This window comes from Carya illinoinensis, chromosome 4 (assembly GCF_018687715.1).
Source record: "Carya illinoinensis cultivar Pawnee chromosome 4, C.illinoinensisPawnee_v1, whole genome shotgun sequence".
Taxonomy (NCBI): Eukaryota; Viridiplantae; Streptophyta; class Magnoliopsida; order Fagales; family Juglandaceae; genus Carya; species Carya illinoinensis.
In genome coordinates this window covers 2,645,040-2,921,852 of record NC_056755.1, presented here as the reverse complement: position 1 = coordinate 2,921,852, position 276,813 = coordinate 2,645,040, and the positions used below count along the sequence as shown (strand labels likewise).

The 276,813-nt window shown below is 36.4% G+C and overlaps 35 protein-coding genes, 1 long non-coding RNA gene and 2 pseudogenes across 61 annotated transcripts; 21 read left to right on the top strand and 17 right to left on the bottom strand.

The window, feature by feature from the left end:
• The first annotated feature begins 7,273 nt into the window (after positions 1 to 7,273).
• LOC122306598 (ribulose-phosphate 3-epimerase, cytoplasmic isoform) lies at positions 7,274 to 10,137 on the top strand. The gene is made up of 8 exons (XM_043119026.1): positions 7,274 to 7,520; positions 7,655 to 7,659; positions 8,378 to 8,440; positions 8,549 to 8,655; positions 8,769 to 8,866; positions 9,052 to 9,144; positions 9,222 to 9,263; positions 9,748 to 10,137. Exons 1-8 carry the CDS (start codon positions 7,404 to 7,406, stop codon positions 9,901 to 9,903), a joined length of 681 nt encoding a protein of 226 aa, XP_042974960.1. The 5' UTR covers positions 7,274 to 7,403; the 3' UTR covers positions 9,904 to 10,137.
• Positions 10,138 to 12,827: 2,690 nt separating this feature from the next.
• Positions 12,828 to 15,549, top strand: LOC122306726 (protein LYK2-like). Its single transcript, XM_043119231.1, has one exon. The coding sequence runs from the start codon at positions 13,177 to 13,179 to the stop codon at positions 15,217 to 15,219; it is 2,043 nt and encodes a 680-aa protein (XP_042975165.1). The 5' UTR covers positions 12,828 to 13,176; the 3' UTR covers positions 15,220 to 15,549.
• An 856-nt stretch (positions 15,550 to 16,405) lies between these two features.
• On the bottom strand, positions 16,406 to 17,385 carry LOC122306727 (calcium-binding protein CML38-like). Its single transcript, XM_043119232.1, has one exon. The coding sequence runs from the start codon at positions 16,923 to 16,925 to the stop codon at positions 16,521 to 16,523; it is 405 nt and encodes a 134-aa protein (XP_042975166.1). The 5' UTR covers positions 16,926 to 17,385; the 3' UTR covers positions 16,406 to 16,520.
• A 2,957-nt stretch (positions 17,386 to 20,342) lies between these two features.
• LOC122307591 (probable inactive leucine-rich repeat receptor-like protein kinase At3g03770) lies at positions 20,343 to 26,051 on the bottom strand. Of its 2 annotated transcripts, XM_043120553.1 has the most exons (8): positions 25,394 to 26,051; positions 23,864 to 25,258; positions 23,534 to 23,667; positions 22,917 to 23,160; positions 22,396 to 22,607; positions 22,285 to 22,310; positions 21,353 to 21,464; positions 20,343 to 20,820 (listed from the first exon to the last, which is right to left on the bottom strand). In XM_043120553.1, the coding sequence occupies exons 2-8, from the start codon at positions 25,203 to 25,205 to the stop codon at positions 20,590 to 20,592; spliced, it is 2,301 nt and encodes a 766-aa protein (XP_042976487.1). In that variant the 5' UTR covers positions 25,206 to 25,258; positions 25,394 to 26,051; the 3' UTR covers positions 20,343 to 20,589. The 2 variants fall into 2 exon arrangements, with proteins under 2 accessions (XP_042976487.1, XP_042976486.1); XM_043120552.1 differs by having other exon boundaries at positions 23,864 to 26,051.
• A 2,090-nt stretch (positions 26,052 to 28,141) lies between these two features.
• Positions 28,142 to 29,230, top strand: LOC122307457. The gene has a single exon (XM_043120350.1). It carries the CDS (start codon positions 28,142 to 28,144, stop codon positions 29,228 to 29,230), a length of 1,089 nt encoding a protein of 362 aa, XP_042976284.1.
• A 4,368-nt stretch (positions 29,231 to 33,598) lies between these two features.
• LOC122307623 (protoporphyrinogen oxidase, mitochondrial) lies at positions 33,599 to 41,370 on the bottom strand. 6 transcript variants are annotated; one of them, XM_043120614.1, is made up of 18 exons: positions 41,220 to 41,369; positions 40,946 to 40,985; positions 40,128 to 40,263; positions 39,976 to 40,041; positions 39,668 to 39,718; positions 39,507 to 39,563; positions 38,686 to 38,759; positions 38,545 to 38,581; positions 38,281 to 38,346; positions 37,908 to 37,948; positions 37,423 to 37,537; positions 36,371 to 36,550; positions 35,771 to 35,845; positions 35,234 to 35,357; positions 35,043 to 35,151; positions 34,811 to 34,885; positions 34,586 to 34,692; positions 33,599 to 33,960 (listed from the first exon to the last, which is right to left on the bottom strand). In XM_043120614.1, exons 1-18 carry the CDS (start codon positions 41,248 to 41,250, stop codon positions 33,887 to 33,889), a joined length of 1,458 nt encoding a protein of 485 aa, XP_042976548.1. In that variant the 5' UTR covers positions 41,251 to 41,369; the 3' UTR covers positions 33,599 to 33,886. The 6 variants fall into 6 exon arrangements, with proteins under 6 accessions (XP_042976548.1, XP_042976547.1, XP_042976551.1 ...); XM_043120613.1 differs by having other exon boundaries at positions 33,599 to 33,925; positions 41,220 to 41,367; XM_043120617.1 differs by having other exon boundaries at positions 33,599 to 33,925; positions 40,128 to 40,249; positions 41,220 to 41,329.
• A 27,866-nt stretch (positions 41,371 to 69,236) lies between these two features.
• Positions 69,237 to 74,234, top strand: LOC122306755 (ankyrin-3-like). The gene is made up of 4 exons (XM_043119271.1): positions 69,237 to 69,707; positions 71,535 to 71,810; positions 72,155 to 72,292; positions 72,577 to 74,234. The coding sequence occupies exons 1-4, from the start codon at positions 69,405 to 69,407 to the stop codon at positions 74,122 to 74,124; spliced, it is 2,265 nt and encodes a 754-aa protein (XP_042975205.1). The 5' UTR covers positions 69,237 to 69,404; the 3' UTR covers positions 74,125 to 74,234.
• A 609-nt stretch (positions 74,235 to 74,843) lies between these two features.
• Positions 74,844 to 78,171, top strand: LOC122308180 (transcription termination factor MTERF5, chloroplastic-like). 2 transcript variants are annotated; one of them, XM_043121371.1, is made up of 5 exons: positions 74,918 to 75,063; positions 75,579 to 75,724; positions 75,960 to 76,009; positions 76,160 to 76,375; positions 76,474 to 78,171. In XM_043121371.1, the coding sequence occupies exons 2-5, from the start codon at positions 75,714 to 75,716 to the stop codon at positions 77,586 to 77,588; spliced, it is 1,392 nt and encodes a 463-aa protein (XP_042977305.1). In that variant the 5' UTR covers positions 74,918 to 75,063; positions 75,579 to 75,713; the 3' UTR covers positions 77,589 to 78,171. The 2 variants fall into 2 exon arrangements, with proteins under 2 accessions (XP_042977304.1, XP_042977305.1); XM_043121370.1 differs by lacking the exon at positions 75,579 to 75,724 and having other exon boundaries at positions 74,844 to 75,063.
• Positions 78,172 to 79,281: 1,110 nt separating this feature from the next.
• Positions 79,282 to 81,919, top strand: LOC122306971 (annotated as a pseudogene).
• Positions 81,920 to 82,827: 908 nt separating this feature from the next.
• Positions 82,828 to 87,382, top strand: LOC122306812 (COP9 signalosome complex subunit 3-like). Its single transcript, XM_043119330.1, has 11 exons — positions 82,828 to 83,109; positions 83,608 to 83,723; positions 83,825 to 84,071; positions 84,367 to 84,424; positions 84,525 to 84,614; positions 84,782 to 84,847; positions 85,706 to 85,795; positions 85,970 to 86,128; positions 86,199 to 86,320; positions 86,823 to 86,895; positions 86,984 to 87,382. Exons 1-11 carry the CDS (start codon positions 82,925 to 82,927, stop codon positions 87,041 to 87,043), a joined length of 1,266 nt encoding a protein of 421 aa, XP_042975264.1. The 5' UTR covers positions 82,828 to 82,924; the 3' UTR covers positions 87,044 to 87,382.
• A 168-nt stretch (positions 87,383 to 87,550) lies between these two features.
• Positions 87,551 to 95,526, bottom strand: LOC122306811 (protein TPLATE-like). The gene is made up of 7 exons (XM_043119329.1): positions 94,020 to 95,526; positions 92,865 to 93,461; positions 91,594 to 91,955; positions 90,919 to 91,222; positions 90,066 to 90,188; positions 89,133 to 89,588; positions 87,551 to 88,465 (listed from the first exon to the last, which is right to left on the bottom strand). Exons 1-7 carry the CDS (start codon positions 95,142 to 95,144, stop codon positions 87,923 to 87,925), a joined length of 3,510 nt encoding a protein of 1,169 aa, XP_042975263.1. The 5' UTR covers positions 95,145 to 95,526; the 3' UTR covers positions 87,551 to 87,922.
• An 8,469-nt stretch (positions 95,527 to 103,995) lies between these two features.
• LOC122308157 (cytochrome c1-2, heme protein, mitochondrial) lies at positions 103,996 to 109,376 on the top strand. The gene is made up of 8 exons (XM_043121343.1): positions 103,996 to 104,154; positions 105,682 to 105,768; positions 106,802 to 107,016; positions 107,480 to 107,759; positions 107,839 to 107,910; positions 108,666 to 108,782; positions 108,885 to 108,950; positions 109,027 to 109,376. Exons 2-8 carry the CDS (start codon positions 105,712 to 105,714, stop codon positions 109,141 to 109,143), a joined length of 924 nt encoding a protein of 307 aa, XP_042977277.1. The 5' UTR covers positions 103,996 to 104,154; positions 105,682 to 105,711; the 3' UTR covers positions 109,144 to 109,376.
• Positions 109,377 to 111,639: 2,263 nt separating this feature from the next.
• LOC122306588 lies at positions 111,640 to 115,995 on the top strand. The gene is made up of 2 exons (XM_043119012.1): positions 111,640 to 112,715; positions 115,737 to 115,995. Exon 1 carries the CDS (start codon positions 111,775 to 111,777, stop codon positions 112,666 to 112,668), a length of 894 nt encoding a protein of 297 aa, XP_042974946.1. The 5' UTR covers positions 111,640 to 111,774; the 3' UTR covers positions 112,669 to 112,715; positions 115,737 to 115,995.
• An 8,609-nt stretch (positions 115,996 to 124,604) lies between these two features.
• Positions 124,605 to 125,022, top strand: LOC122307456. The gene is made up of 2 exons (XM_043120349.1): positions 124,605 to 124,757; positions 124,858 to 125,022. Exons 1-2 carry the CDS (start codon positions 124,605 to 124,607, stop codon positions 125,020 to 125,022), a joined length of 318 nt encoding a protein of 105 aa, XP_042976283.1.
• Positions 125,023 to 130,341: 5,319 nt separating this feature from the next.
• Positions 130,342 to 134,203, top strand: LOC122306666 (TLC domain-containing protein At5g14285-like). 9 transcript variants are annotated; one of them, XM_043119118.1, is made up of 4 exons: positions 130,344 to 132,374; positions 132,487 to 132,558; positions 132,871 to 132,929; positions 133,524 to 134,203. In XM_043119118.1, exon 1 carries the CDS (start codon positions 130,518 to 130,520, stop codon positions 131,262 to 131,264), a length of 747 nt encoding a protein of 248 aa, XP_042975052.1. In that variant the 5' UTR covers positions 130,344 to 130,517; the 3' UTR covers positions 131,265 to 132,374; positions 132,487 to 132,558; positions 132,871 to 132,929; positions 133,524 to 134,203. The 9 variants fall into 9 exon arrangements, with proteins under 9 accessions (XP_042975056.1, XP_042975052.1, XP_042975048.1 ...); XM_043119114.1 differs by having other exon boundaries at positions 132,472 to 132,558; XM_043119115.1 differs by having other exon boundaries at positions 130,344 to 132,394.
• Positions 131,925 to 136,030, bottom strand: LOC122306665 (annotated as a pseudogene). Its single transcript, XR_006241490.1, has 7 exons — positions 135,160 to 136,030; positions 134,562 to 134,661; positions 134,236 to 134,393; positions 133,562 to 133,945; positions 132,894 to 133,287; positions 132,703 to 132,808; positions 131,925 to 132,583 (listed from the first exon to the last, which is right to left on the bottom strand). The product of XR_006241490.1 is annotated as a lysine histidine transporter 1-like (transcript).
• Positions 136,031 to 136,314: 284 nt separating this feature from the next.
• LOC122306664 (lysine histidine transporter 1-like) lies at positions 136,315 to 141,303 on the bottom strand. Its single transcript, XM_043119113.1, has 8 exons — positions 141,064 to 141,303; positions 138,672 to 138,829; positions 138,177 to 138,560; positions 137,612 to 138,005; positions 137,421 to 137,526; positions 137,202 to 137,293; positions 136,985 to 137,053; positions 136,315 to 136,886 (listed from the first exon to the last, which is right to left on the bottom strand). Exons 1-8 carry the CDS (start codon positions 141,109 to 141,111, stop codon positions 136,788 to 136,790), a joined length of 1,350 nt encoding a protein of 449 aa, XP_042975047.1. The 5' UTR covers positions 141,112 to 141,303; the 3' UTR covers positions 136,315 to 136,787.
• Positions 141,304 to 150,918: 9,615 nt separating this feature from the next.
• LOC122307941 (ankyrin repeat and protein kinase domain-containing protein 1-like) lies at positions 150,919 to 154,889 on the bottom strand. Its single transcript, XM_043121073.1, has 2 exons — positions 153,237 to 154,889; positions 150,919 to 152,526 (listed from the first exon to the last, which is right to left on the bottom strand). Exons 1-2 carry the CDS (start codon positions 153,942 to 153,944, stop codon positions 151,201 to 151,203), a joined length of 2,034 nt encoding a protein of 677 aa, XP_042977007.1. The 5' UTR covers positions 153,945 to 154,889; the 3' UTR covers positions 150,919 to 151,200.
• Positions 154,890 to 157,112: 2,223 nt separating this feature from the next.
• LOC122306651 (prohibitin-3, mitochondrial-like) lies at positions 157,113 to 161,591 on the top strand. 3 transcript variants are annotated; one of them, XR_006241487.1, is made up of 3 exons: positions 157,113 to 158,094; positions 159,925 to 160,120; positions 161,452 to 161,591. XR_006241487.1 is itself a non-coding variant. In XM_043119096.1 (2 exons), the coding sequence occupies exon 1, from the start codon at positions 157,253 to 157,255 to the stop codon at positions 158,087 to 158,089; it is 837 nt and encodes a 278-aa protein (XP_042975030.1). In that variant the 5' UTR covers positions 157,114 to 157,252; the 3' UTR covers positions 158,090 to 158,094; positions 161,452 to 161,591. The 3 variants fall into 3 exon arrangements, 1 of the variants encoding a protein (XP_042975030.1); XR_006241488.1 differs by having other exon boundaries at positions 159,898 to 160,120; XM_043119096.1 differs by lacking the exon at positions 159,925 to 160,120 and having other exon boundaries at positions 157,114 to 158,094.
• Positions 161,592 to 161,923: 332 nt separating this feature from the next.
• Positions 161,924 to 166,620, bottom strand: LOC122306650 (glyceraldehyde-3-phosphate dehydrogenase, cytosolic). 3 transcript variants are annotated; one of them, XM_043119094.1, is made up of 11 exons: positions 166,295 to 166,614; positions 166,066 to 166,166; positions 165,470 to 165,585; positions 165,279 to 165,378; positions 164,498 to 164,644; positions 164,317 to 164,377; positions 164,139 to 164,236; positions 163,779 to 163,921; positions 163,548 to 163,631; positions 163,179 to 163,268; positions 161,924 to 162,263 (listed from the first exon to the last, which is right to left on the bottom strand). In XM_043119094.1, the coding sequence occupies exons 1-11, from the start codon at positions 166,320 to 166,322 to the stop codon at positions 162,224 to 162,226; spliced, it is 1,008 nt and encodes a 335-aa protein (XP_042975028.1). In that variant the 5' UTR covers positions 166,323 to 166,614; the 3' UTR covers positions 161,924 to 162,223. The 3 variants fall into 3 exon arrangements, with proteins under 3 accessions (XP_042975028.1, XP_042975027.1, XP_042975029.1); XM_043119093.1 differs by having other exon boundaries at positions 161,924 to 162,243; positions 166,295 to 166,603; XM_043119095.1 differs by lacking the exons at positions 163,179 to 163,268; positions 163,548 to 163,631 and having other exon boundaries at positions 161,924 to 161,967; positions 166,295 to 166,620.
• A 702-nt stretch (positions 166,621 to 167,322) lies between these two features.
• Positions 167,323 to 169,981, bottom strand: LOC122306649 (cytosolic Fe-S cluster assembly factor NBP35-like). Its single transcript, XM_043119092.1, has 3 exons — positions 169,827 to 169,981; positions 169,601 to 169,702; positions 167,323 to 168,430 (listed from the first exon to the last, which is right to left on the bottom strand). Exons 1-3 carry the CDS (start codon positions 169,900 to 169,902, stop codon positions 167,499 to 167,501), a joined length of 1,110 nt encoding a protein of 369 aa, XP_042975026.1. The 5' UTR covers positions 169,903 to 169,981; the 3' UTR covers positions 167,323 to 167,498.
• Positions 169,982 to 171,397: 1,416 nt separating this feature from the next.
• Positions 171,398 to 174,878, bottom strand: LOC122307516 (F-box protein SKIP14-like). The gene is made up of 2 exons (XM_043120432.1): positions 173,399 to 174,878; positions 171,398 to 172,706 (listed from the first exon to the last, which is right to left on the bottom strand). The coding sequence occupies exons 1-2, from the start codon at positions 174,269 to 174,271 to the stop codon at positions 172,152 to 172,154; spliced, it is 1,428 nt and encodes a 475-aa protein (XP_042976366.1). The 5' UTR covers positions 174,272 to 174,878; the 3' UTR covers positions 171,398 to 172,151.
• A 1,318-nt stretch (positions 174,879 to 176,196) lies between these two features.
• On the bottom strand, positions 176,197 to 183,626 carry LOC122307532 (glucose-6-phosphate 1-dehydrogenase 6, cytoplasmic). Of its 3 annotated transcripts, none has more exons than XM_043120454.1 (16): positions 183,423 to 183,626; positions 182,436 to 182,619; positions 182,010 to 182,095; positions 181,481 to 181,547; positions 181,191 to 181,377; positions 180,156 to 180,313; positions 180,004 to 180,072; positions 179,714 to 179,772; positions 179,325 to 179,361; positions 178,869 to 178,940; positions 178,423 to 178,570; positions 178,173 to 178,268; positions 177,472 to 177,542; positions 177,238 to 177,353; positions 177,025 to 177,070; positions 176,197 to 176,618 (listed from the first exon to the last, which is right to left on the bottom strand). In XM_043120454.1, exons 2-16 carry the CDS (start codon positions 182,607 to 182,609, stop codon positions 176,451 to 176,453), a joined length of 1,554 nt encoding a protein of 517 aa, XP_042976388.1. In that variant the 5' UTR covers positions 182,610 to 182,619; positions 183,423 to 183,626; the 3' UTR covers positions 176,197 to 176,450. The 3 variants fall into 3 exon arrangements, with proteins under 3 accessions (XP_042976388.1, XP_042976389.1, XP_042976390.1); XM_043120455.1 differs by lacking the exon at positions 183,423 to 183,626 and adding an exon at positions 183,226 to 183,416; XM_043120456.1 differs by lacking the exon at positions 183,423 to 183,626 and adding an exon at positions 183,262 to 183,416.
• A 4,300-nt stretch (positions 183,627 to 187,926) lies between these two features.
• On the bottom strand, positions 187,927 to 192,750 carry LOC122307296 (plant UBX domain-containing protein 1-like). The gene is made up of 8 exons (XM_043120076.1): positions 192,556 to 192,750; positions 190,193 to 190,289; positions 189,946 to 190,014; positions 189,461 to 189,528; positions 189,133 to 189,262; positions 188,901 to 189,005; positions 188,274 to 188,490; positions 187,927 to 188,169 (listed from the first exon to the last, which is right to left on the bottom strand). Exons 1-7 carry the CDS (start codon positions 192,640 to 192,642, stop codon positions 188,285 to 188,287), a joined length of 762 nt encoding a protein of 253 aa, XP_042976010.1. The 5' UTR covers positions 192,643 to 192,750; the 3' UTR covers positions 187,927 to 188,169; positions 188,274 to 188,284.
• A 3,639-nt stretch (positions 192,751 to 196,389) lies between these two features.
• Positions 196,390 to 203,614, top strand: LOC122307295 (AUGMIN subunit 6-like). Its single transcript, XM_043120075.1, has 13 exons — positions 196,390 to 196,778; positions 196,899 to 196,955; positions 197,064 to 197,158; positions 197,982 to 198,132; positions 198,587 to 198,712; positions 198,837 to 198,993; positions 199,726 to 199,786; positions 199,878 to 200,199; positions 200,721 to 200,846; positions 201,554 to 201,715; positions 201,854 to 202,106; positions 202,261 to 202,722; positions 203,027 to 203,614. The coding sequence occupies exons 1-13, from the start codon at positions 196,563 to 196,565 to the stop codon at positions 203,065 to 203,067; spliced, it is 2,229 nt and encodes a 742-aa protein (XP_042976009.1). The 5' UTR covers positions 196,390 to 196,562; the 3' UTR covers positions 203,068 to 203,614.
• Positions 203,615 to 205,508: 1,894 nt separating this feature from the next.
• On the top strand, positions 205,509 to 211,515 carry LOC122307357 (serine/threonine protein phosphatase 2A 57 kDa regulatory subunit B' theta isoform-like). Of its 3 annotated transcripts, none has more exons than XM_043120209.1 (5): positions 205,509 to 205,721; positions 205,924 to 206,012; positions 206,355 to 207,860; positions 210,613 to 211,011; positions 211,115 to 211,515. In XM_043120209.1, exons 3-4 carry the CDS (start codon positions 206,646 to 206,648, stop codon positions 210,970 to 210,972), a joined length of 1,575 nt encoding a protein of 524 aa, XP_042976143.1. In that variant the 5' UTR covers positions 205,509 to 205,721; positions 205,924 to 206,012; positions 206,355 to 206,645; the 3' UTR covers positions 210,973 to 211,011; positions 211,115 to 211,515. The 3 variants fall into 3 exon arrangements, with proteins under 3 accessions (XP_042976143.1, XP_042976141.1, XP_042976142.1); XM_043120207.1 differs by having other exon boundaries at positions 205,886 to 206,012; XM_043120208.1 differs by having other exon boundaries at positions 205,509 to 205,758; positions 205,886 to 206,012.
• A 905-nt stretch (positions 211,516 to 212,420) lies between these two features.
• Positions 212,421 to 216,667, top strand: LOC122307299 (probable carboxylesterase 11). Its single transcript, XM_043120082.1, has 3 exons — positions 212,421 to 212,595; positions 212,677 to 213,635; positions 215,759 to 216,667. Exons 2-3 carry the CDS (start codon positions 212,719 to 212,721, stop codon positions 216,294 to 216,296), a joined length of 1,455 nt encoding a protein of 484 aa, XP_042976016.1. The 5' UTR covers positions 212,421 to 212,595; positions 212,677 to 212,718; the 3' UTR covers positions 216,297 to 216,667.
• Positions 216,668 to 219,945: 3,278 nt separating this feature from the next.
• Positions 219,946 to 222,110, bottom strand: LOC122307300 (putative E3 ubiquitin-protein ligase RING1b). Its single transcript, XM_043120083.1, has 6 exons — positions 221,723 to 222,110; positions 221,474 to 221,556; positions 221,183 to 221,340; positions 221,035 to 221,084; positions 220,779 to 220,853; positions 219,946 to 220,690 (listed from the first exon to the last, which is right to left on the bottom strand). Exons 1-6 carry the CDS (start codon positions 221,956 to 221,958, stop codon positions 220,129 to 220,131), a joined length of 1,164 nt encoding a protein of 387 aa, XP_042976017.1. The 5' UTR covers positions 221,959 to 222,110; the 3' UTR covers positions 219,946 to 220,128.
• A 2,438-nt stretch (positions 222,111 to 224,548) lies between these two features.
• LOC122307913 (myb-related protein 315-like) lies at positions 224,549 to 226,018 on the top strand. Its single transcript, XM_043121040.1, has 3 exons — positions 224,549 to 224,972; positions 225,067 to 225,196; positions 225,317 to 226,018. Exons 1-3 carry the CDS (start codon positions 224,744 to 224,746, stop codon positions 225,843 to 225,845), a joined length of 888 nt encoding a protein of 295 aa, XP_042976974.1. The 5' UTR covers positions 224,549 to 224,743; the 3' UTR covers positions 225,846 to 226,018.
• Positions 226,019 to 227,158: 1,140 nt separating this feature from the next.
• LOC122307867 lies at positions 227,159 to 230,336 on the bottom strand. The gene is made up of 9 exons (XM_043120979.1): positions 230,157 to 230,336; positions 229,476 to 229,501; positions 229,098 to 229,182; positions 228,811 to 229,020; positions 228,519 to 228,641; positions 228,385 to 228,442; positions 228,204 to 228,277; positions 227,704 to 227,792; positions 227,159 to 227,613 (listed from the first exon to the last, which is right to left on the bottom strand). Exons 1-9 carry the CDS (start codon positions 230,229 to 230,231, stop codon positions 227,544 to 227,546), a joined length of 810 nt encoding a protein of 269 aa, XP_042976913.1. The 5' UTR covers positions 230,232 to 230,336; the 3' UTR covers positions 227,159 to 227,543.
• Positions 230,337 to 231,113: 777 nt separating this feature from the next.
• On the top strand, positions 231,114 to 235,150 carry LOC122307866 (protein WVD2-like 7). Its single transcript, XM_043120978.1, has 9 exons — positions 231,114 to 231,451; positions 231,885 to 232,460; positions 232,540 to 232,905; positions 233,031 to 233,089; positions 233,221 to 233,295; positions 233,689 to 233,764; positions 233,890 to 233,952; positions 234,132 to 234,242; positions 234,553 to 235,150. The coding sequence occupies exons 1-9, from the start codon at positions 231,383 to 231,385 to the stop codon at positions 234,721 to 234,723; spliced, it is 1,566 nt and encodes a 521-aa protein (XP_042976912.1). The 5' UTR covers positions 231,114 to 231,382; the 3' UTR covers positions 234,724 to 235,150.
• A 654-nt stretch (positions 235,151 to 235,804) lies between these two features.
• LOC122307823 (protein FAR1-RELATED SEQUENCE 5-like) lies at positions 235,805 to 239,622 on the bottom strand. Its single transcript, XM_043120925.1, has 2 exons — positions 239,318 to 239,622; positions 235,805 to 238,604 (listed from the first exon to the last, which is right to left on the bottom strand). Exon 2 carries the CDS (start codon positions 238,584 to 238,586, stop codon positions 236,064 to 236,066), a length of 2,523 nt encoding a protein of 840 aa, XP_042976859.1. The 5' UTR covers positions 238,587 to 238,604; positions 239,318 to 239,622; the 3' UTR covers positions 235,805 to 236,063.
• A 323-nt stretch (positions 239,623 to 239,945) lies between these two features.
• Positions 239,946 to 243,062, top strand: LOC122307370. Its single transcript, XM_043120234.1, has 4 exons — positions 239,946 to 240,567; positions 241,169 to 241,343; positions 242,313 to 242,590; positions 242,741 to 243,062. Exons 1-4 carry the CDS (start codon positions 240,097 to 240,099, stop codon positions 242,846 to 242,848), a joined length of 1,032 nt encoding a protein of 343 aa, XP_042976168.1. The 5' UTR covers positions 239,946 to 240,096; the 3' UTR covers positions 242,849 to 243,062.
• An 896-nt stretch (positions 243,063 to 243,958) lies between these two features.
• Positions 243,959 to 246,340, bottom strand: LOC122307371 (succinate dehydrogenase [ubiquinone] iron-sulfur subunit 2, mitochondrial-like). The gene is made up of 2 exons (XM_043120235.1): positions 245,556 to 246,340; positions 243,959 to 244,385 (listed from the first exon to the last, which is right to left on the bottom strand). The coding sequence occupies exons 1-2, from the start codon at positions 246,209 to 246,211 to the stop codon at positions 244,208 to 244,210; spliced, it is 834 nt and encodes a 277-aa protein (XP_042976169.1). The 5' UTR covers positions 246,212 to 246,340; the 3' UTR covers positions 243,959 to 244,207.
• A 1,184-nt stretch (positions 246,341 to 247,524) lies between these two features.
• Positions 247,525 to 248,798, top strand: LOC122306654 (protein NOI4-like). Its single transcript, XM_043119099.1, has 3 exons — positions 247,525 to 247,782; positions 248,109 to 248,303; positions 248,490 to 248,798. The coding sequence occupies exons 1-3, from the start codon at positions 247,774 to 247,776 to the stop codon at positions 248,511 to 248,513; spliced, it is 228 nt and encodes a 75-aa protein (XP_042975033.1). The 5' UTR covers positions 247,525 to 247,773; the 3' UTR covers positions 248,514 to 248,798.
• A 542-nt stretch (positions 248,799 to 249,340) lies between these two features.
• Positions 249,341 to 259,651, bottom strand: LOC122306653 (uncharacterized membrane protein At3g27390-like). Of its 2 annotated transcripts, none has more exons than XM_043119098.1 (11): positions 259,254 to 259,651; positions 259,010 to 259,151; positions 258,319 to 258,427; positions 258,018 to 258,213; positions 257,785 to 257,921; positions 251,236 to 251,524; positions 250,684 to 250,790; positions 250,463 to 250,598; positions 250,091 to 250,286; positions 249,741 to 249,984; positions 249,341 to 249,653 (listed from the first exon to the last, which is right to left on the bottom strand). In XM_043119098.1, exons 2-11 carry the CDS (start codon positions 259,101 to 259,103, stop codon positions 249,395 to 249,397), a joined length of 1,767 nt encoding a protein of 588 aa, XP_042975032.1. In that variant the 5' UTR covers positions 259,104 to 259,151; positions 259,254 to 259,651; the 3' UTR covers positions 249,341 to 249,394. The 2 variants fall into 2 exon arrangements, with proteins under 2 accessions (XP_042975032.1, XP_042975031.1); XM_043119097.1 differs by having other exon boundaries at positions 259,010 to 259,134.
• A 12,899-nt stretch (positions 259,652 to 272,550) lies between these two features.
• Positions 272,551 to 273,560, top strand: LOC122306136 (BAG family molecular chaperone regulator 2-like). The gene is made up of 2 exons (XM_043118550.1): positions 272,551 to 272,902; positions 273,072 to 273,560. The coding sequence occupies exons 1-2, from the start codon at positions 272,629 to 272,631 to the stop codon at positions 273,302 to 273,304; spliced, it is 507 nt and encodes a 168-aa protein (XP_042974484.1). The 5' UTR covers positions 272,551 to 272,628; the 3' UTR covers positions 273,305 to 273,560.
• A 466-nt stretch (positions 273,561 to 274,026) lies between these two features.
• Positions 274,027 to 276,306, top strand: LOC122306137. The gene is made up of 3 exons (XR_006241457.1): positions 274,027 to 274,349; positions 274,648 to 275,027; positions 275,131 to 276,306. It is a non-coding gene; the product is annotated as an uncharacterized LOC122306137 (long non-coding RNA).
• Positions 276,307 to 276,813: the final 507 nt, after the last annotated feature.

The window sequence follows — 276,813 nt, the reverse complement described above, 5'->3', positions numbered from 1 at the left end:
GCGCTTGTTTAAGGCCATAAATGGCCTTATTCAAGCGACATACGTGGGTGGGGTGATCGGGATGGATGAAGCCGACAGGTTGGGACATGAAAACTTGTTCTTGAAGGTCCCCATGCAGAAAGGCATTGTTGATGTCTATCTGCCGTAGGGACCATCTTTCAGTAACAGCAATGGAAAGTATGGTACGAATTGTAGTGGACTTCACAACAGGACTAAAAGTTTCGGAAAAGTCAATACCTGCTTGTTGATGAAACCCCTTTGCGACGAGGCGTGCTTTGTATCTGTCGATGGTGCCTTCCGATCGTCTCTTGGTGCGAAATACCCATTTGCACCCGACGAGATTGTGGATTCCGGAAGAAGGTACCAGAGACCACGTATTGGTGTTCATCAGTGCTTGGAACTCTTCGGCCATGGCTGTCCTCCATGCTTGATGTTTTGAAACTTCGGTAAAATTGATGGGATCCTCAGAAATGGGAGAAGAGAAAGTGAGAAAACTTCGGGGGGGTGGCCAAAGGATAGTTCCATCGGTGAATTTTTTAGGACAAAGAGAATTGGTTTTAGATCTAGTGATGATTTGATTTGTTGGGGAAGATTCGGCAGAGGATGAAGATTGCGAGGAGGGTTCGAGAATATTGAAGGAGGGAGATAAGGGCTGAGGGGAATCGGATTGAGGTGGAGTATCAGAGGGAGAAGGTGATGAGGATGGGCTGTGAGGGGTAATGGGCTCAGTTGGTGAAAGGAGTGGGCCCGTAGGAGGAGAGGGATGAGAATCTGGGTTATTTTCAGTAGATGGGGACGAGCTGGGTAGGATAGACTGAAGTTGAGTGGATTCGGTGGGCCGTGAGTGGATGTTATCAGAAGATTGGTTTGTTATGTATGGGAGCTAGGCGGGACATGGACCAAGAATGGATGGAAGAGGTGTTGGGGATGGATTTGAGTCCGATTTGATGGAGTGAGTGAAAGGGAATAAATTTTCATCAAATATGACATCTCTTGAGATGTAGAGACGTCCTGTAGGGAGATGTAAACACCGGTAGCCATGATGAGAGTCACTATACCCAATTAAAAGACTTTGTGTGGAGCGAAGATCCAGTTTATGTCGATTATAGGGTCGTAAGTGAGGCCAACAAGCAGTTCCAAAAACTTTGAGAAAATTGTAATTAGGGGGTTTAGAGAACAATTTTTCAAAAGGGCTAAGGTGTTGAAGTAAGAGAGTAGGAAGACGATTTATTAAATACACTGCAGTATGAAAAGAATCTACCCAAAAATGTTGAGGCAGTGAGGCATGGGCTATAAGTGCTAAGTCAGTTTCGACAATGTGTCGATGTTTGCGCTCAACAGCACCATTTTGTTGGTGAGTATGAGGGCAAGAAATTCGATGCGAAATTCCTTTGGATTGAAGAATATGACTAAGAGGATGAAATTCACCTCCCCAGTCACTTTGAATGGATTTTATTTTGGAGTTAAAAAGTAATTCAACAGATCGTTGGAATTTATTAAAAACTGAGACAACATCAGATTTTTGTATTAAAGGAAACCACCAAGTAAATCGAGTGTAGTCATCTAGAAAGGCAACGTAATAACGATATCCTTCACGAGAAAGAGCAGGGGCTGGACCCCATACATCGGTGTAAAGAAGTTCTAAGGGCTGAGTGGCCCGTTGATGGAGAGAAACAAAAGGTAATTGGTGACTTTTTGCTTGATAGCAGGCTGAACATGGAGAGTTGAAGTCTCAGGTTGAGACTGGAAGAGAGTGGTGAGACAGGACACGTTGCACAACTTGAAGAGATGGATGCCCAAGTCTAGAGTGCCACCGAGAGGATGTGGTGCGCTCGCCAACAAGAGCTTGAAGAGGTGATGCATTTGCTGGAAAAGTGTATAAACCATCACGCATGGAGCCACGAAGTAGAGGGGTCCCCGTTTTGGAATCCTTCACAATAAAATGAGAGGCATGAAATTCAAAATAAACTTGATTATCAAGACAAAATTGATGTACGGAAACCAAATTTTTGGTGATATGAGGAACATGTAAAATTTGCTTGAGATGAAAGGAACGGGAAGTAGAGGTCAAGAGAGAATTACCAATGTTGGAAATAGGTAAGGCAGTACCATCCCCTACACGAATTTGATCAAATCCATTGTAAGGGGTAGAGTTGAGGTTCAGATAAGAGAGATTTGAGGTGAGATGATTTGTGGCTGCAGTGTCTGGGTACCAGTTGTTGTCTGAGGTGGAATTTGATGAGGTGTAGTTGGCGGAGAGGGACTTTGGTGGGCCATTTTCGTATGCATGATCATAGCGATAGTAACATCGCAGCGCAAGATGGCCAACTTTGCCACAGACTTGGCAAGTTGGCTTGGAGTGCGGTAAGGGAGACTGATTTGGAGTCGTGGAGATGGGAAAGAAATTTGGACGTGAGGAAGTTGGAGTTCGACCCCTTCCTCGACCGCGAAAATTACCTCGGTAGCCTCCCCGAGTGTTACTACGACCACAAGGGGAACTGGAAGAGAAATTTACAGATAAGTCAGTGTAGGAGGGAAGATGGGTGGAGTGAGCAATGCGATTTTCGTGAGTGAGAAGAAGACTAAAGAGTTCTTCGGAGGAGATGGGTTCAACACGAGCTGTAAGGGTAGTAACTAGAGCATCGAAATCACTATTTAATCAAGCTAGGAGATAGGAGATAAATTCGATTGAGGATAGTAAAATACCAGCAGCAGCCATTGTATTGGAGAGATGTTTCACTTTTTGGAAATAGTCAGAAATAGAGGAGGAACCTTTTGACACAGTGGCAAGCTGAATAATCCTAGCTTGGGATTGAGAAGTGAAGAGTTTTTCCAGGGCATTCCATACTTGATAAGCGGTGGTGTAGCCGACGATTTAGGCAATAAGATTGTCAGAGAGGTAGGAGATGATAGCACTAAGAATAAGTTGGTCAGTATGAGACCATTCAATATATTCTGGATTGATTGTGGTAGAGTTGGGAAGAAAATGAGGTGGAGGAGGATTAGTGCCATCGACAAAGTGGAAAAGACGTTGGCCTTTCAGATATGGAACCATCTGAGCTCGCCAGAGAAGAAAATTGTCATTGTTTAATTTAACGGAAACAAGTTGGGAGAGGTGAGGAAGGGAAGAAGAAAAAGATTTTGGGTGGGGAGAGTTTTCAGAATGAGCTTCAGCCATGGAGACGTTTGTCTAATTGAGGCTCTGATGCCATGAACAACTAAAGGATTTCTGTATTTCTTTCATGATTTTCATTGTTTACAAAAAGCTCCGTTATATAGGAGAATTACAGGACAATTTGGACATTTACTCAAGCACATGGTGTGCGTGCTGCCTAAAGCTATTTACTGGAATACTGTTGTAATCGTAAGGTGCCATTTTACAAAGGACTACCAGAAACCAACACAAGAGAATTACAGCAAGAGTGTTCTAGAAGTTTCTGGAGGAGCTTTCATGCTGAGAAGGCTGGACTGCTGCGTGTGCTGCTGAGGTGATTGCTGTGAGATTTTGCTTTGATGAGGTGGAGTCGGATCTTATTTGGGCTGAGCTGTTAATAGACATAAGTATCCCTCCCAGTCAAGCTCAACCCAATAGGGGACTTCACATCCTGGAGAGTAAATTTACAAATTAACTTTGTTTAATATGACATTAGATTTATTTTATAATAAAAATAATTTATATATCACATTAAATCATATCAGTTTGTGAACTTATATTTATGAAATCTTTTATGGACAAAACATTTTTCTTTGCATTTTTTTAAGTGAGATATATCCTAGCTCATTGTGTTCAACATAAAATCATTGTTTAATCTGAACATGTTTGGGCCAGACTTCAGATCAAGTCTAAAACATTTTGGTAGCTTCCTAAAGCTGCCTCGGCATATTTGGTTTTTTAATATTTTACGGTAAGAAAAACAATTATTTATGATTAGTTAGTAACGGTAAAAATGACTTTTTATAATAAAAATAAATTTATTTTAATATAAAATAATTATTTCGATCAAATATAAGTAATTTCTTGTAGAATAATTTGCTTTTATTTTCAATACAGCCTTCCTTAACCATATGATCAGGTCAGGCACGAAAGAAGGAGTAGGCTTTATAAGGCTGAAAAATAAATGAAAACGAAAATAGAAATAAAACTGAAAAATTAAATAAGGCAAAAAGTTAGAAGAGAGGCGAACCCGCGTGCGTTAAAGACATGGTGCAGGGTGTATGTGTTTGAAGTTGAACGCATGGGCTTGGGCTGGCTCGGGGCGTCCAATGTCCATCATAGTTAATTCAAAAGAGGAGTGACGTGGAATACGTGAAACTACAATACTAATAAGAGAAATGGTAGTCGAATTCATAAAAGCCGACTCTCTCTAGATCAAAACGCTCTCGCTTATTTTTAAACCTTCACTCTAGATCTGGTTAGAGGGGGTGGGAGCTTCAGCTCCCTTCTTTCTTCCTCCTTCTCTTCTCCCTCCCTCTCTCTCTATGTAGTGTTTCGTTTTGTATTTTGTATTTTTTGGGGCCAAATAAAGAATAATTGTAGATTTGAAACTTTCCGACGACCATAGACCAGCACAGGCCCCTCCATGGTGTTGCCCAACCGCTGATCTTCAAGACTACAAAATATGGCACCAAACAGAACAGTGAGTAGCCCGCACACGCGGTTTGAAATTCTCAAAAATGTCAACTCGTGACTCTCATACACCACCAGGAAGCTTTCTGTTGACACCACGCACGACGCTTCTAGGTCTGTGAGTCTGGGATTTCCAAGATCGACCGTCCGATTTCCTCCCATAGTGCACACGCCACTACAACCTCTTGGAGAACTGTTTCTCTGGTTTTCGCAATGGTTTCTTATTGCATTTTATTTCGTGGCCTGTCTTTACTTTTTAAAAAATAAAAATTCAAAAAATAGTACTTTCAAACCTTAGTTCGAATGGAGTCGTCCCCTCCTCCCCCCTGCTTAGGTGGTGCTTATGGTGGGGTTGGTATCCCCTACTTTGCTTAGTCAGGATATGGGATTTTGTCACTCAGTTACTGTTAACTCTGTCGTGGATTGGGTTGTGCTATCTTTTAGATATAGGTCTTTAGAAATCTGCCATCTGGACTAGACCATGTCAGTCACAGTAGTGTGCTGGAAAGCTATTGACGTTTGTAACTGGTTTGTTTTTAAGTTAACTTTGTATATCATCTTTTAATAAATGGAATATGGTCTGTATTATAAAAAAATAATAATAATAAGAGAAATGATATGATACCCCTTATATTGAATGAATCATACAGTTTTAATTTATTTATGTTGGGTATTTCAAATAATTTCTTTTTTTAATATTTAATAAAATATTTCATCCGTGTCTATGTCTCTTCGGGTGGTTTAAGCCACATTAGTGGTCATTACCATTGATCCATCAATTATATATTATATATTATTTTTATAATATTTTTAAAATAAAGAAAATAATGAGGATACTTTAACAAATTATTTTTAAAAAATGATATATATACATGATAATAAAAATAATATGTACATATGTCTGGATTGAGTTTATAATAAACTTCCGATGAATGCTTGAAGTCCAAAATCAACACGTCTCTAGGCCCATTGTTTCAAAATGTTGGGCTGAGACTGATTCGGTTATTTACTGTCTTACCCTCCAAATACCCATAAATTTGAGCTCCTGCCTGCTTTCTCTTTTTGGGTCTAACAACATCGAACATCTGCTCTAGTCTAGACACAGATTTTGGAGTGAGATTCGTTATTTATTTATTTATTTATTTTACAAGATTTTTTTTTTAAATTTTAAAGTAGAATATATTCATATCATAAACTTTGATACAAAGATAGTAACAGAGTAATTATACAATAAGAGGAGAGTTTTTTCTGTTCCAAAAATCCAGAACACATGGAGGGATCTAGTTTAGGCTATATTTTCAAAAACTTGATTAGAAGCCGCCCATTGCGCCAAATGATGCGCGCATCGATTTTGAAATCGATGAATTTTTTTTGTAGTCCATTGTTCAAAACCTTGTAGCATGTAATGAATGTCTCTAGTTGTTGCCTGCATGGTCTAATCTATTGTAGCTTTCGAATTGTTGATAGCAAGTATTGCTTGTGCTGAGTTTCTTTCAATGATTATTTTTTTGATGCCTCTTTTCGCCCCTTTTGTTATTGCCATTAAAGCTGTTGATATTTCTCCAATTTTGGGATTGGTATTGTGGATGTTTTTTGCTTGTGCAAATAGAGGGATGCCCTTTTCATTCCTGCATATGGTTGTTATGATGCTTTTATTTTTTCTGACAACTACACCAAAACAGAGTGAGAATACTCCTGTTGGTGGTGGATGCCAATGCAGTTCCTGTTGAGATTCAATCTTGTTCCAGGCTGCTAGATGTTCTTTGAATTTTTGTGTGACTATTGTGACAAACTAGTGAATAGGAGGACACTGGGCACCATGAGTGATTTGATTTCTAATAAACCAGATGTTATCTACTGCAAGGGTCGCAAAATTTTGGAAAGGGTAGGAATCTTCTTGTGGTATGCCTAGATTTCTTGAGGAATTAAAGATAACTGAGATCCATTTATAGATAAGATGTTGAGCAAAAGTTTTAATATTTATTGGCCATCTAAATTGTCTCCATAAAACTTATTATCATAATTTAATAAGTGAAGCGATAGAAATTATAAATAAAGTGGAGATTTAGGAAAGAAAATGATAAATTTAATAATAAAAAATAATAATTATAATCGTAAGTGTGTAAGCATCGTATAATTATTTAAAAATAAATAAATAAATATTTGATTTATGTAAACAAGTTAATTAAAGTAATATCATACATCACATTACTATCTCACTTATACCTATTATATATAATAAGATACATTTATCATTAGTTAATGATAAAAATTATGTAATAAAAAATTATTTAATAGTAATAAATATATTTATTTCATTTGAGAGGGTAGGATAGTATTTTTTAATTCGTTTTAATAGTGAAACTGGGGCAAAGTTGGAACTACCCAAGAAGGGACTCGCTACCGAGTAGGTGAGCAATGATGGGAAAGCAATGCTACATATAGTCGTAGAATTATAAATGCCGTATAATTATTTTGAAAAAAAGTAGAATTTATAATTAAAAAATTAGTTTTTTTTTTCATGTGAGTTTCATATTAATTTATTTTTTTTAAAGTAACTGCACGCTGCTTGCATAATCATGACTGCAAATATGGATGCGGATTCAAAAGTTCCAAAAAAAGAAAAAGGAGGCCCCCCAAACGACGCCGCTCAAACCCTTCTCACCAACCCGTCTCTCTACATCTCCTATCATTTTCCTTTGGACTAGTTATTCTCAGGCGATCGAAGAAGAAGAAGAAAGAATCATCGGTTATTCGTTAAGCCTGAGCCGGAAAAATGGTTGTTGCGGCGAAAATAGCACCGTCTATGCTATCATCGGACTTCTCCAATCTGGCATCGGAGGCTAGTCGCATGCTCCGCTGTGGCGCCGACTGGCTCCATATGGACGTCATGGTACTTGTGCTAGATTCAACCCCAAAGTTTTTGAAATCTCTCGTTATTCTTAGTTACTATTGCATCCGTGATAACATGATTATTGTTCAATATCTTTTAACATTGGTTGGTTTCTATTTCCTTTCGTTTTGCAGGATGGGTATGTTTCATTGCCTCTTTCTCGAATTGGCTTCTTGCGTCTGGGTTTCGGATTTTGCGGTTATTTTCTTTTTTCTCTGTTGAGTTCTTAAATTCCGATGCGATGGTTTTGCACTAGTTGATTCCATCGGTATTGTTGACCCAATAAAGGTTTAGGCATGAAAACCCGTTAAGTAATGACTGCTTGTATGCAAAAGGGTAAGGTTATGTATTATGCGATTTTTACATAAAATCTGTTTGTATGCAATAGTCTCATTTGATATGAGTGTGTGAATGACATGAAGGTTATATTGATGGAGGGTTCTCTGTATCTGGAACTGAGAGGGTATTAGATTTTGAAGAAGAGAGAGGATTGTAGTATGGTTGCCCTGGTTAAAAATGTGACACAGTAGGATCATGGCTCGAGGCAGTTTGAAATTCTTTGGACAAAGATTTTGAGACTAGTTTTTATTTTTTGGTCATAAACAGTATGAAAATTAGTTTGGCATTTGGGTTTTTAAAAGTCAAGTAACTGTCTGGCCTGATATACTGCAGATAGTTCCATGTGGTCTTAGCTCCGGTCGTTTTAATTTGGAATTATTCGTGCACAAATTGGATGTTTCGTTAGTCCAAATTGGTCTCACTTATGGCCTTTGATGCTTATGATAATTAGGACATGCTATAAGTTATTTGCATTGGTAACCCGTGAATTGGTTAATGTTTTTTCCCATCTCCTGCAGGCACTTTGTCCCAAATCTAACTATTGGTGCTCCGGTCATTGAGAGTTTGAGAAAGCACACTACGTAACTCCTTTGCCTCCACTACTTCAAATATTTCCAAAGTCAGGTTTTTCTTTTTTGCTGCAAGATTAGTAGCATAAGTAGATCAAATTTTATTTTCATCTCTTACAGGGCCTATCTGGATTGCCACCTTATGGTCACAAATCCTCTTGATTATGTTGAACCTATGGGAAAAGCTGGTGCTTCTGGTTTTACATTTCACGTTGAGGTATCCAGAGGTGGGTTATGATTTCCAGCATAATTTGTTTTGCTTTATTTTGTATTTCTTACCTTGTTCCATACGACTATGTCTTTCTTCTGAAGCAAAGTAATCTTATGGTGGTTCTTGCAGACAATTGGCAAGAACTAGTCCAAAATATTAAGTCAAAGGGCATGAGGCCTGGGGTGGCATTAAAGCCTGGGACACCCATTGAGGAAGTTTATCCTCTGGTATAATTTCCTCTGATTCTCATGTTATCATATTGTTTAGTTTGAGTTTGATTTGTATTGAATTAGCTAATCATGATGACATTCAACCTTACCAAGATGGCCCTACTGTTTGTACAATTGAGTAGCAGCATAATACTTCTGCAGAGGATTCTAAAATGAATATAATGTTTTTCCTCAATCCACAGATTGAAGGTGAAAATCCTGTGGAAATGGTCCTTGTAATGACTGTAGAACCTGGGTTTGGTGGACAAAAGTTCATGCCAGAGATGATGGAAAAGGTTCCCTTAAACTTTGTACTTCTTCCAACTGCATCTCTTGTTCATTCCTTTACTTTTCTCTCATTTTTATTATCCAGGTTCGTGTTCTGAGAAAGAAGTACCCAACACTTGATATTGAGGTGAGCCAACTCTTCTTGGTTTGCTTTTCTCCTGGCAAGTCATTGTAATTGATTGTCTTCTAGGATATATATATATATATATATATTTCTTGTTTCCATTTTTCTGTCTCGTGGCCATGTTATTTCATGATTATATGCAGACTATGCTGTCTATTTGTTCAGCATAGCTACTAGAATCCTGGCAATAAGAACTTTGAAATTTTGTAGATTTTGTGAGCATTGCTAAAATTATAGAGATGTTTGTTTCCTTTTCATTGGTCCTTAAACTTTATGCACAACCATTTAATGTTTAGGATTCCTCACGTTCTGTAGCTTTAACCTCGATTTGGTTTGCATTAACTTTTGCGTTCCTCTTTGTATTTTAAATCGTCTAGAGCTCCTTTAGAGAGAGAGAGAGAGAGATTAGTTTCTGCACATGCATGTGTCTTTGGTTTGGTTTTTGTTTGCAAGTGACTAATAATTGAACGAATACTTGATTTTTCAGGTTGATGGCGGTTTAGGGCCTTCAACAATTGATGTAGCAGCTTCGGCTGGAGCAAACTGCATTGTTGCTGGAAGTTCAGTGTTTGGAGCTTCCGAGCCAGCCCAAGTAATATCTCTTATGAGGAAGAGTGTAGATGAAGCTCAGCAAAACAGTTGACATGGTGCATGTTCTCAACATATTCACAGTGTGTACATTAGTGATCTGTTTGATGAGGTTAATTCTGGGAAATGAATAAAATGTTTGTCTCATTTATAATAGCATCTGGGTATGATCTGTAGTTTCTGAAGTGTAATAAGGTGCTACAGAAAAGTTACTCCAAGTCTGAAGCGGTATTTGCAAACATTTGGGAAATATTTTTATGTGATGCAATGTCATTTCTTATTTTATTTACTGCTTTTCTTTTCAGCCCCCAAGTAATGGTACCATAATTAGTATGCATTCACCTCCACAGCAAGCTATTTTTCCTTTTATGGCTCGATTCAAAGGGATATAATTATCAAAAATAAAAATAAAAATAAAAATATTACAAGAATGATAAAAAAATGTCTACAATATATATAATTGGAATCTAATCATTTATAAATTGAGAATTGCTACTCTTCCAGATGGAGGATCCTGATGGGAGTTTTTTTTTTTTAATTTATTTATTTAAATTTAGTGATTAAGGAAGTATTTTTTAATAATATTGTAAATTTTTAAAAAATATTTTAAAAGCATAAAAAATACAGTAAAAAAAAAGCAAAAAAAGAAAAGAAAAGAAATTTTGCTGTCAGAATCCGATTCTCCATATGTGACTGTAGAGCCACTCTTATAAATGATCTGTTTTTAAGTTACTGGCCATCTCTTCCTTGATAGATTCGTTCTTAACATATTTAATTTACCAGTGATTAAAATAATCTTCGAAGTTTTGGGGAAGGTTTATTTTGTTTATTTATTTTAACGAGCTTGCATATTATAGATAAAGAAAATAATAAAAATATATAGGGAAGGTCTTTATCATTATCAATATATAAAATATTAATAAAAATAATATCTAAAAAAAGTTACAAAATAAAGAATATAATAATATATAATGGTGTATTATATTAAGTGTGCGAATATTGATAAATATTTTTGGAAATAGTTTGGAAAAGTTCTACTCTAGATTTTCTGATATTTACAAGATCAACAATTTGTTTTTTTCCTGTTTAGAGAATTTTCTTTCTTGATGCCACTACACAACGTGTCTGGCTGGCTAGCCTCGTGACACATGCATGAGTCATGACAGTTGCTAACTCATTCAGTGTATGGACTTTGACGAGATTGCTCGTACCTGGGAATGTCAGAATTCAATCTGTTTTTCTCCCCTCTTAAATGCTTGATTTCCGTCCAACTAATAGGGTCAAGTTCCTGGATCTAGATGTTTTCAAAGCATAATCCAAAGTCCCAAAATTGGGTCTAACGTAGGTGCTCAGCATGTGTTTTCACGTGCATGTAATTCAAGATTCGAGACTGGTTGTGTTTGATTATTGAGAATTTTTAGATAAAAGTTTTGAATTTTAAAATTAAATATTAAAATATTATATTTTAATATTATTATTGTATTGAGATTTGAAAAAGTTAAGAAAAAGTTAAATTGTTTATTATATTTTGTATGGAGATTTAAAAAAATTGTAATGATGATATGAGAATTTTATGTTTGAGATGAAAATTTCTTGGAGCCAAACAGAACCATTTATTAAAAGAGAGAGATATGAGAGATCCATAGGAGCATAAATACCATCGATAGAAGATACAGGAGGAAAGAATGGTTATTCGTAGATGATTATCTTTTACTTTCAGGGGTTTGTAGAAAAAATGCTTTTACTTTTGTTCATGGGTTGCTGTGCTTACTCATTATCCTCTTTGAGATTTCTTTTAAAAATTGGCATGGGAAAAAGATCTTTTAACGAATTCCTTTATATATATATACTGAATTCTTCAATCTTTCGGCCAGCAAAAGATCAGCTAATGACTCCTAACTTTCTGGTTTGAGGAAAAAAGCCCTTGTTCTGCTTATTCTATTATTTATGTGCGAAGTTAAAAAAAACAAGGGCCTCGACCATGAGATGTGTAAGCTTCTCCACCCTACATATTTAACCTTTGCTTTTCACTAAACATTTATACTTAGACGGTTCCTTTTAGCACAGATCTCAAGGAATTTGTCTGGTTGGAAGAACTCAAAGGTAAGGGTATCCCATGCCCAGATGCCCTATTTGTCACCTTTCTCATACATAATGTACCTGTTTCATGTGATTAGCACATCATTGGTTTATAACTGTTCCAACTCAATTATATTAATCCTAGTTCTAAGATATTTAAGCTAATCCTTTTGGAGGAATGACATGTGAAGTGCATTGATGAGCAGGGAGAATTGACTGTAGCTCGTACTTTAAGGGTTAATGCTTATTGGTACTTTTGTCAACATAGGATATCATGCCCAATACGACCTATCAATACTAGCCTTTCTTTCATGCCTCAACTTTACCATGCATTTAATGGCGCCTCTTCAACTACTACTGTTTTGGGGATCATCCAATTCCTTTTCACATAATTTTCCAATACTCACATCATTTCTATCTATTCCTATTGACAAATCACGCATGCTTGCGTTCATGCTTTGGTCCTTAAATATTCGCCTCCGTGATTTCTATAGGTACCCATAAATGTATGTGGCTGAAAGCATTATATTTATGTATCATGTAATAGACAATATACAGTCTCTCATGCCCATATTGCCCTGGGATTGTCTTGCCCATGAATGGAGCTAAGTTTTAGTTACCAGTACTTATCCCATCAAAGCCCAGTGAGATTCAATGAATATAAACAACATTCTGGATGTCGACTTAAATTCTAGACTACATCAGTTTGGTTGGACTCCTAACCTCCAGCATGTAGTTAGGCCTCAGGACTCTGACTAAAGAAACGCTCTAAATAATTATATGCTTCATGCTTTTATGATAATTATGTATATATGTACTGTGTACTTGACATCTATGTTTATGATCTACTTGTGCATCTATGAATATGTGATCTATGATAGCCCGTCTTTAACATGTTGAGATGGTACAAATCAGGGTGATCTGTCTAAGCACACCTAGGAATTGACTAGACGATACACATGCATTTTGGTGACAATGATTGACGGGAAAAATAAACTAGTGGGTGATTTCCAATCCTTGGATAATGAAACCTATCTCAAGGGGGATTGGTTGGCCAAATAGTTCGAATTAATTACAGTGTAAGTATAGGATAACTCTGCCAACCCCGAGAATTCTGCCCAAGAACAGCTTTGAGAAACTTTTATTTTAATGCAGATTTCTGTATGGATCCAAAATATTCACCTTCTCAAAGTGAGAAAGCTCTTTTTTTTAATGGGCCTCTCTATGTAGAAGTGAGTATTTCATTGCCATGGCTCTTATCAATAAGCTCCAATTGAGAGCTTTGGTGTTATTCATTTGGATGTATGTCTGTGCGGTTGGACAGAACCTGCTCAGCTGTGAGGCTACATCTCCATATGCTTCTGGCTACCGGTGCAACGGAAATGCATCGCAGGATCAGTGTGGGACCTTTGCAATTCTGCGTACCAATTCCTACTACTCCTCTCTTTTCAACCTGAGCTTTTACTTGGGCATCAGCCGTTTTGTGCTTGCAGAAGCAAATCGGTTTTCAGCAGATACAGAATACCTTCCGGGAGATCAGCTTCTGTTGATTCCAATTAATTGTAAATGCAAAGATGGTTTCTCTCAGGCTGAATTGACAAAAACTACCATTAAGGGGGAGAGTTTTTACGGTATTGCTGAATCTCTGGAGGGCTTGACAACATGCAAAGCCATTCAAGAGAAGAACCCGGGAGTCTCACCCTGGGTTCTTGATGATAAAGTTAAGTTATTGATCCCCATCAGATGTGCCTGTCCATCATCTGAAGCAAGCGCAAAAACCAGGCTTTTGCTGTCTTATCCGGTAAGCGAAGGTGATACAACTTCTAACTTGGCCATTAAGTTCAATACTACTCCAGAAGCTATTATTCTTGCAAATAACAAATCATCACAGACTTTTAGACCTGAAAGCCTAATACCTTTTACCTCTCTTCTGCTTCCAATCGATGGTGAGCCTATCCTTGGTCCTCTCGCAAAACCTCGCGAACCCAATTTACGTTTTCCAGCAACTGGCATCCCAGATATTAGTCCTCACAGGAAAAAGTCCAAAATGTGGAAAATTGGTTTATATATTGCACTTGGCGCGGTTGCAGTTGGAGTGAGCATTGGTATTGCAGCAGCCTTGGTATTGATCCAACTGAAGAAGAAGAAGAAGAAGAAACAAAGTTCCTGCAAGGAAGGAGACGTGGAGTTACAACAGCTAAGTCTCAGTGTAAGAACCACAAGTGACAAGAGAGTCTCGTTTGAGGGATCTCAGGATCGTCTTGATGATGGTCGGAGAAAAGATGCCACGCCTCGTAAGATGCCGGCTGAGACGTACACTGTTGAGGAGCTGAGAAGAGCAGCCGAAGACTTCAATTCAAGTAATCACATTGAGGGTTCTGTGTATCATGGTCGTCTCAATGGGAAGAACCTCGCTATAAAGTGCACCGAACCCGAAACAATCTCAAAGATCGAGCTTGCGCTTTTCCAATTTGCAATTCACAGTCACCCCAACATACTTAGGCTGCTGGGAACATGTCTGACAGAGGGCCCAGACTCGTTTTTGGTCTTTGAGTATGCCAAAAATGGGTCCTTGAAAGATTGGCTCCATGGTGGGTTGGCCATGAAGAACCAATTCATTGCCTCTTGCTATTGTTTCTTGACATGGAGCCAGAGACTGAGAATCTGTCTCGATGTAGCCATGGCCTTACACTACATGCACCACGTCATGAACCCGAGCTATGTTCATAGAAATGTAAAGAGTCGGAACATCTTCTTAGATGAAGAATTCAATGCAAAAATTGGGAACTTTGGCATGGCAAGATGCATTGAAGATGATACCGGGGATCCAGAATTTTATTCCACCAATCCCGCCTCTTGGAATCCGGGGTATTTGGCACCCGAGTATGTCCACCAAGGTGTCATTTCCCCAAGTATTGATATCTTTGCTTTTGGGGTAGTTTTGCTGGAGGTATTATCAGGTCAAACGCCAATAACTAGGCCAAAGGAGAAGGGGGAACGAAGTATTCGGCTATCCGAGAAAATCAAGTCGATATTGCAGTCAGAAGATGCAGATGAGCTAAGGGAATGGATGGACAGGGCAATGGGAGAGAATTATTCATTTGATGCAGCTGTCACATTGGCCAATCTTGCAAGAGCTTGTGTAGAGGAAGACCCTTCATTGAGACCTAGTGCTGGGGAAGCTGTCGAACAATTATCACGATTGGTTCAAGAATTACCGGAAGGAGAGCATTTGTTAATGTGTGAAAGCTCTTCTAAGCCTTTAGTGAAGGCATCGGCAACCGGAACGTGAACATTCCAACGGATAAGACCAGTCCTTCTGCTCCTGGCGTGGTTTAATTAATGTCTTCAATCCAAAGGATTGTGGCCTCTTGAAAAGGTCAGTAGGATCCTGTATATAAGCTATTACGAGACGCATGCAATTCCCAAAACAAAAGTTGCAGGTTTCTACTCTCTATTATCTGTATCTTACAAATTAATAAGCTGCTTTTGCTATGCCTCTGCGAAGCAAACGCTGTATTGACTTTCAGTTTTGTTATATATAAACTTGTGTGTATCATTTATAATTGATGTGGAAAGCTTCCACTTTGAGTACTCAGCCAAAATGAATGGCGTTTAAACACAGAGCCGAAGCTTATAAAATCTTATTTAAGAGGAGAACACAGTAAAAGAAAAGAAAAGAAAAGAAAAAAAAAACATTGCAGGTGCTCTTCGTGGCATATTTCACCTCCATTCGATTACCAAACTTATAATCTGGTGAAGATCCCGAGACATTACTTAATTAAAATGAGTTTGATCAGCCTGTTTACTGGTTTATCTATCGACAACTACTATCTGCTTACTTGGTTTATCTATGAAATATTCTATTTATCATATTTTTCGTGAAGGTAATGCCGTAGTAGATTTTCTTGCTAAGCGGGGTGTTTGGGTTTAAATAGGGATTGGATTGATGAGTGATAATACGCCCAATCAGTATAGAGGGCTTCTTTGTACAGACAGAAGTCTTATCTTTGCATCTCGTAGGTTTGGTTTCTTTTGGTTTTATTTTTTGGATAATTTTATTTGCATGTGTGCTATTTCTTGCAGATGTTGGTTTGTTTCTAGGGTTGGTCCTGTCTTGGTATTGTACTTTGAACAATTGTGAACATTGTGTTACGTTGGTTGGTTGATTAGGTTTTTGATACCTCGGCTTTTTGTATCATCCAAGTATTTGATTGTAACCACGATTTTTTTTTTTTTACAAGTGAGGATTATCAATAAAATTGATTTACCACCCTCTCTTTCTATTTTAAAAAAAAAAAATCACGCCCTGTAATTGCTTTTTAGACCATGCAATCCATGCAGGGGAGTCATTCTTCACCCTTTGTGAAGCAGATGTTTACTGTCCTCCTGTGATTTGTTCCATTAGAGAACAGTATTGTATTGCCTTGTCAAACCAGAATCAAGATATAGAACTTTACTTTTCATGCAGAGATAAATTTGAACTTAAAAGTGAGATCATTTAATGGTGAGAAATTGAATGAAATAAGCCAGATACGGCATCCATGAATAGAATAATCAATACGCCACATAAACAAGTGAAAGGGCGAAGAATCAAGTCATCATGGACCTAAATTCATCGAAGTTGATGACCCCATCACCGTTGAGATCAAATTGAGCAATCATGAACTCACACTCATCAAGACTCTTGGATTCACCCAGTCTACTGAGCATCCTCTTAAGACTCTTGGGGGTTATACACCCACAACCATCCATCTCATACATCTTAAACGCCTCCCTCAAATCTTTCACCTTTTCTTCCTCTTCCCCTCCTTCAGTCAACCTCACGAAGTCCTCCAACTCCAGCAAGCCATCGCCGTCCGAGTCAAGCAACTCTACCACAGTCTCTGCCTCCGCCAGCGAAAGCTCCCCACCTATTGCCACCACACATTGCTGCAGCTCGGAGGGTGAAATCCTCCCGTCTCTGTTTTCGTCAAAGTGATTGAACACATTTTCCATGCTTTAACGATGCAAGTTTATATGCGACGAAGATGCTAACAAGTCTTTCTAAATGTCTTCGACGTAAAAGTGAAATCAAGGAGGAGGAGAAGAAGAGATTAGGAAGAGCAAGAACTCGAAACAAAGTACCTGGGGAATGAGCTTCTGAATATGTATCCTTTCTGAAGCCATGCTTTTATATACATTTTCAATGCCGCGTGTCGTGGGTAGACCGAGTAGAATATGAGACGAGAGGTATTTTGAAATTTTCCATTGAAACTTCGGGCTATTTTCGTAAAAATGGGTGGGTAAAGACCGCCGACGACTTGGCATTCACGGCGTCGACAAAGGAAGTAAATTGGAATCCTCGTTTAAGGACTTACAGCGCAGTTTATTCCACAAAAACTTACCAATTTCCTTAAATCTTCATAGTTCATGTGCTCCCATACCAACCTTATGAAAAATCCAATCATATATACATATATCCTCTTTCTCCAATTTTTAGATGAGTGATTATATATAAATAAGCGAGAGATTTTTTATGTGTTCTTATGCGTCTCTGATATATATATATATATATTTTAAATATGCGTGAGATTTATACACCTTAAAACTGCACGGAACATTTTCATTTTTCGGCCAAAAATTGTTTTAAGATTTCAATTCGGCGTGACGTTACGCAAGGTGCAACAATTAATGGCAAGGAGCTCTACTACGAAATTTCCCAAAGTGGGAAAATGACTTATTGCAAAAGGAATTCAACTAAGAAGAAAGTGTCTGGGGAAAGGAATCAACGAAGAAGAAGGGAAAATGATGTTCAAATTATTGAGAATGTAGAAGAGGGCAAATTATCGACTTCAACGTTCTAGAGAGAGAGAAGATATATATGTACAACCGTCATAACTACCTCAACCACCAACTGAAAAAACAAAACGCGGAACAAGACAAAGGGACATAACAGCTGAAATCGGTCGAATTGCATATAGTAACAGGAAAAACTCCGCTGAAGATTTGGAATTATCATCCCCTTCAAAGAATTTTTTTTTATTATTTTTTATTTTAAAAAGTCAACTGTTTTCTGATAGCATTACAAAAGATATGGTGAATCAAAGAGATCTCTTTCTTATCCTTCGTACAATTAATTAATTAATTATTATTATAATTGGTTTAAAATCACACGTTTCTGAGACGAATATGTCAAAAATGTCTACTAATTAATAACCAAAAACAACAATGTTGACGCGGGACTAGATAGCGGCAAATGGATTTCTCTTTCTGAATTCTGTAGCTCTCTTCGTGAAAGGCTGAAACAATTGATTTTGAAAAAAATTTGGAAGGAGGTCAATTTGGTCATTTGATCCGAGCTGATATGGACAAACGACAAACAACAGCGTACGCGGAGTCTGGCTTTGGCTGAAAGTGGGGATTGACCATGACCGAAAATAAATGGAAGGTGACGTGGCTAATAGTGCACCAGATGGGAAACTGGATGGCCTGCTGTACGGTGGCAATCTGGAAGCCCCTTGGACCATCTGTGCCAAAGATTATAAATTCTGACATGATTTATTTTATAATAAAAATATATTTATAATTTAACAGTTAATAAATAAATATTGGTGAAATTTTTTTGTGGTTAAAGAATTTTTCATTGTCCAAATAATAACCAAATAGTTTTTTTGAGAGGTATTCTTTAATTAATATTCCAAGAAAGCATGCCTAAGGTTTCAAAATCTACTCCGAGCACAAGTTAAGGGAGTTCCACGTATGAACGGATTGGTTCAAAGTATACCAATGTGATATTGGATGATATGTGTTCCACCGCCCGCGTGACCCAAATTTTTTTGTCTCCTCCACCATTGGCGTTGTGTCCATCTCCTCCACCATCAGCGTCGTGCTCAACTCCTCCACCACCATCAATCGATAACGTTGATGTTTTTCAAATGAAAAAATCGTTTTGACACTATATAGAAATTGAAAAGTCACCTTTATATACTAAGGTAGAGTCTAGGAAATTAAAACTTAAAATGTAAATAGGATCCAGTTTTACATGCATTGGCTGATTAAGAAGCTAGGTGCAAACCATATTCCGAAATCATCCTACTTAAAGTAGTCAATGGACCCGTGTAATTCCCTGATTGGCAAAATCCAGAGATAATTACATTCCATGAAACTAAGTCATTCCCTCTCATACATTTTCTCAAATAACTAGATTGCAGCTCTGAGTTCACGGCATTTCCAATACAAACTCAAAAGTTAATTTCCAACAAAAACGTCATTTAAAACTCCAACCTCAACATGTGCTCAGGAACTTGTTTAACCTTTTTTACATCAGAAAGCATACCAAATGCCTTAATTAAAGATGTACAGAATCTGAATTGCTCAACTAGAAAACCATATTGTCATAATAGAGAAAAAAAATGAAAATGTATGAACCAAGAATTTTACTAAATCAACATTGACATATCCACAGAAATGATGCTCTTTAACTCAATACCATCGACATGAAATATAAATAAATCATGAACTTTTCTAAAAATCTATGATTTCATTTATATTTCGTATTTGAAGGATAACTTCCACTAGTAGACAGAGTATTACAAAAGTTCATGATTTCATTTATGTTTCATGTCTGATCATTGATAAAATAGCAATTACTCTATCGCTCAGATGGAAATGTGGTTTTGTAAATAATGCCATAACAGAAAAGACAACAATGGCACAAAGAAGGTTACTCTAGCATTCAGATCGAGGTAACCTATCGCACGAATGGAGTGGAATTAGGGCTCAGAAGGAATTACTCTTTCAGCGTTGTCCTCAGCTCCCCCACCACTTTGCACAACGACGTTAGCCACCACCTAGCACGACGGCGTTAGGGCTGGGCAAAGCTTCAATCTTAGGGATGAAAAAGGAGAGCAATCTCTCGTTAAGGGAAGAGCAGTCTCGAGAGGAAGGGGAGAGCTGTCTCAAGCAAGACGACGTCGTATAGAATACAAGTAAAACAGATCGTTTTTGCCACGTTGGGCGTGCGCACCCAATCCCCTAACAAGGGACTGTATAAAGAATTTCTCAAAATGTTTATGCCTCCAAACTCAACAATTACTTGTTCGTAAAGATCTGACTACGCGTGTTTAATACCTCTCTCTCTCTCTCTCTCTCTCTCTCTCACGCATTGTAATGGCTATATTCTGATCATCTACAGCAAATAATAAAGAAGATATCAACAACCCCTTGCTTTCAGAGTAATCTGATAGCTGTCACAGGGATATAATTGCAAACACAGCTGGTCATTTCATTCTAATGTTTGTGTTTATCCCCAACCAGTTTTGTGAATTTCTTCTTCCTCCTATATTTTTTTATAACACACCAATAATATTCTAGTTTCTGTAATCTTCATAACTCAGGTCCATCAGTGCGCTTTTATATAAAGGGAGACTAATATTTGAAGCAAACCCTTCTTAGCCGTTATTATTATACTGCAGGGCTATATATATATATATATATATATATGTATCATACAATCGATGCCCTAGTGCCCATCACCATTCCTGCTTACAAGGTGAATGCACTTTTCTACCAAATTTCAGTAGCATAAGGTCAAGCAAACAAAATAGGCATTTACAACTTTACATTTCTTCTTGTGATAACGAAAGGCAGCCCAAATGCAGGCATACCTGTAAACTTGCAACTATGATGTAGAATCTGATTTCTGATCAGCATCGGCATCGGCAGTGGCCTGGACTTGGGCTGCATACTGTAAGTTCCAAAGGACATCTTCAAAAGAGGGTCGAGATGATGGTTCCGGAGATATGCACTTTTTCGTGATGGATATCACAATCGATAATGATTCCTGTGAGCAAGTAGTCAAAACAACAGGATCCACAATCCTCCTTCGGCTGTTCTGACTGCCAAAGGATGCCTGCGGTACATGTCTCCAGTTCTTAGAAACATATCATCTCAAACAACTGACTAAAAGAAAATATGTAAAGATGTCGAGAAATAGAAACAGAAACTATCCACAAAGCGTAGGTAATCCATATCCAATCCAAGTAATTTCGGTCTTATAAAATATAAAAATATGACCAACTTCAATACTTTTAGTTTATAGTGCAAAATTTATAGCAGTTGAAAAAAATTCCAAGAATACAGAACAGAGATCGCATTTTGTTATTAAAATTGATAGCAAGACAAACATTTGTAACCTCAATTTATATCTATATTGAAGAGTAAAAAACTTATGTGACAGTTAGTGGTTTATGTTTTTTAATTTGTCAACTGAAACAGATGGATAAAATTCAAAAGTCTAGGAAATTTTTATACCGTAGTTTAAAAATTCTCATTCGTCAGATTTGCAAAATATCAGGAGTGACAGAATGTTTAGAACCAAGATTGCCAAAAAGCTTTACTATTAAATCTATGGAATTAATTTGCAGAAAAAAGCTTTGGCATACCATTTCATTTAGGAGAAATGATGCTTCTTTTCCAGTCACTACAGGCCCAACGAGTGATTCGAGCAATATAAATCCAAAGTTGTAAACATCATCCTGTACATTTGTTTGATGGCTGCGGGAAAAAAAAAAGGAGGGGGGGGGGGGGGGGGGGGGGGGACAAAAGGAAGTAATAGAGTTAGCTATTTTAGAATCTCTCTTAAAATACAGCATCAAACCAAGCAGGTACGGAGCAATTCAAACAAATCATCAGATGAAGGATAGTAGTAGTGGCAAAGGGTAGTTTCATTGGCAATAGTATGACGGTGGTGGACCGGTGGTGGCAGTGAGGCAATCATGCTAGCAACAGTTAGGGTGGTACCCTTGCTGCAGTAGGTCAGCATGTTAATAATGGTAGTGTTCACGGTGGGGGCAATTTTGACGATAGTAGAGGTGAGGAGGCCCAATTTCAGTGAGGGTAATGATGAAGGAAGCGGTCATGCAAAAGCACAGGTGGATCTGATGGTGATATGTGATGGTAATGGAAAGTAAGGGAGACACACAGTAAGCTGCAACAGTGTTAATGGCACCAGTGTTAATTATCATACAGCAGCAGAGGTAACAACAGTTTGTAGTGGTGAGAAGAAAGGAGTAATGTCTATGCCAAAAATTGGACGCTTACACCTCCCCATCACTTAAGCAGCGAAGTAGGGGACCTCATAAGTCATTTGCACTAGGATCCATGAAATACATACATGCCCCAAGAATGCATCCTCAGGCTTAACAAACAAAGAACTTCTCCCGACAAAATGCATTATGGGTTATAATGCACTTTTTTCTTTTTAATTAAGCACAACAACCCAAGATGTGACTCCAGTTGAAAAAATCAAGAATCCACTCCGAAGTTATGATTTGTATCCTCCTCTTAGAAATTAAATCCACAGTTTGTATCATACCGTGATTTTGGGCCTTCTCCCTTCGCCTACAGAACAAGCAGAATTTGTCAGTCATGGTGAACCAAGATAACATTTCAACACTAAACAGCTTCAAAAAGCCAGGTATTATACCTGCTGTTTTTCAATTTCCTCTGTGATGATTGACATCCCATAGTCACTTAGCTTAGCAATCTGATGCTCATCAAGCAATATATTGTTTGTCTTTAGTTGGTTATTGAAACAACCAGGGATTACTCCAGTATGTAAAAAATGAACAGCCTTCGCAACTCCAATCAAAATTCCAAGTCTATCTGACCATTTAAGAACTTTCTCTGGAAAACTTTCTGCATCCATGTATATATATAGCTGGATTAGAAGTTGAACATCTCCAACGCATAAAGCTATGATTTATTAAAGGTGTAAGAAACTTTAGTCGATCTCTTCTCCATAATTGAATGCAGTCAAATGGACAGGGTGTAAGCTAAAAGCACAGGACCACCCTGGTGCACACAGGGAGGGGTGGCGGTTGCACAATGAACCCAAGAAACAGATAGGTAAACTTCTGAACTAGTTATGATCATTATGCAGTTATATTTCAGAAACTAGTTCTTATATGTATATATAGATTGAATTACTAAAGATGCAATACTAACCTGACAGATAGGTATGGTAATTTCCATTAGGAACATATTCATATATAAGAAAAACTTGGTTGGCACCAGAATCATCTTGTCCACTATCATCAATGCAATGACCCAAGAGGCCAACTAAATGTGGATGGTGAAGCTTAGAGAGCAGATCAAGCCGAACTTTAAGGTTTTGAATTGAGCATCTTTTCCCCAAAGATAGAGATCGTATGGCTACAAAGGTCCCGTTCTCCAATCGCCCACTGTAAAGCTGAGAGGAAAAAATAAAATTTAGAAAAGGCACTTGGCAGGAAGAAATGTAGTGTGTTGGACTAAATGAATCTCACATATAATTTCTTATAATTGATACCACAACATTTGATTGAAATGCACTTTTTGTTTGCATGCATTGATTGTGGCATCCTAACAGCCCATTTCAAGAGTTTGCAAATCATGATGAAAAACATAAATATATGGAACTACTATTGTAGATTGTAGCTTAATCCCTTTTTTCCTTGCAGGTAAATTTCTAGTTTATGCAATGTGCTCCCTGGAAAATATGTATTATCTAAAGGAATCATCATTTTGGAATAATCCAATGAACCATCCACTTTTCTGCCACCTATTTCAGCTTTGAGAGTTACCTTCCCCATTGAGCCTTCACCAAGACACCTAGACGAATCAAAGCCGTTTGTCGCTTCCTTCAACTCTTCAAAGGCAAACAATCGATGAACCAGGGCACTTTGTGTCCCTAGCTTTGCTGCTTGAGAAATGAGCCCTGGGAGGAAGAAAAGAAAAGGTTATTGCTATAAGCTCTCGTATGACCACAACCCATGGTATACACAAACATGATTTATTGTCTATTTATACATATTGAACCGTAAACCAACACAGTAGCTAGGACAAACAGGTCTTATATTTTTTGAACAGACAAATAATAGTTACAAAAATAAACTGACCACTTTTGAACTTACTGGCATTGGCAAGGAGTTCGGAGGAAACCCCAGACGGCATATTCTCGTGCACAATCTTTGGCAATATATGCTGCTCGCGTGTTCTTTTTGAACGGCATTTTTTAAACAATAATAGAACCCCGAGTACAAAAAGCACTGTAACAAGACAAGCTCCAATGATGACACCAACTACTACCGCTATATCTCTTCCTCTGGATTGTTTACCCCCGTTAAGGGCTTCTCTACAATATAATCCTTGATGCTGATGTTGCGAATCAATGGACAAACAATTTCCACCAAATTTAACAACTACCTTACCCGAAGTACTTCTCAAACAAGATGGAAGCCCACCTATCAACTTGTTACTAGATATATCAACAAACCCAAGTTTGCCACCACAAGTTAACTCATTTGGCAGTGAGCCGCTGAACATATTGGAAGCTAAATTCAAATAGCTGACATTTGGTAAATGGAACAACGTAGATGGAGGAGTTCCACTCAGATGGTTGAATGATAGATCAAGGTGTTGAAGCTGACCCAATTTACCAAATTGCTCAGGAATCTTGCCTGAGAATGAGTTCTTGCTCAGTAGCGCTGTAACCAACACTTTGGGCATCATTGGTAGTTCAGAATCTAAATGGTTCTCTCTTAAATCCAAAACATGTAGCTTGGTTAAAGTACTCAAATCAGGCAATTTGCCAGAAAGTTCATTGTGGGACAGAGCAAGATAACTGAGTGTCTTAATTTTGCCTACTGAAAGAGGAATCCGACCCTTCAATCCATTATTCTTCAAACATAGAATGGTGAGGTTTGAAAATGAGTCCAGCCAACCAGGGACAGTTTCGTTGAAATAATTTCCATCCAGTACTAATGTCTGAAGCTTCATCAATCTAGATATTGCCGGTGGAATTGAACCGTACATAAAATTTGAGCTCAAGTCCAAAAATTCAAGCGAAGATAGCCTATGAATCTTATCCGGAAGTGATCCCCAAATCCCCAAAGACACTAAACTAAGAACCCTTAAGCTGCGTAGCCTTGTCAACGTGGTGACAAAGGAATCAATGGAGAAACTTTCGGATAAAGTCTTATTGGGAATTGCAAATCCATTGAACCCACTGACCTTGGCAAGCTTATTTCCCATTATTTTGAGCTCAGTAACCGAACTGTCCTGGCATGAGATGCTCATCCGTGTAGAAGAAGATAGGCTACAGAAATCTCCATCGTAATTTTCCAAAATTTGCAATGAGGAAGGGTAGCCCAACTGCTTTATTAGCTGCAGTAAAACTTGGGTTTCTGAACTTTGTAATTCATAAGTGCTTGGAATGAACAAAACCACTAGAAGCAACGACCACAAATACCCCATTGTACAAATTCGAAGCACTAGACTCTACGATCACAAACAGGTCAACAAAAACCCTGGAAATAAAGCGTCACAATTCAATTTTAAGGAATACAGAAACAGAGCCATTAAAGATTCTTAAGCAAAGTCATGAAATGGAGCTTCTATAGTAAAAATTCACGCCGAAAAGAACGTGCTTCCAAGTAAATGACCTGCGCAGGAAAAAAAAACTCCCGAAATCGACATCATATTCACCCTTAGATGCTCCCAAGACTCTGGTTATCCAAATTCGCTGAAATCCAAGAAAATAACAAACAATGAAAGATAAACTCTTGGAAAACTCAAAAGGGCGCCTTTTTCACGGAAAATGATGAATGCTCCCAACAATTTGGCCAAATAAGTGAGCCCGAATAAAAAAGCAAAACTTGGTGATCCAGATAATGTCTCTTTACTCTCGAACAAGTTCCAGGTAGTCTCTAGGAAAGTAAAGAACTGTGCACGAAGGAATACTCGGAGACAAACTCAGAGAAGAGAAGCAGAAGAGAAACTATTATCCGTAGTTAATTGTTCTTGTTCTTCAATTAATGCGTGTGGAACTAGAGGAAGTGAACTGCATTTATGGAGGTTGTTGAAGGAGGCCGTAGAAGACACAGCCCTAAAGCATTTACTGCCTGTGGGAGGTGGAATTCCTCTCAAGACATTAATGGGGTCGGTTTTCTGGCAGGAGAGAAGGACAAGACGAGCAGAAGAATGCAGGAAATTAATGGAATTGAAGGGAAGTAAAAGGAAAATTCGTAGTGTAACCGAAAAAAAAAACATGTTTTTTTTTTTTTTTTCAAATTTTGGAACTTCTCATCGGTGATTCTTGTGGGATCCCCTCGGATTCCCTACTGTTTGCTGGTATAGAAACGAAGGCGTCGTTCATTTTACAAAATTTTCTATTTCATCTCATTATTATATATATTTTTTAATTTTTATATAAAATAAAATAAATTTTATAAATTTTAATATAAAAATAATATTTTTTAATAATATTTTATTTTATTTTTAATTTTAATCTCAATTCAACTCATTTTATCTCAAAACTTTAGTCGCTAAAATCTTAAACCATGATATTATTATTCCATTTTTATCAATTTTTATAAGTTACATTGGAAAGGTTATTCTAATTTTTAAATGACAATTTGATATAACACGATAGATTAAATTTTATTTATAATAAAATGAATTTTATAAAATAATTTTAATTTATAAATTTATTTTTATATAATTTATTTATATCTATAATAATTATTCTAACTTTTTTTTATAATAAATTAAAGAAATAATATATCTCATGATTAATTTGAGATACTTTTAACAATCAAACATAATTTTAAAAATACACATATTTAAATATTAAAATATAATAATAAAATAATAAATCGTATACCAATTAAATAAAGACGTGTGTGACGTAAGATTTTCGTATAAAATTTCTCTATCCAAATATGCCATCACGTGGCCTCGTTTCCCTCTCTGTTTGATATTTTGATTGGTGCAATTGACCAAAAAGACCCTCTCTCTAGGCCAATAGACGGGTGATACTGCCGTGGATTGAGAAAACAAAAAACGCGGTGACCGTTGAATGTATATAGAGTCGTAGATATCATCTGAAGTTCTGAATAGCCAAAGATTAAAGGGAACGAAAAAATAAAATAAAATAATTTAAAACTACCCGTTGCTTTAGCATAATTTAATTTAAAAATTAAATTATAAAATTTAAATCTTATAAATTCAATCTTAACATTTGATATAGATAGTGTGTTCTTTAAATAATAAAATAACTCTTTTTTTAATCCCTAGTCTATATATTAATATGTTAAATAAAGATTATAATTAATAGAGAAAGAGATTAGAAAATTCTTACAAAATCAACAATAATAAAAAAGAACATTAGAGATAATGAGATACATTAATTGAGTTCTGTTACATATAATCATTTTTACGTATTTATTACACACTCTAGTGATTTGATTAACTAAAGTAATTATTTTATATTAAAAAAAATAACTCAACTAATCAAATTAATAAAATGTATAAAGAGAATGTAAAAATGATTACAAATACATAAAAATTTAAAAAAAAAAATACTTTCTTCCCTCTACACTATTAAAATGACATCATTTAATTTAATTTTTTCAAAACATGTTTTGAAAAAATGTTCTTTTTTTTTTTAATTTGATGGAAAAAATGTTCTTAACAAATTACGTCTTAACGTGCAGAAGGTGTCAATATAATGTTTCAATATTACTGTAACATGGTATTTGCTACAAAGTCTTCGAGTAGTGGCCCAGTGGGACCCTTCGCCCGTCGGCCAGCCTGTTTCAAAAGCGAAACCACGCTGCTGGAAAAGCTATACACTGTATAGCATCTCGTGCATATAAGATATAGAGACAAAAACAAAAAACATCACATCTCATGAACGAAGAGAAAAGACTACAGCCATTACATCTATAATAAGATGAGACAACATTAATTTTCGAGGTAAAAGCAAAAGTAAAAACAAAATCATTGAGGAAATGATGATCAATAACAAAAGCAAAAACTATGTTTGTGTTTTTAATTTTTCCTCTTTTATCTCTTTATATATATTTTTAATTTTTTTAAAATAAAAAAGCAATACTCTAATTTTATTAATTACTCTAACTTATAATAGATAAATACCATATTATAAATATTAGAAATACATTAGTTTTTCTTTATATGTACAATTACATTTCTGCCCTTGTATTTTAGTACATATAAATACTTCCTTTTGATTGTATATGATTTACTGAAAATAATATAACAAGAGTGAATTTTTGCCCAAATCTTTCTCTCTGTTTTCTGCTTGTTCATCAACTTGATCATCAATCCATGACAGAACTCCAGTTTTGTCATGGTATCAGAGCATAAACCGCTGCTCTACGAGATTTGTCATGGATTCTGATTCATCTGATTCTGATTCTCCATCTTCTATTCTTCCTGCTTCTCTCGATAATCCCTCAAACCCTTATTTCTTACACCATGGAGAAAATCCTGGTGTTATACTTGTTACCGATCGTTTAAATGGTGATAATTACCATTCTTGGTCACGGTCCATGTCCAAAGTCATTAGTGCGAAGAACAAGACTGGATTTATCACTGGAATTCACAAAAAGCCGAAGTCTAAAGCAGATCCACTCTATTTGCCATGGATTCGGTGTAATGATATGGTAGTTTCATGGATCCTCAATTCTGTGGCAAAGAACATTGGATCCAGCATTCTGTACATTGATAATGCCTCCGATATGTGGAAAGACTTGCAAGACCGCTTCTCACAAGGTAATCGTCCACGAATTTTTCAATTACATAAGGCGATTAGTTCATTAAAGCAAGATCAGAAGTCTGTGAGTGATTATTACACTGAATTGAAATCTTTTTGGGATGAGCTAGCAAATTATAGGCGATTGCCACAATGTTCTGTTGAAACCCTAAGGTTTTTTGAAGAAATTCAACAAGAGGAGTATGTAATGCAGTTTTTGATGGGACTAAGTGACTCTTTTAATAGTATTCGAAGTCAGATACTATTAATTGATCCTTTTCCTTCTATGAACAAAGTCATATCCTTGGTATTACAAGAAGAGAAGCAGAGAGAGATTACTTTGGAGACTTCTGTCCCTAGTCTTGAATCGGTTGCTGCTTTGACAGCAAAGCCTATGAAAATTGGTACTAATGCTTCTAAGCAAACCAATTTTCGAAAGGATAAACCTGTGTGCAGTCATTGTGGATACACAGGTCACACTTCTGAAAAGTGTTATAAGATTCATGGTTTTCCTCCTGGTTTTAAATCCAAAAGAGGAAATAATGCTTCAGCCTATCAATCTTATTCATCCATGGGTAAATCAAATGATGATGCTCCAAAGTTCTCTTTGTCTCAAGATCAATATCAGCAACTACTTGCCATGCTCAAAACCACAATCTACTTCATCATCAGTGAATCAAGCCAGCTCTGGCATTTTACCAACTCCACAGCCACTTTCCACTAATAATTTTGCAGGTAATCTCGTGCCTTGGATAATTGACACTGGAGCAACAGACCATATGGTTAGCTCCATTGATCAATTTTCTTCCATAACTTCTAATCTTTCTTCTGTTGTCAAATTACCAAATGGCCATTCAGTTCCCGTTACACATACTGGTACTATCCAACTACTAGACAACTTGACTTTGCACAATGTCCTTTGTGTTCCTGATTTTTCCTTCAATTTAATTTCTGCCAGTAAATTAACCCGTGATCATTCATGCTGCCTTATTTTTATTTCCAATCTTTGTTTCATTCAGGACTTGCCTACATGGAAAACGATTGGGATGGCTGAGGAGAAGGCTGGCCTCTTTTACTTAAAGCAAAGTTCTTTGGTTGGTTGTTCTATTTCTTGTCCTTCAATAAATCAGAATGTTAGTCTATGGCATTATAGGTTAGGCCATATTTCTTTTTCCAAATTGAAATTGCTTAGCAGTAGTGTTTCAGATTTACACATATCAAAATCCAATAATTCTTGTACTTGTACAATCTGTCCTTTAGCTAAACAAAAAAGGTTTTACCTTTTCCTTCTAGTGAATCAAATTCAGTTTATCCATTTTGAATTGATTCACTGTGATTTGTGGGGACCATTTTCTGTTTCTGCTTTAGATGGTTCAAAATATTTTCTTACAATTGTAGATGATTACTCTAAAACTACTTGGGTATATCTTCTACAACATAAATCCCAAACCAAACCTTACTTACAATCTTTCTTCCAATTAGTTCAAACTCAATTCAATTCTCAAATAAAGAAAATCAGAACCGATAATGGGACTGAATTTCACATGCCAGAATTTCTTTCCTCCCAAGGTGTTATACACCAGAAAAGTTGTGTTGAAAGACCACAACAAAATGGGGTCGTCGAAAGGAAACATCAACATTTGCTAAATGTTGCTCGTTCCCTCAGATTCCAAGCTTCCTTGCCATTAAATTTTTGGGGTGATTGTATTCTTTCTGCTGTCCATTTAATAAATTTAACACCAACTCCATTACTCTCACATAAATCTCCTTATGAGGTTTTGTATTCTAAACCTCCTTCTTATAATCACCTCAAAGTTTTGGGTTGTCTTTGTTTTGCTTCCACCTTGCGTCGTGATAGATCTAAATTTGATCCAAGAGCAAGAAAATGCATCTTCATTGGATATCCTTTTGCTATAAAAGGATACAAATTATATGATCTTGAAACACACAAAACTTTCATATCTCGTGATGTTGTGTTTCATGAACATATATTCCCTTTCTCTTCCTCTCTTTTTCCTATTAAACCTTGTAGCTCTTTTGTTCTTCCCAAACCAGTTTCTGATTTTCCAGATTCCATATTTTCTCCTTTATCTTCTTCACAAATCCCTTCTCCCAGTTCAGCAGAATCATCTCCAATCTCTATATTTCCATATTCAGCACCTTCCATAGATAACTCTTCTTCAAATTCAAACAATTCCAATGTTCCAATTCGGCACTCTACAAGAATCAGAAAACCACCAAGATACTTGCAAGACTATCATTGTCAGCTGGCCTCTCAACATTCATCATAATCTGTTTCTTTGCAGGACAAGTCTTCAGGTATCAAATTTCCTCTTTCTAATGTCCTTTCTTATGACAAACTCTCTATCTCTCACAAACATTTTGCTTTAACCATTTCTTCTAGTTCTGAACCTCAAACTTTCTCACAAGCAAACCAAATCCCTCAGTGGCAAGAAGCTATGAATGCTGAAATCAAAGCCCTTAAGGCAAATAAAACTTGGACTCTCACTACTTTACCTATGGGAAAGAAGCCGATAGGTTGTAAGTGGGTTTATCGGGTTAAATATAAAGCTGATGGTACCATTGAGAGGTACAAAGCTCGTTTGGTTGCAAAGGGGTACAACCAAATTGAGGGTCTTGATTTTCAGGAGACTTTTTCTCCAGTTGCTGAAATGACTACAGTCAGATGTCTATTGGCCATAGCAGCTGCCAAAAATTGGCATTTACATCAATTGGATGTAAATAATGCATTTTTGCATGGAGATTTAAATGAAGAAGTGTATATGTCCATTCCACCCGGATATGTCAAACAGGGGGACTCTAGAGTTTGTAAGTTACAAAAGTCCCTTTATGGGTTAAGGTAAGCCTCTAGACAATGGTTCTCCAAGTTATCCAAAGCCATTATTGAGTATGGTTTTCAGCAAGCTAAATCTGATCATTCTCTCTTTATTAAGTCAGAAAACAGCTCCTTCATTGCTTTGTTAGTCTATGTTGATGATATTATTCTAGCTAGCAATGATTTGAACTTAATCTCTGATTTAAAGACATTTCTAGACAATAAATTCAGAATCAAGGATTTGGGCATCTTGAAATATTTTCTTGGGATGGAAGTTGCTAGGTCTTCCAAAGGCATAACATTGTGTCAAAGAAAATATGTGTTAGATATTTTGCAAGATTCAGGTTTTCTAGCTGCCAAATCAGCTGCTTTTCCCATGGAACAAAATGCAAAGTTCTCAAGTTTTGATGGTGAACTTTTAGAGGATCCTTCTCTATATAGGAGGTTAATTGGGAGGCTTATTTACCTCACTATATCTAGGCCAGACATCTCCTATTCTGTGCAAGTTCTAAGTCAGTATATGGATAAACCAAGGCAAACACATTTAAATGCTCTACACCGAGTGCTTAGATACTTGAAGGGAGCACCTGGTCAAGGCCTTTTCTTTCCAGCCAGTTCTGATTTCCATCTTAAAGCATTTTGTGACTCGGATTGGACTGGTTGTGTGGATACTAGAAGATCAATTACCGGTTTTTGTGTGTTCCTTGGAAATTCTTTAATTTCCTGGAAGTCTAAGAAGCAACAAACTGTCTCAAAGTCCTCAGCCGAAGCTGAATATAGGGCTATGGCCTCTACTACTTGTGAGATTTCTTGGTTAATTACATTGTTGGCAGATTTTCAGATTACTCATGCCAAAACCAGCTCTATTGTTTTGTGACAGCAAAGCAGCTCTTCACATTGCTGCTAACCCGGTTTTTCATGAAAGGACAAAGCACATCGAAATTAATTGCCATGTTGTGAGAGAAAAGCTGCAAGCAAAGATGATCAAAACTCTTCATGTTGCTTCCCATTCTCAGCTTAGTGACATTTTCACAAAGGCACTTGGGTCTCAACAATTCCATTCATTGCTTAGCAAGATGGGTGTCCTAGACATATACACCCCATCTTGAGGGGGATTATTAGAAATACATTAGTTTTTCTTTATATGTACAATTACATTTCTGCCCTTGTATTTTAGTACATATAAATACTTCCTTTTGATTATATATGATTTACCGAAAATAATACAACAAGAGTGAATTTTTGCCCAAATCTTTCTCTCTGTTTTCTACTTGTTCATCAACTTGATCATCAATCCATGGCAGAACTCCAGTTTTGTCAATAAACAAACCTGAGAGTTACAAAAGTCCCTAACCTAAGTTTCAAAAAATTCCTATAGTAAGCTTTACAATATATAAGCAATGAAAGCAGTAACTATTTACATAAAAATAAGACTATATAATACCAAAAATTAAAGTTTCTATCAAAAACAAATATTCTATACAGTTGTCGAGGGAAAAAAATACTATATTATCTGTCATTCCTTTTCTTTTAGCCTTAGATTGGATTTATTACTGTATTACCGTACTCGGAAAAAAATACTTGAAATTCCAATAATGGTTTCAGCATTTCTTTCCATAGTATTTTTTTTTTTGAATTTTATTAAATGCAAACTCAAATTCTTACATTAATTCGTGTACTGATGACATTTTTTATTTAAAAAAATAAAAAAAATTAAAGAAAAAGAAAATATTCTATCTTATAAAATTTATTTTTATCTTTAATTTACATCGTTTTATTAAATATATATTTTATATATCAATAACAATACACAAATTAATGCACAAAATATATTCGCAAGTAATTTTTCCAAAGTAGAGTGAGGAAAAGACAAAGGTTTTTAGGAGGGGCCACGTTTGATAACAACGGACGAAGAATCCACTAAAGGCCAATTAAAATATTTAATAGCATTGATCTCCGCAACCCTAAAGTTGGTACCTTTCCAATTCGATCCTATCCCATCCCATTCTATCTGACAAATTAGCCTGCAACCATATCCATAACTCTAATGTTACTTTGTTCCATTCGGTTTCTGAAGACACCTACTGAATTCCTCTCTTTAAAGATAACATGCACATGAAGTACCTTCATGTGGATTTCTTTATCTTTATCAATGAAGCAAGTGTTACCCAAATAGGAGAATGCGCGGCGTTTCTAAACTCTATGACTTCAAATATCATTTCTCATTTTCTCCTCCCATCATAAAACTATCAGAAGTGGGTTTGACCAATCTAAACAATAAAATGCGTTGGTTGGGGGTCCCGAGTCAAGAAATGGAAGACAATAGTCTTCAGAAGGTGGTGCTTCAATCTTTGTTCCCGTAAGAAGACTTGGGTAACGTAATGGAGAACGCAAGTCATATAGGAACAGGAAGAAAGCATTAATGATACATGTACCAAGGTTACATTGGATATTTCTATAATTATGGTTCTTCTCTGAGCACCTTGTCATTAGACGAAGATTCAAGATAGGAGATAACAAGATCAGCTGCTTTGCACCCAGAGGCTATAGCCTTTCCAACGGACAACCCACCCTTGTGGTTCCCTGCAAGTTCATTGTCCGCAGGGACGAGAGAAAAACTGAAAATATTAATGACATTTTTATCCTAACATTGTTCTTTTTTTGTGTGTATTACATAGATGGGCACACACAAGCAAGAATGGATTCTGTACACACAACCATACAAAAAACCTACCGAGTGTATATTGAAAATGCAAAACAGGTTTTCTGTACCCAACCCCACAAACTGCTGTAGGATAAGGAGATGAGTTGAGTACTACCTAAGAGCTAAATGTACATCCACATTCCATGGGAAAACCTTAGGACAAGTAACAAGACAAGAGTGTTATCACATTCCCTACATTTTCCTTGCAATATCTTTTACTAGCAAGCCGACACAACATAATTGGCAGTGTTCAGATATTATTTTCTTATAATGGTAGGATGTGTTCTTCTTTACTCTCATTAACGCATGTAAAAGGCTAATGGGGAAAAAACCCCAATCAAGGTTTGACGATTCTTGACCCTAATGCAATATTAACATCTTCAAGGATGTTAAGTATCTGAACTTGAGGGTTTATGAACTCCCAGGAAACTTATAATAGGTTGGATTTTCTATTGTTTTAAGTTTAAGAACGAGCAGGATCATCCAGCTGGAGATTAAAAACAGTGCCTATCCAGACTTCAAGTTGACAAGTGATTTACCTGCATAGAAGAATCCAGGAAGATTTTTCTCCATCATTTCAATTGCTTCTAGAACTGAACCATAGTTTTGCCCATACAAAGGAAATGCTTTACTCCAGTAGAAATGACTGCATCAAGTACACTTCAATATATTTGAACAAACTTAAAAGAAAAAAATAATAATAATTTCCTGGATCAACCTCTATCACCTGGAGAGAAAATAAATAAAAAGATAGGTTTTCATACTTTACGAAAGTAGGTTCTCCCTCTGCTCCCAGCAACTGCCTAAGGTCTGAAGAAACAATACGCTTCAACTCATCTCTATGATAGAGTTAACAGGAGAACAATGTTACGTTCAGGAAATATATGATTAGAAGAACAAAATAATTAGAATGGTTAAAAATTTACTAGAAGCATAGAAACTGAAGGTTGTAATACAAAATTGATTTATTAAATCAAAAGCATGAGCTTCCCATACGTTGAAGCTTTTGCTAGATCACTGTTTCGACTCCCACCAACAAAGGTTGTATAGAGATACAGGTCATTAGGTGCACGATCCGGAAACATCATAGAAGAAAACAGCGTACCTGTATAGAAAAATCCATACAGTGACACCGTTAAAAGAATTTTACAGTTTTTCACTTGTAGTGAAACATAGCCAAGCATTACCAAGGGTTTTTAGACCATTTTGCTGCTCCTTAGAAGGAACAAGAGCTCCAAATCCCTCAAGGGGTCTCTTAACATTCTCCTTCTTAAAGGTGGTGATTATGACTGATAGTGGCATGTATGTCACCTGACCAGCAAACACAATATAACTGCTACAACTTGAACCTAAAGAAAGCACTACAAATGAAGTTAACCTTTTCCAGGTATCAAGAATATTTGAAGGACAATGACTTGTCTAGTTATAAAGCATAATCGAACATCATGAGGTAGCTTAGAGGAATTTTGTCCATCTTTTTCGACACTTTGAATTGAAAGCAAACCATCTACTACCTGGTCCCAACCCAGAAATGACCAAAAGTGTCCCAAAGAAAAAGGTGCAAATATAATTGCATCTTGTTAATTTAATCTAGCACAAAGGTTCATGCACATATTTCCATGTTCTTACTAGAGATAAGTAACTAAGATGGAACGGTAATGTAGTCCCCAAAGAAATTGATAAGCATGTGCATGATGATTCAAGTTAAACTATGGAATAAATACCTCTGGAAGTATGTCAAGTGGAAAGAATTTTCCCCTTTTGCCAATCCTCATTTCTTTGACATTACATAATGGAGCCTATAATATATAAGTTCCGTGTCAGTCAACAATGATGTCCTTTCATTAGCAGTAACATGTGTTTGATAAATATAAGTATGAGTAGTGGCACATCCAACATGTCGAGGAGAGAACAAGTAGATTCCAAGATACAGAGGTAAAGTCAATTCATATGCGTGACTAAGATGCAAGTATATGTTACATGGAAGTGTTGAATTGTCCTGCAGCACAGGCTCTGTCCCTGAGAAACCTATCTCTAATCCTCACTCATGTCAGTTGGCAAGATCCCAACAACTGCCATGTGGAATAGATTTTTTTTTTTCTCTATGTTTATTTCATTTATTCTTGTCTTATTTCTTTCTAACCAACTTGGACATGCGGTTGCATAAGTTTCAGTGGCAGTGATGTCGTCTAACACATAAATCATACATCCTAAGAAATCAAAGCACACACTCCACATGCAGCATTGCAAAGCACATGGACTAATAAATGGAGTATTTCTAAGAACATGGACCAAACATGTGTTGAAAACAGATGTGTACTAACCGTCATGATTACTGCATCAACAGCTAAAGCTTGAGAATGCTTGTCGCTGTCAGAAGCACAAATAATGGACCAATTTTCTAATGCAGACTTCCCATCAGAGCTGTAAGATAATGACAAAACCTTTGAGTTCAGTTTTAGGTCATCTTTCCCAAGCTCTTTGCACAATGTATCGGTAAGTGTCTGCAAAAAGACCAATTACATATTTTAAAAAGTAGCAGTATGCAACAAAGATCAATTCTTAAGAGGTAAAAATGGCTGTTGTGGGAGGCATCAGTGGCTGACATGTGCGAACTCAATAATCGCATTCAAACATTGAAGTGTATCCTTCATCAGACTAGTGCCTGATTGAGAAGCGGAATAAGTCTCTTCGTTCCTCTACCACATATCTTTTTTCAAAGTGAAGGAAAACCACAAAGATCAATTGGGGTGGATTCATTCAAGAAGGAAAAAGTTTGAGCTTTGATCTTTCAATAAAATATCCCTTTCAAGGCTGGCTTTTTCCGTATGGATGGCAGCTCAAGGTAAAAAACTAACAATGGACAACTTTAGAAAGAAGCATCTTATGGTGATGAATTGCCGTTTCCATGTGCAAGAAGGGTGGGGAAACTATCAACCATTTGTTGCTCAATTGTGATGTGGCTAAGGCCTTGTGGGTGTCAGTTTTTTCACTTTCTTAAGATTGAGCAGGTGGTGGAGTTATTGGCGGTATGGGGAGGTAAACTGGGAGGCAATTAGAATATAGACATATGGAGGATGGCTCCAATATGCTTAACGTGGTGTACTTAGAATAAATGCAATGCCTGCAATCTTGAAGACCGTGAGAGAACATTAATGGATCGAAAAATCCTTATGCTCAAATCTTTTGTATGAATGGTCAACCTTCCATAATAATAATAGATTTTTTTATCTTTTGTAGATTGTCTGAACTCTTGTTCCCTCCCTTTCTTAGCTAGGTGTTTTCCTACGTATACTCCTAGTGTACTTGGGTGGCACCTCTTATGCTTTTTTTAATGAAATCGATGTCATTACATATCGGAGAAAGGGGTCAATACCTGCATTCCACCAAGGAAGGAAAATGAACCACGTGGACGTTTCTTTTGTTCCAAGGTGCCCTCCCTTTTGGTAGATAACTTAGATTGAACTAGGCCAGCTATGATAGAGCCAAACCTGATAGAGTAAGAGAGTTAGCAGTTATGGACATATATCATGAAACAAACAAAAAAAATAGAAGAGCCTTGGGATTGGCCAGTCATCTGCAATAATTGCACAGAACTAGACTGAAATTTAAAATGCAATTATGTGATTGTTCCATTAAAAGTCAACTGGAGCACGACTCAAGTACAAGTCTTCCAGTCTTTAATAAAGAAATGATATATCTATTTTCCCATAATCTCTTTTAAAAACACAGGTTGGCACAATCAACAGCCAATCCAAGTTCAAACGGAAGACAAGAGAATTGACAAAAGGAATTAAGTACAGAGAATTCTTTGGCAAAAAACAAGTGTAGTTAGTAAAATTTGTGCGAACTACAGCGTACCTTTTTTCTAAATTCCATAGCTCTGGGAAAGAATACCGCACCTGTTTGAAACAATAAGGAGATGAAAAATAGGTTACTGAATGAAAACAAATGAATTAGAATTAATTCTCAAACTCAACTAAGATTTGTCATAGCTTGTGAAGTTTTGGCAAAAAGAAGATGCCAAGTGTTTTATGTCAGCCAGGTTTTCACTTATAAAAAAAAGTGTTTTACGTCAATCATAAACAGATCATTTAGGACAAATACATCACATTTCAGCATGAAGTATCTTTTTTAGTTAGTAAAATAATTGATCAATTCAAAAAAGTCCCATACTAATACTTCTTGCAATGACAAGTATTTAGGATATCCAAAGATCCAAGACATTACTTACAGAAAGAGATTCAGGATCTCCAGCACTTGTGCCCGCAACAAAAGGGTCAATGAGATAATCAACAACCTTACAATTGAAAACCAGTGATTAAAAAATTTACTTGATATTCCCATCTATCAATTCCAAAGCTAATGAGTTTTGATTATTTTGCGTGGATGATCAACTTATCAGGTAAATAGTAAGAAATCATGCTGTATATTATCACCATTTCATCATCAGAAAAGTAAGTACCACAAAGTAATGATGAAACAATATGAGAAATACCTCTTTCCCAAAATGGCGCTGAAAGAACCCACCCACACTACAAGATAACAAATAACAAATAAAGGAACAACTCCCTCAAATGGTAAAAGACAAACAAGAGACAGAGTGCAGAATACTTTTAAATTATATATTAGCCATCACCTTTCCTCCTTATAATCATCAGAAACATTGGAGTTACTTTTCTTCCACAAAAATGGCTCCAAAATGATCTGAAACTGCAAACGCAGAAATGCACTTCATAAGAGCTGAACTATGCTCTTAAGTTTAAAGAGCTCTTACCGGAAAGATGCACAGCGTAGTTTGTACTAGGCCTTCCAAAGTGAATTTTTACTTTTAAATATGGTATAAAATTCTTATCAAAATTCATAGAGAGGATTAAGTTCACCTTACCTTCAAACACAATAATAATAATAAGATCCATGGTTGCCCTCCTATTGTACAATAACTTGCAACAAGAATTTGCAGCCACATGCAATATTTAATCCGAGAAACTTACATTTCCTCTTTCTTTTTTCAATTTCTTGTGGGTATATAAACCTTAATATTTCTCCCCATTTTATTCCTGTAATCTCTCATGTGCTAACATTTGAAGCGCTGTATATATCTCAATTTTTTTTATAGTTCTGTATATATCTCAATTTTAGGAACCCCTTTCAATAAGTAAAAGGAAAAAAATAATTCTGTACCCCATTGCCTTGGATGTATTCCAAGTTCACAGGGAGTATACAAAAGCATACCCCTGAAAAAAAAAATTACAGACAATTCCAGGGAGAAGCTGAAAACGATAGAGTTCAATGCCCTTAAGTGTCCAGTGAAACGTTATGGAGAAGCTTCTTATTCTTACACTTCATGTCGGGCCATCACTATCATCCTAATGTAATGAACTAATAGTACCAGTGGGTCACACAATTCATATCTCGTGATTAATATCTTGTGGATGTAGTTGCTTCTGGAAAACAAACCTTGGACTGTGCAGAAAGAACATTGCTCTTGATCAGTGCAATGGGATTTGTAGGTATCTGATGTGGACAATCAAGAGGTTATGATCCCAGTTAGACACTTGCAGTTACATAACATCAACAAAATATGAAAACAGAAAATAGTCCTCATGTGATAATCTCACCAGTACTGGCATACCATTCCGTACAATATAACGCTTGTTTTGAGAAATTGGCTGGTAACAGCAGACAACAATTCATTTCATCAGTGAAGTTTCCTTATGAATGCGAGAACAGCTACCATAAACTTCAAATTTGTGTTTAGACAGCAACGGAACATCCATTCAAAACTTTAAAAGTCTGGCAGTCGAATTTCTATAAGAAAATTTGGTGATAGAGGACAAGCGAAAGAAAAACATTCCTGCACTAGCATGCCAATGCACAATTAATGGTCTTCTATTTAATATGCTTGATGTAATGTAGAAACCCTTACAAATTGTTGCTTTTCTCGAAGTCCAAGATCATCAAGTAAACTTCTGACTTCCATTTCACTTTCAGTCTGCACAACAACAAAACCTCCATTACGATTGCTTTCAATCTTAGTAAGGACTCGTGGTCACCCTAGGCTACTGCCAAAAATGTCACCATTGTGTTCGCTCCTTCATCCCAAATTAGACCATCCTGTGAAACACTTCTTAACTTCCCTCCAGCTCTTCCTTCAGCTTCAAATACCGTGACATTTAAACCATGTGATTTCAATTTGTATGCTGCGGCAAGCCCACTTGACCATCAAGATAAAGTTACAGTCAACCCATGGAAGAGACAAAACAAATTACATATCTAGTACTCGCAAATCAAGTTGCAAAAATAAACATGTGAGAATTGTGAAACAATTCGATACATGTCAATTTAGAAGGTTTAATGTGACCCGATCTATGAAGCACAAAACAAGTGCCTGATTGATGGGCTTGCTTCAGGAGATTTCAACGCTCCAGATATTATTAAGGGACCAAACTCGGCTAAACAGAAAGTTAAGCACTAAAAAAGCTCAAAAATTGTTAGAGAATAGAGATATCGTAAACGCCTAAAGCTGAGTCCAAAGTTGGAGCAGAACCTTTTTCTTAAAGGCTAAAGAGGCACTCTCAGTCAGCTCAGCCACCTTCCCAAGTCGAATAAAACAATATCAATAGTCCTATACCCACAGCATTTGGTCTGCTTTGCTTTCATAATAATCAAGATTAAGAGCTAATGACAACCTAGAATTATCTGCGTGCTCTTGTGATTCTCGTGACCAAACCCCACATTAAATTCATATGGGCTATAATCAACGAAGGCCTCTTATCTACCGAACTCAGCCTATATCTGAGAAAACACTGTCTGGAAATTTAGGATTATAAAACATAGCCGCACGACCACATAATCACTCAAAATCAGCGAAGGCCTCGAACATTGAAGAACAATACCTGACACCAGCACCAATAACAGCTACCCTTTTGGCAGAGCCTGAAAAATTATTAAAACCATACTCTTACCATCGATAATGTTGATAATAATAACAAGGAAACATAAAGCAGATGAACTTAAGCCAAACTTAACGCCAAATTATGCGGCAATTGCGGTGCATAGACAAAGATATAATGTAAACTTGTTTTGGTCGTACTTTGTTCCGATTATACTTTTTTATCGCTTTAGATATGAGAGAGAGAGAGAGAGAGAGAGAGAGAGAGAGAGTATTACTGCGGTTTTCTTCTTTGGTAGCTGAGACCATTTTTGCGTTGGGTTGATCCGTACTCTGAGGAGTCAATGCTTTGCAAAATTCAAAGGATGCAAGCGAAGCAGACGAGGAGATAACAGTACCACCAGAACCAGTCTATGCTGTGCAATGTTTTACAATATGGGCCACTCGTACAAGGCCCAACAAGCTTTGAAAGGATGAAACGGTCCGATTTCAGCTAATACGAGGTAACGTACCAATGGTCAAATCCTATAGAGCAGCGTTTTTTTAGTAGTGGTACGTATATTTATAATTTTATTTAAAAAAATTCTAAAAACTCATTTTGTCATTTTTTTAAAAATTTAAATTTTAAGAAAAACACTAAATCTACCGATAATGAATTCCGATAGTGAGTCTCGATTCATCTTCATTGGAGCTTTTTGGTAGTAGTTGTGACCAACAACCATCAGCTGTCGGCTCGTTCGATGAAGGGGAGACGGGACAGCTATATTAGGTGTATTTTTTTATTTAATGATTAAAAAAGTTTTTTTTAATGATATTGTGAATTGTTTTTAAAAAATATTTAAGAGCATATAAAATGTATGAAAAAAAAAAACTAAAAGAAAATAAAAAGGCCACAGTTCGGCTACTCTCCACCTCCACCGACGTCTGTCTCTTTTGGGTTGGCTTTCGACTGCTCTCTTCTACCACGCACATCATATCTCGGCTACCTATGTAAGTTTTAGAAGTTCCAAGCCTATATAAGTTCCCAGTGAAACATGTCTCGAGACTTTAAAGCCTTTATTCCCACTCTTAACTTCGCTTTTCCAATCTAATTCTCTCGACTGAGTTTCCCCACCTCTCTATAACTTGTTTTCTTGATTTGCTTTGTTTCTCAAATATAGACACAAATTCATAATTCTATTTTTTTTGCTCTGTTCTAATCCAATTATCCAACCATTCCATTCTCTCAGTTTTGTTTGCACTTATTCGGGGATCACGACTCTATCGTTCTCTTGATAAAGTAAATAAATAACAGTGTTTGTAAGCTCAATTCACTGCAGTGCACATTGTGCGAATGATATATTATTATATATAACAAAGCCGCTTCTAAGCGGTCGGGCTGATAATGGTCTGTTAACAGCCAGCCAATAGAATTTAGACACGTCAGTTATTACACCTTAATAGAAGTAGATCCGGTTATATAGGATAGAAGGCAACAACAAGAAACGGAGTGAAAAGAACAGCAGCCCCATCTCTGAAACTCGAACGTTGATGAACCTCACCCCAACATTTTTCCACTTGAGCGCCGTCCACCTCGCCGACGCCACCTCCACCAATCCACCACCACGATTCCGAGGCTGAAAAGTGCTTAGTTTGCCCACGATTTAGTCGGCCACGAAGCCGATATTCATGTCCAAGCCTGAGCGCCGACCACCTCCCAATGCCACCTCCACCAGTCCAGCACAATTCCGAGGCTGCCACCTCCGCCAGTGGGCTTTGATTCCGAGGTTTCCACCTCCACCACAATGCCTGAAAGTCGACCGATTGTTGACACCCAAGTAATTTATTTTCCACACACTTTGTGTTTGTTTTTTTTTTTTAATCGGTTTTTTTTTTTTTAATCGGTTTAAAGCTTTGTTAAAATGAAGACAATTCCTTTTATGTTTATGGTTCGGTTAACAGTGGAGATAAAATGAAGAGAATTCCTTTTATGGTTCGGTACTTCAGTTAACAGAGGAGATAAAATGAACACAATAAATCGGATTTGTTGGTGTACTGATTTTTTACCTGTATACGACCAAAAGTTTTCCCCTGTATACGACCAACATTTTTCCCCTATTGATTATTATGTTTTTCATATTTTCCCTGTATACGACCAAAAATTTTGGTAACATGAAGTTTATTGTTAATATGCAGTTTGTATTACAAATATTAAGATGAAATATATATATTTTTTAATGTAAATATAACCATAGAAATAGCCCGTGTACTGACTTGTATTTCTTACTTTGTAACAAAGGATGAAACAATGAGTTCTAATAGTGATGAAGTTAAGATATCGATGAGTAACACAAGTGTATAAGGTGGTGTGAATTTAGAAGATGTGAATTTAGAAGATGTGAATTTGGAAGATGTGAATTTAGAAAATATTGTTAGGGGTGAAAGCCGGTCGGTCCGGACCGGACCGAACCGGCCTTAGAGCCGGTCGGTCTCGGTCCAGGAGATCTTAAAAATTTGGTTTCGGTCCCAGTCCTGGTTCATGCCTTTTTTGGACCGGACCGGACCGAATAGAAAAATGTTATTTTTAAATAAATTTTTAAATATATTATTTTATATAATAATTGTATAATTAATTATGCAATTTTCATCTAAAATATTACCATTAACTTTAACAATATAAAACTTTAAATTTAAATTAATGTTTTAGTAATTAACTAATGTCAATTAGTAATATCTCTAAGTTAACTAAGTCTATGTCTCTAACTCTAAGTTAGTAATAAAATAGTAATTAATATATTAATATAAGTTTAATTAATTATTTTTTGAGTTAATGAAATAATCCACATTATTACATCAATTAGTTTACTTAACTTTAATTATATTAATTTAAATAACAAGAAGATAAAAGAATTGGATGAATATATTAGGCAATAGGCATTATAGAAAACGGTGTCGTTTAATGTAAATTTGGACCTAAACGACGCCGTTTAGGTCCAGTGGAGACCAATTTTAAAACCGGGTTGCATGAAATGGCACCGTTTCATGCAACTCAGTTTATTTTTTTAAACTCAGCCGGTCTGTTAAACAGCGCCGTTTGGAGTTATTTTAACCCCAAACGGCGCCGTTTTATCCCTAAACGGAAGGCAAAGCCTTCTTCCCCTCAGCTTATCGATTCCCAATTCCCTCCTCAGCTCATCGATGCCCTAACCTCTCAGACGGCCGACCCATTCGCCCCCTTCCATCGCAGACATTCGCCCTCTTCCATCGCAAACGGCGCCGTCGCAAGACAATCGGAACCTTCCGAAAGTTTAGCTTTCCGTCACAGCCCCTCCCGTCGCACCCTACACCTTCCGTGGCACCCTTCCAGTTCCCACAAACCAGCCGGTCCAGCTCCTCCAAACGGTGATTCGCACCCTTCCAGTTCCCTCTAAAGGTAATAAATACCTCTAATTTCCAAATGTAGTTTGATTTTTTTGTTAGGTTAGGTATTTACCATATTTTACTATTTTCTTCATGTATTTTTGTTTTTGTTTTTTTTTTTTTGAGATCATCATATTTTCTTCATGTTGTGATATAAAGCTGTGATTTGCTTAGTTATATTAAATTAAATTAATGGTAGCACCGTAGATGACCGACGCACAGGAAAGGTAAGAAATTTGAATTTTAGGAAAATATACAAAACATCAAATCAAGACACATTGCAAAAGGAGGGAAAAGAAATTAGGAGGTTTTCGATTCAAATTTATTTATTGAGTGTGTGTGTGTTTGTTGAAGTGATCAATTCATAAATTATTTGAGAATCATCTTGAATTTATTATCTTTGATTGATATTTTTAGGTCTTTTTTTTTTCTCCTGTTTAAGAAGAGAACCGTATCTCAATTTTATTTAAGCGTTACAAAAATCTTAAGATCAAGCTTTTTAAAAAACACCACATTCTAAGGATATATGCCTAATTCTTGGCAATCACAAATATTTAGATCATCCAAGGCCAATTTTGACAAAAAAAGGTACTATAGAAACCCTTGCAATGGCTTCTTTTTTTATTTTATTTAAAGCTAATTGGTCAGCTACATGATAATTCCCTAGCTTTTCTAAAAATATGTTGTATATTTAGGAAATTAAGGATATTAATATATACCACACCGACTCATGTTATTATATTGATATATTTCAAATTAATGACTTCATATAAGGTGAAGTACTGCTTGAATTTGAAATAATATACTTAATGTTGTCCTTTTTTTCTTTCTTTTTCCTCTCAGATGTAAATGGTTTTGAAATTAAATATAATATTTGAAGATGGAGGTCGTTTTCGATCGAAATTTGAAATCTTAACATACGTAATTCCCAGCTAGCTTATTAGGCATGCATGTACAAATTACAATGCAGACATACATGATGATCACATGACCAGACCAGAATGGGTTAATTAAGCTATATTATAAGCATGTCGACATTGTTCATGATCTTAATTCTTGACTTTTTTAAAAGCTGGTTAAAACATTAATTAAAGTGTGCATTTTATCTTTCTTTTTTAACAAATAATTAATAGTACTCCCCACCAACACAATTTCTTTTGGAGTATAAACTCTTATAAATACTCACATTCTATCCTAATTTTTAAAGCAGTTGTGCGTGCATTTAATAGAGATTTTTAAGATTTATTTTATTGGTTGCTAACAAAGTGTCCATAAGAAGCTTAAATCCATGGTTGATATTAGCGCTTCAACCATTCTTCTTAAGCTGGCCTTATGTGCTGCTAATTCATAGTACACATTTCCAGGGGGAACCAAACTGCAAAGTAGAAACCCATATGCTTAACCACACGGCTTTAAGAGCAGTTTGCTAAGTTTATTCAGCAAATTTGCTATTTCCCTAAATTTATATTCTGACTTTAGGCCATATTCTATTTTTTTTTTTTGGTGCAGTTTATAATATTTACTATTTTTATATAATAATAACATTTATGCAAGTTCATTTACTGAATTTTAGTATATTTTGTAGATGGACCAGATTCAAGATTCTACTACAGATGATGTAGAGTCAAGTATGCCTACACAAAGTGGTACAGCTCTACCTCCACCCGCACCCAATGTAAGTGGTAGACATAGGTCAATGGTTTGTGATCATTTTACTAGAATACCAAACGGTGATCCAAGTAAACCTAGGGCTAAATGTAATTATTGTACTGTTTCGTATGCATGTGATACGAAGACCAAAGGTACAAAGTTCATAAAATATCATATTGAAAAACAGTGTAAGAAATGTCCTTTTAATAGGACGGATAAGTCTCAAACTATTCTAGCTTGGAAGGCGAATGGAGGAATTGGTAGTGGAGAACTTGTGTCTATAGCATTTAGTGTTGATGCTTGTAGACAAAGCTTAGCAGAGATGATAATTCTTGATGAGTTACCCTTTAGGTTTGTTGAGGGAGAGGGTTTTAAGAAGTTTATGCTTACTGTTTGCCCTAAGTGGGTAACGATTCCATCCCGTGTTACGGTTGCAAAATGATTGTTTTAGTGTGTATACGAGGGAAAAAAATAAGTTGAGAAGTGCTCTTCAATGTCCATATAGGAAGGATACTATTTTGGAACATGAATTTTTGAATGTTCGATGCTGTGCCCACATCTTAAACTTAATAGTTCGTGAGGGGTTGAGGGAATTTGATGAGTCTATTGCGAAGGTGAGAGGTGTTGTAAAATATGTGAAGTCCTCACCTCAAAGGTGGAGTATGTTTGGTAAATGTATACAGTTGGAAGAAATTACGTGCAAAAGTGGCATTTGTTTAGATGTATCGACTAGGTGGAACTCCACCTATCTTATGTTAGAGAGAGCAATAAAATTTCGAAGAGCGTTTGAACGGTTGGAAGAAGAAGATTCGGCTTTCCTTACTAGTATTGAAGATGATGATGACGATGATGAGGAAGATGTAGAGCAAGTTGTGAATAGGAGAACGTCAAAAAAGTTGAGGCCTCCCAATAATATTGATTGGGAGAAGGTAGGGTTGTTTATAAAGTTTCTTAAACTATTTCATGATACAACTTTACGCTTTTCAGGGGGTCTGTATACAACTTGCAACTCTTTTTTTTCGGAGTTAGCTACAATATCCGGTGCAATTGATTTGGAGTGTCAAAATCAAAACCTTGTGGTGGGATCAATGGCCACAAATATGAAGAAAAAATTTAACAAATATTGGGACAACTTGGATAATATAAATATGTTGTTATTTGTTGGGATTCTTCTTGATCCTCGGTACAAGATACGATATCTTGACTTTGAGTTGGAAGTGATGTATACCCATGATCCCACAAAAGCAGTTGATTTGAGTTGTTCAGTGAAGAATACTTTAACCCGCATGCATGAGGCATACCTTGCAAATGAAGATGTGAGCAACTCTTTACAACAACAACAACAGCCTAGAAGTTTATCACGTGAAGATGTAAATCTTACTGGTGAAGATGGCGCAAGTACAGACGTGGATGTTCGTGCACAGAGAATGACCATATTTCAGCAACGGTTGCAGTCGGAGGACTCTTTTGAAAATAAGTCAGAGGTTGATAGATACCTAGATGAAAAGTGTGAGACAGACAGTGCAAGTTTTGACATTTTAGTTTGGTGGAAGGTTAACTCATTTAGATATCGTGTGCTTTCAAAAATTGCACGCGATGTACTTGCAATATCAGTCTCTACAGTTGCCTCTGAATCTTGCTTTAGCACAGCGGGTCGTGTTCTTGATCCTTTCCGAAGTAGTTTATCTCCGATGATGGTTGAGGACCTCATTTGTACACAAAATTGGCTTCATTCTTCATCTACTCCAATTAGCCTTAGGACTATAATGGATGATGTGGAAGATTTTGAGAGGCAGTTGGATATGGGTATGTTTATTATTTACTTCATTTTATAACTTTTATGATTTATATATGTAGTGAAAATTTATATAAATTGTTTTTTTTCCTTTATTGTATAGCACTTGCTCAGGAGGGTGAAAATTCTATGGAGGCGTCAAATACAATGTCTACATCTAATGCAAATTCATGAGGTGAGAACTTAAATTGTTTTCTTTAAAATTTCATATTATTTTCTTCAATTGTGACTTGTCCAATTTAGTTTTACTTTTGTATTGTCTCTCATTGAATTTTTGTGTCCTATTTGGCAGCATTTCGTTTGGTGATGAAAGCTTTGACAGGATCAAGTGTTTGCCGTTTAGAGATCATATCTTAGTTATTTGTTATTTGTATTAGTTATTGTTTAGTCACTTGTAATTCGTAATATCACTTTATTAGTTATTATGGCTAGAAGCCTAGATGTATAGATTGTAAATTGTAATATTTTTTATGTCCTTTGCTTAACTTTTTTTGGTTTTTTTTTCCCTTTTATTTGGACTTTTGGATATTTAGTGGCATGTTTAGTTAAGAATTAGATGTACTTTCAACTTTTTTCCTTTTCTTTTGAAATATGGATGTTTAGTAGGCATAGAATTAGATGTATTAAATTTCATTTGATATAAAATATTGCTTGTAGTTGTATGTGAGGATTTGACATGAATTGTTGGATTTTTTTATTTTTGGATGTAAAAGTGGTGCTCTTTAAGTTTTAATGAAATCATAGGTCCTTTGCAAGTCATTAATTTAGACATTAAGTCGTGGATTTTTTGTAATTTATAGGTCTTTTTCAATTTTCTTTATTTTTTTTTCCTTCTAAAATCTTTTATTCAAATTTATTGTATATAGATAAATTTCTTTTTATGCTTAATTTTATTTTGTATTCAAATCTTTTATTTTTAGGTATTTTTTAAATTAAAATTAGATAAAATATTAATGTGATTTCACTGTTGGGCCGATTGGGCCCATGGGCCACATGGTCCATATTTGGACCGACGGACCGACTGGACCGGACCCCCCCGAAAGGGACCGACCGGCCCGGTCCTTAGTGCATTTCAGTCCGGTCTAGGATGGGAAAACCCTGGACCGAATTGGTCCGGTCCGGTCCGCAAATCCCCCTGCGGACCGACCGGACCGGACCGAATTCACCCCTAAATATTGTTAATTTGAAAGATGGAGTCCAAATAGAAGATGGATCGAATGTTGATGGAGGAGCCAATGTCATTTCCTCGTCGAGTAGTAGTTCTTAGGAGCCATTCATTGGTATGTTATTTAAGGATGTGGAAGACGCCCAAGTATTTTACAAGGCATATGCAAGACGAAAAGGTTTTGCAATTAGAACGAATCATACTCGGTTGTCGAAAGATGATAAAACTCTTTGTGCAGTAGACTATGTATGCACAAGAGAAGGATTTCGACGGGCAAGTCGGAAAGAACAAGATCGAACAATCCTTGAACCAGCTGAGACGAAAATTGGATGTAAAGCAATAATGAGAATAAAAAAAGATGGTGAAAAGTGGATAGTCAACAAGTTTGTGGTTGGACATAACCATATTTTACTTACACCAAAAAGTACTAGTTTTCTTCGTGGACACAGGGGAGTTAGTAAAGTCCAGAAAAATCTTATTATGACTTTGAATGAGTCCGGTGTACCGACAAGAAAGATTATGTCGGTCTTGAGTAAAGAATCTGGTGGTGACTTTAATATTGGCTGTATTGGTAAGGATGTTGAAAATTACGTGGGAAACAAAAGGAGAAAAGTTTTTGAAGAGGGAGATGCACAAAGGTTATATTCCTATTTTGTTGATCGACAACTCAAAGAACCTGAGTTTGTTTTCTCCATGCAAGTTGACAAAAATGGGTGTATGCGAAGTTGTTTTTGGGCTGATGCGTGATCAAGGGCTGCATACCAATATTTTGGGGATGTTGTTAATATTTATAAAATGCCATTTGTGCCATTTTCTGGAGTTAATCACCATCATCAAACCATTATGTTTGGTTGTGCTCTGTTAGTTAGTGAAACAGCCGAATCATATACATGGTTATTACGAACATGGCAATAAGCAATGTTTGGTCATGCTCATTCAACTATAATTACCAATGATGACAAGGCGATGGCAAAGGCCATTGGAGAGGTACTCCTGAATACAATTCATAGACTGTGCTTGTGGCATATTTTACAAAAGTTTCTCGAACACTTGGCTCATGCATATAACAAATATCCGGACTTTCAAAAAGATTTCCATCATTACATCCATGAGACAATTACAACTGAAGAGTTTGAGCAGGAATGGGCTTTGATACTAGTGAAGTATGAGTTAGGAGAAAATGCTTGGCTGCAAAATCTTTATGCCCGACTGGATAAGTGGGTTCCGGCTTACTTACGTTCAATATTCTGTGCTGGTATGTCAACAACTCAAAAGAGTGAAAGTATGAATAAATTTTTCAAAGACTATGTCAAATCAAGCACTATGGTTAGTGACTTTGTGCATCAATATGAAAAATCTATAGATGCACGTTATTTCAAAGAGAAAGAGAATGATGTGCGGACAAAATCTACACGGGCGATAATGAAGACACCTCTTAAAATTGAAGAGGAGGCGGCAATGGTTTATTCAAGAAAGTCCTTCATGATCTTCCAAAATGAACTTTTCGATAATCTACGATACCAAGCAAGAAAATTATCAAAGAAGGTGAGACCAAGACATATGGAGTCAATGCTTACGGTAAAGAAACACCTCTTTACCATGTGACGCTTGAGGGTGATGAAGAACATGCAACATGTACTTGCCATAAGTGGGATTTTATGGAAATTCTTTGTAGGCGTATCTTGTGTGTTTTTGGGAAGAAAATGAAGTTAGATAGATTGCCATGACATTATGTGCTAGAAAGATGGACTATTAATGTTAGAGAGTAAGAGTCGACCCATTCCTGACATACCATGTCCTGAAGGGCATATTCGGGAAGGACTAGATGAGCCTACGATGAGAAAAACCAAAACGATGTTACAACTTTACGACATTATCGAACTAGGGTCACAGTCAGTAGACAAACATAATCACCTCACAGTTGCATTGGAGAAGGTTCACAAAGAGTTACTTGACATAGAGGATAATGTAGAATGTTCACGAGCATGCGAACCAACCAATGATGATCACAACATGGGAAGTCAAGTTATATCGAACTTATCACAAACGGTCAAGGATCCTTCAAGGGTGCCAACAAAAGGACGTCCAAAATCTTTGAGAGCGAAGAACCCAAAAGAAACACATGTGACAAAGAAGAGACACTGTAGCATTTGCAAGAATGAGGGGCATGCTAAAAACAATTGTCCTTCTGTGAGGTAATGTTGATTTATGATTATTTGTCTTTTTTTAGTTTTTAATTGAAGAAGGTAATAAATTTGGTGTTTTATTGGATTGTTTATGTAGGGATCTTGGGCCAACAATTGACAACATATCACAACACGTTAATCCATAGTGCAAAATTTATGGTATGTGACTTATTTGTCTTTTAACATTATGGGAAGGTCGATATTGTTAATTTAATCCGCCTTTATTGTTAATTTAATCCGCGGATTATTGTTAATTTAATCCACTTTTATTGTTAATGTGACAGGGAGTAATGTGGGTGGAAGCTTTGGAAGAGTGGGCATGCTGAATCCGAGCTAGTTAAATTGTTCTTGGCAAATTTTTTGTTTATTGGAAGCTTTGTTAAATTTTGTTTATTGGAAGCTTTGTTAAATTTTGTTAATTGGAAGCTTTGACAAAATTTTATTTGGGCGGAAGCTTTGTTATATCTTGTGTGTTATTGGAAGCTTTGATAAATTTTATTTATTGGAAGATGCACGTACAATTTTATTTTTTGGAAGTTTTGTTAAAATTTATTTATTGGAAACTTTGTATAATGAAAATTGAAGAGTGTTGCCCAGATGACTAACACAAGAGGGGGGTGAATTGAGTTGTATTAAAAAAAATAACAATTATAAATCAAATATATAATATAAAATATAAACAAAATATGAAATAACAATAAATATAAGGAGTAAGGGTAAGAGAGAAGCAAACTCAGTATGTTAACGAGGTTCGGCCCCACTGCCTACGTCCTCGCCTCAAGCTACCCCTTGAGGATTCCCAAATTCACTATTCAACCTCCTTCAGGTGGAGATAGAAACCTATTACACCTTTGAACAACACCGCTACAAAGGATCTGTGTAGAACACCCTCTACACTTGCAATCACCTTACACGTGGTGATTCAACTATTCCCTGTGTAGAATACTTTCTACACACACAAGGGTTATACACACCCTTTTTCTGATACAAAAGCTGATAGTGGGTAGGTTATCAGAAAACACTCCTCAACGAGTGAAATAAGAACAATACAGCGCAAGCTATATCTCTCAAAATGAACAAGGATTAAGGCTCAATGTTTAGAGAAGAGAGAATGAAAGCTTTGAATGAATGTTGTATGCTCTTGGTGTTGTGAATGTGAAGCTCTCAAATGATCTATTTATAGGCATATGAGACTTCATATTCAAATTTAAAAAGATTCACATGTCAAAGACAACATCATTCACTTTTTCAAAAAATTCAAATAAAAGGTTCTTCTTTTTCAATTGTCAAAGACAACATCATTCACTTTTTCAAAGAATTCAAATAAAAGGTTCTTCTTTCTCAATTGTCAAAGACAACATCATTCACTTTTTCAAAAAAATCAAACCTAATCTTTTACTTTTGGCATATGACAAAATGAGCACACTTTCATTTTCAAAAAATTCAAACCTAATCTTTTACTTTTTGTATAAGTCTAAAAAAGCATCAATCACTTTTGAAAATATTCAAATAAAACATGCACATGTGAAAAATGTATTTTAATGCTTTATGATAAAATATTAATTTTGAGCATTAATCCTAATTTCGAATTTTGAAGAGATTTACAACATTACTCTATAATTTTAATGTGAACTTGTTCCCTTCTTGCTCATGCTTGTTTCCTTGATGTGCTTGACTCCATTGTGTAGACAACTTGAGCTTGAGACTTCTTTATTTTTTGAATTCATTTGTTATCATCAAAATCCATGTGTAGATTTATAATCACATGAAACTTGAAATCTTGAGTTCAACAATCTCCCCCTTTTTGATGATGACAAATATTTGATAGAACTTGAAACCTATATTAATACTTAAGCTCCCCCTGAAAATATGCGTTAGTTTTTCAAGCAAAAGTATAAATATAATTCCAAGCATATATAACAAGTTTAGCAATTTAAACAATGTTAATGTTCTAGTCTAACACTTCTCCCCCTTTTGGCATCATTAAAAAGGATCCGCAACAAGAAAATGGACTGAAGAAAACGATGCGTTTAATAGTCACTGTAGATAGTTGAAAAATGGAGCCGTCCGTGACCCGACAAGTGCTGCAAAGCCTCGAGGCCTAACTCTATGAATTTAATACGGCTGAAGATTTAAACAATCGCCTGATGTTGTTGACAAACGGGATTGAAGGCTCCGAGTTTCTATAAAAAAATGATCATTTTCATCTATCGGATGCCAAGAAAATAATCACTTCTTGACCTGAGTTCTGTTTTTCCACAACGATAGAATGGCTGAGCAATTCTCTTCCACTAATGTTCCAGACTTGAATCAGGAACCCTTGACGCATCAATCATCAATCTTCTCTCCTGAGGCCGTCAATACCATGATAGGAGCAGTGAACCGTTTTTCTAGTAAGGCTGATTCTGAGATTATTGCAGAATCAAGAATGCTCAGTAATCAATATGCTGCCTCTGTTACGATCATGTCTCGAAGGTTAATGGCGAGGGTGAGTGAGATTGATCATCTTAACATGCAAATATCTGAGTTACGACAGAAGCTTGCTAATAAGGATAGTGAGAATAAAAGGCTAAAGCAAGAAAACCAAGAGTTGAAAAAATTTGCAGATTGGTATGCTCATGATCTGCAACCACGAATAGAAGAGCTGGAACGAGAAAGGGTTCAGATACAAGGTCAACATCGGCAGATAACAGCAGAGGTTCATCGTTTACTAGAAAAATAGGGACAATCTACTGTTAATCTCGCTGGCTTAGTAAGAAAACTTTTGACAATGTGTGTCCAGCATATCTTGTATTTCTTTTGACTAAATAAGATTTGAAGAGAAAATAGTTTGTCTTATTCTTTATGCTATCTCTATAAAATCAGTCCTGAAGTTCATCTAATCCGCATCAAGTTTTCATCTCATCTCTATAACTCATCTGCATTCCTTCAGCATTCTCGTTTTAAGCCTTCTATTCTTTTCTCAATGGCTCATTCTTCTAACATTTCTCTAGATCCATCCATGAGGCATTCTGCATCTCAACCTCCTGTTCTTTCTGCAGCTACCATTGGTGCCATGTTGCAGCAAGAAAATAATAATCTGACTAATAAGTCAGATTCTGATGCTATTTATGACTTGGTGAGTCTTGGGACTCGCTACTCTTCCTCTATTGTGGCTTTTTCTCAGCGGCTACAAGCCAAAAATCATGAAGTTGAAAAGCTCAAAGAACAAATTGTTGTACTTCAACAAATTGTTCAAGAGTCTCACACAAGGGAAGGAATCATTCGGCAGAAGAATAAACAGTTGAAATCTTTATTAGATTCTTCATTCCGCTTGCCGGTTCCCATGAATAAGAATGACATGATATTGTATGAAGAGAATGAGCGTCTCAAACATGAGGCTAAGAATCTCAAATTTATGTAAAAGTATTAAAAAAAAATCTATCTCTATTTTTATTGACTCTGGTCTATCTTTTAAGAGATATTCATAGCATGCATCATACCTATTTCTCTTCTGATCATACATAATCTATCTTCTGGTAAAGGTTTTGTGAAAATATCTGCTAACTGATCGTGTGTGTTTGTGAACTCTAACATTATATCACCTTTTTGCACATGATCTCGAAGAAAATGATACCTTATTTCAATATGCTTAGTTCTAGAATGTTGTATTGGGTTCTTTGAAAGATTTATAGCACTTGTATTATCACATTTGATTGGAATGTGATTATACATGAGTTTAAAATCTTCAAGTTGTTGCTTCATGTAGAGAACTTGAGCACAACAACTACCCGCAGCAACATATTCTGCCTCAGCAGTAGATAGTGCAACAGAATTTTGTTTTTTACTAAACCAGGAAACTAATGCATGACCTAAGAAATGGCATGCTCCACTAGTGCTTTTTCGATCTATTTTACAGCCAGCATAATCTGCATCTGTGTAGCTGATTAGATCGAAAGATGTGTGCTTAGGGTACCATAACCCTAGGTTAATTGTACCACTAAGATATCTAAGAATGCGCTTAACTGCAATTAAATGTGATTCTTTTGGAGATGATTGAAAACGTGCACATAAGCACACACTAAACATAATATCTGGTCTACTGGCTGTTAAATATAATAAGCTACCAATCATACCTCGATATATCTTCGAGTCAACTGGCTTACCGGATTCATCTTTATCAAGTTTAGTTGATGGGCTCATTGGTGTTCCAATTTCCTTAGCATTTTCCATCCCAAACTTCTTCAGTAATTCCTTAATATATTTTGATTGATTGATGAATGTCCCACTTTTTGCTTGCTTAATTTGCAATCCGAGAAAGAATGTAAGTTCACCCATCATGCTCATCTCAAATTCTTCCTGCATAGTCTTAGCAAAAACTTGACACATATTTTCATTAGTAGCACCGAATATTATATCATCAACATAAATCTGAATCAAAAGAATATCATCATTTTCATATTTAATTAAAAGAGTTGTGTCGATTTTTCCTCTTGAAAAACCTTTTTCAATCAAGAAACCACTGAGTCTCTCGTACCAAGCTCTAGGAGCTTGTTTAAGTCCATATAGTGCTTTTGTGAGTTTGAAAACATGATTTGGGGAAATATGGTTTTCAAAACCCGGAGGTTGCTCAACATATACCTCTTCATTTATAAAACCATTTAAGAAAGCACTTTTAACATCCATTTGAAAAAGTTTGAAATCTTTATAACAAGCATATGCAAGTAGCATTCGAATAGCTTCTAATCTTGCGACAGGTGCATATGTCTCATCATAATCGATTCCTTCTTCTTGATTAAAACCTTGGGCTACAAGTCGAGCCTTATTTCTAGTAATGACTCCAGACTCATCTTTCTTGTTTCTAAAAACCCATTTTGTTCCAATAATAGTATAATTTTTGGGTCTAGGAACAAGTGTCCAAACATCATTTCTTTCAAATTGATTCAACTCTTCTTGCATAGCTAGAATCCAAGATTCATCAAGAAGTGCGTCATCAATATTTTTGGGTTCAATTTGAGATAGAAAGCAGTATGATTACAAATATTTCTAAGAGATGATCGAGTACTTACACCTTGTGAAGGTTCTCCCAAAATTTGTTCCACTGGATGATCTTTCACAAATTTCCACTGTTTGGTTGCATCTTGTATTAAATTTTGATGATCTTTCCTGATGGCTCCATGTTGAACTTCCTCTATTGCTTTCTCTTTGTTGAGATTGAGACTTTCTGTGTTATTTATACCTTCTGTTTCTTCATCAATAGATTTCTTGGAGAGTGGAGAATTAGATTCATCAAATACTACATGCATAGATTCTTGTACAGTTAAAGTCTTTTTGTTGAATACTCTATAAGCTTTACTATTAGTAGAATACCCGAGAAAAATACCTTCATCAGATTTTGCATCAAACTTGCCTAAATTATCTCTGTCATTCAAAATAAAACATTTGCATCCAAATACATGAAAGTAACCAATGTTGGGCTTTTTCTCATTCCAAAGCTCATAGGGGGTTTTATCTAATTTAGACCTTAACATAACTCTATTTATAACATAACATGCAGTACTTACCGCTTCGGCCCAAAAATAACTAGGCAAGTTGTTCTCATTGAGCATTGTTCTTGCCATCTCTTGAAGAGATCTATTTTTCCTCTCTACTACCCCATTTTGTTGAGGAGTTCGAGGAGCAGAAAAATTATGAATAAAACCGTTTTCATCACAAAATGTTTCAATATTTTTATTAACAAACTCTTTTCCCCTATCACTTCGGATACTTGAAATAGTATAGCCCTTTTCATTTTGAATTCTCTTGCATAACTTGGTAAAGGCATTATGTGCCTCATCTTTATGAGCAAGAAAGATGACCCAAGTATATCTAGAGAAATCATCAACAATAACAAATGCATAATATTTTCCTCCTAGACTTGCAACTCTATTTGGTCCAAAAAGATCCATGTGTATCAGTTGCAATGGTCTAGTAGTGGAAATATGTTTCTTAGTTTTAAAAGAAGTTTTTGTTTGTTTACCAAATTGACATGCATCACAAATTTTGTCTTTAAGAAAATATGTTTTTGGTAAACCTCTCACAAGATCATTTTTTGAAAGTTTGGAAATAAGTTCCATGTTGGCATGACCTAATCTTCTATGCCATAACCAACTAGTTTCATTTTGAGCTGACAAGCAAATAGCATCTTGTGAGGTAATTTCTTCAAAATCAATTGTATAAACATTATTGTTTCTAAAAGCAATAAAACAAATATTACAATCATGATCATTCAAAATAATGCATTTATCCATTTTAAAAGTAACTGTAAATCCTTTATCACATAATTGACTTATGCTCAAAAGATTATGTTTTAAACCTTCAACAAGTAGAACATCTTCAATTATGAGAGAAGATTCATTATCAATTTTACCTATTCCCACGATCTTCCCTTTCGAGTTGTCTCCAAATGTCACGTGTCCTTCTTCTTTAGATCTAAGATCAAAGAACTTAGTCTTGTCTCCCGTCATGTGTCTTGAACATCCACTATCTAAAAACCACTTATTTTTGCTTGTGGATGACTTCATGCATACCTATAAAAACAATTAAAATGATTTTTCTTGGTACCCAAGTTCTTTGGGTCCTTTATTTATTAGTATTAGAAGAAACAAGATTTTTAGGTACCCATATGGCCCTAATAGTCATTGTATGATTTCTTCTAATAGGACAAGTATGATAATTATGACCATTTCTATTACAAAAATTACAAATAGCATGTGACATATATGAAAAACTTGAATGATTATAATAATATCCTTTTTTAACAAAATTATTTTTATGAAAAGAATTTTGAATATTAGTCTTTGAGGTAGAATGATTATCAAAGAAATTTTTATAAGGTTTGTATTTTTGTTTTGGCATATATCCCAAACCTGCCTTGTCAAAAACACATCTTTGACTACCAAGAAGTTTTTCAAAATTTCTTTTTCCATTCGTAAAGTTTTCAACAATATTTTCTAAATCGGTTTTCTTCTTATTCAATTCAAGATTTTCATCTTTCAAAATGATACTTTCTTTTCTTAAAATTTCAATTTCGTTTGTTAAAGAAGAATTTTTCTTTTTCAAAGCAGTATACTTTATACCCAATTTTTCAAATTCCTCATAAATCTCTTCTAAAACATTTTGCAATTCTTTATATGAAGGATTTTCAATATTATCAAGATTTGTTACCTCAATGTCATCTTTAGCCATAAGACAAAGATTTGCTGATTCTTCATTGCTTGCTTCACTATCTGAGCTACTTGAATCATCATCCCATGTAGCTTTCATTGCTTTCTTGCCCTTGTTTCGATCTTTCTTTAGCAGAGGACAATCTGGCTTGATATGACCAGGTTTATTGCATTTATAACAAATTAAAGTGTCGTTTTTACCTGAATCTTTCTTGAAAAACTTTTTGAAAGATTTCCTCGGAGGAGTTCTATTTTTCTTCAAGAACCTCTGAATTCTTCTTGTTATCATCGCAACTTCTTCATCTTTATCGTCATTTTCCTCATCTTCATCACTTTCACTTTCATGAGGAACAGCTTTAAGTGCTAAGCTCTTCTTTGGCTTTCCTTCTTCTTCTCCTCTTTTCAATGTGTACTCATGGGTGATAAGTGACCCGATGAGTTCATTGACTTCGAGCTTCTTGAGGTCTCTAGCTTCAAGAATCGCTGTAACTTTTGATTCCCAACGTTTTGGTAAAGAGTTGAGAATTTTTCTTACTATCTCCACCTTGGAATAAACTTTGCCAAGAGCTGTCAAGCTGTTTATGATGTTAGTAAAACGAGTGTGCATACTAGAAATAGATTCATCATCATTCATCTTAAACATTTCATATTCATGAGTAAGAATATAAATTTTTGATTCCTTGACTTGCGAAGTTCCTTCATAAGTTACTTCCAAGTTATCCCAAATTTCCTTTGCCGTAGCGCAATTCATTATTCTATTAAACTCATTTCCATTAAGAGCATTATATAATAAATTCATAGCAGTTAAATTTAAAGTATAAAGTCTATCGTCTTCACGATCAAACTCTTCTTCTTCCTTTTTGACCTTTACTCCACCAACCACTTTTGTTGGAATATAAGGTCCATTTACAATACATTTCCATATTTCTCTACCTTGAGCTTGAAGAAATATTCTCATTCTAACTTTCCAGAATGAGTAATTATCTCCACAAAAGAGTGGAGGCCGACTACTAGATTGACCTTCACCAAATGAAGCTGCAATGTTAGCCATAAGATCTTAACTCAAAAGATAGTTAATCTTATAATAGAGCTCTTAGCTCTGATACCAATTGTTGCCCAGATGACTAACACAAGAGGGGGGTGAATTGAGTTGTATTAAAAAAAATAACAATTATAAATCAAATATATAATATAAAATATAAACAAAATATGAAATAACAATAAATATAAGGAGTAAGGGTAAGAGAGAAGCAAACTCAGTATGTTAACGAGGTTCGGCCCCACTGCCTACGTCCTCGCCTCAAGCTACCCCTTGAGGATTCCCAAATTCACTATTCAACCTCCTTCAGGTGGAGATAGAAACCTATTACACCTTTGAACAACACCGCTACAAAGGATCCGTGTAGAACACCCTCTACACTTGCAATCACCTTACACGTGGTGATTCAACTATTCCCTGTGTAGAATACTTTCTACACACACAAGGGTTATACACACCCTTTTTCTGATACAAAAGCTGATAGTGGGTAGGTTATCAGAAAACACTCCTCAACGAGTGAAATAAGAACAATACAGCGCAAGCTATATCTCTCAAAATGAACAAGGATTAAGGCTCAATGTTTAGAGAAGAGAGAATGAAAGCTTTGAATGAATGTTGTATGCTCTTGGTGTTGTGAATGTGAAGCTCTCAAATGATCTATTTATAGGCATATGAGACTTCATATTCAAATTTAAAAAGATTCACATGTCAAAGACAACATCATTCACTTTTTCAAAAAATTCAAATAAAAGATTCTTCTTTTTCAATTGTCAAAGACAACATCATTCACTTTTTCAAAGAATTCAAATAAAAGGTTCTTCTTTCTCAATTGTCAAAGACAACATCATTCACTTTTTCAAAAAAATCAAACCTAATCTTTTACTTTTGGCATATGACAAAATGAGCACACTTTCATTTTCAAAAAATTCAAACCTAATCTTTTACTTTTTGTATAAGTCTAAAAAAGCATCAATCACTTTTGAAAATATTCAAATAAAACATGCACATGTGAAAAATGTATTTTAATGCTTTATGATAAAATATTAATTTTGAGCATTAATCCTAATTTCGAATTTTGAAGAGATTTACAACATTACTCTATAATTTTAATGTGAACTTGTTCCCTTCTTGCTCATGCTTGTTTCCTTGATGTGCTTGACTCCATTGTGTAGACAACTTGAGCTTGAGACTTCTTTATTCTTTGAATTCATTTGTTATCATCAAAATCCATGTGTAGATTTATAATCACATGAAACTTGAAATCTTGAGTTCAACAAAGAGGACATTCAGAATTTAAAGGGTTAAGAGGACATGCAAAATTTTATTTTGGTGAGTCCGGCGGCACCCTTATGAGGATCCTGGGTTGAGAGAACATGCAGAATTTAAAGGTCAATTCTTAGCCGTATTAATGGATGGGAGTATATGTTCATGCAGGTATAACACAACAGGGTATTTTCTAGCATTTGAACATTGCAAACAGATATCCCATCTAGGAAAATTGGCAAAGACTGTTGGTGAACTCAGCTTTCAATGGATTTTATGGCATAATAAAGTTACCATCTGTCTACTAGAAAGTTTAAAATTGTGCAGAGGGATATCAATCCTCTTATCCCAAATCACAGATTATATGAGTTTCTCACTATGTCACTTTTTTAAACCAAAACTCTCATTAGTTGTCGTTTGTTTTTTTAATATTGAAAGACCGTTATCCACTACCATAGATTTTCATGGTGTACTTGGTTTTAAGTGAATATATATTTTTGGCCTTATTTTCAAATCCAACAAAGCAGCTTTAATTACAAGCAAAAATCACCCACCATCTTCAGGATTACAATACATCACATATATGTACATAGAGCAGAAAAAGAGCCAGAACTTGTATGAATTCTCATTAAGGAATCAAAACATATTGATTTATTCTTTCAATTACCAAACTGAGAAAAGCACTTTTTATTTCTTTCAAAAACAGTGTCAAAATTCTGAGTCAATCTAGGCTTTCACCAAAAGTATTTCCTGTTTTTGTTCAAGTTCTTTCAAGTGTTTCAGTAAAGGATTAGGAAGCTTCCAACTTGAAAATGCTCAGAAGTTTTCAATATTTTAGCTAATTAAAAGTCTGTGACAATATCAATATACACAAAGAGAAACACAGGAACTTATGTACAAAATAATATACCACGAAGAAACTACAAATCTTCAACCAAAATTTTGAATACCAACCTGTCACAAATTTATAGGATATTTTAGGATAATACTAAGCAGGCGTAAATGATATTTTTGGATCAGTTTCACTCGCATCAGTACCAATTCTGCATGCAAAACAATACAATGAGCATGACTTAAAGAATACAATGACCATGCATGGATGAGCTAACACAAACTACTCAATTTCCTCAAAGGAGTCAAGCTGGAAGCCCGTTTTCAGAAACAAAAGGACCTCTGTAGTCAAGTACAGGTCTGACCAATTTACATCTAGTTACATAAACTAACCAAAACATCTGTTCAAGTTACACTAACTAACCAAAACATGTCTTAAATTACACTAACCAAGATGTCTTAAATTACAGCACAAACAAAAAAAAAATAAAACCATGAAAAAATTAATACAATCAAGACTCTATTGTACTTCTTCTCCATTGATTTGAATCTAGTTTATTCGATGCGTAGACGCTCATGAAGTACCCTCTCGTTCCTTCATTCCGCTAACTCTAATGTCATCTTACAGCAGTTGTTTTGGTCACTTTGAAGATCAATCCACTCAAAAAATTCACATTGTTGCTTCATCTTATAATTTGGACAATTATAAAATCTTCTACCAAAACTATTGGATTTTCTTGAAATCCGTAGCGATGCTTGGCATCCACAATAACAAAATGGTCGCTCAACACACACTTTGTCTTCCCCTTTTCCAGTACACTCACTTGAAGCAAAAGAGGAGGCCATTCTCTAGAACTGGATAGTAACAAAGAGGCATGAAAATGTATGCTAAAAATGAACCAAGCAGCTTAAAATTTTCAAAAAATGTTAACACAAACTAACCAAGTTATTTGCTGGTCAGCCCGAACCTATTCAGTGTCAAAGCCCTCTCTCTGTCACCGAAAGCTCGCCTAGGGTATGCCCTCCCCTGTACTCTCAATGACATTAGAACATATACAATTAGGGAGCCGAATCTTTATAAAATAAATAAATAAATAAATAAAATGTTTGTAATTTTCTGTAATATTAGCATGCATAGACAAGTTAATGCCTACAGGAACTTATCGTTGTAACCTGAGTAAGTTGTAGTTTATAGAAGCATAGGATTTGCTAGCAGAACTCGAGGGAATAGAGTATAAAATAGAGTACTTACTAATCTGTAAGATCCAGGTTTGACAACTCTACCAATATCTATGAAGTCAAAGAGAAACTATAAAGCAAATAACAATGCATGTTTAGCAAACAGCCAAATAATTAAGCAAAACAATATTTCCTTCACATGGTTCACCCGTGGCAGAGAAGCCTCTTTTGCAGCCAGTTGTCTCTCCAATTCCTGCCAGTAAGAATCATACTACAGCAGTAAACAACTTGGAAAATCTGACAAGCTATTTTTGTTTATGTAGCTTGATAATTAATTATTCTTGACAATCTAAATAGATAAACTAATTAACAAACCTAGATTCTGAGATCCAATTTCAGTAATTTGGGGCAAAATTTCAAATTTTAGATCAAGACTACAAACCCTAAAAATTTCGGCGGTATTTCATAATTATTTGTATATTCACGAAATTGAAGTGTTTGTGCGTGAGTGGTGAGAATCTAAGTGTGAGTGAGTAATAAGAAAGACCATGAAATCAGTGGCTGCAAAAATGCTTAATCGTAGAGGAGAAGACAATGGCGATGCGGGTTGTGGGTGGGGGAGAGTTCAGCGAAGTATTTCCCGATTCTGATAATCACCTGCGACGGGGATGGGCCACGATTTAGTCGTTCTTGCTTACGGGAAGGGGTGAGGTTTCAGATTACGAGAAGGGGTGGGTGGGGGTGTCGGCGCGGGGGGGGGGGTTTCGTTTCAGATTAAGGGAAGGGGTGGGGGTGCTGCGAAAGGAAGAAAGGGGTGGGGTGCGGTGGTTCCCTTCGTCGGCAGGAAATGGGTGGAGTGTGGTGGTTCCCTTCGTCGGCAGGAAAGGTGTTCTAACAGAGTAGTAGATCCGATTCTAATAGAAGGGCACAGAAGGGTGAGGTGGTTCCCTTTGTCGGCAGGGAAGGTGTTCTAACAGAGAAGTAGATCCGATTTCGTAGAAGGGCACGGAAGGGTGAGGTGGTTCCCTTCGTCGGCAGGGAAGGTGTTCTAACATAGAAGTAGATCCGGTTTCGTAGAAGGGCACGGAAGGGTGAGGTGAGGATGGATTTCATTTATTCTATTCGGTGTATCAAAAGTCCACATTAGTTCAGGTGGACGTCTTACGTGTCTAAATATTAGTGGGTGGCTGTTAAATGGGGAAGGTCAGCCCGACCGGCTAGAAGGAATTCTCTATATATAAAAAATCAAGTCATGAAGTTTGTATATTATATAAATACATTATCTAGTGATCGACCTATAGATAAACTCTATGTCTCTAGATCTTCAATCTTATCCTCAGCGAGCTTGTGTTTATCGTTTACACACTTCACTCTAATTTGTTTTGTGCAGCTTGCTTCGTTTTGGGTTGTTTTGATCAAAGTAGAATGCTTGATTTTTATTTTGTTTTGATTAAAGGGATAGGGGTCCCGAAGAAGCCGCAAGCAGTACTAGATGAAGGCCTAGTAAGAGCTTTGCTGAATCCGATAAGCACAAAACCCAGAGGAAAAGCAAGTCAAGACTCAAGATGATGAAGAGGATGCTTGTTCCACAACTCCGACGACAAAAGAAGCAAGAGTTCCCGCCCATGTTTTCAGTTTTGAACTTAATAAGTTTAAGAAGTTCCAAGCCCAGTTAAGTTCCTAACAAAACATGTCTCGAGACTTTAAAAAGAGGTTCGAGAAGCAAAAAGCAGAGGAAAAAATGAACAGCGTAGAGTCAGGTTAACTATCAGAAAGACAAAAGTTGATTCCTTTGTTTTAGATGAACAATTAAAGAATATTATATTTTCTGAAGGAGTAGAGGAAATAGAAAATGTTGACTCAAATAAGGAATTTTTTAAAATTTCTAATATGGAAGAAAAAAAGTGTAATGTAGGTACCAGTGAGTCTTCATTGCAAATTGGACAAGTGAATCCCAATACTAAAAAATCACCCTACCAAAAAGGAGGAAGGCTAATGAATTTTTCCAGTCCTACGCCACAAAACGTAGGGTTTAAGTTTTTGAAAGGTTTCATTTCATGCGCAGTGGTGTACCAAAATGATTGTATATAAAGTTTTACTTTACCTTATATATATACTAGGTCGGAATAATGTGCAAAGCACGTTTTTCTAGTTAATGAGATAATATTTTAAATCAAAATAATATGATTTTTTTACAAAAAATTAATTAATGCACCAAGTTGAATCACCTATTTGTGAATTATGTGTTGAAATGTTCTCCAAATATGATAAATGCTCATACATTATAAAAATTTAATGCATGTATATGATTAATAGAAAAGTAAAGAATATAAATGCAAAAAATTTAAAACATGATAAATCAATACAAATTATGGACAATGAGATCAAATTATCCCTTACTCTTTTATGTTATTTCTGAACAAAATATATAAAAGACTTTAAAATTAAAAGCACATCAACTTTTTTTAATCATTACGTCTACAACTTAAGAACCAGAAAGTCGATCTCTACATATAAAAAGTGTTGTGAGAAACATATAATATATATGTTAGTACAAATAAATTGTATTCAACGTTGTATCCTCATGGAATTAAATAATACTACATAAATTAGACAGATTGTGAGAATTAGTCATAGATTTAAGCTTGATTAAACGATAGTAAATTATAAACGAAAAAGTAATTTTGAATTGAGAAAATAAAAAAAAAACAAATGTATATATATGACTGGTAATAATAAATGAGAAATGATATATACACAAAATATTTCACAACAATTTACACAACACATGCTGTAAAATAAGGATATTTTTATAAAGTGATGTTAATTTTATAAGGTAACTTACAAAAATACTCCTCCTTTTAAACATTATTGTGTAAAATATTGTAAAATATGATGTGTGTTTATCATTTTTTTGTATTAAATATATATATAAGGAACAAAAATCACAAATAATCAAATCTATAAACAAAATAATACACAAATACACATCTCAGGTGATTTGCTAATATTAATTCTTTAATTAGTGGAAGTGTTTGCTTAATTATGAGATAAATTATTGTCAGCTTCATGAGTATTATTAATTAGTATAGAGATAGTGTATCAACTTTCACTCTTGTCAATTTTATTAGCTGCCTCTTTTTTCTATCATGCATTTAACACGTATGTTGATTAACTTTGAAAGAAAAAACTGCATCTAGTACACCTACGACCCACCTCAATTGCAAATATTTTCATCCAAAAATTATAAGTTTGAAAGAATAGTAACATATTTAATTAAAGCAAATAGTAATTAGAAAGAAAAACTTATTTGCCCACAAGATATGTAGACTTGGTGTCCAGAAGAACGTGTTCACAGATCTTTAAAGTTTTTATTTTTATTTTTATTTTTTATTATTTATTGGCCATCAAACATAAAAGAAGAGATATTTTTCTCAACTTTAATTATGTACATGTTTTATCTTTCTTTTTTCTCAATATAACGAATAAATAAAAGTTAATGAAAAATTTAAGGGAAATTAAAAGTTCACAAAAATATAAAAAAATTAATAAAAATTAAAAATAAATAATATATAATATATATAACTACTCATTATAATAATATATATAATATATATAAACATTCTATTTGCAGTTATTATATAAGTAGGAGCGGCGAAAAGGCCTTTTATTAATAATATTATTAATATTTTATCTTTTATTTAATTTCTGGGTCAAAATCGTGCTCGAAGTTACATTAAAGAAGGTCACGTGCATGAAGGGGGCACGGTGGAAATGCAATGATGCTTCGATCCCCTCGTGCACAGCGTTCTATCATCCATTAATAAGCATAAAGAAGGAAAGACAGAGAGGGACGAAACTCCTCCGTGCCCATCACGTGCAGTTCAGGTTGGCAATGCCTCTGGCCTCTGGGGATCTTCTTGCTAACTTGTCCATCCATACATACAAGGCTCCGACGCTAGCAGCATTTATCAAAACTTGCTTTGCACTCAACCCATCGATGCTAGCTACCTCTTCATTCTGGACAGACTCTTGCTGGTTAAAGTAGATGAAACTTTGGAAACACGACGCCCTTTAAAATTCATATTAATTATAAAAACAAATACCAACGGAGACATGATATTCACTTTAGCACCTGACCTTCTTTTACTGTGTTTCTTTTTACCTCTGAAAGCTTTTATTTATCAATAGTGATCATTATTTTGTTTATAAGCTAGCTGATAAATGTATACCAAAATACCAAAATAATCGAGATGTGTATGAATCGTACAGCTAGCTGTAGCTCGATGAGTCATGATGCCAGCCTTCACGGTGGGCGCTATCTCGAACAGCGCTGTGAGGTACTCTGAACCATGAAATGAAAGCGGATGTACGTACGTTATGCAGTCAAACATGCTAAATATTTTTTATTTTATTTTATTTTTCCTATGAATATTGGATGGGTCCAGGATCTCAGTCTTCTCAGATGTTCTGAATTCTGATTCCTGAAATGACAACGGTGATTTGCAAGATATTGTTCCGCCTTCGGAAGGGAGGCCCTGCCTTTTTGGGACAGGCGCCTCTGGTCCTACTAGTGTAGTAGTACTTCTAGTGCCTGCCCTCGTGGCATTATCCTGCCAAATTATGGGTATATTCGATATTTCACGACCAATCCCTTTTATTTTCTCTATATATTATTATATTGGAGAAGTTTTAATTAATTAATTTATTTTTTCATGAATAAATTGCGAATCGCTTGCATTGCATCTAATCAATTTCAGACTTCTGGGCGATGTTGTTATCTACTGTCAATTCACTCCGTAGGAGGAATTCTCCTTTGTCATATTCCAGCCTGGATTTATACTAATATATTATTATCATATATACTAGTAAAGTATATATTGAATTTTTATTACTCATTATTTTTATTCACTAAATATTATATTTATATTTTTTAAATTAATTAAATTCTTCTACTTATTATACATACATCACATATTTAATAAGAGAAAAAAATAAAAAAATTATATATGATGTGTGATGTATTGAAAATTTAGACCTCTCAAATTTACCTCTTAAGTCTACCATTTATAAGAATATCAAGAAAAATAGAAAAATAATAACAATACAAAATTTTAAATGAAAAACTTCTAAAATAAGAGAAAAACTACAAAATTCAGATAAAAAAATCTACTATATAAAAATTGTTACAATCACACAGTTTTTCTCATCACTCCAAATACGCCTACAAAACTTTTTCACTAGCAAAATTATAACTCACACCTATTCCATTTTTACAAAAAAATTCAATATAGAATTTTAACTAAGATCAAAAGTTATTAAATAAACTTTTTGACTTATATACTTTATCAAAGAGTCTAAGACTCTTTTTATAGGCTTGGCCTTTACTTCTCATTCATTTCTTACCCATATGAGACTAATCAAAAGGAGTAAAAAATCCAACATGATATGAGGATGATTAGTGGAATTTTTCATATATATTCTCCTTTGGATGAAAATTTTGAATTTGAATTTTAAATCAATAACTATGATTTTGAATTCATTTATCTTCAAATCCAAATTTTAATACACGAAAAAAAAAAAACAGGAGATTTAGACTTAAAAAAAAATTAAAATCCAGTCATAAAAAAATGCAACGATCAATTAATGTATATCAATAGTAATTGAACAACAAAGTTCAAATTTTACATGACCAACTTATATTTAAAGCAGAATTATAAAAATTTATATGTATATATATAATTTAATAAATTTATCATCGAATAAATGAAAACATCTTCATTCATTCACCATGATGTCTATTTTTTTTTTCCTGACATTGGCAGATATATATGACCAATTATATGACATTGGAAGGAGGGAGGGGCCTCAGCCTGCATTGAAGAGGTGAGAAATAAAAACGAGGGTCTTTAAGTAAGCTGCTGCAGTTTGGGCTGGGCAGGGGCCATTACGGAATGATCGAGGGGGGGTTATTACTTGTATATTACTCCTGTTGACTGCGGAGTCTGCAGGAGGACTGCCTTTATCTTTAATTTTCACAGTTTTTTTCCCTTTCTTTCTACTTTTTGACCCTTAAAAGGGAAAAAGTAGGAAGTAGAAGCGTAGAACTGAACAGAACTTCTTCTTACACTGTATATAACATATGCACAGAGATGCTATTCTTCAGCAATGACAACAGCCTGCATGCAGGTATGGGTTTCAGTTACAAGATAAGGTCACTGTGATCCTGATGAGTAATGTTCTAGATATACTTTCTTGCGTTGTGTTAATTATAAATTATTTTATTATTATTTACGGATGGTTTGAGATATTCGTAAATTATTTCACTATTAGAGAGTTTAATTATTAAAAATACTCATAAAGTAATTACACTATTATTCTGGAAATTAAATGGCCAGCAACAACCGTTACTAACGTTGTCGTGTATTGCCATTTGGGGAAGAGGATTACCATTTACTCTAATAAACACCATATTACATGAATTACCAATTAAAATTTTAAAACCGCACAACTGAGAGTGGACCCCACACAGTCAACCAAATTTTGTAACCGTGGTTAAATCGCAGTTAAAACCTCACAGTATATCTGTACCCGGCTCTCTTCCTCACTTCTGGCGCTCACTTTCTTTCAAAGTTTCCAACTTTCTCTCGACTCGAGCCTCGTGTTTGTTAGAGCGAGAGACGGCGCATGCGACTGCGAGCTTTCATCTGAAGTTGCAGCCACAGTTTGGTACGACTGAAGCCCGAGCGACGCCACTTGTGAAGCCGCCGAGATGACGTTTTTTTCCGGGAAGCAGCAGGTGTTTCCGGTGGACTACGAGGCCGATGTCTCGCAACGGCTCCTGGAAGCTTCGCTATCCAGCGATCTGAAGTCGGCGATCGAGTGCATCGCCGATCCGTTCGTGGACGTGAACTTCGTCGGCGCGGTGTGCTTCAAGAGCAGGAAGACCGAGCTGGTCCTGCATGACGAATCGCCTATTGAGGTCCGCGTGGACTACGAGGAGTTTAAGACAGACGTTACCGCCTTGTTCCTTGCCGTCCATGCGGGCAACGTCGACCTCGTGAAGAAGTTGCTGGTAATTGCTCGGTTCAGTACTGGCACCGAAGCTTGAGTTTTTTTTACTGTTGCATTCGCATGGTTGATGTTCCTCCCATTTCGAAGCATTTTGAAACAGTTGCGTCTATTTCTTTTGCTTTGAAATTGTTGAAAGCGTGTGTTTTTTTCTCTCACCTGTCTATCTCTGCATTTTGGTGCTCAAATTTGTGATTCGTGCTGTTCTTATTCATCTTCTGATTCACACTGATTTTGAATTCCAAATTCGATTTTTTTCTTTGTTTTCTTTTGTTTTTTAAAATATATATCGAGAACGTTATGTTTTGTCTTACTTAGTTGTCTATTTTATTTTTGCTGATTGAGATTAACGTTTTGTATTCACACACCTGGTCGTAAGTATTTTAATTTGTGATACTAATTTTTTAATGTTTGCTGTTTTTGAAGCATATTCTTCGTATTTGTCCTTACTTGTTTGTGATTCTCATTAGTCATTTCTAAAATCTTCTGTTAAAATTTCTATCGATATTTTTAGTATTTGAAGACTTGAGACATTAAAAGACGGTTTCGATGCGTTTTAGGCTTTTGAATGGAAATCAGTGCTATGGAAGCTAAGGTTTCGATTTTCTCAGACATTATTACCTTTGGTATTAAAGTTGCCTATTCCTTTAGGTTCTTTAGAGATTCATTGTCTTCAATGCTTTCCCTCGTTGGGTCCAGTGAATAAATGCCTTATTATCTCTCACCAATGTAAATGCGTAGCCCGTAACTAATTTTTCGGATTAGCACCTATCAGCTTTTAAAATCTCTATCATTAACTTTTAATTGAATGATATCTATACTGAAGTTTGTTGATGATTTGCACCCTTAGATTTATGTACAGTTGATGGAAACGAGAAGTGTTGGTAGTTGGTACTCTGTATTCCTGTTCTGATAGGCGGTAGATCGGCAGTTTGATTTTTGCATTTGCCAGTGCGTTTTTGTAGTTGATAAAGATGATTTGTATTTGGCAGTTTTTTTTTAGATAAAGGGTTTTCTTTCTGGAGGACAGTTCAACTACACTCCACAAAACGTTATGCTATCCACTGTGAAGTTTTTATGCATTACTTAAAAACCACAAAAAAATGATGGCCTAATTAGTCAGCTTCCCTGTCAAGTTTATCATATTGTTGAATATTTTTCATGATGCATATAGTTGGTTGTTGCTGTGAGTGTTAATTTGCTTAATACTGTTTTTTTCTTAGTTTAGTTTGATTCAGGAAGATGCACGTTATTCAACGTATTGAGTACTTATTCATGGTTGTGGTCCACCCTTTTGTGTTGCTTATCTTTTTATTTTGTTATTTTTCCGTGATTATAGTTAAAGTTGAAGCAGATTATAAATCCGGCTTCAAACTAATTCATTTGAAAAGCTAGGTCTGTGCCTTCAGATCCAATTGGATCTGAGAGAGAGAGAGAGAGAGAGAGAGAGAGAAATGCATGATGGTCCTCAATGCATTTAAATCGAACCTTTCTGGTTTTATCAGTCTTGATTGGTCCTCAATACATTTAGTTGTTTCTGACCTCTGGCTAGAGCGTGGTAATTGCATGATGGCACACATACGTTGTGCATCCCATTTTTCCTTGTTAATGACATTAATGTACTGCCCAAGAAAGTTCCATGCTTTTCTGCCTATTACATCAGATTTGTTCCCCCTTTTTGTCTGCTTGTGGCCTTACGTTTTGCGAATCTTCGTCTTCTTTGATATTTTGAGCAAATTAAAAGAAAAGGAAAGAGAAGAATGAAATATCTTCTTCTGAAGTCTTGTCAACAGCTTTGCAATACTAAGGTTTGGTGCTTTTTAAATGACAGAACTCTGGAGCTGATGTGAACCAGAAACTCTTCAGGGGCTGCGTGACAACAGCAGCAGTAAGAGAGGGACATCTTGAGATTCTTGAGATCTTACTTAAAGCTGGGGCGTCACAGCTAGCCTGTGAGGAGGCTTTGCTGGAGGCGAGCTGTCATGGCCATGCAAGACATTCAGAGTTGCTCATGGGCTCTGACCTCATCCGGCCCCACGTTGGTCGACATGCTCTTGTCACTGCATGCTTCCGGGGTTATGTGGATGTGGTTGACACTCTCATGAAGGTAAAACATTGTATTCATATGGGCTCTCAATCACCAACTTCTTAGATACTACTGCAGACTGTTCTAGTAAAATTGAAATGAACATTACATGGTTGCTTTTAATGTTAGATCATGTAACGAAATTAATTGCTCCTTAGTATCTTGATGAATTTTGTACAGTTTCTGCAGCTCCTCACCTCGAAGCCAAAATTATCGGGTGTAATCTGTGGGTAGTCTGGCTAATTTTAGCATGTGCAGTACACTGATGTGTATTTGTCTTAGCTGAAAATTTTGGTTTTGGATGTAATCTCCACTGTATTAAAAGCTTGTATGATATTTGTACTGACATTATTGCTTAATGGCAGTGTGGTGTAGATGCAAGTGCATCTGACCGGTTCCTGCTCCAGTCATCTAAGCCTTCTGTTCACACGAATGTGGACTGTACTGCACTTGCTGCGGCTGTGATTGGCAGGCAGGTTGCCATTGTCCGCTTGCTGCTCCAGGTGAGTCTTTTCTTAGTATTAAATATTAGAATGACGAGGTGGCGTGGGCTATCATTTTTTGCTATTAATTTTTCTACCCATTCTGAGTATATAGATTCTGGTAAATGTAAATCAATCTATAATATGAAGCAATTTAATTTCGAGTCGGTAATGCATGATCTGCACTGCAGACTCAGTATGAGATATAAGATATAAGATAGTGAGAGACTTATTAATGTGTTTATCTTTTCATGATTACCTCTTCCCCCCTAACTTTGGGTCTTTTTCCTGGAATGGAAAAACAGGCTGGTGTTAGGATGGATATCAAAGAGAAGTTGGGGGCCTGGTCTTGGGACATGGCTACTGGGGAAGAATATCGAGTTGGTGCAGGGTTGGCAGAGCCCTATGCCATCACCTGGTGTGCAGTGGAGTATTTTGAAGTGAGTGGTGCAATCTTGTCTGTGCTCCTACAACACCTCTCCCCCAATATCCCACATTATGGGAGAAGTCTCCTTCATCATGCCATCCTATGTGGCAACGCCGGTGCTGTCAAGGTTCTCTTGAATTGTGGTGCTAATGTTGAATGCCCTGTCAAGACAGCCAATCAAAATGAATTCCGTCCTATACACATGGCTGCCCGCCTTGGATTATCAACTGTACTTCATTGCCTAATTGACTCTGGTTGTGATATAAACTCAAAGACAGATTCTGGGGACACGGCCCTGATGATCTGTGCAAAATATAAGCATGAAGGGTGTGTCAGGTTATTGGCCATGGCCGGTGCTGATTTTGGCTTGGTAAATGTTGCCGATCAGTCTGCCATTTCGATTGCAGGGTCAAACCGGTGGTTCCTTGCTTTCCAAGACACTGTGTTGGATGCAATAAGAGCCACGAAGATACCCAGATCCAGCAATATGTCGGTATTCTCTCCCATAATATTTGCAGCCCAAGCTGGTGATATTAAGGCTTTGGAAATCCTGATTGACTGGGGAGCATTTAATCTTGATTATCAGGATGAAAATGGTTTCTCAGCAGTAATGTTTGCTGCTCTGAAGGGTCATGTTGAAGCATTCAGGTTGCTTGTTTATGCAGGGGCCGACGTAAAGTTGCATAATAAATACGGCCAAACGGCAATCGCTTTATCTGAGTTACATCAGAGCCATGACTTATTTGAGAAGGTAATGCTTGAATTAGCCCTTGAAAAGGGCAACCGCAATCCTGGAGGGTTCTGTGCTTTACATTGTGCTGCTCGTCGTGGGGACTTGGCTGCAGTCAAATTGCTTACAAGTAGAGGTTATGATGTAAACATCCCTGATGGGGAAGGCTACACTCCACTCATGCTAGCTGCAAAGGAAGGTCACGGGGCCATGTGTGAGCTCTTGATCTCGCGTGGGGCCGACTGCAACATAAAGACTGCTAGAGGCGTAACAGCACTCTCTCTTGCAAGGACAATCGATGGCAGGAAAAATGACGCGAAACACGTGATACTAGACGAGCTTGCTCGCAAGCTAGTATTAGGTGGTGCCTACGTACAGAAACACACCAGGGGAGGGAAAGGAACCCCACATGTGAAGGAGATGAGAATGATAGGGTCTGCAGGAGTGCTGCGATGGGGGAAGTCAAGCCGGAGAAATGTGACCTGCCGGCATGCTGAGGTGGGGCCGAGCCCAATTTTTCGGAAGAACAGGAAGAAGGGTGACGCTGATGTACCTGGAGTGTTTAGGGTGATGACCACAAGGAACAGGGAGGTGCATTTTGTATGCGAGGGTGGGCTTGAAACAGCTGAGCTTTGGGTGCGGGGCATAAAACTTGTGACGAAAGAAGTTATTTTTGGCGAGCACAAGGATGCATAGATGGTTGAGGGTTAAGAAGAGGCCAGATGGCAATAATTTGTATAGTGATATGGAGAGCTACTTCATCTTGAAGTATCCTTGCTTTTTAATTGTAAAGGGTTTCGTTGCCAGTAGTTTCGCTTCTAGTTAAAATTAGTTCTCTGAGAACGTGCTTTTTAAAACTCTAAAAAAACCGGCTGATAAATAAAAAAATAATAACTAATTTATTTCTTGAGAAATAATACTCTTCCCTGATTAATTTCCAGAAGTCTAAAGATCAGGTTAATTAGAACTATCATAGATATAAAAAGATTATACAACAAACTGATTTGGTTTTATGAAATTTATTAGATTTATTTTATAATAAAAATAATTTTTTAATATAATGTATTATATCAAATCATATTAATCTATATGTTTATTTTTATGTAATTTTTTTAAAGTTAAAATATTTTTCTTTCTCACGAAGAAGCTCATAATTGAAATATTATTTTTTAGAAACATTAATGGTATTTATCTTTTTTTATATATTAATAAATAATTAAATATCATTAATGTTTCTAAAAAATAATATTTCGGCTTATATCTAAGAAATTGGCTAATATTTAGGAAGGGTATTAGTTCTTAAAATATATATAGAAAGAAATCTAACGATAATTAGACGACGTCGTTTCATAATTAGTAGCATATATTTGCACGTGAATATTGCCTCGTTTATACACGGACTTGCGGCTAAAATCGGCCGCTCCCCACCAGTGATTGTTCTATTATTTCCCCGTGCTTACTGCTTAGCCCTCGTTCTGCCAACGAACCCTGTATTTGTTTTGACCATCTGGATAACAAAAGCAGGTTTTTCCTCTACTATTTGCTTTATACGCTAAAAGAGATGAGAGCATTCTGTCCAGTCCGCTCTGTCGAGCACCTCTCATGTCTATCTAAAGGGCTTTTCACTACCTCAAGGTACTACTCCTGCCATGGTCCTTTCTCTGTTTTGTTCCTCTCTCTCTCTCTCTCTCTCTCTCTCTCTCTCTCTCTCTATAGTCTTTTTGTTAGTCTTCTCCATTTTGGTGCTTAATTAGTGTAGCTTTGATGGCTTATAAGTAAATAAGTAAAAATTCATTCTTGAATATCCGTTGGGGGCATTAATGGTCTTTGCTTTTGTGAGGTTGAGGGCAATTGTATTTTATAGTTCTCCTTTTCTTCAACATATGCTTGTGTATTTTTTAAATTATGGATACTGTTCATTTTTCGAAGCTAAATGATTCATGGGCTTCATTAGGTTGTGCCAATAATATAGTGCAGGGGAAGAAAATCCCGAATATTGTACTAAATAAGCACGAAATTTGTTCAGCCTTCATTCAATCTCTCGATTTTCTCCTTCTTAAATAGAGGTTTTTAACTGCAAGTAACCGTTGGGTGGGAGTGAGTGATTATGTAATATTGATAGTAATACTAAGGTGGTGCGACTTTTGAAGCATTTGAGGATGAGCCATAACGGTTACTTGGTGCTGATTAGCGGTGATGAAGTAGTGCAATGGTGGTGTCGTGTGAGGAAAACCAAAGATGTTATACTGCTAGAGATGAAGTGTTGCATGAACTTCTGTTAACACATGTATAGGAGGTATCAAGTGGGTATAATTCTGATTTAATTTGTTTGTTGTGAATTATTTTGGTAATATAACAGGGTGACAGATGGTTTTTAGTTACTGGATGATACAAATGATTGTAGTAGCTAAAGTAACTGAAGTTGTAGATCCCTCACACCTTCCTGGCTATGTCCCTTTCTATTTATTGTGTTTTCTATTTGATTTTCCTGCTAAGTGTGGAAAATTTGATTTTTGTTTGATCTTGTTCAGGATTCGACTTCCATTTCCTGCAAAACACTTCTCCTGCAAAGCAAAGTTCGGTAAGCAAGTACATTTTCATTTTCTTTCATGTAGCTTATGTGGGGCTGTTGTAACGAGAAAGCCTCCTTTTTGGATATGATAGCAGTTGGTTCTGTCATCATTATTTTCTCTTTTATGATGTTAAGCTTCTTTTTTGGATATTATGGCAGCTGATTCTGGGGTAGATGGATTGTTCAGCTTGAAAGTGGTGCCTCCAACCTTGTTAGCAGCAGAAAAAGAAGAAGCCAAGGCTGTTTTGACCCTGTTCTTAAAGAAACAAGGATTGAGCAATGCAGTTGCAGCAAGAACCATCAACAAGTCAGACCTTTTCATCGATCACCTAGTCTCAAGGCTTCATTCTGTTCATAAATCTCGATATCTAGTAGGTTCGATTTCAACATATTGCTGCTTCTCTCGATCCACAGCTAACATCTATAATTCTAAATTGAGTCTTTGCTAATCACATCTCCCTTTAACATGACAGGACGTGAGCTTACAACTCTTGAGATCAGGGACGCTCTTATTCCATTCCTTGAAGCCCTTCTTGAAGAGCATGGGAACTTCATGGTAGATGTAGTGGAAAACTTTCCACACCCACCTGTTAAAGAAAAAACAGTTGTGCCAGTTTCTCAACCCAATCTGACCCTTGACACTAAGAAGCTAAAGGCCATCTCTCGAGTGAGTGAGATAGACCAAGCCGGGAAGCTTCGCCCTCATGTTCTCTATCTCATAGAGCTTGGTATGGATCTTGAGCAGATCAAGGGAATTACACAAAGATTCCCAGCTTTTGCCTACTATAGCTTGGAGGGAAAAATCAAACCAGTGGTTGAGTTTCTTCTTGAGCTTGGGGTACCAAAATCAGATATTCCCACCATCCTCAACAAAAGGCCTCAGTTGTGTGGAATCAGTCTCTCCGAAAACCTTATACCCACTATGACGTTCTTGGAAAATTTGGGTGTGGACAAGAAACAATGGGCAAAAGTGATATATCGCTTTCCAGCACTTCTCACTTATAGCAAGCAGAAGGTGGAGACCACTGTAGAATTTTTTTACGAGATGGGCCTCTCAGCAGAGAGAATTGGTAAGATTCTGACACGCGGCCCACACATTATTGGTTACAGTGTGGAGGAGAAGTTACGGCCAACTGCTGAGTACTTCCATTCTTTGGGGGTTGATGTTCCTGTTCTTCTCTATCGTTGTCCACAGACTTTTGGTCTTAGCATAGAGGCCCATTTGAAGCCAGTGACAGAATTCTTTTTGGAGAGGGGATACAGTATCAAGGAAATTGGGACCATGATCTCAAGATATGGAGCGTTGTATACTTTTAGCTTGCCACGGAATTTGATACCGAAATGGGAGTACTTTTTGACCATGGATTATTCCAGATCAGATCTAGTGAAATTCCCTCAATATTTTGGTTATAGTTTGGAAGAAAGGATTAAACCGAGGTATGCACAGGTGAAGGAGTTGGGGGTTTCAATGCTGCTGAACCAGGTGTTATCGCTGTCGGGTAGTGACTTTGAGAAGACTTTGAAAAAGAAAGTGAAGAAAATGTTCCCTGACAAGGATACGAGTTGTAGCAGCAATGACGTTTGTTGAGGCCGGGTACAAGAAGGTTTGAGGTTTGTATGCAGATTTATAACTGTACATGGTACACTATTAAAGCATCGTTGTGGGGTGCAATTGCCAGCTCAGAAACAAATATTGGTGTCGTTGAGTGAGCATAAGAATTATTGCACTGTATTGGAAAATTTTGATCATGTAGACAAATCTACAGCTGCATTTGCAAGCTATGGCCATGTCAGTGCTGTTGTGAGGCTTAATCAAGTTTCTTACATTTTGGTGCATGATGCTACATGCAAGAAAGGGAATGAAGATCCATCTACCATCCCCGGTCATCTCAATCCCCCGCAGCCCCCACTCCTGGCGGGTGAAGGACTACCTGCTTGGTGGTGCTATATATTCTCTGATGATGAGACAATAGGAAAGTATAGAAGCATAATGGTTGTTTTATTGAAATAGTATTCCATCTGATTCAATTCGAGTATAGCTTCCCAAGGGTGTAGCCTAATTCTGCGTCTCTAGTCTTGTATTGCTAACATGACCTTTTGTTACTTCGGAACAAACAAATTAGGGAAACTTACATGTTACTCTCTGAATTATAAGTTTTTTTTTTTTTTTATTTATTTTTTTTTTTATTTTTTTTTTTATTTATTTTATTTTTTTTTTATTATTGCATCCTAAACCCATTAAACCCATAAAACTACATTTACTTTCTTGTTTTATTAGATTTCGATTCAAATGAAGGAGATCTTCTGTCATAACCGTTATGAAAACTACAAAGAAAAACATGCCATACTGAAAGTGGTCGAATTTTTAAGTACTCGGCCCTCAATTTAAACTGATCTAGAGTTATTGCCGAATCAGCTAACATTCATGGAGGGGTTCAAACTTGAATGACCAACAGCACAGATCCAAAGAATTTCAATTGTTTAACCCAATGAAAGATGCGAGTGCCTTTCTTTCAAGAAGAGAGCCTTTAGGTGCCATGTGGGTTGCTGGTTGCTTCTTCAAAATGGCTCAAGAAAGCTCAGCTCAGTTGAGACTGACATCCCCTCCTTTACTGATTGTTTCTTTATCTTTCACGAGTCCTTCAACTTGTAAGTCTTATAATATCTCATCAATTATGAATTTACTATCTCATGGCTATGCGTCTCCTCTTTTTCCTCTGTACAAACATTTTGTAAATTTTTAAAATGAGAGAACTGCTACATATATAAAGAATTTTATACAAAGTAAATTTACAAGCTGATATAATTTCATGAGATCCCTTTTAGAATAAAAATAACTTTACAATCTGACATATTACATCAAGCTATATTAGTTTGTGGGTTTATTTTTGTATAATCTATTTGTGTCTAAATTATTTCCCTTAAAATAAATTACCTTCTGCACGGCTGCAAGTTTCTAAATATATTTTTGGCATGTGATAATTATTTTGTAAAATTCACATGACTAGATATGATATATAAATATGTTTTACAATAAAAAGAGTTGTGTGCTTTAAATGTTTTGTAATAATAAACGTTAATTTATAAATTTATTTTCTTAAAATTTAATTGTGAATTAAATATATTTTTATCTTAAATTATATACAAATCTCAAATATACAAGTTGGTACAAATCTTAGTGTAGTCACCATAAAAAATGAGCTAATGGGCTTGGGCTCCAACAACCATATTGGGTCTGCTAACGAGGGACTTTTAAAACCCAATTGTACAGAGCCAGTCCGTTGATTACTCAAAATCTAACCTGAAGTCCTGAAAAATTCAAAACGAAACAAATGTAAAAATTGTACTGGATCGCAGCCGGAACATGACTTCTCTTTCTTCGCCCAAATCCTAGGCCTACATTTTCCTTTTTTTTTTTATTTTTATTTTATTTTATTTAGCTTTGATTTCCAATTTATTTTTCAGAGCTGAATGATTTGGGTGTGAAGAAGGTAATTCCCAGAAAGACGGAGAGATGACAAGCCAAGCAGCTGTTTTTTTTTTTTCAATGGCAACATGAAGGCACTATTTCCATCTTATTTTCTCTCTCGTATTTCATAGCTCATATTTTTCATTCATTGTGAAAACCCAAGTTACTTCTTAATTCCAATTTAACACCGTCTTATGAGCATAATTCTCAAATTTTGGGTGCCGCTGAAGCGCGCCGCATGTTTGTGGCATTTGCTAAACGACTAGTTCTGTCTTTTATGGGTTTCTATGCAAATATTCCGGAATATTTCTGTGTGGTATCGGTATCCAACTTCTTCTTGGGAAGGGCTGCACAGTTGCAAGTAACATGGGATTTCTGAAAAAAAAAAAAAACCCCATTACATCTTTCTCCGCTCCTCTCCCACTGTGTTAAAACTTGCCATGGTAAACCCCTTGCGGACCAGTTGCTTTATCTGCGTCATACACAATGTTCTTAACTGGTACTTGATATAATTAAACCATTTCAAAAGTTGTATCACATGCCATCCGGTTGGTGTGTCACTTGGTGATTAATATTTAACTAATATGACCGAATCAATAACAGAACTTCCCACCCAATATTCATACAGAAAGCACTTGCTGGGCTGAGACGTATAAATCTGGAAAGTCTGCGTTGGAGGGTTTTTGATGCCAAAGGCCAGGTTTGTGTGTACCATCTTTTTTTTCGCTATATGCCATTGGCTTGGCAGATTATAATGCTAGAAGACCTTTATGTATTCTAGCTGGGTTGGAGAGAAAGTTTTCTTTTGTTATTTGAATTTTGCCAAGGATGCTGGTCTTTCGATCTACTCCCCTTTTGAGGAAAGAAGTAACCTAGTTGATCAGCAGATTATTACGAAAAAATTCAGATTTATATCTGCTGACGAGTTTGATTCTTTATGTTATTTATGTTAAATTGTTCTCAACTTGGTGGAATCAAATCGCCTATTTTTAATTATGATGATAGCTTCTTTCGTAGGTCCTTTGCACGTTGGCTTCCCAAACATCTACTGTGATTCAAGGGAAAGATAAGCCAACTTACACTCCAAATCGTGATGATGGGGATATGTGCATTGTGCTTAATGCAAAGGATATCTGTGTCACGGGGAGAAAACTCACAGACAAGTTTTATCGTTGGCACACTGGGCAAGTAACACACTTTGATCTGTAGCCATTATTGGAAATGGGGGAATGAAAGTAAATGAAATGATTTAATTCTTTTACTTTTGTTAAAGTTGAGTGTACGAGTTTGAGATCAAAACGAACCATTACCTAATTCCAATAGTGAATTTGGAATATTGTTATTTTGTATATAGTTGTTCAACATCTCCTGAAGCAAATATCTGAACACTGAGCCTGTAATTATATATAAAAGATCTTGTTGATGATAGGTGATGAGACGAGAAAGTTCCTTGCTTTAAGTGCCACTTGAGACAAGGTAGACAGATGTTCAAATTAGATCTATGTAAAAAGGAATATGTTCATTTAGCTGTCAAATTCCTCCCAAGTTAGGCCATTTTATGCATTTAGATATTGACAGTGAACTGTATGTTCCTGTAGGTACGTGGGTCACCTCAAAGAAAGGAGATTAAAGGATCAGCTGGCTAAAGATCCTACAGAAGTTATCCACAAAGCTGTATTGCGCATGCCAAATTGCGTGATGTGAGTTTTGTTTAAGTAGAGAGAAATTGTATTTCATGCATTTCGATGGTACTCTACATAATTGAGAATAGTTTTTTTTTATTAAACTAACACTTGGATGAAAGTATGGTTGTAGCTCATGCTAACATTTCGTTGCATGAACTATAAAAAAAAAAAACATTTCGTTGCATGTACCTCTTCTTTCATACAATTGGTTTATTCGCATATACTGTTGCAAAGTGCCTTTTTATGCGTTTTTCTAGGCTCCAATTTCTGTTGTAGTTCTCTTTGATTCTATTTCCGCCATGTGCATTAGCTATCTCAATCGAATAATCTTACACTTCTGCTATCGATGTATGCAGGATAGAGATAGAAAATTGAGGATATTTGCTGAAAGTGAATACCCTTCGGTGACATGCCCCTTGAACTATACATTATGCCTCGTCGAAGGGTACGTGAAATGCAGCCCCGTGCAAGGCGAGCAATGATTCGAGCTCAGAAAAAAGCTGAACTGCAACAACAGAGCGCTAATGAGACAAGAAAAGGAAAAAGGAAAGAAGTTAAACCAGACGTGAGTTCGTAGAAAGTAGTAGTTGGAGCGTGTTGGCATTCCTGAGATAGAGCATTTTCTGATCTTTTGTATGTAACCTCCATAAATGTATCAGTGATTGTTTGGAAGGCACTTTTTCTTAAGGGATTTTAAAGAGTTTTACCATCATCTACATTTGGTGGTTTGCACAATCAAACAGTGCATCTTGATCATTTGTCGGATCCCTCTGCTATTGCCGCATGATGTTTTCGCTGCATAAAAGAAGCACCAGTCAGTCTGACGACAGCATTTGCCAGCCCCCACCTCTCCAATGGACAACTTTGCCTCCACTTGCATAATTTTTTTTTTTTGATAAGTCATTTGCATAAAATTTTAATTTTGATGTTGCTTGTAAAAATCATTTCTCAATCACTATTTACTAACCATTTAACATCATCCATAAAATCTACCTGTTTATCTTTTTAGTTTCGGGAATTGGGATAATAATCTTCTCCATTTAAGTGAAAATGGATGAATTAAGCCCATTTGATTTCCCAGACGATCACAATCAATTTCATTCAATCTTGTTTTATCTTAATATTTAAATATTATTCAAACACATATTATTTTATTTCAAATTTTTAATTTTTAATTTTTAATTTTTTCATCTAATCATTATAATTTTTCTAAACTGTCAAATAAACCATAAAAAATAATTCAAATTTTTTAAATATTTAAAAAAATTATTAAAAAATAAATTTAATTCATATTATTTTATTATTATTTTTATATATTTTTTATCTTATCTTATTTTATCTGTATAATTAATAGAGTTAATGTAAAATATCAAATATGAGGAGACAAGATTCAATTATTTTAGTTGTCAGTATAATATGAAATGACCAAGATACCCATTGTGAGTTACTGAATTCGAATTTATTTCTTTGCCACTTTGGACCGAGCTGGGCTGGCCGAGATCGGGCCATAAATAGTACTGAAATTACCGCATTGTAAAATTTTCAATGGCCGAAGCCTGACGCAAGCTAAGACCTTGATTATCGGCCCAATGCTGATCGGAGTAATGTAATTGAGTTCGATAACCAAACGGATCGACTAAGCCCAACCAGATAAGTATAACTGAGTCATCCCGAGTCGGATCAGCCGGTATTTCACAAAAGCACTGCACTATTCAGAGCTCTATCTCTCTCTCAGCGACTGATCTGGTATCGCCGACCGAACTCAGAAACATGGGCTCGTTGGAAGCTCTGATCATTCAGATACAAGGGCTGTCGAGCAGCGCCGGAGATATCTCCCGCCTCCATGTCATCCTGAAGCAATCGGAGGACTCTCTCCGCGCCGAGTCGACTCGGTTGTCTGCGGTTCTTAACGAGCTCGACCCGTCCACGCACTCTCTCGGATACCTCTACATCCTGTGAGTCCTGCTTCATTCTGCCAAACAGTATACTTTCTTCTTTTGCAGTTTTATTTACTTATTAATAATTTTTCTAACTGAAAGCATTTGGCATGTGTTAGGGTTTAAGTATTTAGTTAAGCCAACCGGTTGGCTGGTTGTGAAATAAAAAAAGGGAACAAAATAGATGAGAATTTCAAAATTTTTTTTTATAGCTATTTATCTGTTTTCGTATAAAAAACGAAGGATCAGAATTAAGTTTTAGGAATAGTTTCATTACTCTCAATTAGGTGAAATTTTATTAAAAAAATTACGAATGTTTTGGAACATTTTTCGGGCAATCAAACCAGGTACAAGTTATAGAGAATAATGTTACTTCATTTCATCAAATACCAATTTATTTGAGACCAAAATTTTGGCGTAATTATCATATTGCATTTGATTCTGATTTGTAGATATTGTAAAATTTTGGATGTTGAAAGAAATTGACCTCATTGGAGTGTGGATTTGTGGTGACAGAGAGGCTTGCACATCTGCTCCGATTTCGAAAGAGCAAGCCACAACATTGGTTCCCTACATTGCTAGATTTATCAGTTATTGTGTTCCGGAGCAAATTGGTGTGGTGCCAGATAAATGTATGTCCCTTTACCCTTAGATTTAATTCTATTTGATGGTCAAGACTGTAATTAAATCACCTGTTTATACCCATTGATGTAGCTATTTGTTGGGGTTTCAGTCATATCTGTTTGTAAGAGGCTTAAGGACCAGGTTTTGCTACTTGGAACACCAATTCGGGGGGTGGCTCCGATGTTGACTGCTGTGCGGAAACTCCAACATTCCTCAGAACATTTGACTACTTTGCATCCAGAGTTTCTTCTACTTTGTTTATTGGCAAAGTGCTATAAGACTGGCCTCTCCATTTTGGAGGATGATATCTCTGAAGTCGATCAGCCAAGGGACCTTTTTCTCTACTGTTATTATGGGTGGGTTGCCTTTTTTTCTAAGCATTCATTTGTCACTCATATGATACTTTTCACTTTTGTGTTGTGGTTATCTGTTCTGTGAATTCTTCTTGTTTTGTTGGACATGTTGTCATGTCCTGTTTTAGCTTCTTGGTAATATTTCTATCTTATTCATCATTATATTTTCTAAATGGGCATATGTTGTAGGTATTGGGAAATCTCTTGTTTTATTGCATACTTACTTTCTTGATGTTCGTGGTGATATAAAGAGCATCTAATGCCTTTGTGAGTGATGAACTTTTCAACTTTTTTCCAGGGGGATGATATGCGTAGGACAAAAGCGTTTCCGCAAAGCACTGGAGCTTCTTCATAATGTCTGTTTTCTATGTGCAACTTGTTAAATTAGCAATTATTGATTGACATCTTCAAATTTCTATGCTCGTGAGAATCCTGATTGCTTATGGCTTAATACAGGTTGTTACTGCTCCAATGTCTACTATAAATGCTATAGCTGTTGAAGCTTACAAAAAGTACATAATGGTTTCTCTGATTCACCATGGACAGGTATGCTCTTTGTTCGTTCCTACCTTCCTCTAAAAACTTAAGTCATGAAGGCTATTGTTGGAAATATATGATCAAATAATGCACAATTGGAAAGAAATTTTTCAGCAAGTTTTGCCATCACTCTCTTGTAGACTTGTCAAATTATCTTTTAAATTTTTTTGTGGCAGTTTTCTACCAGTCTCCCTAAGTACACCTCTTCGGTAGCTCAGAGACTTCTAAAGAACTACTGTCAGGTATTTCTTAAATTAAGTTAGGGATTGTTCTTAATTCCATGAGTCCTCAGGTTGATTCGGTGCCTATTACATGTATATTTTTTGTTGGACTATGTTTTATATGATTGATACCTTGGTGAGTACAGATTTTATGCATTGTTGCATTCACATTGTAACATTGTGTGTGTGTGTGAACTACCACTATGATAAGTGGCATTTGGCCTACACTTCTGCTGTGGGAGAAAAGATCTATTTGTGGCTACCAAATTTAGGCTGTAACATCCCAACAAACATGAACTAAGAGATGCATACGTGGGATGGAGAAAAAAGCTACTGGTCACACCCACAGTTGTATTTGTTTCTATGGTATTGGATATGGAGCATTTCTATCTCCTTTTTTTTTGTAATTTGTCTTATGAGCTTACCATTGTGATTCTTTACCTGCTTTTTTTAACATGCTTCATGGAATGTCTTTTTCCTGGGTTTTTCTTTGGTTGAACTTCATTTTATGGTTAGGTTTGTTGACTCAGTATAATCACCTAGAAGGAAGTAACTGCACTTGTCCACCTGCTCCCATTCTTGATCTTTTTTTCTTTTTTTTGCCTGACAAGTAACTGAAGATTTTATTAAGAAACGCGAAAGGCAAAGTCCAAGTACACAAAAAGTATACAAGAGGGAATGCCAAACTAGAAATAGAAAAAGAGACGAGAAAATCATGAAATCTCAACCCATTAAATCTACAGAAGCTGCCCAAAGGAACTGTGTATTGAAAAGCTGGATCCTTGAGAATCTTTTCCAATTCATATATATGTTCTTTTTATAAGCCAAATTATGTTTATGCTATTGTTTTTATTATTATTATTATTTTGCTTTGAGCAGCCCTATATTGAACTCGCAACTAGTTATAGCACTGGCAAAATTGCAGAATTAGAAGCATATGTTCAGACAAACAGGGAGCAGTTTGAAAGTGTGAGTTCTCTATCATACATAATTCGTTCTGCACTTTCTAGTGTCTTGGTTAGAAGCCTGAGAATAGACGAAATCATGTTGTATAAAAAATACACTTAGCTTTTACAGTTACTTGATGAAGTTCTGCCTGAATGATTGGTTATCTAAAGGTGGCTTGAAATAATTTCTTTCCAGGACAACAATTCTGGACTAGTGAAGCAGGTTGTATCATCCATCTATAAGCGAAATATCCAGAGATTGACTCAGACATACCTGACCCTCTCCCTTCAAGACATTGCCAATACAGTACAACTGAATAGTCCCAAGGAGGCAGAAATGCATGTCCTGCAAATGGTAGTTTCTCTGCAACTTTTTATGGTAATATGATTTAAATTGTCATTAATGTTTCTATGGCAAATTTTAGATTCAAGATGGTGAGATATTTGCAACAATCAACCAGAAGGACGGAATGGTTAGATTCCTAGAGGATCCTGAACAATATAAGACCTGTGAGATGATTGAGCATATTGATTCATCCATCCAGAGGTATGTCGCTGGTATTTATATACATTTCGGAGGTTATCTAAGAGGAAAAGGATAGTCTTGATATCAATATCTTCCAGAAGTTTACTTATCAAAAAAAGAATATCTTCCAGAAGTCCATGAGTTTGATGTCTTTGCCCTCAATGTGCTGTCGGGATCTTGATTTCAGTGGGATAGGATTGAATGAATTGCATCTTCCAGTTATAAGTCTTTTGTGAAGAGTAAATCTCATAGGTTATATAAACCCTCTAAAATGATACAGTGATAGTTCCAAGACAGGTTTGAACTTTGAAGAGCTCTAAAGACAAGAAAAATGTAGTGCAGAGCCCATAATTTGCCTCTGCTTGCTACTTTTTCATTTCTTACAATATCTTGTTTTTTCTCGTTTCATTCCTTTGTAATATACATTTTGGACCTTCTGCTGGTGTCATGTGTTCTTTTACAACAGCTATAATTTAATTTTGGGAAAATCATCTCCAGTTCTATACCTATTTTTTTGTGACAGGATGATGGCACTGTCAAGGAAGCTGACTACTATAGATGAACAGATCTCATGTGATCCTTTATACCTAGCAAAGGTGAGCCATCACTTTTATTTTCATGTTTATTGACTTGTTTTGTAAATTACTGCTCACTAATTGCCAGTACATGCATGCATATTTTCAGGCGGGGAGAGAGAGACAGAGATTCGACTTTGATGACTTTGATACTGTTCCCCAGAAATAATTTAACGTATGAAGTAAGCTTGATTGGCCATACCTGGAAGTGGTTCATGAATCATGCTTATAAGCATTGCACCAGACCCGCGCTTAATCTGATCTGTTGGCTTCTATTGTTCAAAAAGTTGGGATCTTTTCTTTTGTTTATATAATCCCAAAATGAAAAAGAAGTGGATATATATGCGACATTTTTTTTGTTATTAGCCGGTTGTGAAGGTTTTAATTTTCATGTATTCAAGTATATTTCTGTTTCCTGCATCCTTCCTTGGGATGTTTCACTCATTATGCACATTGCAAAATTTTGACGATGAAAAATGAAATTCTGAAGGATTGGCAGCTTGAGCAAGCTTATCTCTATGAAGAAAATTAGTCTTTCAATCCATCGTGGGTATACAATTTCTATCTTCTATGATTCAGCCTGATGAAAATCATGGTCTGGCTCACTGGAAAACAGATGAAAAAGACATGCACGAAAGAACACTAGGGTAAGTTTCAATATGCCAGAAACCAGCAATGCAACTTCAAATGTTTATCGCCCAATACTTTCTTCAAATCACATTAAGCGTACAGAGGAAATGAAGTTTCAAAATAGAAATTGAAGTCTGCCACGAAATATATACCATCACGAATCATATTCCTAACAGTTAAATTCCCGAAGTGAACAACAGACCAACGACCACCCGATACAAGATGTACAACCGGCTACCCATCCCTGGGTTGAAAAAGAAGGAAATAAACCCAAAAATTAAAAAATAAAAAAAAAAAAGGGAAAAAGATACCTATCTGCCATCAAACCTTCAACTACAACCTAATTCATACACCAGGAAAAGAATATAAGCAAGCTCAAAGAATGTGTTCCATATACTTAAAGAAGGTAAAAAGGGTATTAACTTTGGTTCTTTTCTTTGCACAATATGTGCCACTCCTGGAGCACTGCAGCTTGAAGGGCACGATGCTCAACCTCCACTGCAGTTAACTTCGACAGGGTTGAAGGTCCCTTTGTTTTCCCATCTTCTTCATCATCTTTCTTCTCTTCCTTCTTTTTCTTCTTTTTATCCTCATCTTCCTCTTGATTCTCCTCTTCATCATCATCGTCATCATCAGCATCAGATTTTGGAGTCTTTGGTCGTGGTTGGGCTGCTTTTAATAAGGCAATTCTTTCCATTGAGATCCTAAGCCTCTCAGCAGCAGCCACCTTCACTTCATCTTCGGGTATGTACTCCACACCCCCATCAGTAAGGTCATCGAACCATCCCTGTAGATCTGATCCAATCTCTTTCGTAATTGACACGTCAGAAGCTTGAACAACAAATTTGCACATCATGGTAGTTGTCTCATCTCCCAAATCCACATTTCTGCTCACTTCACTGGCCCCAAAGATCATCATGCCCAAGAAGCCTCCATACCAAGTTTTTGCGGCAAAACAAAGCTGTTCCAAGATGGTGATATAACCGGTAATTTTTTGAAAATAATATGTTCCAACAAGATAACACATGGGCAGAATGCCAAAGCTTAAATCAACAAAACAAATTATCTGCTCTACCAAACATTTCATCTCCGATTAACTTCGACATTTCAACCATTACAGGTCCTAGCCAACGAGATCTTTTTTTTATTGGTTAACAATATTTTATTGATAATAATAATAGGCATAGCCCAAGTACACGGGATATATACAAGAGCATCACCTCTAGCCAACAATGATAGTTTGGTTTGGCCATTGGGATTTTTCATCTCAAACATAAAATTCTCATCTCATCATTACAACTTTCCCAAATTCCCATATAAAATATAATAAACAATTCAACTTTTTCTTAACTTTTTCAAATCCCAAAATAATAATATTATTAAAATATAATATTTTAATATTTAATCTTAAAACTCAAAATTCTCATATGAAAAATCTCAGTGGTCAAGAAGAACCTAAAAGCCAAAAGTGAAAATTTCCACTGACAGAGGTGAGTTCCTTTCAAGACTGAAAAATTTAAGACTGGTCTATGTAATACTTGAGGAAATTTCTCTCAGAACAAACAATGATTAAGTAAATGAAATGCAAAAGAGAGTCAACTCAAACATCAAGAACGAATTGGCAATACCTGAAAGCCTGCCACTGTCCGGATGATATGTGAACAAACTCTGTGGAATGGCTTAGACGACAAAGATTTCAGTCCACTTAAGAAAGGTGATGCACCATACTGTTGTGCAGCAGTAGCCTTGAAGCCACTTCCTTCGTATGTATATGTACCTGTGCACTCCACTATAGCTGGCAAACTTGGCCATAGGCGGAAAAATTCAACAGGAGAGATTTTGTGGGGCAAAAGAAGTTCAGTGAGAGGAATTTTGTAAGGCTGACATCTCAAAGTCACAGGCTCTCCCAGTTCTGGTCTTAAGCTTCTCTTTTGTCTCATGATTTGTGGATCCTCTTCAGTATAGCCACCATCATAATCTCCCACAGCACCACTCCCATAGAATGGATAGTATAATACTTGAACCCAAAGGGCACATCTCTCAAAATGGGACACGCCCACTGTCACACTGCTGAGTACCGGATCCTACAGATAACATCATGAAAGAGATGGGTCACAAAATCTCAAAGCGAAAGGGTTTTTTTTTTTTCTTTTGTGGGGGGGGGGGGGGGGGGGGGGGGGGGGGGGGGGGCGCGGGCTATATTACATTGAAAACAAGGTGAAGAAAATGGATTAAATATTGAACATGTTCTGATAAAGGTTTGCCAAGATCATGCACAAAAAGAAGGAAAATAAAATTTAGGAATGGATTAATTGACGCATTCTAATCACTAAAGCCTGTTATAACCTGGAAACAGACCTATTCTTCTTAACTATGAACCGCTGATAAGTAATATTATGGGTGAATTAGCAGTTGGAGAGTTACAACTCCTCTATTGATTGAATTGATTGTCATTAGAAAAAACGAAAACCTTTTTTTAAGATTCACTATGAAGGCAACTGCCCTCTGAAAATGTACGTACGGGCAAAACACACAGATACAGATAGGGAGGAAAAGAAAACCTGTGAAACAAGATTACGCAGTTGCCGAATTGCTTGCGGAGACCCATCCATAAAATACAATGCACCAGATAAACCAACACGGATATCCACTCGATTTAGTTCGAGCTCTGTTAAATTTAGGACCTGCAACATATTTACTGAAGGTCAGAAAGATAAAGCACAAAATCAGAGCAATGTCTGCCATAACTTTATACAGACAGAAAGGAAGTATTTTATTTTTATCCCTTTAGTTATGGAAGTTGGGATAATGCAGTTTAATTGAATGAGCTCAAACCCAAGTCTATCACTTCTTTCAGACAAACTCGTCTGTTTGCAAATGAACAATGAGGATAGGATTATATATGTGTGTGTGTGTGGGTGGGTGTGCGCGTGCGTGCACGTACTGAGTTAAGAAGCATGATGGCATGATACAATGACATCTCAATACGGTAGTCTAAAAAACTAGTAACTGTTGTATAAGCTCCCATGGAAACTAATACAAATCATGACCCCAAACCAATAAATCCCCCCCCCCCCCCCCCCCCCCCCCCCCTTCTTCTGCCCCCCCTGATAGTTAATAAATCCCTACCCATTAATATCAGGTGTGCTCCATAAAGTGGGTACCCAAAAGAAGGTGGTTGGTAGCAGCTTGAATATTAGCAATGAAGTTTAATGAGTTCAGATGAAGTGAGTTATAGCCACCGTCCAAGCACAAACAAACATTATTTATTCCACATTATCATTATCCATTACCATGTTAGGAAAGTCTCTTACTAAAAATCCTGAAGAAACTTTTGTGGGATACTAATTAATAATAAATAAAAGGATGCATGCAAGTATTTGTAAATAGTTACCAAGTAGAAAACAGTTTGACCTTTAAATGCAGAGTGATCCTTCCATCACTTGAATCTGCTAAATGGTATGCTTCAACATAGCATGGATCACTGCTACCAGTCAAAGTAATTGCAGTTGGTGGAACCTTCAGTAAAGTAGAGTCAACTCCTTTTGTCAGCAATAGAGTTAGTTCACTAGGTTCTGGCCTCCATAGCTCTAAAATAGCCTTGTGAACCAATCCTTCCAACTTTCTATCGTGAGCCGCAGATGCTTCATAAAACTGAACAGTTAGCTTGTGGTGGCTGAATGGGTAATCTCCTCTGGCTTCACTAACCCCTGCCCACCTGAAGAAGAAACATAATCATCCCAATCTTCAACAATTTCCATATTTGTACAAATAGTGAGGTACTTGTTCAGAAATTACAAAAATATGGTTGAGGAAATCATAAACAAGGTAAATCAAAGCTACTATGAATGAAGTTTGATAGCCAGTTGACTTAATGCACAAATCTGAATGCAAACAGGACGTTTCTGTACAAAATCTGGATAAAAAAATTGGGGTTATTATTATTTTTTTTTTGGGGGGGTGAACGAATTTAACATTGAGAAGTTGGATACAAATAAGGAACATACTGGGAATATTCAGAATATATAATCAATTGAGAACTTTCAACCTGCCGTTGTTCAGATTACAAGAATTTTAACATATGCTTACCTACTGTCTGGATGACTTAAAACATATTTTAGTCTCTGCAATATTAAGCGGCACTGATGCTTGTTGACAGAATCAGCCAAACCATTGCTTCTAAACTCTTCAAGTTCTTTAGTCAGTAACTGCCCTGCCCTAGGGTGACGTGATCCCAACCGCTGAGCAGATAAGAGGACTGCCTGAACATCTTGAAGCCTATTCGTCGTATCTGCAGATGAATCTATGTTGAACAAAACTCTGTGAATATTTTTTACAATTATGTTAAGTGGATCATCAGGGTCATCAGCTAGAAGTGGATCCAATCCTTCTAGATCTATGTGTTCAGCAACAGCCCAAATAAGGCGGGCACATATTCTTGGGGTATTCACCTGCTAAATGGAGAAAGGTTTGAGACAACATGGAAAAATATATAAAAGCAATTCAACACACACTGCCAAAATGAGAAAGATGATAGCACTCAAAACCCCTTGGAGTTAAGTAGCAATAATAAGGAATATGGATGTAAAGAAACAAACATCCAAGGAACAGGAAAACAGTAAAGCCATAACAACTACGTTTTGTTTTGAAGGAATTAACAACCTGACAATTTCTAATGATATGAAATCATATACCAGTAGCAAAAGGCAGAATAAAAAAAAAAGAAAAAAAGAAAGAAGAGTAAGTGAATTGCTCTCCCAAACTATGATCCTGTGTTTCAAGCATTAAGAATTACTTGCCATCCTAAAGCCTGCTACTTTAGTGCAGCACTTGTTGGTTAATAGCCCGTGGAATCATCAGCATCAATCCAATGATCAGCTATTTGATTAAATCTAAAACAAAAGTATATTGAACTACTGACATGCAGGGATGGCCTTGCAGACTCCCCAGTGACAGTTTGATTCATTCCTTTCGACTTATTGCAATATTATTTTAAGAACTAAATAGTTTTATATTACAAGGACACTACTGCAAAATTCTTTCACATGTTCAGTTGAAGCGTTAATATTTGAATAATTTATTTCTTACATTTCAAGAAATTTTTTTTTTGATAAGTAAGAAGTAAATTTTATTGAAGTGAATGAAGATAGGCAAAGCCTATGTACACAGGAAGTATACAGAAGAAATGCCTAAGTACATACTAATTCTTACGTTTCAAGATTAATACCTATAATACTTCACTTCCAAATGTGATAGCCACAAATATAGTGAATCAGTAAGTACAACAGTCCACATAAGCATTGCCAAAATGTTAGATTATAAGGAAGTGTAATTATTACTATTAAGTGGAGTTCACATACCTCTCGTAGATCCTTCACAAGTTCCCGCTGCAAGTTCTGCAGCCTTGTCTCATTTAAAATTTGATCCTGAGAAGCTCCATCTTTAACTGTTTTTACGCCTCCCCTGGTATCATAGATATGGCACAACCTAACAAGCAGCTTCAGGTAACAATCAATTGCATAGGTCCGGCCATCACAGTCCCATTTGACACAAGGCCTACAAACTTCCACCACTTCCAATGCAGGCTCTGTCCAATTTAGTGCACCATAACCAGTTCCATATGCTAAAGCTCCAATGACCCTGCTCTCCATACCTGAGTTCTTTTGTTCAGGCAGAGGTAGAGACAACTGAAAGCAACTTTCCACCAGGGATGCTACTAATTCCTCCCTGAATAAGCTTTTACTCGTTACACTATTAAGATCATCATTTATCCTTGTGTCCTCAAAAAGAGAAGCAATATCAGTTCCTGCAAGAGGTTTCTGACCTCTTCGAACACTTTCTTTTGCAAAAAGATCAACACAAAGAGCTGTCCTACAAACACATGCCAAAGCATGCATGCGGTCCGATTCGGCCCTCAAGTTTCTCACCATAAGAAGCAGCCTCTTAAACAATGAAACCTATGAACAGAAGATTTACAATCTCAGCTCATGTTCAAAATCAACCCTCATACATGGATAACTGTTATTAGAACCTACACACATTTTGATCACTTTTATATGGGGTGTCCTTTATTCCCCTTTTTAAGGTGGTAATTGAGCCTCAAAATACCATCATTTTTACACTTTTCAGCCTCAACTGAAGAACCCCATAAAACAATAGAGAGGGTTTATAAATAGAAACAAAACCACAGCTACAGTTTCAGTCAGCTTATCTAAAGTAAATTGTTCAAAACCAAAGCTCAAAACCCTACTCATCTATACTAACCATGAAGAGAATTGTTTCCCAGATCTCCTATTTACCGAAACCCTACTTGAATTCCAGGTGATCTAACCAAGTTGCGAAGGTGCCTACAGTTTTTTAGCTCCTAATGTTCAAGAAGCAAGTTAAGTCTAATAAAATAATACGAGAACCACAACAGATTGTTCTTGTCGACGACAATATACACTCTAAATTCACTACAAAAATCAAAAACAAATTCAACAGGCGAATAACACTAGCAAATGAGCACGTGGTACCTGCATATGAAGATCGAGGAGATGTAGATTCGTAACAACGGCCCTGACAATACTCTCTCTTGCGGACGAGAACTCTTGCCTATCCCAAAGCGTGAGAATTGCAATAATCGACTGTGAAGCCCACTCGGGCTTCCCTCCAGGTACATCAGCCAAATGCAGCATGTTTATCCCCACTTCGAAAATCAAAGCTGGGTCCAAAGACGACGACAGGAACGGTGCCAGATGCGAAACCACGTCCGAAACTCCAATCAACCTTTCAGCATTCGAATCCACAATAGCCCTGCCATTGGTGGAAGAAGACTTCGATAGCTTCTGAATGACTTCCACGGCCCCCGAAGCCACTGCCTTCACAGCATAGACAATTGGAAACACCGTGGCCCTGAAACTCTCGACTGGTAAGACCAAAGACCTTGCCATCAACGCATTTCGCCTCTTCCACACGAAGTCCACCATCGACGAAACCCAATTCGACCGAATCGCAAGCGAGTTCTCGCTATCCACTAACTTATCACCAGCCAATCTGCTCATTCTCTTCGAATTGAACTCCTGGAACAATCTGCCAACGGACTCGAACGCGACCTTCGAGACGTTGTCAGATTTGTCGAGCATGTTCTGGCCAATGCGGGTCCACCAGTTGGAGACTCTGTGGAGGAGGTTCACACTATTCTCGCAGAGCGTGACAACGTCATCGCGGGCGAGGATGCAGCCGAGGGTTTCGGTGATGGAGAAGCGGAGATTGTCGCTCGGGGAGCCAAAGCAGTTCTCGATCTCCTTGCTGGAGTCGGCAATGAGATTGCCAAGACGGTGAGAGGGTATGGCTGCGAGGATGGAGATGGCGGAAGCAGTGACGTCGGGGTCGGGGAAATCGAGATCGTTGCGGACGCCAACGCAGACGGTATCCCAGAGGTCGGCAGTGAGGCGGGTGGAGCGGATGAGATCGAAGGCGAGCTTTTTGGACACGGCGGAGGCCGGGGAGGCGACAATTTCCTCCACCGAGGACTTGGCAAGGAGCGAGATGTCACGGCCGGCAGCGGATTGCTGGAGGGCCAGTAGGAGAGCGCCGGTCTGGCGGAGAGCGTCATTGGAGCGGAGGTCAGCTTGAATCTGGGCGAAGAGAATGTCCATTTTCTAGGGGACGGCTCCGGATCCAGCGGGTATCGGGTTTTGACGGGAAACAAGGAAATGGAGCCGGAGGATTGAATTTTTATTTGTTTATTTAATTACATTCTCTCTGTGGGAGTTTTAATTGGAGCGACGAATGGCGGACCAGACAGTATGATACAGAGCCGGGGTAGGGAACGGAGTTAACTCGGCAGCTGATGCTGACAGTACGGAAGGTCGTTGATTTGGGAAATGATAGAGGTTTGGCTGGACAGTGGTGGCAGTGGCACGGTGGCACCATCAAAGGGCCGCTTGGCAAACCCTTTTCTTCACTCCCTTCTTTCTCTTGAGATAAGGCTAGTTTCGGCATTTAGCAGTGCTGATCCTGGAGGCTGGAAGTACGGTTCTTTCCCACCCAAAAAATAAAAATTATATATATATATATATCTATATATTTTTATTTTGTTAAATTTTTCCTGTGTTTTTTGTTTGAAAAAATCTTCACAATTTCTCAATATACCATATTTTATATTATTTTTAATTTTTATTATTTTATTATTTATTAAATATTTAATATATAAATAATAAATAAAAAAATTAAATTAATTTAAAAAAAATAAATTTAAAAAAAATATTAAAAAAATATTAAAAAATTAAAAAAAAAAATGAAATGTGGTGCGTTGGAAGGTTACTTATCATTTTCCTTTTTGTTTCCCTCTAAACCGCTTTCTCGGAAACCAATGCTATTCACTGTTAATTGCCATCCTCGACCAGATTTTTAACCCCCGTCCCCCAAAACCACACTCCCGCTGCTTCCTAAAACCCTGTGTATTCTTCAACCCTTAACCTAACCCTATTGAAAGTTCTTCAAATTCACGGCAATTGCATAGTGTCTCCAGTTCGTTCTCATCATCCCCTCTCGGTTCTCTATAAGATTTCAATCTCGGCTCGGAGGAACCTTAGGCTCGTGCCTTTCTTCCGATCGGTTCACCGGATCGGCCAGCAGCTTCGATACCTTGGTAGCTGGCAAAGATGAGAAGCCGAACAGGCCTGTACATTGCTCAAGGAGGCCATCGCACGTAAGAAGCACAGGCCTATACATTTCGTCGCTGCGAGCGAAGATCTTCAGGTGAGAAACGTGTGGGACTCGTGGCTATTTGACAGGTTTTATTTCTGATTTACTGTTATTGCTGGTGGGTAATGCTGCATTCCCTGGTCGTGACGCTTGAGAGAGTTTTGGGAAACAAGACCATTGGTAAGGTGCAGTTTTTTTTTGTGGGGGAGGGCAGTTGATTCATCTTATTCCCGATCTTGGATATGCGATATATTCAAGTCGGGGTTTTGAACTTTTTAAATGTTTTAGCTGGTTGCGATTGTGCTGCTACCATTCAATTTTTTTTTTTTTTTTAAATGGGTGAATTAAAAAATGCTGCTACCATTCAGTTGGCAAATGTTTAATGGTTAATACAACTACTGCTTTCTGGTTGTCATGAGTCAAGCTGAAGTTCTTGAACGGGCTAAAGGAATTAAAAGGAAATACTATGAGCTTGACACTGTCTGGTTTATGGCTAGGTCTCTGTTTCAGGCACTAGAAAAGAAGATCTTGTTCTTGTGATTTTGAGTTGATGTGCGACATCATTGTGATATTTTTTTTCTTGGTATTTTGTAGCAATATCCATATGATTTTGAGTTGAGGCGTTTTCATTTGAGATATTCAAACAAGCATTTGTGGCAGTTCAGTCCTGCAAGGTACATTTAGGCCATGTTTAGAGAAATGTCACTTTAAGGTTTTCATGTATAGACTCAAACATTCATATGTTTGGTAGTCTTATATGTTATTAATGCATTCCTTCAGCAGGTGTATGTAGGAAAGAGAGGGAAAAAAAACCTGTTTTGTATATGCTTCCTTATCTGCGTTTGGACTATGTTGCTAATCCTTCTGAGATGCAACCCGTTATTTCTTCTGAAGGACCTATTTCTCTAGCAAGTGTGTTGTCATATAAATAAGGTTGATGATCAAAGAAACTCCACCAAAAAAAAAAACAAAAGACTAACAAAAGAGAAACCCTAAATGCTTCATGTTAAGGGTGTGCAAATTTTTGAAGATTCCGATTCCGACCAATACTCCAATTTTTGACTCCGACGGAGTTGGAGTGTTCGGAAATTGGAGCAGTTCCGATTCCGTAAACAGAGTTTGGAGTCAGAACCGAAGTTTAGTTGGCCTTCGACTTCCGACTATTTAAATAGGAACAATGTTGTTTTGCATCTTTGGTTTTCTTAACTCCTAACTTATACGATGCCGTTCCATTTAAATAGGAACAACGTCGTTTGCCTCACCGGTATGAAATAATTTTGGCCTTCTTTCTTTCTTCTTCATTCCTTCCCTCTTTTCCGCTTAGCTCTCGCGATTGTCTCTCAGTTCTTCACGCTGCATGTTGTGTAAAGTCCGCCATTAACAAAAACTCAAACGATGTAGGTTGCTTCACGCCGCAGTGCTGTCGTTCTGCCGTCTTCACGCCGCCATCAATTGGTAATTTTACTATTTAGGGTATTAAATTTAGGAATTTTAGTTATGTGGAATTCTTTTTATTATTTCTTATTCATTTTGGTTATTGATTTTGAAATTTGGATTGTGTAGATTGTATAATTGTGTACTTTTGTATTGAGGAAATGGTTCTAATGAACTTTGTTGAAGTTCTTGATTTTGGATAGTGAACAAAAGGTGTTTGTGGAAATGTCACTGAGAAAAAATACAAGAAAACTTCTCTGTTTGGGTAGGGCTCACTCCTTAGTCCTTAGGTTATAGTCTAACTAAGCAAACTTCTCTGTTTGAGTGTGGTTGGTTGGTTGGTGTTTGCATTAAAAAAAAAAAAAAACTATACTCATGTTGAACTGCACACTCAACTTAAAAAATGAAAACTATCATGATTTGATTATAATTTATGTCCACTGATTACAGTACTTGAGAGAGTTTCTATACTTAGAATCATTAACTTCAATCAAGTCCCACCAAAGTTGAGATAAATAATGGCATTAGTTAATAATGTAGCCAGAAAAAAATATCTTCAATAATGCTTCACTTACTTCATTCATATTATATTCAAAAGAATAATCATTTTTTTTATAAGTAATAAGAGAATTTTATTCATATGAATGAAGTAGGCATAGCCCGTGTACTCAAAAGAATAATCATTTTATCTCTCTCTCCAGTCACATGTTATATATTCTTGTTGCTTTCAAGGTAAATTATCACTAATTAGCACTCGATAGGCTATGTTTGTACTTGAGGCATACCAAGTCCAGTCCTTTCGATGGGCTATGTTTCTTTTACACTGCATGCTCTGGTTCTTAAGCCTTGGCAAGATGGGCATCAATGTCTTTAGTGATATTAACCATCATATTGAGGTACTTAATTGGAGCAGGCACTTCCTCTCTCAATTTCTCATATTCAAGAGACAATTTCGCCTAGGTGCCATTGCCCTTTGGAGTAATCTGATAAGTGGCCTTAATGCTCTTGTAATACTTCATGGGATCTCCTTCAGTACCCATATGATGACTCGAAACACCATAGAAAAGGCTCGACATTAGAAACTCAGTCCTCCATATGATGACTTGAAAGTTGAAACTTCCTGCAGCCATAAACTTTTATCACGTGTTAGTTTTTAGGATCTACAGTTGGGGTGTTATATTTGATCGTGTGTTAGTTCTTTTTAAGACCACAAAACTAAAAATGCATTATAATTTATATATAGACCTTCCATTTTCTAATGGTATTCCAGCATCTAGCTATGAAGGCCAGACACATTGAGAAGCATGCATTCATGAAAACGAGGTTAATTTGCATGGAGTTAGTTGGCCTTGCCATATATATGCTCAAATCCCTAGCTAGACTGAATAATTTTTCAGAACCGGTGGGAGGTGACACACAGAATATGGATTCTAATGTAAATATATATATGTGTGTGTGTGTGTGTGTGTATGGCATCATATTCTTTGCATCAATGAATTAAACTAATTCTTGCAAGCCATATGGTACTAATTGAGGAATCTGAATTACAATCCAAGTGTTTGTGATTTATATTTATTACGAGAACTAAAAGAGCAAAATGAAAACAACTAAAACCGATATAAGTAGCATTTTTAATGTGATTTTTTTTTTCCTTAAATTCTGGAGAGGTTGCCTTTCGAAAGTTTTTTGATAATTAAGTACTGATGTTTGTATATATGTGTCATATTCCAGATATGGATGCTTCAACTAGTGGGACTCCAGAGCTGGATCAGGATGCCACAATTCCGTCCCAAGCAACGAGATCTAGATCCACTTCTAGAGTACAAACTTCGTGTGCAAGTAGTCGATTCTCACCCCCAGTAGACGTAGAAGATGAGGATGCATTTAATGAGGAGGAGGAGATAGCTATTGGGGACGAGCCGGATGTACCACCTACATCTGCGAGGCCACTACAACCACAATCAAATAAAAAAAATTCATGGATATGGGAACATTTCACCAAGGTTGACGGTAATTCTGAGGAATTGCAGGCGAGATGCCACCATTATGGGCAACATGTTAGATGTCATTCAGAGATGATAACTGAAGATGAGATTTTGAAGGATACGCTTGCAGAGATGATAATTGAAGATGATATGCCTTTTACTACAGTCGACAAAAGAGGGTTCCGAAAGTTTGTCAAATTGCTTAAGCCACGATTTCTATTGCCATCACGGTATACAGTGATGCGAGATTGTATGAAGAGGCATGCAAACAATAAAGCTGAGATGAGAAAGATGTTTGTCACCACTAGCCAAAGAGTGTCATTTACAACTGACACATGGACTTCCGTACAAAACGTTTCTTATATGTGTATCACAGCACATTACATTGACAACGGATGGAATTTGAAAAAACAGATTATTGGATTCAAAGAAATTGTTGATTATAAGGGTGCATCCATTGGTGCAGAGATGGATGATTGTTTAAAAGATTGGGGAATTCAGAAAGTTTTATGCATTACAGTTAACAGTGCTAGTTCCAATGATACTGCAATTGAATGGTTCAAGCAAAATACGAGGGTGAAAGATGATGTCATTCGTAACCACGAGTTTATCCATATTCAATGTTTTGCTCATATAATCAACCTGATTGTTGCTGAGGGGTTGAAAGAGGTTGATGATTCAATTACCAAAGTCCGTAACATTGTGCAGTATGTGAGGGCTTCCCCCCAAAGGCTCAAAAAGTTCAGGGCAATAGGAGAACAACTTGGGATTTCATGTTCTAAAACGTTGTGCTTGGACATTCCGACTCGATGGAACTCTACATACATGATGTTGGATGTGGCACAGAAGTACCAAAAAGTGTTCGAGCGGATGGAAGTTGAGGATGAAGGCCTTAAGTATGCTTTGCTGGAGCCTACAGGAAATGGGCTTGGTCCACCGAATATACATGATTGGATGAGAGTGGGGTATTTTGTCACATTTTTACATATTTTTTATGACATAACTATGCGAATATCTGGATCTGCATATATGACTGCAAACTTGTGGTTCAGCGAGGTCTCGGCACTACACCACCACTTGCAAGAAGGTTGTGATGACCCTAGCGGACTGTTATCTGGTATGGCTGAGAGGATGCAGACTAAATATGATAAATATTTGGGGCAAGTTGAGAAGATAAATAGATTACTTTTTGTGGCTATGATCCTTGACCCTCGAGTCAAGTTGGCCGTGATAGAATTTTGGGCAAATTCTGTCCTCGGATTAGTGAAAGCTTCGTCATTTATTACAGCGCTTAAAACTGATCTCAATGACTTATATAACCACTACAGCAATAGTGGTCGACCTTCATCCGCGGCGATTACCTCAAACTTGATTTCGACACCTCCTTCTGATGACTTTAGCCCAGATGGAGCATTGCGTCCACGCCATCGAAGTTACAACATTATGAGTGAGTATCATCAATTCGTTACATTGAGAAATATTATGCAGTGTACTTCTGAGATTGAACAATATTTTATGGAAGAGGTCGAGACACCTAGTGCTGTATTTCAAATATTAACTTGGTGGAAGGCTAATTCCACCAAGTATCCAATTCTTTCCCGTATTGCCCGAGATGTGCTAGCTATTCCTATCACTACGGTTGCATCTGAGTCGGTGTTTAGCACTGGAGGTCGAGTGTTGGATGCTTTTCGAAGTTCATTGTCACCTTCAATCATGGAAGCCCTCGTTTGCACACAAAATTGGATCAGTGATACGCCCCTTGGATTAGATAGCATTGGCATTGATGCTGAGAGTTATAAGCTTGAATCAGGTATCCTTATTTTACTTGTTTTTTTATTATTAAAGTTTATTGAAATAATTATTTAAATATTTCAATGATTATTTAATTCTTTTTATGATTTCGTAAATCTATTTAACTTATACTTTTTATGATTTCACAGATATAATTATGAACCCTGGCATAATTGCCGATGATTGATGGAGTATGGATAAGGATAAGTTGATAATGGAACCCCTTTAATCTTTATTGGTAATAAATAGTAATCAAATTTTATTTTTACCGTGTTCAATTTTCTTAATCAATTTGGTTCCTTTTATTGATTGAGGACTTTTTATTTTAATTTTAGGTGTAACGAACGACCAAGCACGGTGCTGTAGATAATGTTTTTCCTTTTAGTTTAATCAATATGTTTCTTCTTATAGATTGTTTGAAATTGACTGTTTTTTCTATTATCAATGTTTTTAACCATTGTAAAGGACTTTTTGAATGATGTATTTACACTAATTATATATATATATATATATTTTATTTAGGGTTTGAAATTGGGCCCATTCAAAAGTTAGAATTTCGATCCGATTGGAGTTGAACTCCGAATTCCGTTCGGAGTTGGAGTCAAAATGGTTTTTGGGCACAAGCATCAATGGAGTCGGAGCACAAGCCTACTTCATGTAATAACCTTATTAGCTGGGTTTCAAGCATGCAGAAAAATCTGCAATGAATTGGTATATTGTGATTATCAGTGTCCTATATCGGCAATGGATCAGAATGAATCTTCTTGTCTTGCAGATTCCTAGGGTGACATCTTTTGAACTTTACAGGTGAGCCCATGTCTGGAACGATCAGTGTTGAACCAACTTGTTTATTATCTTATTGCCCAACTTGCCATCCACCCTACTTTGTTGAATGAAGACACGAGTCTTTGGGAATCTTGCTTCTTCAAATTCGTGTGTGAATTTTGATTATAAATCTAATTTATTGTTTGCTTAGTTTTGGTTGATATTTGTCTATCACGTTTGTTGGCAGACAGTGATCTGAAACCAAAGAAGCGAGTTGCTACTCAGCTTGTGTGGTTGGAAAAGAAAATGCTTCATGCATGCGATTGTTCTGCTATGGAATTTGTTCAGTGTCTCGGAGTTGTGCAGGCAACATTTGAATTGAGGATATTCTTCTTACTTTGTAAATGCGATCACGAAGGACCCATATAATTCAATCATTTTTTGTGCAATGTGGCGTTCATAAGGGATGCCTGTCGGCTGGAATATGTTGCCTTTTTTTTTTTTTGGTCCCCCTCAATTCGTTAGAGAGCTATTGAGCACTAGAAGTTACAGCAAAACTAGTGGCTTAAAGCAACTGAGGAGTCAACGAGCCAGCGTCCAAGTGGCCCATTTGGAGGTATATTACACGACGAAGTTGCAAACATGAAAAGACCGAAGATAACTCGAGCGTCATGATTCTCAGTGTTTATTGCGTGGTGTATAAGCCATTCGGCATTTGAAGTTTGGATAATGCTACTCGTACAGATAAAAGCCACCTGGCTGCCGATTTTTATCCTTTTTTAGTTAATAATTAAGAAAATATTTTAAAATAATATAGTTATTTAAAAATATTAAATATATAAAAAAATTAGAAAAAAAAAAAATATCGAAAGTCTATTCGGTGGCTAACATATATGGCTTTCATTTATGGTTATAGCAGAATCCTCTTTAAGTTTACATAGTTAACGCTAAAGCAGAATTATATGGACAAAAATGCAAGAATATAAGTTTGACAAACAATGAACGTTCCTTTTTCACTTTAAGTACCACAAATTATAGGTAATCATTGACTCAAGTTTTAAATCTTTGTATAAATGAGTAATATTTTATATAATAAGTATTGTGTAATCGTTTTTAAAAAAAGTGAGATTTATTATTAACAAATTTATTTATTTTATATAGATTTCATATTTAATTAATTATTTTTAAAATATTACATAATGCTTACGTACTTTATGATTTTAAATATCATTTTTTTGTAATACTCTTAGTAAAATGTAAAGGAAAAATATAATTGCAAGCACAATTATGCACTAATCTGTGCATTAATGTGATGTGATTGGTCAAAAAGTAGATTTTATTGAAAACAGTGTTAATTTAAATTTTAAGTATGAATAAATCAGTATTGGTATATAGATTAGTGTACGACTGTACTTATATGTAGCAAAACTTAAATATAAAACTCCATTAAGAGAACAATATTTATATAAAGATAGACTAATGGTTCGAGGATGTGTAATTATGGTCGACAATGGCATGAGCATTGAGGACAACAATAGAGGTACGAAGGAAATAAAAATATCAAAAAGCTTATAAAGATAATTATAAAAATCAAAATTTATAAATTAATGTGCTTTAATATGACATGCTAAATTTATTTTACGAATATATAAAAATAATAATATCAATGACTGAACAATTTAGTTATAAAACTGAATGAGAAAAATCCAATTAACTTAATATGATAAATATTCATATCTTTTGAATTCTAATATACTATTATCATAAGAAAAAAATGGTGACTATAAAAATAAAAAATCAAAGGTGGGCCTCGGTTGAAGCCCAAAGGCCTAGAACCTCTCAATCGTGGTAGAAGATAGGTGAAGGGAAAGTAGGCGGATTCGTCCCCAATTGCCCCTCGCAGCAGTTCTTCCTCGTTGGATCTCCGAGCTGCATCTTGGACCAACAACCGGCCCCCCGCCGATTCCATCGCCTCCGTTTCCCCGTAAGTTCCTCTCTAAACGATTTCAGATTCGAATAAACACTCTGCCCATTTGACTCCTCTCTTTCTCGGTTAATCTCTCTCTCAACACGCTTCGATCTGTGTGCCACTCTCAAGTTTAGGCTTTGTTTCTTATACATTTTTTAAAAAATTATTTTCAGCAGAAATGAGGTGAAAGAAAGTTTTATAATCTGTTTATTGGTTGTATGGATGTGAATGTTAGCGGCTTATGGGTAGACCATATAAGAGTCTAAGACATTTGGTTTAGCGGTTTAGGCATGTTTATGTATCTCGTTCTATGTCTATTGGTCAGTGTTTGCGCGCACACTGCGGACGCAATAGTTTATGAATGGAATGAAATTAAAATATGCGTATTTTCTTTCTTTCTTATCTTTTTTTTTAAAAAAAAAAAAAAAGAAAAGAAAAGAAAAGAAATGAATACTACAATCTAGTTTTGTTGGGTTATTATCCACTGCTTAAATTCAATAAGAGATTATATATATTTAAAAAATTGTTACATGAAGGAGATTTTTTTTTTTTGTTTTTTTTTTTTGGGGGGGGGGGGGGGGGGGGGGGGGGGTGTTTGGCGTTATATATTTGTTGAGGGGGGAGCCAAAGTATGAAGACCCATTTATTTTATTTTTTGGCTGTGTTTTATTTCGGTTATTGTATTTTGTATTCAACTTGAAGGATAGTGGTTTGGGTTACTTTTGACACATCTTCTACAGCTGATTTCAGATTGAAGAAAGGTGTGTGAGTGACCTTTCATTTATTGAGAATTTCCTCGTACAGGATATACTCTGACAATGCTTGTTATAAGTTCATGTATTGATTGCTGGTGTCATGGTTAGGTGGATATTTTATTTCCTTTACTTTTCTTTCCCCTTGTTATAGGAAAAGATAAGTAAAGGAAAACAAATTTGATGAATGCATGGAGTACCTAAAATTTAATGTACTTTCATGGGAGGGAGAAATATAGAGCCACTTTCATCTTCTACTTGATCTTCAGTAATGATTAACTTTGATGGAGGCATAGAGGAGGGAGAGACACTTTCGTCTTTGAATACCTTTAGCTTCAGTGATGATTAACGGTCTAAATTGTTTTCTCGGTGTTTGCTGGAATTATTTTGTTATAAACACAAATGAGACACCTTAGCACTTTAGATAGTTTGGAAAGTGGAATAATCATAACCGCTCTCTCTCTATAGCTCCATATGCTTCTGCATTTACTTGTCCCAGGGTTCTCACGTGTTTAAAACTGATTCAATTAATACATGTACTCCGACATAGTTAGTTTGATGTGTATCTATTTTTATTTTATTGCAACGCTTTTTAGGGATTGTTTTTGTTGTTTGTTCTTCTGAGGATATTGGTGAATGATTTGTGATTTTATTGGCTATGCATCCTAACTCTTTTGTGCTGCTGTACTCCCCAACTTAGTGATAATACTTCTCTTTGTCTGAATCTTTAAGATTTAAAAAAAAAAAAAATTATTTCCACCAATAACACTTGCTCTTTCTTTTTTTGAAGGGCGAGTAATTGAAAGAAGCATTGACTGCAATGGCTGGGCGAGTGATCCACCAGCTACTGAGAAGGAAACTTGAATCTCAATCAACAGTAAGATTCCGTCTATACCTGCAACCACTTCCTCCCTTTGGACCCTTCCTCACTCAGATAAAATTGATGTTAGCTTCTGTTTCCCAGCCTAGACAATCCAAATTAGTGTTAATAAAAAGATTTGCTAGTTTTAGGTTTATGCGAATCCCCTTACTCAGTTTCATGTGCATTTTTAAGACTTTCTTCTCCCATTTTTTCTCCTCCAAAAATTCCATAGGTAGGTCAGGCTCCAATACCATGCTTAATTCATTTAATATATACTGTTTTTAAAATATTTACTTATAAAAAAAATTATATTCATAAGAATACATAGATTTGGTTTTTGTGATACCCCATATGATAAGGATAAGGGTAGGTGATGAATGAGATCCCACATTGCTTGGTAATGAGAAGTTCTTGCTCTTTATAAGGTTCTAATGGGGCTCCAATTTTATCATTGACTAGTCCTTTTGGAGTATAGGTAATGTGGTTTGAGCCTTCCCTTAAGATGTTACAAATGGTATCAGAGCCTATCCCAACTAAAAATATGGGACTTGAGCCGTGCCACCTACAACGGATAGGCCCAACGAGAACGTCAGGAATTTAAGGGGAAGAGATTGTAATACCCCATATGATAAGGATAAGGGTAGGTGGTGTATGGGATCCCACATTGATTGGGAATGAGAAGTTCTTGCTTTTTATAAGATTCCAATAGAGCTCTAATTGTATCATTGACTAGTCCTTTTGGAGTATAGACAATGTGGTTTGGGCCTTCCATTGGGACGTTACAGTTTTATACAAGCTCATGACTGTACGTTTGTTGACATGGTAATGTCATTATTTGTTATCCTATATGGGCAAGAATCTGGCATCTTTTTTATTTTATTATTATTGTTTGATATTAACTCATGTAATAATCCAAGTCTTCTTCTTTTTTGAATAATTTTCTGGATTTGTATTGATAAGAAAGAAAACTTTTTTTTTCTATCTGGAGAATGGCTTTGGTCCTTTGACTACTGTATTTGTTATAATGTTGTTGTATATCAATATGTAGGCCCCTCCTTTATTGTCGTCTCTCATATCAAAGAGCAATAATGTTGGGTCAACTGTCATGAAGTCCTATAGAGCACTCGCACTCCTCGGAGCAGGTCTTTCAGGGCTTTTGAGTTTTGGAATGATAGCATCTGCTGATGAGGCTGAACATGGATTACCGCCTCCTCACTATCCCTGGCCTCACAAGGGCATTCTCAGTTCATATGATCATGCTTCGTGAGTTCTGATGGAACCTTTGATTTTTTCTTTTTTCTTTTTTAGAATCTTTTGTGCTCTAGTAATACTGATACTGAGCTTGTATTGTGACTCGATCGACCTTAATCTAGACTATGTCTGGCTAAAAATTGGACCCCTCTATGGTAGTCCTATATGTCTATGCTTTTATTGTTAGAGTCATAGATGGTAATCGCTTGTCCCAACCTCTGTGGCATTATTTTCATTTTGCACTTCTAGTGCCTTGAGGTTGTACCACATTACATTTTTGTCTTAAAGTTATTAATGAGATAACGGTTGACAATACAACTAACAAGGCAACTGGAATCATGATATGCTTATAGTTTCCTGAGAAAATCTTGTAAAGTTGTTCTTTTTGGTATGGAGAATTACATAGTGATGTGCGGTGTGCCTATTAGATGCACTTTCCTAATATCAATTGCTAATACCAATTTTGCCTGAGTAGGATTCGTCGTGGTCATCAAGTTTATCAACAGGTCTGTGCCTCTTGCCATTCTATGTCACTCATATCATACCGTGATTTGGTCGGTGTTGCATATACGGAAGAGGAGACAAAGGCTATGGCAGCCGAGATTGAAGTGGTTGATGGACCTAATGATGAGGGTGAGATGTTCACACGCCCCGGTAAACTCAGTGATCGTTTTCCTCAGCCTTATTCAAACGAACAAGCAGCTAGGTTTGCTAATGGAGGGGCCTATCCTCCAGATCTAAGCCTTATCACCAAAGTAATTCCTGTCTTTCGTTTAATTTTGTTCAGAGTCTATGCTATCTGTCCCAGAATTATCTTACCCTTGGTCCTTTCAGGCTCGCCATGATGGTCAGAACTACGCATTTGCCCTTCTGACTGGTTACCGTGATCCCCCTGCTGGTGTCTCGGTAAATTTTTATCCACCACCTCTCTTACTACATATTTTCTATTGTAAATGTGAACAACTTGTGTTTGAAGTAGAATGTATTTTTGTACTCTTAAATTCTTAATTGAAAATTTCAGTTTGAAATCCTGAAATAGTAGTACACCAAAAAGGACAAAAAATAAGAAGTATAAGAGAAAAGAACAGATTTCAAAGTCTCTCATAAATTGAGCACTACTTTCATAGTTCTATATGGTTTTTTCTTGGAAGGGGGGTTCCACCCTTTCTAATTCCCGGCATTCATACAGCAAAAACTATTATGTACATATGCAGTACATACGAGAGAGAAAAAAAAAAATCAAATCTGCTATCTATTTAATGCATTCAACTGGTCTAGGTGTAGCACAAACTTTTTTTTTTATCTTGTGCTTATCTTGCACAAAGTTGCACTTTTCGCTTGATGCAAGAAATATCTTGTACCTCAACCAAGTTTCCTCAGATGCAGACTACAATTCCCCAGTTCCCTTCTGTTTCAAGGAACAGGGTCAAAAGTTGTTTGCTTCAGTTCTCAGTTGTATATGATTGTATGATCTACAACAAACCCAGAGGTTACACGCATCCCATTGGTAGAGTCAAGAATTATACATCAGGGATCTTTAGTTATGTAAAGCATAAGCATATATTGTCTAGCTTCTCTTAATGTGTAAATGTTTATGTTCATTTGAGTTATTGCTATTTGACACCTCCTCACTCCAAAGCTATTCTTAATTGGTATTGTAGATTCGGGAGGGGTTGCATTATAATCCTTATTTTCCTGGTGGAGCAATTGCGATGCCTAAAATGCTTAATGATGGTGCAGTAGAGTATGAGGATGGTACACCTGCAACAGAAGCTCAGGTCGGTTTCCCTTGTAAAAGTATCCCGTTGGAGCAATAAGTAGCTCCTTCCATGTTTTCACATGTTCTCTTTGAGGGTAAATTTTATGATGCTGTGGTGCAGATGGGTAAAGATGTTGTGACATTCTTGTCTTGGGCGGCAGAACCCGAAATGGAAGAGAGAAAGCTGGTATGTTTACTTCTTAGTCATGTCTCCGTGTGAGTATTGAAAACCTATGTTTTATTCATGGCATTGTGTAATGCAGATGGGATTTAAATGGATATTCGTACTGTCACTGGCATTACTGCAAGCTGCTTACTACCGTAGATTGAAGTGGTCAGTTCTCAAGTCTCGCAAGCTGGTTCTCGACGTTGTCAACTAGCTTCCATCCAGTTTCCTTTCTACTTTTGCTTCTGGAGGACTAAACTCGACAATGATTATTATGTCAGATATAGTTTTTCTTGCCGTTTCAATTTGCTCCAATTGGTAAATTGGTGATGGAGTGACCTTGAAGGTCTTTCTTTTTTTGAGTTTGAGTTGAGAATAAGCTAGTACACACTTGATTAACATCGTTTTGGTAATCAGTTCCAAATTGTTCAGGGTGGAAGATCGTCATATATTTTTGTTCAAATCTGTCATTTTATTGGCGTTTTGCGATGGCAATAATCGGTGATACTTTAAAATGAGAAGGAACGGGTAGCATCATGCCCTTTTCAAGTTTTGTTTCTACTAGTTCTCGTTTTCATATCTTGAATCAGTTCCAATATAGTAAATTTATTGTTTTACTATATCTATCGCTACGGTATACGGTAGATAAAAAGGACACTAGAATTTATTGTTTTATTGAATGTTCTGGCGTTTTGGCTGTTTATCATGACGATATTCATAAGAGTTTTGTGATATACAGTTATTTTTACATATTTTTTGTATTTTATTAATATGATTGGTTAAAGTAATTATTTTATATTAAAAAAAAGTTACGTTGCCAATCATATTAGTGGAATATGTAAAGGAGTATATAAAAGTGATTGCATATAAAAATTTTGTTCATAATAGAATCCTTTATCTCTAGTATGTTGACATTCATTCATATTACTATTTTCGTTATTTGTCATAACAAAGGGACTCACAAATATGATGATTGGTGCTGTGATTATTTATCTTCTCCTCAGTGTAACTTCATGTGGCCATAAAACAGGGAGATAAGTGAAAATAATTACTTTTGTATTTATCTATCTATCAAGATGTTGAAAGATAAATAGTAATAGTATTACTCAAATTCTCTTCGGCCTACTCATTTTTATAGGGCCCAGATCTTGTTACTGGGCCTTGGATCTGTGCTGGAAAGTAAGATGAGTTCAAGGGTGGATGTCGGATTTGCCTGTAGAAATGGGCCAGCAAGTCCAAGAATTGGGCTTTCTTCCTTAAGAGATAAGGCTCCATGGGTCTCTCTGATGGAAAATAAAATCATTTAAAAAAAAAAAAAAAAGATAGTCAAGGCCAGAGTCGTAGTGCACTCATTACATTTCCTTTCGATTGGGTCATGTGTACGGTTCATTGCATTCCATAAAAAGGTCAAGAGGTTTTATAAATTTAGTAACTAAAGGTTTGAGTGAAGCAACACATGGAACCCCACCACTAACTCGAGTGGGCCGGCAGGGCAACTATATTAGAGTTTAGTTATATAAGGATATTTTTATATATTCTATGATAAAGTTAAAATAATTATTTTATATTAAAAAATAATATAATTAATTATATTAATAAAATATATAAAAAAATATGTAAAAATAACTGTAAATATAATTTTTTATTATATTATTACCACAACAACTAATTACTTGGAGGAGGAATTTAGCGGTCAATTCAAAGTTGTTCAATTAACATTAAAAACAACTTTTGTAGGAGCAAATAATCCCCTCACTCACATATGGTATGTGATCTACTTTTCCTTCCAATTAAATTCGAATATTTGCACAAGCGGGTTCTAATTTCTATATATAATTAATATGTCTATCGCATATTAATCATAGATACATTAATTGATTTAATTGTTCATCACATCAATATTATCACGCAAATGCTACACTTTTAGTTTTGAGTGTTATTTGGAAGATTTTTCCTGATGTTGAAGACAATCAAACCCATTGATGTACATGCATTAATATATCAATTACAATATCGATTATTTAAAAAAAAAAAAGGATTTAACTATTTGTCATGTCAATAATATTATATAAATGCTATCCGGCCTTTAGACATTATCAAAATAATTTTACAATACAAAATATAATAATACTTACAATTGTGAGTGTATAAATATTATATAATTATTTTTAAAAAAATTAAAAAAATAAAATAAATATGAGATTTTTAAAATTTTTTTAATATTAAATCTTATTTTTTAAAAATAATTATATAATATTTATATACTTTACGATTATATATAATATTATTCCATTATAAAATATATCATATTCAAAGTATTACGGGCAGGATGCAGATAGATACGACCCTCACGAATTAAAATTCCACCTAAGATGATTAATTAAAAGGAGGTAACTGTTGGAAGCTAATGAAATGAAAGCACGTATGCACATTCTGGGTAGCTTTTCCAAAGGTGTTTTTCCCTTTAAGCTGCTTGAACAGGAAATGAGAATTATGCTGCAAGCTAGGCAAGCCCCAAGTGTTACACTCTTTTCGAAAAGTGTTGGACACCCTCCCAATTCCCATTGGCTGACATCGCGGGTCCCATATTTTTTCTTCCAGATACGCCTCATTTCTGTCGGCCCCACCGACAATACCACCCATCCAATCAGGTGCTGCTACTGTTTCAGTGTTGCCCTAGACACGTGGTGTTTCCTAACCAAGCCACCCTTGCTACTGCCGTTATCATTATCGTTCTCATCTCCGAGGGGAAGGGGAGAGAGAGAGAGAGAGAGAGAGAGAGAACAGAGACAGAGACAGGGACAGCGCATGAGAAGGCACTAAACAAGGTAGAGCTAGGAGGGTGATGGACGGTGGATATCGGTGGCACGTGGCGAGTAACGGTGCTGCTGGCGGACAGCAAGATAAGACGATAATAAACCGAGTGATGCTCGGATTCCGACCGATCGCACCGAGACCTGCCACCGGCGGATCAGGTTTGCTGACGGACAACAAGAACCACCCTTTTGTTTCGAAAAGAAGGAAGAAGAGAAAGTATGTTAGGGTTCGCAAGAATAATGATGGTCGTAACAGAAAGAAAACGGTTCCCGAGGAAGAATTTATAGATGGGTTGGATAGGACGGTTCTGACGCTGCAACTTTTGCCCGAGAGAGCTCAAAATAAAGATCTCGACGCCGGAGGCTCCCAGTCTAAGGTTGATCCTCCGGCTCATAAAGTCGCAGTCGAGAATAATCAGGATCTGGACCTACAAATGTGGATGAACGGCAACAAATGGGTGTTCGGTAGCGTAGACTGCGGTGTCGGGTCAGATCATACGGTGGTGATGCCACAGATCAGCACGGTGGCCGAATCATGGGTGACGGTGGAGAGCGTGACAGACACGTGCATGGATGTACGTGAATTAGGGTGTACGGACGCAGAGAGAATCAAGAACCTGGAGAGGGACACGTGTCCGGGGTTTATATCAGAGGGCCTGGACAGGGTGCAGTGGGTCAACGAAGCGTATAAGAGGATGGTGAGACAGGAGGGAGACGGACAGTCACGGGAGTGTACAGTGAGGTTGGTTGCTAAGGCGAAATTGCCCAATGTGTACCCGGCGTTCACGGGTCGAGTGAGACTGCAGCACACGTGGCGGAACAAGAAGTGTTCAAAGGTGATGCCTTGTGACGTGTGGAGGATGAACTCGGGGGGGTTTGCATGGAGGTTGGACGTGGAGGCTGCGCTCAGTTTGGGACTTTAGAAATATAAAGAAAGTAACAAAGCAGAGAAGCAAGCTAGCGATATCAGGTATATGCATATTATTTAGCTAATTAGCAATTATTTCTTGCTAGCTTGGGCATTGAATATATTACCAAACCAATGGAAAACGAGGTTAAAAGTACCTAATATATATATATATATGAATTTTGAGGCGACAGTATTTTTGTGTATTTTTTATATATCTCATTAATTATATTAATCAAAATAATTATTTTATATTAAAAATAATAAAATCAATTAAAATTTTAAAGAATATGAAAAAGTAATTACACTTAAATTTATTTATATATATAATATATATATTTATATATAAAGCCACCAAACTCGATCTTATAAAAGGAGTACTGATAGAAGTGGTTGAACTAGCATGATTGCACAGACATCCCAATTAACATAGTACACGTATATATTTCCTCCATGTATACATGCACCATGTATATATAATTAAAAGCCTTGTTTTGGTAAAGAACATGTTTTTCCCGTTTTAAACCTACTCTTTACGTACGCGCGAGGTTTAGTTAGACGGACGAAGACAAGCTCTAATTAACGGGAGAGTGCAAGTATTATAAATAAATTGCACGTTAAGCTACTGTTAGAACCCACCTTAATTAGTTGTCCCGATGAAAGGCAAACACGTGTTCGATTTCTCGAACCTCTCCCCCAAAGTGCTTCCCACATGGTATGTACCGAACATTACTCTCAGCCCTAGTCAGAACCCCACCTCCACCTATTGTTTCGGGGAGTGATGGACACTGCTCTCCCTCGTGATCTAGCATTGCTAGCTTCCCTTGTGGGACCATTCCGCATCGCTCTTACGCTGGATACGCTACTTTTCCATCAGATCCCTTCACTGGACACGTGTTCTTTCACGCTAGGACGTTACTGTACTGGTACTCTAGGTTATCGCCTGCACTCAAAACACAGAGACAGAGAGAGAGAAGGGGGGTGGGGGGATTGTCGTCGGTCGTATTAGTGGAGTAGTAGGAGGTATGGAGGACATGGCGATCGAATAGGATAATGTCAGGATTGATAATAGGAATATATTGTGACAGGAGGAAGGACAAAGAGAGAATATGTTAGGGTTCGGAATAATAGTGGTTATAAGCCAAACCGAGGGAGAAACGAATTAGAGTCAAGAAAGATGGGACGGGCAAGAAGGTGCTGACTCTGCAACTTTTGCCAGAGAATTGTAAGCGGATTGAGTTCCCTGGACGGGATATCGGTGTAGTTTTTATCGTACGAAGACAACAAATTAGGATGGTTTGGAAAAGGGAAATGGGGCCAACAAATTTTTTAAAACTTTTAATAAGGCTGTCCGCGATAACAGGGATCGGACAGTGGTGATGTGACAGATGATAAGTGAAACGGAGCCGTGGGTGACGGTGCAGTGGTGTGACAGCCACATGCATGGATGTGCGATCGAGGGGTATTAATCGGAATATTTTAATAGGTTATAGAGTTCTGCTTGGTTACACAGATGAGATAAGATATTTTAAAGAATAATAAATAAAATATTATTATAATATAATTTTTAAATATTAATTTTATATTAATATTTGAAAAAATTAAATTATTTATTATATTTTATATTAAAATTTAAAAAAAGTGTAACGATGAGTTGAGATAAAATTTTTAATTTTAATTAATCAAACAAGATCTTATTAGTCATTGGGGGCTTTAGAGAAGGGGGTGAGACAGAGAATTGACGGCCAGTCACAGGAGAGAATAACGGTGTGGTTGACGGTGAGAGAGAAGTTGCAGTACTTGTACATGGGCTTTACTTGCCAAGTAAAGCTGTAATGTACGTACGTGGGGAAACTGGAAAGGATAAGTACTACTCGCAGGTATATATATATAGCGCCTTGTGATGTGCATGTAGGGCCGGGAATGGACGGTGGAGGATTTGCATATATGCATGGTGGGTGGACGTTGAAGCTGCCCTCAGTTTGAGCCGTTGATGATCAGAAGAAGCTCAGGTATTTTGAACTACAAAATATTTGATAAGCCAGTTTGTTGTTTATCACACAACTCAGATCCTTAAACTCCATTATCCACACACCAAAATGCCTTTTAAGGAATGACTAAGCAGTAGCAAATAATTGAGAAGTGCATTAATTTACTTTATCTTCTTTCACCTTCTATTTTATTGGCAATAACGACATTAATTAATTAATATAGTAAAAAACAAAACGAGAAACGATAATAATGACAGCTAGCTTCTAGTGCATGAGAAAAATTATTTGACCAATTGGGGATATTCTAGTACTCCGAAAACAAAATAAGGAAAAAAAAAAAGCTCTACACAAATGCATGCATGCCTCGTACAAATACTACTTCTGCAATATTAATGTGCAGTACTTAATTTCAGTAGCTAGCTAGCTAACTGCGCATGCATGCTCTGATCTTCTGTGCTTCCCAGCTTGTTTCATGCATGCATGTATGGAAATCCGAAGCATCGATCGGCTTGTTGCGGCCTGTATTATTGAATATTGGTACTACTTTGGCTGTAGATCATGTTGCACCAAAAATTTGTAGACATGATTAACCCAAACTGCATGCATCTTACTTTTCTATATTAAGTTATTAATTTATGGGTACGAGCTATATATAGACTATTTCAGAAATTAAAGAGTCTCGTATTTTCAATATGAACAGTACTACTCTATTTTTTTACTCATAATTGAGCATCACTACTTTAATGTTCATGTTTATAGTTGTATATATACTTGCACGGGATTCCGTGGTTACGAACTTACGAAGGTATATGATCATACATCGATCTTTCATTTTTCTTTTTCATTTTTGATCTTTCGGTAAGGTCGAGGGAGGAACTTTCTGATTGAAAGTATAAACGGAGACAAAAGCAAGTTCAGAATGAACAGTGTAGTTAGTAATTGGGCTCTGAGCCATTTAAATATGTTTGTATCTCTTTCTAAAATTGATGATCTCTGTTCATGTGGGTTTATACGTACGTGATTCCTTATAATTATGATATATCTCTTTATTATAATAAATTGTTACTGACCAGTTTGATTCTGCATGTAACAGGAGTTTCTGTATCAAGAGATCAGGAAGATCGATATCTAGTACTACTACTCGAACACGAGAGTCGTACGTGTACGTAGAAATTAAGTGTACATATACGTACTACTGTAACTAACGTCGGAGATCAAGCAGACAGCTTGTTTCTGGGCTTTTGCAATTAAGCAGTACTGTGTTTCAAACGGACCGGGGGCTTACGTGAACCCGTATTTAATTTGGGTCATGAGTGCAAATTAATTATTAACCAAAAGGAAAATTATATATACCATATTATCATTTAATTTTTATTTTATTAAATAAAATGTGACATATTTATCATCATTAAATGATAATTTATTATATGTTTATTTATTATTTAATAGTGATGAATGTGTCATATATTATTTAGTAAGATGAAAGTAAGATGAGAGTGTTGTTAATTGTATTACTCCTAACTAAATAAATTATATGTACACATGCGTACACTGATCATCAATTATATATAAGAAAGAAAGAAAGTACGTACGTACTTCATGCATGCATGCAATGCTAAGTTATTCTGAGATTAAGGCATATGGTGATTATGCCGGCCACCAATTGAGAGGATGGGTTATCTATTCAACGGTTTTATACTATACATTTGTTGAAAAAATTAAAAAAAAAATATTTATAGTTATGGATCGTACAAGTATTGTACAAATTTTTTTAAAAATGTGAATTAATGTGGGACATATATGGAAAAAAATAACTTTTTAATTGTGGATCTTATTTTTTTTTTAAACTATTGCGTGGTGTTTGTATATTCCATGACTGTATGTAGTATTACTCAAAAATAAAATAAGTATACGATGCACGATTGCTAAATATAAATTTTTAAGAGGATCGATGAAAATTAAGAAGTAGCGGTCAATCAATCAGAGAGGGAAGGAAGGTCGACGTTCAAAAATTAATATTGTTATTCAACGGCAGTATTATATATTTGGAGTAGTATATGTTTTTTTTTTTTTTTATAAGGGAGGTGGGGGAATCGAATCCAGGTTTTTCTCCGAATTGGATTATATGCCGTCAAGCTTTTGGTAGAGCAGTATATGTTTGATATATATATATATATTGGAGAATCAGGCTATATATATGCCATCAAGCTCCAGGCAGAGCAATATATGTTTGATATACATGCAGTACTTATCATGAATGTATACGTGATCATGAGCACGTACTTAAAAGAAAGATATGTTTTCATTTATTTAATTCTTAATTATCTGATCTTTTCGAATATCATCGGGATTTATTGGCATTTAAATGTAGCATTTTAAGTATGATAGATAATATTGCTTTTTCAAATAATAATAATAATATTTGGGTACACGTACGTACCCACAAGTCAAAACCATACATTTAATTAAATTAAAATCAGTTTAGTGCTCAAGCCAGTGGCCATCTCGCAAGTTTTGCATGGAAAGAGAACTTGCAGTTGTGAGGCTATATAATTATATTGTATTTTCATATATGTTATACAATTTTAGAGTATACAGATTTCATATATTTTCTTTTAAAAAGAGTGTGATTTACTATTAAAAATTTATTTATTGATTATGCGGGTCTCATTTTTATCTACTTTTTAAAAGAAAATACTTGTACATTTTAAAATTGTAAATATCATCTCTTTTTATATTCAATAATACTAAGTACAAGTGTCATATAGATTCTGTTAAAAAAAAAAAAAAAATAGGTCCCACAAATAAAAATTACACATTTTGAAGTGGGGTCTACTTTTTACAAAAGAATTGTGCGAAACTTATCTATTTAATTAGAAATACTTATATAAATCATTTCTCTTTTATATTTACGGTACTGATCGAAATATAGATATTTAAAAGGAAAAATATAGAGAAAAAAGGAGAATAGTGCAAGATGATTGGTGTTCTCCTTCTCACATCAAATGCGAGGTATTTGCTAGTGTTAAAAGGAGCTAGAAAGAATATTTATATTTGAATGGCTTTACATGATTGCACACTATTTATATATCATAATTTGATTTGAAAGAAATATTTTAAAATTTAAATATTGTAAATCAAACTATACCTTGCGATGTACTGATTATGATCTGGTTTCTCACTCATGTATAGGAATGCACAACCAAAGTAGTATCATCTTAATATATAATAGTGGCTCCCTACGTACACTGTCCACTTAAAGGCTAGTTTCTTTCTTTCTTTTAAATTTTTTTTTTCATGTATTCTTTTAATCTTTTTACACATTTTTTAAAAAAAAAAATTATAAAATCATAAAAATATATTTACTTAATTACTAAATAAATAAATAAAAATATCTCGGTGGAAATGCTCGAAATTCAAAATTGGGACATCTAAGCATTTCTCTAATAAAATTATATATGACGTCCAGTCCTCTTTAAAAAAGAAAAAAATTAGTAATATCGTCTTCAGAAGTACTGATAAGAGCACTAGCATTGGCTTCCTCAAAAGCCAATACATCTTTAAATTTTGATAAATTTACTTAAAATGAACCTGCATTGGATTCATTAAAAGGGTTTTTGGGAAGTTTTGAGTTACAGTATTTGTTGCTCTTCTTTCAAATTTGAAGGTCTACTATTTCACCTTCAAAATAATATTTTATTCTAATTTTAATATACAATGGTTTTATTTTATTTTATTCTAAATTAGTTGGGAATCAATTATTTAAGTGCTAAATTAAACTATTAATGTACATATGATTAGTATAATTACAAAATATGAAGAAAAAAATTAAAAATATTATTATTAAAAAAATAATATCATATTATTATTTTGATGAATTTAATATCTAATCTAATGTGGAATTATAGATATAAAGGTTTAAGATTTATAAAAATTTTTTACTTTTTATTAAATTTTGAATATGAATTTAATTAGTCCAATACTAATGCTCTGATTCATAGAAGTTGATTTAAAAAAAGAAAAGATAGAAAGTAGTATTGATTGGAGTAACGTATGACAAATGGAGGGAGATATCTAGCGCGCATGCAATCACACGGAAGTCCAGCAAATTGCATCGGTACATTTGTCTTCATGAGTAACTACAAATTAATCAACATCTCTGTCACGTTTAGAAGGCACAATGTCAGCCAATTCTACAAAAATGTCAAAATAAATTGCATGGGAAATTAATTAATTAACACAACTCCAACGAAAGGAAGATAAATTATGAGACCAATATATAGAATTAAAGCACCATGCAGTACATTGCTCCGAAGACACTGACTGGTAATTAAGCAGAGACTCTCCATATATATAAATATATACATTTATATAATATGGTGATCAATTAGACACACCATGACAAGATCAGAGTTAGTGAGAAACGTATGATACTCATTGTTAACATCATATTTCGTACGCCTTTGAGTATGGTTACTCAACGGATCCGAGCTTTTTCTCGATCAATTTCCTGCAACGAGGAAAGGGGGTGGCTCTCGGTAATTCGGAGAACCTCCGATACTTAAGTCAGTCATTTTCTCTTAGAAATACTCCAAATGGAAATGTAGAAGTCTAATAATAATTTGTTCTCAATGATCAATCCATTTACCTCATAATTCTGAGCGTCTCTTTATACTCGAATCCTTTAGTTAGGAGGCAATACCTTGTGTTTTAGGAAAGAGGGAGGCCTCCTCAGAAACTCCACCACCATGTTGTCTTTAGTGCAATTACAACTCAGTTCCGATCCTTCTTCTTGATGTGTTTCTCTGCCTTTCCTCCGATTGAGATTTTCCGCGCCATTCCTGCCACGTCCTATCTCACCATGGGTGGTTACCTCCGACCCGTATGGGTCAAGGGTTTGCCCCGAGCTGCTAGGGGGATCCCTCTCGGGTTTGGACAGGTGATAGCCTAACTCATGAGCCCAAGGAAGGTGATGGGCTTGGGACTGTTTGCATGGACTTTAGGCCTCTAATGAAAATTCTCCCTAACACTCATAATCCGTACAAATTAGGATAAGCAATTGTGCATGAAACTCTAAGTACTTGACATTTATAATTGAATTGGGTATAATTTTTGAAAGGATAAAAATAGCAAGCTAGATATATTAGGTCTAGTCCATTAAAGGTAATGGACCACCATAAAAAAAAAAATTAAGAAGAAAAAGATAAAGACATGAAAAGACAAAATTAAAAGCTAAGGGAGAAAGATAATTAAGTTAGACATGAAGAGTTAGACATGTAAGGAAAGAGTGACATAAAATTGATTTTCTCACTTACTACTAACAAAGCTACAATAAAAAGGATCTGAGATATGAGGGAAAGAGACTCATGAGCGACTATTATAAGAACTCATAGATAATCTTCAATCTCAGAATGGGAGCTCCAAAAATATTGTATTTTCTAGGTAAATGAGTCTCTGACCTCTATTATACAGAGAGAAACGAATGACTATAAGAAATTGTAAAATACTTCTATTATAGTGTATATGCTCTCTAAACAATCCGTAGGTAGGCCCTGTGCTAATTATTATTTGTTTAAGATAAACTTTCAGATTGAGGTGACTTTCATGATATTTTGTTGAGATAAGGACTTGCAAAAGTCAAGTAGTCGCAAAGTAAGGTCTCATACTCAAAAGAAGTTTTTTTTGCCATTCAGTTTTTTAGAGAGAGAAACTTTGACTTCCTCTAGAAAAACTAATCATTCCGTTCAGTTTCACAAGAGAGGAAGATGTGAGTCTCGGCTCCACCTTCCTTTCCATCTCGCTTTCCTTTTCCGTTTCCTTTCCGCTACCTATATGTAAATATGATTATGTGGTAGCGTTTTTTCATCGGTTCAGATTTTTTCAGATCTGCAGCTCTCCGACCTTGAACAATCGACACATGCCCCACCACGATGTTTCCCTCCCGCCGATCTATTGGGATGATGCGGAACCGAGCCCAAAATGTTTGCATGTGACAATCACACGCAGCTTGTTTCCGCGCGTAGCCTTCACAGGCCAATACTCTTTGATAGCTCTATCGGCTACACGCGCCGTACCAGCAGACTCTCCACCCTCCGATCCTTCAGATTTGCATGACCCCACCTCCATTCCACTGACGCGTGGTCCTCACGCGCCACTCCATGGGCGCAGGTTGGCTATTCTGCCATTGCATATTTGCTCTTCCGATGCCAGTCTATCTGGGTTATTGCTTTCCCTAACCGATGATCTTGTAAAAGAGACTAAGGACCTCACCAACAAATACCTCAAGTCTTTCAACTACAAAACTTCCACTTGCACCATCTTCAGCGGTGGATTACCTTCGAAACATCTTTTAAAAGGGCGTCCTCCTTGTAGGTTTTGAGTAGAGATCAAGAAATTGGTATCAAAACTTTTTTTTTCTTTTTTTCCACATCGTTTGCATTGTGGTTATTGTTTCAGAGTGTTCTGTTGGAGAACCCTACTCTCTCTAACTTCTATCATCTTTTATTGAATGAAGTTTGCTTGTTTTAAAAAAATTAAAAAAAAAGGCCTCAGACTCGCAAAACACAAGTGAAAAGTATCTCCAGGTTTGGTCGGGTGATTGAGTTAAATTATTGCATTTTTAATGCTTTTGGAACCAATATATATTAATTCTTTCATTACTTTATCATTGGTTTTATATGGAAAAATGAATAAATCAAAGTTGTGATTTTAATTGATTAAAAGCATGAATTTCTGCTCTAATTTTATCAACTGCCAATTAATATGGATTATGGTACATTTCGCTCGAGCGGTGGCTTCTGGCCGTTCGAGCAAAGTCAGGCAGATTCAAACACTCGACTTCCGCTCGACAGTGGGCTCGAGCGAGATGCGGGAAAAGAGATCGCTCGAGTGGAGGCATTTGGCCGCTCAAGCGAATTCAGGCAGAGTCGAACGTTCGATATTCGCTCGACAGGCCGCTCGAGTGAACTTAGGCAGAGTCGAACGCTCGATGTTCGCTCGACACTCCACTCGAGCGAATATCGCATTTTTACAGATCAGGGTTCATTCTGCCGTCAGAGTATATATATGTTTTTTTTACATCTTAAGACGACTCTTGGGCTGGAAAACTCGATTTTGAGTAAAGAAACACTTAGAATTCATTTTTCCTTTGATTTTCGTTCAGATTTGAAGAGGAGGATTCATTCAATCGATCATTCACGCAGCTACACAATTTCCACTGGATCATTCACTCACACTGCAGCAGATTGAAGAACTCCTTGAGGGGTCTAATTGCCACTGCAGCTCAGCCTTCTCCACCGCTTCGAATCTTCATCTCCATTCAACTGGCTTGATCTTTTCAATTCCCTACTTGCTATTTCATTTCAGTTTTGAGATTCTGAATTATTTTAGAGAATTTTGATTTAGACGTTTGAGTAATTTATTTGTTATTCATTTAATTCGTGTTATTTATTTTTATCGTTTCGTTAAACTTTCATTTTAGTAGTGATTACAATTACAGTGGTTTAATTTGAGAATTTGTGATTTGAACATAATGATGAACCCTAGAACATTGATTTTGGGGCTTTTCAATTTCAGTGCATGTTTTGTCAATTACTTCCTAATTTAGTTTAATTCTTAATTTAGTTTTATCAATTTCTGAATTTAATCGATTAGTCCTTTACATTCCGATTCGACAATCAAAATCCAAAAATATGAATCTAGTCCAAGACTAGTGTCCTCTCCCATCCATTGCACATACCATTATTTTATTTTCTCTTTGTGAAGTTTTTCACCTTTTTCAACGAGTTTGATTTCTAAGTAACTTTCTCTGAGGAGACGATCTAGAAATTTATTCCTAATTATTACACGACATCCTCCTGCACTTGGGATAGCTTTAGTGCTACTCATTTTTGAGTGAGTCATCGGGACAATTTCATGTACGTACGAACATTATTTAGATCTTTATTATGGGCTTCAGGCTGCTTTATTGAGACTTGAGCTATCTCGATAAGTTGAGAATGAATTTTTCATCATTTAGCCATGTTACGTGGGATTTTTGATATTTAAAAACTATATATTGATAGGCAGTTTAGCTCGTTGTGATAAAATAAAAACAAGATGAAAATAAGTTAACAAAAAGTCTAAATGCAGGCATATGGGAGACCTCCCCGCGAATGGCATCTAACGTAGAGTCAAACGTACCGTTTTAGAGTAAATAAAATGCTGCGTTTGGTTGAAGTTAATATCGTGTAATGACCCACATGAAATGGTGTGTTTCATTTTTCATTTCTCTCCCCGTGCTCCCCCCCCCCCCCCCTTCCTCTCTCTGTGCGATCTCATTCCCAACCCTAACCCTCCCTCCCCTTCCCTCTCTCCATGCGATCCCGTTTCCAACCCTAACCCTAAACGGTGGCAACAAGGTGCGTAACTCACTACTCCAAAAGAAAAAAACACTGCGTAAGTGGAAGAAGGTGTATATTAGAATCCCGATTTTCCTTTGAAGGTTTTGACATCTTGAGTCCCGATGGTAAGTGGAAGAAGGTATATATCGGAATCCTGATTTCTTTTAGCATCAATGCAGCTATTTTGGAAGCTTTTACTTAGTTTATTATTATCAAAAGAAAAATACGAGCTAAGAGAAATACCCCTCCCATGGGAATGAACTGAATGGGGCAAATGGCTATGGTGCCAGAACAGAGAATGTATCTGTGACGTATACGTGCTTGCTTAGTGTTTTTTTTTTTTCATTTCTTTGATATTTTCTTGAAAGTTTGTGTCATAGAGATTTTCTTTTCTTTAACAGATCATGTATGTGACGGAAGGCTTTAATAGTATCCCTTTTGTTTCTAGGTTTTGTTGGAATTTGGTATGAGAGGGAAAATGGTATACTATTCCTTATAAGATTCGTAATGATTAAAAATTAACAGCAGCAAAAAGATGATGAGAACTGGATGAAACACATGTTAGGGTAAGTCATTTTATCACCCCACCTGAATTAATTCTTTTGGCTTGAGATGGATGTACGTAGATTGCCATTGTTGAAGTAGAATTTGACATAGAGAGCTCTTTGAGTGGTGTGGTGTGGTGAGGTGTCGCAGTTGAGTCTTTGAGACAAAGTTCTGTTGGATAACTAACATGTGATCTGAACTTTGAAAGCGAATTAGGTGGTTTATTTTATGGTGGAGGGATAAATTGACACCTTTCGACACCTGTATCCTCCCAAAAGTGGTAATTAACAGGAAAGAAGAATGTCTTAATTAATCTTATGGCAATGCTCAAAATGCCTTTAACATGAGGGTGTAATGGCCAAGGAATGGTAGTAATTGTAATTAATCCTATCAACCAAACAATCCATGATATTCCTATCTTCGTGATATATATGAACAGAGTTGCATCATCCATAATCATTTGTATTCATCAACTATTCTAATTCAATATACTCATTGGCCATGCATCCATCACATTGTCTCCTGTTTACTGTCTGCAATTAATTCATGTAGTTCCCAACTGCGATATCGAAACAACAGTCAATCCGTTTGTGTTTAGTATTGGAGAATATGTTACTATGATTATTGATATTAGGGGAGAGTACATTTTGCTTCTAACTACCACCATTTTCCCAATTTGCATCCCAAACTACCACCTTTTGGCAATAGACACTAATTGTTGTAGTTTTTTTGTGAGAAATATACTTTTTTCTTTATTTTAATATTTCCCTTTATTTTGGTAGTAACTTTCTATAGTAAATTATAACACTATTAAAAAGAAGAGCAACTAATGTACAAATGACATGCATGAAGTTATTGGGCTGGGGAGTATCATATGCATGCATGCAGTTGGCTAATTTTCACTACAATGATAAAGAGTAAAAAACTTACATTTCTTATTATTTGACCAATAAATACATTTGGTATCTTCTTGCAAACCAGCTGTCAAGTTTCAAACCTATAGTCCTATATATTTAACAGGAAAAAAATTAAGGATGTCACCATCAGTTTCTTCAGCATCGCTTGTTAATAGCACATTAAGTACTGTCCCAATGTGCAACTATGGAAAAGAAGCTGTACTTAGAATATCAAATATTCCAAGAAATCCTGGACGAACATTCTTTGAGTGTCCATTGTACAACAAAGAGGTAAATGTAATTAATTGTACTTGTGTGTTTCTATTTACATATTAATGTTTTTTTAAAAATTGTGACATCAAACATACTTAATTATTTATGTGACACACAGGAGTTACCATACTGCAAATATTTCAAGTGGGCAGATGATAGTGAATACAAAAAGCAAGCTCTTGTAAAGATAGAAGCAGAAATATTAAGGAAAGATGAAGAACTTAAAAAGAGAGAAGAAAAGATTGGGAAGAGGGAGTTGGCACGCCACAATGATGAAGCCTAACTTCGAAAGAGTGAAAAAGAGATTGACAAGAGGGAGTTGGCACTCCACAATGATGAAGCCCAGATTCATAGGCAAAAAGCCAACATGCGACATGTACGAACACTACTTCGTGGGCAATGACTAATGCCCATAATTATTTATTTGTATTTGATACGCTTGAAGTGATGAACACTTTGTATTTATATTTAATAGGAATTTAGTGTTTGTAAGTATAGACTTTAATGAATGTACTTGAGACTTTATTTGTAAAAAGTCTAGACTTTTTTTGTTCTTTAATGTTTCACTGCCTATTAACAAAGTAGGTATTAACAAAGTTGGTATTCTAATGTATGTGGAATATTTTTGTATTTTGTGAAAACTCTTTGTATTTATTGAGACTTTTAATGCAAATTTTGAATTTATAAATTCATTGTCTCACATTTTTTAGCCTTTTTGAGTTTTTTTAGCAAGAAAATCTGCTCTATAAACAGCCACTATTAATAGGGTTTTGAAGGCAGCTACATATCTCCAAAATAACATTCTAACATGAAAATAAGAGACTTAGGATCATCATATAAAAATATCAAAGCCTTTAGAGTAAGATCAAACCTCAAAATATTCAAACTTTCTCCAAATAAAAACTGTTTTGCCGCTTCTAGTTTTCAAGTTTCTAGATCTAAGAAAATCTATCATCAAAAGCTTTAGTCATATAACAAAACCTCAATGAAAACTCTTAAACACATGCTAAGAACACTCCATAAAATTTTCGGATCAAGATATGTCCATTAGATTGGTCAAAAACTCCAAAACATAACATACTCTCCAGATTCATGCCCAGAATGACCTTTCTATGGTTAAAAATACTTTTGACTGACCAAATGACCATGAAATGATAGGAAAAATATATCTACGGAAACTAGACTCAAAGAGGAACAACTTTTATGAAGGATTCATCATATAAAAATACTTACAAAGGGTTGAAAATCTTCACACAAAAAGACACAGAAATCTGCTCGAGAGAGCTCTTTTGGGTTTCTCTCTAAAAACGGGGTGAAGAAATTATTAAAGTGAAGTAAGTGTATCTTGCACGACTCAAGACTTCTGTAGGGGGATTATTTGGACCTTAATGATCATTGAGTGGAGGTATACGTGTGACATGAAGTGAAGGATAGTGGGGGGCAAAGAACAAAAGCTATGGGGCATGGTGCTTGATGAGGTGGGTTCCTCCATACTATTGAGTGCAGCTTGTGGCAATGAATGATCTGCCAAGTGGGGGAGGAAACTTCTTCAAGAAGCCTTGCCAAGGTGGCCAAATTCGTGGGCCTTAGTGGACCTCAATTTGGTTGATCAGATGAAAAAGATTTTGCTTAGGTGTCATGATCTCACACCTTGATTTCCTTCACAATTCCATCTAATAGTTTCTTTTTATACCAAGTATCTAATACTATTAATTATGTGTGGTTAAGATCTTGCCAAGTGTCCAAATAAAATTTTGCTAACCTAATTTGAACATTACACACTGTGATTTTGAAAACACTGCGCTTAGTACGTTTATCGAGGTTACTATTCACTCCAAAAATAAACGTAATAAACTTAGTACTGAAAAATTCTAAATATTTTAAGCCTAGTGGTGTAGACTATAATGTATTCTGACACTTCTAACTATCTCAAATAATTAAAATCGCATTTCTGACACCATAGTGAGTGATAACACTAACTATGTTGACAGGCTAAAACCTATACGATTAATCGATTCGTGAAAACTTATGGGGTCTTCACGAGATTCCTAAAACTAATAGAAATTTCACAATTAAATTTCTAGCGGGCTGTTACAGTAAATGTTTTTTGTGTTTCAAATGACATTGAGATGTAACCTTTCCTTTGGGATATTAATACAATATGATTCAGTTATTGTTTTTATCGTATTGTCTTTCTAATTCACACACAAGATATGTCAACAGGCTTAGATCGGCTCATTCACACGAGCGATCACCTCTAGTGCTTGAGAAGCGAGTAGAGATGAGACATTATGTTCTAAGATACTTGTCCAAATGGATAAGTTAGTTGACACAAAGATATGTCGGTTTTAGTGGGAGCTAAGATCAGGTCCAATGAGAGGACTATGCATGGGTTACCCCACAAGCTACGTAGCCTATGGTTAGCCAGATGTGAGATCCTCTTTGACGCCTTGGAGGCGAGCAAATAGAGGAACTCGGGTTAGACGCTTAAGGAGCAGCTAGACTAAGATATGTACGGTATTGATATAGACATATGCTCTTTAAGAAAGAGAAATCCATCGTAGCATGTGTTTCATATTACATGTGCTTATTCGACCAAATGAGTAAGTGAGTAAATTGTTCCCCTCTTTCTCATTTTGTGAGTCTCATTTTTTAAGTGTCCTTTACTTTTGACTATGTTACAAGATGGAGGTTATAATGTCTGCTACTTTGGCATGTTGTTTATGACCATGATTAATACGGTCTAAGGAGGCATTGCTGGGAAAGCGGTTTGACCAAAATTGAATGATATGAGTGCAAAGGGAAGATTCTTCGATATCGCATCTTCGATAGTGTTTGCTGACGTCAAACTATGACGCTACATACTGGTAGCAACTAAGGTTGTGAACATATTGAAATGATTTAGAGATAGTCAAGCATTGTTCTGAGTTTTTCTGAAACTCAAGAGACTTTCGAAAATGCTTGAACTGATGCGATCGAATAAGTCTAGGACATAACCAAATACTTTAGGGATGTTACTATGCCAGTCTTCTCTGCGAGAGATTTAGTGTATGTACTCCCACCTTTCTATAGATATGTTTGGTGGTCGCACGGCCTATTTACTTGTATGAACAAGAATGAGAACATTAGAGAGATACTGACCTGGGGTCATGCCCACTGTGTGCGAGTGGGAAATGTTAATTGGAGGGGCGCTCACGTGGGGCAGACCCCTCCTTTACTCTGCCTAACGCATGGCTTTAAGCCATGCGTTATTTGCTTGTAACGTATGGCTTAAAGCCATGCGTTTCTGCCAAATAAATGGCAGATTAAGGCTGGCCTTTAAGGCCAGCCGTGTAGGGGGCTATATATAGCCCCCCTCTTTTAATTCTTGGTAATTATCAGAAAAAGCAAAAAATCTCTCTTTCTTTTGTTCTCTCTTAAGATATTATTTAGGTTGTGGATTGTTAAAGCGTTACTCTAGTAGTACGCTTTACCACTAAGTGAAATTTTTTGTCGATCTGGAGAAACTTGTAGAGCAGCTTTGTAAGCTGAGCTTAAGGTACTTTCCACTGTGCATTCTTACAGTAGATACTCTTGCTAAATATTTTGACTTGAGATGGAAAACTATTGAGAAGAAACTACTCGAGCTGATGCCCAACTGTTACCAGCGAAATCTGGCCCTCGTGAAGATATGCCAAAGCCTATAAATCGTGTAATGATGGATTAGGAAAAGCACAATTTAGGCAAATAATTGGAGTCTTTGCTCGGAGAAATTCCTATTCATATCATTGATTTCCTGAGGGAGCATCGTTCTAATGGAAGGAAGTGTGGAGAGGACGAAATTGACATTGATATTGAGAAGTGGGATCCTGAGAAATTGCGTCGTGAAAGGGAGGAGCTGGAATTGGAGCTGTGGAAAGGTTTGACTTTATGCCTTTCTATGTTTGTGATGATATTTGTCTGCTATTGTTTTTATACGGGGTCAATCTAATACATATGTCAACAAACTTTTTTTTATTTTCATCATGGATCCAGAAAAGGCAAGGTTACAAATGGAAGCCAAGGCTGCTGAAGAAGCTCGATGGCGAGCAAAAGCAGAAGGCTGCAGAGTCCAGACGGAAGAGGGAGCTCGAGAGGGAAGCAGCACGACAGGCATTGCTACAGGTAAATGAGCACATCACAAACCACATGTTGTATATGGCACTATTCCCCTTTGGATTTTGTTGTAACATTTTCTAGCACCACCCTTGCAGATGGAAACGACTGTTGAAATCAACGATAATTCACAGTTTCTTGAAGACTTGGAAATGGTTCGGAGTGGCCCTACTGAGCAGTTACCGAGCTCTGTAGACGAGACAAGCCCAAATCACTCTCAGGATGGCTTGGGTAGTTTCAAGTTTGGGGGCTCATAACCCTTGGAACAACTTGGCTTGTTCATGAAGGTGGATGAAGAGGAGGAAGTTGAGCCACCAAGTAATCCGGTAAATGATATTGACGAGGGAGAAATTGACTAAGTAATATTATAACCTTTTGTCTTCGTTAATGAATTGGGAGAAGAATAGAAACCAAGTTCGTTTGGTTTGTGGTAGTGAGAATATGCCTGCCCCATCAATTAAGGCTCGTGCTTTTTTCAGGTGACAAGTTTATACTACTGAAAGCAACAAAAAGTAGAGACCGGCGAACATAGAACCGACAAAAGCTTGAGAAGATGTTTCAGACTTTGGTTGAGGATAGAACTTGAAAAGTTGAAAAGAATATTACGATCAGAAATGATATTTGTAATTATGGTTGTGCAAGTGGTATGTAGTCATTTTGAAAAAAATAGATTAATATGAGATTCATATAAAAAAAATTAATTTTTTAATCGTGGACCCTACTCTTTTTCAAAGCGATTACGCGGCGTTTATAATTCTACGACTATATGTAGCATTACTCTATTATGATACCACCGTAAAACTATTTTTTAAATTATTTTATTGCTGATTAATATGATAATACCATTTTTATAAAAAATATTAATTTTAATTAAAACCTCCGAAATTGTTTATCTAATTTGAATTGCAAATATGATATAACCATAATTTAAAACATAATTAAAAATATCGTATCATATTTTTAGAACATTCCCTAAAAGTATCATCATTAATTAATTTGAATAAGGTTTTTTTTTTTTTACAATATATAATAAGAGAAATATTTAAACCACAAATAAATTACATAAAAATAAATTCATAAATTGATATAATTTAATACAATACATCAGATTATAAAACTATTTTTATTATAAAATAGATCTAACGGATTACATAAAATTATATTAATTTATAATTTTATTTTATATAAGAGTAATACTATGTACAGTTATGGAGTGTGTAAACGTCGTACAATCGCTTTGAAAAATAATAGAGTTTATGATTAAAAAGTTAAATTTTTTTCATATGAGTTACATATTAATTTACTTCTTTTAAAAAAACTTTACAGTATTTACACATTCATGATTCTAAACATCATTTTTCATCTTATAATCTCTGTTTTTTCAGATAAATTATAGTAATAATCTCAGTATAATAGAGATATTTTAGATATTTAAAGAGAGTTAGTAAAAAAAAAATAACTTATCTTAAACATAAGGAGTCGGGGTCTGGAGATATGCGGAGGGTGTGTAAATTGTAAAATTCACACCTTCTTGAACAAACCCTAGAAGACATTAATTTTTCGCTCCCACCCGTTTCTCCGTTCTTCTGATTTATTAAGGAGAATTCATTTTTCCCGTACTTCCAGTTTGAATTCCATAAAAAAATGGAAAATTCAGCTGCTTGCCCCATCCCGTTACTCCTCCTGTTCTTCTTCATGTTCTTCACGATCTACCTCGTTGCCTACTTCATCGTCTTCCGCAATTGGAGCCCCAATATCCGACCCGAATCTTCCAGCTGCTTTACCTCCCTTGCCCACGGCACACCTGCGGTTCTCTTGTCCACCTTTTCCATACTCGCGGACTCAAACCGCGGTTTTGCCTCTCCCAACACCGACCGCCAGAACTTAGTCCTCGACTTCAGCATTGCCTACTTCTTAATGGACCTTCTCCACTACATCGTCTTCTTCCCCAAGGACGTCCTCTTCATCGCCCACCACTTGGCCACGCTCTTCGTCTTCGTCACCTGCCGCTACCTGGTCTCCCACGGCGCGTACGCCATTCTAGTGCTCCTCATCCTCGCAGAGCTCACCAGCGCCTGCCAGAACGCTTGGACCATCGCGAATGCGCGGAAGAACGACGTTGCATTCGCCGCCAAAATGTACGGCCTCCTGTCTCCCCCTTTTTATACGGTTTACTCGATTGCTAGGGGCCTTGTGGGACCGTATTTCCTGTACGAAATGTTTGCGTTTTACGTGAGTGGGGCAGCAAAGTGTGTGATCCCGAAGTGGATCTGGGTTTCTTGGATTGTTGTGGTTCTTACGGCTATTTCTGTTAGTATATTGTGGATTTCAAACTTGTGGGTTGAGTTATATAGAGAAAGAACGGGCAAATTGGAAAAGAAAATTAGATAGAAACAATTATGCTTTAGTGGCAACTTTTTCTTGTTTTTAGCCTCTGTATTTTTAATTTTTATTTTGGAGAAGTTTTGAAATTAGAGTATCTTTTAAGCTCTATATCGTGCACGTTCCCAAACAGAATGGGAGGTGGGTTTCGTGGAGATATATGTGTCAGTTTGCATTCAGCTTTGTACGTAGTAGTTTGGATGAAATGAAAAATGTTCTTCAGGTGAACTAATGGTTGTTTTCTTAGTGCCCTTTTGAAAGTTTCGTAAAAATTAATACTCCCTTTTCCTTTCCTTTTTAGAACGCCCTAAAAGGGAAGTACTTTGCTCTTCGATTTTTATATAATTTTCCATTTTCTTCAAAAAAATGAAAAAATAAAAAAATAAAATGGAAGTCCCTCGTAACTCTAGTACGAAACAGGAAGTATTTTGAGTATCATTCGTGTCATTTAGAACCAAGACACATTATTTGGAACGGGGGGGCTAACGTTATTTGAGACCAAAGTTTGACAGAAGTATACGACCTATGCGAAATGGATTATAATTAACATGCCAGCAATATAGAGCAATACATTCGTTTGAACCTGAGACTTTTGCCCGACCAACCTCTTTTCCACACAAGCTAGTATTCTGGGGCTGTTGATTGGAGGAACCTTGTGCCCTCTCTTGATAAAGGCAAGTATTCTGCTGTTTATGCTTATATATGACGAGTAATACATAATGTCTTTCACTCATGCTGAGAACACACATCAAGAGTTTGGTTATCTTATTGATGAGTACAGATATAATGTACTAACATTATTTGATTTATAACAGCAGCTGACTTTTCTGGTGTTTGAGGTGGTTTAAGAGTAGAAGTCGTAGGTCTTGGCTTGAATTATGACGTTTCTTAGCCCTCCAATAGGTGAGAGAATCATCAGCAGGAGGCCCAGTATGATGCAGATCTGAAATTCAGCAAGCCAAATTAGATTATCTGATTTTGGATTTTAAAGCTGATGAAAGTACAGTGAGGACAATGAAGCATTATTTAAGTTGAACATACCCAGCTGGTACACCAAGATAAACTGAACTTCTTTGGTTTGTAAATGGCAAGCCACATGATGCAGGGGAGCTGAAGAATGTATGATACAGGAAAAACTTGTATGAAATACTTTGTTGCAAGTCATTTTTACTGAATAAGAATCTCATATCTATGACGTTTCATTTTTAATTTTTAGAGGGATGGATTGCAGCTTGCGAAGTATGTTGTTGGTGCAAATGCAAATCCTCCAAAGAATCCCAGAAGACCACCAAAAAAAGGGAAGGTAATGGCTACAAACATTGTGAATGCTGAAATGAGAAAGAAAAAAAGAAATAAGCATGGGACAGCATTTATATAAGAAAACTCAATGAGGTTGTTACTTAGCTCTTAGGCACTGATTGCCTGATGGAGAGGGAATTTTGCTTACCAACATATAAATTGCGTACAATGAAACGAAGGGTTGTTGATGATCTAAAATGCATCTTCTTTACCAACAAAGTTTCTATCATATCAAATACAGGCATTGCATATATCTGCATTAAGACAATAGAAGCAAAATCTTGGTAAGTAACCTGTTTTGCTGAATTGTTTATAGAAAAGAGCAACTGCAAAGCACACCTGATAGCTGCCGATGACATGGACAATGACAAACAGGTTAGCTGCTACGATAAGCCATTCAGGTTTCTCTAATGAGATTAGGATGTTATCATCAACTTTGTTTCTGAACATGTAATATCCGATGAGAGCAACTGGGAAGTAGCACAAAGCCACTATAATATAGGCGGCCACCACTCCTCTCCATAGGCAGCTTGGATGGTTTCTCAGGCATAGAAGGGATTGTTGCTTGGATCTCTAATACTACGTTGTGTCCGGCATAAGCAAAAGCTACATCACCCAATGCAGTGAAGAAGTTTAAAACTGTTCCTGACAAGCTTGAGGCTTTATAACCATAATCCACATCTGCCTGAACCCCCTTATGGACGCGGAAGCTGCCCATGCAATTGTAGAGTAACTGCATGACAACCATATTAGCAGACAATGTTATTTTAGCTCAAATAAATGAAAGTTTGAATTGTATTTTGCTTGTGGGAATTATTTGCTGTGATATTTGTATGTTTGTTTGGTTTATTATTATAATTTTTTCGCCTTTGACATTGATAGGTTTCAGTTTCTAATTAAGTAGACATTAGATTTCCGTATAACTCCTTGGATCAAGTTCATTTTCCTCCTATTTTTGTTTTTATTCAGATACTTGCATTATTTCACTGCCAGAGGACTGAGATTACCTCAAAGACATGACCACTGCCGCCAATGAGACCCCAGAGATGGAGTTGAAGTTTGGGAGGTGGGAGAGGACAAAATGAACCAAAGCAAAAATCATGATGAAGTAGGTAGTTTTGATTGATTTGCAATCTTTGCAAAGTATTTTATGGACCTTTTGCAGCGATTTCCCTCTGGTGACCATATACACAATGTCCACTCCTACTTCGCAAATGAGCTGTTGTGGTACCACAATGCACAGACCAAGCTTTTCGCCAAAGGCTTGTTGACCCAGTTCATGGTACCTATCAAACCGTTTTCCTGGAATCATTTCATGCATTTCAACCATTTGCCGTAGTGTGTATAAAGTGATTATCCATGAGAGTATCAGGATGACTACCCCAGGAACCCTGAAATGAAAAAGATAGAAAAGCAGCGCGATGATCAGGTTAACTCTTTCAGAATACAGACTGATGGGAGTCTGAATAGCAAGCATCCTCAGCAGAACTGTTACTTTTATCAATTCTGAACAGGATTTCTATTCCAGTTATACTCTATTAAATTCTAGGGTTGATGGAATTATGTTGCAACATATATACTTAAAGCACATCATAACTATACCAATCAATAAGGCAGTCTCAGAAAATGATACACAATAACTTTGCCAATTTTTGGATGTGTTGCTTTGTTTTGGACATACCATCCTAGATTGGCCATGGTATATGGAAGACTCAAGACACCTGCTCCAACCATGGCAGTGACATTGTGGAAAGCAGAGTACCATCATTTTGCGTTCCTCGAAGATGTGATTAGAAGCCAATCGTCGATCTCCTTCTGTTCTTTTGTACGTTCATCAACCTGTAATAAATGATAACACATCTCTTAGGCAAAGTTCAAAAGCCAAATTAATCCCATCCCAATCACCCTTCCTCCCATCAACTGATAGGCCTCGTAGTTCTCCATATTAAAGTACGGATTGAAGTTTCATGAAAAAACATCTGATGAGAGAGAGAGAGAGAGAGTTACATTTATGATGATTTTCGTATTTTCATTTTCATCAGGGGTAACCTCAACGTTCATTGCAGCACACAGAAAACACCGCAAAGTTTTGTTGGAGAAGATGACACTGTTGACACATACAACAAAAGACGAGTCTACATTATATATATATATATAGGGAACTCAAGCTGTGCAAATACGGAGAACTCAAGAAAACTAGTCATGGCCTCTGGAAGACGGAGGAATTCTTGAAGGTGACATATTTGTTTGACACTAAATTTACGACAAAAATCACATAATAGATTGGGTGAATTCTAAAGCTTTTGATATCTAACGGCTAAAGCATAATAATAACAATAATATAAGCACCCCTATTGCGTTACTCTGGTCTTTCCTATGCGTCTGCATTTAGAGATTTTATCCTAACTTTCGAGTCTTTTTGTGCAGGTGCCGTTCCTAACTTCTGTGTGGATCACGCATATGGTTGCAATTATTGCTGTATTAAGTTAAACAGAAACGCTTCACGCCGGCAAGGCTGTAAATGAGATAAAAACAGCCCTCCATTCATGAGTCGCCACGTAGGATAAAGCAATGTAAAGGAAAATGCACTCGGGCACACGGAAACCTTTCTCCCCTTCGATCTGCCTATGCCTTTCTCCCCTTCCCGTAAGGCCTTCTCCCATTCATCAGCAAGAAGAATTGACCCGCAAGCTCAGCCCGACGGCGACCCAGACCCAGAAATCAAACTGTGAGCATGACGAACTGACCGGAAAGCTCAGCCCGACAGCGACCTAGAAATCTGACTGTGAAGCCGAAGCCGACGTAGGTCAAACGTGAGGGCAGGTTCAGAAATCACGAGGGCTGAGAAATCGCGAGGGCTGAGCAAGTTGGAGAAATCGCGAGCAATGGCTGGGAAATGGCGAGCGACGACTGGGAAATCGCGAGCCATGGGTGGGAAATCGGATCGGTCGACGACGACGTTGGTGGAGAAATCGTTGAGTGACGACTAGGAAATTGCAAGCCACGAGTGGGTAATCGGAGAGGGCGACAACGAGGTTGGTGGAGAAATCATTGACCTTGGTGGAGAAATCGCAAGCAACGGCTGGGAAATGGGAAATGGGAAATTGCAAGCAACGGCAGGGAAATGGGAACTCGCAAGCGACCGACGGCTGGGAAATGGGAAATCGCGAGCAACGTCTGAGAAATAAGAAATCGCAAGCAACGGCTGGGAAATATAAAATCGAGCCACGGGATAGAAATCGGAGACACGCAAAAAATGTTAGAGAAATCGGAGAGCTCGACGTGAAGTAGTTAGGGCTTGAAGACAACGAAGCTGAGCTTGGGAAGAAATGATTTCTAAAATCTCAGCATGTTTCACGAGTAGTGCTGGTCCACGGAAGTCTTGGTGGAAGTCCTACGTGTCAGTTCACGATTGGCAGGCTGTTATTTGAGTATAACCAGCCCGACCGGTCCTAAGGAATTCCCTAAGTCAAATTGCACTCTTCTATTTATCGTCTTGCAGTTTGGAGGTCCAACCTAGGACAATGCTTTATTCTCTCTTTCTTAGTGCTCATTTGGTTCCTTTATTTGTCTAGTTCTCTAATCTTAGCCATGTTGTGATTTAGATTCATAGTATAAAACTAATTGGAGCCAGAGGAGTCCGAAATCGTTTATTGTTCCAAGATTTCCATTTAACCATGCGTGAAGAAAGAAGCTTGAAAATTGTTCTCTTTCTTGGTTCCATTATGCATGATTTGAGGTTCATGCTTCCTTCAGGGAATTTAAAAAGTAAATAAGATAGATGTATTGCAAACGAAGAAAACACCAAACTACATGTGCCCAAATGCTGCAAGAAAGCAAGAAGACACCAGGTCCATAAGCTATAATGACTTCACAAATTCCTTCTCTCGTACATAATTGCATTTAGCAAGCACGAAACACCTTTACCAACTTTGAAAAGCATAAATGAACACAACGAGATGGGTGATACACATTTGTATACAAAGCAAAATGACAGAAAACAATGCAAGGCCTGTAGAAGTTCCCCTTTGAGTCGGTTCTATGCCCAGAATTTCCTTCTCCACAGACATAGCACTATAGCATTGTATCAATACTTCACATTCTGACCTATTAGTGCCACAATGATTACCAAACGCAGTCGAAACATTTAGTTTGGTACCATCATTGGCTTCCCTTTTATCTCTAAAGATTGTATCTGCAGTGACCCAATACTTCTTTGGCTAGGGGATGCCTTTAAGAGTAAAATTGATAATTCTCGGCTTGAAGAATGATAGTCCTCAGCCCTCCAATAGGTGATACAATCATCAAAAGAGCGCCAAGTATGATGCAGATCTGAAATGATTGAGACCAAATAAGATTAACAAAACTTAAAGTTCTAAGCACATCAAAAGACAGTGGGGACAATGAAACATGAATCAAGTTGCACATACCCAGTTAGCCCACCAAGACAAGCTGAACTTCCTTGGTTTGTATATGGCAAGCCACATGATGCAAGGGAGCTGAGGAATTTTTAAAAAAATAAAAAGAGAGAGAGTAAGATCCATGTGAAGTCTCTTTTCTCAGATGGCAAGTATTAAAGCAAAATTTACAAATAATATTGTGCTAAAACTAGGAATAGCATCGATATTAAAACAGAATGTGGCTTACAAAGTATGTAGTTGGGGCAAACGCAAACCCTCCAAAAAATCCAAGAAGACCCCCGAAGAAAGGGAAGGTAATGCCGATGAACATAGTAAATGCTGCAATAGTTTATCAACTTGAGTTCAAAGGAACTGGTGGTTTGGGATCCTATCACCTTGTCTATCATAACTCATAAGCATATGTAAATGGAAAGAAAGGGTGATGGGAGGGAGGAGTTTTACTTACCCACATATACAGTGCGTGAAACGAAACGAAGAATACCACTTGGCTTGCAATGCAATTTCTTTACCAATACAGTTTCTATCATGTCAAACACTGGCATTGCATATATCTACATTAACAGATAAATGCAGAAGTTCTTTAGGAAAGCAACATTGATTATTCCGAGAAAATATACACGAGAGTTTGAACATCACCTGATAGCTTCCAATAACATGGATGACGACAAACATGTTAGCCATTGCGATAAGCCACCTAGGCTTCTGTAATGACATGAGGATATTATCTTCTACTGAATTTCCGAACATCCAATAACCAATAAGGGCAACAGGAAAGTAGCACAAAGCCACAACTATATAGGCAACAATGACTCCTCTCCACATGGGCCCTTTGGACGGCTTTTCAGGTGTAGATGGGATTGTTGCTTGGATCTCGAGTACCACATTGTGCCCAGCATAGGCAAAAGCCACATCACCCAAGGCATTAAAGAAGTTGAAGACTGTTCCAGAAGTAGACTTGGCTTTATAGCCGTATTGCACACCTGGCTTAACACCTTTGTCAACAGAAGCTCCCCAAGCAATGGTAGAGTAACTGCCAGATAGCATAACAAATACACATCAGTATCTATCCCACTACTGTTCACTTTTTCTTATCTTCCTACTTTCAATAGTTTTTCGGAGAGCTGTTGGCTTTAGAATCAATCTTTTCATTGCTTGCAACAAAAGTTGGCACTTCGATTAGAGAAACAAAATGCATGCGTACCTTAAGGACATGACTGCTGCGGCCAAAGAGACACCTGAGATGGAGTTGAAGTTGGGGAGATGGGAGAGCACAAAGTGAACAGAGGCAAAAATCATAATGAAGTACGTTAATTTGATGTTTTTACAATCTGGACAGACCGTATCATGGAACTTCTTCAACGATTTTCCACCCGTGACCATATACACTATGTTCACGCCAACCTCAACTATAAGTTGTTGGGGCACCACAATATAGAGACCAAGTTTTTCACCAAAGGCATACTGACCAAGTTCATGGTATCTATCAAACCGTCTCCCAGGTACCATCTCGTGCATCTCAACCATTTGCCATAGTGTGTACAAAGTGATGATCCATGATAGGACTAGCACAACCACCCCAGGACCCCTGAAATTAATGAAAGCAAAACTCAATATAATTATGCAAATGATATCCTTTGAAGCAATTTAAGAAGCAATTCTCTAACTAAATCTTATGGAAACTATAATTTAAACTTACCATCCAAGCTCTGACATGGCGTAAGGGAGACTGAGAACACCAGCTCCAACCATGGCAGTGACATTGTGGAAAGCTGAATACCACCATTTTGCATTCCTCGATGAAGTAATCGGAAGCCAGTCATCAATTGCCTTCTGCTTCGCTAATTTCTCTTCAATCTGTAGTCGATAACTAGACAATTCTTCATCAGTATCAATGACAACGTAAAGACCATTCCAAACACAATAATAATTAAAACAGTTAGCACACTTCTATTCATGCTGATTAAATCAGCAATGTTGAACTAATAAGACAGAAAAACAGGACAGTTTTTTGCAGTTAATAAATAAATCCAATACAGTTGAAGTCGGTGAACAATGAACATCAATCATGGACAGAAAAATATGCTTGCCTTTTGTTTCCCTATAAATTGGAGCTCATTCGTAATGACTTAGTTATTGGGTATGTGGAATATTATGATCATTCTAATGACGTTGACAGCAGAAATTCCCCAAATCTTTGGAGGGTAACAAACAAAGAAGGCCATTATAAGTTCTCAACTTTATTTGTCAGATGGTATAAAGACCACAGTTTGTTTTCAGTGTGCGCTCATCACGTAGAAATTGCCTCCGGTTGGGTACATAGCGAAACCAACCAAGTGGTTTGTTCAAACTCATTCAGCACACGTTATATATTGGCCATGGCGTTGAAATTCTTCATTGGCTTCTTATGTATAAACTAACATCCTCAGCCACCTAGTATGGTCCAGCTCCTCAAAGATAGTTGATATTCTTTTTATAAGTAGCTACTAAAGATAGTAGATAAAAAGCCTCCAATAACTTTTCCACTCCAACCAACCTAGTAACTTTCCTTAAAATATTAGGTGCACCTACTGCCCAACTTTCCAATTGTGAGTTTGCTTTTACATGAAACTGCTGAAGACAAAATGAGAATGGTTCTGCTAAAAACCTTATTAAAATTGGTATATTCACGTCGACCCACTATGGTAAAGGAATTTCCAAATTCCAACTAAGGCACATGGAATTGGGTGTGTGCATTGCTTTTATATGAAACTTTTGAAGAAAGAAAGAAGAACATGGATGCTAAAGATATTATTGATTTGAGTTATTCTACTCTTAAGTCAGTGTGTAGAGCATTTCACCTACGTCACTTAAATGGTAAAATTTGATTTGTAAGATTCAAATTTTAAAATTTGTTTTCCAAATCAAATTATGTCATATAAGCATTTTACTAAGTGTGCTCTACACACCTATTTAAGAATATAATTTTTCTATTAATTTTGGTCTCTAATTGGTATATTCATGTGGACCAGACAGGATTTAAGGAATTTCCCAGTTCCAACGAAGCCACATGGAATTAGGTGTACGCAGTGTGAAATTAGAAACCAAATTGTACCAAGATCACCGCCTTACTCCCTTAAAAAAGGTACGACCTGGCTTCAAAACGCATCTATGCAAACAACTTCAGTACAAGTTGCCATAAAGCACAATATAAAAGAATAATTACATCGAGCATCAAATTGCCAGCACACAAGGGAATACTTTATAAAATTAGAGTTTTGGTCAACTTGTTTGAAGGCAAGTCCAAAAAGACAGACAGCCAAATAAATAAGCTAGATTGAAGCAAAAGTCGGGTAAGCATGATGTGGTCCTTAAAAAATCACATCTAGCCTGCATGGGGAGCCCACGCGTGCGTGAGAGGAGCGCAAGATGCCAAGATGTAGCTATCTATGTAACATGGGATAATTTTCGATTTTACTAGAGGTTGTCTCCTACCCATGTATTGTCTCTGATCAGACTTAACCCTTTGGTATGGAAAACCAGTACTTTCTGTATTGTCTCTAGACTCTGAGCCTTTGGTATGGAAAACCATTTTCAGCTCATTCTGTGAAAAATAACAAATAAAAAAGAACCATGAAGGCTTAGAACTAAGTTACTAACTAGTTTCATTATCCCCACAAATTTAAAAAATAAATAAATAAAAATTAAAAATAAACATAGAAGGAAAAAAAAAAAAATATTTTCCCTGGCCAAGGAAATAACCCCAAATCCTTTCAGTCTCTGTATATATCATTTCAGAAACTCGGAAAAAACTACGTACGCCTCGAAATTATTTGCTGTAATACTTGTTGAAGCTTGGGCTGTGAAAGTTAGATTATCGCTAGCTTACATTTTGATAAAAGAGGGATCGTCTAATTAGTGGACAAAATTAATAAATATCCCAATATTGTCATCATTTTTATGTAATCCATGCAATCAAATGGAATATATATATATATGCAACATATCAGAAACGTGGATAAAAGAAACAACAACATAAATACTGAACTCCAGTAATTTTGCAAAGTTCTGAACTTTCGTAGAGAGAGAGAGAGAGAGAGAGAGAGACTTACGTCAGCGCGGTCGTATGACTCCTGTTGAGTCGGAGCTTGAGTTCCCATAGCTGTGTGCACTGCAGTGAATTGCAGAAACCGGGCAAGCAGAAATGGCAGAAGAAAGTTTGAATATAGTGTGAAAGTTTGAATATAGTGTAAGTTTCAGCTCACCAAAGGTCGAAATGGGTCTTTGTATATAAAGACGTTTGCGAGAGATTGAGAAGAGAGGAGGGGGTCCGGAGGTTTTTTTTTTTTTTTTTTTTTTTTTATATTGGGGAGGGGGATCGAACCAAGACCTCAGGTTAAGTCTCATGCCATCTGAGTTATATGCTCTTGGCGAGGGGTCCGGAGTTGGTTGAAGGTGATGTGTGTGTTTGTTTGCATGCTGCACGTAATTCTATACATCACATATTTTTTAAATTTTTTTAAAATTATTTTTAATTTGTTTAATTAATTATTATTATTTTTTCATTATTTATATATCAAATATTTTATTAAAAAATAAATAAAAAATATATATAATACGTGGTGAGTAGACTTATATTTAAAATTTTTCTTTTACTTGACTTCGAGAAATATTTTCTACGAAACAGTTACGTCAGAATTTCATAAATAGATAAATAAATAAGGTATCTCCGCCGGAATTTCCAGGAAACCAGGCCCTCTCCCAGCCAGCAGCGCCCAGCATTCAGCAATTTTTTCTTTATTGAAGGCAATGGCATTTTCAAGTTCAAAATTTGTTGAAAATTTGACTAAGAATTGAGATTTGATTAAAGAAAAATTCATAGAGACGTTAATTTATATTAGACTATCAATCTTAAAGTTTTAATAATAATATAACATTATATATTTCAATAATAATTTTTATTTTTTTATATTTTATTAATATATTCTATATATTAATTAATAATTTAATTTTTTCTTAAAATTATTATTTTTCAATTATTTTTTTCTTAATCTAATTATTCAACAAACACATTTGAGAATATTTTTAAAATAAAATATTATTTTGAAAATAAATAGCAGCCAGTCAAATTTAGAGAAATAAATAGAATTAATATAACTCAAAAGTAAAATTATAGAGTTTTGATCACTACTCCAATACAGATTATTTTTACTCAAATTTGGTAAAATTTAACTAAGCACTGACATTTTAAATTAAGGAGAGGATCTTATGATCACTAATGCTTAATACTAAGGGAAAAAAGTAAAAAAGTAAAATAAGAAACCCTTTCAAATTATCATTTACACTGCACTCTTAAATTATTAAAATTTAAAACAAAAAATTCAAGTTACAACATTAATTGCAACCGATATATAAATTGTTTAAATCGTTTAAAGAACATAAAAAATAAGAACATGTAAAACTTATATCACATGTCAATGTCTCCCATTTTTTATGATGCTAACAAGGAAGAATACTTGATCTACTCCACAAGCTGGCAACTAAATGGTTGAAGACAATACTCTCATCCCATTCGCAGAAGTATTTGATCACTACATGCTAGCTGCTGGGAACTTATTCCGGTGGTGAATCATACCTCTCTCCGGCAGCCATTCCTAAACTAATTGTAGAACGGTTCAAAGACAAACCATATTATGGTTATCTTCTACTTTCCATAATTTTCTAACACATGATCTCTGCCCACGTCTAAACGAGAAGTACGGGGAGGTGTGGTCTGGTCCGAAACCTGAAAATCCTAATAAATTTGGATGGTTATATGTCCGAATATGATTATGGATCTGATTGTTTAATCGATTATATGTAATTGAGTGTTTTTTTTTTTTTAAATATAATTTTTGCTTCAAAACAACGTTGTTTTTATACATGCAAAATGGGTGTACAAAAAACTAGAGTTTAAAAAATAAAACTAGAGTAGAAAAAAGTTGAGTTAAATCTACATATCGATTACAATCAGAGTGTTTAGAACTGGACACCCATTCAAATTGTAACTGATTTTATCCAGACAGGTATCCGCTCAGTTTTAAAAATCCAAGTACGGATCCATATCTGAATGCATATTGTTGAGAAGTAATACAGATATAAAAAGATTATATAGAAGTAAATTAAAAGAATGATGTGGTTCGTTAGATTTACTTTAAAATAAGAATAACTTTATAATATGACATATTACATTAAGTTACGTTATTTTGTAAATTTATTCTTATGTAATCTTTTTATAACTGAAATATTTCTCTAACTAAAAATGCATAATTATTTCATCCCATTAGCTCAACTGCCTTTGGCCATTTAGGTTCGATTTGATCTAAGAAAATTTTCATCCTAAATTTAAAATTATCATCTTATTATTATAATTTTCTTAAATTCTCGTATAAAATATAATAACTAATTCAATTCTTTTAAATTTTAAAATAATAATAATATTTTAATTTTCATTTCAAAATTCTCACTTATCAAACCATATCTTAACGTTAGGGATGCGCGTGATAATCTAGTGGTAGTGGTCCATTTTTTTCCAACGTGCCCACGACGTTGCTCGCTTTCCAGACTTCAAGAGTGATGCGACGCTTACCGGAAATTCGGTACCGAATACTGTAAGTCATATTTTCATTTTTTTAATATTTATATATATTTATATATATATATATATATATATATATTTAATCATTTTAAATTTTTTTAAAAAAATAATAAAATTTAGAAATTATTATAAAATATTTTCTTAATTATCAAGTAAAAAGCAAAAAGAAATTTTCGGTATAAATTTTATGTGAGAATAGTACTTCTCTAATTTCATTGGCACATCGTTTTTCTTTACACTTTTTTCGCTTAAATCCCATTTATTAAAAAATATTTAAAAAATCAAATATAATTTAATTTAAAAAATAAAATTTAAAATGAATAAAAATAAAATATGATATATTTTAATTATTTTAATATTTTAAATAAATAAAAATATATATTTTAATTGTAAAATCTCAATACTTAAAAGAACTCCAAATAAATCAGTTACTCAAAATAATGGTTTTCTAGTTTATCAACTCAATATGAGTCTACAAATTGGGATATGGTCAATGATTACTCAAAATAAAGCTGCCTGGGGCCCTAGAGTTGTGCAGCTTTGATAGATATGGTCCATGATACAGTTGCAACACGTAAAAAATATATATATATACTACTTATCATTTTCACATATTATACATATTATTATATTATTATTTATTATTATTTTTTTATTATTATTTATAAAATATATAAGATCAACTTATTATTTAAACACAACCTTGATGATACGGATAAGACAGAGTACTTGCCGTTTACTTTCCTTTGGAGTTAGGATGACTCCTGATGATTAAATAGTATAAACGCTGATTAAGGATGGATAACGTGTTATAACAATTTTGAAGCCCACATGACTATAAACAATGAATTGAGGAGAATAGGGTGAAATTGAAGTTCGATAAAATTGTAGTTTTAATATGCGTAAGTTTTACATATATTTTTTTTAAATAAAAAAAATTTAAGATCTACATGAAATGATTATTTTTTTATAATGACATATCCTATTTTTTTCAAATTAAATGCTTTAGACTGACACGTCCTAATTATATATAATATTACTATATTTTAATAAATTAGCAAGTAAAATGTCATGCAAATTAATGAAGTAATTAAATATTTATTTCTCTCATTCAAGTTTTTTTTTAACTATAAAAAAATATGCTACGTGAATCATAGGCAATTCATAAGGAATTTATAATAATATCGAATCTAATATTTTTTTTCCTTCGGAAGCAGCAATTCAGCAAATGTTTTTACGTACTACAACATCAAAGATACATATATTGTGTTGAATCTAAGATTTTAAGATTTGTGTAATTATATATCTATACATAGATTTTGATGATAATAAATGAATTCAAATAATAAAGGAATCTCAAACTCAAGTTATCTACACAATAGAGTCAAGCACATAAAGGAAACAAGCATGAGCAAGAAAGGAACAAGTTCACATTAAAGTCATAAATTAATGTTGTAAATCTTTTAAAAATTAGAAATTAAGATTAAGGTTCAAAATTAATATTTTATCATAAAGCATTAAAATATATTTTTCACATGTGCATGAATATTTTGAAAATTAAATTAGAAAATTTTAAAAGATGATTGATTAACATCTTTCACATGTGCATGCCTTGATTAAAAGGTTGAATTTTGAAAATATTAAAGATGATTGATTGTCATCTTTCACATGTGTATGTTTTATTTGAATATTTTCAAAAGTGATTGATGTTTTTTTTTACTTATGCAAAAGGTAGATGATTTTGTTTAAAAAATTTAAAAAGTAAAGTGTGCTCATTTTGTCATATACAAAAAATAAAAGATTATGTTTGAATTTTTTTGAAAAGTAAAATGTGCTCATTTTGTCATATGCCAAAAGTAAAAGATTAGGTTTGAAATATTTAAAAAATGAATGATGTTGTCTTTGATAATTGAAAAAGAAGAACCTTTTATTTGAATTTTTTGAAAAAGTGAATAATATTATCTTTGACATGTGAATCTTTTTAAATTTAAATATGAAGTCTTATATGCCTATAAATAGATCATTTGAGAGCTTCATATTCACAACATTTAGAACATACAACATTCATTCAAAATTTTCATTCTCTCTTCTCTAAGCATTGAACCTTAATCCTTGTTCATTTTGAGAGAGATATAGTTTGCGTTGTATTGTTCTTATTTCACTCATTGAGAAATGTTTTATGATAACCTACCCACTATCAGCTCTTGTATCAGTAAAAGAGTATGTATAATCCTTATGAGTGTAGAAAGAATTTTACACAGGGAATAGTTGAATCACCACGTGTAAGGTGATTGTAAGTGTAGAAGGTGTTCTACACGGATCCTTTGTAGCAGTGTTGTTCAAAGGTGTAATAGGTTTCTATCTCCACTTGAAGGAGGTTGAATAACGAATTTAGGAATCCTCAAGGGGTAGCTTAAGGCGAGGACATAGGCAGTAAGGCTGAACCTCGTTAACATACTGAATTTGTTTTTCTCTTATCCTTACTTTTTATATTTATTGATATTTCGTATTTTGTTTATATTTTATATTATATATTTAATTTATAATTTTTTTTTAATATAACTCAATTCACCCTCCTCTTATGTTAGCCATCTGGACAACATATTGATTCGAAAACACTTGTATGACAACCTGTCATTTTTTTTAACAATAATAAATAATTATGACATTTGTTTTTATTCTATATATATTACTTGGATCGACTTATATTTTACTTGTGTAAAAGGGGATTAAGAGAATTGGGATTCAATCTTCTCGGACATTTTGAAATTATTTTGTTATTATATATAAACTATACAGTTCTATTTTAATATTATTTATAAATTATTTTATTGCTATTAATAGAAATTCTGAGGTATTCTTAGGACATTTGGTTATACAAAATCAAACTTTCTCATTTCATATATATACTCATAATTTTTTTAAACTTTTACATAAAATATAATAAATAATTTAATCTTTTTAAAAATTTTAAAATAAAAAATTATATTATAATAATATTTTATTTAACTTTTAACAAAATATCTCATTTATTATAAACTGTATAACCAAACGAGTCATTCTCACGATCACCGATAATTACGGAATAAATAAAATGCATGAAGTTCACACAATCTGCTAACTCTGAACGGCTGATCCATTTGAAACGTTAGGTCGTAGTCACAATGACTTTGAGTCCTTTTTTTTTGTATTTTTTTTTTTTTGTGTGCGAACTTTGAATCTATTTTTGTTGCTTCTTTTCGTCATTTTGCTTCGAAATTAGATTAGGGGCGCCTTTAGATTCCTTCCAGAGCATTTGCAATTGCTTTGCAATTTTCAATAGCGTTGACCAAATTTGTCTCTAGTGAAAAATTTTCACGTACAATTTATTTAAGTGATATTATTGTATACTAATAAATAAAAGTTTTTATTTTTTATTAAAAATATTCTATTAATTATCACTCAAACAAATAACTCCATAATAAATAAATAAATAAAAAACCTTATTTATAAAGAAGTGTGATAACACATATAATAAATTATTTATATGATATAATATATATATGTGTTGTGAGTTTAAAAAAATGAAATAACTCTGACCAATTTCGCGTCCTCTTAGAAACTCCGTGAAAGGATAAAGGTCAATGTACACATCATGCATGCTTTGATTCAACTTGATCATGTGATTCATGTCCAACTTATTATCAAGTTTTCACATTAATAATCATATGAATCGAACGTGCACAATCTTAGTGTCTAAAAGATATAGGATGATCAGCACCATATGGAGGAATCTGAAAGATATTTTCATATGAAAGCCAATGAAGTTAAAAATGTGATTCTCACAAAAGGTAAAATGGATTCGTTCATCAGCCTTCTTCAATATCTTTTTTATTTAAATATTTATTTCTCATAATTATAATCCATCTCTTTCTCATATATATCATTTTATCTGATCTAAATTGTATAAACAAACGAGACGAAATTCTAAAAAATGATAAATGTCAATATACACATTATGCAAGCTTTGATTCAACTTGATCCTGTGATTAATGTCAGTTTTCACATTAATAATCATATGGATCGCACATGCACAATCATAGTGTCCAAAAGATATAGGATGATCAGCACCATTCTCAAATATATTTTCATATGAAAATCAATGAAGTTAAAAAGGTTATTCTCACAAAAGTCAAAAAAGGTTCGTTTACAGTCTTATCCAATATCTTTTTCTTTGAATATTCCTTTCTCATAATTTATAATCTTTTTTTTTTTTTGCTTTACGTGAGGACAGTGAAATAAGATAAATTAATTTTAAATAAAAATTAAATTATTTATTATATTTATATAAAAATTTAAAAAAATTATAATAATAAAATGAAACACGTTTATCCTATCTTATGTAGTCTATAGCAAGCTGTCCAAATTTGATTTCACGCCCAATATGAATATCTCACAGGCAATCCATGAGAGCATTGACTCATTGACTTCTCCGAACTTTCAGATAAAGCCTCTTTAAACCTCGAAAGTATGTAACTTCACTTGGTTTGCCATGATTCAAATCCAGATATTATTTTTTAAGAGGGGATGTTTCATATTTGTGTGAAGAGCGAACCGAATCGTGCCCACCCAGCTAGAAGGTGTTCCTCGGGGATCAATATGATCAAGGTTTATCACATACAGGAGGATATGGTCAATGAAAGGCACAGTTCCAGCAAAACTTTTCAAGTGTTCAGACTGAACGTTCCTTCCATATATCTCTCAATTCCCCTGAAAATGGGGGTTTTTGAGTGGGAAACTATATCATTGCAAACCTGTCGTTGTTTCGAAAATCTGTTGGTTCCTTCGGCAGAGTGGCGGGACTTTAATTCACGCGCAAATCCACCCACCCACCCATCCAGTCGCTCACCCGTAGACTTTCCTTTTCAAAATCTTAAAATGCACAATAAAACAAGCTACAATTGGACCAGAGAGCTTGAGCTTGAAAGCTTGAGAAAATTTGCAGAGACACTTGGACCCAAAGCAGGAGGCTGGCTTTGTACGTAGTCAACACGAAATGCCGTTCTGGACTTTTTGGTTCACTGAATTTATGGCGTGTGATCGTGTGAGCTGTCCCATGTTTTGCTCAAAATTGACCTCCCCACATGCTTTGTGGCTTTCGAATGTATAGATCCTGTTTGCTATTGGCGACTCCAAACTTGCCTCACTGTTTGTCGAAAAAGTTGCTTTTTTTTTTTCGTTGAACTATTGAAAGTTATTTTGGGTGTGTAAAATAACTCCTAAAAAACAAGAAAAATAAAATTTTGGCTTGAAAACCTCCACAAGTTGTTCCTCTAGTCTTTTGTCTGAGTCTTATTAAAAAGCATAATAATCCACGACGGTAAATTATCGAAACCGTTCGTGGAGTTTATTCAACACTTGGACAAAATCAGAAGAATTTTCTTTCTGAAGGTGTCAATAGGTACGGCCTGCACGCGGTTTGACCAATTATTGCATGCAGTTAGTGTCAGGGTAGTGACAGGTTTATTGCTCGATTAAAATCCGTGACGTTTGTTTCAACTACAAAAATGTCAAATATATTTGAATGGACCGTGTAGATTTTTGTGGTTGGATCTATACCGATGATGTTAACATATAAGAATTTATTTTAGAAGATTTCGTAAGTGAGATGAGATTTTGAGTTGATATAAAAGTTTAAAATATTATTTTTAGTATTATTATTGTTTTGAAATTTGAAAATATTGAATTTGAATTTAAAAAAGTTAAATTATTTATTATATTTTATATAGAAATTTAGAAAAGTTGTAATAATAATGTGAGAATTTTGAGTTGAGATGAAAATTTTGAGTTGAAATGTATCTTCCAGACCTGCGTAAATCACTCTTTTGGGTCTCAATTTTCAAATGCTACAAATCAAAATGATATCTCATGCTGAAAATTTCTTGGTATTATTGATCATGCCATAGGCACCGTCACAAGGCATGGAATCTGCAGACGTTCTGGCTCCACTTTGCTCTGTTTGGAGCCAGAACAAAGTCACCTGATATGTCCAGGAGGTCAATGTTTCTATTGCCATGATATGTCAAGGAAATATCTCCATTTTCTTTGACAACTGCGCGCAATTAATCTCCATTTCAAAAGAAGAATTTGCGTGGAAGTTTCCTAGAAAGTTTAGTACCATGTGTTTGCCAAAAGTCTACAGCTTTCTATGGATTTGTTGATGTTATGCAGACAATGAATTGAAGACTGTCTTAACAGCTGTTTAAAAATGAGGGCTTGGGCTCAATTCGAGTTTACAGCCTGGCTAGTTATATCTGATCAAGCAAAATTTCCCTATTCGAGCCCCGATGCAGAAAAAATGAGAGAAAAGGACAAACCAATCCTAGGGAGAAAGGAAACGTAGTTTACCCATCTCTTTTTTCTTGTTTGTTGAGGCGTGTTCTTTTGATTATTACAAATTAATCATAGATCATATCATGAATGCATGGAAGTAGTTCAAATTCTTAAATAAAAGTTATGTGTGGGAATTAAAGGAATAAGACATCACAAACCATTATGCTGGTATAGGAAGAACAGGCTCTGAATCTCTGATGCACTAATCTTTGTAAGAACATGTCACATTGCCTTTCCAAACCATGGAGAAGAAATTGCAGCCCACATGGCAGTACAGTACGTGAAGCTATTGAAAAATTTGACTATAGAGGGAGGTTCCTTGGTGATAACTCTGGTCATCCAGAAAAGTCACCTGATTCAAGATGGGCAAATTCAACCCTATTGTAATTTGTCACCTTACTCGTTTGATCAATAAAGCACTACAACACACACACACACACACACACACACAAAAGTCATTAGAATCGATGTGCACACTCAATTGTGCAATGAGCCAATTTGTCCCCAGTTCACAAGCATACCTCTCAGTGAGTCCCCTCATGCTTACTGGACTTTCCAGTGGAAAAGATCCACCCTAGCTTTATAACTATAGCTCTGCATGTACTTTTTCCTTCACACACACGCACACGCACGTTCAAATTATGAGTAATGCTACTCATCATTCCGTGATATGACATTAGATAATAGGTTCACAAGTGAAATATAATAAATAATTTATAATCATCTAATGTTGCATCATGAGATGATGAGAAAATGGATGATAAATAGATTTTTTCATTATAATGTGCTTAGAAAACAAATGCTCTGTTCTAAGCCGGGGCACATTTAGCATTTTTCTATCTACAGCATCAAAAGTCATTAAAAAGTATGATACATGCTCCTCCTTCCTTGCCTCCCTTTCCCATTTCTAATTTGCTGGACTAGAAGTTATGAAGCATAACAGATAAAACACCTATGCTAATACAGAAGTATTCTCTATGTCTTATCCTACATAATCAGCTCTCAACACTGAGTTAAACTTAATGAAGCAGCCGGTATTGAAGAACAAGTACATAACTTACAAATATTCAACAAGCAAACGTTTACAAAGAAACAAATTTAGGAAACATGCTATAAAGGTCTAAACTTTAGGAACCAGCCAGAGGACTGATCTGAGTCTTAGTTCTTGGTTAGTACATTTTCTATTGCGCGTGGTTTCAACCAGTTGATTCCTTTCTGCCTTTGATGCCTCCATAATTAATCAAGCCACCGAAACAATGGGACACTTGTAACTTTGTCCTTGCCGTTGCCTGCTTACTGGGGCTTTCACAGATTGGCCTGATGCATAGAAACAGAAATACTGGCTCCTAGATCTCTTATTAATGGGATCTGGTTTAATCAAACCTGGTGCTCCATCATTATATAGTTCATTTGAGCATGATGGTCCTGCCACATCTTCCTCAATAAAAACACCTTTCTGTTTATCTAATGAAATAGGTGAAAGTGATGATTTTGAAAATGAACTGGAACGAGACCGGCGTGGCACAGAAATACGTGGAATGGCCTGCATGACACCTTGCACTGGCCCTGAAGCAATTCTTTTCTTGGCAGTTGGACTCGATTGATTACTCCTCACAGCAAGTGTCCGTTTGTTGTTAGGAGGTGATGAAGGCTTCGAGAATCTCAGACGGAGTGGAGTTAGACTACCGTCTGAACTGTTGCATTTCTTCTGTTGTTCCACTGAACTCTCATCATCCGGTTTCTTGAATCTGTCGGGTTTATTCTCTTTCACCCGGGGCCACAGAAACACAGATTTCAATCGTTGTGCTGCGGTATTCGCAGAACTTGGTCTCTTGTTAATTGGCGAGCTATTTTTCTGATTGATTGAGTGATCTGGACTTGGTTCCATTGGTGATATACTCATTACTGCATTATCCTCATCAGCAGTTTCATCTAATGCATTCTCAATGCCTGTATACAAGAATATTTCTGTATCAGAGATTCGGAACGAAGTTCCAGGACTGCCACCAATACCCTGCATCTTTATGCGGGAAGCAATGGCTCTTCTTGCAGTATAATCTTGACTACAAAATGTTGCCCCAGCTGAAATTAGCTGTCTAATGAGTATATCTGATGAAGCAGAACGTGGCCGTTGCCTGAGGTAATCAAGTGGGGTCAGCCCCTCTGCATCACAGGCATTCACATTGATTGATTTAGCAGTCATCAGAAGTTTCACAAGGTCGGAGTGAACGTTCCCAATGATGGCCATGTGAAGAGCAGTCCTTTTGTCATTATTTTGGACATTGATGACATCCTCTATGGTGAAAAGCTTCCCACATACCAAATTCTTCATAAGCTCAATTTGTCGGTCCAGTCTTCGAAAAGCAGGTGTCTGGAAACCGGACACAGCCTTGTGGAGAAAAGTTTCTCCAGAGCTGTTTTTCAGAGAGATGGATGAAGGAGATGCTGAAATTAGAGCTTCAACTGCGGCTAATTGGCCCTTGTAAGCAGCCACATGCAATGCTGTATTGCCCTGATTGTCAGTGGAGTTGAAAATATCAAAGGTTGATATCAGATACTTAATTACCTGCATGAAAACAAGAGCAAGATTATCATAAATCAAGTACAATGATCAAAAGGGTTGCAATAATCAAGATTTGTAGAGAGAGAGAGAGAGAGAGAGAGAGAGAGAGAGGGAAACAACTTTTTCCTACTGGTGCACCACGTAAGGGGAAAACCCCTGTAAATTTACAGGAGCTTAATTTACGGCAACGATATATTGCGAGCGAACTATAAATGCGCATCTGCCATCTGAGTCCTTTTGTGCAAATAAACTGATTGGAGTAGCCTTTCTTATCAAAAGGGGCACGCATTTAAGCCAGTAAAAGGCCAGAACCGATCATTTTTAGCATTCACGAGAGAGAGGCTGAACCACATTAGCAGTTCAATATGTAAAATTGTTGGTGGCCTAGAGGATTTAGTTTACCATACCTGGATGAGCAGAAGTCTGGGGAAGGGAAAAGCTGGTTTGGATTTCAGTAAGCATACTTGTATAGTCCTAATAATTGAGAGATTGAAGCATTTCATGTGGGCTTCTATGTCCTAGCAAAGGTTCAAAAGTTTCTGTGACACTTTCAAGCAATTCATATTCAGTAAGCCATTCTAATCATTGTTTAGAGGGGGGAAAGGGGATTAAGCTTCGATACAGTAGCAAAGAGAGAATAATTTGTGATCGATAAAAAAATGGCGCATCAGCGCAAAATCACTGTAAAACTCTGTATGAGCAGAGACTCTCACCTCAATCTGCCCTTTGCCGGCCGCTGCATGTAGGATAGTTGAGCCCTGAATATCTCTGTAAACCAAAATACTAGAGCAATCAGCAAGAAGGTACCTCAAAATCTTCAGATTTCCTCCTCTAGCAGCAGCATGAACAGCTCTATTCATCATCTCCCACTTGTAATCAGAAGGGACCTCCCCAATGTGCTCTATCAGTTCTCCACCTTTTCCAGTCAAGAACCTGGGGGAGACTGCAAAATTCAAAATAAGCCTGAAAACCTCAGAAATCTTACTCCTGGCTGCTGCATATAATATATCAGTAACACCATATTCTCCTTCACCAAAAACAAGTAGAGGATTCCTTTCAAGAAGGTCTTGAACAAAATCCAAATCTCCTGCCGAGGCAGCAGTGTACATCAACCATCCACCATAGCCAGCTCGGATGAGTGAATTTTTCCCTCTCTTGGATTCACACTCTACAAAAAGTTTTCTTGCAACCTGAGAACGACACTTGGCAACATCATCAAACTGTTGTTCATCATCCCAGACAGTTTCAAGCCTCCGAATACGTCGTAAAGAGGCAAGTTTGATAAGGTGATTGCTATCGATGCGAAGCAGCTCCCTGACCAAGTCATAGTGGCCATTAGCAGCTGCCCAATCAATGGGAGAAGCATACCACCATTGGTCACCGGTGCTCTCCCAACGAAGAGGAAAGTATGTTGGAGGCATTGAGAAAATAGAGAGTGGTGGAATGTGATAATAAAGGTCAACAACTTATATGTGAGTTTAATCAAAACCCTTTTGAGAAGCAGTGCGAATCAATTCAACAGGACGGTACGGTATTCACTAAGCATAATGCAAGTTTAGAGGTTGCCAACAGAATCAATTGAGCAGAGCATAACTAGGTAGAAGGAAAAGATGAAATTACTCAGAGCAATATGAAAGATCTTCCTGAGTTCTATGCTAAGTAACTGGACCGGGAAAATGTACCGAATAACAACGAAAATGAATGAGAGTTAAAACTCAAGAAATCCAAGAGAGCCACGTGGAGAACTAAAGAACTCCATTAAAGCTTATACAAAGAGATACAGAAGGGGACCCTTTTAGTGAAGCAGTTGAACTACGTGCTACAAAACCAATTAGGACTCTGGCAAAGGAAATGAAGGATAACAGAAGCACAGTATGCGAAAATAAAGAGTACTAATTAAGCAAGGTTGATGCCAAGATATGTAGTGGGAATTAATACTATCAACTAGATGATTTGACAAAGGAAACAGTCATCATTACCAGCACAAAGCAACCGCAGAAAAAGAAAAAGGCCCTTCAAGGAAAATTTGGAGAAAAACACAGTTACAAGGTCAAAATCGGATTCTTTTCAGACGAGATAGCAAGGCAGAATTAAAAATCCGTTGAAACATATTTTTGGACTTTTTGTGGAAAGAAAATACTTCAATTACATTTGAAAAACAGAAACAATATATTATTATAAGGTGAGATCCCTGATCTTGAACTTTAAATGGCGTCCAGAGTAATGCAGATAATGATGATCATATATGGTCTCTGAAAGAGAGAAACTTACACCAGAAAAGTAATGATAGTAACTAAACAAAGATTTTTTTGGAGAGAGAGAGAGAGAGAGAGAGAGAGAGAGGGAGGGTATTTTCACTTATTGGCAATGGCTGGTGTAATGATAGAAACGCGTGGTAAAAAGTGAAGGTTTAATTCCAGGTTCCACATGCTTGTGCTTGTCCTGTTCAAGTACTAAGCCATTCGTTTCTTTTTCATTTAATTATTATTCTCAGATTTATGCTATACCCTAATGCTTTTTCTACTCGGCCAAAGTCTAGGATTCAACGATCGTTTGGAGTCCCCGGCTGTAGCTGTGATGCTTGGTGGCTTGTGCGACCCTCCTATATACTGGCCAACAAATTTTTCAATGCATTGAACACATAAATACTTGTATTAGAAACATGTCCACACAAAGTTTTTGATGTTAATGTGGAGTCTGTAAAAGCCGAAAACTGCGCAGCTCTAAAAACAAAAGAAGGGCGTGTGAGAGGCAGGCAGCTTTACTTTTTTGCAGTACTGCATCAAAGGTATAATTAAGTGGTAGGTAAACGTGCTTTAACAACAATAATGCAGAAGCTTGTTCTCTGCTTTTCTTTTCTTCTGCTTCTTCCACTCGAATGACTCAGTGAGTCTCTTTCCCACTTTAATGGGATTCATGAAGCCTCATCTTCTCATGGTGCATGCAAAGAAAAGCATGACCAATCTCCATTGTTGGTCACAGGTCACTACTAACACCATTATAGTGAGCTAAAGTGGTAAACCGTGCTTGATCATGCTGGTCTATGGAACACCAAGAAATCGGACCGCCGATTTACATATATATATATATATATATATATATATATATATATATATATATATATATATATATATATATTATAACTGGCACCGATGTCCAGAACAAAGTCCTGATTAACCCGGACCACCGGTTTATATTACAATGATGATGATCACCATGCATCGTGGTAGATATTCTGTCCATCTGTTCTGGTACATGCAGAAAAGAAAAAGTCAGGCTTGTCAAGGTCACTTGATACGAAATTATGAACCCTTTCATGAGGGGTGTGTGGACCACCTGTCATTCATGCCAGGGAAAAGGAAAACAGATGCACATTTCAGTTAGGATAAATTCTGATCCCCCGCCATTGTAAATTTGGGGACGAGGGAAAACAAGAGGCTGGGGATTCCACCTAGGAAGTTTGATGGCGGTACCAAAATTCGTGTCCCAACTTTATAAACCTTTTATCTTACTTGTTTAATCCAATGAGGAGAAACACTGCCGTGGCGCAAACTCCATGGAAAGCACCTTACGCTGTTGCATCTTTACCTTGAAATCAGATAGGATGTCGGGGGACCCAACATCCAATCGACCCTATAAAAAACCTATGTTAATCTTGCAAAGAAACGCCCACAACATGGATTGATTAGTGGTATATTACATTCTTGCCTTACAAATCAGATGGGTCCAGCACCACAATCAGCGCATTAAAGCATCCATAATGGTGTCGAACTGAAATATAATGTCGAAGGTCCAAGTTTCACCCACAATTCATGGCACCTCCACCAATATTGCATATCTAGACGATTGTTATCTTTCTGTCAAACACTTCAAGCGGTGTACAACCCAGAAACCCTAGGCAAAATATGATACCTTTGGGAGGCTTCTGCCCCAGTGCAAGAGACAGCATATCGGATGTTTTCTGCTTTTGCATAATTAAACTTGGTAAATCTAAAACCAAAAAAGTACCGGTAGCTACAGATATGCTAAATCATTTTTGCTCTATCCCAGTCCCATTTGATAATTTTAGCAATCACTAAAAAGTAACCGCAGAAGATAGAAATTAATCACGCCTAACGAAGTAAATAATGACTCCTTAACAGATTTTCTTTAACAGTTCTTGGATGCAACGGTGGTGTTTTCCTTGATTCTTGCTCGGTTGTCTAGTTTAACAAAGCGTTTGAGATCTTCATAAGGGAAAGTTTCAGTCTTCTTCCTCCTTAATTCACTCGATGCTGGGCGTTTGTCCACAGCAACTCAGGGTTCTTGAATCAGACTGGATCTTGGGAGCAGCCCCCCCATTGAGGATTTTGGCACCCGCCACCGTACTAACACAGAGTGGTGGTCTGGCTTTTGTCGAAGGAGATCGGAGTGGTTTGGGCCTGAGACGATTATAAAAGGCGCGATTACGTAGCCACTACGTTCATCTGAGCCAGATTAGGGCCCAAATGCATCTCCTCCAAGCAAACAAGAATTCGATGTTTGGGCCTGAAACCATTATAAAAGGCCCGATTACGCAGCCATTACGTTCATTTGAGCCAGATCCGGGCCCAAATGTATTCCCTCGAATTAAACAAGAGCTCGATGGAAACGTTGCAAGCAATCCCCGCAAATACTAAACCCTAAATCCTAAAACCCTACACTCTCTCGATTCATCTCATCCTCACTCTGCACAGGCTCGTCACCATCAATGGGTAGCCAAGCCGCAGTGTCTTTCCTCACCAACATCGCACGCGCCGCCTTGGGGCTTGGCGTATCCGCTACTGTACTGAACTCCTCGCTTTACACCGTTGACGGAGGGCAGCGCGCCGTCATCTTCGACCGGCTCCGCGGAATACTGGACGAGACGGTTGGCGAGGGGACCCATTTCTTGGTCCCATGGCTCCAGAAGCCCTTCATCTTTGACATCCGAACCAAGCCCCACACCTTCTCTTCCGTCTCCGGTACCAAGGACCTCCAGATGGTTAACCTGACCCTTCGAGTCCTCTCTCGCCCCGAGGTCACGAAACTGCCCGAGATCGTCCAAACCCTAGGGCTCGAATACGACGAGAAGGTCCTCCCGTCAATCGGCAACGAGGTCCTCAAGGCCGTGGTGGCGCAGTTCAACGCCGACCAGCTCCTCACCGAGCGGCCTCAGGTCTCGGCCCTGGTCCGCAACGGCCTGACAGAGCGGGCAAGAAACTTCAACATCGTTCTCGACGACGTGGCAATCACTCACCTGTCGTACGGAGGAGAGTTCTCGCGCGCCGTGGAGCAAAAGCAAGTGGCGCAGCAGGAGGCCGAGCGGTCCAAGTTCGTGGTGGCGAAGGCGGAGCAGGAGAGGCGGGCCGCAATTATTCGGGCGGAGGGAGAGAGCGAGTCGGCCAAGATGATATCAGAGGCGACTGCGCAGGCTGGGATGGGTCTCATCGAGCTCAGGAAAATTGAGGCTATGAGGGAGAACGCCAGCACGCTGGCCAAGTCACCGAATGTTGCATACCTTCCCGGGGGTCAGCAGATACTCATGGCTCTCAATGCCTCGCGTTGAGTCCGGTATGATACTTTTTGTTACTGAGTTGTCTGGTTTTAATTGATAATGATAAGGCCACTGTAATCAGTTGAGATGGAACATTCAGATAAGGCAAGGATTATTAGGATGTTTTATGATTAAGTACCTTTGTATCAGTTACTGGGAGTTGGTAGTACATATCATTTCGTTAGCCTTTTTTGAAATGCCTTTTTTACTGTATTTCATCTCATAAAATGTGTTTGTGGGTCCAGGGTTTAGTGTATTGTTGCTGCGATCTTGTTTTGTTTAGCAATTATAGAGCCTAGTGAACATAGAATTTTTGTTAATCGATGCTGTAGTTCCAAGCCTAACGGAAGTTATGACACCTAGCTTTCTACAGGGAAGCCGTACATGGAGTCTGGGTTTCTATTTTATTCGCTGTAACACCCCGTTCCCGTAGGATAGAGATGTTACTAACGTACATAACATATTGCCCGGTAAAGAGATTCATATCTTGAAATACCGCATTTATTGAAAACATTAATTAAACTGAACATAACTGTTTTTGAAAACTTAAAACGAAAATGTAAAATAAAAACATAAACTAACCCTATGCGTGACTTTTTATCCAAAAACATAAAAGAACTAAGTCCTTGCACTAGGTCTACTCCTGGTCCTCCAACTTTACGTCCTTACAACCCTCATCTGTGACATTTAAACATAGAGGAGAACAAAGAAATAAAGAAACAAACAAAAATGAGTCGAATACTCAATAAATAGTACATCATACAGTAAAATATAACTTAACAAGACTTAATTTTTGAAAGACTCTTCAAATAAACAAATATCATTCACAGATTTTCATAGCATGTCTATTCATCATCAACATGAGCGGAAACATACAAAATTATGGCAAACATATAAACATGAATGTATAAATTACTTGTTTAACTTGTCTTTCTCTTATTATATGGTGAACCATACTTGGGTCCGTGGCACCCCATAACTTGTCATAACATGGAGTGAAAACACGATTGAGTCCATGTTTCACTTAACATAAGGTGAAAAACGCTTGAGTTCGTGGCACCGCATAACATAACTTGTGGTGAACACGCTTAGGTCCGTGTCACCCTTAACATAACTTGTGATGAACATGCTTAGATCTGTATCATCCTTAACATAACTTGTGATGAACACGCATAGGTCTGCATCATCCTTAATGTAACTTGAAGTGAAACACACTTAGGTCCGTGTTTCACTTAACATATGGTAATTCACGCTTAGGTCCGTGTCACCCTTAAACATCTTATCTTTCTTAATGCACGAGAACTTATTTAATATCATGAACTTTTCTAGCATAGCGTATACTTGCAAATGGCATAGCATAACATGGCATATCTTTGTACATGACATAGCATAACATGGCATATCTTTGTATGTGGCATAATATGATCTAAACATAAACATTCCATGGCATACATGATCCAAGATCTATATGAACTTTACATAACATACTTGATCTAAATACTTCATGACATTACATAGCCTATATGATTTAATCACTACATGAACATGGCATACCTAAACTGACTATTTTATTACAAGGCATACTTGACTTAAATTACTACATGAACATCTCATGGATTCCATATGATTTTAGAATTATTTACTCCATCAAACAACAATTCATTGATACAAGCATAATGTCATAATTCATCAAAGATCATGAAGGGAATCTAACCTTGACTTAGCTCATAGCGTAGCGTAGACAAACATCATATTTTCATATATCATTAGAGAATTTACAGTACACATGCAATTATATGATCATACTAATTACCTCTTAGTGTTGCTTCCACAATCTCACGTCGTAGCTTGTAACCGAGAGGAAACTGAAGTGACGACGGCTCTGGGGTGGCTAGGAATGACTGGTGACGCCGCTGGCTGGAAGGGAGTGGGTTCAACGGGATTGGCTGGTCGGCACTTTCTGTGGTTGTTTCCAGTGAGTTGGTTGTCTCAGTTGGCTGTGAGAGTGGTTTTTTCGGTTGTAGGGGCTGTTACGTTGGGCTGGTATGTGTATATTTTCTCCAGATGTTTTTGTGTTTAATACCAAGGATCATGTGGGATTTATAGATGAGGGAGAGGGAGATGCCGTGAGTCTTGAGGAGAAATTGGATAAGGTCTAGAGTTGAGAATTTGAATTCAATTCGGGGGTCGTATTCAAACTGAAATGAAAACTAATGGAATAAAATTTCAGGATAGGGGATGAAACTCAACCAACAACAAATATCATCTTAAAATCTATTTCAAAACATATCTCAAGTTTATAACAATAATAATAATAATAATAAATAAAATAAAATCACTTTGGGTCTGGATGTTACATTCGCATAGGTGTAGGACTTACTCTAATCCGTTAGAATAACAGTTTGAAGCTACTTGGGGCTCGAGATATCAAGAGAATTTTAAACTCGTGTACAATTTAGATTGGTTTGGAAGTCAAGTGATCCTCTTTATAAAGATAATTGAAGGCAGTGATCATTATTACATTATCGGGTATGTAACCAGTAGTAAGCTGCAAAGTGCAAACTTCTGGTGTGGTTCACCTGATTTCATATCATTTATGAGTTTTTAATGTTGTTACTTAGAATGGAATTGAGGACAGTCTCTTAAAACAAACAAACAGGAGTTAGATGGTGATTGATATAAAGAAAGATTGGACATTTTTATATGATTGATAACTGGGACTACTGACTGCTTTTTATAATTCATAACTAAGCAATTATTATTATTATTATTATTATTATTATTATAGCTTGGGTTTGCTCCCCAATGGTCACTAGTTCGAGTCCCCTCAGGGCCACTGGAGGATTTACCTGGTCGTTAACTTCAGGGCCCCTTGGGATTAGTCGAGGTGCGCATAAGCTGGCCCGGACACCCAAGGTTATCAAAAAAAAAAAAAAAAAATTATTATAGCTTGATTAAATGAGCTAATCTATTCTCTTCAAGTATTGAGGTTTTGCATTCTTGTTACATATCTAATTGAGGTATTGTATTCTCTTCCTTCAAGGAGGAAGAACATGTTGTCTGTGTTTGCAACCTTTGTTTTTTCTCCTTTGTATACTACTATTATTGGAGTCTTTAGAGCTAGAAGAGAGATATAAATCAACTAGCGTGCTTCTCGCTTCCGCAGATGATGAATTCACCGGTTCAATTGGCATGTGAATGTCTTCATTACCTGTCATTTTAATGAAAAATATTGTGAATTGTGTTCTTCTTTAAGGGGTAGCACGCCGGAGGCATCAAAAGTGTCACTGGTGGTTGAATGAATATTATGATGAAACATCTAGATCACATATCACATGATAATATTTTGACATGTGTTCTTTGTTTGTTTGCAGGGTCTCAGGATGGCATAACTACATGAAAAGGTCATGGATTTTGCATGATTGTTGGTTTATAGTCTATGAAATTTCCATTTTTGTATCGAAGAACATGAGATCTAAACTTTCTTTTGTAATAAGAAATTCTGAATTTTTTATGTTGTTGGTCTCGAGTTAAAAACACACGGGTTTTCTATCCTGCAATAATCCCCCTTGTATCCCATAAGTTATAATTATTTAAAATACAAGATTCAAAACTCAGGATGTTAACCTTTGCTGAAAGCATTATCTTTTCATTAATGGCCTGATATAGTTTACCTCTTCTAAATAAGCTTTTCCAGATTTTTAAACTCGCCAATATAATCCCCCGAGCTGCCAAAATTCACAAAACTGGGATTGTCGAAGCTCAGCATGAGGTAATCGGATAAAACACAGTAATAATTAAAAACACCTCAAGCAAATAAGACGAAGGATGAAAGAAAACCATGTCTGAGGAAAAAGAAAATTGCTCAGCATATCTCCAAATAATGTTTAAGATGATTCGGTCAAAATGCATCAAGTGGAGAAAATAGAAAAGAGGGTATACAATGACCACCCGATTTGAAGATAAAAGACCAGATGAGATATAACCAGTTTTAACAATACCCTCCTCAAAAATCCATTATTCCAAAACACCTCACTCCTTAAACAAACTAAACTGCAAACTAGCCGGAGGAAATGGAAGCTCAACATCAAGTGATCTCAGTCTGGTAGCCAAACAGCCCTCATTGAACAGACGCAACGTGTCGGATCAGGTCAACGACACGAGTGCTGCAACAAATACAACCCGATTAAAAGAAGTAAATGGAGAGACAGTGTACTTGGATAGTAAAATAAGATGAAATAGTTTTAGATGAAAGTTGAATAAAATGTTGTTAGAAATGTTATTTTTTAAATATTATTACTGTTTTAGGATTTGAAAAAGTTAAAATATTTATTATATTTTGTATGGAAATTTGGAAAGTTGTAATAATGAGATAAGAGCATTGTTATTGGATTATGCATATGTAAATGACACTTTTGATAAATATAAGATGACTTTGGATATTGGCTATTCCATTCATATAAATCTCAACATTGGAATAGCTATTTTTTTATTATATAATAATAAAATAATATGAGATGAATTTAATTTTGACTATTTCATTCACATCAAATCTCTACATTGGATTATTCATTTATTTATTATATAGTAATAAAATAATATTAACCTCAAAAAATATTTAATTTCGATATTTTTAATTTATTTAATTTTATCATGAATTTAAAATTTAATTTTTTAATTATTTAATTACTTTAGCTCATGAATTAAAACTACTAGGTCTGGTGCAAGACGGAATTAAAGCTACTAGGATATATCTATACTATAGAAGAGAGAGAGAGTTACAATAAATTAATAAAATAAGGATTTGATGATGGTAAAGTTGCAACCAAATTTGATATTTTCTTTCCTATTACTGTAGCTAAAAGCTACAAAATTTGTGTTTGAATAATCCAATGCAGCCGGTTTTAACGTCTACTAGGTAAAAAGTGACTTTAATTTTAGATTTCCATAATCCGTCGAGACTGCTCTAAGATGAAACTATTTCTCTATCCAAACCAAGCTAAAAGCCTCTACTTTAAACATCCAAAATTTAGAAATGAAACGCTGGCAATAACTCCCCATCAGTTGTGAGAATGAGTGAAGGTATAGAAACATGTATTACCTGTAACCCCATTCATTGTCATACCAAGCTACTAGCTTCACAAAGTTGTCATTCAGTGCAATTCCAGCCTTGGCGTCGAAAATGCTAGAACTGCAACAAGGAGACAAACCACAAAATAAGATTCAATTACACGTTCACATAAGGTACCAGCTGAAAAACCATTTAATGTCAAAGAAACCAAATCCATTTATAGAAAAAAATAATAATGGCAAAGAAAACAATAAACATTGATATAGCCAGAACATACACCACAAATTTGCAGACACCAAGCTTAAAAACTGTTCATTTGAAGTGGCTCCAAAGTTAAAAATCATCTAAGGAGGTAATGATCATATTCATATGACAAGAATCAGCACAACACGGCATTACCTGCTGTTACCCACAAAGTCACAGGACACCACATCATCCTCAGTGTAACCAAGGATTCCCTTCAGTTTGCCCTCAGATTCCTCCCTAGACAACAGAAAACAAAAATGTAATCAGAAAATATATGACACAATTCTACTGTCCCTATGTGGTAGTAGGGGCATATCACTTCATGCAAAACTCCTTAATTTAATTAACCAAAACAATTTAGAAGGAAGCATTCCTTATCCTTACCTAATAGCAGCTTTGATCTCCTCGTAACTGGCCTTCTTCTCAAGTCTCACAGTAAGGTCAACAACTGAAACGTCAACAGTGGGAACACGGAAAGCCATTCCAGTCAGTTTCCCGTTCAATGCTGGCAGCACTTTACCAACAGCCTGTGGAGTTAAATAATCAACAGGCATATTAGACAGTCTTTGAAGGAAGACCAGGGCATGAAAGTTTGAAACCGCTAAAATTTGCCCTTTAGCAGGAAAAGAAGAAGAAGATAGTTTTGCCAACCATGATAAAGGGGAAAACAAGACACGAGGGGGAGGGTAGTTAAAGGTCCACTAATTTATTTTTTATATTCATATAAAACCCAAAATCCAAGACCTTCGCAGCTCCAGTACTGCTGGGAATGATGTTGAAGGAAGCAGCTCTACCACCTCTCCAGTCCTTCATTGATGGTCCATCAACAGTCTTTTGTGTGGCTGCATGACATATATATGCACGTCGATCAAAAGTTCAAATCCATTCGAACTGGAAAGAATATGTTCAAATGTACACTCACCAGTAATGGAGTGGACAGTGGTCATGAGGCCCTCAACAATACCGAATCTATCGTTGATTACCTGTCAAGAGATATATTTCAGAATTAAAATATCTTCACGTTTTATTTATCTCCTTTGTCGATGGTTAAATTCCATTTCCTTTTTCATAATGGTACAACAACAACCAAGTACAAAAACTACCTTTGCCAATGGAGCAAGACAGTTGGTGGTGCAGCTAGCATTGGAGACAATGTCAAGTTCTGGCTTGTAATCCTTCTCATTGACACCCACAACGAACATGGGAGCATCCTTACTAGGGGCAGAAATGATTACCTTCTTTGCACCACCCTAAACAAACGTAGAATTAAATGCAAGTTAGTAGACTAAACATGGGCACAATTTTGAGCAACAGATGAATGAAAGTAAAAAGTATTTATACACAAAATTGTTTAGTGCCCATTAATTTCAATTCCAAAACATAAATCAAGAACTGATTAGCATCCTAAGTTCCATTTTTCTTCAACACAGATAACTAAAACTTGATTTTCCACAACAGTAAGAGAACAAGAGAGAAGAACTTCAACAAAAAAATAACGAGTAGACAATTAAACAAAAATATAACCACAGATCCAAAGAGCAGTGTATTGTTCAAAATGATGATGCATGGACTTAAAAAACAGAATAACTGTTGTGACATGAAAACCAATCCCTCAAACATGAAACAGTTTATAGACAATTTTACACTCAAACTACCATGAACTTGCAAAAGCACCCTCAGTTAAATCTGATCATTAGGATGATGTCCGTTAAATCCTAATGATCGATGCTATTTGACAGTCGGCGGTAGTTGAAGAGTGAAATGTATTAGTTTGATCATTTAAGGAGCAAACTGTAAAACACCTGGTAGTTTAGGGTAAAAAGTGTTTTAACCCATAATTTTTATAGTCAATGATCATCATTTGAGCACTACTTAGTCACAAACCTTCAAATGAGCAGCAGCTTTGTCCTTGTCCGTGAAAACTCCAGTGGACTCGACAACAAATTCAGCTCCAGCCTCAGCCCACGGGATCTCCTCAGGGTTCCTAATTATCAAAACAAGTATATAAACTATGCAGGCATTCAATAAGAAAATCCCATTTTCCTCAAGCAAATGAACAATGAACCAGACAATACCTGATACCAAAAACAGTGACCGGCTTCTCCCCAAAGAGAAGGGTCTTTGAGTCCTGAACCTTGAGTTCATGGTGCTTCCATTGGCCGTGAACAGTGTCATACTTAAACATGTAGGTCTGTTGTGTAGTACAATAACAAAATTAGACCAAGCATAACTGGATATTAATGCACATGAATTTCAAAGAATGAGTTCTCTCGGACTGCCACTGAACACTTTCAGCCAATTTTGGGAGATCCCGACAAATTCAAAATGCGAAGCATAAACAAATACTTCCCGAAGGAACGTACGGCGAATAGATCATCATCAATTCTGATCACAAAACTAAAAAAAGCTTCTCATCAAGGTGTTTCTTATATCCAAAGTTAAAGATAGTGCGTGCACTAGAAACAGTTAGGTGATCGGAGCAATATACAGAGATAGATACATGCAAAAAGCAATGCACACACGTGTGTGTAAAGAATCTTCCAACAGTTACTCGACTAATAACTTCACAACATTATCTATGAATCCACATCTAACACAGACACATACACAAACATGCGTGTCTTGTGTGTTATGTTTTCGGAAAATAAGCTTCATTGAGAGAGAGAGAGACCATGTAATCAGTGGTGATGAAAGGATCGTTAACAGCGACGAGTTCAACGTCATCTCTCTGAAGAGCGACCCTTGCCACCAAGCGCCCGATCCTGCCGAATCCTTCACCATTTGAAAAGACAAAAACCATCATATTCGTTAACACAGATTGGTTCAACATCAAAGTAAGCATCATTGAAACAAAAACACACAAAGACAAACAATAATGGAGTCGAACATGATATAATTACCATTGATCCCAATCTTGATCTTTCCCATGACTGCGAGAGAGGAAAAAAACAAGGATAGTAAGAGGAACGAAGGCAGGCAACGTGTTAGACGGATGGAAGGAGGGTGAGAGAGGCTTGTGAATAAATGACGATAGAGTGAGCTTATATATACAGATTCTCAATGAGATAAAGAGAATTGGAAAGAGAAATGGTGGGGCGGATTTTTCGAGGGAGAAAGTAGGGACCATCACAATGATCCATCGATGATAATGGTAGGTGGCTGCATCACCTTTGGTTCCGAGGAAAAAAGGGTGGAGAGTCCCATTACTCTCATTTTCTCGTGTCTTTCACGAGATCTACGGCGTAGAATCGGTAAAAACGAGGGGAAAAATTTTTTTTTTTTTGAGGTTTTTTATGTATTTGTTTTGTTTTGGCATAAAATGTTTTTTTTTTTCAAGTGAATGGGAAAGGACAAGCGGCGAGTGATGATTGGAAAATGGATGGATGGGGATTTACAGGATATAGCGTAGGATGACCAATGAGAGGCAGCGAAGATCTTGTCACGGACGACGACACCTCCCTTTTTGTTTTTTTATAACCCTACTTGCAAGATTGATCTATCTTTGACATATATAGAGGGTTCTGGGAAATACAATTAAGCTCCCCGGATCGATAAGAAAATAACTAGATTTCAGATGAGATTCTCCACGGGTGACATATGTATGTATATCACATGCGTCCTCTTTTGCAGAGGTTGGGACTCACGTTTATCATTGTGCTATGATCATTGCCATTGATGGGTTTGGCTAGCTTCTCTAGACTCTACTAAAGGGAGAGAGAGAGAGAGAGAGAGAGAGAGAGAGAGAGAGAGAGAGAGAGGATCATAAGAAGGAATTCCTTTTTTATTTATTATTTTTCTTCCAGATGAGTGTCACTGCTATCATTTTGCAAGAACTAAGCATTGAGCACTACCTGTGCTTCTGGTGTACAAGTCAAAGATTATTACTCTAGAACATTATCACCTGTAAAAAACCACCAAGAGACCACTATGGTCAAGCAACCCCAATTGCAACTGGTTATCGTTATATTCACAAAGAAGTCATGTTATAAACAACTCTGTTGATACAAACTAACCCAAACCTATATAAACGCCATAAACAAATGAAACAGAAGAACGCACAAACAAAATTTTTAATCCCATGGACCGCAAGATGAAGCGAACCGCCTATGCACAATCATCTACCAACATTCTTGAGAACCCATGATTTTCAATCAATTTTTCTATGATCATCTTCAGTGCAGGAGCGCTCACCCCACATTTCTGATCAATGAAGCAGGATCTACCTTCTTCAGCTGCCTTGCATAGCTGCGGATCCAATGGTACTTTCCCAAGAAAAGGTACACCCATTTCCCTAGACATTTTTTCCGCACCACCACCACTGCTATCAAAAACTTCGCTGCAAGCAATCAAATTTTGAAGTTCTGGTGCTTTTTCTCTCACGTATTCCTTAACCCACTCAGTAACATCTCTATGTTCACCTGTCTCTGACATCCTCATAAACTTGAAATCCATCATCGGCTGGCACAAACCGCTCATGTTCTCAACGACGCCGAGAACCTGAACTCCAACTTTCTTGCAGAAACTCACTTCTTTCCGCACATCAATCAAGGAAACTTGTTGTGGTGTGGTGACTATAATGGCACCATCTATTCCCGTAGCCTCAAGCAGTTGGACAATTGAGATGTGCTCGTCTGAGGTCCCAGGAGGAGCATCAACAACCAAAAAATCAAGTTCGCCCCAGTACACATCCTTCAGGAATTGCTTAATGAGCCCATTCTTGCGTGGACCCCTCCATATAACAGCTTCATCAGGGTTAGGAAGCATGAATCCAACCGACATGACCCCAAGGTTGGACTCAACATAAACAGGAGACCAGCCAAGGTTGCTCTGGTGAACATCTTGACCTTCTAGGCCAAGCATCTTTGGAATGCTCGGACCACAAATATCAATGTCAAGGAGACCCACTTGGAAGTCCATAGCTGCTAAAGCGAATGATAGTTGGGCAGAAAATGTGCTCTTGCCAACTCCACCTTTCCCTGATAAAACTAGTATCTTATGCTTAACAGTAGCCATTCTTTCTGCAATTACAACCAAATCTGCAGAAACAAATATAGGAAGCGTTAAGACAAAAAGCCAGCCGTTTTGTGCATATAATATTAATGCAGAACATGGGATAAGTCGCCAACCAGAATAAAAAAATGTTGTGCATAGATGGACGCCAATCCAGCTTAAGCAAACTTTGAACCAAAGAAGACACTCCAACAAAATATAGATTTACAGACATTTCTTCTGGCAGTTTAGTCATGAACATAATATGGGTCATTACAAAGTTAATATGACTAATTCTTATATGAATGATAACCTACATATATATTGAAAGAATAACCTTGCACCCCATGCATGACTTTAAATACCTGAACTCCACAAATTGAATTACTCTTGAGTATGTGAGAAGCCCCTATGGATAACTTAACGGGCTTTCAGGGCAAGGTCTTTTCTCAAAACTTATATCAAGCAGAATCAAATGAGGATTGCTTATACTCTGATCAAACCAGCCGGAAGCCAACATAGGATCGAGTGATACCTCCATAATTAAATTTTTTCCTTGTATATTTAATCATTGGAAATACCACTCTTCTGCTTCAATGTTTTAGGTTGCAAGTTACCTCATCAAGATGTATCCCATTTTTCTAAGGACAAGCCTGGGATGAGCTATAGACTCGGACATTTTGGGTAACATGGACTTCGGAAATATATCCATAACCTCAATGCCAAAGAGAATGACGACCCAGATGTGGTATACTTGTTCCATTGTTCGTAAAAAACGATGACCACAAGGCCATGTGAAAAATTTATAGAAAGACTCCATCTCCCGTTTCGTGCAATAAACATGAGTTTTTCCGAGATATCAGCAAGCTCTCTCATTGCAACAACACATGCTTAATATCAGTACAAGGCACGTGGAACTGGCCCAAAATCCAACGCATTGAACTTGTCGGTAGCATTACTTTCGCTAACACTAAGAGCGTACTTTGAACATCATACAGATTACAGAAATGGGCTCTATATTTATTGTGGAAACTCGGGCAAAATTTGGAAAATCTTAGGACCTCGGAAAATATGACCAAGGGAAACCCAGAGTTAATCCACGAGTAGTTGGTAAACTTAAAACCAAAAACCAATACCAATTAAGTAAATGTCCAAATTCTTAGTTAATAAGGGGAAAAAAAAATAAAAATAAAGAGAGAGAGAGAGAGAGAGAGAACCTGGGTCGGGGCCTTTAGGGGTAGTAGCACAAACTTCTTGATTAGGGCAGCCTTGACAAGTGTCGGATTTTCCGGCAGACTCTGATCGGGGTCCTGGGCAATCTGAATATGACAACGAATAAGGAAAAAGGGGAACAAAAACACAGAATTTTAGAGGGACCCAGTAAAAAAAATCCAATAACTTTTGAAGAGCTAAGGAGAAAAACGATAGAAACGAAGAGCTTACGCTCGTTGGCGTTTTCTGGGATTTCACCACTCTCCATGTTCGCGGCTTTGTTCTCTGCTTCAACTGAGAGACCCATAATATGGGAAAGGAAAAGAAGAACACTTCACCTCAAATCGGGTCTGGATAGAAGGTTGTGGTTCGGATCAATTATCCGCCACGTTGGAGGTTTACGCAGTAAAATTGTTGACCCGAAAACTTGACGTTCAACCACCAAACATGCTTAATACGGTACCGTTTCGACATTGCTTTAAATATTAACAAGTAAGATTATTCGATATTTTGAAATATAAATATGATTCAATTTGCTTGTTTTTTAATTTTGAAACACGTTTAAAGAACGCCCAATCAATTCAGAATGATGAAATTTTGGTTTTTTTATATTATTTTTAAAAATATTATTGGAGAAATTTCCCAAATAATATATATCTATGACGAATATGTGAAGGCCAGGATTTGTGTTCCAAGTTATTCCTCCCTTGGAATCACAACACTGACCCGAGTCCTTACATCCTTGTTGGCTTGGTTAAAGTTTAAGGATAGTTAAAATTTGATTAATATGCGTCAAAAACACTCCCACATTAAAATTTGGATGTTAGTTATAGTCATTCATCAAATATGAAATACTATAATAATTTCATCAAAAATTAAAATAATACCTTCTCATTCCAAAATGTGATAGAAATAAATTAAATAAAAATTTATTAAATTAATAATATTTTATTATTATATAAAGAGTAAATGGATAATCCAACATAGGGATTAAATTTAAATGGAATAAACAAATACAAATTCACGTGATATTAGCTAAAATTTAAATATGCATTCGACCAATCCAATGAGAATGCCAAAGAGTTGGATCGGCCAATTCTTTGAAGATCTTAATTATTTTTGCAACACTAATTTAAATAGAATGAATTTGTTGATGGTTTTTTGTTTTTTTTTTGTTTTCAAATGATAGGAACAAATTCTCCAAGAAAACGCCATTCTTTTTATACTTGAAGCAAGCAAGATGGGTTGTAACTTTAACTTAAAAGCTTCCAGAAATCAAAAGGACCAAGAGGCAAGAATGTCCCAAACGCAGTCACATTGGCAGGTCCTAAGCAACTTCTTTCAACCTCACAAAAGCATCTAACGACTGGACCAAAACAGGAGGAATCGGAGACCAACAACTAATGCCACTTGACTACATCTTCACAAAAGATGGACTAAGAAAATTGGGAAATTATAAGCTTATGCATAACTACAGTGTTTATTGTGAGACTACATCAAACATGTTTTTTTAATACTAAAATGATGAGACAAACTTCACACCAATAATACGTGTGGCTTCTCAATAAATCAGCTTATAAATGGAATTTTTTTATACTTGAATCCCAATAGCAAACTCTGTAATCCATCATCTAAACATTCTATATGAAATATAGGGTTCGCTAAACTAAGGATGTTAAAAAATAAAATAAAAATAGAGTCGATAGGAAACATATGTATGGAAATGACTTACCGAAACATAGCATAATAAGCTAAAATTAGAGAAAAATAGTAGAAGCAAATCCATGGGAACAATAGCAACATAACAAAAATTGGACATTCAATCATCCACATTTATTTGGGTTACATTGATACTGATCTTTGTGACAAACAAATCACATGAGCTTTGTGCAACAACTACCTGCACAATAAAGCAAGCTATCACAAAGTTGACACACAACACAAGTGCTCTAATTCTTCCAGTACTTTCTGCATATTAATATGAATTCTCCTCATCTGCATCCATTAGAGAAACCCCAACTTTTGTGACAAGAACTGTCACTTCGGCAAACGTTACCAGGAACAGATGCGGGCACGCTTTCAGAGTCGCACATAGAAATCAACTTCTTCAGTGTCCGAATACATGAGCCAGAGATGCATGAAATCACCCTATTTCAAGACACAATTATAAATCAAAAGCCTGCTTTTATTTGACCAGCATTGCCTTATTGTTTCTTTTTTCTATCATCTTTTTTTTCATCCAGTTCCCTTCATTCATTCTGTTTTTTTCTATTATATTTTTTTAAGGGTTTTTTTAACTATATTTTTAATTTTCTTCTAGTCCTCCTCAAACCTCCTGAATCGAGAAAATGTCAAAGAGGCACCAACTAAGCAGTTACAGCCGTGCTGGTGGTACATTCCCGTCCTCACAAGCTGGCTGCATGTTCTTCACAGAAACAGGAGACCCCACTTTTAGCATCTACGCAGGTGGCTATTGCATTACTCATTTGGAGAGCGCAACAATGAAGATTCTACTCCAAAACCTACAGCCCGTGGAAATTTAAAATGTCTTTCCCATCAGCCATAGAAGCAAAACTGGTAACTGGTCTCTCGACGAAAAATGGTGCACTGAGAAGCGCCTTTTTCACCCAGCATATCTGGGCAATTAAGTCGCTGCTTCCAACAATCCAAACATAGGGAGTCTAGACAGAATGTTTCCTCATAATCACGGTCCTTAATGCAGCAGCCACAATTGATACAGCGAGGCGTGCAAATTATGCAAGCCCTGCACAAATGAGTAGCCTGATGTTTCCCCTGACAACTCTCTGATGGGCAATCATAAACTAGTTTAAACTCGTGGCACCAGGGGCAGGCCTCAATGTCGATGGCACAATCATCATCACAAGATATATAAGACGAAACCCCACTATAAATCCGTGGCCTGCGGGCAGTCTGCTCCACATGGTTATCTGCATTCAGAAGAAACTGCAATTCTTCAAAATGCTTTTCTGTGATACTGCGGATGCCAGCAATTCTCAAGTGCTTTATTCCTGGGGAGCCAACAGACTTGAAGGCCCTTAACATATCCAATAAGCTGTCAACGCTAAGTCTTACACATCCTGGCACGCTTAGCTGCATGCAAGAAGTGAGTCAATAATGAATTCTAACTTTTAATCTCAGAAGAACAAAACCATAAAGGAATTTAGCTAATGATGAATTTAAAGAAGTTCAAGATAAACATGATGAGCAAAAAGGACAAGGAAATAGTTGCAACCGTTGGAACTTTTGTTTCTGCGAATTCATAATTTTCACTTTATCATTGGATGGAAGCCCACCTAACAAAACGCAACAATTATTTCAAAAGCTATCTGAAATATAACAATCTTGCTCAAGTTGCATAGGATGCCTGAATTCCCTATGATTTTATTGATATACAAAAAGGCATAAATATCATATTCAACGATGGATAGGAGAGAGGATACCACAAAGAAGAATTGTGCATATTTGTTATGCGTACAGAGAATTTCTAAAATGGAAGAAAATTGTGCATAATTGTTATTTGTTATGTATACTATCTATAGCAACTAAAAAATGTCTCAAGAATTATATACGCAGAGTACCTGGTAAAGTCATTAGGCATTTATCGGAGGAAGAAAAAATAACAGGAGAGCATCTGTTATAAATCAATTGGTCTCAACGATTTTTATTTATTTTTTATTAAGAGATAAATATTATTGAAACGATTGAGATAGGCATAAGCAGTAGTATATGATGAGCAAAAATCATTTATGTTCCAAGATACTTGTTGTATCATAAACACCAACCTTTTTCAGTCTTGAATTCGTTTCAATCACACGCTTCAAACCGCTATCTGTGATTCTTATGCAGTCCACTAGGTTCAAGCACTGAAGGGTGCCTTGTGCCCTGTTAGCCAATTTCAGAAGAGCATCATCCGTGATCTTCTCGCTTAACGGCCGATCGATGTGAATACTCCTCCACAGAAGAGCATCACTTCTAACCGAATCGCGCAAAGATTTGCAAACCCTTTCTACAGTGAGAAGGTCCTGCACTCCCAGATATCCCAAAGCAAAAAACATGGCATCATGGGGTGTACCTTCTTCCCCACCATTAAAACAAGTTTTTCCAAAATCCCTCGACTCCGGAGCTCCTTTGCTCACAAACCAATTTCCGAAACGGCCGAAATTCATAAACTCCTCCACATTTCCATCCAGTGCAAAAACACCATCAAGCAATCTAGCGTCAACCCCATATCCATCAAACCCATTACAAGGAATTGAAATTTCACCCTTTTTCACGTTACCCAATTCTGGTTCAAACTTCATCGAACCATTCCACAGCCAATTCAGCCCTGCAAGGAGTCCATGATGATCAGCAATCTCTTTTTGAGCATCATCAAACCCAAAACCATTACAACCTGAATCAGATTCCTCTACCAAGTCTTGAAACCAACCCGTGATCGTAATCGTAGACCTTTTATCCATTCCAAATGGATCTACAGGCAACTTATCGACGACATCATCTACGAGCACCGGCTCCCCGTAGCCTCCAAACTCAGCCTTGCCCATTTTGTTGCAATCAGAACCCTCCGACTCAGAATTCAAGCCCCGGAAACTCCAAGAATCACGTGAACCTTCATAATTCCTAACCGCGTGGGCATCAGAGAGACTAAGAGGCATTCTTGATTCGTAGGAACCCTATCGCAAGACACCTAGACTGGGTCAAACAACTCAATTATATGCCCGCAAAGCTTTTTTTTCCAAGAAAGAGAACCAAACAAAAGACCCTAAATTATAAAATAAAAGAAACAAGAGGGAGAAAACTCTCGATTCCGGCGGCACAGGACTAAAAAATAAAAAAAAGCACCGGAATCGGAGTTAGACAATAAACCCCTATTAATGAATCAGGTTGAAGAATGATCTTAGGAGCGGAGCTGATGCTCAAACGAGAAGCTTTCTAGGAGGGCGAACTAGATCGTATTGATACTAACGAAAAGAAGGAAAACAATTAAAAAGACAAGAAAAATAAAACAGTGGTATGGAAGGAAAACCAAGATACCACCGCGAAGAAGAGGGAACGATATTTTTTTTGTTTTTCGCTTTAGGAACAATGTCAGGTATATTATATAGAAACCCAGAACAGAGAGAAGCAAGGAAAGGGAAAGGGAGGGAGAAACGAATTATCGAAGTGGATTCTGAAAAGGAAAAGGAGGGGAGGGCAATATAAGAGCCAAGAGACTGAGCCACAGGAGAGAGAGAGAGAGAGAGAGAGGGCGGGTGGAGAATCAGAAAGCCCGATCCTTGGACCAATAGAATTTAGGGACTTGGCGTTCGAGGGATTAGATATGTTTCCTTTGACTAGTAGTGATCCCTTTATTCTTTGCCCTTTTCTATTTGGGTAATTTCTTGTTGGATACACTTCCAACTCTTTAATAATTTATTTTAATTTTATATAATTATCTTTCATTTAAAATATAATTATAAAAATCTTATAAATTTATCATTTTCCTTTATTATTTTTTGTTTTACTCAACACCCCAATAAATTAATAAATTCCTCAACCTAAATAATAATAATAATAATATATCCAATGCGATCATTAATAATTAAAACAAATGCATGTTTTTTGTACATATTTTAAAATTTTAATACGACTAGAAATAATGATCAGAAGAAAGATAAAAAATATATATAAAAAAAATTTATAAATTCTCGTAATTTGATATGATAAATTATAATTATTGTATAATTAAAAATTTTCACATTCTTAATAATATAAAGTGAAATTAATTTCTGAAATATTTTTTTAATAATTATTTTGGTAGGCCTGATTTTTCCCCAACAAGAAATATATATCACGATGGATTGACAATACCATACGATAAAGATGATTGAGGATTTATACCACTTTTGGATAATTGATTGCACGTGCAATCTGACGGATTTGGATCATTGCGGGGCTTATCGTAACAGGTGTTTGCTGTCATATGGTTTTGGGCACCACTCGACGGATAGACTGAAGAAAAAACAAATAAACGAAAAGATAATCGGATTTACACATTTTCAATTATTTAAATGGTTATTAAAAAAAAAAAAAAAAGAGAGAGAGAGAGAAGAGGATCACCAAATTGAGGAATCAAGAAAAATGAAAGGTGGGTAGAGAATCCAACAAAGACAAGGACGCCTATTTTCACTTTCTGTGTTCTTGTTATTCAACAAATTTGGTCATCCTTTTTTACTATTTTAAGGACATGAAAGTAGTAAAGTAAAATAAAAATTTTATGTACAGTCAATTTTACGTACTCTTTTGCATATTTTATTAATGTGATTGGTTACGTTATTTTTTAATATAAGATAACTATTTTAACCAATCATATAAGTAGAGTACATAAAAAATATTTAAAAATGACTGTATGTAGCAGAACTTGTTTAAAAAATATGAATAATTTAACAAAACTTTAGTTACCACCAATATAGAAATAAAAACCAATTTGTATAAATTGTGTAACATAAGGTTTATTACTTTATTTAGCCTGGAACCAACGCAGTCTGAAGAGTGAGAAGATCAAGACCAAGACCAAAGACTTGACAAAAAAACAAGAGTGTTTGCTGAATCGATCTCTTTTCTTTCTGAGAGGCAGACCGTTCCTGAACATCAGCAATTTATTACAAAAAGGTGGTGCATTGTATCTGTTGCTTATATAATGCTCAAGTATCTCTCTAATACACACCATAGCATATATTCTTATTCTGATAATAGAGCTTATCAAGCTTTATGCAAAATCCAGTTTTCCATAACAAACTATATTTAAAGGCAGGCAACAGGATAGACACACCATAAAACCAAGTATGCTCAAGTCTACAAGGTGGGAGGGATCCATATGTAGCCATGTGTTTGAACATAACCGGCTTTTGCTAGCAGCTCATCTGCTGCTTCAGGACCTCGGCTACCTGGTTTGTAAGGAAGTGGTTTCTTTTCTCCATCATCAATTCTGTGCAGAAGAGGGGTGAATATCTCCCACGCCGCCTGATGGTTGACACAACCGTCAAATTGGAAATTGACACTATTGTGTTAAGATATTTCACTTATGTTGCGTTTAGACTTTGGAGAGCTACTTTACAATCCAAATCCCCTGCTTGGACCATTAATTAAAATTTGGATTTGAATTTACACCAAAATCATACAAGATTTTAAGTTTTTAAAATCATGAATTCAAATATCATGGCTGATTTGAATCCAAATCCAAATTCTTCTATCCAAACACAATCTTATGGTTCATTTGGGTACTAAGAATATCTCAAAATATCAGTGAATTGTAGTGAAAAAGTTTATTAATAATAGTGAATAGTTTATGAATAGTAGTGAAGTAGTTTAAAATATTTGAGAACAGTTGTATTCCCAAACAGGCCCTTAATATACACTGTCCACATACCTTCAACTCATCTCTGCGAACAAAGTGTTGCTGATCACCTCTTATTCTGCAAAGACAAATTTCCCACTCAGTGAATATTAATCCTTAATCTCTTGAATCCCTATATTACTATTGTGTTAGAGTTATACAAGCAATTGAAAACAGCTGCGCTGACTGCCTCAAATAAAAGCAGAATTATCAGACAGCAAGAGTATGAAAGGGCAAGGATCATACGTGTCAAGGATTAGACGTTCATAAGCCTCTGGGATTGTAACCCCTTGATAACGTTGCCTATACGACAGGTCTAATTCACTTTGGACAGTCAACATCTCCAGTCCAGGCTGCTTGACCTGCATGAGACATTGAGAACAATATCTACTTTACCCGATGCCCCAAACATAAGCAGGTACCAGCTCAAACGTTGTGGGACCAAAAATCGTCACAATTATATTAGAATCATGAGCATACCGTCAGCTTCATGTACATGGCTTCTGAGGGTTGAAGGCGTATGACAAACTCATTTCTCCCTTGCCTTTTACCTATACAATGAGAGAATGTTCGATAAATAACTGGATAACTTTTAGGCGACCAAATATTTGACAGACCACTAAGCATAATATAAATGCAGTGGTATGAGCAAAAACAATAGACAGACACTGAATATAGAAAGAATACCAAGAGATAAATGGCAGCCAGACCATATGGAGTTATATACAGAGATCACAAAGACTTAAAAATAAATTATATAGGAGAAGGAGAAACAGAAAATGAGCCATTCTGCATATTCCCCACGGCAATAAAGCTCACGGAAATGTTCACTGAGCTAATAATCATGACCTTTCTGACTTTTGACACCAAAATTTTAACTGCATGAAAACACCAGTAAATTGTTGTACTTTCAGTCCTGCATTAGATTATCACAGATTCACAAGTAAAAGATACGCCATCTGCCAGTAGGAAATGACAAGTCTCCTTCCTCCCTTTTCACCCTTTCAATGTTTGGAAACCAACTTCTAGTTCATACTTCAAGATAGAATTGTAGACAGCGGCTACCTAAAAAAATTTCTTCCGGCCAAGACAGAAAAAAAGTGTACCAAATTTTGAATCAAGAAAAGACACACAAAATCTTGAAGGCAAGTCACCAGAATTCTAAGGGTCTGATGCCATACATTTGAATATATCACCAGGAACATCCTTAAACTGAACTCGTATTTCTGCCTTTCTCGAATTCAATGCTTTACCGGCCTTAAGTATAAATGGGACACCTGAATAAAAAATTGGACTGGACTGTGAGCAGAAGTTGAACAACATTATCCTTTAATTGAATACCCAAATGTGAGGTTCAGATATTACTTTTTTCCTCTTAACTACAAAGAAGTTTCAAAAGAAGACCAAACAAATGGTGAAAATATATCATACCCTCCCATCTTTCATTATGTATTCTCAGAACTACAGTTGCAAAAGTTGGAGTGTTTGAGTGATCAGGAACTGTTGGATCATCCCTATAGCCTTCATATTGTCCAAGAACAACCTCTTCATCTTTAATTGGAAGAACTGATTGAAGAACCTGATATTCAGATAATATCAGCAATCAATGTAAGAAAACATGTCTGGAACTCAAAGCAAATTACCAAGGAAAAAAATATTTTTTTATTGGCAACCGAAGGAAAAAATTATTAAATGGACAAATCATATAACTAAGAAGAAAAAGTACCATGGGGAAAAGTTTAACGACTAAGACAAAAAGAAAAAACATGATTATTAATTTTAAAAGGTCTTTCAAAACTAATATATGGAGCATTAATATACATTGATTATAACTTAAACAGATTTCCTCCTTGCATTGGGGTTGTAAAGTTACATACCTTCACTTTCTCATCCCGAATGTGCTCAGGTTTGAGAGAAACTGGCTTTTCCATGGCAACTAGACAGAGAACCTGCACTTTGTAGATGAACAATGAGAAATACAATCATATCAAATTTTTGACACCTTTCATATATTGGTCATGGGTTGGGAGGTTGTATGGCAATCGGTTGTCCAGGGAGTTTGGGGGTAACAAAAGCCTGAACAAAGAAGGTTAGCTGGAGATGTTGCCACAACACACACCCACCAAGTTTCTATTGGTATCTTATCACAAGAAAAAGTAATATGAAAAACTAAAAAGAAATCAGAAATATTGCAATTCAGGGCATGGCAAGATAAATAACAATCCCCCTTCCCAAATGCTACCAAAAAACCCAGCATTAAGAAATAATTAATCATGCAGAGATAGCATCATTAAGGATACAAAATCTGCTTTATCGTAGTACCAAGGTCTTACCTGCAATAGATGATTTTGAATGATATCGCGAATAATGCTGCCAGAACAATAAATATAGTTAGATTTCCCTTGTATCAAGATCTATTCAACTGTTAAAAGTTAGATCCACAAGAGGTGTGCGATGCATACATTACAAAAAGCAGGTAAGCCCCAATTATAGATCCTCAAATATATTAAGCCACTTATAAAAACTTATATTAAGCCACTTAGAACTAAAATTACAGGACTTCCAATATAAGCAGAAACTATAGCTAGCAAGTAGTAATTAAAAATATTCCTATACAAGAAATTTAGAGATAAATGGAAAATTTTGAGGAGAAAAAGAAACAACTGCTGTTTTAAGCTTGTGCTCAACAAACAAACTGAGACACAACATTTACAGAACATACCCATATTCATCAAAATATCCACCACGGCCTTCTGTCCCAAAATCCTCCCTGAATACAATCTGCCAGAGAAAAATACAAACAAGATACATGATGAACTTGTAAATATCACAGTTAAATCAGGAGACCAATGAAAGTTAAAATCCTAAATATAGAGGTGCACATTCATTGGGGGACAATAAGACATAGCCCGGACACAAAGTACCCCTTACTTCATTGCTAGTAAGGTACAATCACAGCCTCACCATAGGTTAGTAACTTTCTCAATGATTGGTGAAAAGAAGGATTCACACCTGTACATTGTCAATATTGTCACGATTCCAGAGGGGCAAGAAGAAGCGATTTGCAAATCGAAGAACCAACTGCATATTTAAGGTAAGAAGGTAAATAATCAGAGTCATGAAACCAACGAGCAAAAACTATGACTTATCTACACGTATATTACCAAATTCTGCACCAATTCCTTTCCCAAATAATGATCAATCCGGTAAATTTGTGGTTCATCAAACAACTGTCCAATCTGGGAACTGAGTTGCTCTGCAGATTCCAAATCTTTGCCAAAAGGCTTCTCAACTACAATTCGAGTCCATCCACCAAGATCGGCTGCAAATAATTGGATGATTCTTTCAGAAAGTGTTGTATCAGATATTCTAAATCTACATCTCATCTAGGAATCAAAATGCCAACTTGCTCGATTCAACAAATAAAATTTCCCAATCGTCAATAGATCTTAAATAAACTTTAGCTAGTCAAACAGCGTTTTCCACTTCTATAAATATGTGTGCAGGTTCAACAAAATAACAGAAACAGTGCATTATGACATTTAGTGGGAAATAGAGGGCCTAATTTTCTTTCGCTGTTATCTGGCTATATGAATAGAAATTCAGGTATGCTTTTAGACTTCTTCCTTACATCAGAGCAATGCTCAAAGGCAAAAATGCTATTTGTAATAACATCTTTGTAATTCCAATGACTGAGCAACAAGTTCCTAGAATCATGCTTAGTGAGCAAACGACAACTTCTATGAGCACAGTGTGATCATTATAAAATAATGAAACTATTCTACACAAAGAAGAATGAAGAAGCCTAGAGTAAAACACCTACAGGACCACCGGACTAACACAAAGCAGATAGATATCAGATAGTGACCTGTATTCTCAACCAATGGCTACCCATCTGGGCATCCCCATCTTTCCTATTTTAAATCTTTAAGCAACTATCTAGAAGCATGTCAAAGAATACATGGAGCTGTATTTCAAAATCCACATTAGTGTATATGTCCGCACAATATACTACAGCTGTTTTATAACAGGCACCAACCTTCATGCAAGATCTTGCAACAAAAAATATGAGTGAAATACACCTTCTAAACATAAATGACCAAACAGTAGTCACCAGAGTTAATTGATAATTCCAGCCCCAATGAGAAATATTTTTTTATCAGTAGCCACAATGCCAAATATGAGTTAGAACAACTAACATTTATTCATGCAATTATGCCTGATCATCTTGCATACAGATGGATAAACAGATGGAGGAAGTGCCAGATAAAAGAGTCTCCGAGATGATCCCTCCAAGCTATTTTTTGATAACTCATGCTTTGCAATTTCCTTGTCCAGCAGCTGAAAACCTTCCTCAGAATCATACGAACCACTTACATATTTAACCTACAAAAAAAATAATACAACAATAAGTTGAAACAAATACATTTTACTTGGGGGAGACCACATAAATGATTCCAAACTGATGTAGGATAAGGTTTGTGCTAACCAGTTTGAGAAACTTGGTTACATTATCCAAGTGCTCCGTTGAAGCACTTTTGTCAGTGATAAGATACCTGCAGTTATCTATCATATCTAAATCATTCCACGTCATGAGCTATTCTTATAAACAAATGAAAGAAGAAGCCTTTGAAGACTTTAAGTGAGTGAGAAACACAATACCGTTATTGGGAGAAAAAATGGCGAAAGGGAAGTGAACAGACATAGTAATAGAACTAAAGAAACATTCACACGCAAGAAAAATGAAAGTGGAAAAAAAAATAAAGGAAATTTTGTCAGGTATACTTTTGTTCTTCCAAATATCAACCCTGAAAATACGGTTTATTTAGATATAATTAATAGTTTGTTTTAGAAGTATATATTATTGACAAAGATGATATAATTAATAGTTTGTTTTAGAAGTATATATTATTGAAAAAGATAATTGCCAAGCATGGAACAAAATATGGATGTTCACACAAACATTATTGTTCCTACTCATTACATCATGCAGAAACAGATAACAAAATGCATCTCACCCGCGAATGCGATTTCTTAGCTCATCATCTGAAATCTTAGTCCTTGCATAGCCAAAAATGTGAACTTCACCGGGGTGCAGGAATCCCTGAGATGCCTTTTAAAGTGAGTATAACAGCTGACGGCTCCAAAGAACACCAAGCAACTCTACTTCTTAGGTAGTTTTAATAAACAGAAGCTCAGATTCTCATTTGTCTTTAAGAGGTGTAATAAACTTCCATCAAAATGGATAGAATACAAAGATCAACGTAAGGGCATTGTCTTAAGACATGCAGACAAAATGAGAAGACTATAAATCATCCAACTACACTCAAAATTTCAAAGGAACAAGTCGAAGATGAAAGTCCATCTCAATTCCACAACAGATTCCCAATAAATTTAAATCACGAAAACAATACACCGAATCCTGAACAAGAGTCCAAGCAGACCTGCAGAAAGAGGTGGTAGAGTGCTGGAAAGGTCTTCTTCTTAGCAAGATCTCCAGAAGCACCAAGCACAACAATGGAGAGACACCCAGTTTCAGGCGCATTGTCAACATCTCTTCCAAACGGTTCGCTTTTAAAACTATCTCTTTTCTCGATGTGCCAAGATCCTGATTCCATCTTCTAAAAGCTGGACAAGAGAAAGAGCATGCAGAGCTACATTACAATTTCTTATATTATATTCTGTATTGAGAAAGTACAAGCTGTGAGCAAAGCTAGTGAAAGTGGCCTTCGGCGTAAGCCAACAGGGCACTCATTCTTCACTCCAAAGGATTGACCAGATTAACCGAAAAAATCAGACCAACAAGTTAAAGTGCTCAGATCCATCACTCTCTCAAAAATTTTCGTGTTTTACCAACAACTACATTGGATTTTCAACCCCACCCAGAAAACATACACAGATTGAGATCATTAGCGTCTCGCTTGATCGTTAAGAAAAACGTGCTTTGGAATTACCCAAGTGACCGTTGTTATTGAACATCTAGCAAAATTCTTTATAATTCAAAGATTTGATTTATCTATTCCTTTCCGGGTTTCTTGACAGCCAGACAGACCGAGTTGCGAAGAAAACCACAGAAAACTAAGAATTGTTCATTCTATGAATGGATCTCAGTTTACAACGAAGCGCGTAAGCTGACAGATCCAAACTCGGGAATCGGAATCACGAAAATGATCACCTCGAAAGCATTTAACATAACGGGTATTTCCCTATATACACGAAATCCAAATCACGAACCGGGTTGTAGAAGCGAGATCAAGGATCTAACAGTACCGTAAAACTTCCCGCTAGTTTGGAACAACCCCACCAAAAAAAGCAGCACAATTCCACAAAAAGTGGAACTCAGACAGACACACACAGAGACAGAGACAGAGACAGACGGAGGGAGGAGGGGGCAGGGTGAGCGTGTAAAGAGCTGCACAGATCACAGATACCTTTCGATTTGCAGTTTTGGAGTGGAAAATTGGTGGTGGTAGGAACTATAAAGTAACAGTGAGCTTTTATTTTCTGATTGTCAAAACGGTTGCCTCGTTCACCAACTCTCTACCTCAGTATTCTCTCTCTCCTTACCAGCCGCCATTGTTCGCCAAACTGCCCTTTATTTCTGCGTATTTCTATTTACACCCGAGAGTTTGAGCTTTCTGACTTTCTCCGCCTCGGACAATCTTATATTTTGACATTTTGACTGTAAATGATTTATGTTTGAGAAATTATGCCTTAAGTTCTATTATTTTCAACAACGGTTAACTCATGAAGTCATTAATTTTCATGACTATTAATAAATTAATAAAATTTAAGATAAATAAAATAATTATTATTCTTTTTATTTTAGATAAAAATTAGTGAGAGGGTGAATGGTATAAGATGAAACTAATTATTGAAAAATTTTAATTAAATCCTACTACTAAAGGGTGTTTCTCGACCTTTTCACTAGTAATTATTGTGTAAACGTTTTTGTAAGGAAATTAATTCCATTAAAAATTAATTAATTTTTTTAATTTTTTATAATAAAATTTACGCAAGACAACAATTTTTATTTAAGAAATAATTAGACATAAACATATTTTAATGAGTTAAGATAAAAAATGATGCTTACAATCGTGAGTGTGTAAGCACTACATAATTATTTTAAAAAAATAAATAAATACAATATTTATATGAGAAGAAAATTAATTTTTTAATAATATAATTCACTTTTTTCTTTTTAAATAACTATATAATATTGACGTATTTTACTATTATATATAACATTATTTGTCAAGATAATGGTCGCTTACAAGTTTTAAAGGTTAAAATAAAAAATCCATTTTATTTAAACATTGTTACCCTTTCAATATAAATAAAATAAGTTGGTAAATGTTTGATGTGATATTATTATGAGATAAGATTAGAGTGCATTGATTATAATATACGAATGATTGCTCCAATTTTCTAACAATCAACAGTACGAATAGCTAATGTTGATCCAAACAATTAAGTATTTATTAAATTTTAAATTGAGTAATAGTAATAAGATAGTTTGAATTGAGTATATAATAATTTTTAAAATTTGAGAACAAAATATTAAATTATAAAATTAAAATATTGTTATAATATAATTTTTTAATATTATTATTTTTTATATTTGAAAAAAAGTGAATTATTTTTATTTTTATTTAAGAGTTTAAGAAAAGTGTAGTGATTAATTTGAAAGTATTTATATTTTAATAATATTTAAGAAGAAAATAAAATAAAATATTTAGATGAGATATACTTCCAAACATCCCAATTAGTAACTTTTCAATACATGTTCTTAAATAGGTCACATATAAATTAAAAAAACCCAATCAATAAATTAAATGTATTCTTTAAAACAAAACGAAAATAATAAATTTCAAAACCCAAAAATTATAAATATATAAATTTTTATTTTATAATATAAGTTTTCCTCATCGTGATAAGTTGATGCAACCCCTAGACGGAGTGGGTGAAGGATTTCCCAATCTATCTAAAAAATTTAATCCATCTCCCAGCATTTTTATTGTAAAATTAAGTCTAAAAATAAAAATAAATGATAAAGTGTTGCTGCCCAAAACAAAAATAAAAAATGTCGCCTTAATACCCATATAAGGCTCTAAACAAACGCCTTGTAAAAGTGAATATTCGTCAATAAAGATGAGTAATATTATTTATTATTTTAATTTTTATGTCAATTTTATTATTTTATGATGTGAAATTAAATAATTAAATATTATTTAGTATATTTTATTTATAAATTTATTAACTAATGTCACATTTTATGGGTATAAATTAGTTATATCTGGTCCAGTTAGTCTGGTCTAATTTTTTAATTTTTAAATAAATTATTAAATTAAAATTAAATAAATTATTAATGTACATGGCTAACTCATTAAAAAATTATTTTATATGATCAATAATAATAAATTTGAAAAAAAATTATATCATTAATTTATATAATTATTATATAAAAATAATATATTAAATTATTAAAAATATTTTTAAAAAATATATATAGAGAGAGTTCGGTCAATCGGTCTGTCCAAAATTTCTTAGATCGTGGTGGAGAAGCAAAGTCACAATATCTTGGCGAACTTTGGACTTAGACGGTAGACCGCGACGCGGGATGGAACGACCCGCTAGTCCTAGAGAGGACTCGACTTTTCCTGGCACCTGGCGTTATCCACGCCACGAGTCAGGGCCTACTCATAGTCACGGGCGTCGAGTCGAGGTTGGGGTTTTAAAAAAATTTACGTCATATTAATTTATAAAAAAAATATTATAATTTAATAAATCACATTAAATTATATAAATTTATAATATTATTTTTATACAATTATTTTGTCATTAAAACAATATTTAATAATAATATAATAATAAATTCTGAAGTGGGTCATTAATTACCGGCAATGGTAGGCCCATTGTCCATATAATTGGGTACATCATTCAAGAAAAAATTTCTAGATGCAGTCGGTAAATATAGTCAACATGTAAATAACTGTACGAAATAAATAAATAAAAGTTATAAAAATAATTTTTTTTTCATATAAATCTCATATTAATTCATTTTTTTTAAAACGACTGCACGCCAACTGCAAAAATCATTTCTAAAAAAAAACACCAAAACTTTTGGCCCACGATGATTATTTCTAACTCGTAGATGAAGAAAACGATGAATTCTAGATTCTTCTTTAAGGTATTGTTTCAATGCTTGTTTTATATTTTTGTTATAATTTTCTAGATAAATATTTTAATTATAAAAATAAATTTATAAATTAATATAACTTTTTATATATAATATGTTATATTATAAAGTAATTTTTATCTTTTTATTTTTGGTTAAGATGGTTTCATTCCTTCCGGTACAAGAGATCGATCGTTGAGAGGACCTACAGGTAAGGAAAATGATTCTGTTAACACGTGTTTCAGCTACAATTATAGGTAGGTAAGGATTTTTATTTTTTATTTTTAAACATAAGGGTAGGTAAGGGTGTTTGTTTTGTTTTTAAACATGGGTAGATGTGGTTGAAAGTACATCGATGTGACAGTGGGTGTTTACAATGGGCGGGATATATCAACGGATAATGCTTTGGCCACCGTTGGTTTTTTTTTTTTTTAAATGATTAAAAAAATTATTTAATATTATTATAAATTTTTGATATTTTTTAAAAATATTAAAAAATGATTATGAGCTGGCAACTTTATTCCAATGTTCAAAAACATCAATTTTGACCATTATTTTAAACTATCAAAAGGCTATGACATATTTTCATCTAAACAGATAAAATTATTCCTAGAAGGTATAAAAAAAACATTGGATTCTACATTAAATTAAAAAATATTGAATTTTTATTCAAAATTTTTTCATATATTTTATTTAATTTATTATTTTTCATATTTTTTTGTTATTTCAATTTGCGGTGCCTACAAATTAGACAGTGCTTTGAGAAAGTTTGTATATTATTCTCTTTTGATTCTCCCTCCTAAGTTTACATGTTCAATTTGACCTCGTTTGAATATTAAGCTAAGTTAAATTATTTAAAGTATTGTTAATAAATTATATATATAAATAACAATTTTAATAAGTGTAAGATAAATTTAAATTTTAACTATTTTATTTACATAAATCTCTACATTGGAATAGCTATTTTTTTATTATATAATAATAAAATAATATAAAATAAATTTAATTTTAATCATTCAAATCAAATATTCACATTAGATTATCTATTTATTTATTATATAGTAACGAGTAATTAATAATTTAAAAAATATTTAATTTTTTAATTATTAATTTATTTTATTTTATCATATTTTATTATTTAATTTAAAGAAACTGATGAAAATTTGTGGATGTAAATGGAGAAAAGAAAGGGCATTATAAAAAAATAAGCATTTGATCTGCAAACATTAGATATCAAATTTGGTATTTTCTTTACAATTACTGGAGCTAAAAGTTATAAAATTTGCTATTGGCTAATAGTTATAAAGTACAATTTATTTTGGATATAGATAATCCAGTAAGAGTGCAATAATAATGAATTGAAATAATACAATAAGTTTTGTAAATCTTTTATAAAATGAATTTAGACGTATTTATAAAAAGTTAAAAAATATTATAAATCATGCGTATAAAGAGGCATTAAGTTCAAAAAAGTTGTAAATTCCACGATTTTTAATTAAGATAAATTTAGTAATTTGAAAATCTAGTATTTAAATATTAGACTTAACTTAAAATTAGACTCATTTCTGTCTAAATTCCAAACGGGAACTTAATTTATTTTGGAATCTTTCTTCTTCGTTTTCTTTCAAGAGACCTCCGTAACTCCCCTTGCAGCTACTCCGGTACACTCTAGAGGAGAATGAATACAACAGTTCGAGCCCTTTCTACATGGTCATATTTTATACAATTCCTCGCATATATTCAAAAGAACAATGATATTTACACAACTATTCTGCCTCCATTAGTTGATAATAAATTTCCAAACAATATGTAAAGCCATTTCAAAGATGAGACAGAGATGATAAGAGCCAGAGTTGCTACCTTCTGATGGACTCAGATATTGTATATAGTTATCAACACTCAGCACAACATTGTAGAGTATGAACAACCTTAGAAAAAATATAAGGGAGCGACTGCGATATACATGTCATGAATACTGAGTTTACTCGTTTAACGCTTGCCTGCAGCAACAAACCAAAACCCAGATTCAGCATAATCGGATGAAAGGAAATTGACTCAGGTTGGAAAATGGAAGAAAAGGTACCATAAGGAACAAGGACCCGACCTTTGGCGATATCACATTTTTAGCCATTTGGGCTTAACAGGTTTTTTCTGAGAAGGTTTGTGGTCTTGGACGACAGGGGCGGCAGCTGGTTTGGATTCTGGTGAAGACTGGGCAGCTTCTGCCTGTTGCCTCTGCTCAGTATTGAATTCCAAATCTTTCAAAGACATTATTTCTTCCTGAAGGAAGGGACCTAAATAGGAAACTGTAGAATCAACACCTGATGATGATACAAGAGAGACAATTACATAGCATTAGTCAGTGCCACATCATTATTACATAGAGAAAAGTCGAAAACATCTGAAGAAAAGGGGAAGGGGGAGGGTGACACTCTCTGTCAATGATACAAATTTAAGTTCTAAAATCTGGCCAAGTCGATTTCAACTCAAAAGTACTTCTTCACTTTCTTTTGAGAAGGTCTTGGTCTCAAAGCATCCAGGTTGCAGAAATTCCCGTGAAGGCATTAAGAAAAACCAAGAAAAGTTTTTATTTATGTATTAATTTTTTTATGAGCTATGAAAATGTTGTAAAATCATATTACATGGTCAAGTGCATGAGTTACAGCTAGTCACGAATACTAAACCAGAATATTATTTCAATTGAATTAAGGCACTCAAAATCATTACCAACCTGCCGGTGGATCATATGAAAAATACACAATAGCTCCAGGAACAAAGCCAGCACTATAAAAATCTTGTGCCATGTCTTTTATCTGATTCTTAGGAGGAGTAGTATCTGCAACATGACAAAATTTACTCTTTGCTACTTTACCTCAGAATCCTTGTTGAAATCTGCCTTTCAGATAATTATTCCAAGAAAAGAAATCCAATCTTAGATAGGTTTTAATTTCAAATAGGCATACATAAGAAGAATGGTAATTCTGGTCGAGCAATCACTTTCGTGATAAGATCAATCAAGCTCTGAATTGTTTCTGATGGATGAAATGTGACCTCTAATGTGTGAAGATCAGGAAAGCGAACCCTAATGATAGCCTGCATACAAGAGCAGACAAATTCATTGATAAGTTTATATTTAAACTACCCTGTATGATACCTAATAATGGATGAAAAGATGGAAAAACGAAAATTTTAAAAGGAAAGGATCTGTTTAGAACTTTTTTAGGTGAGGCTGATGATATAAAAAAAATGAAAAGTCTTAAAAAGAAAGGGAAGAAAGGGTCCATTGAGAACCTTTGTTATTTTTGACCTGCGAGCTGCCGCTTCTGAGTCTCGGATTTTTCGTGTCTTCAAGGATTTATCTGCTCATTATTCCATTGAAGCCTTAGAAAAAGTATCCAACATATCGCATACACACACTCACATATTTGTGTTTATGTATGTGTCAAAGGCCCCTAGAGGTTCTACTGAACTTCTCCTATTCTTCTACTTTTGTATCCATTCTCAGGAAACATAAATTACATGACAATCTGTATGTGGACAAAATGCTGACGAAATAAGAGAGCAGGGAGATTCTCCATTCCTTGCTAAAATTCATAGCATGCCATGGTATACATGTTCTAATTTACGGTAACAAAATTTATAACTTCAAGTCAAATATCAATCGAACCATTTATGATTTGCAATCACATTTAGACTTTCCAATACTTAAGCAGGCGTTTAAATGAATCGCCTCATCTTTCCATTAACTCGTAATACTGAGTCATCATCAATAGTACCTTCCTTTTTGGTTGCTAAAATGCGATAATAATCCTCAGCAGTAAACTCATAGAAGTCATCTGTCTCCTCTGCCGTAAAACATCCAAAATAAATAAATAAAGATATGATTATAAGGGTATGCAAAAAAAGTTGTTTGAAAGTGTTATAAAGCCTAACAGGACAGACAGGTAGGTAACTTTTGACGAGAAGAACATTATACATATTTTGGCATAAAGTAAAAGACATCAAAGTTGAAATGCCACATACCACTGTTGGACATTTCATTTGAGGATGGAGAAAGTGCTGATGTTTGAAATACACGGATTTCTCGTCCAACTTTTTCTTTCATAGCTGCAAACTTGGCCTGACATCATTGAAAAATATGTCATCAGCATAATGACACCAAAAGACTATGCCAGAAACCATGTGAGATTGAAACGATACAGCTTGGTCTGAGAGTGGTAATTGAAAATTTCACCGAGGATGTAAAATGGAGACAAATCAAACTTTCCAAAGTTTAGTTCTACTGGCCATTTAAACTATTAGGAAGATAGAAGAGCATTGGTGGCACAAGACCTGAGATGCTGGCTAAATCAAGTTTATTCATTGTCCATTAAATGCATAAGATTACAGAGATTAAACGAAAAACATTGATGCAACATTATGAAGCTTGATCAAACGCTTAACAAGACACTGAAGAAACCATTTATTGATTCCAAGTTCACAATGGTACCAAGATCGACGAGTCTAAACTTGTTATGCTAAAAAGGTACCGTCTTTCCATGCATATACTTTACAATGCTTATTGTTCATACATTAGAGCACTCACATTAGCTTCCCTAAAAATTTCCCTAAAATTTGGCTAAAAAACACCATTCCTAAAATTTTCTCCTAAATTTTACTCATATTTCAAAAGCCTCCTACATCTCATTCCCTATAATTTCTCTATTCTATTAAAATAATATTTCTTTATTACTTTTTTCTCCCACTTCCATTTACAAACTTAACTACTCACTTTTTGGTCTTTTCCCTTATGTTTTCAACTATCACCTTCTACTTAATTTTGTAAACACAAATCCAATTTTTTTTCCTGGATACGATAGTAGTTTTGAAATTATTACAGTATTAAAAATAATAAAATTATTTATAAAAATGTGCATTTTCCAATGCTATGGTATTTGTAATGGATAAATAAAAATCAAGATTATCGTTTTTACATAGGTTTGAATCCAATCCAACCAACATAGAACGACAGTGCCTTAACATTCAAGCATCACAACATAGAGGCTAAAACAGAAACACCAGAATTACAGTAGCAATCAAGGCACAGAACCAACAAGAGCCACATCTCAGGAAACAGAAAATACACACAATCTCACAGATTTACAGCATTACAAAAATTCACAGTGCCTTAACATCAAAGCATCACAGCATCAAAACATAGAGGCTAAAACAGAAACACCAAAATTACAGTAGTAGGCATAGAAACAATGAGAGCCACATCTCAGGAAACAGAAAATACACAAAATCTCTCATATTTACAGCATGAAAGCATCACAACATCACAACATAGAGGCTAAAACATAAACAACAGAACCACAAAATCTCAGAGCCACAACAAGAATAAAAAATCAAGCATCACAGAAAATACAGAGTGGCAAAAATTATCCAGTTGCTCATCGAATGCATGTGATTTCAAAATTTGTAGGAAAATCTCATATTTGTCAAACCCTAGAGAAGCTCACAGATAGAGAGATGAAAAATAAGAAATCCAACAGCACAACATTGGCTAGGGTTTTCGATTTGCATCTCACAAAGATCAAATCAATACATATCGCAAAGAAGCCCCAAGCTCAGAGCCGAATATTGATTTCAGAGGAAAGCCATGGCAGAAAGTGAGAGAGATTTCGAGTGTGTCAGGGTATTGTGCGAGAGAGAAGGGCGGAGACTTGCCAAAGGTGCCGATCGGAGGGGCTGCTGTTGATGGTGGCAAACGGTGTGGGAGAGGGCCAAACGAATGATGGAAAGTCGAGAGGGAGTTTCATGCGGGACCAACAAGAACCAAACAGAGAAAACACAAGATGGGGATGTTCAGTGGCTCTATTTGGGGAACCCTGGACAAATCCTAAATGGGATCCCTCATTTAGGGATCTGGATGTTTTCTCTTTTGATAGATTATCTCATAAGCAGCTAGGGAAGTGGATGAGGCTGCTCTTGTATTCACAATATCTTCAGCCCATGTTACCCCTTATTCTCTATTTCAATGATTTCCAAACTAAATTCCTATATTCTGCCACTCAATTCAGTTTGCCAAATCAAGTTTAGTATTAATTGTAAAAACCCGGGCATGAGGTAATATTTCTTTATCGTTTCAAACTTCCCCCAAATCAAAAGAATAGAAACGAAACCACATCAAATTGAAAGAGCAGTAATAATAGCAACAAACCCCGAGCTATGACCTTTCAAAATTCAACCATTAAAGCACAAAGAGAGTGTCTTTAGTCTACCCAGATAGAGCTCTATCAAAAACAAATACTTGAGCCAGTATGTAGGTACAAATTACAAAAAGAAAACATTGCATATTACAAATACAAATCTGACAGGAAGGAACAGTTTTGAAAGAAAAAGACCTTAGCCGCTTCAAACTCCATGGGATCAATGTTCGTGAGCCTTCTTCTTCTCTTTAAAGGTAGTGGAGCAGGAGCATCAGCAACCATTAGAGAATAACAACTGCAATAACTCTTTTTTGTATATCTCTTTCCTGGATTAAGGATTTTACCCTCCAGGCCTTTTGTTTCCCACTCTTTCCGAATGGGGGGATTCCCTTCCGCTTCTTCCTAGTCTCTACATTGCACGTGGTAACCGCGCGTGTACAGATTCCCCAACAATGGACCGGACTTTGCTGTCCTGTGTCCAGCATCATGCGAATTACGGGCCGCCCAGGATAATGTTGCTTCGACAATTTGAGCCTCGCTCCCTATTAAAGTTTGGGCTCTTCTTACGAAGCTCCGTCTAAGGTCGGGTTCCCCACTCATCTAAAAGTAGCCCAACAGACAAAGCCTCGCTCTATTTCTACGCACTGGACGACAACAACATAGCACTTAATAATTAATAACAAAGATATATGTATTTTTTTAACCAACAATGATAAATTAATAATGGGAAATACTTTATAAATAAACAGATTATATAAAAATAAATCTATAAATTTATTTAACTTGATGTAGTATATTAAATTGTAAACTTATTTTTATTATAAAGTAAATTTAACAGATCTTATAAAATCAAATCAATTTATAGATTTACTTTATATAATTTATTTTATATGTAACATTAATCATTAATAATAGTAGTTGTAAGGGATAATTAACACCATTCATGGTGAGTTTATATCTATCTTATTCATATATTATAAATAATAATCTTAAGCTCATCATTGCCTTCGCGTGAAAGAGAATATAATATTTAGACTCAATATTATATGTCACGATATCATGATTAAATATTACTAGTTTTAACAGATCAAATGAGGAATAATGACTTAGGGCGGTTTGGTTTACATGAAACTAAACTATTTCATTTCATCTCATTTCATATAATCATTATAATTTTTACAAATTCATACATAAAATATAATAAATAATTCAACTTTTTTAAATCTTAAAATAAAATTAATATTAAAAAATTATATTATAATAATATTCTATTCGACTTTCAATAAAACATCTTATCTTATCTTATGTAAACTGTGTAACTGAACAAGGCATTAGTTAAATCAGTTTATAACTTTTTAACAAGTTTTTATCTATGAGAATGGAAAATGATTAACATCTCTTAAAACTGTTATATAATTTTAATAATTTAGGCTCCATTTGGAAGCTAATATTATATCAGATTATCTATGAATAGTTTGTAAATAATAATAAACTGTTTGTAAATATCAATTTAGTTCCCAAACATATCCTTAAGAGTGCAAGAGATAAAAATATGAGGTGAGTCATATAGTGTTCATTATTGTTTTTGTGTAAATATTAAGAAGAATAATACTAAATATAATTTTAAAGTATGTAAGTCTCGTACATTTAAAAAAAATAGAATATAATATTAAAAAAATATTTTTAATGTGAATTTAATATTTATTATATTTTTTTAAAATGAGTGAGAATAATTTACACATTCTAAATTTATATATATATAAAATCTATAAAGACATGCAAAACAAGTTTTATAATATTTCATTATTATTATTATTATTATTTATAAAGTACATATATAATAGAATGAGTCACCAATAATTCTCAAATCACAGTCACATAGTAGTTGAGTTTAATCATCCATCTGAGCTTAGAAGCTAACTAGCTTTAATAAAGATAACTGGCATCCACGCCAAGCAACAATTACAGTTCCTTTTTTTTTTTTTTGGGCTGGGCCCAAGGTGTTTTTTAAATGGTTTTTTTTTTTTTTTTATTCATCTAATTTGTTTTAAATAATAATATAAAACATTATCTCTAAGGTCGAGGATCTATAGAATTTGTATTTCATTCATTGGGAGAAAAAGTTGTGTAGATTATCTTGGTCTAAGACATAATTAAGTCTCTTAGATAGTGGTCTAAAATAATAGAATTAAGTCTCTCAGACAGTTAATTTGGAGATATTGGATAAAACCCTATCAGCCGCAAAGAAATTTATGAATTGAAAAGCGAGAAAATATTATATTTTGATTTATATTTTATAGGTTAAAAATTATAATTATCTACTTTAATAAATAAATAGAATAATGTTTCACTTTAAAAAAAAAAATTAATAATTACAATTCCTTTTATGTAACTTTGTCTATACGATCTTCAAGTGATTCGATTCGATTCCAGCCTCGGAAATCTTTGGAGTTGTGATTCCAATCGATATCAACTCCCCCATTAACCGTAAAAACTACCAGTGGACTTTACTTTTTTATAAACTGCTTAATCAAAGTTGGCCGGCAACAATTCCTTCCGCCAGGGGTCCCCTCTTACCACCATTGGCTACTTTCCTTTTATTTTATTTATTTTGAAATTAAATATTTGTATGATTATAGATCTATATGGTCTACGTATATTATATACTTATTTTCCAGCAAATAGTCATCTTATTTTTTAACTTGCTTTTAAAATTTCAACGGATATATCCCCTAATGAAGAATGAATCAACAAAATTAAAAGATTACTTAAATCTCGTTTGGATAATTAGATGACATGAGAAATATATGAATAATAGTGAGATGGTTTGTAAATAATAATAAAATAATTTGAGTTAAAGATTTTTATTGAGTTTTGGAAAATGAGAAAAAAATTAAATAAAAATATTATAGAGTAATGCTACATACAGTCATTTTTACGCACTCCCTACACACTTCACTGATATGATTGGCTGGATTTTTTTTTTTAATACACAACCAATCATATCACTGGAGTGCACAAAGGAGTCCGCAAAAATGACTGCATATAAAATTTTCTGAAAAAATATTTGTGTTTGAATAATATTTAGATGTTAAAATGAAATATGATGAAACCAACTACATATCCAAATGAGGTCCTAGCTTTTCACTCGAAACAACCTTGTTCATCCACATTGTTCAACATGACGTGCCTAGTGAAATTTTAATAAGATGTAAGTCAAACTCTCTAACTGCTTATGAGATAATCTATTAAAAGAGAAATGAGATAATCTATTAAAAGAGAAATGATATGTATAGTTACGTGTATTTTTTTAAAAAATAAATAGAAAATTTAGATCCATATAAGAAATTAATTTTTAAATAGAGTACGTGAAAATTGCACACTTTGAAAATGTAAATAATATTATCTATGTAAAAATAATAATTTTGTTACATATAGTCACTTTTGTATATTTTTTGCGTATTTTATTGATATGGTGGAACGTAAAATTTATTTTATATTAAAAAAATGACAATTAATTACATTAATAAAGTGTGTAAATAATATACAAAAATAACTATATATAATTTTTTTTTTAAATATCATTCAATTTAATTATATTATTATATTTTAAAGAAATAATAATATTATTAATAATTCGTAATGATGTGACATATTTTAAAAAATATGATAACTTTTATCTTAAATTTTATTATTTTAAATTACATATATTAACGTGACACATATTTAAACGATAATTATTTAAAATATGTCTAATTTTTCATCGTTTAGAATTTTGAATTTTGTTATATATAAATAAAGTTGTATACTAATTTGTGTATTAGTGCTGATTCTTTCATACTTTAAAATTAAATTAATATTATTTTTAATAAAATTTATCTTTTAATTAATTATAATAAATTAATATATATATATTAATGCATAAGTGTGATTGTAGATAGATTTTTTTTCTAGAATCTTTACATGCAACAAGGTAAGCAAGCAAAACAAGGAATTCATAGATCGTCCCTATAATTTTCCCAACATTTAAAAAGTTGCCCCTATCTGTTCAAATGGTGGTTCGACTTTTGAAATTACCCACTTTCCCAAGGACCTTCGTTTCACAAAAGCTCCAATCAAAACCCAACCAGAACGCAGAGATGACACCGAGATAGAGAGCGAGAGAGAGAGAGAGAGTGAGGTTGGTGGTGAAGGTGAAGGTGATGACGATGGACAGAGAAAAAGAGAGAGAGATAGAGTTAGAGAGTGCAATGTACACTAACTGCTTGCTGTTAGGGCTGGATCCGGCCGTTATCGGAGTCGGAGGCTCCAACGGTACTCCTCGCGTCGGACTCTTCCGCCACTCCAACCCCAAACTGGGCGAGCAGCTCCTCTACTTCATCCTCTCCTCCCTCCGTGGCCCAATTCAATCCGCCAAAGTACCATCTGCCTCTCACACTGCTACCTACATCTGCTATTCTCATATATGTATTTATTGGCTACTTCGATCTGCTTTTTTCTTCTCTCTGCTTCTCTAATTTTTTCGGGGATCTTTCCAGGATTTCGATAAGGTATGGCCAATCTTCGACTCCGCGCAATCGAGGGACTTCCGAAAGGTAACGGAAGCTGGATGCTGTTATTCTTTTACTGGAATTTTTTTTTTTTTTTTTTTTGCATTATTTTGTTTGGAATCTGACATATTTGTCGGATATTGGTTGCCTTAGGTTGTGCAAGGGATAATTAGCGAACTCGAATCTCAAGGTGCGCTTCCGAGGAGCAATTCGAGGGTTTCCTCGCTCGCCACGTGTTGCGGACCGAGGTTAGTTGGTGATGCTTTTTATTTTTTATGGCTTTTGTGCGCATTCTGCTTTGAAGTTATGTTCGGATTTAGTAGAATTGCTGTTGGCTGGTTAGAAAACTGAGGAAAGTAAAAGCATATGGAAGTAAAAGTCGAAGGTTTAAATTCTTTACGCTGTTTTACCGATCGCGGCTTAGCAAGATAAAATTTTATGATTTGCAAATTTCTCTAACTTTTTGTTTTTGATAAGTAAAAATAAAAGTTTCTCTAACTTAACTAGATCACCTTCTTAATTAAGAATAGGCTGCTGTTTTGGCATTGAAGTGAGAAATAACAGCCGAGCCCACGTATGGGAATTATGTCAGATACTCATTTATGATTTGAAGCAGTCGCTAAGAGTTTCTCTGGTCCCCTGAAATTTGAATAACCCAATGGATGAGGTTGGATAATCACTTTTTAGTTTGTACTAAATTGTTTAGTAACTTTTTGCTAGAAAGCCCCCCAATCTCATTATTCATGATGCTTGTGAACAAACACATAGATCCTCATGCCTCTGTTTTTATATAATATACTTTGAGAACTTTAAAGCCAGCGAGTTAACTAGTTCCGTGTAGGAAAACTTCCGAGGGTGTAGTGCACGGGACCAGGGTTTACTTTGCAGGGGTGGGTCCAAAGGGCTCTACCTTGGAGAGGTTTCCTGACATAAAAAAAAAAAAAGAAAAGAAAGAAAAAAAAAAAAAAAAAAGAAAACTTTGAGAACTTTAAAGTGCTTAAATTTGCATTTCTATGATGGTAGCTTTGGATACAAGTGAAATAGATCATAAGCCTCACACGTTAATTGCAGGTTTGTTGAGCTCTTGTGGCAGCTTTCTTTGCATGCCCTGCGAGAAGTTCATAGGCGGACTTTTGCAGCCGATTTAGCGTCTAATCCACTGCCTGCATCATTGACAGATGTAGCCTTTTCACATGCAGCCACACTACTTCCTGTGACAAAGGTACTCCTGTTTTTTATTTTTTTGTTTTTCATCACAACATGAACTACTTGAAGGCAGTGATAGCGGGTATCCAGAGTGGTAGTCTCTGAATTGATGAAATTCATAAGTATGGCTATATTCGTGTGGGGTTTGTGTCATAATGAGTTATTTGACATGGTTAAAAAAGAAATTACATTCAGACCTCTGGTTTCGCCTCATTTTTCTTTTGGAGATCTTATTTTCTCTGTTCTAACATTATAGCCCTTTGTTGAATTATTTTCTATTGATATAAAAGGGCAGATAACGAATAATGTAGTTGCATGTGTGCTCAAGATATGCATTGTACTGTAGGCGTTGGATCTCTCTTTTAAAAAAAGAAAAAAAGAAAAAGAAAAGAAAATATTTTTACTTTATTCTCTTGTTAGCTTCCACTCAACATTCAATAGCAGTAATCTGAGTCTCATGGCTTCAACAGGCAAGAATAGCACTTGAACGGAGGAGGTTTCTTAAGAATGCAGAAACTGCAGTACAACGACAGGCCATGTGGTCCAATTTAGCTCATGAAATGACTGCAGAGTTTCGTGGTCTTTGTGCTGAAGAGGTATATCGAAACTCATTCACATTCTTGGAGCCGGCTTTTGTTTAATAACTGTAAATATATCTTCTTTTTGCATGCCGCTTTAGATTTTTTCCTTAACATTTTTTCGTGGAAAACTTGGACTTAGGCTTATTTACAGCAAGAGCTGGAAAAACTGCATGACTTGAGGAATAAAGTGAAGTTGGAAGGGGAACTCTGGGATGACCTTGTATCTAGTTCTAGCCAGAATTCCCATTTAGTTTCAAAGGCTACTCGCTTGTGGGATTCTATTTTAGCTCGAAAAAGTAAGTATTGTAGGACTGTAGCTCGCTGATTTTACTAAGAAAATTCGAATTATATCATTGGGTCCTTTATTTCTTGAAGAAGTTTATCCATATCATTTAGCAATTTATACCATGTATGGAAGGATGAGTCCTTACATCTTCAAAATTGTATTCCTTCCGTTAATTGCATTTCCTTCTTTCTAGATCTAGATCTAGAATAGCAGTCAGAGTTATATGCTGCTGGGGAGAGTTTATTGCTAATGCAAATTTGGTTTTTGTCCCTTTTTTTTGTAAGTTCTTGTTTCATATCAGCTTCTTCGAACACTTAGTGCAAACTACAATGATACATTCGTAAGCATTTTGTGCCTGTTGACGTGTGAGTTGAGCTGGAGATCCTAGTTTAAGAAGGTGGTCTTGGTCATAATGTTTCAATCTCTTCTCGTAATTATTTTATTTGTAGTCTCGGTATGAGGTTATTATTGTTCATTATCATATTTATCTGGAGGCTTTCTGAGGTTGGTTTCATCATCAATGTTTTGGCTGTAAGGACATGGGAATAACTGGAAGATGGGGTGAACTATCTTTCCATGTAGGCTGACATTTGTGTTGGGAAACGATCTTTCTTTTTCTTGGCTTCTGAATGAACAAGAAAAATTCAGAATTTTCTGTTTTTCGTTTTGGCTCTTACTCTACCATCCTTCTTTCTCAGAATTATTCTCTGATCACCTTAAAGCTCATCACATTCATGTACAGGTCAACATGAAGTTCTTGCATCGGGCCCTATTGAGGACTTGATAGCTCACCGTGAGCATAGGTAATTAAGCATCCCACATCATTATGAGTCTGTCTCATAGATTCCCCTTTTCTCCAACTTACCTACTCATCCATAAAGTTTCCCTTTTCAGGTACCGCATCTCAGGATCATCTTTGCTTGCAGCTATGGATCAGAGTTCTCAAGTTCCTTATTCAGATGCCTTATCTGTTGAACCTGGTGACCTACCTTCAACATGGATGGATGACAAAGAGCAGAGTGATGGATCATATGTCAACGTAAATAGGGGAAGGCTGAAGAAGAATGTAGATTCATCCCATTCACAAGTAAATGATGAAATGCTTTCTCGAGTAGATGATAGAAGTGGAAGAGCCCAGCCCACCGTTGATGTGGCTGAAATCATCAGGCGGTGGACACATGCCTTACAGCGTATTCATAAGCAGTCACTTCATCTGGTATGCTGTTTTCTTTATTCAAGTAGTTTACCACAATGGAAAATTCTCTATTAGCCACTAGCTTTGTTTTTATGGTGACACCCACTCAAGCCCGCCTCTATTGTACACTTTCTCTTTCTCATTTATGTTATGTAAAACTCTCTAGGAATACGGTTTATAGAAGTCTTTTTTTTAGTATTAGTCTGCATGTTTGGACTGCATCATCGAATTTGTCACCCCTTGGAGATTTAATGGTGAATGAGATTGGCTCACTCGATTTTGTTATTGATGGAGGTATTTTCCAGAGTGTACCAAAAAGGCCTCTTCTCTGAACTTGGAGGATTCCGTTCTTTGATGTACCATACATAATAGTTTGGTATGTAAATATGATAGGCCTCTGGTATCCAAAAAATCATTTTCTAGAAAAGATTAATTTGGAGAACACCATCCCAATGAGTTGGTTATATTCTGTTGCTAGTTTTGAGATAAGACGTTAATTTGCCTTTAACTGAAATATTGCCATTTTTATGTTTGTTCAATAGGCAAAAGCTAATAATGGAGAGGGTCCAGAAATCTTACGAAGCACACAAGATGGTGGTACAAGTGGCCATGCAGAGTCATTGGCTGCAACTCTTTCCGAGCATCAGCAACACTTAGCTAGCTTTCAGGTATGTGTGCACACCTGTTCTCCATGCTATTCTTTCTCGATGTGTATTTGATGTAATGATGCCTTAGTTCTTCCTTCGACCCGGATTTATAAGGTTTTTCTTAGTTGAGGTGAAGATGGCTTGTAATACGTATGCATATGCTCTCAATGCTATTCTTTCTCAATGCATATTTGATGTCATGATGCCTTAGTTCTTCCTTGAGCCTGAATTTATAATTGATTAGTGGAACTTCTTAGTTGAGGGGAAGATATGAAATGCATATTACCTGGCAAGTTATTTTGTCCTTTGAAATTTACATTTAGAACGTTGGATGGCTGGTGACCTTTTTTTTCTTTTGGTTTATGAACGTAGAGAAGCTTGTTCCTTAAAAGAGTGCTTTCTTTGTAGGAGTCCACTTCTTGGGAAGAAGCAATTTGTGTTCTACGCCTCACCGTTTTCCTTTTTGTTTTTAATAATTTGGAATCGTTATTCTATCATTGATGTCCAATTCATTATGTTTTTTTGTTTTATTATGTATTTGTAGCAATGTTGGGATTAGAGCATAATGTAAGAAAGTGAATATTTATAATGCTTCTCTTTTTTGATGGTGAGCTGTAATAGTACACAATTGATCAAAGAAATACAACTGTGGGATAGAGGGATATATGCATCTCTCCTGATTTTTTTATTACCAATTTAGACTCTGTTCAAATACTCTTCATGTGCAGGTACTCATTAACCAACTGAAGGAAGTAGCTCCAGCTATACAACAGTCAATATCAGAGTGTACAGAGAAAGTCCAGAGTATATCCTCCACTTTGCCTCCTATGACCAGACATCATGGTCAATCAATCTTACCTATTCAGGCTCAAAGCAGTGGAAGGACATTGGTAATTTTTTTTTACATCGGTAATTCTTAAATGAGTGACGTATATTGTGGAAATCTTTGCACCTACTTTAATTTATCCAACCTCGATAATTTACCTATATAACTAATATTAATTTCTTTTATCTTTTGGAATATTCAGGAAAATGGTTCTGATGATGTTGCTGAGGTGACTACGAAAATGTCTACCGTTCTGCTTGACAAGGTCTCATCCAGTCCTCCTGCTTTAAAGCTCCCACAGTTGTTTAGCTTGACGCTAAATTCTTCTGGAAAAGGTGGAAATATGCAAAAAAGAAACACTTCAGTTCATCAGACAAACCAAATCGAAAATTTTTCCGAAAGGAAATCTCTTGACCAGCCTCTTGCAAGGAATCTAATTGAAAATACACCTCGAGGTTACTGCATCTGCCCTGATTCTCCATTCATGCCCCTATGAAATACAAGCTTATTTGCTTTTAAGGCATTCTATTACCTATTAGAAACTGACCTTTGTCTGGAAACAACTTTAGACATATTGTGGTTTTGATTCTAAATATGGATTTTTTGCAGATAGTGATAATGCTTATGTTCAGAACTTGAAGAGATCTGTAAGAGAAGCTGCTCTATCGATGAAGTCATGCAATTCAGAATTGTCACGGGACAGTCATTCTGATGAAAGCTCTGGGCACTTCTTTGTACCTCTTTCAACAACTGGATTTTCTCATCTGGGCCTGGAAAACAAAGTGTCTTCTTTTAGGAGTAAAAGGTTGTTTGTATCTCAAGCAGAGAATCGAGCTTCTGATGGTAGTGTCAAGAGCAAGTATGATGAATTTCCTGACATGTTAAATGATTTGGATTCACTCAATGAATACGACAGCATAAGTGGCTTTCTCTCTGTTAGTGACTCAAATTGTGCAGCTTCTGATGCACAAAGGTCGTTTTATGACTTTGAAGAGTCTCAGGAGCAGGTGCTCTCGCCTCCTTTGCTAATGGACACGTCACTGTTAGCAGATTCTTATGAAGACTTACTAGGTATGTTGTTTTGGCCACAAACTGTTCCAGTGGTAGGCATTTACGTGTGGACTTATCTAGTTCAGTTCATTCTAATACTGAATGCTTTACTTTTAGCAAGAAAGATGCATGTATTGTACTGTGATCCTGTTAGAACTTAGAACCACTGCCCCTTCAAAAACAAAAACAAAATAAATGAACAAAGCTAGCATTACAGTTCTTTCCCATTCTTTACTTCTGCCTAACTTTAGTGGGGAAAACTTGTCTGATTTATTTCCCATTTAGAGATTTCATTGTTCTGAAAGTCTGTTCCATTGTGTCACAGCTCCACTGTCAGAAACTGAAACAGCTTTAATGGAGCGTTGAAACAGATGTTTGGGCAACCTTCCACATGTTCCAGCCAGATGATTTAGTTGCTGTGTTGGCATATTCTTTCCTCATTATTTTTGTATGACACGGTGCTTGTAGGATGCCTCTCTTCCTTATCATTCTGTAAATTCTGCCCACTTACTCGTTGCATTACTTTATCCCATTGTCGGGAGCAAACTATAGGCCAATGGCAGCACTTCTATACATGCTTGAAAGATGTAGGAAGTGAGATGGTCCTAACATATTGGGATGCTGACCTGGTTCTCAGAGGGCAAAATCCAAAGCATACGGTCCGGAAACTATCCCTTGCAGTATTGTTTGTAAATGCTACTTAATAAGAGAAATGCAGCATCCCATGGCCAGAGGTAGAAGGTGAAGCTTAGCCTTTTTTTTTAACCCTAACACTCATTCTAATAGCATCTTGTTTCGACATTCGAGATGGATCTTCGATGAACTGATTGTTGTGTTTGAGAGATGTGTAGCGCATGAATATTGCTGGATCTATTTTATTTGATATTCTTTAGTAAATCTTTGATTAGTTTAACCCTGTAATGAATATATCAACCAACCTTTTTAGGGCTGTTGACTGCCTCAAATTCTAGTTATTCTGCTAATTTCATAGCATTTACGAGTTCACAGGAGCTGGTCAAAGTTCAAACTCCATGCACATGGGAGTGAGTCTAGAGAGGCTGCCTGCTCTGAAAGTGGTCATCACAATAATCAGTAATCAATATCATTTACTAGCGAGTGTAAATTGAGAGGAATTGTATGTAACTGGGTCCAAATAGGCTGCCTGCCAAATACTTTTCCCCATTTGACCGACTCTTTGGCGTGGCATACGGGTGTTCTTAATTTTTTATTTTTATGCTAAGCAACATTTATTTAAATTAAAAAGATAAATTTTAAAAATAGAGATTCTGACAAACAACAAATATAATACAAGAAAAAGGAAAATTGTATATTTCCATATTCTTCGATCAAGTGTTCTGAGTTGGGGATTGACTTTGAACCTCCTTCCTCTATGGCTGGCACGGTCTTGGATGTGCTCCTGATGTGGTCTTCTCAACAACTTGGTAATTATTTTTATTATTTTTGGTCGGAACGATGAGTCTTAGGTGCAGGCTGCCTCATATCCAGGAAATATATATGGCTCCAAATTCTCGTAAATTTGATTTTGATCTGTGATTTCAGACAATAATGTCAAACATCTGCCTAAATTTGCCTTGTCCTCTCGGTTCCATACTTTGTAATTACAGTGAGTGGCTGTGTTTTATTTCTCTCGGATTATTAAGACCATATATATCAAAATCATGAACATAAATCTAAATGGATAATCCTAATTAATAATTATTTGTTATCAAAACATGCAATATATTAATTTTAATAATTTCTTGTACAAAATGAGACGCATTTAACCATTATGAAAATTAATATTTTATTTGCGGTTTGTTGCTTTTAATTTGGGTCGTGAACATATACTTAGTTGTCAATCAAATTATATCTAGTATTTATATAAGAAAGGGAAATGCTTCTCTCACATAAGGTGGTAAAAAAAATAAAAAAATAAAAAGATAATTTATTTTTTTATTTGTTTGGTGACTCTCTTGATAACCTTCCTACGTGAGAGTAGCACCACTTTATAAAAAGTAAAAATTATATGTGCGGATATTTTTTTATACATTTTATTGATATGATTGATTGTGTATTAAAAAAATTAATATAACCAATCATATCAGTAGAGTACACAGAAAATATATAAAATGACTGTATATAATATTACGCATATATAAAAAAAAAACACAAAATATGAGACTAAACATAGTCTAATTGTTATAGATTTGTATCCGCTATAATTAAATTATCTCAATCCAATAAGAATTTTGACAATTTAAATGAAAAATATTTATGAAATCTCTTTATGGGTACGTAAAATATAATATAAAAATACCCAAATTTCAATGAAATTATTAAAATATTTGAATCATAAATAGAATCTTAATTCCTTATATTCAGATAGGATATAAATCGAAGAATAATGATCATTAAGAATTCAAAGGCTCTAATCATACTTACAAATCAAAACCAACCCTTGTCCCCAAATTTGAAAAATTTATATTTTATGGTAATTACTTCTAAAGTCTTCAGACTCTTGGCGCGTGCTGGTAGGGTAGAGAGGTCTTTGAAGTCTTGAAGTGGGAATTTCGTACTCTGGAACCTAGCAGGCTACCTGTGACAATGGGTTGACAAAACCCACGCCCACTGTAGTGGCGCGTGGATGTTTCTATTTTTGTTTGTTAAACCGTAAGTACGGTTTTAACCTTTTATTTTTTCCCCTTCCAGTGGCGCTCCTGCTGGAAGTTATTGGGGGCTATTTTAGTCATATACGGTCTCTGATCCTAGAGAAAGTTAAAAAAGAGAACACGATTAAGGACGGTCTTGATGGGTTAGATATTGCCAGAAAGTTGAGGGGAAAAAGTGAGAAAGACGATAGAAAAAGGAAATATCAACAGCAATAATTTTGGTTATAACAAAAATACAACGCCACCAACAACAACAGCCAGAGATTTCTGTTCCTTAAGACCACTTTTTCTATTTGTTTTTTGGATTCTATCTCTCTCTCAACCTCTGAAAGGAGTAGCTGTACTTTCTCTGTGAGTATGGAGGAACAATCCTCTTTAGATTATTGTGGTTTGCTTCCCCACTTTTTTTCTTTTTCTTTTTTTTGATCCGATTTCTTTCTCTTTTCTAGTTCTCATTTTTGCGTTTACAACTACGAATTTAATGTTTTTCGTAATTTGTCTTCTCTTTTTTTAAGGTTACTTTTTAATGGAGAATGCTATCTGGGTTTTCTAGATCATACCCAGATCTCAATTCTAATCGATCGAGCTGAATAGCATGCACATCTTGGGAAAGCTGAAGAAAAGAGAGGGAGAGTAAAAGAGGTGAATATTCATTATCGCTTTCCCTTTTAAGTTGGTTGATCAGAGAAGTCAAAGTTTCTGGGGATTAATCGCATGACTTGTTCATTTTTATTGTTTGCTTGGTATAAATTGGTTTTCTTCATCTGGGTTTTTCATTATAATTCCAAAGATCACATTTCTCTCGGTGTAACCAGGGAAATATCCCATTTCACTTTATTGAAATGAGGAAATCTAGCTAGTGTTTTTGTTGTAATTAGTTTATTAGAATTGGGAATTTTTGTACGCCGTGTGATTCTAAGCTTGGGATGTCTCTGTAGCATTAATTTCTTATCGCGTAAAGTGGCTTTGATGTTTCTCTTCCAGATTTCCCTCGTTTCGGTTGGACCATTTTCAAAATCAAGAAAAAGATTGACAAACTTACGAGGGTGATTATCTCTTCAATGGACATGCGGAGTGCTAGCTCTGGCTTGAATTTGGTTTAATATATTGCTCGACCGAGATTGGTCCGTTCTCTCTATAATTGATGCTGTGTTTTGCTTTGGATAGTTTTCGACAAGTATTGGGTTCTCCAACTGCAGAAGGGAGCTTTTATTTTTCCATATTGGGTTCTTAAACTGCAAGAGGGAGGTTTTTTTAAATTTTCCAACATAAGTTATGATCAAACAGTTACTTAATAAGCTTCCACGCAAGTCCTCTAAGTCAGCCGAACATCGTGAAGGAGGGGGAATCTCTACCTCATCTTCAAATGCTTCTACCAGTTCCAGACACAGTGATTCAGCAAGTAATCTTTATGCGAACCCAAGCATTACGTCTTTCTCAGGATTTGATTCGTCAAATATAGGATTAAATCATGGCGGTAAGCTTATGCAAGCTGTGAATTTAAAGCCGAACGGGAATTTGGCAGGTTCCCCGTACGAGGCTTTGCCTGGTTTTAAAGATGTTCCGAATACTGAGAAGCAGAACTTGTTTATTAGAAAGCTCAACTTATGCTGTGTTCTGTTTGACTTTTCTGATCCAACGAAGGACCTTAAAGAAAAGGACATCAAGCGACAGATATTGGTTGAACTTGTGGATTATGTTGCTTCGGCGAATGGGAAGTTCTCTGAAACAGTTATGCAAGAGATGGTAAAGATGGTATCCCTAAATTTGTTTAGAACTCTCACTTCTCCACCCCGTGAGAATAAAGTCTTGGAAGCATTTGATTTGGAAGAGGAGGAACCATCAATGGACCCTGCATGGCCCCACTTGCAGGGTGTTTATGAATTCCTTTTGAGGTTTGTGTCTTCACCTGAGACGGATGCGAAGTTGGCCAAGCGGTATATTGATCACTCATTTGTTCTCAGGCTGTTAGATCTTTTTGATTCGGAGGACCCCAGAGAGAGAGATTACTTGAAAACAGTTCTGCACCGTATTTATGGGAAATTTATGGTTCACCGACCATTCATCAGGAAATCAATAAACCACATCTTCTTTCGTTTTATTTTTGAGACTGAGAAGCATAATGGGATTGCAGAGCTGCTGGAGATTCTGGGTAGTATAATCAATGGGTTTGCTCTGCCACTGAAAGAAGAGCACAAGCTCTTTCTTGTTCGAGCACTTATTCCTCTTCATAAACCAAAATGCATACCAATGTACCATCAGCAGTTATCTTACTGCATAACCCAATTTGTGGAGAAAGACTGCAAGCTTGCTGATACTATTATACGGGGTCTACTAAAGTATTGGCCAATTACAAATAGTTCTAAGGAGGTCATGTTCTTAGGTGAGCTGGAGGAAGTTTTAGAAGCAACTCAGCCTGCTGAGTTCCAGCGCTGTATGGTACCCTTGTTCCGCCAAGTTGGTCGTTGCTTGAGCAGTTCACATTTTCAGGTAGGTTGTTTACCAGTTCCCTCAGTTTCTACTTGTTAGTAACTCTTTCCCTTTCTAAATTTCTGAACGGACGACAGGCTTCTATAGTGGACGTTATGTAACGAGTCTTTAACCTGGCACTGTCATTTTAAGTGCTTGTTTGGGATTGTAGTGCTTTACTAAAAAGCTCTACTATTAAAAAGTTATTTATTGTTTGATAAACATGCACCTAAAGCACTTTTCAAGTTAGTTGTGATGGTTTTTTTCAAATGTGGCATTAGTAGGAGCTTTTCAACAAAAGCTTCAATATGGTGCTTTTTTAAAAAGTGGATTTTCAGTTTTTTTTTTTTTAGGTGCTTAAGGTACTTTTTATAAATTTACCAAACATACTCCCCCCCTTCCCCCTGGACCCTTTTAAAAGTGCTTTTAGGCCTTTAAAAGCACTTTTTAAGCCTCCAAACTCAAACCCAAACATGCACTAAGTGCTAGGATTTGCTCCATATGCTACTCTTTTCTAGTCATAGCATTGGTAAACTGGTATAAAATCATTTAATGGTCATTATACGAATCTGAAATTTGTAGACAATCATTTGTCTTGGGATTGACTAGATTAAGCAAATCATAGAACGTCATACAAATGTTAAGACTGATAATTGACTAATAAGAATTAAAAAAAAAAAAAAGACTCATAGAATGTATTTAGGTACCTTATGTATATTTTCTGTGTACACGGGCCATGCCTATCATATTCTGATCAATAATATTTATCTTTTACTTATAAAAAAAAAAAGAATGGGTTGTAATATATATTTTCATTATCCTTCCTCCTCGGGTGCTCTCTCTCTCTCTCTCTCTCTCTCTCTCTCCCCCCTCTTCTTTCTTCCCCCAAAAAAATAATACCCTCTTCGAGCTTAAGTTGGCTCCAGGCAGTTGCCAAATAAAATTTACATTTGAAATTGATGGAGAAGTTTGATGAGGTGGAAATGCTTGTGCTATTTGGCTCTCTCTCTCTCTCTCTCTCTCTCTCTCTCTCTCTCTCTCATTGCCTTGATAGAATTTTTTTTTTTGGGGGGTTTGTGTAGAGAGTTTCTTGGGGTTTTGCTGGCCTTAGCTGAGGTGGTAAAGCAGTGGGATGCTTCTAGGCTAAAATGCTATAAAATAAAATCTGTGGGAGATTTAGGGCCCGCTTGGATGCTTAAATATCTTAGTATATATGTGAATAGTAGTGAAATGGTTTGAGTTAAGATGTTTTATTGGATTTTGGGAAAGGAGAGAGAAAAAGTTGAATAAAAATATTATAAAATTAAAAAATTGTTTGAATATTGTTTTTGTTTTGAAATTTGAAGAAGTAGAATTGTTTTTTGTGTTTTGTTTGGGAGTTTGAGAAAGTTGTAATGATTAGGTAATGATTTGATGAAAAATTTGAAGATTTGAAATTAAAATTCTTGTGTTTGAGTGATGTTTGGGAAGGAAATATCTCAGAATACTTTAGAACAGTTGTGTTGCCAAACGGACCCTTAGCCTAGCTTTCAAATTTCATTATTGTTCAAGGAGTTTGACTGATCAAGGAAAAAAAAAGGATTGTTTAAGGAGTTTGAAAATTATTGATCATTTTTGGAATTCCATGTTTTTGCTGTCGTGCATGTACATATTATGAAGTGTCTGTCATAAAACTGATTATAAAATCTGTTAATTCATTTTTCTGGGAGCAACGTTGTTGCCTTTTAGTCTTAGGATTCCTAGAAAGGTCACATTTAGTGGTGACTCTTGAACATGTGGCACGTAACTGAATATTAAGGTTTGAGACTCAGGTTTGCTAGATAGATATTCATTGAGGGAGGATTTCTACAGTATCCCCATTGCATGTGCACCCGGGGTGATGAACCACAGATATTTGGTGATTGAATTGAGGAATATGCATAAGGTGGATATCCACAGTAATTATTTCATGTCTTTATTGCCGTAAAAGTGGTTTGTCCATGTATGGACATAGTATAAATCCATATTAGTCCAGTCTTAAGGCATTGCTGGATTCGGGGGGTGGTTAACAACAAATGGCAGTGATGATGTTGGTTGGTGGAAATTGTCCTGGTAAAACTAGACTGTGATTATGGGGCTAGTCTTAGGGCTGTGGGATACTAGTATTATTGAAGTTGCAACAAGGAACTAGTGGTGGTATGGCGTTGGTTGGTGGTATGGTGCTGTAGCTGGATTGCGGCAATGGTACTGGTATCTTGGCTGGCTTTAATTTGGCATATCCTTTTATTTCCTGACGTTTTTAAACAAAACAAATTATTTTGGCTGTTTAATTTAGATGCTCTATGTATAGAAACTACCAGTTTTATGTAGCACTACCAAACTATTATGTGGTCTGCCAATATACAATTGCACCAACTTAATAAGGTCCATACAACTATGTTGAGATATTCTTATGTTCTGGGTTTATTGGAATTATTAACTAGATCTAAACCCCTAGGGGTTGGCTCAAGTGGTAAAAGGACTTGGGCTTGGGGGTATGCTCCCTCTAGGTCTAAAGTTCAAATCTCCTTGGGTGCAAACAATTTCTAGGTGCCGTTGGATTAGGGGATTTTCCCTTGAATTACCTGAGGTGCATTTGCGGGAAACTCCTTGTCGAAGGCTTGTGCACCTTTGGGATTAGTCGGGACGCTATTCCTGGGCACCTAGTGCCAAATCGAAAAAGATTAACTAGATCTACTCACATTCAAGTTTGTGTGCTGTCCTCTTTCTCATTTAATTGATCCTCTTTTTGCAGGTGGCAGAGAGGGCTTTGTTCTTATGGAACAATGATCACATTGAGAACCTGATCAGACAGAACTGCAGTATTATACTGCCAATTATCTTCCCTGCATTGGAGAAAAATTCAAGAAACCACTGGAACCTGGCCGTACAGAACTTGACACTAAATGTTCGTAAAATTTTCTCAGATACTGACCCTGAGCTTTTTGAGGAGTGCTTGCTTAAGTTTCAGGAAGATGAGGCACAAGATAAGGAAGTTAAGTCGAAACGTGAAGCCACATGGAAACGCTTAGAAGAGATGGCTTCAATGAAGGCTTCCATCAAAGAAGCAGTGCTCGTCTCTTCCAAAAAAGTCACTCGTGCACCTTCTGGCTAGTGGGTTATTTCTGCAGTCGATTATAGTGGTTTGAAATTGGTATGCTGACTGACCATGAACAGACATTGCGATTTAAGTCATATGGGAAAAAAAATGTTACTAGTTCCTTGGTTGCTCTGATTCTGAATTCTTGATTTATCAGGTGATTGACCCACAAAGTCAAGGATGCCATTGCATGCATGGGTGTTACAGAGTTGCTGCATTTTGGTTTAACACGCCTGGATTGTATATATTCAATTGGATGGACAAGGCAAATGGATGCTGCAAATGGCTTTGGCATTGAAGCTTTAGCCTGCAAAATAGGTGGGAAAGGATAAGGATTTTGGGGGGTGGTGGGGGACTAGTTCGAATTTGACTTGTATAAGCTACATTTTTGTTTTTGTGAATTTGATTCAATGGAAGTAGGTTCGATCTTCTGATATATTAATATGTATCATCAACTTTGTTGTGTTTTTATGAGTGTTCTATTGCTTGACATAATATTGTTTAAAGATGAAGAGTTTTGTAGCCAGTTTGAATACAGCATCCATCGGTTGCCTCAAATTTCAACCTTTTTATGCTTTCCCCATTCTTTTTCCTTCCCTTCTCTTCGCATAATCCATTACTTTTCTTCTTGTAGCAACAGCGTTTATTGACGAGATAGCTAAGACTGCAGATTAACTTCTAGATTATATCGCTGACAATTTTGATCCAATCCACTCACGTTATTGAAAAATCTACGGATGGTTGGCATTATTCAATAAACTCAATTTCCTCATTATAAAGATTAGCAAAATATGGTCAAAACTGACGTTGTCTCTAATATACACTTCATGGCTAATTAAACACAATTAAAAAAAATTGCAATAAACATGTTGTCATTTTATATTAACTAATAGTATGAGGGATCTTTAGGTGTGGTTTTGATAGTGAGTTAAGTTGAGATGAATTGAGATAAAAGTTAAATAAAATATTATTAAAATATTAGTTTTTAATATTATTATCATTTTAAGATTTGAAAAAGTTTGAATTGTTCATTATATTGTATACGAAAATTTAAAAAAAATTATAATAATTAAATGAGTTGAAATGTGAGATTATTTTTCAATTCAAACGGAATTCAGTAAGAAATAAAAGTGATATTTTTACATTCTTTCAAAATAGATTTATTTATTTATAAATATAAATTTTTATATTTTTCAAAATAAGATGTGTCATCATTTTAATAATAAATTAGTAGTTAAGATGTGAATTAATTTTTGAAATGGGTTTAGTGTCATTGTTGCAATGCAGACACGTCACCCAAACGTAACATAAAAATCTGTTGGGCGCGCTTACGCATCTATTCAACAGAGAATTCAGAATTGCATGGTTGATGTAAGATATCAGCCAATTACAAGAAGCCCCCGACACATCACGGAAAACCAAAAACAAAAACAATATATATATATATATTAAAAAGCCAAATGCTACAGCGTAAAGTTGCATGTATGGCCAAGCCCATCACGCACCCTAAAGAAGAAGAAAGCCTCTCTCTCTCTCTCTCTCTCTCTCCCCCCACGGCATTGAAGCGCTTGCCAGCTTCAAGCAATCTTTAATTACAAAACCCCAGTCGCATGTGATGTGATCCTCATTTGGAGAACGGTAGGATGAACCGATAGTTCATAATTCTGTATTGGCTATCAATTTATTCATAATTTGAATTTTGTGTCTGAACAATCGCAGAGAGACAAGGAGAGATAGAGAAAAAGCGTGTTTTTGTTAGAAATGCCAAGCGTAGCTGTGAAACTCTATAGCGTCTTCTTCAAGTTCCTCTTGAAGCACCGGTTGCAGAATCGGATCCAGTCACCGCCCGACGAATCCAGCCCCTTCGGTGTAACCTCCCGTCCTGATGAGACCGTCGCCGCCGCCAAACCTTCCTTCACCGACGGTGTCGCCACCAAGGACATCCACATAGACCCCTTCACTTCCCTCTCAATACGGATATTCCTCCCGGACTCCGCTTTATACCCACCCGAAACAGACTCCAAACCCCACCACCACCCTCCCAGACCCAAATCCCGTCTACCAAGAACCAAACCACCGGGATCCGATTCCGATCCAGATTCCGGATCCAGTTCCCCCCCACTTGAGTCCTCCAGTTCTCCCTATCATGCTTCTCGCCGGAACAGCTCCGGCCCTCCCAACATCCCCAGCAACCCTAAGGAAGACCCTAGAAGGAATAGCTTCAACGTTCCCGCCAATGGCACGGACGGTTTGAATTTGATGTCGAGTTCTGTGGGAGGAGTTTACAGAGGGTACTCTCCGTCGCCGGAGAGTCGCCGCAAACTGCCGGTGATGTTGCAATTTCACGGTGGCGGATGGGTCAGTGGGAGCAATGACTCTGTGGCCAACGATATTTTTTGCCGACGAATCGCAAAGCTCTGCGACGTGATCGTTGTGGCGGTGGGCTACCGGCTTGCGCCTGAGAATCGCTACCCGGCGGCGTTTGAAGATGGATTGAAGGTATTGAATTGGCTGGGGAAGCAGGCAAATTTGGCTGAGTGTAGTAAGTCGATGGGGAATGCGCGTGGCAGTGGTGCCGGCGGCGGCAGCGGTGGCGAGTTTAAGAAGTCTCAGATTTTAGACTCTTTCGGGGCGTCAATGGTCGAGCCATGGTTGGCAGCGCACGCAGATCCATCGAGGTATCAATTTCAATCTCATTGTGCTTTTCTAGAATGCTTGCATTTCTGTGTGACATTGTTCAGAAATTAATATGATTGGTGAATTTGTGTTATGGTTTGCTTATGACAATTGAAATTAATTCGGTACAAGATGCGATCTTTATTGCGTGGTAGAATATACAAGTTAAGAAGTTTACAAGTGTTGCTCGTGTAAATTTCAGGTTTGGAGTGGTGTGTAAACTTTAAATGAATGTGAGTGAAATTGATAAAGAAGTCGTAACTGTCATATAGGTTTGTTGAATGAACCACGTCATTGAAGTTTCGTTACCCATGCTTAAAATAGGATACTTAATCATTCAAGAAAAAGGTGATACAAATTGAATATGAGTTGTATGATAGTGTTTATGATATTGTTCTTAAGGATGTGCCTGGCGGTGATGTCTCATTTGGGTCCGTTTTGCTAGCTGGTTTGTTTTAGTCCATCACTGACATCGGCTACCATGCACCAATGGGAGTTAGCAAGATTAGTTGAAGGAATCATACAAAGGTTATTTTTTTTTGTAATGCCTTCTCGTTCTGTTTGACATATTTTATGACTGTGAAGATTAAAGGAGAACGCGTAGTTGCTTGTTCAGATGCAGTAAGTTGTGCTTATGAAAAATTTATTATTGCCTCTCTTATATCATGGGACTTTCTTGGGTTAGTCAATGGAACACCACCCTTGCTCTTAACAATGTCTTTGAGTTGAAAGCCGAGCTCCTTGAAAACAATTGCTTTCTTGCTTTTATTTGGGGCAGGTGGGAGGAACGGGATGTGGGAATCTTTAGGGATGATTCAGTCTTTGGCTTTTGTTTAAGAAGAACCTATTGGCTTGCTTCTGTCCGAAGTTGCAACAATTTTCTGTTTTTGTTTTTCCAATATCCTCGTAGACTAGATTGTGAGGCTCCTCATTATATTTGTTGGAGCTTTTTGGATTCACTTGCCGATTACTCATGTTTCAAGCTGATCATCTTGAACTTTGATCTTTGTAATTGTTCCATTGGCAATTGAACCTGCTGGCATAGGCACTACTTGTGGATATCATATGGCAATATTGTTTCTGCAAAGTTTAGATTGTTTGTTCCGAAGGACTAGTTTGGTATCTGCTTGTAATGCGATAGATCTGAGCTCCTTGATTTCAGGTGTGGATTGGTTGATGCAAAACTACTTGGTTTGTTGCCAATGTGACAACTTGGGCCTGGTGGCAGTTGGTGCATTATAAGTTATTCATATCTGCAGTGGGATTACTTATTTAGGTTTCCATCTTGTGAGTTGACTAGGTGGTTGGATGGCCAATTGTTTGAAATGTTCTTGATAGAAATATTAATAACAGAGATCTTTTTCCCTTGAACATTTTAAGATATATGATGTTTTTTGGCTCTCTCGAAGTTATTGCTTTGTTGTGTCAATCATAAAAGCTAAAAGGTTAAATCGTAGAATACAACTCCAAAAACATACTTGAATTCTATATCCAGGCCTTTGCACATTCTATTGCATTGCCCTAGTGATTTGGTTTACCGTTCATTTAGACAGGAGATGGGAAATTGCAACTTAATCCAATTGAAAATATCTGGCAACTACTAAAGAAAGGCCATTTTAAAGGATTGCGTATTATTTAGATTCTTGTACTCATGTCTTGTAACTCCAAATGATTAAGCTGGTGAATTTTTGGATTGCTTCTATTTTGTTGAATATATAATGTATGGCTTGTTGCCATATGCTCAATCTTTCTTCTTCGTGGCTTGTTGGTAGTTTTGGACCCCTCCGACAATTACTAAGATGTATAATTAATACAAATAACACGGTGGATTTAGTAGTAATGCCCTTGGAAAAGGAGGATTTGTTTGATATTCTTTTTTTTTATTGGTAAACAAAATTTTATTGATCATAAGAATAGGCAAAAGCCCAGGTATACAGGTTGTTTGATCTTCTGCAGACCTGATATATTGCCAGCTTTAAGTATAGCCACATAAGGTAGCATCCATAAAATTAACTTCTAATGCTGATTATGTAAACAGAAGGTAATCATATAGAAACCCACCCTCTCAGAAGAACTTGAATGCCGTTCATCAAATCTCTAAGCCATTTTCATTTATTGAAAACAGATGTGTTCTCCTTGGTGTGAGCTGTGGTGCAAACATTGCTGATTATGTTGCTCGGAAAGCTGTTGAGGCAGGCAGACTTGTTGATCCTGTCAAAGTGGTGGCTCAGGTCCTAATGTACCCATTCTTTATTGGAAGCGTCCCCACACATTCTGAGATAAAGTTGGCAAATTCCTATTTCTATGACAAGGCAATGTGCATACTTGCGTGGAAACTTTTCTTAGCAGAGGAGGAGTTTAATCTTGACCACCCAGCTGCTAACCCTCTTATCCCAGGACGGGGGCCTCCTTTAAAGCTCATGCCTCCAACGTTGACAGTGGTGGCAGAACTTGATTGGATGAGAGATCGGGCCATTGCTTACTCAGAGGAGCTTCGGAAGGTAAATGTAGATGCTCCTGTTCTCGAGTACAAGGATGCAGTTCATGAATTTGCAACCCTTGACATGCTTCTCAAGACTCCACAGGCTCAGGCATGTGCCGAGGACATTGCCATCTGGGTCAAGAAATACATTTCACTTCGAGGTCATGAGTTCTCTTATTAAGTTGGATGCAAGAAAATCAAGATATACATTACAGCAAGATGATCGTTTTCTTGTGACTGCTCTGTTAATAGATGAGATCAAGATACTGAGCTGCCATTACCTGGGGATTAGGATATCTTGCTTTAGCCTATATCTGGCTCCTCGAGCTGTTGGGTTGTTATTTATGTTCAGATTTACTCCTTTTCCTCTTCTTTTTGTAAGATAGAGAAATTGTCGGAGTAGGATTTAGTTGAGCCTGTGAGGTGCATTTACCTTTGCTCGAGTAATGAACGCCACATTTGGACGTTCTTGTCAAAATTTTCCTGTGTATTATGTACTGTCACTCATCAATCGAGTTCAATACAATGAAATGCTCTCTCTCTTGCTGTTTACTTGTATTTTGGAAATATCAATATATATATTGAGTTCATATGGCGTCCTTAGGCCATGGCTCTTGGCCTACAAGCCCTACGGTTTAAAATATCTATTTCATCTTTGGCACATAGTTTGAAATAGCTGGTGTTGCATTCTATTCTGGCTTGCGTATGGCCATAACATGATGCGTTTAAGTTGGGAATATTCACATCATACGTGGAAAGCCTCTTTGTATACCTTCCACTTCAAGCATATTCAGAAATAATTCTGCAAAAGGGGGAAAGAAGACGCACCATCAGCAATTCTCCTTGTTCTCGAAGGCATCCTTTGGTCACATCGCATGCATGGTGAGAGAACCAAGTATCATGAGGTGGAATCGTTCGGGTACTTGCCTACCTTTCCTATAAAGGCAGGCATCAAAACTGAATTACTGCAAATTCAAGCAACCCGAGCACATTTTCCTAGAAGCAGGATTGTTCAGATCCTTCGTTCAGCAATACATTTCTTGGTTATGATTGCACCCCCCACACAAATTTTTAAGCTCCTCTCACAATTTAGCTCCTACTATATTAAAAAATTTAATTTAATTTGAATTGGTAAATTTAAAATTGTAATTTATATTTTATCATTCTTTTATACGTGGGTCAGACTTATCTAAATAAATAGACCAAACATATGAAATTTCTAATTAAAATAAGATGAGATGTAGAGTCAAAATTTGAAACCAAATTACTTGATGGCGAATACCATATTGTGATCAGAATTATTCCCATGTTACAATGGTTCAACTTAACGCATTCAAATCATGAAACAACCAAGAGGCCGATTCCCGTAGACAAAACCCGCACGAGGCACAAACACAACTGCATGATCATGATCCTAATACTTGCTGCTTTCAACCAACACACACAAGAAAGGGAGGCAAAAGGAAGGCCAAGGCCGCAAGCAATAATGTTGTGGTGAGAAGATGAGGGGAGAGCATCAGCAGCAGCAGCAGCAGCAGCAGCAGCAGAGTCACCATCTTCAGTGCCTGTTTTAGGGGACAGAGTCGATGTGGGTGAGTGCACATATGTCCAAGAGGGCTCAGACATACCCACAGCTACAAACATTGCAAGCATCATGCAAAGTGAGGCAAAGGGAAGCCATTGCAATCTGGTAATTGCCATTTCCGGCCACCGATCGAGTTCAGGCAATGAGAGTGAGCCTATATTGTCCCAAAGTACGTGGTAGCTAGCTCTATATATAGAAGTGAAGGTTGATAGATGTGTCTTAAATCTTCCTTAATTTACCACTACTGCCTTCTATCACCGGGAATCTTAAAATATTTATTGAGTATTTAATGATATCTAAAATTTTCATATGAACAATAATAAATATTAAAAATTCGTATGAATTTAGACTCGAGAAGTCCTGACGGCTTTAAAAGTCAATATTTAGCCATAAATGTTCTGATCACAGCAAGAAAACTCCTGCTGCCCCTTGGAGATTAATCATAATAATTGAAAAATGGAAGTCATTGGACAAACCAGTTACCTGCCTGCAACAAAATTGACTATGTTGTGGTCCTAATGAATGGTTGGGTGAAGCTGATAACAATATTGATCCTATATTTAATTAAATTCCTCAACTTCTTCGTTCTTCACGAGTTTATACTTTACGTTAAAATATATTGAAATTATTAAGATTTGAGGTAAGCGGTGAATTCACATGCATGGTAACAGAGTCAGGTTTTGAGTTCAAACCTTTATTCCACGCTTTATGATATTTAATTAAATACTTACGTGTTAGGGCTTACTTATTGAAGAAGAGTTTGACCCACGCGTGAGAATGTGTGTTAAATCTAAGGTCAACATTATTATCACTGGAGGAGGGATTTGTTGTATTAGTTGCATGCTCTGTACATGCCATTCATGTAAATTCAAAACACCTTTGTTCTTCTTTCTTTATTTCTTCTGGAAACTTCATTCATAGGGGAAAAAATTAGGAAGTATAAATAGGTATGTTTTCTGAGAAAGTGGTGGGGGTAACCCATTTTCTAAGGTTGTGTGCAAGGTATCATGTTCTTCTTACGATCTTGCACTATGAAAGGACCAGGATTTGTTCGTCACATCGTGTAGACATACAAGTAACACCATCAAATCATTAACTGTGTTCCATGAGTTTCATGTTTCTTATCAAACGTGTTATTTTCCTTTTTTTGTTGGGTGGGTCGGGCTTTTGAAAATTACCAAGATAATCAATTTATCCAAACAGGCTATTTGCACAACAATATAATCAATTTATCTAAGAAACTCAACGAAACTTTAGTTAAAATCATATCCAAATTCATCCTGAGTACAGATAACTTCTTGCTATGAAGCAACCAGGAAGAACTCACTTTTTTACCCATGCATCCATTGATACAAAAAGCAAACAACCATAAACATAATCAGGTCTTGAGATACAGTAGTACTGCTCCCAAACCATTAGTAACAGAGAAATATGTACAATGGTATTAAGAAAGCCAAGGGCTCCAACACCGTTGTTGTGATCAGATGAGCAATGAGATTAGCAGCGGCTGAGCCACCATCTCCAGCACTGGTTTCTGGAGAAGGAGCTGGTAAGGATGAGTGCGTGTATGGCCAGTGGGAATCACACATACCCACCGCTGAAAGCATTGCAAACATCAAGCAAGTTGAAGTCAATGCAACCCTAAGCATTCTAGTCGACATAATTTCTTGCGAGTTCAGGCAATGAGTGAGCCTACCCTATCAAAAGTGGTGGCTTTATAGAAATGCAGAGGTCATAGGGCAAGTAGTATACGGCATACCTACTGCTTAAATCTTCCTTGCCTAGGAGCTTGCTTGATGTACAAGGCATTATTAGAGTAATCGATCTAGTCAACCAAACAACATTACATTATCATACTGAGTGTCCCACCGCAGAAAAACTCTTACCTTTTGGAAACTGTCTAAAAATATCTCTTGCATTTCTGTAAGCTTGATACATTTTACAAGTTGGGGGAACACGAATCCTTTGTTATAGGTAGCTTTGTATTAAGTACAGTTCAATGCGTTAAAATCGTTTCTGAATTTCTCATACTGCTCATTTCAATTGTAGATTCTTCAAACATTGAAAGATTGTGAAGCTTCTCATCATCAAGCAGCATAAGAATTGGGCCTTTTTCTAAAATAAATTTTGTCAAATGCTAACTCGTAAATCATTTTGAGTTCGTTGAATGTTTCATAGTTGATTGTGTATGAATCATTCATGTCACATGAGACATCGAATCATTCATGTCACATGAGACATCATAGACCATAGAACCACCATTTCCTGGAATTTCATTGATAAAAAAAACTTAATCAAATTGCAACATAATAATCTTAGCTAAAGATCATGGCCAATAGGACTGAGTAACAATTGTGGTATATCTATGATTTATGTCAAAGCACACTGAAATGTGTGGTAACAATCTCCAAGCTTTTAAAAGGCTAAACTACAGATGCCGGCCTATAATTCGAAGGTTAACTGCTCTAGATGCCATTGCTCTAAGGTTTGCTCTGGCAGAGTAAAGAGGTCTGCTAGGCTGAGCATCAGCTCCGCTAAACACCTCCAGGAACTCTTCTCTCTGCAACCTTAGTGCTAATGCCGCATCCTCATCTTGGCTCAGCATCCCTCTTCTTCGTGTCACCCTTGTATCTCTACTTGAAACCCTGGATGGTCGAGTACTCAGGTTCCTCACATTTCTATGAACCCCTCTTTCGGGCGTTTGATTTTGACCCTCGACTCCTCTCTGTGATCTTAGAGCAGATGATGCAGCATCATCCTCATCTTGGCTCAATATAATCCCTCTTCTTCTGGCATTCGTATCTCTGATTGATACACCTGATGCTCTTGTACTTCGATTCAGATTATCATAAAAGGCTGTTTCTGGGCTTTGACACACGGTTTCTCGACCATTCAAGGCACCTGCTGCCTTCCTTGCTTCTACCTCTTGTGGAAAGAGAAGTTGTATTGTGTTCCAAAGAACCGTGTTAACAGTGCAAGATCTTCCATTGCTACAAATTCAAATCAAAGATGTATAAAAACATAGTAAACCCCAATGATAATATATAGATTATTTTCAATTATGTCTGAGAGTTTCACCTTATCAATTGCCTGCATTTTGGGCACCTTTTACCGCATTTGTCTGCAGCGGATCTCAAACATTTCTTACAAAAGCTACAATTAGAGAAAACTACACAGGATTAATTGGTGAACACTGGATTTAAGAATGTGATATTAAAGAAACTGAATCCCAAGAAAAAAATCGGAGGAACAAATGCATATGAGAAAAGGGCATCCCTCTAGTCTGTGGTATATTCAAATTTTCTGCTTTGTTAACTTAAAAGATTGAGTCTACCTGTGCCCACAAGGAGTGGTACTTGGTTCGAAGCAAATTTCTAAACAGATCTGCAAGAAAAATCAGACCCATTAAAGTTAAATGAACATCATTTGCTTTTAATCGGAGGAAAAAATCAGATGCTCTGAACCATCGAAAGCATTCTTACCGCGCAAGATAACTCTTCTTTAAGCTTATCCATGCAAGGAAGAGCTGAACTTGAGCGTGAAACACGAGTATTCTGTTCAGGTGATTCCTTTGCTCCGATTTTCTTTTCATCATTTACAGAAGCTTTTATTTCGGACTTATTTTTCTCATTCTCTGTGCCTGAATAGTACACAAACAATTATTTTCTTTCCTTATAGCTTTCCCAGTAACCAAACTGGAGATCTTTGAAAAGAAAATATAAAGGCACCAGAAATCCATATCTTCAAAGAAAAGACCCATATGAATTTAATACCTTTTCTTGCAGTTTCTTCTTCATCTAGATCAAGAACGGAAGCTGGGATTGAAATTGGACTTCTTCTCTGAGCCCTGCGTTTTCTGAAAGAAAGAGCATGTAGTGTCCCTTTAGTTGCCCAGAAAATGGATGAAAGAGAAGGAAAGAAAAACATGAAAATCTAAAATCTTAATAGCCTTCGGTAGGGTGATTTAATTTTCCCAACCAGGAATAGGTTCTAATTAATGGTTGGGTTTGCCAACATCGTACCTTCTTGAATTTGTGGGTGGGGTCTTGAACTGGATATCAGAGCGTTTCTTGTACTTAGACTCTCGATCGGGTGTGTCTTCGACAACAAGGCTGGCAATAAGAAGGGTCTCTTCATCCCAACCAGCCATGGCAGCTACAGATTTGAATCTGGGGCTGAACACAACGTCCACGTTTTGCCCATTTTCATCTGGGTTTTCTGGGTCTTTTGGACTTGATCTGGGCTCTACGCTCGGCATTTTTTTCCACTACTTCTGGTGGGTTTCTGAATGTGAGAAGGAAAGAGCAGAAATCGCTAGCCGGGGAAAAAAAGAAGAAGAAGACAAAACCCTACAAGGCTACAATGAAGGAGGAAGCAAAGAAGGAAGTAGCACGTAATAGTCCCTAACGGTTGGATTTTTTTGAATTGGATGTCGTTTTGGCTTCTCCAACGGCTATATCATTAAGTTATGGAATCATCTTGGTAAGGAAATAACCATTCTGTTCAGTTAGAAACGTATCACATCACCACGTGTGAATCAGAACAATAGAGATTAGGATGAAGAATAATATTATTTATTTATTCGCATAATTAAGTATTGCTGCTTACGTTTTAGGATATACTATATAAAAATAAATTAATAAATTGATATGACTTGACGTGATATATTAAATTATAAAATTATTTTTATTATAAAATAAATTTAACAAATTTTATAAAATTATATTAATTTATAAATTTATTATATATAATCTTTTGATACATGTAACAATTTTTATATATAATTTTATAAAATTAATTTTTTATTTTTTTTTAAAAAAAACGAAGCTCTATATTATTAATAATCTTCGCTTATAACGAAAGAATACCGTTATAAATAACCGACACCTCATCTACATCGTAAATAAAGAAGGCCCAAAGCATCCGGTCGCAACATCCCCTTAGCTTCGCGAGGAAAGTCTTGAATCGCCAAGATATCAGTTGACTACCCCTTAACTTAATTTTTTGCTAATCTATCTGCCACCTAATTGACTTAACTTAATTTTTTGCTAATCTATCTGCCACCTAATTGACTTTGCGGTAAGCATGGTAGACCTGAATAACCATGTGAGATTAGCAAAGGCCTTTACTAAGTCCCATGCATCCCTCACTGTCCAACTGACCTCAGACTTGTGCTGCCACCATGAACAGACCACCTTCTGAGTTGAAATTTATATTGAATAAAGTGGCATGCTTGTACTGGTTAATTGTAAAATAAATTAAAATAGTTAGGTGTACTATTTACTCATAACCAAAAAAAAAAAAAAAAAAAAAAAAAAAAAAGGAAAGAGAGAAAAGAAAGCCAAATCCTTACTTGGGCATGGTACATGTTATATGTTCTTGACGACCAAATTATGATTGATGGTACAAATTGTCAAAAAGTGTTATTTTGAGGTATATATGCACAGTTTTGAAAGTCTTAGGTATAAATTAGAAAAATAAAAGGATAATTTGAGGAGGTTATTCTTTTATGTTTGGATATGTAGTTTATGCTTTCTATGATGCCTACACCTGTAGATACAATATTTTGCATTCCAATGAAAACATTATCTGCTGAAAAACGATGGAACCTCAGAATTCTTTTTTACAATGAAAGCTACTGATTGTGATCTTCCAACTACTGCGAAACCTGCTCGATCGAGCGCTCTATCTTCTGTCATCCCTATAATTTTATGAGCATCTTAGCTAAATGATTTGCTAATTTACTAATAATATCTTTATTATTGTCTTTTGTGCGTGTTAGTTAGGCATCTTTGGCAACTGATGCAAACTCTTTTGCATTGGCTTTGCAGTTGTTATCTGGGTAAGATCATTCTGGCATTGGCTTTTGTCATCATCTAGTACGTCTTTGTTCTTGACTTCTTGCACCAAGGAAGACGTCATGGATTGCGATAGGTTTGATTTCTGCAATAGGGTTCTTTAGGTTTTGAATATTCCAACAAAAACTAAAGTAAAAGCTACCAAAACTTGCTTGAGCACCTTGGTCTTCTTTCCCCGTACTCATCTTATTATATATATATTGTAATAAATAGATAATTGTGATTAAGGCCAGACGGCCCACATGTTTGTATATCGGATGGCAATGGAAACCAAAAAGCTTGCACGGATATTCTAATGCATGAACCAAATTAAAGGCAGTGAATGCCTTTCTATCTTTCTGAAATATGAAGTATACAAAATTCTGAAGGTGGAAATGCAACTCTCTGTTACATATTGATACAGGATCATCTTTCAACATATCTTACAAAATTGGTGTCTGATCAAATTCTTTCAGAATCTTACTTTCTACTCTTTACACACTCAATCTTGTATCGATTAAACGAAGCATCTCACCCTTCAGAGGACTGACAATTCTGGTAGTACGACAGGAACGAATAGGATCTTTTGATGACTATGTCAAGACTGAAGAAACTCTATTTGTTCCTTGTTCCTTTTGTACTTCCTAAATTCAATCAATTAACGCTAACTCCCAAGCTAACAACGTCATCTTTTCAATGTACATAGATTCAATCGAGTTTCTAGCTTCCAAATGAATTCATGGCCGGAATTGCATGGTATTTTCATGTTGTGGTGAAAGGCATCTAACCCCTTCAAACTAAAATATGAGAAGAGTTGCCTCCAAACGACAAAACTGGCCAGCCTTCAAGCAAAGAAAGAGAAAAACTAGCCAGCCTTTAAAGAATCAGGAATCCTATCATCAATTTTGTTAATATTATTATTATTGTTGTCGCTGTTATTATTATTATTATTATCATTATCACTATTATTTTGACTTTGCGGAGAATAAAACAGGCCAATAGGAGAATACTTCTTGGTAGCGAGGGTTCTTCTTTTCTGTGTTGTTTCTAAAAAACTGGCCAATTTATAATCACAACCTTCCATGCTTTATTGGCAATAAACTCAAAATGCTTTTTTCCATTCAATCATTTATCTCCCCCCATGAACAACATCCTGCTCTTTTATTAAATGAATGAATGACCTGGCAGCATCTTTGCTTGGTCTAGATGCCTCTTTATAAGCAACCCTTTCTTTATATTGCTGATCAGCAAAAGGCTGGCTTGGGGGGGCTCCTCACTTTTTGCTTGGTAGAGCTTGTAAAAATGGGAAGGCAACCTTGTTGTGATAAGGTTGGATTGAAGCGAGGCCCTTGGACAATTGAGGAAGATCACAAGCTCATTAACTTCATCCTCAACAATGGTATCCATTGCTGGAGAATGGTTCCTAGGCTTGCAGGTATCTTTTCATGACCATTCCTTCCCTATCCTCATGATAGCTCTCAAACCTTCGTTTAATTTGTGTTCATGCGTGAATATGTGTCATCGTGAAGGATTGCTACGATGTGGGAAAAGTTGCAGATTAAGATGGATTAATTATCTAAGGCCTGATCTTAAGAGAGGCGGTTTCACAGAAGCAGAAGAGAATGAAATCATTCAACTTCATTCGCATCTTGGTAACAGGTATAATATGTTTCATTCAAAACAAGATTGCTAGATAGAGTTTGCAAGCAATGCCATAGGATACTATATATGTTGTTGTTGAGCTGGTACTTTCTCCTAACATAATTGAACTTTTTGCAGGTGGTCTAAGATTGCTGCACATTTTCCCGGCCGCACAGACAATGAAATCAAGAACCACTGGAATACGCGAATCAAGAAGAGGTTAAAGCTCCTTGGCTTAGACCCTGTGACTCACAAGCCAATTGAGAAAAAAGGAAATAGTGGTGACAAAAATGAGACAGCATTAGAATCAAATTCACCAAAAGGACGAGAGGATAGCATGGAGGTTAATTCCATGGATAATTATAATTATACTAAGAAGGATTCTCTGGGAATAGAGGAGAAAAGGGATAAAGTGGAATTAAACTTGGATGAAACTAATGATCTGCTAAACAATTATGATATTTGCTGGGGTAGCTTGGATTTTGGATCATCGATGAACCAAGAAACGAACAATACTACCTCTAGTCCTTCATTTTCTTTGGAAAACTCCAGCAACCCCTCTGTGGGTGAATCCCCCTCTCTACAAGATTGGTTTCATGGAAGTGTGGATTCCATACTCTCATGGGATGGCTTCAGTTATCTAGAACAGGACCTTTTCTTCTTGTAAACCAGCAAATGAATATACTCCCATCTGTCCCCTAAGCATCTTTGGTTTCTTTTTGTATGAAAGAGTGTCATTAGTTTTGTGAACGCTAAGCAAGAACATTGTTAGGGAAATTAGTGTGAAGCTGATAATTGTGAGTTCCTATCCAGTAAGAAACTGTTCATTCCTTTCTTTCACTTTGATCCACCTCCGACCAGCGGGGCTTAAAGCTTTTAACCTACTGCCTGCCCTCGTGTTTATGGATTTGCTGCAGTTTCTTTTTTCTTAATATTCTTCGTGAATCTGAATTTCTCCCTAGTGTCCTACATCATAATGAAAGTGTCCGAGTATGTATCCTTTTATTATTTTGTTTTAAATGTGACATCACAAAACTTGAGCATGCGGCCAAAGGAAACAAAAAATATTGCTAGAGTACGGCCATGAGTGTCTGCAGAGATTATGCTTCTTTCCATGATCACTCTGTCCAGGATATAATAGCTGTGCTGGGACTACTTGTCCATTCAATATAATATGATCAACTGCTTAACTTTGTGATTATTGTTTTTTATTGGTAAATAATAGGGTCCTGCTAAGCACTGAAAATCATGATATGGAACCTCAGCATTCTTTCTTTATTTTACATGCATGCACCTGTAGCTAAATAGAAACAGCCAGAGAATCCACATGCATGCACCTGTAAATGCCTCTTCTGGGCATTACGAAGTCGATCAGGCTCATTCATGCATCCATATATGCATGAATTCCTGGCTTCATATCATGATTCGATTCACAAGATCAAGCTCATACAATCTATATGGAATTGACAGCCTGATTGGCGACAGAATTTCCGTAGTTAAATTAGCCTAGATAGCAATACTCTGGTCAATATGTTCGATTTTAAACCAAAACAATTAACAATCACATCATCTTGTGCCAATTAGCTCAAGCGGCCGCACGTACGTACAAGTTTAATACTCGTAGCATTAATGAGTACAACTACAGTTATAAAAAAATTACATAAAAATAATCTCACAAATTGACGTAACTTCATGTAATCCATTAGATTTGTCGTAGTTTATCTTTCTGCCCACTTGATAGTGTAAGAACTCATCACTATATGGTTCGATTTCTTCTGATATTCGTGGTTTAAATTAATTAAAAACTAGGCCGAAGTATTTTGGGGTCAACGTGGCAGACGACAAAACCACATTCACTTGCTGCTACATAGTTAGTAAGCGAATACATTGCGTCATCTCACTTCTTATAAACATCAGCACCATCATCGCTCAGCAATAGTTGGTAAGTTAGAAAGATAATGATAGATACTTTGGAGGTCATTGTCTATGAAGTAAACTGCCATTACTTTATGCTCATCATTGTTTTCTTCCAAAGAAGGCCAAAGTCTTCTTTACTCATATGATAACTACTACCCACCCGTCTCGAGTACTATTTTAGTTTGATAAAACCTACGTTATAAAACCTAAAGGATTAGCACGAAAATATGAGTTTGGACCACGAGAGTAGCAAGATTATCCTATACATATACTATTAATTCTTTACTGAAATACATGGGACTCGACGACCAATATTATCTGATGCACCTAGCGGCAAAGAAATGCTTTAATATTAGAGACCCTTGGACTAAGCAATCTCTCTCTCTAAACCATCAATAGAAAAAGAATCGAGTGCCATTCATGGTCCTCGTACAGAAAACTTCACCAACTAAGAGGCCTTTTTCTTTCTCACACCTTTTGAGATGCGCTTCAGCTCTACTGTCCCCCCTTTTATTCCCCTGCAAAGTTAAAATAACCAAAAAATGTGAAGGGAAGCCAGAAAAAAGCTGACATGAATGGGGCAACAAAGAAATTAGAGAGACATATACCTCTGGTGCATATAAATGAAGATATAGAAAAGTGGCAACAGCACCAGAGTCAGAACGGAAATAGAAAGGTAGAATATACTCCTAGTCTTCTGCACAAATGACATATCATGGCTTCAAAGAAGAGAATAATCAACAAGACTTGCTAGAAACTATTGAATGTAAGGATAGCTTTTATACATTTACATAGATAAAATACTAAATAATTTGATTGACTTCAATTATCTGATTCAAATGAGTTAATTGCAGAGATTCCAAATATCTAAAGTTCAACTTACCATGGAAAGAAAGCCTATAGAGGGGAGAGGCATGTAGACGAAGCGCATGTTTTCCATTTTCCTCAACATTATGTCAACCTTTTATCTTTACTTTTAGTTAAAAAAGGACTTTAGGAGATTAAAGACAATACTTAACGCACTATCTATTCCTTACTTCTTGTATGCTTGTAGAGTCTATCTGAACATACAGAAAAGAAAAAAGTGAAACGTGATGGTGAACTTTACCCTGTGCCCTCTAGAGAAGGGTTTCTGACCTCCAGTGCAAGTGTGAGCATCACAGAATTGTCGCAAGAAAAATTCTGTTACAATCCAATTACATAAAAAAAAAAAAGATTATCATTATCTAATAAAAAAAAGTCGTAACATCACAAAGGTGCAATTATGACAAAGTAAAATAAAATACTACCATGAAGATGGCTTGCTGAGGGACCTTGATTGACTGGAAAACAACCATCAGCCAGGCTCTGCACAGCGTTGTTAAATTATGAATAAAAAGAATGGTAGAGTCAAAAATGCCGAAAGACATCACTTATAGGCCACCTCACACAGATGATGATTCCTTGCAGCAGCAGCAGGATTGCACTTAGTTTTGCGAGGCATGGAATCCATCACAAGGTCACAATGCAATGCACCACATACATCTGCCAAGCACCTGCTGTGACTCTGGGTTCAACCCAAGTATCCCATGATTCAATTACCAATACATCAATCAAGTTAAAGCAATGGAAAGACCACGCTTGCCAAGTTTCAGAGTAATTTGATTAGCGAGCAAAATTATAAAAGATGCAGTCTAAAAATAACCATCCATGCTATGGAAAATAGAATCACATACCATATTCAGCAAGTCATAGTGCCTATTGTCAAAATGCCGATCAAGGTATTTCTCCGTATAAAACCTTTTCCTACAGTATCCACATTGCCATTCATTTAAATCAACGTGGATCTTGTGCTGTTCCTGATCTCTGTAAAGGTCGTTGTCTGGGTGAAGCCTACACCTTCTTGAAATCTGATATCGTTCTTTCTCCACAAAGGGCATTAGATACTGCGTCAAACATCAAGGAATAATGTCTTTGTTACTATGCTAGGCTTTAGACATTTTAAACATCAGTCTTCTTATACCTCCTCAATTATCTTCCATGCTGCCTGGCTCCTTTCTCTTGAACAATGCACCTCATGAGAATCTCCCTGCTCCAGCTTAAGAGTTCTGAACATCAAAATAATATCAGGTACAAACATAGACAAAATGACCAAGACAATATACATTACAATATACTAATGTATTCCACATGACGCCAAAGACAACCACTTACTAATTGTACTTGGTCCAGTTATAAAATTTTGAGTATTTTTAACACCATATTTTTTCAGGTTGCATTTACGAGTTATGTCCCCCTTAATTAAACTCCTTGCCACAAGAATATAGGTGACAGCAACACAGAGACACCAAAAGTAGCTAGTCTAGACCAAAATTTAAGTTTAATATTCTAAATTGCTTACCGCATGGTTTCAGATTCTTTATAGCCCTGTGGCAATAGATAAAGAAAAAGGGTTAGCAATAACGAAGCATAAGAGGCACATTATTATTACCAAGAAAATGAAAAGCTGGGCCTCAAAATATTGCAGAATTTACAAACAAATATGAACTGGTCTAACATAAGCTAAATCAATAAAATTAAGGAAAAAAAAAACGATTAGGATAATCCCACCTAAGGAAACATTACAAAAAGGGTCATTGAAGAATACCAATTCACTCCAAAGTCAAAATCGAATCAATCAATTAATAAATAAAAACTCATAAGAGCCAGTACTTCAGTTCAAATGTAGGTAAATATAAACAGTCCAACACCCGCCCCCCTCCAAAACAAAGAAACCATTGTTAAAATACATGAAAGGTCCTTGATTTCTTTCTTTTTAATACTTGGAAGTAAACAAAATCAGGACAAAACGTTACAGACAGCCCGCGCTCTGCACACGCTCAAGTAAATTGGTTCATATCTTAACGAGTTTTATGTATTCGTGAATAGCAGTCAAAACCCACAAAGTAACTTTATTTCATCTCTCTAAAACCCCAAGAAAGTTTTGCACGTAAACCCATACTTCTTGAACTGTGCAAGGGCAACACGCAGCATACATACATAAAAATACACACGCGCACACAAAATATCAGATTAAAGATACCTGAACTATCCGTAGACAAAGCGAGATGCAGAGAACGCCAAACGCGATCCCTTTTGACCGCCTACCCACCTTCATTTCCGACACTAGTTGCCATTTACGAATGTCGTTGATCTTTTACAATGTACTGCCACGTCTAGTCGCCCACCTTTGCCGATGAATGTTACCACATAGGATCTCTGTTTCTTTGACTTCTGAGCCTGGCCCTTGACTTGTATCTCTTTCAGATTTGCCAATAGCCCAATATGGCCCAATTAAGTAGGGCCTATGTTACTTTGGGCTGTGCTCACCCAAGCCCAAGTTAATCAAGGGCCTGTTATGAGCACGACGCCGTTTGGTCCAAACTGTAATAAATATTCCAATTGAGGACGAGCCATTATTGTCTTCGATTCCCAACATCCTGGACCCCATTGTCGTCCCTATCAAATGTTGCCTAAGAACTAGTCTCAGTCAATGAGCGATGACGCATGGAGAAGTCCCAGAGTCTGCACTGTTTCATTTCTTCAACTTAATGAAACTTGCTTTGATTATTGTTAATTTTCAAGAGCGGCTACTTCTAATACAGTCATTAAGGAATTTTTAGTTTTTACGTGGATATGCAAGTTGCCCAGACCCCATCAATTATGCTAAGAATTAAAGCGGCTTTTATGCCGACACGTACATAATTTTTCTGGAGTTCTGACTTCCGGGCCTCTGGCTATGTCCCCTAAAGAACAAAGTTATGAGAGCATCATGGGACCCATGTGCGCATTTCACAACGTTTGTCTCCAATGTCAGCTGTTATGGTAACGTTGCAACTGCTGGGAATTCAACATCTTCCATCTCTGTCCTCTGCGAGCTAACCAAAATAGCATCCTCCCTCCTCTGTCTCTCGTTAAGATTTGCCATGCTCTCTCCATTTGCTTCAGCCATCAACAGTTTTTATAAGTGAATCACTGAATTAGCCTCAAATTTAACCAAAAAGTGAACGTTGCAGAGATTTTGTTTATTAATTTCGATTTGTGGGACCCATACCGAGCTGAAAAAGATTTCCAAAGTACCTGGTTGGGAGAAGGAGACCCCACTTTAGAGTTTAGAAATAAAAAGATTCCACACTGCGCTCTTTCTCAATTTGCTTGTGGTCTAGTTTTCAACAACGTGGACTCGCTTCTTTCCATTTGAATTTCAAATTTAAACGGTCTACAAAAGAGGAAAAGACCGCATAGAACAATAGCTGCTCTTGAAGAAACATGGGAGACTCAGCTTGTCTCATGCAACCGTTCTCCTACACTTCCGGAATTCGTAATGGAGCCAATGAGGTCAGTTCATGGAACTACACCACTAATTTTAGTACTTCTGTTTTTCTTAGTTGTAGATGTTGGATGCTTACAATTCACTGAAACGGTCTCGGATAAATTTAAGATTGAATCCGCTGAGGGCTTTCGCTACGGTTTTCTTTCTCATTTCTCTTAAACAAGTTTTTGGTTGCTACAAAGCCGAGGAAAATAAAAGCAAATTGTATAAGGCTCAATTGGCAGTCCTTTGAATTTCCTCAGCGAGTAAAATCTGGGAAGAGTGCCTAAATTCATATTTTTTCTGCAATTTTCCACACCAACCAAGCCCATTCCTTTACCTTTCCAGTTTCCATCGATAATTTCCCGACTGTAATTCAATTTCTTGTAAAAGGCTTCATTTGATTTTTAACTGTAATTTCAGTTTCGAGATGGTGTTAAAAATCTTTGTCTGCTTCAGGGAAACCCCATTCATGCTCTGGGGCATTCAATCTCATTTGGGAGGTTCATGTCAGAGTCCTTAGCTTGGGACAAATGGTCTACCTTCTCTCACAACCGCTATGTTGAAGAGGCGGAAAGGTACTCCCGGCCTGGCTCAGTAGCTCAGAAGAAAGCTTTCTTTGAAGCTCATTACAAGAAAATCGCTGCTCAAAAGGCGGCAGCCCTGCTTGAACAAGCAAATGCTGCATCAAAGAATGAAGCAGCTGAAAAAGGTGGAGTTAATAATGTTAGTACCCATGATTCGGAGATGGCGAGTCCAAATTCCAACGACGTTGCTGACCAACAACATGAAGTCAAGGCTCCATATACTGGGGTGTATTCCAATGTCAATGACAATGTGTATAGTTCAAACGTTGACAAGGATAAAGTTGAAAATAGAATTGCGGATGAAGCTGATCTTGTACCTGAAAACAAAGTTATTTTGACCAATCACTTAGAAGTTGAACAATCAAGCCAGCTTTGGGATGTTGATAATCAAAGGACAACTGGAACAGATCTCGAAGGAACACGCCAAATGGAGAAACCTCTATTGAAGGTACCATTTTTTATTTATGACCATTAGTTTTGGTTTTGATTTTTAGTTCTTGGTATTTACATAATTGTTATTGCAACAGAGTTCAAGCTCAAATCAAGATTCTTTGTCATCGATGAGCAAGGAAAAACCATCACTTTCTTCCTTAGAGTCAGTGATTCATGATAGAGCAATCAAGGTCCCATCTTCACCTGCCAAACACACGGCTCCTATATTTTCCAAAAAGGATCATGATGCTACTCCCATGAGTATGAAATTCTCAGTATACTCCGCAGATAAGAAGAGATCAACTCCAAAATCACATCATAAGTCAGCCACTTTCACTCCACTTAGAGAAATTAATAGGTTATCTTCAAAAGTTATCCGGAAGATTGAAAGTTCAAAAGTTGGTGCTAGTTCTTCTAAGGCATCTAAAGACTGCTCGACTCCTTTGAGGACCCCAACTACGGTGCTTTTTCCTATTTTCCCTCACTTAGCCTCTCAATTACATGGACCATTTTTTTAAGCTGAATGAACGACCAACTTTGCAGTTATCGTCAAGCATGCTAAGATGAGTTCATCTTCAAACTGCAGGTATCTAAGAATGAGGTACAAAGGCATCCTTCAGCTACCCCTAGGTCAGAGGCCAGAAGGTACCTAAACTTTCAGAAAGTAATTCAAAAATATTTGAAAGTTATACATTTTCTAACTGATGCACTGATGGTGCATTTTTTTAAAACGTTTCTCTCCTGTATCTAAATATGGCAATGCCTATGAATCACAGGGCCACTACACCGCTTGATCCCTCAGCCTCTAGAAGTATAAAAGTCAGCCAAAAATGGCGCTTGCTCCCTACTGAGTATGCATCTTTCTCTAACATCATCAGAAACTGTTCAAATTTGTTTTAACACGGATAATTCAGGATACTATTCAATGGAGAATGGAACTAGGAATCGAATGCAACAGAAGAGAATTACATGCATCAGCATATCAAATTCCCAGTCTACTACTAATGGAACTACTCATGGGAATAAGGACCTATCTGAAGATTTAACAAAGAAGAAACTAAAATAAAGAAACTATGTTCTGTCTTTTTTCAAGAAGGCCAAGTCCATAAAATCAAACCTTCAGTGTAGTGGTATTTGATTTTGGACCAGATTACATTTGAAGGAGTTAAATGCCCTTGAGTTCTGATAATATTTTTTTCTTTATATTTTAATGCGAGTTGTTTCAATTATTTGAGTGCATGCAGAACTAAAATGCAGTCCCCAACTTTATCCACCCCTTTCAGCTTCAGGACGGAGGAAAGAGCTGCAAGAAGAAAGAAGGCAAGGACTAGTTTTTTTTTTTTGTTGTCATAATTTCATATAATAATGAATTTATGTTGTGGACTATAATTATGTTGCTAGCTTACGGAATTTTGTCTTTGCCATTTCTTCCCCATTGCTTCCAGAAGCTAGAAGACAAATTCAATGCTAATGATGCACAAAAATTGCAGCTGCAGACAAAACTCAAGGTTATTATCTCATTACCAAGCTTCATTTGATTTCCAAAATATTTTGAGTTACCGGCAGAACTTTCATATAAATTATAACACTCTGCAGCTTCATGCGCATGGAGGGAACATTATAGACGTGTTTGCTTTATATAACTTAGCTCAGTCAATGACATGACTTCTATGACCATTTTGTGCAGGAGAAAGCAGAAATAGAAATTAGAAAACTGCGCCAAAGCCTTTGCTTCAAAGCCAGGCCACTGCCTAATTTTTATAAGGAAAGAAAAGAGCAACAGGATGAGATAAAGAAGGTATCTTTCCTCTTTAAGTTACCTTAGTGTGACATTTGTGTAATTGAGTAGAGTTGCTGCACAAATTATAGTGGTTCGATCGGTCATTTTTGGAGACTAGAAAACACCTGGAATAAACTCTCGCAACTGATCATAAAGCAGCTTGAGAAACATCACCTTAAAGCAGCAGCTAGAAAGATATCTACTTGAAAAGCCATGTTTCCTTTTTCGTCTTTCGATTTCTTCGTATATGTAGAACTTAAATGTCTATGCTAAGTGGAATTATTTTAATCTGCAAAAATCACGATTATCAATCTATTCGTTCATGTAGGTTTCATTGACACATCTGCAATCACCCAAGCTAGGAAGAAAGCCCAGCATCATGGTAGAGAGCACATCCCCTCTACCTCCTCAGAGGCTTTCAATAAAAAGAAATGGCTCCAAGCATGTTCATGGAAAGGATTGTCGAACTCCAACTCATTCTTTCACTCCACAACTGTAGATACTAACAAGAATATAATGTTCAGATGGAAGGCTGGAAACACAAATGTTACATAGATCTAGAGAGCAGAATGTCATCGAACAACGTTGAATGCAATTCGATAGTACCATCGCCACTTGAAGCTTGGAGAGAGTTCCACATTTTTGCGATAATCCAGCATGCCAAAAAGTAAATGCCTGGGAGAGATTTCACATGTATGCAGATGCCCCAATCAGGGAAATTGTCTGTTTAAACGTTCACTCGGTTGAAGGAACAGAAATGACCCAAGTATCTCTCATATGTGATATGTTATGACAGGAATGTTAGGAAATGAGCAGTGGCTTATTTGTTTTTACGTTTCATACGTTTTTGAGACAAAAAGATATTGTTGCCGAACTCCAAGAATGGAGGAGCCATTAATAAACTTAAGATATGCTACTGTGACCCAGCGAGAGCAGCTTTCTATGGCTATCAAGCAAACCCCAATAAATAAAAATCAAGCCTGTCATAGTTGGGAAAAGAAGCAACATATATTCGTGGAGTCTAACCAAGGTTGAATTAATAAGAACACACTTTAGATAGTCGTGGATTGATTCTTACTATGGCCCCTGTAATAATTTGAATAGCAAAGGAAGGGACATCTTAAAAGAAATCTGTCTCAGAGCTTGAGTAGATGATGCAAGTGTGAGTGGAAATTATGGATCTCCGTAACGAGGGAATAATTCTTTGGAAATATACTTATCTATAGCCAATCCACCTTTCAATGGAAATGGAAAATGGCCAAAACAGTAAAATGTCATACTCACTTCAATGATCCCTGCATTTCTTTCACTTGTTGGAAATGTTAAGTGAACCGAAGCTTTGACCGAGTGTGTTTATTTTATTTTTTAAAATTTTTTTAATGATTGAAGAAGTAATTATTAGTGAATTTATGTATTTTTTTCTTTTTTAAAAATATTTAAAGAGCCGCCCTCGCTGATTTCAAATGGATCATCTGCAGCATCGGGCAAAATCGAAGTCCAACACTAAGACCCCATTGAATGTTGAAAATGGTTATGCTATGGATGAGAGAGAGAGAGAGAGAGAGAGAGAGAGAGAGAGATTAGCAGAAGATGAGAGCTTCACATTCATTCAAGCTTTCGTGATACAAACGGAAGAAGGTATACGGCATGATATTGTACGGTATTGACATAAATTCAGTCAGCAGACTGCTCCCTCTTTACAGTGAGTTTTCTTCAAGGAAATTGTCAAAGCTAGCAGCCATTGCAAATAATTCAACTGTCACAAGTCACAGATATTTCTATCAGCATTGTTTCAGCCAACTTGTATTCTAATGCGGTGCTCCAAATTGCCATTTTAATTCAGGCTCTTGCATCTTTTGTCCATCTCTTCAAGATGTATTTGGTCGGGAGTAGCTTTATATTTCTATAATCGAGCACTTTTAATGCATGGCTGCACAAAACTCCCATAAACTCGAATTTCATACAATTGCAGGAAACATTCTCATCGGCAGAATTAAAAGTAACTGTGTACTCTCGCAGTTGTCCATATATGCTGAGTTTGTACACAAACAACGACCCATTCTCAGTGCATTGGTTGACGAGAATATTGAGGCATGTTTCATATTCTAGCTGGAACAATTCAAAAATTTCTGGCGTGTAAGTATCCCTTGCCTGCTTTAACAGAATCACATCCCCCATTAGCCTTGGCATTCGTTGGCTCATATCATAATTAGCTTCTAATTCTTTGTAGTGCCAATCATTCACCACCTTTCCAAGATGTTTGAGAAATGGAAGCACATCTAAGTCGGACTTCAGATACTTCTTCAAGTTGGCAGTAAAATTTTCACGAAGTAGTGCACTTTTGATGTCAGCACAAAAGTTATGCCTTCCATATGCTACAGCCCATTTCTCTCTACATTCAAATATCTCACGCAACCACTCGTTTTCCCAGAGACCATATACGTCTAGCATGGCCTTCCATGCATTAATGAAATCCTCCTCTTCCTCGTGGTCAAAAAAGCAACAGCTTAAATCACTGACGAAAGATCCTGAGCCCACAAACAAGTCGCCCAGTTGTTTAAGCCCATTTTGGTACACATGCCATACACACATTCGATGATGCGTTTCAGGCAATACTGAACCAACTGCTTCAGTCATTGTTGCCTCATCATCTGTGAGGAAAGTCTTTGGCTTCTTTCCAGACATTGCTTGAATGAAAGTTTGAAATAGCCACTTGAAAGATTCAACAGTTACATCATATAAAAGTGCAGCACCAAAGATCACCATTTGCTTATGATGATTAACCCCAATGAAAGATGCAAACGGTCGGCAATCTCTGTATAATCTGCAAGTTGTATCAAAGCAAACCACATCACCAAAGTCACTGTAGTCCACCACCATCTTTGCATCAGCCCAAAATACATTAGCTATTTGACCATCAGCATCCAGTTGGATGGCGTAAAAGAAAGAAGGGTTTTTTAAATGTTTGCTTTGAAAATAAAATCGTATCCTTTCTTGTTCTCCCTCTTTCATCTCCCTCATACGTCGGAAAGGTAGTTTACTTTTATAATCAACGGGATCATAACCAAGATCCTTGCAATTGTCAACTGTCCTACATAGCAATTCAATGGCTGATTTTGGCTGAATCTTACAGCCAGAAACTAAATTGTCATCCATGACTTGAGCTACGGCCGGTCTCTTTTGTGATCGCAACATGCGAACTCTACATGCAGCCACAAGCTCATGATTGTGCTTTTCTTCAAAATGAGTGACACGATATTTACCATCAGGCTGACGAGAGATAACCAGTTGTGCAAAACAGCCGATTCTTGTTTCCTTTCGAGGTCTCTTCACATTTGAATCCCGTTTGTCTTTCTGTCGAAAACCTTCTCTAAAACAAGTAAACCGTCTAGATGCCACAGCACCATCTATCTTACTCCTATTTACGTAATCTTTCCGGACGCTGAACCCTATCTGTCCAGCATATGTGTTGTAAAACTTGTATGCATGATCTTCTGAATCAAATCCCATCCCAAGTTTTGGTACGCCATCCATTCCAGGATGATTGGCTAAGTCAGCTTCAACTGCTTGAACAAAATCTAATCTCTTTTGTGATGGTAACATATGAGCTGTAGATGGCGTTACAAACTCATGATTGTGTTTTGTTTCAAAATGAGTGACACGAAACTTGCCATTGGGTTGACGGGCAATGGTCATATGGGCCAAGCAACCAGTTCTTGTTTCCTGCCGGGAGGATTTCCTCACGTTTCCAGTATGTTTGGCAGGCCGATAACCTTGTCTATAACAAGTGTACCTTCTGGATACCACTGCACCGCTTATCCTACTTTTGTTTACAAAATCTTTTCGAATGCTGAAACCTTCTAGAACAGCATACACACTGTAACACTTGTATGCATCATCTTCTGATTCAAACTCCATGCCAACTTTTGGTGCCACATATCCATCATTCTCACCTTTGATATTAATACCAACCCCTGATACATCAACAGAGACAGCATCTGGGCTCTGACACTCAAACTCACCAACAACTTCCATATCAAACTTGTTAACAGAGGAGTCATCTGGGGTCAGACTGGCCTCACCATCAATTTCTCCTTGGCTCTTGTCAAAAGAAGAAACACTTGGGGTCTCAAAATCATGCTCACTATCAATAGCCACCTGATTCTTGTCAACAGAAGAGCCATTTGGACTTTGATACTCACGCTCGTCACCATTAACCACCTGAATCTGCTCAACAAAGGAAGATTCGGGGATCTGAGATGCCTGCCCCGTATCAATCCCCAATACAGTTGATCTTTGATGTTCATTTTCAATATCCTCTTCCGGTGCATGAGTTGTTATATCAGGCTCACTACTGTTCATATGAACTTCAGTACAAGTCTGCGGGCGCAAGAATTTTTTTTTTTTTTTAAAAAAAAAATAAACAAGATGAGAAAAGCATACAACAGCAACTTAAAAAGTACAATCATTCATGGTTCATCTTAACAAATTTATCAGAAGTTATGCAATGTAAAATATAGTCTAGCATTGAACATAACCAGCATATTCAATAACAGAATGCAACAGGAATCAATCATCTACCCTCTATTTCATGAAGTATATAGTAAAGGGAAACCACATTAAATTGTTGCCAATTTCCAGAGAACAGATACCATACTCCCACCACGTCCCCTCGGCGGAGTTGAGAACCAAACTGAGCTAAAAAATATACGACAGATTACTCCAAAAAAAAAAAAAAAGAGCCAAATTGATTCCTAGTTTTTTTCCTCCTTTTTGGCATGAAGACCAACATGGACACGAATGCCTGAGACTCTGTACGCATGCATATATAGCAAACTCTTATACCCAAAACTAAACCGGAAATTTATGGCATCAAACACGAAAGGGGTAAAAAACCCATATAGAACCCAATATAAATTACAAACTAAGTAACAAGAAAGGCCATGCTGATTGGGGTTATATTATGCTCAGTTCAGTTCACTCCGTAAATAATGAAATTAGGTAACTAGCACCATGTTGTATATATTTCAGTTCTCATCCCAGAATTGAGAGAGAGAGAGAGAGAGAGAGAGAGAGAGAGCAGAGGGGTTAACCTGAGAGACGAAAGCGAAGGGAAAGTGGGGAAAATTCCGCTGCGACGGTGGACAAGCTTTGTGATGTTCCGGCAGGTGCTGATATTTTTCAACGGACCAGATTTGTTGTGGTCTTGATGAATGGTCGGATGCGTTGGCTAGGCACCGCAATCGGAAGAATTGTAGAGTTACTAGGGCTTCTCTCAGCAGTTCGTTCAGGGAGAATGGAGAGAGGAGGAAGAGAAATACGTACGGATGGAACCGCAAGTGGGTCCTCCCAAGGTTCTTAGTACTGACGTGGCAGCTTTCTGGTGGTTATTCGAAAGTGCTGCCTTAAGGTGCTGTTTGGACGGTACTGTTACATGCCATTAAATGAAATTTTGGATTTTCAATACATTCTTCCCCTTTTCAACGTGTCGTAAATATTTTAAGCACCACACGTATACATATATTTTAAATTGATTAATAAATTAAATCATTAGAGCTTTTGATTGGATTAAGAATTTATTAATTTTAAATAATATGAAATTTAATCTACTACCTATTTTTATCACTTATTATAATAAATTAATATAATTAAAAATAAAAAATATTTAAAAATGAATATAGTAACAGCGTAATTGGATGGACTTTAGGATGGAGGACTTTGATTTCTCATCTTGGGCCAAGGTGTACCGAGAGTCCAGTTCATCTCCAAGAGTCGGAAGTATCCGAAACCCTAGCAAGCTCAAGAACACAATTCTAGCAAGTACGCTCCGAGGCAAAAATCCTCAAGTTATAAAATACAAAATTCTGAATCAATGGCCAATTCGATGATGAGTCGAACACTCAACTCACTCAGAAAAAACCCCAGATTTCTCACAGCAGTTTCGTCACAACCCCACACGCGTCTTTTCAGCTCGTCCATCGCCACCGCCCATGACTCCCCATCCGACGACCCTTCTTCATCCTTCTCATTTTCATTTGACATCCCAGAAGACGGCGATAGTAAAAGCAACAACATCAAAAGCTACAGAGATGACAGCATTCACGTCAAGGCGTCGAGCTCGAAGGCTGAAATGGCGTCTTCTGTGACAATGCCGATGTCGTTCATGACCGGGTCCATTGTGGGTAGGAGGTTCTACAACGACGTGAAGATAAGAGAGGCCGATGATGGGATTGGGTGGACGGTGATGCTTGATTATCGGACTCTTAAGGCACCCTCCAAGAGGCCCCTCAAGCTCCCTACGCTGCCTCTTGCTAAGGCCATTGCTGCTGAGTGGCAATACCAGGTTAGTGCGTGAGCTAAATTTATGTAACTTTCTTGTGATTGTTGTATACTTTTCTGAATTCTCATTTGGTCTCTTTGTTTTGTGGACTGAAGATCTTTCGGGTCTTTTTGGATTTGCTTAAATAAAAGGAAAAATCTAATTACAAGCATAACTGTATATTAATATGAGCACTAATCTAATGATGTAATATGATTAGTTAAAAAATAAATTTTATCAAAAATAATATTAATTTAAATTTTGAATATGAATCAGTATTGGTATGCAAATTATTACCGCAATATTGCTCAAATCAAATGGGTTCTCGTCCAAATGTTTTTTTCTTTTGGAGTTGGATTGCCGTACTACTATGGCATCTGAATTGGGTCTTTTGTCGGTGTTGTAGGTTCACGGCGACTCAAATACTCTTGAGATTTGATTTTGTGGGTGTTGTAAGACATGGGCTTTCTTTCGTAATTTTCCTTGTTTTGGGAGTTTTCTTTCGTATAGAATGTGTTTTGGTGTTTCTGAAGCTATTATAATCTCGTTCCTAAAAAAAATCATAAAGTTATACTTGTGTTAATTAATAATTTATTTTTGTTAAATTTTATGTTAATTGCTGTAGCAAACAGATGGGATCAGACCCTTCACAATGCCTCTAATGAAACTTGCTTGTACCGCACTGGATAGAGTTCCACTTACGCGAGCAAAGATTATTGAGAATTTGATGAAGAAATTTAATCAAGATCTGGTCTTTTGTCGAGCTCCGGAAGATAACGATCTGACACATGGCGTCTATGGTATGTGATTGCAATTGTAATCTCCGTATTCATTTAAATTATCAATGTGTTTGATTTCGTTTGATACTTCTTCAATGGATACTGGTTGAAGGCCATAAGTAGGTGCCAATGGAGTCTATTTTTGACCCCTCCAAGACAACTACTTTCGAATTTTGATCCGTTAATTCTAAAGAAAATTTCAGAATTATGCAGAATAGAAGGCTTTTTAATATAGGATCTCTAAAATTCTCAAAGTCTCGTATATTAATGTCCATGCTTATATGTCCACTTGAAATAAACGTTATACAACCTACAAAAAATCAGAACGCTAGACCATTTTTACTTGTAAAAAAAATCTAAACACTATACAAAACCCTTTATACCCCACAATTCTTGATCTCATTTTAATTATGGTTTGTCGATGTTAGATTTGGTTGCGGAGTTTCGATGACTGCAATACTACAGGAAACAAGCTTTACGACTTACTGTGGCAAATTTTGAAACTTCAATACTTAATAGGAAAATTCTCTTATGAGATAGATGTTATAGATATGTGTTTTTTAGTTATGACTTACGACTTACTAGGGAATTATATTTCAGGATTTGTTTGTTTTTGTTTTACATAACTGGGCAGGCACACATATGGGGGAGAGGGAGAGTACATGAACCTATGTGCTAATTTAATTAGTTAGATTACTTTCCCATACAAAATAATCTTACTTCTGCCCGTCTCAGAAAAGGAACAGTATGGTTAAATGGTTGAAAGCCTGAAAAGTTTCTTTTGCAAAAGTCTCTAGCTTGTCATCAATGCCAACTCCCTCGAAGAAAACTGCATACCTTTCAAGGCTTTTGGGTCTCTTTTAAGAAAATTGACAACAGTTAGGTCTGACATGGTGTGTTGCATATAGCTTCTTACACATACGGTCTTTTCTTGGAGATGGATCTTTTCATTTTAAACGTCTGACCTATCATGCCTTATATTTTTTGTAGAACGTCAAGTGCAGAAAATTGATCCTTTACTTGATTGGGTAGAGTCTGAATTTGGCTTTAAGCCTGTCGTCTACTCCAGCTTTTTTGGCGGAAAGCAGGAAGATGGTCTCATAAAGGCCATAGATAACCTTCTAAAGAAAACAGATGACTGTGAATTAGCAGCAATTGATGCTATCGCAGCTGCAGCACATTCTTTGATTATTGCAGTTGGGATCTCTAATGGGAAATTGCAGATTGAGGAGGCAATTGAATTGATTAGACTAGAAGAAGATTTGCAGGTTTTCATTACTATAACGGCATTCCTGCTGCCCCCCACCTCCCTTTTCTCTTTCTTACACAACAGACCTTAGCAATTGCTGACGTTAGGATGTACCCCGTGTCTCTCTCTTCCAAATTAATTATGATAGTTTTTTCTTATTTCTATGTAGGTGGACAGGTGGGGTCTTGTTGAAGGTGGACATGATGTGGATATTGCTGATCTTAGGGTACAAATCTCATCAGCTGCTGTATTCCTTGGTCTTTCTCGCAGGACATAGCCCTTGTACAGTTTTTTCTATATTCTTCAATTGCTGTTTTAAAAGCTAGCTTTTAAGTTAGGCTCGTTTCTTTGGCGGTTATAAATCTTGACTTGTGCATGGAATGCTCAGAATTTTGTTAGAATATGTTGTGGTGGATGGAATAATTGACATTGAAATGTGGATGCTCTGTAATTCATCTTTCTCGTAGATAATACAGAGCATTCGTTGTCAATTGTATACTTCTACCGTTAGGGAATCTCTCTCTCTCTCTCTCTCTCTCTCTCTCTCTCTAAGAAAAATTATTTCGTTGAGAAAAGAAATTATAATGTGCAGCTTCTCGGACAATTACACAACATACATTTGTTGGTTGCATGAAGTGCAGAAACATGACATACCTGCAGAAAAGTCTCAGTGCCTTAAAAACATACCTGCGTGTTAAGGCTATTATTGGCTGTTTCCTGACATAACAGTTACAATATGCTGGATCGCAGTCATCGTTGCATCCTATTGAAGCCAGTCCCTTGTTACAGTCCTCTGTTGTGCCATACCAAGTGAATGCAGCGGCCCTTCCTATGTTTATGCCATTGGCATGCATGCGTTCCTATATCCTTTTTCATCAAATCGAAGTTAAAAGTGCACGGGACGAGAGGGAACTGACAGCTTTAAACGCAATAAGATAAGCAAGTTCAGTAACAACAATGTTACATCACCCGTTACAGTGACGTAAAACGGTTCAAGGTTTTGAGAGTCCGCGACAAATGAAAGGCGAGTACTCGCTGGAAAGGAATTGGTCTGAAACTAAAAGGAGACCATGAAAATCAAGAGCCCTGGTTCTGCAAATAACTTCGCCTTCTTGTTGATACAGTCAATGTGGTTTGGCATAAGATTAGCTTCACCAATATTTGCTAGGCTTGTTCTATTTCCGTGCATGCCACGCCTCCATTTATCTTCTTCTATGACGAAATGGACAGTGTGAGGACAGATTCCTGCTAGTGATGATAATAAAAAGGATCCAAACACATTAAATTTGGCACTTCTTTTCTATAGGAAGAATTGCTTGGTCCACACAATCGCCTTACAAAAGTAAACTTCTGTACGAAAACAAAAGTTATGGGACTCTTGGAGAAATTCAATAAACCAGGTATCTGATCACAGTTCCTGGTGGACCCACGGAGTTCCATTAACATTTATTCGAAAGCAAAGAAAGACAACACAATTTGATTCGAAAATTCTGTAGGTACAAATGGGATAAGGTAATACATTAGATGCTTCACGTTATTAACTCAATACACAGTTCATGGGTCATCAAAATTATCGTAGAATAACGGGAAATGCGCATCAGCAGCATGCCAGCTGGTGCCAGATGAAGCTAGAAACTCAATTGCCACTAGAGAGTTGGAGCTGCTTGATATGGGTGATCTGTTTTCCAGGGTTCAAGCCCTTCGGACAGGCACGGGCACAGTTGAGTATGGTATGGCAGCGGTAGAGCTTGAACTCATCATTTATAGCATCCAGCCTTTCCTTGGTAAATTCATCACGGCTATCACTTATCCACCTGCAGCAGCATGTACAATCCACAAATGAAAATCTTAAAAACTTCCTAATCACTAACAACCATGCCATATATTTTTGACAAAACAAAGAGATTCAAGGACATGCACAGAGAAACACACAGACCTAACGAGATTTGAACTCCATCCCTTTATCACATAGGTATTTCAGTTATCGAATGCATTTCCAATTGTATGGGTAAAACTCAGATATTGCTTCAAGTAATGATGGGCCCAAAGGCGGACCAAGTCATAAGGATCAATTACAAGATTAAGAGGTACGAAGATCAAGGGAGCAATGCAAGAATTGGTGTAATCCAATTGGGACGAAACTAGCAAGAGCCCAACACTCATGATGGGCTTGAAAGAGGAGAACCAGTTTTGATCGATTTTAATATAATCTAGGTTCTTGAAACAGGATCTCAACAGGTCTAGATTCTCCATCCATAGACTTGATTTTGGCTTTCTTGGGTTCGTTTTTTCAATATTGTTGTTGGATTTCAAAGCAAGTCGATTGGAGTTCACATCAAGTAACATTTTGATCACAATCCTAACAGGCTAACAGCGAAACAAAATGGATATAACGAGTATACTTATCGATAAGATCACGAGTGAATAAGACCCTGGTTTGAATTCAAAGGGTTTTCGAGACCAGGAAACTTTATTAAGAATTCCAGAATGTGTTATTTTTTGGTGAAACGGTGAATTCAGGAAAAAACTAAGATCATTTAGACATTATAAACGCCGGGATGACAATCTACCATTACTTTATGGTAGGGTTACCTAGATTTTCTAGAGGGTCCTCATCCGGTTCATTTAAGTAGAGGAACAAAACATCGAACATATAACATTCTCCACAACATAGGTTAAAGACTACATTAGTAAAATACGAAAAAAAAAAATTATTTACTAGGGAAAGCAAAAAACAATAATCATAGACAAAAAGAAGGAAAATAAAAGCAATTCCATTTGCAGAAAAATAAGAGGGGAGGGGGATTATTAATGAATTTTGTTCTTTTTTTAAAGAAGAAAGAACCCCTAGTTTTCTAAGCAAGTGTAAGCCAACCATAGTTTGAACAGTATATAAATCAGAATCACACTCCATCGCCTAAAACCAACAAATAACACTCAAATAAATGACAGTAGATTATTAAAAAAATTATAGAGAAGTTTACCGATTGGCGTGGAGCAAAGCTGCGGGTCCCAGATAAGACTCGGGGTTCCACCAGTAACTGGGGCAGGATGTGCTACAGCAGGCACAGAGAATGCACTCGTACATCCCATCCAGCTTGGCCCTATCCTTCTTGCTCTGCAGTATCTCCTTCCCCGGAACGGATGCCGGGGTCTTTCTCTTAAGCCAGGGCTCGATGCTCTTATATTGGTTGTAGAAGTTGGTCATGTCCACCACCAGGTCCTTAATCACGAACATGTGTGGCAGTGGGGTGATCGTGGTGTTCGATCCGGCCGACGGGATCTTGGTGAGGCAGGCGAGTCCGTTGCAGCCGTCTATGTTCATTGCGCAAGAACCGCAGATGCCTTCTCGGCACGATCGGCGGAAGGTGAGGGTGGGGTCGAACTCATTCTTGATCTTGATGAGGGCGTCGAGGACCATGGGACCGCACTCTTTCAGGTCGATCTTGTACTCCTGGAGCTCCGGCTTCGATGGGCTGTCAGGATTCCACCGGTAGATTGAGAAGGTCTTGAGGGTCGGGGAGGAGCGTGCCTTCGGCTCCACCTGCTGCGCCTGAGCCTCGCTCGCGTGGGCCCGAGCCAGCATGAATCTCGCCGTCGAAATCCTAGATACTGCCCTCCTGAACAGACCCGTCGCCATTACTGCCTTCCTTCAGTCCCAGATAGAGAGAGCGAGAGAGAGAGAGATAGAGAGAGACGGAAGAAATGGGCTCCGATAGGCTGGTCTTTTTCTTTTGGGCTTGGTGGAATAGCGTCACAAAGGTACCAAAATGGGTTTTATTTATAGAAAAGAACGGTTTTAAGGAGGCGATTACGCTAAAGAATGCAGGGTCAATTTGGAGACACTGCGAGGGTTAATAATGTGCGTTACGTGGAGGGTTTTAAGCCGTTGGTTGTTATTACTATCGTGGTTTGCTCCCGGAGCAGTCATTTTGACACCGTCGCTTTCTCGGACCGGTAATACAACTATAAACCTAAGGAAAAGATGCACACGGCACCCACATTAATTGAAGAAGAGGGATGCTAGGCTGGCGTGCTGACCGCTGGGCGTGTGGAGGCCAAACTCAAATTTTCAATTTATTTATATTTTTTAACATTTTTAAATATTTTTAAAAAATAAAAAAAATATCAATACATTAATAATCATTTCTTTAATCAGAAAATTAAATCAAAAAAATTAAATACTTAAACGGTTAAAAAATAGGAGACAGAATGAAAGAGTAAAATAGATTATTCTTAATTGAATTCAAGAATCCATTCCCTTCCCAGATAAAATGTTTCACAATTTATATATAAATAACCATAAGAAAATTCCAGATAAATTTTACCCACGAGCAAGTGACTTATGTGATTTGAATTGGGCCTCTTAAGGCCCAAAGTCTCACTCTTATACGATTTCTTTTTAAGAACAATTGCATGAACAAGTGCCACCTAGATATCGATACATTACAATGTATTTCAACAATTAGATATTTTATAAAGAGTTTTGCTATATATAAATATAGTCACGTATTAATCTGTATATTAATAATGATTCATTTATACTTAAAATTTAAATTAATACTGTTTTTAATAAAATTTACTTTTTGACCAATCACATCACATTGATACACAAATTAGTACACAATTGTACTTATAACTATATTTTTTCTTTTATAAATCTATTTTTAAAGATAAAATTTATAAATTGACGTGATCTTATCTATAATAAAATTATATTAACAATAACAATGTGAAGCATCGTTTTTCTTTTTTGTGAACTAAACACATTTTTTTATTTATCGAGAGAGGGAGGTCGAATTCAAAACTTCCATTTTAGAGACGGAGTGTTATGCCATCAAGCCAGAACACATTTACTAAAAAATTTAAGATATGATGGTTAAATGAAATAAAAGAGTCAAAAAGTAAAACTGCTAGAAGGGAAGGGAAGGGAAGGGAGAGAGGGTGATGAGAAAAACAGCTGGGTGGGTTAGGCGTTACCAACGTCGTGCGTGCCTCGTTCAACAATGACCAATAATTCCTACCCGCTGCTTTCTCCGTTCCCTACCTTTTCTCCCTCTCTCCGTCTTTCCATTTTCCTCATTTTTTGGACCTCTTCTCTCTCTATCTCTATCTCTCTGATTCTTCTCCTCATTCATTGCCTATTTCTCTTTTTTGTTCTCTCTCACAATCTTGTCGAGGAAGTCCCTGCGATATATTTTAATGGCGTCGGTATGCTTTACTTATTCTCTGCTTTTTAATTACTCTCTCTCTCTTGACCTGCAACAAAAAAACAATCGATACCCAAGAATATGATGTTGGGAATCAATTTGTGAAAGTATGTTGGAATGGATCAATCCGTATATCGATCGTAACAATGCATATATTTAGATTCAAATTTGTTCCATGAAGAATGTATATAATATATTAAATTTATCAGATATATATGCCTGAATTCATGCACTCGATCAATTTACGTACGTAGAGATATAAACAAAGCTATCTCTGTATCTTGATATGCTAACATCAAAAGCTTGTCATGATGTACGTGCACGCAGCAGGATAAAGGTCGGCCTCTACCTAAATTTGGTGAGTGGGATGTGAACAATCCGGCCTCGGCGGAAGGGTTTACCGTCATATTCAGCAAAGCTAGAGATGAGAAGAAATCTGATGGGGCTGCTGGGAGTGGAGCCACGCAACGAAGAAATGAGAATCAATCTAAATCGCAAGAAAATTTTCAGTCACCTGAAACGGTAACTGTACGATAACCGGTTTAATGTTTTGTACGGATCTAGAATTTTTAAAGAAAAAAACAAGATTTACGTAAAAAAAATCTTCTTCTTCTTCTTCTTCTTCTTTTTTTTTCATAAAAACATAATAATATAAAATAGATTAAAAGAAATTTGTAATAATGTTAATTGTTATGTATTTGGATGCAGAAAAAATGGTTTTGCTGTTTCTGAACAACGACGAGCTGGTGGCGGTTTTGACAGTACTGAGGAATAAATGGCAGTCGATTTCTCATTTACATGATACTTCTACTTCGTTAAATCTTGGTTCATGTTGCCAATCTCTGTGTATGTAATGAAGGAGGAAAGACAGACAGACAGGCAGAATAGATATAAGACGCGGATAATGTATTCACCATTACATAATTGTTAATTATTATTATTATTATTATTATTATCTTTTTCAAGAAGTGACAATTCATTAACATCTATGGATTCAATGAAACACGTTATCTCTAATTCTTTATGCATGCATGGAATATGTATCTTTCTTTTATGTTTAGTGTGATTCATCACATGTCAATAAAAATATAATTATTTTATTCACTATTAAGTATTTGACCTTTCATTTTTTTTTTTTGCACCAGTAAGAAATTTTTCACAAGTACACATTAAATAATTGAAGGAAAAAATCACTCAAAAGGCCATTGGTATTGAAAAATACTCAATACATATCATCTTATTATTACAACTTTTTCAAATTTATATACAAAATCCAATACATAATTCAACCTTATAAAATCTCAATTCAACCTTTCAAATCTCAAAACAATAATAATATTAACAAATAAAATTTTAACTTTCATCTAAAACTATCTTATCTCATCTTACTATCCAAACAACATAAATCCTAAAAATTGTTTGCACTAAAAACGATTCAAACCGTATACCACCAAGTCCAAAGTTTTTACCACTGAGCCAACCCCTAGAATTAAATATCTACCCTTACATTCCAGAGATGTTAGATTTTTTATTTTTAAACTGAGCAATTAGGAAATAAATTAGAGGAAACATAAAATTAAGATTTTGACTAAAATTCTATTAAACTTGTTTTGTCACAAAATTTCCACATCTCTAACAACTTGTCGTGACTCTTGATCAGAACCGTGATTTCTTGTCTTGTTATTAAAAGATCTCTGGCTGAACATTCGTGCAAAGGCGCTCTTCGATCTTGCAATTGGTTTAGGCCCATTGTTTGATCTGCTGCTTTCACCATGCTTCTTGGCAAGTTCGTCGGATGTGGTTTTGATAAAACATTCAAAGCGACGCCTAAAAGTTGGATACCTTGAGATAGATTTGGTGATCCCTTGCAGCCTGCATCATAAAAATAAGAGGATGTATGAAAACAGAACAACTGCAAGGAAAAATGATAATAAAAATGTACAATTTTCATTTTACTACCTTCGAGCTAGTGCATCAATTTCAGCTCGTCTAAGCTCGGGTTCAGGTGGTGAGCCAATATTCGAGTTCTTCAGCCTCCCAGGATCACCAATCAGCAAGACTAATTTGGAGAAATAGTCCTCTTCTGCCTTAGAAAGGTTCTCAGCTTTAATCTGGTCTTTAAGGATCAGAAGTGGGTGAAGAAACCAATCAAAGAAGGTATCTTTTGGTCTGTTTGTACTAGTGATCTCGGTAACATTGTCGGCTACACCAATCAAGTACATAAAACATTTATTTATTTGCCTTCAAGAATGTTATCAAATTACTATAAGAAGCAGAAGGCCCCTTCAAAGAAAAAGCACTTCAATTACCTAACAGTAAACCCATGGAATTGGCTTCTGCAGAGCGCAGAAGCACCCGAAGAAGGCAATAAGCAGGTAATCCAATGCTAATAACTTTGCTACTGCTATCATACTTGGCATCTTCAACGTCTTGAAGTGTTATTAGCCCTTCAGAAACCATTCTCTCCCCATGGCGTTGACACTCCTTGAATAGGCTATCAAGTAGCTACAAGAGTTGAGAGCAAAATTTTTATTCAGCATATAAACCATAAGCTAAAAATTTAGGTGTCTACAAAAATCAGAACTGTTCGGTTAAATCAAGCATTGTCAAACACGTGCAAATAGAGAGCAGAAAATTTATTCTGAAAAGAAACATTCCTTTAAATTCAAATGCAAAGGTACCTCAAGTGGATTCAAGTCCACAGCATGCTTCATTGAACCTGTGCGGGAGGGAGGATTACGGAAAGAGCTGGGCCGTGATAAAGAAGACAGGCGAGAGGTGTTCCGTGACAGGTCACCCTTCCTTCGGTAATGTGGCCTGCTAATATGAGAGTCACGTGAAAACATGTTGAAAGTGCATGAATCTATATCAAGACCATGAAGCATGGAATGTTGAACAAAACCTAGGAAAGATGGATCCTTCTGTCATGTCAAGAACATCGTTGCTGTATTCATCATATATGGACAACGATGCAACAATGTAGCAAAGCCCAAACCATAAGGAGGACTCCTGTAATTCAAAGACAAAACAATCAATGTATATATCGTCTGACATGCACATTAGTGGTGTCACCTCACAGACTAAATGCTAAAAGATGCAGCTTTGCAATTTATTCTAATTTTAAGCTGAAACAGCTATTAACAGTAAGAACGCAATAATTAACCATAGCAGCAATCACTTTCAAGGCATTTATTCCATTCTCGCTAAAATGGAATTTCAAAATGAAAAATTATCACAAAACGGCACCAAAAAAAAAATCATTTAGTGTAAATTTTTTAGGTGTGTGTGATCTCATTCAAAACAAACATGTGGCCAACAAGTTAACTCTTTGCAAATGATGCTCCCAAGTGCCCTCAGCAACAGAAAAACACTATAAATCAGCACATATAAACAGGCTAAATTAACTAAATGACTAAGAATTAACATCAATGCCGCATCAATCCCACAGTTTTACCTCATAAGCAACCACCCCAGCATAAGAACCAAGAAAGATACTGGCTGCCATGGAGGCTAAAACTGCCCCAACAACAGCCAATGGCCAGAGTAGGATGGCAAGACCGGCAAAAGGCACACATATTGTCTCCAAGAAAGGACCTTCGCGACCTATAAGGTCATGAAACAAACGGTTCCATCCCTTAAAGAGCATGAAAGGGCTTTTGCATAGAGCAATGAGTGAGATTAAGGGAAAATCAATGATGAAACCAAGAACTCCAGCTACAATTGCAGCAGGAAGATAAAGCAATCTGCAAGAAATTTAATAAAATGCCTCAATAAAACAAGTTCAGCATCAAAAGCGTTCCATAAGGCATGAAGCTTAGCGACCATAGTCATTTGAAAAGTTGTATAAACTAAAGAATTTCTGTGCTTATCAAGCCAATGTTATACTAAGTTGTGCTACGGAAAGAAAGAGAACAGAGGGGAAAGAAACCCACAAAGCGCATACATGGAAACAGGAACAGCCGTACATAGCTGGAATAACTAACTATATTTAACTGGTATAACTACCAATACTAGCTTATCTTATAAAAGAAAACAATTATCAGAGTCATCTGGTTAATGACAATAGAGTTATAATGAAACTGCATATGTATATAGTCAAACTACTTGAAGATTGAATTATATTAAATATCATAATTGAATCAAAACCAAACTGAACTAGTGTTTTGACTTACAATAACTTCCTAATATTTTTTTTTTGATAAGTAATCAAGTGTATTAATGAAAGAATAGGCAAAAGCCATATGAAGTACAAAAGTATGCCCTAGCTACGTAGGGAGTATAGATACAAGGCTGTCATGAAGTGGCCCATTAAAAATAACAGTTGTGGCCCAAGTACTAAGAGTTCTAAAAAAGAAAGCTATTAGTTCCTCCCTCGATCTCTCTTTGTCCTCGAAGGTCCGATCATTACGCTCCTGCCACACACACCACATGATGCATATAGGAATCATCTTCCATACAGCCTTGATCCTTTGATTGCCTCTTAAATCTGTCCAGCTAGCCAAAACTGCCACTACTGACTCAGGCATAACCCATCCCAAATCCAGTCTACTAAAAACCTCGTTCCATAACCAACTGGCCACATCACAATGCAGTAGAAGATGATCCACCGATTCCCCCCCCTTCCTACACATACAACACCAATCTGCGATAATCACCCTCCGTTTTCTCAAATTGTCCGTTGTGAGGATCTTGCCCTGAGAAGCGGTCCACACAAAAAAAGCTGCTTTGAGGGGCGCCTTGTGTCTCCAAATCCTTTTCCAAGGGAACTGAACAGGGGGCTCATGTGACAAGGATTTATAATACGAGCTAACCGAGAAAACTCCTTTACCTGTAGGAATCCACCACAATACGTCGATATGCTGGTTATTCGGTTTGAAAGAGTACAACATACTGAAAAAGGCTGCATAGCTGTCCATTTCCCAATCATTTGCCGCCCGACTAAAAGTGATGTTCCACTGGATGTGTCCTCCTGTTATCACCATGACATCTGCCACTGAAGCATTCTTAGCAACTGCGACCCTGAAGAGTTCTGGAAATAGGGCCTTTAGTGCATCAGGACCACTCCAAGAATCTTGCCAGAATTTGATTCTAGTCCCGTCTCCAAGACAGAATCTCGAGTGCCGAAAGAAAACCTCCCACCCTCTTCTAATATGTTTCCACAACCCCACTCCGTATGCCCCTCTCACTTCATTGGTACACCAACCCCCCCATAAACCCCCATATTTGCTCTCTATCACCACCTTCCATAGAGCTTCTGGTTCTTTATGAAATCTCCACAACCATTTTCCAAGTAACGCCCGATTAAAGATTCTCAGATTTCTGATGCCCAAACCACCACTAGAGAGAGGGCTACATACCTTCTTCCACCTGACTAGGTGGAATTTAAATTCCTCGCCAATACCACCCCACAAGAAATCCCGCTGAAGTTTCTCAATCCGGAGTGCCACACTAGCAGGAATGGGGAACAAGGACAAGTAGTAAGTTGGTAGGTTAGAAAGTGTACTCTTTATCAGGATAGTCCTACCTCCTTTTGACAGGTACATTCTCTTCCAACCTGCAAGACGGCGTTCTACCTTCTCAATCACTGTATCCCACACCGAAGCCGCTCTCGAGGCTGCCCCCAACGGTAGACCAAGATATAACAAGGGAAGAGCGGCAATCTTACACCCCAAAATATTCGCCAACTGTCTGAGATGTTGTACTCCTCCAATGGGCACCATCACAGATTTGTTCAAATTCACTTTCAAACCCGATGTAGCTTCGAAGCAAAGTAGAAGAGCCTTCAAAACTCGGGCCTGATTATGGTCAGACTCACAAAATATTAGAGTGTCGTCTGCAAACAACAGGTGAGAAATATTAATTGAACCCCCATTCAGGGATCCAATCGGGAAACCAGACACCCGCCCATTAGCTACCAGAGCTGAGATCATTCTACTCAAAGCCTCCATCACAATAACAAAGAGTAACGGGGACAACGGATCTCCTTGTCTTAAACCTCTCGTGCTGTCAAAGAAACCTGTTGGACTTCCATTTATCAGCACTGAAAATTTCACTGTAGATATACACCAACGGATCCACGATCGCCATTTTTCTCCAAAACCACATCTCTCCAGGAGGTAAATGAGGAAATCCCAATTAACATGGTCGTACGCCTTCTCCATGTCTAACTTACAGATAATCCCAGCTTGGCCAGCTTTTAATCTACTATCCAGGCATTCATTTGCTATAAGGACCGCATCTAGAATCTGTCTCTCTTTTACAAAAGCATTCTGGGGCTTCGAAATGATATTTCCCACAACCTCACTAAGTCGGTTCGCCAGTACCTTAGAAATAATCTTGTATACCCCATTTACCAGACTAATGGGTCGGAATTCCTTGATCTCCACCGTCCCAACCTTCTTCGGTATCAAAGCGAGAAAAGAGGCGTTTAGGCTTTTCTCAAATTTTCCAACCGAATGAAATTCCTGAAACACCTTCATGAGATCCTCCTTTAACACATCCCAACAAGTTTGAAAGAAACCCATAGAAAACCCGTCAGGACCCGGGGCCTTGTCTTTATTCATCTTTCTCACCACATCAAAAACCTCGGCCTCCTCAAAAGGCCTCTCCAATCGGATACCCTCCATTGGCTCAATTGCATCAAAAAGCAAACCATCAGGCCGGGGCCGCCACCTTTCCTGCTCGGTTAGTAGCTGTTTGAAGAAATCAACTACATGATTATTAATCACAAGCTCATCGTTGCAGTTAGCCCCATCAATCTTCAGCATCTCAATATTGTTGGATCTCCTATGAGAATTGGCTACCCTGTGAAAAAACTTAGTGCTTCGATCTCCTTCCTTCAACCATAAAACTCTAGACTTTTGGCGCCACGAAATTTCTTCTAATAAAATGGTCCTCTCAAGATCTGCCATCAGCACTAACTTTTGATCTGATTCCTCCTGAGATAACAATCTGGACTCTTGAAGCCTGTCTAGTTCCTGAATTTCCCTTAACTTACATTTCTTGTGTTCTCCTATGTTACCAAATGACTGACTATTCCAAAGCTTCAAATCTTGTTTTAAAGCTTTCAATTTTCCTGCAAAAATGAAACTAGGAGTACCCTGTATCTGGTAAGAAGACCACCACACTCGTACCCTATCCACAAAACCTTCCGATTTCAACCACATGTTTTCGAATTTAAAGTAACGGCTTCTTTTTTGGATCCCCCCACTATCCAACATAATAGGCCAATGGTCTGAACACAGCCGAGTCAATCTCTTCTGCCAAACCTCCGGAAAGTGAGCTTCCCACTCCGGGGATATTAAGAAGCGATCTAACCGTGACCACGTATGATTATTTGCCCACGTACATGTACCCCCTGCCATTGGTAAGTCCACTAAGTTCAACTCGAAAATACATTCTGAAAAATCTGACATTGCAGGTCGCAATCTTCTATTACCAAAGCACTCACTGGGAAATCTTGTTACGTTAAAATCCCCACCAATACACCACGGAAGATCCCACCAACTGTGCACTCCACATAGTTCATCCCACAACAGTCTACGATCAAAGTCTAAATTAGGACCATAAACTCCTGCAAAAGCCCACAAAAATCCATCTGACACACTCCTAAAAGAGCATGCTACCGTGAATGACCCGATGAAATCCTCCCGTTTCTCAACCACTCTTTGGTCCCACATCACCAATACACCTCCTGAGGCCCCATTAGCTGCCAAATATACCCAATCCACATGTACGCAACTCCAAATGCTTCGTACCATTTTTGTAGTAATTACTTTCAGCTTTGTCTCCTGTAAACACACTATGTCCGCCTTCCATTCTCGAAGCAAGTTTCTTATTTGAAGACGCTTACTACCCTCATTTAAACCACGAACATTCCACGAGACAATTTTTGGCTTCATTTGGAATAGACCACGCCCTTCCCCTTTGATCTATCCCTGCTATTACTACTTTCAGAGTTCATGGACCAGGTTAACCTTTTGAGTTCCCGCTGTTTCTTTGAGTCTAATTTCTTATGTTGTTGATGACCCGCTTCAATGGCAGTGAGTAATGCCATGAATTGCTCCTCGTATCCTTCACATTTCAAGCCCACAATTTCCTGTATATCCTTCACTGTGTTGAACACCCAATCTGAGGCATTTGACTGATCTGGAAACAAACAGTTCAGCGGTATCGGGTTCTGTATTCTGAATTCCATCTGTTCCTCTGAGTTTTCATCTCCAACTACGAAGCCCACTTCCCCTATCTGGTTCTCCTCATCTGAGAGGAATAAATCATCACTACCAGCTTCATCTGCACCCAAAAAAGGATTCTGCTCGCTGATACTCACCAACTCCCCCATTCCGTGAATCTCAGAGAACATCACCGTGTCATCCCCACTGTTACCCACCAACGTAACCTCACTGTGCATCTCAGATAGCCTCGCCGGACCATTATCACCCCCCCTGCACTCCGTCGGCGTTTTCTGTCCATTTCCTGGAGGAGGATTGACGCACGGTGGAGGAGGGAGGATCTCAACCAACTCTATCGGCCTCTCCTGCGCCACCAAGCCAGATTCCGACGCCACCACCACCTTCTCCGGCGTCTTCTGTAGCCGGCCCGATGAAGATTCCGGCGTGTCCACCACCCTCAGGTGACGCGCCGGTAGCACCTGCGTCTGCGAGGGCCCCGGTTCAGTGCCTGACCGAGCCCTCCATTCTTTCCGGGTCACTTGAGGTCTGGGCTTACTTGGGCCCAGCCCGTATTGTGTGTTATTAAATCCATTTGAGGCCCCACGGGCCTGATGGCCCAGCCCACAGTATGAAGACTTTGAAAGCCCCTTAAACTTACCATTTCCTCCCCCAAAACGCACCGTTCGATCATTTTCCTTATAAGCCCCGACACATATCGCCACCTTCACGATCTCCCTCTGCAAATTCACCAACTGCTCCTGCATCTCCCTCAACTTGTCATACACGTCTCTTCCGTATTGTCTCTCCTGCGAGAGGACGTGAGGGGCTCGATGCGCTTCATTGTCAGTTTTCCCTCTACCAGTCCCTTCTCCACCTCCTGCCGGAGTTAGCGCTTCCTTGTACGTTTTCCGACCCCTCTCTGTTACTTCCCGTGGCTTCCTCTGTTCAACGCCAACACTCCCCACTTGGTTATCAACCGACTGGATAACCTCCATCAGCACCTCTTTCATTCTTCTCCACCCCCTTCCCCCCTCCTCTTCGGGTATGAGAATACATTTTCGACCTCCCCCATCACCATACACTGCCACTTCCAAGAATCTACCTCGATTATTTGAACATCGCTGGACTGTAACACACCGATAGCCCTCTCTTTTTGACGAGAACAACTCCTTTCTTTCCCCTTTCGCCCACTCCTCCAGAATTCTTCCAAGCCACTGTGCGGTGCCCAGACCCAGTACAAGCTCCTGCTTAAACCTCCTGCCACTCTCTATGATACGTACTAAGGCCCTTTCTCTCACGACGGCAAAGAGTTTTGATTCGATAACAAGCGCTCTTTCAAGACCCATCTAACCACCGTTATAGACTGAGAGAACATAAATCATCTAACCTTGAAACATGTGTAATTCAGGAATAACATTGAATTTTCTTTGAATTTTCTTAATTTGAATTTTCTTTTTCTAATGTAATTTTTACCCCTCGCCCTGAAGTTAGATCCTAACTCCACCACTAATGACTCCACTCCATCCATCACAAAAAAGATGGAGAATGAAAGAAAAACAAGTAAAGAAAAGTGTAACTATTCTTACCGCTGATTACTCCATCCATCACAAAAATAAAGTTATTGCATGGATTACAAATATGTTCCCAAATGTGAAATATAAGAACTCTCTAAGAGTCAATTAAACAAGTTAGAGAATATTGGTCCATTAGGCCTATTGTGGCCATCAAGGACTTATTTCTAGTGATATACTCTCTACTTGAGGGCAAGGTTTTCTGGCAGAAACATGGAACAAACAAGAAGCAGATGTAAAAAGCAGAAATAGACAAAAAACCTAATCTCATAATAGGTCACATCTGGGGGCCCCTTTTTGTGCAGGTCATCCATAATTGAGAAGTAGGAATGGAAACAAACATCTTTCAAATCCCTGACAATGGTGAAACTCCTTTCAATAGTTCCCCGAGTCCCATCCTACAAAATTTAGAAAAGGAAATATATCTCTTAAAGGCAACACAAGAGTTAAAATTAAACATAACGAATCACCAAAATTGAATTTTGAAGACATACATAAAAACAATGGAATAATTTATTAGTCTTTCCTTCTCCAACAGCATCAAAAGTAGCAAATATTGGTGAAAGAAAGCCATATGCTGCTCCGCCTGTGATACTTCCAATAATACCAACCACTAGCCACAAAATCAAAAGTATAGGCAGAACGCATAAGCAGAGAACTAGCTTCAAAACTGGTCCCAATCGTTTAGCTCTGCCCATTAGAGAAATCAACGATATGAGAAAGAGATTAACAAAAAAGAAAAAGGCAAATTGGTAAGGAAATTACAATAGGAAGGTGGATTGTCAAGGAAAGCACCTCACGACGCAGTAATATGTCCAAGCACTATGTGCTGGCCAAAGACCCAATATGATGGCAGAATTTCCAATTGTCATGATAAGGCATACCAATGGGCAGAAAATGATACCTGAAATAAGAATTAGTTTAATGCGTTTACGATAAGCAGCTCGTAGTCCAAACGATATATCTTCATCCACCACTCAACGCTTCAAATGCTACTTTGTAATTATAAAATCCTATAACAAATTTCAACGTAAAAATAGCAAAAATGGCCATTCTAACTTCTCAAAATATTCGGACATCACCCTCAAGGATATATGCTTGATTTGGATATATCCTGAATGAGTACTAGCATCTCCCTCCGCCTTATAAAATTAAATCAAATCCCGGTAAAGAATATGCTACGGAAAAGGAACCAAACCAAGGAACGCAAGACGTAGCTTAATGGTCAGAAGAACAGGAATACGGAAGCAGAATGCTGAAGCTATCATTTTGATTTATTAATTTCATATACTCCAGAACATCTTAAGAGAAACAAAAGCAATTTTTTTTTTTAAAGAAGAAGAAGAGAATTTTACACGGGCAGTCTATGAACGATCGTTTTTAATTGTCTTCTTTCCTGAAGAAAAAAGTTAAATAATCCAGAACATGAAAGAAGCAGCGAAAAAACAACAAAACCCCCCAAAACGAGGAACAGATTGGCACTGACCTTTAATGGTGCCAAGGAGCAGAAGCCCGCTGAAGTAAGGAAGAAAGCAAATAAAGTTCCACACAGTAGCCAAAACCCCCTTCGGAGGTTCCATATCGATCCCCTTATTCCTCGCTCAGATCTCCCTGCAATCACCACAAACCTATCACAGAGTCAACTCTAATTCCGACTTACAGTCACAACAGACACCATTATCCCATAAATAGCCTGTAAACATAATCAATGAAATATAAAAAATACTCACCATACTGAAAAGCAATTTGCTGCAAACACGCAACCGAAACTTACGAAAAAAATCACTGCTTTACTATTCTTCTGAACCAAATGACCACGAAAAAACCAGGAACGTCGAGGTTTCAATCAAATTAAAAAATTGAAAGAAGTATCACAAGAACTTCGTGCTAACGAAAGGGCCAAGACCGTTGAACAGACGCTGTGTGGCCTCAAACTGTAAGGGATCGTGGATAGAGCGGTTACTATCATATAATCAAGAGCACAGAAGGCTTAGGCCTGGCCAAATCCTTTCTTGTCCTCTCTCTCCCTCTCTTTTTCTTTGTTAGATTTTTTCATTGTTTTGGGCTTTAAGCAAAAGCAAAACAAGTTGGTCTCAGTCCCAATCCGTCACTGACGGTAAAAAAACACATGTAATTGCAGAGAAACGAGGAAAAGCATTTGCAAAAGTTTTTTTTTTTTTTTTAACCACGCCACTAATGGTCGACCATTATTGTTCCAAAGCGGCAAAAATCACTTTGCCTGCTTGCCAAGCTTGAGGGATGCGGCGTAAAATTCATGTTATCCTGTCTGAATTTAATTGGCATGGCGGTGCCTGCGAACTTCGTGTTAAATTCGCGTATATTCACTTTTATTTTATATTCAGGAGAGCTATATGAATTTTTTTTTTTTTTACGTAAATTTCATATTAATTTATTTTTTTCTTCACGATTACATACTGACTGCATTTTTCGACTACAAAAAATATTTCTCATTTTCATTTCAAGCATACCTCTATCCTGAATTACTTGCTAATAGCCATTAGCCAGGAAGCGGTGGGTCTGATCCTTAAGGCTTCACTTGGTTACACAATGATAAGATAGAATATTTTAAATAGTAATAATTAAAATATTATTATAATATAATTTTTAAATATTAATTTTATATTAAAATTTAAAAAAATTAAATTATTTATTATATTTTATATTAAAATTTAAAAAAGATGTAATGATAAATTAAAATGAGATAATATAAAATTTTTAATTTTGATTAACCAGACCTAAATTGATTGATGGGTGGGTTTGACACTCATGGTTATTATTATTATTAGAGTTTTGGTATATATAAGCACAGTTACGTATTAATCTGTATATTAATACTGATTTATTCATACTTAAAATTTAAATTAATATTATTTTTAATAAAATTTATTTTTTGACCAAAGACACCATATTAATATATAAATTAATGTATAATTGTACTTGTAATTATATTTTTCTTTATTATTATTTTGTTTTTTTATTAATAACGTTATCTCCACGCTTTCATGTCACATATTCTTACCGACAGTAGAAATTTAAGTGCTCGTGCTTGCGTAAGCCTCCTCCAATTTCACCAACCTTTTAAGCCTACCATTAAATACCCTATCAGATTAGACTGCCAAGCGAAAACATCTACGTAACTCATTATACTGCATAATGACATGACTGGCCTCGGAAATGGGTCCACACCTTCCATTTGAGAGAGAGAGAGAGAGAGAGCGCTCTCTTTTTCCATCATTTTAGAGAAGTGAAGTGTAAGATTTGATCTTGACAATGAAGACTTTGTCCTTCAATTTCAGGTTAGAAACATGAGGAGGGAAGGTATCACTTTGGTCTACAAGCAAACCACACGGGGATCATCACGAGGAAGCAACCAGCAGGAAGGGTAATATTCAGACTCCTGAGGCATCTGATGATCAGGCATTGTCTGTCTCGTTGCATGTTAATGTTGTTGTCATTGTGTCTGATTCTGGAGTCAGTTTCAATAGTCTTGAAACTTGCGACATAAAAATTGACAAAACAGTCGGACCAACTTGTACTTTTTTTTTTTAGTTTTTTCCCTTTTCAGAGGAGCTAGCCCCACGTATAGTAACTTCGTCTTAAATTTATTAAAAATTCCTTATATACGACGGGGGAAAACCATAATAACAAACCAGACTTTGTAATTTGGGAGATTACACATCAGCACCTCAACACCCTCCCAAATCCAAATCAAAACAAAACAAATCTAGAAAAACAAACAACGACAAAACCACCTAACCATATTATATAAAGGATTTAGATCTAAAATAAAGGCAACCGGACTTATCCTGACGAAAAATTGCTCTCTACGAAGAAGGAATACTGGAACAATTATTCCAAGTTTTATTAATACCCGTGGCACCCAGCCGTGCAAAACCATCAGCCAAAGAATTAATCAACCTATAGACATGACAGAAAATGGAGTCAATACCGTCAAGAAGCTTCATCAATTCTTCCCAATAGTCTTCCAAGTATTAAAGACCACATCTCTTCTTCTTCGTTCAATCAATCACAATCACCGAATCCATTTCTATTTTAATATTTTGTAGGACTATAAATCTTGCTATCCGAATACCTTGAAGTAAACTCATAAACTCGGCAATATTGTTAGATTGCGTACGTGTGCTAATAGCAAAACCAGAAATGAAATCCCCATTAGAGTTACGGATAACTCCTCCTGCACTTGACGGTTCCGGACTCCCCATGGAACTTCCATCCACGTTGAGTAAACCACCCATCTTTTGGCTTAGCCATTTCAACAACAAAACATAAGATGATTTTTGCTTAACAGGAATATGAAACAAGTGCAGAATTTCTTCGTCTCTCTTAGAGAAATTTATAGATACTTTCAGCTTTTCTCCTACAATAGTAATAAGGCAATAGCATCTTCAGGAAATCAGCAATATTCTAAAACATTAGAGAATGTCTCGACTGATTCTCATTATAACAAATTGAATAAATAAACTTGCTAGGTGTCACAATATTAGAGGGCATTTTATTCATTCTGTTATGTACTTTTTCTATAAATAGACACTCCTGTACAGAGCACTGTGTGCAAGAAATATTCGATAATACAATTCACGATTTAGTAGAGCTTTTTCACAAATACTTGCTGTGTCATTCATCTCTATTTTCAGCATGGTATCACGAGCCTAACGAACTCACGTCCTTCATACATTTTTTTTTTCTTTCTACTACTTTACTCGTATCGATTCATCAAAATCATCCAACACTCATTCTCTTCTTAACTCTGCTAGTCATTTTGTCAAAATACAACATAACATTGACAATTTTCTTCTATGGAAAACGCAAATAGTGCCGTATTTGAAAGGGCATCAAGTCTACGGACATGTTGATGGCTCCTTTCCCATGCCGCTTGCTACCATTGATGAACTTCCTAAGTCTACCTATCTTCAATGGCTCCATCAAGATTAGTTGGTGATGTCGGCCATTAATTCCTCTCTGTCCGACTCTGTCTTAGCTCAGGTTATCGATTGTTCTACTGCTGCTGAGCTATGGAAAACATTAAGGTTTTTGGATGTGCCTGCTGGCCCAATTTAAGACCCTTTAACACTCATAAAATGGACTACAGGTTTAAAGAATGTGTGTTCATGGGCTACAGCCCAGATCACAAAGGTTATCTCTGTCTTCACCTCAATTCGGGCCGCACTTTTATTTCAAGAGATGTTCTTTTTAATGAGACCATTTTCCCTTTCACCACACGGCCCACACCGAATGACTCTTTAACTCACTCCCCGTCCAATACTTCCATTGACCCATTCCCTCTTTTAATCCGGCCCTTTTCTACTAATTCTTCTCTCAGCCCATCACATACACCTCATCCAGCCCATCCAATGTCTCCTCTCATGTGTTCAGACCGTGACTCAACCCACTCTTCGTCTAGGGCAATAATTTCATCTCCCAAAACAGAGTCCTCGTCCCCCCTTCAGTCCGCCACCTCACTATCTAACCCACCAGCAACTGAACCTTCGTCCTCCCTTCAGTCCGCTGCACCATTATCAAACTTGCCACAAACCGAGTCTTTGTCTTCAGGAAATCATCCCATGGTTACCCGTACACAGACCCATTCCCTTCATCCAAAGCTACGCACGGATGGGACCATTCCATGGCCACCACCGAAGCCGACAGCTTCACTCACTGAATCTCTTTCCTCTTCTTCTTTTTCCTCAGTTCCAGAGGAACCCAAGTCCTACACCGAAGCCTCTAAACACAAAGAGTGGCGTTTGGCTATGGCCACTAAAATCGATGCCTTGATTCGAAACCGAACATGGCATCTCGTTCCTCCTTCTCCTTCATATAATCTGCTTGGCTCAAAATGGATTTTGAAAACCAAACGCCATGCCAACGGGACCATTGAACGGCGTAAAGGCAGTCTTGTGGCTCAAGGTTTTCATCAACAACAGGGTCTAGATTACTCTGAAACGTTCAGTCCGGTTGTTAAACCCACTACCATTCGCCTCCTTCTCTTAGTTGCCGTATCCTCTCATTGGGCTCTTCACCAATTAGACATACAAAACGCGTTCTTGCATGGAGATCTTGAAGAAGCTGTTTACATGAAACAACCTCCTGGTTTTGTGAATCTGAATTTTCCTCTACATGTCTGTAAGTTAACTAAGTCCATCTATGGTTTGAAACAGGCTCCTAGAGCCTGCTTTGCTAAACTTAGTGATAGACTTCTCACGCTTGGTTTTATGTGTTCTAGTGCTGATCCATCGCTTTTTATTCTTTGCATTGGATCTGATTGCATTTATCTCTTGATCTATGTTGATGATATGTTGATTGCATTTACCTCTTATTGTTAGGAGGTGAAGATTGCTATTAAATTATATATGTGAAATGTAGGTTTTTAAATTATTATTGGTGGGTTTGCTTCTGATTTATATGTTGGCAATACTATGATAGATATGTGTATGTGAAATGTGGGTTTTTAAATTGTGCGCACAAAGTGTTTGACAAAATGGGTGAATGGTTTTGAGTTGTAGTAATTAGGCCATGTGGTTCATTTAGTAGTTATAGGGGCAATTTTGTTTTGCATTTTGCAGTATGTTAACAATATACTAGTAGCTTTGGAATTGGATGTTAGTTCTTGAATATTTCTATGCAATCTGATTAGTTGGTGTCATATTAAATTATTAATAGCTAGTAGTTGGAAAACTTGATATTATTGGTTCTTTTTCTTCACAGCAATGGCCATTTTGCATTGTTATTTTGCTCAAATTTCTACTACCTACCCTGGTTAATCCATTTGCCTTATTAACTTATGGGTTATTCTTTATTTTGCAGGATGAATATAAGTGGCTGCTTGTGAAGAATGTCTGCCCCATTTGCAAATCTAAGGCATTGACCACAGGAATGAGGGATGAATAGAAATGGGTTGGCTACTTAAAGAGATGTCTTTCCATTTAAAAGCTAATTATGACAGCAAGTTGATATTTGTTTTGACTTGACAGTTGTAATGTTCGAACCATTTATTTGTTAGCTTCTGGAATATAGGTCTCGTTGCCTAAACAAAAACTGTACAGACTTTCTCATGTTGCTCAATGAACTCTATTCCACCCATTTAGAACTGGAGTACTTCCACCATGGTTGCAAACCACCCATAATTCATAGAGATGTAAATACGACCAACATTTTGTTGAATGAAAATGGAAATCACAAAGTTGAGCAGAAGTTGAGTAGAAGTTGTTGACATTGTAATGAAGTTATAGACATTATAATGAATGAAGTTGTTGACATTGTAATGAAGTTGTTGACATTGTACTTTGTAATGAATGAAGGGGTTGACATTGTACTTCGCTATCAAGTATGTAAGACATAATTGTAGCTGCGCAACAATATTTAAATACCAAAAGAAATTGTACACTTTTGCTAAATATATTTCCTTGTTTTGTGGTACAATATCGAATTTTAGAATGCCAAGACTAAAAATTACATTGAAACTCCAAAGTTACATTCAAATTCTAAAATTACACTCCAACCACTTAATTACATTAAAACCTCAATATAATGGAGTAGTCATGGTTGGGTAAGTATACTGTCTTGACTCCCTACTCCAGCATGTATGCTTATCACCTGCAGACCACAAAAAAAAAAATGTCAGTGGAAAAGCTTGGACATGACAATGTATAAAATATTTGATAGTTGCACACTTTTACTATCCCTCGTCCATCTTGTTTCTTTTTTTATTTTCTTTTTTAGCATTGTCTCTACTGTAAATACTTTGCGTTTGGATGGAGGCCTACCCTTACTTTTAATACTGGTAGGATTGTGAATCTCAAAATTTTTTTGTTTGGTTTCACTTAGACCGTCATGACACACAACATATTCACTCCTTGTAGCATTCGGAGTCAACTCTTCCTCCTTGAACTTGTGCATATGATCATTTCATTTCATATAGGTCGCGTGATCCTTTAAAGCAAGTAAAGCTATTTCGCAATGATCGTTACACAAATCATTAAATTTTTGTGTCTCATGATTATCGCCAAGGTCATCATAACTATTCTGTATTATTGTGTACTTTCTTTTCAAATGTTTTCTCCAACGATCAAGAACATACTTGGATGACAACCGCACAACTTTCTTCCACATGGTGAGGACAATGAGTGCATGTCTACATAAAAATCCTCAGAACTTGAATAGTCTATAGGTGCACATCACTTCTCATTCATCATCATTAAAATATACACAATATTTTACATCTTTTACAAAATCATCATAAATATTCAAGGGTTCAACAACTTCATTCATCGATATTGCGCCTTCATTTTTTTTAAGGGAAGATAAACAATTCATAGTCTCTCTAAGCTCTATTTGAACCTCTTTCAACTTGGCATTCGTGTATAAATCTTGGATTTGCTTTTCAATTGCATGGACTGTAATGCAAGGGATCTTTCGTTGGAATGAACTGAAATCAGCTATCTTTTCATTCTCGACCATCCTTGCCAAAATATTATCATAGTCCCCAATAAGCTTCTTCAATGGTGTGGTTGCATTTACATAGCCATAAAAAAAATGTGTTCATATTCTCGCTATGCTGGGTTGTGGACATTCCAACCCAAAACGTACATCTCACATATGCAGGTACCCATTGATGCCGCTCCTCATACAACTTACTCAATCAAGTACTGCCTGTTAAACCATTGCTCTGAATGATGTTGTGCCACCTTTTTTCAAATTCTTGACAGTTCAAAGAGTTATATATATAATTTAATAAAATGCATTTAAAGTTGTCATATTATGAATAAGATCCCAGCTTATGAGGTAATTTGAATAAAATGTGCCATAAACAGAATCTATGCTTGGTCCTCAGAAAAATTATTGCTATTGCCGCTTGCATTGCCCTGTCTTGGTTGGTTATAATCGCATTAGGAGCCCGTCCTAACATATACCTTAACCACGAGTTAAACAACCACACAAATGTATCTGTGTCCTCGTTTGATATAAGATCACATCCAAAAAGTATTGATTGGCCGTGGTGGCTGACTCCCACAAAAGGGGCAAATGACATTTTATATTTATTTGTCAAATACATTGTGTCAAAAGTTCTGACATCTCCAAATGACTCATATGTTGCCCTACTTCGGGCATCCACCCAAAACACATTTCTCAACCTCCATTCTTCATCTAGATCCATTACATAGAAAAAACCATTATTTTTCTCTTGCTGTTGCACCAAATACTTGTGAAATGGCTCTGCATCTCCTTCTCATTATGAACTTTGTTGATATGATTCCTGCACTCTTTTTCTCCGAAAGTGAGGTTCTCATATCCACTCCCTTCAACAAATATAGTTTTGTAATTTTTAGCCGAATGGATTCCGGCTTTATCTATTATCTCAATTCTTTTTTTTTTTCCGACCAACTTGATAATTTTTTATGGTAAGCAATATGTCTTGACTTACTTGGGTTCACTGTGTGATTGTTGTCAAGGACAACATTGGATAACCGATACCTTGCATCAACTATTTACTTTACATTAATCTTAGCCTTGCAAGCTGTCCCTCCTATTGGCTTTGGTTGATCAATTTTTGATGACTTAATGATTGACTTGTAATGGCAAGAGCATGCTATGACAAAGTATTTTACCTCCCTATAATCCTAGTAGTGGATGTTCTTTTCAACACTCCAAATCCCTCCTGTTTGGTATACTTTGTGTAGTATTCAATAACATCTACTTGAGTCTCAAATATCATATCAATCTTTGGTCGTTCAACATTTTGATTCTCAATATATTGAGACCCAAGTTGCTCTTGTTGGTCTACATTAAGTAAAACATGATTTATATAAAATCCGTTAGCCATACCATAAAAAAATTGATATTTAAAAGAGTCCATAGAACAATGCTATTAAAAATTTAATAATTATTAGATCTTCTTCATAAAATACCAATAGACAAGGTTCTATCTCAATTATAGCTACAAAATAAAATAATAATAAAATCTATAAACAATTATTTTTTGGGTGGCTCCCAAACAAAAACAATATTTTGGGCTCCTAAATGAAAACAATATATAAACCACTATATATGCATCTCAAAAAATAGTTCTATACAAACGAAACATGGCTATAACAAAAAACTGGGAATGTGTATGGCAAGGCTGCAAGCAATATCCCATCCAACCAGATTGTAAAAGGAAGGTGCAACTCCCATTAAGTATCTTTTCAAATATTGGCAAAGGATAACAATATCGGCCATAATTTGACTGGGAAGGTGCAAGGTGAGATAAGAATTAGAACTCTATATTTCAGTTTTGTACAAATATGAGAGTACAGATCATCTGAGATAGAATGTGTAAAAATGTCATTTTTGCCAACCAGACTGTAAAAGGAATGTGTATATATATATATATATATATTCCATTGTATCTTGTGTATACCTGTCGGCGAGGGCTCCAACATGACTGTAAGTTCCAGCAACGTTAGGGAGGACGCCTGCGATAGCTACAAACAGAAAAAAGAAAAAAAAAAGTGAGAATAAAGAAATGGAAAACCAGAGAATAGAAGAGGAAATGAGACGTTGGGTGGTGAAGAATACTTGCAGGGATGTTAGGTTACTGGTTGTCTATTTTTCTCTTGTTGAAGATTACTTGTAGGATGATGGACGAGATGCTAAAGTTGCTGTAGATGTGGGGAACTCTACAGACGCTGAAGCTCCCTTGCTGAAAATTTTGCTCATTTTTAGATAGAAACAAAATTAAAAAAAAAAAAAAGTTGACGTGGCACTATGCTGCGTTAATGTGTGAAATTCCTGTATATATGTAGCAGCTCCCAAATAAATAAGGAGATAACGGATCACCGGTCTCAAAGCTTTTGAATGACATATATATTCTATTATTTTAGCTTCCAACATGCTGCATGCTTTCTCAAAAGTACTGTTGGTTTCACTAAGAAGTTTCTATCAATCCACATTCTTTTTGTCGTCGGGCACTTTGCTGAATAAATTATTTCAACGTACAATCATTCCCAGATATTCCATTTCAACCAATATTTATAACTTTAGAAAAAGCCAAACCAGAAGGTGGTAGAAAAGTTCCATCGTCACAACTGCAAGGAAATATCCAAGAAAAAGGAACCGGGGATATGGTTAAACTTGAAGTAACGCTGTTAATTGTAACATTGGTTGTTATGATCACACGAAACCCTTGTTATACAGTCACAAAAAGGTTGTATTTTGGTGATAATTCCAGTAATGGATTAGCTTTGCATATCTGAATATGGATTTGAGATATTCTACGACTTTTGGAGAAATCTCCAAATTCCTCTGTTCTTAGCTGCACCACTACATATTAATACAATTGGTTTTGGAGTCTTGTCCAATAAATACCTGCAAGCAAGTGGATCTCCAAACCTGCCCACCACTTCTTACCTTTCCAATCAGTATCAGCAACCAAATTGCATGGTTACACAACCCAGACCAGGTGGAACGTCTAGCTAGCTAGGTACCGCCCATTTCTATGAGAGGTCCACTTCTTACCTCTCCCGTCACTATTCTCATGATCAGAACTTGGCATCTAGCAATTTCATAGCAAACATGAATGTTAAGACCTTCATGATATTTTCCCCTGAACTCGATAAACAAATTTAAAGCTTCATATCCATCTTCCATTCTTCGATAAATGGACGTGACATAAACAGAATTCAAAACAAATTTTGATACCTGTATGTAACCATGTAATGAGATATATGTAGAATGAGGAAACTGACCGGTTCTATGAGTTTGGGCCTATACTCTCTGATTATATTTGGGCCTAAATTATAGATTAGATTTCTCTGAGTTTTCAGATCAATTGGTGTGTTTGGGCCAGAACTCAAATCTGAACCGAATAGGCCCGACCCAGAACAGAAAACAAGAAAAGAAAACATTATTATTAATTTATTATTATTATAGTACTACTCCAGCCCCCATGCATGCAATTACCGGCCCTATGATTGAGATCAACGTTACGTTGCACGCCTCTCGATGCGCATAAAATCTCTAGCTATATCTTCAGCTTTAGGATGCCAACAAGAAGCAAATCTCATGGGAAGCGTGAAAGAATCCATCTTAATTATTCCATTGCATTAATAATCAATTCCGTATATAGATAACTGTTACATATATATAAAAAGATTAATAAAAATTAATTTATAAACTGACGTAAATTCATATGATCCGTTAGATTTATTTCATATTAAAAATAATTTTACAATATGATGTACTACATCAAACCACATCAATTTATAGATTTACTTTTATGTAATCTTTTTATGACTAAAATATTTTTCATATATATATATATATATATATATGTAGTCACCCTTATATTTCAGACTATTAATACTAATGATTGATGGCATCAATATATAATTCATGCATACAAGATACATGAATTGATTTCCGGCCAAATATATATATATATATATATACTAGGTAAGAGTAACGTGCAAAGCACGTTTGTCTAATTTTATGAAATGATTATTTGTAAAAAATAATATATATTTTACAAAAATTATTGATGTCACTTAATAATTTAAGGCATATTGGAGAAAATAAAAAAATTAGTTCAAAATATCATATAATCCAATACATGTTTATAACATCTATAATTTTAGCAAAGATGTATACGAAAAATTTAATAAAAGTCGAACACAAACGGTAGTTCAAAATATGTGTCGTTTGATGTTTGTATTATAATTCATCAATTTATGTCATCTTGTAGACAATCAATAGAGACAACATTAAAATTCTTATTTTGCTGTTGGTTGAGTTGATCATGGACAACATAAAGTTAAAACATAATCTTTTTATAAAATTTGTGGTATAATATTTTCTATATATAGCATATATATAAATCATAAAATATATTTTGAAATTATTGGTCGAATTTATTCTTTCTTGATTAGCTCAAGGGTCACAGCATTTGTCACGTGCCTATCATAGCAAGCCTACGTATAGAATATGACTTAGCGGAAGCTACGTCATACTATCATGAGAAAAAAAAAACATTTTGATTAAACACACTTGTATTATATATTATATGAGATTTTTAAATTTGAAATACTCAATAATAATCTGAGTTAATGAAACATATAATATACGTATATTATACGTAGGGATTCACGTCTTATACACCTAATACACTTGTATATGTTAAGGAGAAAGAGAAAAATATAATAACTAATTTTTAATTACTTATTATTATATAAACTATTAAGTATTATAATTATTGAGATTAATAAATCATATAACAACATTGAATGCTATCTCTCTCAACATTTATGTCTTCATTTTATATGCCAAACCGTTAAAACAAACGGTGTTAACTTTAACGGAAAAATAAGAAAAACCGTTAAAACAAGATTTTCCGTTACATACACACTTTTTATATATAGAAGATATATATATATATATGTATACTGCCTCTAAACAAGTTTCCTGGCCAGTAAAAAAAAAAAAAAAAAAGGATTTGTTTTCGGGTCATGAGGTTGAGGGCCAGCAAGTAGATGTATTCGAATACATGATGATAATTGTTGGATCTTACCATTATAAAAATGGGTTTGCACTACTACGACAAGTCTACATGTAAATATACGTACTTTTTGCCTAACTAACTGGTTTTCAGAAGGAAGAAATATATCCTGGCCTTGAGCTTAATTAATTAATTATCTCGATCGATCGGCCATTACGAGAACATGTGGGGTGTCCACAGCTCAAAAGTTTATAGAAATTGCTTGCCTTTTTCATGATTTCCTGGCATATATATATATATATATATAAAGAACTGCTCGAGCAGAAGATAGAGAATCGTTCGATCTTGAGGACTACTTTATCAGACACGATGGATTGAGGGAGAACTCCATATGTATTTTTCTAACTGATCTCTCCCACATGGTTTGATACCCTAAAGATCAGCAAAGAAATGGCGAACCTAATAAAGAATTATTAATTGTATTAGCTCCACCTACCTAAACCTAACATATTAAACCCAAAATGATGCACAAAGTTTACGAGTCAAGTACGAATTATAAATGCTTTACTTCTTCATTTGTTTAATATTGTGACATATATTCCATGGGACATTAATATTAATTTGAGATCGAGCTGGAAGAAAATCAATTTAATTAATTAATCAGGACCCGTTTACATATATGATATATATGATCATGGGAGACGGTACGTACTGTTTTCTTTAACTTCTATAAGGGAGAAGGAAGTCATGATAATAATTAAGAGATAGCTTTGTACCGATTATTAATAATGGTTACAAGTTAACTAAAACACTCATCATTTTAAGTCCTTAAAAAAAACTCATCATTTTCAAATTATATTTATATAGATATATCATATTCATGACATGATCATCTCAATCGACATTTTTATTTTATTGTGTTGATGTCATGAATTATCTATCAATTTTAAAATTTTTAATTTTAAAAACAAGAGCTGACCTAATGGTTGAGATCAGCTAATGTCACATCAAAACATATATAGCGCAGTAGGAGTAGTGAGTTGTGCAGTATGGATCGAACATAACTCTTTTGTTTATACATATATTCAAGCCATTGAGGGCCTTAAAAGGGGGCATAAAATAACAAAAATTCTATTGTTGATTAATCTAATTAATTAAGACATATATATTTGTTAAAGTCCACTGAAGAAAGACGATTTTTATTAATTAAAAGACCAACCGACCGGCCAGTGTATTCGAGTGGCGGTTTGGCCCGCTAATCAAGCAAGCGTGTTCATCTGAAGCATGCACCCACCCCCCGGCCCCAATGTGCCTTCGCCCCGCCCCCACACACACAAAATTAGCAGCACAATAAACTGCGCCCATATTCTTCTCCACTACTATGTGTCACAAACGTCCCATGTATTGTCTCATTACTCCTTTTTTTTTTTTAATGCCACGTATAGCTTTTCGTTGTCCAAATGCACGCTCTGATCTGTGACTATATAACTAGCCAATCTTTCCATGACACTTTTATATATCATCTTCTCCAAAGGACTTTTGAGTTTTGAGAGAGAGAGAGAGAGAGATTAGGGAGAAGCTAAAAGAGAGATTGAAAAATGATGAAGTTGAGGTCAAAGAGGTTTTGCAGAAGCATCTCAAAGCTCCGTGGAGGTGGTGTTAGTAATGGCAACAGCAGCATGAAAGGAGGTGATCAAAACGCTGGGTCTGAAGGCGTAGGCGATATCAAATGGGAACTCCGACCTGGTGGCATGCTTGTCCAAATGAGAAACATGAGTACTGGTGAGAGTGTGGGAGAAGGGATTATTACAGTTAGGGTCTCAACTGTCTCAAAATGGCATGACATTTCCATTGAAGCCACTTCAACTTTTGGTAAGCCTTCATGAAGATGATTATCATCATGTTTCTGTTTAATTAGATTAATATCTGAAAGATCATCATGTTTCTGTTTTTGGCCCTGGGTCAAGAATTTCATAATCATTGAAGATCTTCCCTCTGGAGTACTGATAAATTAAACTTCCAATTTTATCAATATTTTCAGGAGAGTTGAAGATGATATTGTCATTGGTGACTGGTTTGGAGACAAGGGAGCAGAGGCTACTGTTCAAAGGGAAAGAGAGAGAGGATGGTGAATATTTACACATGGTTGGGGTTAGAGACAAGGACAAGGTGCTGTTGCTGGAAGATCCAGCTACCAAGGAGAGGAAACTACTCTATGGCTTGGCAGGGGGCCCAGCCATTGGAACACCCTGCAGTTGTACCATTAGTGTATGAAAATTAAAATGATTTTTCATTACTAACACTAAAACCAAAAAATTGCACAAATATGGTGATGGATCATGATCATATTCCTTCTTCAACTTGCGGCTATATTAGGGACTCCCTGGCTTGTATTAATATTTGCATCATGTGTCGGAGTGAGCAATTTTTAAATGCTTAAGCTAATTATGCACATCGATCTTCTCATCATGTGCAAGTTGCAAATGGCTTATTATGTTAATAGAAATGTTGATTTCTGGTGTTATATAAATCATATTGGTCTCCTCTTTCCCTCAATTATTTCTGATCAGCTTTTTCCTTCATTATATATAGATATATATATTGTAACCATGCGTGCACACCGAGACATAGACTTAAATTTATGGAATTAATAAAGCAAAAGTGGTACTCAAGTTACTTAATTTCTATTACTAATTAAAGTCTGGCCTTTTTATCATGGGTTGTAGATAGAGTATAGACTGCTTGAACGGCCAAAACGCTAGATGGCTCCATCAATTGCGCGCATACAATATTGTATTAATTCCCTAAATAATTCATGCGAAGATGAATATCATATTCTAGATTTTAGGCTCTCAAAATTCAAACTGCAGGCCAGCAACGGGGTCCAATGACAGCTAGGTATTCCAAATTCTCACACGTACACCTCCTCCCTCATGCGCGCCCTTTATAACTACACGTGGTATTGCTATATATGCTAATTACGTTTAACCAATTATCCTAAGTTTTGATCATAACCACGATCACCCATCTTCAGCCCTTTCTCCAATTAGCAAACTTCTCAAAACATCAAAGCTCACCTCACCTCCCCACCAGCGAATTTATCCAGCTTCACCTAATTCCTTCTCTTAGCTGAGCCTGGAAGATTGGCTTTGATGGAACGCATGATGGGATCCTGGGTTCTCCTTCCCAAAAACCATGTCTCGATGGATTGCATGCATACTAGCTAAAGACATAAATGGAGTCAAGCTAATCATGTTCGCAAGTAATTCTATATCGATCCTTTTCTGCTGCGAGCTCCAGATGATAAAAGTTATTGACGGTAATTAATTTCCTCATTATCTTTTGAAAGATCCAGATCAAGTCTTCATGAGAGGCGAGATCATCAGGTCATATTATCTTCCCAATGATCTTTGATCATTTGGGTTGTAGCTTGTTAAGCGGCTTATGCCCTGCCAAGACTATCAAATAGATCTTTCTAGTATTTAGAATTTATTGTCTTGCGAATTTATTTATTTTTTCCCTCTTTTTTTTTCCCCTTTTCCTTTTGTCAACGAGAAAATAATTAAAGGGGATGAAAATAAACGAGGAGAGCTCCTCCGTACTGATATATACTATAGGGACCATGCAGGAACGCATATCTATCACAATTCAAAAGGCATTTTTAATTTCCAAGCAAAGTGGAGCTTAAGATGAAAGGTGCATGGTTAGTGGTTACTCTCGATCGGTCGAAGTGATGTGATATATTCAAAAGAGCCACATGCTGATCCAGAAAGTACGGCCTTTTGGCCTTTCTTATCAACAAGCTGCTGCTACTGCTAGCAAGCGAAGCGAATTAAGACTCGTACCCACCTCTCTCACTTCCCTGTTAATTCCTAAAAGTCAAAAAATATGGCCCGACCCCTGATCGTCAACGTTCTCCGACTTTGACAAACCTACTGGAGTACTGTTCAAAGTTCCAACCAAAGGAGTGCTCTATAATTTTCTCGATCTACGCATGGTATGAAAAATCTCATAACATATATGATCATCATCATGCAGTAGTAGTCTGGATTCTACCTAGTTTCTGATATATATCTTGATGCATGAGATGGATGTTGCAGATCATCATCATGAGTGGCCGCGTTGGTGGGCGATTTTTGTTGACAGAAGATAGAGAGCACAACAGAACATGCCCAAGGGAGGATTGTGTATGAGCTGTTTGTGCTCTGTGTCTTCTGTCAGCAGAGTTTTGGTCTGGCCAGATCAATCCCTGTTCAAGGTACGTAACAACATAATATATATAGATTTTATAGCATGACGGCCGTAACGACATAATATATCGATCGGCCCTGGCTGGCTGGATGTTTCTGTTATAGAGATTTTAGGTCTTGCATCCTAACTCCTAAGGTAAGATATACATACATATTATTATTATTATTATTATTATTATTATTATTATTATATATACGAATATATAATAATATATATCATGTGATCTATGCATATAATTAATTACGTTGGAAATTATAAAACTTTGCTTTAATTTCTTAATTAATTATGTCTCAGATCAATTAATTATTCGATTCTATTTTTTATACATGCATTAAAACTCACTTCTAGTTGGCAATTCATAACATGATTTGAATTTTATAAATTTAGGTCGCAAGTTGTATTATTATTTAAATACAAATTTTTAATTTTTAAATATAATTTTTTTTTTTTTTTAAATTTTCATGGAATTCCAACAACTACCTCTTTAATTTATCTCATAAATTGATGATGTTTGAAAATATTCAAGCCATCAATTTTTGGGATTAATAATGGAATATTAATCCTACATTAAGGCTAAGAAGGCTATTGTAATTTTAAGATATCTCGATATGGAAAATACTTTAGTTATAAATGAATTATACAAAAGTAAATTTATAAACTGATGTGAGTTGACGTGGTACGTCAGATTATAAAATTACTTTTATTATAAAGTAGATCTAACAGATTTCATTAAGGTACAATATCAGTTTGTGAGTTTATTTTTTTTTTTAATCTTTTTGTATCTGTAGCAGTTCTAATTAAATATTGTCATATACATATACATCAAATGGTTGAAGAGCAAGTGGGAGAAAATAGTATTTGTATACCATAATTTATTCTTGTGGAATATCCCATCGTATTGAGTTTTATTGAATTATGGTCATTAGATTCCTGTCATATATGTAGCTATAGCTAGCTTAATTTGTAACTATCTACTCATTAACTATGTAGTTATATTATGAATTATGAACATTTATTTTTAATCATGTAGTGTGCGAATTTATGAATTAATGTGCCTATATATTAACCAATTAAATATGTTCTCGTCATTAATCATAATAAATTATGAAAGGATGTTACGGATGTAGGACAATGCATGGTGTTAACGTCGTGTTTCACACATCTTTAGACCGGGTTCCAGTAACTCAGATCTTCGATCTTTTACCTGTACACTTAGAGAAAACATAGAAAGTTTGAGGCCTTAATGGAGGCCGACAGGGAGTCTCTGATATTTAAGTAATTAGTATCTCTTTAGTAGTTCGTGCAAGAGCATATATAAATCAAAGAGTGTTCTTCGTACATGGGGATCGGCTTTTATACTAGGTTTCTGAGGGGGGATAGCCCATACCATGCGTCAGGAAGTATATGTCCCATTGACTGTTCACTTAGTCAAAATCTTTTAATGCGGTGTAGTTTTTGGAGTGGCGCGATTGATGAAGCATGGAGTTTTGGAATCGGTGTCATTAATGCTACGTAGCTTTCTTACCTCTTTA

Excerpts from the sequence above, each read along its gene's own strand:
- LOC122306598 (XM_043119026.1), top strand. The coding sequence starts at position 7,404 with ATGGTTGTTGCGGCGAAAATAGCACCGTCTATGCTATCATCGGACTTC. Across the intron at positions 8,441-8,548 it reads AGTTTGAGAAAGCACACTAC|GGCCTATCTGGATTGCCACC; the intron begins GTAACTCCTTTG and ends CATCTCTTACAG. Across the intron at positions 8,867-9,051 it reads TTGAGGAAGTTTATCCTCTG|ATTGAAGGTGAAAATCCTGT; the intron begins GTATAATTTCCT and ends CTCAATCCACAG.
- LOC122306726 (XM_043119231.1), top strand. The coding sequence starts at position 13,177 with ATGGCTCTTATCAATAAGCTCCAATTGAGAGCTTTGGTGTTATTCATT.
- LOC122306727 (XM_043119232.1), bottom strand. The coding sequence starts at position 16,925 with ATGGAAAATGTGTTCAATCACTTTGACGAAAACAGAGACGGGAGGATT.
- LOC122307591 (XM_043120552.1), bottom strand. The coding sequence starts at position 25,205 with ATGGGGTATTTGTGGTCGTTGCTTCTAGTGGTTTTGTTCATTCCAAGC. Across the intron at positions 23,668-23,863 it reads CGAACTCCTTGCCAATGCCA|GGCTCATTTCTCAAGCAGCA; the intron begins GTAAGTTCAAAA and ends TCTTCCTCCCAG. Across the intron at positions 22,608-22,916 it reads TTACCATACCTATCTGTCAG|AAAGTTTTCCAGAGAAAGTT; the intron begins GTTAGTATTGCA and ends ACATGGATGCAG.
- LOC122307457 (XM_043120350.1), top strand. The coding sequence starts at position 28,142 with ATGGATTCTGATTCATCTGATTCTGATTCTCCATCTTCTATTCTTCCT.
- LOC122307623 (XM_043120613.1), bottom strand. The coding sequence starts at position 41,250 with ATGGTCTCAGCTACCAAAGAAGAAAACCGCA. Across the intron at positions 39,719-39,975 it reads TTCGAGAAAAGCAACAATTT|CCAATTTCTCAAAACAAGCG; the intron begins GTAAGGGTTTCT and ends TGCTGTTACCAG. Across the intron at positions 38,347-38,544 it reads AGCGCCATTTTGGGAAAGAG|GTTGTTGATTATCTCATTGA; the intron begins GTATTTCTCATA and ends TTCAATTGTAAG.
- LOC122306755 (XM_043119271.1), top strand. The coding sequence starts at position 69,405 with ATGACGTTTTTTTCCGGGAAGCAGCAGGTGTTTCCGGTGGACTACGAG. Across the intron at positions 69,708-71,534 it reads ACCTCGTGAAGAAGTTGCTG|AACTCTGGAGCTGATGTGAA; the intron begins GTAATTGCTCGG and ends TTTAAATGACAG. Across the intron at positions 72,293-72,576 it reads TTGTCCGCTTGCTGCTCCAG|GCTGGTGTTAGGATGGATAT; the intron begins GTGAGTCTTTTC and ends ATGGAAAAACAG.
- LOC122308180 (XM_043121370.1), top strand. The coding sequence starts at position 74,990 with ATGAGAGCATTCTGTCCAGTCCGCTCTGTCGAGCACCTCTCATGTCTA. Across the intron at positions 75,064-75,959 it reads GGGCTTTTCACTACCTCAAG|GATTCGACTTCCATTTCCTG; the intron begins GTACTACTCCTG and ends GATCTTGTTCAG. Across the intron at positions 76,010-76,159 it reads CTCCTGCAAAGCAAAGTTCG|CTGATTCTGGGGTAGATGGA; the intron begins GTAAGCAAGTAC and ends ATATTATGGCAG.
- LOC122306812 (XM_043119330.1), top strand. The coding sequence starts at position 82,925 with ATGGGCTCGTTGGAAGCTCTGATCATTCAGATACAAGGGCTGTCGAGC. Across the intron at positions 85,796-85,969 it reads ACAGGGAGCAGTTTGAAAGT|GACAACAATTCTGGACTAGT; the intron begins GTGAGTTCTCTA and ends ATTTCTTTCCAG. Across the intron at positions 86,321-86,822 it reads ATTGATTCATCCATCCAGAG|GATGATGGCACTGTCAAGGA; the intron begins GTATGTCGCTGG and ends TTTTTGTGACAG.
- LOC122306811 (XM_043119329.1), bottom strand. The coding sequence starts at position 95,144 with ATGGACATTCTCTTCGCCCAGATTCAAGCTGACCTCCGCTCCAATGAC. Across the intron at positions 91,223-91,593 it reads TTAAGTCATCCAGACAGTAG|GTGGGCAGGGGTTAGTGAAG; the intron begins GTAAGCATATGT and ends TTTCTTCTTCAG. Across the intron at positions 90,189-90,918 it reads GGATCACTCTGCATTTAAAG|GTCCTAAATTTAACAGAGCT; the intron begins GTCAAACTGTTT and ends AATATGTTGCAG.
- LOC122308157 (XM_043121343.1), top strand. The coding sequence starts at position 105,712 with ATGGCTGGGCGAGTGATCCACCAGCTACTGAGAAGGAAACTTGAATCT. Across the intron at positions 105,769-106,801 it reads AACTTGAATCTCAATCAACA|GCCCCTCCTTTATTGTCGTC; the intron begins GTAAGATTCCGT and ends ATCAATATGTAG. Across the intron at positions 108,951-109,026 it reads AAATGGAAGAGAGAAAGCTG|ATGGGATTTAAATGGATATT; the intron begins GTATGTTTACTT and ends TGTGTAATGCAG.
- LOC122306588 (XM_043119012.1), top strand. The coding sequence starts at position 111,775 with ATGGACGGTGGATATCGGTGGCACGTGGCGAGTAACGGTGCTGCTGGC.
- LOC122307456 (XM_043120349.1), top strand. The coding sequence starts at position 124,605 with ATGTCACCATCAGTTTCTTCAGCATCGCTTGTTAATAGCACATTAAGT. Across the intron at positions 124,758-124,857 it reads GTCCATTGTACAACAAAGAG|GAGTTACCATACTGCAAATA; the intron begins GTAAATGTAATT and ends TGTGACACACAG.
- LOC122306666 (XM_043119121.1), top strand. The coding sequence starts at position 130,518 with ATGGAAAATTCAGCTGCTTGCCCCATCCCGTTACTCCTCCTGTTCTTC.
- LOC122306664 (XM_043119113.1), bottom strand. The coding sequence starts at position 141,111 with ATGGGAACTCAAGCTCCGACTCAACAGGAGTCATACGACCGCGCTGAC. Across the intron at positions 138,830-141,063 it reads AGTCATACGACCGCGCTGAC|ATTGAAGAGAAATTAGCGAA; the intron begins GTAAGTCTCTCT and ends TATCGACTACAG. Across the intron at positions 138,561-138,671 it reads GCCATGTCAGAGCTTGGATG|GGGTCCTGGGGTGGTTGTGC; the intron begins GTAAGTTTAAAT and ends CATTAATTTCAG.
- LOC122307941 (XM_043121073.1), bottom strand. The coding sequence starts at position 153,944 with ATGCCTCCAACATACTTTCCTCTTCGTTGGGAGAGCACCGGTGACCAA. Across the intron at positions 152,527-153,236 it reads CCGGCAAAGGGCAGATTGAG|GTAATTAAGTATCTGATATC; the intron begins GTGAGAGTCTCT and ends GTTTTCATGCAG.
- LOC122306651 (XM_043119096.1), top strand. The coding sequence starts at position 157,253 with ATGGGTAGCCAAGCCGCAGTGTCTTTCCTCACCAACATCGCACGCGCC.
- LOC122306650 (XM_043119093.1), bottom strand. The coding sequence starts at position 166,322 with ATGGGAAAGATCAAGATTGGGATCAATG. Across the intron at positions 164,645-165,278 it reads AAGCTGCTGCTCATTTGAAG|GGTGGTGCAAAGAAGGTAAT; the intron begins GTTTGTGACTAA and ends ACGTTTGTTTAG. Across the intron at positions 164,378-164,497 it reads GTCTTGCTCCATTGGCAAAG|GTAATCAACGATAGATTCGG; the intron begins GTAGTTTTTGTA and ends ATCTCTTGACAG.
- LOC122306649 (XM_043119092.1), bottom strand. The coding sequence starts at position 169,902 with ATGGGTCTCTCAGTTGAAGCAGAGAACAAAGCCGCGAACATGGAGAGT. Across the intron at positions 169,703-169,826 it reads CCCAGAAAACGCCAACGAGC|ATTGCCCAGGACCCCGATCA; the intron begins GTAAGCTCTTCG and ends TGTCATATTCAG. Across the intron at positions 168,431-169,600 it reads CCCTAAAGGCCCCGACCCAG|ATTTGGTTGTAATTGCAGAA; the intron begins GTTCTCTCTCTC and ends TTGTTTCTGCAG.
- LOC122307516 (XM_043120432.1), bottom strand. The coding sequence starts at position 174,271 with ATGCCTCTTAGTCTCTCTGATGCCCACGCGGTTAGGAATTATGAAGGT. Across the intron at positions 172,707-173,398 it reads CGAATTCAAGACTGAAAAAG|CTAAGCGTGCCAGGATGTGT; the intron begins GTTGGTGTTTAT and ends TCTTGCATGCAG.
- LOC122307532 (XM_043120454.1), bottom strand. The coding sequence starts at position 182,609 with ATGGAATCAGGATCTTGGCACATCGAGAAAAGAGATAGTTTTAAAAGC. Across the intron at positions 178,941-179,324 it reads TTCAAAATCATCTATTGCAG|GTTCTCTGTCTAGTTGCCAT; the intron begins GTAAGACCTTGG and ends TACAAAGTGCAG. Across the intron at positions 177,543-178,172 it reads TCCTGGTGATATATTCAAAT|GTAAAAGGCAAGGGAGAAAT; the intron begins GTATGGCATCAG and ends CTCATTGTATAG.
- LOC122307296 (XM_043120076.1), bottom strand. The coding sequence starts at position 192,642 with ATGGTTGCTGATGCTCCTGCTCCACTACCTTTAAAGAGAAGAAGAAGG. Across the intron at positions 189,263-189,460 it reads GCAGGTCAAAAATAACAAAG|GCTATCATTAGGGTTCGCTT; the intron begins GTTCTCAATGGA and ends TCTTGTATGCAG. Across the intron at positions 188,491-188,900 it reads TTCATATGATCCACCGGCAG|GTGTTGATTCTACAGTTTCC; the intron begins GTTGGTAATGAT and ends TATCATCATCAG.
- LOC122307295 (XM_043120075.1), top strand. The coding sequence starts at position 196,563 with ATGACGATGGACAGAGAAAAAGAGAGAGAGATAGAGTTAGAGAGTGCA. Across the intron at positions 196,956-197,063 it reads AATCGAGGGACTTCCGAAAG|GTTGTGCAAGGGATAATTAG; the intron begins GTAACGGAAGCT and ends TGGTTGCCTTAG. Across the intron at positions 200,847-201,553 it reads AACACTTAGCTAGCTTTCAG|GTACTCATTAACCAACTGAA; the intron begins GTATGTGTGCAC and ends CTTCATGTGCAG.
- LOC122307357 (XM_043120209.1), top strand. The coding sequence starts at position 206,646 with ATGATCAAACAGTTACTTAATAAGCTTCCACGCAAGTCCTCTAAGTCA. Across the intron at positions 207,861-210,612 it reads TGAGCAGTTCACATTTTCAG|GTGGCAGAGAGGGCTTTGTT; the intron begins GTAGGTTGTTTA and ends CTCTTTTTGCAG.
- LOC122307299 (XM_043120082.1), top strand. The coding sequence starts at position 212,719 with ATGCCAAGCGTAGCTGTGAAACTCTATAGCGTCTTCTTCAAGTTCCTC. Across the intron at positions 213,636-215,758 it reads GCGCACGCAGATCCATCGAG|ATGTGTTCTCCTTGGTGTGA; the intron begins GTATCAATTTCA and ends TATTGAAAACAG.
- LOC122307300 (XM_043120083.1), bottom strand. The coding sequence starts at position 221,958 with ATGCCGAGCGTAGAGCCCAGATCAAGTCCAAAAGACCCAGAAAACCCA. Across the intron at positions 220,854-221,034 it reads ACCACTCCTTGTGGGCACAG|CTTTTGTAAGAAATGTTTGA; the intron begins GTAGACTCAATC and ends CTCTAATTGTAG. Across the intron at positions 220,691-220,778 it reads AAATGCAGGCAATTGATAAG|CAATGGAAGATCTTGCACTG; the intron begins GTGAAACTCTCA and ends TTGAATTTGTAG.
- LOC122307913 (XM_043121040.1), top strand. The coding sequence starts at position 224,744 with ATGCCTCTTTATAAGCAACCCTTTCTTTATATTGCTGATCAGCAAAAG. Across the intron at positions 224,973-225,066 it reads AATGGTTCCTAGGCTTGCAG|GATTGCTACGATGTGGGAAA; the intron begins GTATCTTTTCAT and ends GTCATCGTGAAG. Across the intron at positions 225,197-225,316 it reads CATTCGCATCTTGGTAACAG|GTGGTCTAAGATTGCTGCAC; the intron begins GTATAATATGTT and ends AACTTTTTGCAG.
- LOC122307867 (XM_043120979.1), bottom strand. The coding sequence starts at position 230,231 with ATGAAGGTGGGTAGGCGGTCAAAAGGGATCGCGTTTGGCGTTCTCTGC. Across the intron at positions 229,502-230,156 it reads TTTGTCTACGGATAGTTCAG|GGCTATAAAGAATCTGAAAC; the intron begins GTATCTTTAATC and ends CTATTGCCACAG. Across the intron at positions 228,642-228,810 it reads ACTATGACTTGCTGAATATG|AGTCACAGCAGGTGCTTGGC; the intron begins GTATGTGATTCT and ends GGTTGAACCCAG.
- LOC122307866 (XM_043120978.1), top strand. The coding sequence starts at position 231,383 with ATGGGAGACTCAGCTTGTCTCATGCAACCGTTCTCCTACACTTCCGGA. Across the intron at positions 233,953-234,131 it reads AGCTGCAGACAAAACTCAAG|GAGAAAGCAGAAATAGAAAT; the intron begins GTTATTATCTCA and ends CATTTTGTGCAG. Across the intron at positions 234,243-234,552 it reads AACAGGATGAGATAAAGAAG|GTTTCATTGACACATCTGCA; the intron begins GTATCTTTCCTC and ends TCGTTCATGTAG.
- LOC122307823 (XM_043120925.1), bottom strand. The coding sequence starts at position 238,586 with ATGAACAGTAGTGAGCCTGATATAACAACTCATGCACCGGAAGAGGAT.
- LOC122307370 (XM_043120234.1), top strand. The coding sequence starts at position 240,097 with ATGGCCAATTCGATGATGAGTCGAACACTCAACTCACTCAGAAAAAAC. Across the intron at positions 240,568-241,168 it reads CTGCTGAGTGGCAATACCAG|CAAACAGATGGGATCAGACC; the intron begins GTTAGTGCGTGA and ends TAATTGCTGTAG. Across the intron at positions 242,591-242,740 it reads GACTAGAAGAAGATTTGCAG|GTGGACAGGTGGGGTCTTGT; the intron begins GTTTTCATTACT and ends ATTTCTATGTAG.
- LOC122307371 (XM_043120235.1), bottom strand. The coding sequence starts at position 246,211 with ATGGCGACGGGTCTGTTCAGGAGGGCAGTATCTAGGATTTCGACGGCG. Across the intron at positions 244,386-245,555 it reads GCTTTGCTCCACGCCAATCG|GTGGATAAGTGATAGCCGTG; the intron begins GTAAACTTCTCT and ends ATGCTGCTGCAG.
- LOC122306654 (XM_043119099.1), top strand. Across the intron at positions 248,304-248,489 it reads ATTTTCAGTCACCTGAAACG|AAAAAATGGTTTTGCTGTTT; the intron begins GTAACTGTACGA and ends ATTTGGATGCAG.
- LOC122306653 (XM_043119098.1), bottom strand. The coding sequence starts at position 259,103 with ATGGAACCTCCGAAGGGGGTTTTGGCTACTGTGTGGAACTTTATTTGC. Across the intron at positions 258,428-259,009 it reads GCTCCTTGGCACCATTAAAG|GTATCATTTTCTGCCCATTG; the intron begins GTCAGTGCCAAT and ends TTCTTATTTCAG. Across the intron at positions 250,287-250,462 it reads TGGACTTGAATCCACTTGAG|CTACTTGATAGCCTATTCAA; the intron begins GTACCTTTGCAT and ends CAACTCTTGTAG.
- LOC122306136 (XM_043118550.1), top strand. The coding sequence starts at position 272,629 with ATGATGAAGTTGAGGTCAAAGAGGTTTTGCAGAAGCATCTCAAAGCTC. Across the intron at positions 272,903-273,071 it reads TGAAGCCACTTCAACTTTTG|GAGAGTTGAAGATGATATTG; the intron begins GTAAGCCTTCAT and ends CAATATTTTCAG.